Source organism: Mobula hypostoma, chromosome 1 (genome assembly GCF_963921235.1).
Source record: "Mobula hypostoma chromosome 1, sMobHyp1.1, whole genome shotgun sequence".
NCBI classification, from domain to species: Eukaryota; Metazoa; Chordata; class Chondrichthyes; order Myliobatiformes; family Myliobatidae; genus Mobula; species Mobula hypostoma.
Window position 1 is genome coordinate 229,370,690 of NC_086097.1, and position 288,358 is coordinate 229,659,047.

The 288,358-nt window shown below is 41.9% G+C and overlaps 2 protein-coding genes across 2 annotated transcripts; one reads left to right on the plus strand and one right to left on the minus strand.

Annotated features, from left to right (window-relative positions):
- The first annotated feature begins 78,667 nt into the window (after positions 1-78,667).
- Positions 78,668-177,306, plus strand: zbtb10 (zinc finger and BTB domain containing 10). Its single transcript, XM_063065574.1, has 5 exons — positions 78,668-81,772; positions 141,451-142,423; positions 154,445-154,513; positions 166,292-166,467; positions 167,642-177,306. Exons 1-5 carry the CDS (start codon positions 81,029-81,031, stop codon positions 167,990-167,992), a joined length of 2,313 nt encoding a protein of 770 aa, XP_062921644.1. The 5' UTR covers positions 78,668-81,028; the 3' UTR covers positions 167,993-177,306.
- Positions 177,307-177,328: 22 nt separating this feature from the next.
- LOC134355555 (chromosome partition protein Smc-like) lies at positions 177,329-233,932 on the minus strand. Its single transcript, XM_063065589.1, has 8 exons — positions 233,860-233,932; positions 231,175-231,289; positions 218,244-218,428; positions 208,545-208,699; positions 202,902-203,064; positions 199,596-199,754; positions 187,530-187,697; positions 177,329-182,869 (listed from the first exon to the last, which is right to left on the minus strand). Exons 1-8 carry the CDS (start codon positions 233,875-233,877, stop codon positions 182,660-182,662), a joined length of 1,173 nt encoding a protein of 390 aa, XP_062921659.1. The 5' UTR covers positions 233,878-233,932; the 3' UTR covers positions 177,329-182,659.
- Between the last annotated feature and the right edge of the window lie 54,426 nt (positions 233,933-288,358).

Sequence of the window (288,358 nt, forward strand, 5' to 3'; positions counted from 1 at the left end):
GGGCCCCTCTAGCCCAATCCCTTGACTATGTTCTCTCCCCACAGGTGCTGCCTGAACAGTTGAGTGTGGAAGGAATCCAGGACACTACAGAATAAAATATTATAGTGTTTGACTGGAGACTGTTGTCCAAACTTTCTTGTGTTTGATGCTTAGGTTGAAGTCTCCTGTTTTGTTTTTGCTAGCAGTGTTTGGTAGTGTGGCTTACGAATTTAGTGTAGTTGTAGACACCCTTCACTGCAGCTATGGGCATAGATCACAAGGGATTTTGGATGCCAGGCTTAAGGACGTCTGCTTAGTGTTGGAAAAGGACTCAACAGTGGGAGGAGGAAGATCTAGTTGTGGTCCCTGTGGGAAATAACAATGTGGATAGGACAGAATGGTCATCGTAAACTAAGCCAGAGTATAAACTGAGATATTTGAGTGCATGTGACAAGGTTGCACCAATTGGAAGGATGATTAATCTGCATGTCAATTAGGCAAAATGGGGAACCATTTGAGTTATCCTGACCTAATAGGTAAGTGCTAGAATCTATTAAGGAAGTGATAGCAGGATATTCAGAAAATAATGGAAGAGCATGGTGGCAACATGAATTTATGTAAATTGGGAATGTATAGATGGTGTTAGAAATGGCAAACAAGAAACCACTATGGCTAAAAAAGTGTCTGTTAGGTAATGTGCAATCATTTCCTGACATTTGTGCAAGACTCCCAGGAAGTTAATTCACAGGTTGAGTCTGTAGTAAAGAAGGCAAATGCAATGTTGGCATTTATTCCAAGGGGAATAGAATATAAAAGCAAGAAGATAATGCTGAGCCTTTATACGACACTAGTCAGGCCACACTTGGAGTATTGTCAAGAGTTTTCTGGCCCCATATCTCAGAAAGGATGTGTTGTCGTTGGAGAGAGTCCCGAGGAGGTTCACAGGGATGATTCTGGGAATGAAGGGGTTAACATATGAGGAGCATTTGGCAGCTTTGGGCCTGTACTCACTGGAATTTAGAAGAATGCATGGGGATATCATTGAAACCTACCGAATGTTGAAAGGACTAGATAGGGTAGATGTGGAGAGGATGTTTTCTATGGTGGGGGTAACCAGAACGAGAGGGCACAGCCTCAAAATTTAGGGGTGACACTTTAGAACAGAGGTAAGGAGGATTTTTTTTTAGCCAGAGAATAGTGGATCTGTGGACTGCTGTGGTGGAGGCCAAGTCCATGGGTATATTTAAGGTTGATAGTTTCCTGATTGGTCAGGGCATCAAAGGATATGGCAAGAAGGCAGGTGTATGGGGTTTAAGTGGAACCCGGGATCAGCCGTGATGGAATGGCGGAGCCGACTCGATGGGCTGAATGGCCTAATTCTGCTCCTATGCCTAATGCTCTTATGGACATATCCTTTATATGAGCAGCTCCACATCAAGGGACAGAAGCCGTTCGTCAAGCCGCATAGATGCTGAAGCTGGTGCGGAGAGAACCGAAGGAAATGTCTTTGATAGAATGAAGGTTGGAGAGAGTCAATGACACAAGAGAAGTCAGCTGAAAGAGGGTGATTGATGACAGTGAATAACAAAATATCTGGTGGAGGTGTAAGCAGCAGAGATAAATGAAATTACAAGTAAGGAAATGGATGAAAAAAATCACTGTGACCACGAAACTAAAAGATTGTCACCTGGTTCACCGGGTCCTAGAGGGAAGGAAGGGAATCTGCCATCCTTTCCCAGTGTGACTCAAACACAACTACTGGCAACCAAGATGGTAGATCTTAACTGCAACCCAATCCTGGGCAATTGGGGATGAATGCCGGCATTGAAAGGATTCGATCGCTCATAAACTATTAGTTAAAAATCCAGGATGACCAGAAAAGCAGAGAAAAGAACTTATGGGTATTGTAGGTGTAAGTTGCAAAGCTGGAATAGCTGGCAATTAGAGACTGGCCACAGTACAAAGTGTGTATTATACCGACCTTTCATACACCATCCATTAAAGATAAATCGCTAATGCTTCTCGAGAACCAAGTTCTGCTAAGCACTTGAGGAATCCTGGTGTCAAAAGCATTGACTATCATCATTGCAGAGTGAGGCAATATGACAAAAAAAAGACAAAAACAGGCAGTTAGTTATGTTGGGCATTGTTCTGAGTGACTCTAATCCAGTAATAATTTCTGCTCAAATTCTGGTGAGTAGCATACTTGGATGCCAAGTCCAATCAAAGGTGTATTTGTTTGTTTTGTGTGTCTTTTTTATGATCGCAAATCACTGCTGAATACCAAGAACTACAGGACTATCCTATCAGTGAGTTGCTCGATAGCAATGGAGCTGGACTTGTTGTGTTGTTGCCTAGACTTGTTGTGTTGTTGCATACCATTGTGATGAGAAGGTGCACAGTGCAAGGGATTGTCTTGGAATTTTTCCTTGTGATCACAGGACCCTGTTGAACATTGGTAATGTGGAATAATGCAAGTCCGGTTCATTGGTGAGACTAATGGCATGAGAGGTGCACTGCCTCAGTTGTGGCAAGGACTAGTCCGAGGCCTTTGTAATGTATGAATCTACTTCTTTTAGAGCAATGACCCTACCCCCACCCCCCAGCACTATATATTGGTCTGTGGTCTTCACATGCACGTTGTTCTCTCACTCGCTCTCACTGCAATGTGAGTACACCAGTTAAAGCCATCTCCCGCCTCCGTGCCTTATTTAACATATATGTAGTTGTGCACAGACACAATGGCCATGGGAGCCGCCTGTTTTAGCCCACCAGGAGAGGAGACATTGAGGTGGTGAGGGAGAGGCTCTGAGGGGTGCTCTGGAATCCGCACTGGGTTGGAAGCTTGCCCCTCCCGTTGGTGTTTCCCTCCGATGTTTGCTCAGGAGGAGAAAGAGCAAGCTAGACCAGGATAACGTACCATCAATTCTACAGACGTGCCACTCAGGGACTTGGCCTGTTTTTTTTTTGTTCCTTGTGAGTCTGCGTTTTTCTGAAATCATAACAATATGTGCTATTTGTGCTGTGTGCTGTTGGTAATGTGTTTTGCACTTTGGCCCTAGAGGAACATTTATGTTATATTTATGTATGCCTGCATGATCATTAAACTGGAACTTGACTCCTAAAGTGCTTTCTCTCATCCTCCTTGCTTAAAGGATGAAATTTTAGTTTCAATTTCTTTTAAATGAGTAACAGAGCATTCCTACATATGTGCCTTCATTACTGTACTTCAGAAGCTGTTTCATCACCTGAAGGTCCTATAAATGATGCCATTGAAATGATATTTTAAGATTCAATCTCCTTAAAGGTAGGTACTCCTATACTGAAGTAGTTTGGAAAGTGTTTTTGGGTGGTCAGTATCTCTGTGTTCCTGATAATAAGAGTCCTGATATGAGCTTTCTCCCAAGGTGGGAGTCATTGAGGCAAATGACAACTGGAGATTTTAGGTAACAAGAGACCATCAGCAGAGTTCTGATGTAACAGCTCTTACTGACAAATAAGTGCATGAAGTGAAGTCTAGGGGTATTGTAGAAAAGCTTGGAAGGTGCAGTGTGGTGCAGAGCGGAGAAATACAGGAGGATTAAGGTGTGCTTGTGAGCACTTCGAGGCACTTCATGAGGCAATGAAAACCCACCATATATAGTCCCTAGTGTCAGCTTCTTTATCTGCAAGCTATCTGGGAGAGGAGCCATACTGATTCACCACATAGGCCTGATCTCCATACGTAAAGAAGAATTATAACAAGAGAAACTTAAGATTACAAATTGGGAAAAGGAAGTGGATCAATGCAAATAAAGTAAATAATTCAAATAAAGTGGCCTGTTCTCCTTGGAGTGATGGAGAATGAGAGGTGATTTGTCAGAGGTGTATAAGATGATGAGAGGCATTGATTGTGTGGATAGTCAGAGGCTTTTTCCCAGGGCTGAAATGGCTAGCATGAGAGGGCATAGTTTTAAGGTGCTTGGAAGTAGGTACAGAAGAGATGTCAGGGGTAAGTTTTTTACACAGAGAATGGTGAGTGCGTGGAATGGGCTGCCGGCGACGGTGATGGAGGCGGATACGATAGGATCTTTTAAGTGACTCCTGGATAGGTACATGGAGCTTAGAAAAATAGAGGGCCATGGGTAAGCCTGGGTAATTTCTAAAGTAAGTATGTGTTCAGCACAGCATTGTGGGCCGAAGGGCCTGTATTGTGCTGTAGGTTTTCTATGTTTCTATGAGGCTTCATCACATGACTTTGTACCTCCAATCACTCCGTGCCCTATCATCTATCATTGATTACTGGATACATTCAGCCTCTCAGTGTTGTGTGTAACATTCCACTCTCCAGTGCTGACCAAGAGGGTCACCAAGTCCCTCTCGGTTCAAAGAGGAGCAATTACACTTCACATCCTCTTGTCAGAGAGGGTCAGAATCACAATCAGCTTTATTATCACTGACATTGTCGTGAAATTTGTGGTTTTGCGTACGTAACAAATTACTGTAAGATACAATAATGAGAAATAAATAAATATAAATCGTGCAAAAGAGGAATAGTGAATTAGTGTCCATGAACTGTTCAGAAATTTGAGGAGATTTACAAGGATGTTGCCTGGATTGGAGGGCGTACCTTATGAGAATACGTTGAGTGAACTTGGCCTTTTCTCCTTGGAGCATCAGAGGATGAGAGGTAACCTGATAGATGGTCTTTTAAGAGACTCTTATGTAGGTACATGAAGCTTAGAAAGGTAGAGGGCTATGCGGTAGGGTAATTCTAGGCAGTTTCTAGATAAGGTTACACGGTTGGCACAATGTGGGCCAAAGGGTCTGTAACGTGCTGTAGATTTCTATGTTCTATGTTCTATTTTAAATGTTCACCTGCTCACTTTCTGTAAAGTTGCTAAGGGTAAAACCATAAGACCATAAGATATAGGAGCAGAAGTAGACCATTCGGCCGATCAAGTCTGCTCCGCCATTCAATCATGGGCTAATCCAATTCTTCCACTCCCCTGCCTTCTCCCCATACCCTTTGAAGCCCTGGCTAATCAAGAACCTATCTATTTCTGCCTTAAACACACGCAGTGACTTGGCCTCCAAAGCCGCTCGTGGCAACAAATTCCACAGATTTACCACCCTCTAACTAAAGTAATTTCTCCGCATCTCTGTTCTAAATGGATGTCCTTCAATCCTGAAGTCATGCCCTCTTGTCCTAGACTCCCCTACCATGGGAAATAACTTTGCCATATCTAATCTGTTCAGGCCTTTTAACATTCAAAATGTTTCTATGAGATCCCCCTCATTTTCCAGGGAATACAGCCCAAGAGCTGCCAGATGTTCCTCATACAATAACCCTTTCGTTCCTGGAATCATTCTCATGAATCTTCTTTGAACCCTCTCCATTGTCAGTATATCCTCTCTAAAATAGGAGCCCAAAACTGCACACAGTACTCCAAGTGTGGTCTCATGAGTGCCTTATGGAGCCTCAACATCACATCCCTGCTCTTATGTTCTATACCTCTAGAAATGAATGCCAATATTGCATTTGCCTTCTTCACCACCGACTCAACCTGGAGGTTAACCTTTTGGGTATCCTGCACAAGGACTCCCAAGTCCCTTTGCATCTCTGCATTTTGAATTCTCTCCCCATCTAAATAATAGTCTGCCCATTTATTACTTCCACCAAAGTGCATGACCATACGCTTTCCAACATTGTATTTCATTTGCCACTTCTTTGCCCATCTCCCTAAACTAACTAAGTCTCTCTACAGGCTCTCTGTTTCCTCAACACTACCCGCTCCTCCACCTATCTTTGTATCATCTCTAAAACTGACTCCAAAGGTTCAGCTATTTCTCTCAGTTAACCATCTGTCATTTGCTAAACGGCAACAAATTGGTTTTATTTTGCCCCTTTAATAAACCATCACAGGGCACGTTGCAAAAGTATTATCAAAAATAGATCTGATGCAAAGTCAAACGTGAAGACCCTGGATGTTCAGCAGGGGTAAGTTTTTTACGCAGAGAGTGATGAGTGTGTGGAATGGGCTGCCGGCGATGGTAGTGGAGGTGGATACGATAGGGTCTTTTAAGAGACTCCTGGACAGGTACACGGAGCTCAGAAAAATAGAGGGCTGTTGGTAACCCTAGGTAATTTCTAAGGTAAGGACATGTTCGGCACAGCTTTGTGGGCTGAAGGACCTGTATTGTGCTGTAGGTTTTCTATGTTTCTGAAAAACAGAGCAGCAGAGTTTACATCAGATACTGAGAGCTTACTTCTGGTAGAAAGTTTTAAAGAGGGTGTAAAGTGCACATGTAAAATAAAATAGTAAATAGAGGGAAACTAGAAACTTAAAGGGTGGCTTGAAAAACATAAAATTGTAAAATAAAGGTAAATAAAATGGTAATTTATAAATATTCAAAGAGCAAGAGAATAATTAAAGAGAGACTGTGACCTATTGGAAATCAAGAGGTGGAATATACATGCAGTTAAGGAAAGGTGGTCCATCGAATACTCAGAAGAAGAAAGGAAGATCACAAATTTTTGGAAAAGAAGGAAGACTCGTGTGGAAAAGACAAAAAGGTCCTTTTACTCATGAAGTCTTGGCCCGAAACATCGACTATTTACTCTTTTCCACAGATGTAGCCTGGCCTGCAGAGTTCCTCCAGCATCTTGTGTATGTTGCTTGGATTAACAGCATCTGCAGATATTCTCAGATCATTTTACAAGTTCACCTGTTCACTTTCCAGTCACAATTAAACCCAGCTTTCAAAATTCAGCTGATCTTCTCACTTCTAAGTGAAATACTCTGTACCCATCTGTACAAGAGTGGGACCTGAATGAACATTGTAGTGAGGAAGAGAGTAAAGCTTTGGATGAAGCAAGCATGACAAGAGAGGAAATTTTAAAGGGTTTAGTGACATCAGAAATAATTTTATTGACAGACCTGGATAAAATAAATTTCAGACTGTTAAGAGAAGCAAGGAAGAGAATAGCAGATGTTTTAACCATCATCTCAACCTCCCTGGTTATACAGCATAGTGCCAGACCTCTTGGAAACTACTAAGGTAAAACTATTGTTACCGAAGGGCAAAATTCAGTCTAATAAAAATGAAACGGCTATAGGGATGAATTTCTGAGAGTCAGTGTAGACCATTATTAGGAATGCCACAATTAAACCAGTTTCGGAAAGGAGCTGAATGAATAATGATTGCGTCTTTTGAGGTGGTACAAGGGTGAAATGAGGGTCATTGAGGATAAGGTATACGTGGAGCTCAACAAAGTTTCACCTGGCAGATTGGTCAGCAACTGAAAAGCCCGTGTAATCCACAGAGAAATGCTAAATTGGGTCAAAAATTGGCTCAGCAGCTAAAAGCAAATCATAAAAATCAATAGTGACAAAAATGCTGTTTCCATCAGAATCAGGTTTATTTTCACTGGCATGTGATGTGAAATATGTTAACTTAGCAGCAACAGTTCAATGCAATACATAATATAGGAGAAAAAAATTAAAATAATAAAAAATAAATAAATTACAGTATATGTATATTGAATAGATTAAAAATCATGTAAAAAACAGAAACACTGTATATTAAAAAAAGTGAGGTTGTGTCCAAGGGTTCAACGTCCATTTAGGAATCGGATGGCAGAGGGGAAGAAGCTGTTCCTGAATCACTGAGTGTGTGCCTTCAGGCTTCTGTACCTCCTACTTGATGGTAACAGTGAGAAAAGGGCATGCCCTGGGAGCTGGAGGTCCTTAATAATGGACGCTGCCTTTCTGAGACACTGCTCTCTGAAGATGTTCTGGACACTTTGTAGGCTAGTACCCAAGATGGAGCTAACTAGATCTATCACCCTCTGCGGCTTCATTCAGTCCTGTGCAGTTGCGCCAATCCCATACCAGACTGTCAGAATGCTCTCCACAATACAGCTATAGAAATTTTTGAGAGTATTTGTTGACATACCAAATCTCTTTAAACTCCTAATGAAGTATAGCCACTGTCTTGCCTTCTTTATAACTGCATCAATATGTTGGGACCAGGTTAGGTCCTCAGAGATCTTGACACCCAGGAACTTGAAACTGCTCACTCTTTCCACTTCTGATCCCTCTGAGGATTGGTAGCTGTTCCTTCATCTTACCCTTCCTGAAGTCCATAATCAGCTCTTTCGTCTTACTGACGTTGAGTGCCAGGTTGCTGCTGTGGCACCACTCCACTGGTTGACATATCTCACTCCTGTACGCCCTCTCGTCACCACCTGAGATTCTGCCAACAATAGTTGTATCATCAGCAAATATATAGATGGTATTTGAACTATACCTAGCCACTCAGTCATGGGTATAAAGAGAGTAGTGTCATAAGGTGATGGCTGGGAACGGACCCAAGTGCAAGACACAGACACTGAAGTACTAGGGACAGGACTAGGATAGAGGGTGAGGGCAAGGACATGGACACGAAAACCGGGAACCCAGAACAGGACTGGACAAAAGAGTTAGGAGCCCGGGCTTGGACTCTGAGCCAGAGACTGGACAAGGACCCAGTACTTGGGTCTTGCCTCTGGCTTGGACCCCAGAACTAGGCAAGGACGAGGCTTGGCTGGCAGGCAGGCCGAGGCTGGAGTCTTCAGGCTTGAGGCCAGAGGCTAGAGACTAGAGGCAAGGCTTGGCAGGAGGCAGGAGGCTGGAGTCTTCAGGCTTGAAGCTAGAGACTAGAGGTGAGGCTAGGCAGGAGGAAGAAGGCTGGAGTCTTCAGGCTTGAGGCTGGCAACTAGAGGCGAGGCTAGGCAGGAGGCAGGAGGCTGGAGACGATATGAGGCTAGGCAGGAGGCTGGAGACTTGAGGCGAGGCTAGGCAGGAGGCAGGAGGCTGGAGACTTGAGGCGAGGCTTGGCAGGAGGCAGGAGGCTGGAGACTTGAGGTGAGGCTTGGCAGGAGGCTGGAGACTTGAGACGAGGCTTGGCAGGAGGCTGGAGACTTGAGGCGAGGCTTGGCAGGAGGCAGGAGGCTGGATACTTGAGGCAAAGCTTGGCAGGAGGCAGGAGGCTGGAGATGAGGTGAGGCTTAGCAGGAGGCAGGAGGCTAGAGACTTGAGGTGAGGCTTGGCAGGAGGCTGGATACTTGAGGCAAAGCTTGGCAGGAGGCAGGAGGCTGGAGACGAGGTGAGGCTTAGCAGGAGGCAGGAGGCTAGAGACTTGAGGTGAGGCTTGGCAGGAGGCTGGAGACTTGAGGCGACGCTTGGCAGGAGGCAGGAGGCTTCTCCTGGGCAGGGTGCGGTACTCCTGGGCAGGGCACGGATCACCACCCGACGGAGGCAAGGGTTAGGAAGGGACAGAACCAACTATCGGTAATGGCAATACTGCCTGGCTTACCCGGCGGAGCCAAGGGACAGGAAGGGGGCTAGGTACAGGGTGGTTCCAGGACAAGACTGCAGGCGAGACGAGGCGAGAGTTACCAGCAAGACCAGGCAAGGCTTCAGGCAATGCAAGGCGAAACGAGAACTTCAGGCGAGGCAAGAGTTACCGGCAAAACAAGGCAAGGCTTCAAGCAATGCAAGGCAAGACGAGAACTTTAGGTGAGGACTTCACGGACCGGACCATGACAAGTAGAGCAGTGGGCTAAGCACACACCCTTGAGGTGCGCCAGTGTTGATAGTCAGTGAAGAGGATATGTTATCACCAATCCGCATAGACTGTGGTCTTCTGCTTAGGAAGTCGAGGATCCAATTGCAGAGGGAGGTACAGAGGCCCCGCTTCTGCAACTTCTCAATTACAATTGTGGGAATGATAGTATTAAATGCTGAGCTATAGTTGATGAACAGCATCCTGACATAGGTGTTTGTGTTGTCCAGGTGGTCTAAAGCTGTGTGGAAAGCCTATTAAGATTGCGTCTGCCTTTGACCTATTGTGACGATGGGCAAATTGCAATGGGTCCAGGTCCTTGCTGAGGCAAGAGTTCAGTCTAGTCATCACCAACCTCTCAAAGTACTTCATCACTGTCGACATGAGTGCTACTGGGCAATAGTCATTAAGGCAGCTCACATTATTCTTATTAGGCATTGGTATAATTGTTGCCTTTTTGAAGCAAGGGGGAACTTCCACCCATAGCAGTGAGAGGTTGAAAATGACCTTGAATACTCCCGCTAGTTGGTCGGCACAGATTTTCAGAGCCCTACCAGGTACTCCATTGGGACCTTCTGCCTTGCAAGGGTTCACTCTTTTAAAGACAGCCTAACATTGGCCTCTGAGACAGAGATCACAGGGTCATCAGGTGCAGCAGGGATCTTCACAGCTGTAGTTGTGTTCTCCCTTTCAAAGCGTGCATAAAAGGCGTTGAGTTCATCTGGTAGTGAAGCATCACTGCTTTGTAGGAAGTAATATCTTGCAGTCCCTGCCAGAGTTGCTGTGCATCTGATATTGCCTCCAACCTTGTTCAAAATTGTCTCTTTGCCCTTGGAATAGCCCTCTGCAAATCATACCTGGTTTTCTGGTACAGGCCTGGGTTGCCAGACTTGAATGCCACAGATCTAGCCTTCAGTAGATGATGTACCTCCTGGTTCATCTACGGCTTTTGATTTGGGAATGTACAGTAGATCTTTGTCGGCACACACTCATCCACACAGGTTTTAATGAAGTCGGTAACAACTGCAGCATACTCATCCAGATTCAAAGATGAATCCCTGAATACAGTCCAATCCACTGATTCAAAGCAGTCCTGTAGGCGCTCCTGTGCTTCCCTTGTTCATACCTTCTTGGTCCTCAGCACTGGTGCTGCAGTCTTCAGTCTCTGCCTATACTCAGGGAGTAGAAGTACAGCCAGGTGATGAGACTTCCCAAAGGGAGGGCATGGAATAGCACAGTATGCATTCTTGGTGGTGTAGCAATGGTCCAGTGTGTTGTTTCCTCTGGTATTGCAAGTGATCTGTTGATGGTAATTGCTTAGTGATTTTTTTCAGACTGGCCTAGTTAAAATCTCCCAAAACAATGGTGAAGGTGTTAGGGTGCGCTGTTTCGTGCATGTTGATCCCATTGCTCAGATCATCTAAAACCTGCTTGACATTGGCCTGAGGTGGAATGTAAACTGCTACCAAAATGACCCCAGAGAACTCCTGTGATAGGTAAAAAGGACAACACTTAACTGCTAGATATTACAGGTCTGGTGAGCAGAATTGGGACAGCACTGTTATATTTGTGCACCAAGAAGAGTTGATCATGAGGCATACTCCTCCGCCACTGCTTTTGAGAGACTCTATAGATCTATCCTGGCGGTGTATAGTAAACCCGTCGATCTGAATTGCTGCATCCGGTACTGAAGGAGTTAACCAGGATTCCGTGAAACAAAGGACGCATGTGGTCCTAATGTCCCTCTGATTCAGCACCCTAGCTCTGAGATCATCGATTTTATTCACCAGAGACTGTACGTTTGCCAGCAAGATAGTCAGTATAGGGAGTTTAAACCTCGTTTCCTTAAATGCACTTGTAACCCTGATCTACATCCACGCTTCCTTTGAGGTGTCCTCTGTGGGCCCTTCTGACCACAATCTGTGTTGTTTCCGTCAGTTTTAAGCAGCGATAGTTTGTTTAAACGCATTAAGACATCTTTGTTGACTGTACTGACCATGGAAGAAGTTGTGCTTTTTGGCTGTATCAGGCTGAAATGAGAATATTTAATTGTACCCATTGAGAATACTGCTGCTACTCGAATCGCCCCTAGGTGCCCCGGAAATATAAAGTTTCAAGTGGAATTCAGTCATTCTTCATGCTCTTGTAACATAAAGATGAACTATTGACGTCAAAAATTATGCCATAATGGCCCTTGCACATTGTTATCTATCTCGACGGCATTTTCTCTGTCAATGTAACACTCTATTCTGTTACTGCTTTTTTTCTTGTACTGCCTCAATATATTTATGTTGTGATATGTGTGGATATAGCAAGGTTTTTCACTGTATCTCGGTACATGTGACAATAGTAAACCAATTACTGATTGTCAATGTTTTAAACTTGTGAATCATGATTAAGAAAGTAGTAGCTTATCTTAAAAATAATCATCTGATTGACAGTGAGGAAGAAAGCCGCTAATTATAATTATAGATAGCAGGCCAGGTAGCAACTATGGAAAAGAGTAAACAGTTGACATTTCGGGCCGAGACCCTTCATCAGGAGTCTTGGCCAGAAACGTCAACTGTTTACTCTTTACCATAGATGTAAAGAGTAAACAGTTGACGTTTCTGGCCAAGACTCCTGACATGGCATGCTGGCATGCTGAGTTCTTCCAGCATTTTTAGAATAGATTAGATTATGAGGACACTCAGTCCTCATTTATTGTCATTTAGAAATGCATGCATTAAAAAATGATACAATGTTCCTCCGGTGTGATATCACAGAAACACAAGACAGACCAATACTAAAACTGACAAAAACCACATAATTATAACATATAGTTACAACAGTGCAAAGCAATACCGTAATTTGATAAGAGCAGGCCATGGGCGCAGTTAAAAAAAGTCTCAAAGTCCCTATAGCCCATCATCTCACACAGATGGTAGAAGGAAGAAAACTCTCCCTGCCATGAGCTTCCAGTGCTGCAAACTTGCTGATGCAGCATCCTGGAAGCACCCGACCACAGTCCGACTCTGAGTCCATCTGAAAACTTTGAGCCTCCGACCAGCCCTCCGACACCAAGCACCGAGCACCATCTCTGCTGAGCGCTTTGACCCTGACCCCAGCCGCCAAGCAACAGGCAAAGCCAAGGATTTGGAGCCTTCCCCTCCGGAGATTTTGGATCACACAGTAACAGCGGCAGCGAAGCAGGCACTTCAGAAGTTTCACTAGATGTTCTTCCATGCTCTCACGTCTGCCTCCATCAAATCAGAATTGTGCACGGCCTCCTACTTAACAGATTACAGATATTCATCACCGGAGAGGCCACGCGCGCTGCGTCATGCCGCCATCTTCTCCTCCTCCTGATTATTTTGTATGTGTTGCTTGTGCAACTCTCGGTTCGGCTAGCGGCTTAATCTAGGGGATGATAGCCTGCAGCCCGGCCAAATTTAAGAAATCTTGTTTGGGTGGATGCTGTGTGATGTGTCCCCTGTTACAAATCAGTACCACAAAATAACAAACAGTACACAATATGTAATTAAATGATTGAGCTTTATAATTTTTAATTTGACCAAATGGTTAGTAAAGAAACAAAAAAAAGAAAAAGGGCCCACTCTCATGAAACAGTCTAATGCACAATGTTGGAGCTCACTGATAAAGCCGTTCATCCACCATTGACCTCCTCCGATCGTCGCTGACCTTCAGACCCTCGCTCCAAGTCCACTCTGTCCAGTAGTCTACCAACTCTCTCCGTTCGCATCTTCTCTCCTCATCGCTCCCCGGCAAAAGACCCTGAAATCCCTCTCCCAGACACATAAGAAAGAACAACATCCCGCTCATTGTTTAACATGCCCTGTTATCTCTAGTCATGACCCAAACATTGCTGCTACAGCGAAACCATTACCTCAGCAGTGGAACATTACAGAGAGGCCATTACATTAGCAGTGAAAACTTACAGCCTGTTACACTTGGATTTCCAGCATCCGCAGATTTTCTTGTCTCTGTAATTATAGATAGTTCTCTAAGGAGTATATAAGTGGGTAGAGAAGTGGCAAATGGATTTGTATATCAAGAAGAGTGAGCTCATGTATATGAGATGGGCAGACAGTGCTGGGCAATATACAATCAATGGAAGAAGACTGAGAAACATAGAGCAACAGTGAATGGAGAACCTGCCAAAGATAGTGGGTAGAGCCCATTTCATCACCAGAAAAGCCCTCCCCACCATTGTGCACATCTACAAGGAGGGCTGCCACAAGAAAGTAGCCTCATCATCAAATCCCGACCATCCCAGACCATGCTGCCTTCTTCTACCTTTGCGGAGGAGGTACAGCTGCCTTAGGTCCCACACCAGCAGGTTCAGGAACAATCATTACCCCTCAACCATCGGACTCCTGGACCAGGAGGATAACTTCACTCACCTCAACTCTGAACTGATCACTGAACATAACCCATGGACTCATTTTCAAGGACTCTACATCTCACATTCTCAGTATCTATTTATTTTTTTTCCTATTTATTTGTTTGCTTGTATTTGTATTTGCTCAGTTTACCTTCTTTTGCACATTGTTTGTTTGCCAGTCTTGGTTTGTGTGCATTTTTTCATTGATTCTATTGTATTTTTTCATTCCGCTGTGAATGCCTGCAAGAAAATAAATTTCAGAGTCGTATATGGTGACATATACTTACAATAGGAATGTATTTACTTGGAAACCATGGAGTATATATCCAGAGATCCCTGAAAGTGGCAGAACATATGGAAAGTAACACATACAGTCCTGATGAAGGGTCTCAGCCTGAAACATCAACTATTTATTCCTTCCTACAGTTGCTGCCCGACCTGCTGAGTTCCTCCAGTGTGTTGTGAGTGTTGCTTTGGCCCCAGCATCTGCAGATTATTTTGTGCTGACTACTTATCCCTTCCTACATTTGCTGCCTGACCTGCTGAGTTCCTCCAGCATTTTGAGTGTGTTATCTGGTTTTCCAGCATCTCTTGTGGAAAAGCAGGAGGGAATGTGCAGTTGAATAAAACAGTAATTAGGCCACAGTGAGAATGCGGTCTAATCCTTATGTGAGATTAGAGAGGCACAAAGACAAAGAAGCTCATGGAGGGAGATCCAAAGTCTGAGGCTTTTATCAGTTGAAAACATCCCCACTTTTGCTGTTCTGATGAAATTGAGGGATGATCAAGATGTTTCGGTTGAAGGAAGAACACATTTAAGGAGGTCTGTCTGGGATTGTTTCAAAATATTACAGTTTAACAAATTCTGCTTTCGAAAAATACATTGTTTGTCTTTAGATTATTTTAAACATACAGAAATTCTGTTCTATAAGGACTGTGTTAATCCTTGGCATCTGCCATTGTTGCTCCACAGTGCAGTGACTATAAATTACAGTGCTGTGTTAAAATAAAGCCTATCTACTGTATCAAGGTTGGAGCCCTTCTCTTTCTTCTTTAGTTTCTCATCAGTTTTTAGGATTCATGCCAAGGCAGCTTGATTTATGAACATATGGGTTGAATGAGCTCCCATTTTTTTCGGTTGCTTTACTTGGTGGCAAAAAAAAACAGAATGCCTTCACCTTCAGTCACATATGCCACTTCCTTTCCCTCTAGTCTCTTTCCGAAAAGCTTTCTAAGGTCAATTTGCTTTTTAAATTATTCAGATCCATCCCCATTACCTGTCCATTTTACAGCCCCTGACTTCAACAAAGGGTGAAATCAGGCAGAGTACTCAACTTGTTGCTGGCAACCTAGCCTGGTCTGTTTGCTACAAACACGAGGAATTCTGCAAATGCTGGAAATCGAGAGCAGCGCACACAAAATGCTGGAGGAACTCAGCAGGTTAGGCAGCATCTATAGAAATGAAGTTGGACAGATGAGATACAATTACAGTTTCTTTCCTTTTAAGGATTAGAATTTCATGTCGATACTCAGAAGTTTCTTCCACTTGACTGTTTTTGCCCAGACCCAATTCAGGTGTATAATACCGCAGCTTCTGCTGTTGCTGGCTTCTGCACCAAATGCAGCAATCTAATGATCAAAGTTTCGAGATGTGAAGACCTCAGGACAACACACACACACAATTCTGGAGGAATACGTTAGGAATATTTAAGAGAGTCTTGGATAGGCACATGGATGAAAAGAAATTGGAGGGCTATGTGGAAGAGAAGGGTTAAATTGGTCTTACACTAGGTTAAAAGATCGTGGCCCAAAGGGCCTTTACTTTTCTGTAATATTCTGTGTTCTGTGTTCTAACTCAGCAAGTCAGGCAGCATAGGGATAGAAACAGTGGATATTTTGGGCCAAGATACTTCATCAGGACTGGAAAGGAAGGGGGCAGAAACCAGAATTAGAAGATGTGGGCAGAGGGAGCAGTGCAAGCTGGCAGGTAACAGATGAAACTATGTGAGGAGGAAAGTGGGTGGGTGATGACCTCAGGGACCCCCTTTGATCTAGGCAGCTGAGTTCACAAATATCTGACATGATAAGGTGTGTAGAAGTCAAGACATGTCAAGTCACTTTTTATTGTCATTTTGAGATAACTGCTGGTACAGTACACAGTAAAAACGAGACAACGTTTTTCAGGACCATGGTGCTACATGAACAATACAAAAACTACACTGAACTACGTAGAATAACACAAAGCTACACTAGACTACAGACCTACCAAGGACCGCATAAAGTGCACAAAACAGTGCAGGCACTACAATAAATAATAAACAAGACAATAGGCACAGTAGAGGGCAGTAGGTTGGTGTCAGTCCAGGCTCTGGGTATTGAGGAGTCTGATAGCGTGGGGGAAGAAACTGTTACATAGTCTGGTCGTGAGAGCCCAGATACTTCGGTGCCTTTTGCCAAATGGCAGGAGGGAGAAGAGTTTGTATGAGGGGTGTGTGGGGTCCTTCACAATGCTGTTTGCTTTACAGATGTAGCATGTGGTGTAAATGTATGTAATGGTGGGAAGAGAGACCCCGATGATCTTCCCATCTGACCTCACTATCTGCTGCAGGGTCTTGCGATCTGAGATGGTGCAATTTCCGAACCAGGCAGTGATGCAGCTGCTCAGGATGCTCTCAATACAACTGCTGTAGAATGTGGTGAGGATGGGGGGTGGGAGATGGACTTTTCTCAGCCTTCACAGAAAGTAGAGACGCTGCTGGGATTTCTTTGCTATGGAGCTGGTGCTGAGGGACCAGGTGAGATTCTCCGCCAGTTGAACACCAAGAAATTTGGTGCTCTTAACGATCTCGATGGAGGAGTCGTCGATGTTCAGCGGAGAATGGTCGTTCCGTGTCCTCCTGAAGACAACAACCATCTCTTTTGTTTTAAGCAACACACATCAAAGTTGCTGGTGAATGCAGCAGGCCAGGCAGCATCTCTAGGAAGAGGTACAGTCGACATTTCAGGCCGAGACCTTTTGTCAGGACTAACTGAAGGAAGAGTGTTTTGTTCACATTCAGAGACAGGTTGTTGGCTTTGCACCAGTCCATTAGCCGCTGCACCTCCTCTCTGTATGCTGCCTCATCGTTCTTGCTGATGGGACCCACCATGGTCATGCCATCGACAAACTTGATGATGTGGTTCGAGCTGTGTGTTGCAGCACAGCCGTGGGTCAGCAGAGTGAACAGCAGTGGACTGAGCACACAGCCCTGGGGGTGCCCCTGTGCTCAGTGTGATGGTGTTGGAGATGCTGCTTCCAATCCAGACTGACTGAGGTCTCCCAGTCTGGAAGTCTAGGATCCATTTGCAGAGGGAGGTGTTCAGGCCCAGTAGGCTCAGTTTTCCAATCAGTTTCTGAGGAATGATTGTGTTGAATGCTGAACTGAAGTCTATGAACAGCATTCGCACGTACATGTCATTTTTGTCCAGGTGGGTTAGGGCCAGGTGGAGGATGATGGCAATGGAGTCATCTGTTGAATGGTTGGGACGGTATGCGAACTGCAGGGTGTCCAGTGAGGAGGGCAGCAGGATCTTGATGTGCCTCATGACGAGCCTCTCGAAACACTTCATGAGGATGAATGTGAGTGCGACAGGATGGTAGTCGTTGAGGCAGGACACTGAAGACTTCTTCGGCATGGGGACGATGGTGGCGGCCTTGAAGCACGTAGGAACAACGGTGCTGCTCAGGGAGATGTTGAAGATGTCAGTGAGAATCTCAGCTAGCTGGTCTGCACATCCTCTGAGCACTCTGCCAGGAATATTGTCTGGTCCAGCAGCCTTCCGTGGGTTGACCCTACACAGGGTTCTCCTCACATTGGCCATGGTAAAACACAGCACTTGGTCGTTTGGAGGAGGGGTGGTCTTCCTCACCGCCACGTTATTTTCCATCTCAAAATGAGTGTAGAAGTTATTCAATGCATCTGGGAGGGAGGCATCACCAGCACAGTCAGGTGGTGTTGTCTTGTAGTTGGTGATGTCCTGAATGCCCTTCCACATGCGCCACGTGTCACCGCTGTCCTGGAAGTGGCTGTGGATTTGCTGGGCGTGAGCACACTTTGCCTCTCTGATGGCCCAGAACAGTTTGGCCCTCGCTGTTGGGGTTAGGGCTGCCTTGTCGCCTGCTCTGAAGGCGGAGTCATGGGTCCTCAGCGGAGCACGCACCTCCGTGGTCTTCCATGGCTTCTTGTTAGCATGTGTAGTGATGGTCTTGGCCACAGTGATATCATCAATGCACTTGCTGATGTAGCTAGTCACTGATGCTGTGTACTCCTCTAAGCTGGTCGAGTCGCCATCAGTTGCAGCCTCCCTGAACATGTGCCAGTCTGTGTGCTCAAAGCAGTCTTGAAGAGCAGAGATGGCTCCTGCTGGCCAGGTTTTCACCTGCTTCAGAACTGGTCTGGAGTGCCTGACAAGCGGTCTGTATGCTGGGATTAGCATAGCAGAGATGTTGTCTGAGTAACCGAGGTGGGGGCAGGGCTCCACTTGGTACGCGCCGGGAATGTTTGTGTAAACAAGGTCCGAAGTGTTCTCCCCTCTCGTTGCAAAGTCCACATACTGATGGAATTTGGGGTGCACTGACTTAAGGTTTGCATGGTTAAAATCTCCGGCGACAATAAACAGTCCATCAGGGTGTGCGTTCTGCAGTTCGCTAATAGCCCCATACAATTCACAGAGCGCCTCCTTGGCATTAGCGCTGGGGGGAATGTAGACACTGACTATAAGGACAGTGGTTGTGTTATTGTTGCACAATGAAAAGAGAATCAACACAAACTATTCATCCGAGTATTTATTAGAACATGAAAAGGAACAAATAAATGCCTTTGAGCAATTTTCCAGAATTGAAATCTGCGCCTAAAAGAATCCAGTGGCATTTGTCCAATTTCCTCTTGTTCTCTCCGTTGGCAGTTGGCCAGCCCATCTGTCAAACAGAATGTATTTATATACATTGTGAGACCCATCCTCCAGAAGGAAAACAGTCATTAATCTGCTCAAATATAGTCATTTGCATTAATTTACCAGATACCTTCTGACAGCCTTATAGGACCCCTGGTTAAACTGCACCACAGTCGGTACAGCATCTCTGTTTCCGTGACACATGCTCTTACATTTTGGATTAAATTCGTTACACCAGGCAAAATGGGACTCAAATTAGATGTTATAACAGCTTGGGGCGTTGGTTCAGAGCTCAATCCGAGCGTCCTCTGTAAGGAGTCTGTACATCCTTCCTATGGCGGGTGTGGGTTTTCTCTGGGTTCTCTGGTTCCCTTCCACAGTCCATTGGTACACGAGTTAGTAGGTTAATTGATCATTGTAAACAGTCCCGTGATTAGGTCAGGGTTAAAAAAGTGGGTTGTCAGGGGTTGCTGGGCAGCATGGCTCGAAGGGCCAGAAGAACCTATTCTGCACTGCATTGCTAAATAAAAATAAAAATTTAATCAGTATTTACATGTTTCAAGCATGATTATTCACTCATTTTCAAGCCTTTCTGATTATCCTCTGTTGAGGTACTGTCATCTCCCCACTTTCAACAGATGATTGTACTGTATATTTTTAGTTATAAAATATATCCTGAATTGGATTCACCACTGTGGTGTTGGCAGTTTCTTCTCCATATGGCTGTTTAGTAAGACAAGTAAACAGTGTAGAGCAAACAACTGTTATTTTTGGCAAATGACACTCAACTAACAGCAGTGGTTGATACAACAATATTTTCAAAGAGGTACCACAGATGTGTTCAAAGAGGGACACACAAGATATATATTGCATGGCTATTTGCTGACGTGGTAATAAATGCATAAAGCAATAACAATTTTCACCTTGTTACAATTATCATGGAGTAACAGAATAAAACTCTTGTAATCCAACGCCTTTAGAGCTTTGGTGGCACTGGTTTGCCAGATTTTCCGAATTATTAGATATTGTTAATTATTACACCTAATGACCACTTTATTAGGTGCAGGAATGTACATAATATAATGGCCACGGGAGTGGATCCTGGTGTGAGAGGGGTTTTTGCGTTAAGCACATCTAGCAGATAACTTTAGCCACCAATCTTCAATATAGATTGTAGATTTAATTTTAAAAGCCTTGAATCACAGACCAGACAATGCTGATTAAAATTCATTTAGATGTCTGTAGTGTGGGTGCGAATTGGGAGGTGTGAAGTTTGTGCGTAGTTTCAAAAAAAGCATTGTGGGTCCATTGTAAATATGGATATATCCTTTGATGTTTAGCATATAAAATATAGAGCCCCACATTGGGACAGACAGACCTTTTTACATCCAAAAGGGTCTCCATATGATGCTTGCTGTATCTTGTTTTGTCAAGGAGGTTGCTTCATATCTACCACAAACAGGAGAAAATCTGCAGATGGTGGAAATCCAAGCAACACGCAAAATGCTGGAGGAATTCAGCAGGCCAGGCAGCATCTGTGGAAATAAGTACAGTCGACATTTCGGGTCGAAGGAACACTTGGTTTGGTCTTCCACTGCCCATCCACTTCAAGATACCATGGGTTGTGTGTTTGTAGATACTCTTCTGCACACCACTGTTGCAACATATGGTTATTTGAGTTGCTGTCACCTTCCTGTCATCTTGAACCAGTCAGACCATTCTCCTCTGACCTCTCTCATTAATGAAGCATTTCCCCCCACAGTACCGCTGCTCACTGTTTTTGTTGTTCTTTTTCACCCCATTCTCTGTAAACTCTTATGTGTGAAAAACCCAGGAGATCATCAGTTTCTGAGATACTCAAAACCACCCTGTCTAGCACCAACCATCATTCCATGCTCAAAGTGACTTAGATCACGTTTCTTCCTCATTCTGATGTTTGGTCTGAACAACAACTGACTCTCTTGACCACGTCTGTATGCTTTTATGCATTGAGTTACTGCGTCATGATTGGTTCTTGATTAGTAAGTGTGTCAAAGGTTATGGGTCGCTGTCTATAAGGAGCTTATATGTTCTTCTCATGACTGCATGGATTTCCTCAGGGTGCTGTATTTCCCCACAATCCAAAGATGACGGTTAGGATTAGAAAGTTGTGAGCATGCTATGTTGGTTCATGGCGACACAGGTGGGCTGCTCCCGAGCACATGTTCAGACTGTCAGCGCAAATGATGCATTTTACTGCACGTTACAATGTTCATGTGATAAATGAAGCTAATCTTCATCTTCTTTTATTTTTGTTCCCTCCCCCATAGGACTTTCAAAAGTAAAAGTGTTTTTAATGGTGAAATTGTGGAATTTATTACTGTGGAAGCCAAGTCCTTGAGTATATTTAAATCAGAGGTTGACAGGTTCTTGGTTAGTAAGGACATCAAATGTTAAGGAGAGAATAATGTTGAGAGGGATAATAAATCAGACATGATGGATTAGCAGAGCAGACTCAATGTGTTAAATGGCCTGATTCTGTTCCTATGTCTTATGGTCTTATGGTCTAAGGTAGCAAAGACAAGCCAGTGAAGTACGGGCTAGTCAGCCTGACATCAGCAGTGGGGAAGTTACGAGAGGGAATTTAGAGGGGCAGGATCTACCACCATTCGGATGGACAGATTAGGAGGGGTCAGCATGGCTTTGTGTGTGGAAAGTCATGCTTGAGGAACTTTTCTGAATTGTTTAAAGAACTGACCAAAGAGGTAACTGAGAATAGGGCAGTAGATGTTGTCTATATGGACTTCAGCAAGGCGTCAACAAGGTCCCATGTGGAAGATTGTTGTCTGGAAGGGCAGGTCCCCTGTAATCCAGAAAGAGATGGATAGGTGGATTCAAAATTGGACGGCTAACTGGATTCAAAATCTACCTCCTACTTCAAAATAGTGAGTTAGGAATCAGAGGGTGGTAGCTGAAGGTTGTTTCCCAGAATGAAGGCCAGTGACTAGCGGTCAGTGTTGGGATCCTTATTATTTTTTACTTACAGTAGTTTTAACGGGGGAACGACTGCAGAAGCGCATGGACATCAGCCAGTAAGAACTGTGAGAAGATAGTCAGAGGCTTTTTCCCAGGGCGAAAATGGCTAGCATGAGAGGGCATAGTTTTAAGGTGCTTGAAAGTAGGTACAGAGGAGATGTCAGGGGTAAGTTTCTTACTCAGAGAGTGGTGAGTGCATGGAATGGGTTGCCGGCAGCTGTGGTGGAGGCAGAAGTGATAGGATCATAGAAACATAGAAACAGAGAAAATAGGTACAGGAGTAGGCCATTCAGCCCTTCGAGCCTGCACCGCCATTCAGTTTGATCATGACTGATCATCCTATTCAGAACCCTGTACCAGCCTTCCCTCCATACCCCCTGATCCCTTTAGCCACAAGGGCCATATCTAACTCCCTCTTAAATATAGCCAATGAACTGGCCTCAACTGTTTCCTCTGGCAGAGAATTCCACAGATTCACCACTCTCTGTGTGAAGAAGTTTTTCCTAATCTCAGTCCTAAAAGGCTTCCCCTTTATCCTCAAACTGTGACCCCTCGTTCTGGACTTCCCCAACATCGGGAACAATCTTCCTGCATCTAGCCTGTCCAATCCCTTTAGGATTTTATACGTTTCAATCAGATCCCCCCTCAATCTTCTAAATTCCAATGAGTATAAGCCTAGTTGATCCAGTCTTTCATCATATGAAAGTCCTGCCATCCCAGGAATCAATCTGGTGAACCTTCTTTGTACTCCCTCTATGGCAAGGATGTCTTTCCTCAGATTAGGGGACCAAAACTGCACACAATACTCCAGGTGTGGTCTCACCAAGGCCTTGTACAACTGCAGTAGTACCTCCCTGCTCCTGTACTCGAACCCTCTTGCTATGAATGCCAGCATACCATTCACTTTTTTCACCGCCTGCTGTACCTGCATGCCCACTTTCAATGACTGGTGTATAATGACACCGAGGTCTCGTTGCACCTCCCCTTTTCCTAATTGGTCATCATTCAGATAATAATCTGTTTTCCTGTTTTTGCTACCAAGGTGGATAACCTCACATTTATCCACATTAAATTGCATCTGCCATGAATTTGCCCACTCACCTAACCTATCCAAGTCATCCTGCATCCTCTTAGCATCCTCCTCACAGCTAACACTGCCGCCCAGCTTCATGTCATCTGCAAACTTGGAGATGCTGCATTTAATTCCCTCATCTAAGTCATTAATATATATTGTAAACAACTGGGGTCCCAGCACTGAGCCTTGCGGTACCCCACTAGTCACTGCCTGCCATTCCGAAAAGGTCCCGTTTATTCCCACTCTTTGCTTCCTGTCTGCCAACCAATTCTCTATCCACATCAATACCTTACCCCCAATACCATGTGCTTTAAGTTTGCACACTAATCTCCTGTGTGGGACCTTGTCAAAAGCCTTTTGAAAATCCAAATATACCACATCCACTGGTTCTCCCCTATCCACTCTACTAGTTACATGCTCAAAAAATTCTATGAGATTCGTCAGACATAATTTTCCTTTCACAAATCCATGCTGACTTTGTCTGATGAATTCACCGTTTTCCAAATGTGCAGTTATCACATCTTTGATAACTGACTCTAGCATTTTCCCCACCACTGATGTTAGGCTAACCAGTCTATAATTCCCCGGTTTCTCTCTCCCTTCTTTTTTAAAAAGTGTGGTTACATTAGCCACCCTCCAATCCTCAGGAACTAGTCCAGAATCTAACGAGTTTTGAAAAATTATCACTAATGCATCCACTATTTCTTGGGCTACTTCCTTAAGCACTCTGGGATGCAGACCATCTAGCCCTGGGGATTTATCTGCCTTTAATCCCTTCAATTTACCTAACACCACTTCCCTACTAACATGTATTTCCCTCAGTTCCTCCATCTCACTGGACCCTCTGTCCCCTACTATTTCCAGAAGATTATTTATGTCCTCCTTAGTGAAGACAGAACCAAAGTAGTTATTCAATTGGTCTGCCATGTCCTTGCTCCCCATAATCAATTCACCTGTTTCTGTCTGTAGGGGACCTACATTTGTCTTAACCAATCTTTTTCTTTTCACATATCTATAAAAGCTTTTACAGTCAGTTTTTATGTTCCCTGCCAGTTTTCTCTCATAATCTCTTTTCCCCTTCCCAATTAAGCCCTTTGTCCTCCTCTGCTGGACTCTGAATTTCTCCCAGTCCTCAGGTGAGCCACTTTTTCTGGCTAATTTGTATGCTTCTTCTTTGGAATTGATACTATCCCTAATTTCCCTTGTCAGCCATGGGTGCACTACCTTCCTTGATTTATTCTTTTGCCAAACTGGGATGAACAATTGTTGTAGTTCATCCATGCGATCTTTAAATGCTTGCCATTGCATATCCACCATCAATCCTTTAAGGTGTCATTTGCCAGTCTATCTTAGCTAATTCACGCCTCATACCTTCAAAGTTATCCTTCTTTAAGTTCAGAACCTTTGTTTCTGAATTAACTATGTCACTCTCCTTCTTAGTGAAGAATTCCACCATATTATGGTCACTCTTACCCAAGGGACCTCTCACGACAAGATCGCTAATTAACCCTTCTTCATTGCTCAATACCCAGTCTAGAATACCCTGCTCTCTAGTTGGTTCCTCAACATGTTGGTTCAAAAAACCATCCCGCATACATTCCAAGAAATCCTCTTCCTCAGCACCCTTACCAATTTGGTTCACCAATCTATATGTAGATTGAAGTCACCCATTATAACTGCTGTTCCTTTATTGCACACATTTCTAATTTCCTGTTTAATACCATCCCCAACCTCACTACTCCTGTTAGGTGGCCTGTACCAGCGTTTTCTGCCCCCTAGTGTTATGCAGCTCTACCCATATCGATTCCACATCCTCCCGGCTAATGTCCTTCCTTTCTATTGCGTTAATCTCCTCTCTAACCAGCAATGCTACCCCACCTCCTTTTCTTTCATGTCTATCCCTCCTGAATATTGAATATCCCTGAATGTTGAGCTCCCATCCTTGGTCACCCTGGAGCCATGTCTCTGTGATCCCAACTATATCATATTCATTAATAACAATCTGCACTTTTAATTCATCCACGAACGCTCCTTGCATTGACACACAAAGCCTTCAGGCTCACTTTTACAACACTCTTAGCCCTTATACAATTATGTTGAAAAGTGGCCCTTTTTGATTTTTGCCCTGGATTTGCCGGCCTACCACTTTTACTTTTCACCTTACTACTTTTTGCTTCTACTCTTATTTTACACCCCTCTGTCTCTCTGCACTGGTTCCCATCCCCCTGTTGTGAACTAACCTCCTCTCTCCTAGTCTCTTTAATTTGATTCCCACCCCCCAACCATTCTAGTTCAAAGTCACCTCAGTAGCCCTCGCAAATCTCCCCGCCAGGATATTGATTCCCCTAGGATTCAAGCGTAACTCACCCTTTTTGTACAGGTCACACCTGCGCCAAAAGAGGTCCCAATGATCCAAAAACTTGAATCCCTGCCCCCTGCTCCAATCCCTCAGCCACGCATTTATCCTCCACCTCATTGCATTCCTACTCTCACTGTTGCGTGGCACAGGCAGTAATCCCAAGATTACTACCTTTGCGGTCCTTTTTCTCAACTCCCTTCCTAGCTCCCTATATTCTCCTTGCAGAACCTCTTCCCTTTTCCTACCTATGACATTGGTACCTATATGTACCACGACTTCTGGATCCTCACCCTCCCACTTCAGGATATCTTGGACACGATCAGAAATATCCCGGACCCTGGCACCAGGGAGGCAAACTACCATCCGGGTCTCTGGACTGCGTCCACAGAATTGCCTATCTGACCCCCTTACTATCGAGTCCCCTATTACAACTGCCCTCCTCTTCCTTTCCCTACCCTTCTGAGCTACAGGGCCGGACTCTGTGCCGGAGGCACGGCCACTGTCGCTTCCCCCAGGTAAGCTGTCCCCCCCAACAGTACTCAAACAGGAGTACCTATTGTCAAGGGGCACAGCCACTGGGGTACTCTCTATTACCTGACTCTTCCCCTTCCCCCTCATAACCGTGACCCACTTGTCTGCCTCCCGTGGCCCCGGTGTGACCACCTGCCTGTAAGTCCTCCCTATCAACTCCTCACTCTCCCTGACCAGACGAAGGTCATCGAGCTGCAGCTCCAGTTCCGTAACGCGGTCCCTTAGGAGCTGCATCTTGGCGCACCTGGTGCAAATGTAGTGTATATGGATATCAGCAAGGCATTTGATAAGTTGCCCCATGCAAGGTTTATTTAGATAAAGGAGGCATGGGATCCAAGGGCACTGGAAACCTGTGCCAACCAACTGGCAGGAGTGTTCAAGGACATTTTCAATCTCTCATTGCTGCAGTCAGAGGTTGCAGTCCTGCTTGCAAAAGAGTGACAATCATACCAGTGCCCAAGAAGATCAGGGTGATAGCATCAACGAATATCGCCCAGTTGCACTCACATCTACCATGATTAAGTACTTTGAGGGGTCAACTGCTGCCTAAGCAAGGGCCTGAGCCTGCTGCAATTTGCCTATCACCACAATAGATCTACAGTAGATGCAATTTCACTTGCTCTACACTCAGCCCTGTATCACCTGGAGTTTAGTAATACCTATGTTGGGCTGCTGTTTATTGATTCGACCCCAGGTTCAACACCCTATATCCTCGGTACTAATCAACAAGCTCCAAAACCTGGGCCTCTGTACTTTCCTCTGCAACTGGATCCTTGACTTCCTCACTAGGAGACCACAGTCAGTGTGGATCAGATATAACATCTCCTCATTGACAATCAACACTGGCGCACCTCAAGGATATGTGCTTAGCCTACTGCTCTACTTGCTCTACACCGGTGTTGATGTGGCTCGGCACAGCTCAAATACCATCCGTAAATTTGTTGATATCACAACAATTGTTGATAAAATTTCAGATGGTGACAAGGAGGTGTACAGGAATGAAAGAAATCAGCTGGTTGAATGGTATTGCAAAAACAACCTTGCACTCTCAGGCCTGCATTAAGGCCTCTTCCAGTCTCCACCCAGCTAACAGGAGTCACCTGCCATTCATTTCGACCTCATCACCGGCAGCCTATTTAAACCCTACTCTCATCCAGAATCCTTGTTCACTTTTCAAACTAGCCACCCTTAACCAGATGCTCCTTGCTTTCAGTTTCTTTGTTGCCAGTTGTCTTTAGTATCTGTTCACTCTTGTATTGTGACTACTCGTGGCTTGTTATTTTTGCAGTCCGTTATCAAAGTTATTGTTCATTGCTGAGTCATCTCTGATCCTCTGCTTTTAGGTCAAGCCTGTGCCATATTTCCTATCATGCCCTCAACATTATGTCATGGTCCGGTCCAAAGTCCGCATTCCGGTTCACGGTCCAGTCCGCAGACTCCAGACTCTGGGTCTTCCGACTGTCCCTTGTTTCGGTTGGACTTAACCTTAAGCACATGATGCTCATCTTGGAGCTGGCAATATAAGTGGCCCTGGGATTGAGTGTGGTTGCTAGGTTGTGTTGTCAGTCTCCCCTTGGAGCAACCCAGTGGTGGAAGGCTAGTGCAGTCATCGAGATACGGATTTAGCTGTTCCGTAGCCCGCCGAGGTTACTGACCGCCTCAAGTCTTGGAGCCACCCCAGAGCTAGCTCCCTTCTGTCCCTTGCCTCTGTCGGGTAAGCCAGGCCATTTGTCGTTATCCTGCGGTTGTGTCTGTCCCTCCCTGCCCTTGCCTCTGTTGGGTAAGCCAGGCCATTTGTCGTTATCCTGCGGTTGTGTCTGTCCCTCCCTGCCCTTGCCTCTATTGGGTAAGCCAGGCCGTTTGCTGTTACCCTGCAGTTGGGTCTATTCCTCCCTGCCCTTGCCTCTGTTGGGTAAGCCAGGCCGTTTGTCGTTATCCTGCGGTTGTGTCTGTCCCTCCCTGCCCTTGCCTCTGTCGGGTAAGCCAGGCCATTTGTCGTTATCCTGCGGTTGTGTCTGTCCCTCCCTGCCCTTGCCTCTGTCGGGTAAGCCAGGCCATTTGTCGTTATCCTGCGGTTGTGTCTGTCCCTCCCTGCCCTTGCCTCTGTCGGGTAAGCCAGGCCATTTGTCGTTATCCTGCGGTTGTGTCTGTCCCTCCCTGCCCTTGCCTCTGTCGGGTAAGCCAGGCCATTTGTCGTTATCCTGCGGTTGTGTCTGTCCCTCCCTGCCCTTGCCTCTGTCGGGTAAGCCAGGCCGTTTGCCGTTACCCTGCAGTTGGGTCTATTCCTCCCTGCCCTTGCCTCTGTTGGGTAAGCCAGGCCGTTTGCCGTTACCCTGCAGTTGGGTCTATTCCTCCCTGCCCTTGCCTCTGTTGGGTAAGCCAGGCCGTTTGCTGTTACCCTGCAGTTGGGTCTATTCCTCCCTGCCCTTGCCTCTGTTGGGTAAGCCAGGCCGTTTGCCGTTACCCTGCAGTTGGGTCTATTCCTCCCTGTCCTTGCCTCCATGGGGTGGAGTCCCGTGTCCTGCCCAGGAGTTGCCTTGGAGTACCCTGGCCTTGTCACATCTTCGCCTGGCCTCCAGGAACCCGAGGCTCGCCACGTCTTTGCCTGGTTTTGGGGTTCGAGCCTGAGTCAAGACCCAGTTTCTGGGTCCTTGTCCAGTCTCTGGCTCAGAGTCCATGCCCAGGCTCCTTGTTCCCAGTTCCTCGTCCTGGTCCTGCTCCCCTAGCCTTGTCTGTGTTCCTGTCCCTGCTCCTAGTCTGCGTCCTGTCCCGTCATTTAGTTTTGTCCGTTTCTGTTCCTGGTACTTCAGTGTCTGTGTCTTGCATTTGGATCCGTTCCCAACGCGCCACCCCCCCCCCATTGTGACACATTAGTAAGACCAAGGAATTGATTGTGGACTTCAGGAAAGGGTAAGTGGAGGGAACATACTCCAATCCTCATTGAGGGATTAGTAGTGGAAAGGGTGAGTAGTTTCAAGTTCCTGTGTGTCAACAACATCTCTGAAGATCTATCCTGGGCCAGCATATTGATGTAGTTACAAAGAAGGCAATAACAACAGTGGCTATATTTAATTAAGATTTTGAAGAGACTTGGTATGTCACTAAAGACTCCAGCAAATTTCTACAGAACTGCCGTGGAGAGCATTCTAACTGGTTAGATCACCATCTGGTATGGAGAGGCCACTACACAGGATCGGGAAAAAGCTGCAGAAGGCTCTATCATGGGCATTAGATACCCCAGTGTCAAGAACATCTTCAAAACGCAATGCCTCAAAAAAGCTGCATCTATCATTAATGATCTCCATCACCCAGGACACGACCTCTTCTCATTGCTACCATCAAGGCAGAGATACAGTCTGAAGACACACACTCAAAGTTTTAGGAACAGTTTCTTCCCATCTACAATCAGGTTTCTGAATGTACAATGAACCCATGTAATCTACCTCTATTTTTCTTTTTTTGCTGTCTATTTGCACTGTACATTTAGTTTATTTTTATTACTGTAATACATAGTTTTTTAATATTCTGTATTGCACTGTACTGCTGCAAAACAACAAATTTCACAATGTATTCCAGTGATATTAAACCTGATTCTGATTCTGTTGAACAACTCATTTTTTGGCCAACATGGGTACAAAAGGCCAAACAATCACCTTTTTATCGTGTAAACTTCTGTGACTCTCCCAGATAAGAGCCTATGACATATTTTAGATCATTTTTAAAAATACAATCTCCTTAATTTGGCTGATATTTATTCCTCATTTTCCATCACTAGTACCTTCCCTTCATGTTTTCCCTTACTGTGATTAAAACCTGCACATAATCACACTGTCTTGAACCTGCAGTGAGGTTTCCTTATCTTTTGCATCCCAAGCAAGCTGCAACAAAGCCCAATACAATGTTTACTTCCTTGCTATACACTCATTTTCTGTGTTCCATGGACAAAGATACCCACTGAGCATCAGCATTTAAGGACTTTAAGCAACACACAGAAATACTGGAGGAACTTAGCAAGTCAGGCAGCATCTACGGACAAAAATAAACAGTGTTCGTTTCTAGACAGGGCCCTTCATCAGGACTGGAAAGGAAGGGACAGAAGACGGAATAAGATGGTGGGGGGAGGGGAAGGAGTACAATCTGGCAGGTGATAGGTGAGATCAGGTGAGGTGTGTGAAGGAGGAGGGGACGATGGGAGATTCTGGAAGGTTTTGCGTGGAAGAAGTAGGGCCAGAAGAGCTAATCTGATAGAACATAGAATAGTACAGCACAGTACAGGCCCTTCGGCCCACAATGTTGTGCTGATCCTCAAACTCTGCCTCCCATATAACCTCCCACCTTAAATTCCTCCATATATCTGTCTAGTAGTCTCTTAAACTTCACTAGTGTATCTGCCTCCACCACTGACTCAGGCAGTGCATTCCATGCACCAACCACTCTCTGAGTAAAAAACCTTCCTCTAATATCCCCCTTGAACTTCCCACCCCTTACCTAAAAGCCATGTCCTCTTGTATTGAGCAGTGGTGCCCTGGGGAAGAGGTGCTGGCTATCCACTCTATCTATTCCTCTTATTATCTTGTACACCTCTATCATGTCTCCTCTCATCCTCCTTCTCTCCAAAGAGTAAAGCCCTAGCTCCCTTAATCTCTGATCATAATGTATACTCTCTAAACCAGGCAGCATCCTGGTAAATCTCCTCTTTACCCTTTCCAATGCTTCCACATCCTTCCTATAGTGAGGCGACCAGAACTGGACACAGTACTCCAAGTGTGGCCTAACCAGAGTTTTATAGAGCTGCATCATTACCCCGCGACTCTTAAACTCTATCCCTCGACTTATGAAAGCTAACACCCGATAAGCTTTCTTAACTACACTTTCAGGGATCTGTGGACATGTACCCCGAGATCCCTCTGCTCCTCCACACTACCGAGTATCCTGCCATTTACTTTGTACTCTGCCTTGGAGTTTGTCCTTCCAAAGTGTACCGCCTCACACTTCTCCGGGTTGAACTCCATCTGCCACTTCTCAGCCCACTTCTGCATCCTATCAATGTCTCTCTGCAATCTTCGACAATCCTCTACACTATCTACGACACCACCAACCTTTGTGTCGTCTGCAAACTTGCCAACCCACCCTTCTACCCCCACATCCAGGTCGTTAATGAAAATCACGAAAAGTAGAGGTCCCAGAACAGATCCTTGTGGGACACCACTAGTCATAACCCTCCAATCCGAATGTACACCCTCCACCACGACCCTCTGCCTTCTGCAGGCAAGCTATTTCTGAATCCACCTGGCCAAACATCCCTGGATCCCATGCCTTCTGACTTTCTGAATAAGCCTACCATGTGGAACTGTGGACAGAGGAATGAGAAGAAGGAGGTGGGAACCAAAGGGAGTTGAAGGCAGATCATGAGAGTGGGACGGGAGAATGTACAAGGTGAGAGGACTATTTCCCTCCAAAGGTGTTGAATTTCCCTAGCTTTTTGTGTGTTTTGTTCAAGATTTGCAGCATCAGCAAAACTTGTGTCTTTAAAGGTTTTGAATCATTTGAAAACATCCTATTTTTCTATCAAGGTGAAAAAAACTTATTTCCCCATTTTATACTCCTGTTAACATCACATTGCAGAATCTTTGTACCTTCTTCACTGTTCACTTTCCACCTAGACTTACATTGCCATCAGACTTGGAAATGTTATACTTTATCAATTTCTTCTAAAACTTCAATTAGATTGTAAATGGCTGAAGCAGCAAACTTTACTATAGTGAGAGAGGAGCATAATGGTTGACTAAGGATATGTCAAGACTTGTCTTTCCTATGTAGGGTTTTTTCTTGTTGGTTAGGTCTAAACGGTCAGTTATCACTTCTACTGTGAATTTCTTTCTGCAGTGATAGCTGTGGAAATTTTTACTGCTATTAGTTCTTTGTTGATTTGTTTGTGCAAATGTTAGTGCTTTAGAAGCATTTATTTTGGAGAGTCAAATTTAAATGCTTTTGACATACCACCCTTTTGAAGGCTGCTCCTTGGTTCATTAATGCATTTACCTATACCTTTTTAATATCTGGTTTATTTTGTATCGAATCATCAGAAGCATGAAATACTTGAGAGCCTCAGCAATTATCAAAACTAGTTGAGCCCTGTTTGTGGAACAAGGAATGAGAAATTGCAGTGTGACAATGGAACTCAGTTTGCTACAAGGGAATTTACAATTTGCAAAGCAATATGCACTATGGTGATCTTATACCCAACTCTCCTGGGTTTTATAGTGAGACGTACAGTGTTTTGAGCAGTTTGGGGCCTCTTATCGAAGAAAGGACGTGCTGGGATCGGAAAGGGTACAGAGAAGGTTCAGAAGAATCATCCCAGGAATGATGTTTGAGGAGCATTTGATTGCTCTGGGCCTGTACTGACTGGAGTTTGGAGAATAGGAGTTAGGGATCTCATTGGAACCTGTTGAATATTGAAACATCTGGATAGAGTGGGGGCCGGCTGGTGGTGCAGTGACATCAGCGCCGGTCTCCGTAGCGAAGGTTCCCAAGTTCGAATCCAGTCAGGCCGATCCCGGACACGTTTTCCATCCGAAACTCGCAACTCAGCCTCATAAAAAAAAACTGCGCTGTGAGAAGGACGTGGGGGAACACTCACAGAATCTTTCCTCCAAGACAACCACTTGAAAAAAGTGGTCACCGAGGCTCTGGTAGAGTATGGCACACACAAAAAAAGAGAGTGGATGTGGAGAGGATTTTTCTGTAGCAGGGGAGACTAGAAACAGAATAGAGGTACGTCCCTTCAGTACAGAGATGAGGAGGAATTCCTTTCGTCAGAGGTTGGTGAATCTGAAGAATTCATTGCCACAGACGTCTGTGTGAGGCCAAGTCATTGGGTAAATTTTAAACAGAGCTTGATAGATTCTTGATTAGTAAGGATGTCAAAGTTTCTGGGCATAGGGAGGGTTGGAGAATAAAGCTGAGTATACTAGGCACCCACCAAACTCTGTGTAACAAAAAAATTGCTTCTCACATTTCCTTTGAAATTACCCCCTCTCATCTTAAATTAATGTCCTCTGACAATTCAATCCTGGAACAATGATACTGTCTGTCTATTCTGTCTGTGCCTCTCATAACCTTATAAATCTCTATCGGATCTCCCCTCAGCCTCCACCACCAACAGAGAAAACAACCCAAGTTTTTCCAAGTTCTCATTACAGTGCATGCCCTCTAATGCAGTCAACATCCTGGTTAACCTCTTCTGCACCTTCTTTAAAGCTTCAATATCCTTCCTATAATGGGATGACCAGACTGTAGACTCCAGATGCAGCCTAACTAGAATGTTATAAAGCAGCAACATGACTTCCTGACTTTTGAACTCAGTGTTTCGACTCATAAAGGCAAACATGCCATATGCCATCTTAACCATTCCACCAAGCTGTGTAGCCACTTTCAGGGAGTTATGGACCTCATGACCCCTCGACTCATCGACACTGTTAGGGGTCTTGCTGGGTTAAACTCTATCTGCCATTTCTCCACCCACATCAACACTGTTGGGCGTCTTGCTGGGTTAAACTCCATCTGCCATTTCTCTGCCCACATCTGCAACAGATTTACAGCCCATTGTTTTTTTTGCCACCAATTGCAAATTTACTAACCCAGCCATCTACATTTTCATCAATGTAATTTATATACATCACAAACAGCAGAGCTCCCAGCACAGATCCCTGCAGAACACCGCCAATCACAGACCTTCAGCTGGAATAAGACCCTCCGACCACTCTCCTCTGTCTTCTAAGGACAAGCCAGTTCTGAATCAGAATCTGAATCAGGTTTATTATCACCAGCGTGTGTCGTGAAATTTGTTAACTTAGCAGCAGCAGTTCAATGCAATACATAAATATAGAAGAGAGAGAAAAACAATATAAAATAATAATAATAAATAAGTAAATCAATTACAGTATACATACTGTATAATGAATAGATTAAAAATTGTGCAAAAACAGAAATAATGTATATTTGAAAAATGAGGTAGTATCCAAGGGTTCAAAGTCAATTTAGGAATCAGATGGCAGAGGGGAAGAAGCTGTTCCTGAATTGCAGAGTGTGTGCCTTCAGGCTTCTGTACCTCCTGCCTGATGGTAACAGTGAGAAAAGGGCATGCCCTGGGTACTGGAGGTCCTTAATAATGTATACTGTCTTTCTGAGACTAAATAGCCTGAATCAAACCAAATCTGAATCCAAACAGCCAATTCACCATGGATTCCATGCATGTTAATCTTCTGGAAGAGCCTCCCATGAAGAACCTTGTCAAACATTTTACTAAAATCTTTTTACAAATAAACTGAGTGTCTGATAAACTGAGTGCCGTGAGTCTTTCCTGTTTTTATATCAAAAAAAGACTAAAATCTTGCTTAATTGTTACTTACGGCTATAGCACTTAAGTTGCCAGTCAAGCCAACGAATGACAGAGAGGCTAAGGAAAAAAAATCCTCCACAAGCACAAGGAGAAGACAATGAGACATAGGAGCAGAATTAGGCCACTTGGCCCAAAGAGTCTGCTCCGCCATTTCATCATGGCTGATTTATAATCCCTCTCAACCCCATTCTCTTGCCTTCTTCTCGTAACCTCTGATGCCCTGACTAACCAAGAACCTATCAACCTCCACTTTAAATATACCCAATGACTTGCCTCCACAGCCATCTGTGGCAATGAATTCCACAGATTCACCACTTTTGGCTAAAGAAGTTCCTCCGTATCTCTGTTCTAAATGGATGTCCCTCTATTCTGAGGCTGTGCCCTCTGGTCCTGATCTCACCCACTATAGCAAACAACCTCTCCACATCCATTCTATCTAGGTCCTTCAATATTCAATAGGTTTCAATGAAATCTTCCTCCAGAATTCTATGTGTTACTCCATCTCCTACCGACCTGAAACAGATGTGCTGAAACTTTGAGTATCAACAGCAACACTAAAAACATGGGTAGAACGCCTGCAGTATTGAGTATAGCTTCAATGATACCCAAAGCACTGCATCGTCAACAGGATGCCCGACACACCAAACGTACGCATCCACAAAGTGAAACACATCTTTCCAAATGAGCAATATAACAAGGGTACCAAGTAATAATAGTTTCTTAACTTTTAAAATTCAAGCTAAAATTTATAGAAATCAGAATCAGATTTATTATCACTGTTTTATATGGTGTGAAATTTGTTGTTTTGTGACAGCTGTACAATTCAAAAACAAAATTGCTATAAATTACAAAATAAATAAATAATGCAAAATAAAAATAATAATGAGGTAATGGGCTCACAGACCTTTCAAAAATCTGATGGTGAAGGGGAAGAAGTTGATTTTGAGTGGTTGAATACGAGTCAATGAATGGAAAACAATAAAGGAAGAAGGATATTAAAACATGAATAAGGATCTATGATAGGTAGGAAAATAAGTTATGAAGAAAATATAAATGGGCTGCAAATGATATAGGTGGGTTATGTTATGTGAGCGGGCAAATATCTGGCAAATGGATCATGATGTCGGGAAATATGAAGCTGACCATTTGTAAATGTTGAATGCTTGTGAACCTCTGAAACACAGAGTGATGTGGAGAGGAATTGAATGGAAAAGTGGGGAAATTATGCACAGCCATCCAGGGCATTGGTGAAACTGCACCTGCAATATCGTGTATAGCATTGGCTTCAGATTTAGGGAATGATGCTAATGTGTTAGGGCACAGAACATTACAGGTCCTATGGCTCACAATGTTGTGCCAACCTTATAATCTACTCCAAGATCAATCTAACCCTTCCTTCCTACATAGCCCTCCATATTTCTATGATCCATGTGCCTATCTATACATTTGTGAAATGTCCCAGAGCAAGTTGATATGATTGTTAAGAAGACGTATATATATCTGCCTCTACCACCACCCTTGACAGGGCATTCCACATGCCCACCACTCTCTGTGTAAGGAACCTACCTCTGACATCCCCCACCGCATACTTTGCTCCAGTACCTTAAAATTATGCTCCCTTGTACTAGCCATTTCTGCCCTGGGAAAAAGTCTCTGGCTATCCACTCTATCTATGCATTTTATCATCACGTACACCTCTAAAAGATCACCTCTTATCCTCCTTCACTCCAAAGGGAAAAGCCCTAGCATGCTCAACCTGCATAACGTCACAAGACATGGCCTCTAGTCCAGGCAGCATCCTGGTAAACCTCCTCCGCACCCTCTCTAAAGCTTCCGTATCCTTTCTATAGTGAGGTGACCAAAACTGAACACAATATTCCAGCTGTGGTCTCACCAGGGTTTTATAGAGCTGCAACATTGCCTAGAGACTCTTGAACTCAATCCCCAACTAATGAAGGCCAACATACCATACGCCTTCTTAACAATCATATCAACTTGCTCTGGCAACTTTGAGGGATCTGTGGACGTGGACCCCAAGATCCCTCTGTTCCTCCACACTTTATTCTGCTTTCAAATTTGACCTTCCAGTGTGAATCACTTCACACTTTTCCGGGTTGAATTCCAAATGCCTCTTCTCAGCCCAGATCTGCATCATGTCCTGTTGCAAACTACAACAACCCTCCGCACTATCCACAATTCCACCAACCTTTGTGTCATTTTCAAACTTACTTACCCACTATACCACTTCCTCATCCAAGATACTTACATTCTGCGTATCACAGGGAGCAGGGGTCCCGGAACAGATCCCTGTGGAACACTACTGGCCACCAATCTCCAGGCAGAATACTCTCTACCTACTACTGCCCTCCGCCTTTGGACAAGCCAATTCTGTATCCACACAGCCAAATTTCCCTGGACCCCAGGCCTTCTGACTTTCTAAATGAGCCTACCATGGGGAACCTTATCAAATGGTTTAATAAAATCTATATACATCTCAACTACTGCTCCAACTCCATCAATGAGTCTTGTCACATCCTTAAAGAGTTCCATCACGCTTGTGGGACATAACCTACCCCTCATAAAGCCATGTTGACTATCCCTAAGCAGACTATGCCTCTCCAAGTACTCATAAATCCTGTCTCTAAGAATCTCCTCCATTAATTTGTCCATCACTGAAGTAAGACTTACTGGTCTATAATTCTCAGGGTTAGCCATACTCTGTTGTTGGGTCTGCCATGCCTAATATGAGCAGAAATGGTTGAACATGACTGGCTTGTGCTGCTGGGGTTTAGAAGAGTAAGAGGAGACTTGATTAAAACATATACGATCATGAGATGAATTGCTTCATGTTCCACAGTTATTGCCTGATCTGCTGAGATCTTCCACATTTTCTTTTTTTACTTCAGATATCTAGAATCTTCATTTTTTCCTGGTTTTTATTTGGTGTGATTAAGATTGCATGGATTTCAGAAGTGCTGGGTATTAAAAGAGGTACACCTGGTAGCAGTGGAAGGAAAGATTAGGAATAAATTGAAATATTGTACAAATATATAAAAAATAATTCTATTCATTCGATGCATAAACCAACTTGGTTCAGAGAGGATACAATAATGGGTGGATGAGATGGTACAGGAGAGGAGAAGATCTGAAATTTACAGTCTTTGGTGGATATGAGGTCAGGAAAGCATTGGAATAGTTGAGTCTGAAGATCAGAAAGATATGGAAGACGGTTTCTGTGACAGATTCACTAGGATATTAAGTTAACATGGAGAATGTAATTAGTGAGAAAGTAATGTTATTTTTTGTTGATTGACCATCCCACAAGAAACATAAGCATGAGGCGAGGAGTGGCTGGTGCTTCGGAGGGTAACTGACCCAAGGGGAGGAAGCACAGCCGTGAGGAGACTCTCTCCTGCTGTCTCCGACCCCACAGAAATCTGTGGGTTTTTGGTGTCTGGGTCATGGAGTTGCTGCCTTTGCTAAATTTTTCTGAGTGCACGTAGCAAAGTGGTGGAATCTGCACTGGAATATTGTTCTTGTCAGGGCTGTGTAGGTTGCAGTTCAATGAACCTCCTGGAAAATATGCAGATGAAATAGCACACTTGTCTTTAACAAACCACAGCCTTTTTTGTGGAGGCTATAGTTGGCTCCAGCTCTGAACATAATGCTGCAATTTCTATGAAACAAAAATTATAACGTTGGAGATATGGGGTCAGAATGTTAGATTGAAAATGAACTTTATCTGATTCAACATGAGACAATGACCTTACATGAGAGGGAATTAATGCCATAAGCACAATGTTTGTAGTCTTCATGTGTATCAGCCCTTTATTCTTCTCATGTGCCTCTCCTTGGCATATGTTCTGCAGCGTTGAAATGGAATCAACAGTCCAGGGAGCAGGAATGCTTCTGGTAGATATTCATATACAAAGTATATCTTGAACAGATAAGAAAATGCCAAGTCTTCAAGGATGAATGCATCAAGGTAACTCGCTGCACAGCCCACGTTATATGAAGAATAATGAAGGGGTCTGACCTGGAATGAAGGCAAGTCTCACTTGAAAAATCAAAGACTTGAATAAACGTTCTAATCAGCTGAAAACGTACAGAGCTTTCAAAGCTCACACACTACTCGCCTTCAACTCGATCCAGTAATACAGACAGCTGCTGCACCGCATAATGTGTCTACTGTGCCAATGACTGATAAGCATACGTGTCCAAACGCGCCTAGTGGAGACTTGGCAAAGGACAAAGTATCAAGGAGACTCAAGGCAAACAACTCAAAAGGGCAGAGTGACCAGGAGAGACATTATCCTCCAAAATAAGGCTAAGTAATTTATTTCCTGGTTTCTCTGGAAACTGTGTTGCTTTGGAAACCCTTTCCCCCTGCAAAGTATTTAAACCAAAGGGACATATCTTGAACTGTAACAAATAGTTCATACAGTTCATCAACTTAACATGATAAAAAAGCAAAGCAAAGTTAAAGTCAAACATTTTCTTTCAGAGACACCAGGGATTTCAGATGTTGGAATCAGAAGCAAAAATCAAACTGTTGGAAGAGCTCTGGATCAAGCAGCATAAGAAGAGATAAAGGGAGTTCGATGTTTTAGGTAGGGGTCCTGCATCGGGACTGCATTGACCCAAAATAATTTTTACCTGGCTCCTAAAGGATTAAATTAGAGCAGCAAGTAATATCCTGGAACCAGAAATTAACGATGGAGAAGTTAATGGAAAAAGAAATATAAAGGCAGTTCAGCTGCATAGTGGTTAACATTGTTTTACAGTACCAGTGATCAGGGTTCAATTCCCGTGACCACATGGCTTTCCTCCAAGTGCTCCAGTTTCCTCCCGCATTCCAAAGACGTATGAGTTAGGGCTGGTAAATTGTGAGCACGCTACGTTGGTGGCAGAGCATGGCAATGCTTGCAGGCTGCCCCCAGCACACACACAGACTTTGTCGCTCATTGATGCAAATGACACATTTCACTGTATGTTTCCATGTACGTGCGCAAAATAAAGCTCATCCTTAATCTTTTTATCTTTTAAACATAAATGGTTGTGATTCCAATAATTCACTGCAGAGAGCAACTATGCAGGCCTTAAAATAGCTTTTAAAATGGAGCAGTGCACCTGTGCTACCTGTTGTACTGTTTACTTAATTAATGGTGGCTTCTGCAAATTATTATTTTTCACCACCTAGTTTCTTGTCCTCAGGTGTACAATGTCACAGCTGTGTTAAACAATGAGCAGCACATTATCAGTGTTCTGGCAACTCGCAGGCCACCTGATATCTGTTTGCAGGGGTTTATTTCCTGACAAATAACCCCCATTGTACACTGTTGTACAGAGGCTGTCACAGGCATGTTTCACAGTTTTCAATCTGTTTTCTCTTTACAAAGAGGTGGGAATTACTTCCTGAGAAACATGAATTTACATGCCCATGTTGCTGCCTGAACACACGACTTGGGAGTTCATGGAGTCATGTTCTTACTGCTGGTAAACATACCGATTTTATGTAGGCAACACACACAGAATGCTGGAGGAACTCAGCAGGCACTTGGGTGTTGTTAAGGGCGGTGTCCCGTGTTGTTAGAAAGCCACTCCCTCCATCTACTCTTTGATTCTAGTGTTTAATTTAAAGCATGTCAAAATAAGTTATCTTAAATATCTGTAAGTAATAGCAAACCATAGATTAACTTATTACATAATATTATTGAATTCAAGAGCAGGGAGGTTATACTGCAACTATGCAGGGTGAAGCCATGCCTGGAGTATCACGAGCAGTTCTGGTCTTCTTACTTGAAGAAAGACATATTGGCTTTGGAGGTGAATCAGGGGATGTTTATGAGGTTGATTCCAGAGAACTGAAAACTCTAACTTAAAAAATACCAACTGGAATGCATATTTCCTATCAGAAAGAAGCTGAAGGAAAGATAGGTAGGATTGATAACTAATTTCATCTGCAGTTGGTTCCATGTCGAGCAATTAATTCTGCACTAGAAGGAAACAAAATGAACAGAAGGGGTCAAAAACATCTAGCTAAAATGTACTTAAAGCCTGTGGTGTGCATCAGTTGAGTCACAACACTTCTAAATCAGGAAGTAAGTTCAAACTCCACAACAGTGCCAGACTTATTCCATCATACTTTAGCCATGTTCTGATTTTGGTTGTTATTTCAAAACATTCAACTAATTCAAAGGAAGGCTTGGCAGTCCGAAATGTGAGTCTAACTTTGTGTTTACTTAAAGCGAGGCGATCAACAAATCATGTGGTAGCACGATGATGTATACAATTCACATATTTTTACATATAACTGGTAATGTATAATTCAAACAAACAGGAATGCTTAATCAACCAATATACAGTAGCATGCAAAAGTTTGGGCACTCCTGGTCAAAATTTCTGTTACTGTGAATAATTAAGTGAGTAGAAGATGAACTGATCTCCAAAAGTCATAAAGTTAATGATGAAACATTCTTTTCAACATTTTAAGCAAGATTATTGTATTATTTTTGTTTTGAACAATGTTAGAGTGAAAAAAGGAAAGGAGCACCTTGCAAACATTTGGGCACCCCAAGAGATTTGAGGTCTCAGGTAACTTTTACCAAGGTCTCAGACCTTAATTAGCTTGTTAGGGCTATGGCTTGTTCACAGTCATTGTTAGGAAAGGCCAGGTGATGCAAATTTCAAAGCTTTATAAATACCCTGACTCCTCAAACCTTGTCCCATCAATCAGCAGTCATGGGCTCCTCTAAGCAGCTGCCTAGCACTCTGAAAATTAAAATAAATGAGGCTCACAAAGCAGGAGAAGGCTATAAAAAAAGATAGCAAAGCGTTTTCAGGTAGCTCTTTCCTCAGTTCGTAATGTAATTAAGAAACAGCAGTTAACAGGAACGGTGGAGGTCAAGTTGAGGTCTGGAAGACCAAGAAAACTTTCTGAGAGAACTGCTCATAAGACTGCTAGAAAGGCAAATCAAAACCCCTGTTTGACTGCAAAAGACCTTCAGGAAGATTTAGCAGACTCTGGAGTGGTGGTGCACTGTTCTACTGTGCAGCGACACCTCCACAAATATGACCTTCATGGAAGAGTCATCAGAAGAAAACTCTTCCTGCATCCTCACCACAAAATTCAGCGTCAGAAGTTTGCAAAGGAACATCTAAACAAGCCTGATGCATTTTGGAAACAAGTCCTGTGGACTGATGAAGTTAAAATAGAACTTCTTGGCCGCAATGAGCAAAGGTAGGTTTGGAGAAAAAAAGGGTGCAGAATTTCATGAAAAGAACACCTGTCCAACTGTTATGCACGGGGGTGGATCAATCATGCTTTGGGCTTGTGTTGCAGCCAGTGGCACGGGGAACATTTACTGGTAGAGGGAAGAATGAATTCAATTAAACACCAGCAAATTCTGGCAGCAAACATCACACTGTCTGTAAAAAAGCTGAAGATGAGAAGAGGATGGCTTTTACAACAGGATAATGATCCTCAACACACTTCAAAATCCACAATGGACTACCTCAAGAGGCGCAAGCTTAAGGTTTTGCCATGGCCCTCACAGTCCCCTGACCTAAACATTATCGAAAATCCGTGGATAGACCTCAAAAGAGCAGTGCATGCATGACGGCCCAAGAATCTCACAGAACTAGAAGTCTTTTGCAAGGGAGAATAGGCGAAAATCGCCCAAACAAGAATTGAAAGACTCTACAGAAAGCGTTTACAAGCTGTGGTACTTGCCAAAGGGGGTGTTACTAAGTACTGACCATGCAGGGTGCCCAAATTTTGCTTTGGGCTCTTTTCCTTTTTTGTTATTTTGGAACTGTAAAAGATGGAAATAAAAAGTAATCTTGCTTAAAATATTAAAGAAATGTGTCATCTTTAACTTTATCTCTTTTGGAAATCAGTTCATCTTTTACTTGCTTAGCTATTCACAGTAACAGAAAATTTGACTGGGGTGCCCAAACTTTTGCATGCCACTGTATGTACAAGTAACACACACAAAATGCTGGAGGAACTCAGCAGGCCAGGCAGCATCTATGGAAAAGAGTGCAGTCAACGTTTCAGGCCAAAACCCCTCGAACCAGCCACGAACCGATGTTCGACTCCATTTCAGAGGCTGTTTAAAGGGTCCATTAATCACTGATTAAAGCATCAAGGAAGACTGAGACATCAAGGCAAGTGCAGAAGACATGTGAGCGTTTCAACGCTGACTGCCTGCCTTTTGATCACTGCCGGAGAGGGAATCTGTGAGCGGCCTATGGCTGTGCGGCTCACTGTGGCAGGCGGGTAGGCCTCTCTGCCTCGTGTGACATTCCTCTCTTTCCGTGAATGTTGGTGATATTGGAGGATGTTATTGTGGTTCTGCATTTATGTATTGGAGCATTGTACTTATTGACAGTGGACCTTTGCAGACCTATGATTTTTATATTCTGTGTTTTTATTGACAATTCCTCTTCTGTTTTGTTGTGTGAGAGGAGGGTGCTTGGGGATTAATGTTCTGCTGTGTTCTGTTAGTTTGTTCGTGTGGGGAAGGTTGAAGATCAGGATGCCATTCTTTTTTGTACTGGGGGAGAATGTGTGGTTTGGTATTTTTCTCAGAATGACTTTCACGTTCTTTCTTTTTGCGGCTACCTGAAGAAATACAAATTTCAGAGTTGTATATGGATTCATGCTTTGATGATAAGTGAACCTTTGAATCTTTGAGAGGGAGGTATCGCTCCTGCCACAGAGAGTGGGAGACCACCAGCTCATTGTTTCGATATTACAATCTGCAGCGCTGATTATTTCGACAGCAGTGTAAACTGCTGTCTTGATATTCTGATCTCCCACGATGCTTCAGTCAGCAACTCTGGTGAGGAACTGGGTCATTCCCAGAGCCGCAGGACTGCACCCTGAATGAAACGTTTTGTGTATCCAATGCACTTTCTATAAGTGCAATGTACTTCCTATTTGCTCTCAGAATTTTCGAGCAATATTTTTATCAATGTGACCACACCTTCTGTATTTTCCTTCCATTCCATGTAGGCCTCTACCGTATATGTCTGCCTGTCTACCTCTCTGATTGGATACCCACCATTAAAGGTTCTTATGACATATTTCATTCTGACATCTGTAAGTTGTGAATATACTGTAAACCTAAGGAATAGAACCTAAGTCAGATGTTTCATAATCTCTCTATAAATTAAACTGAGCCCATACTATAAGCACATTAAAGTAAAATAGACTAAATCGTGTCTAATTTCTACAGCCCTTCAAACCTTCAGTGAATTCATGGTTGGTCCTATCCTCAGACTCCTGAAATCTATCATGAGAAGTCTTAAAGCTACTCAGTGACAAGATATCTACCGTCTTCTGTGGCAGGAAATTCCCAAAATTTTGTAGCTTGTTTCAGGATGGTCAACACCCTTTGTCCCAAGAGTATTCTCCTTTTACTGGATGTTCCATCCCATGGAAAGCACCTTTTTGTAGTTACCTTGAAAAAATACAGAATCTTATGTTTCAGTGAGGTCTTATGTTTCGCCGATAATGAGAACACACTGCAACCCAAGGGTGCCTTTGCCAGAGCACTGTATAGTCACAGTAATAGTTTATTACTTTTATACTCTGAAATATGTATTTTATAAACCAGCATACACATACTTAGGCACACCAACGTTGCATAGCACAGTGTTTCCTGGCAGTGACAAGTTCCCTGCTGTTCCAGCTCAACTACATTCTAAGCTGTTAAAACTATTTCCTTAATGCTGAAACTGTTTCTGAACCTTAATATTGAGGTGTTGCAGTTCAGGCATAAATCCTTTTATAACTAGTAAAACTTTTCATAGACATGCTGAAAAGAGGTTTGCCGGCCAGCAGTCAAAACTGTTTCAAAATTTTGAGTGTTTATGAGTAAAGCAGACACAAGTAGTTCTGAAGTGTTGAAAAGCTTTTAAAAAACATTCAAACTCACTGAGCATTCGAAGTGGCTGCATCACTGGTATGGGAGAGGGGTCTACTGCACAGGATTGAAGGGAGCTGCAGAGAGTTGTAAACATAGTCATCTCTATCATGGACACTAGCCTCCATAATATACAGGACTTCTTCAAGGAGCAGTGCTTAAAAAAGCCGGTGTCACCCAAATCACGCCTTGTTCTCATTGCTACCATCAGGAAGGAGGTACAGTAGCATGAAGGCACACACTCAATGATTCAGGAACAGCTTTTTCCCTTTCTGCCATCCGATTTCTGAATGGACATTGAACCGATGAACACTACATCATAATTTTTTTCTATTTCTACTTTTTAACTACTTATTTAATTTTATTATTCAATATATACTGAATATACTTACTGTAATTCACAGTATTTTTCTCTATTATTATATATTGCATTGTACTGCTGCCGCAAAGTTAGCAAATTTCACAACACATGGCAGTGATATTAAATGTGATTCTGATTGTAATTCTGATTCTGTAAAGATTAAAGTTACTCAGAGAAATTAACACAATCAGATAACAATAAAATACATCTGTGCAATGATTTCAGAATGCATTAAGATGCAGAAATTGTATATTGAAAGAGGTAATGTTTATATGCATGAACACACAGTATTGACGTGTTCAGACTCAAAGATATTAAGGTTCAAAGATTCAAAGGCTCAAAATTTCATTTTATTATCGAAGCATATAACTCTGAAATTTTTTTTCATTTCTTCTGGTAGCCAAGAAACCAAGAAAGAAAAGAAAGGCAGTATGTACCCTAAATCCCACCTCCCCACAATAAAAACAAAACAGACTCTTCAACCCCCAAATCCCTCCTCCCGCACAAAAACCGAGCAAAGTGATCAGGCACATCGGCCCCAAATCACCCTCCCTGCACCAAAAAGCCCGAGAAGATCGGGTGATAAAACACAGAATATAAGAACTATTAAATCAGAAAAAAATAGATTTTATAATCCGAGTCCACATCCAAAATGCAGAAAAAGTCTGGTCAACACCTTCCACAGCGGCAGGCTGTCTCCTCTCTGGTAGCATAGCAGAGCGATCAAAAGACAGGTAGTCGGTGCTCACCCTCCACACTCGCTTCGATGCTTCAATTGCCCTCGTCGCTTTAGTTGGCGCACAATGGAAGGCTTAATCGGTGAAACGGAGCCAAACATTGGCTTGTACCCTGTCCTGCGGCCTGACCATTGTGAGGTTCGCGCATGCTGCCTCTTGGAATCCTCTGAGACTCAGAGCACCGGAACCCCCAAACAGTCTCCAAACTTCCATACTCGCCTTCATATTTCAATTGCCCTCATCACTTTAATCAGAGAACAGTGGAAGCCGTAATCTGTGAAACGGGGTCAAACATTGGCTCACGCACTATTCTGCAGGCCTCTCGCCATGAGGTTTGCTCACACTGCCTTTGTCTCTCCGAATCCTGGAAGCTGCAAAGCATTGAAGCAACCAAACAATCTCCAACAGTTCCTGAATCACATTCAAGATGAAAAACAAACATAAGAGAAGTGAAAAAGATGCTTCCACGATCTACCCAGAAGATTAGTCAACCAAAGGAGATTGTACGCAGGTGTACAACTGCAAATGTAAATGTACAGCGTTTGACTCTGCTATCTAAGACGACCATAATGTGCATATTAAGGAGTTTCTATTTTTTTGAAGTTTCACAACGTTCTGCTCCTTCTGCTTTTATAGCAACAATGAAATACAAGTCATTTATCAATGCAGGCATTTAATTATAATTACATATTTGGTCTAGACACAAGTTTTTGAAACTTTCTTGATTTCCTTACTATTTCTGGTTTTTAATCCACTATTAAACTGTTTTGTCCTGGGCTTGAATTCAAAAATTGCTTTCTTGTCAGACTTGCCTGGATTTGCAACTCTATTATCTGGAGTAGCTTTGGAACCCAGATATAACTTCATGATCAGGTGGTTCCCATCTAGACTTATTTCACCTTAGGGAGAAGTCTTTCAAACTGCACAAATACTGTACTTGGAATCGCATAAACAACTTCAACCAAATAATATCTCCTTCTTTTGAAAACTTTTGCTATTTTTCCATTTTCACACATCATCTTTGTTTGCTCAGTGTTCTAAGGCTACAGACATGCATGTTTTATTTGAATTTGATTAGCATCAGGGTGGTGTTTTTGATACAAATGCACAAAACTCAAAGGCCAAATTTGATGATACAAAGCTGATGTGTGCTTTCAATCGCCCTTTCATCAAGATTTATGTATGTGTGTGGATTTATTTTATGTGGTTGTATGGAGCTGTCTTACGGATAGAAATAGGCCAATGGGTAATTCGTGCTAAACTTTGAATATCCCTGTAAGGCTTTCTTCTGAAGTGCTTCTTCAACGATTCAGACTGAATTTCTCACTTGATCCATTTGAAGCCGGATGATGTGAAGAAACAAGATAATGTTTGATATTTTCTATTTCATTAAGTTTGTGAACCTAGTTGATTGAAGCTGACAGCCATTGTCAAAAACCAGTTATTTGTGTAAACCTCAACATGTAACCATAGACCTCAACTCATCTACAGTATATTCAGTACTGGTTGAAGAGCTATTGTCTCACTTTAAATCACTTTTAGTGACTGTCAATCAATAGCAGGAAAACTGTTATCTCCTTTTTTATGGTCTACTTATCTCTCAATAAAGGTCTGGTGGGCCATAACGATGGATACATAGGGGGTTCAGATGGTTTTGGCAAATACTGAATTTTCTTACAAAGATTCACTGACCAAATAAAGCCAGCTCTTTAAAAATGCTTTACTTCTGAATATTACTCTGAGTAAATTATGAAGTACAACTGTATAATAGCACGAGCATGGGGCTAGGTCTTTGTTTATGAACATTTATCAACATTTCTTCTTTCTTGGTCTTGTCTGCAATTTCAGACATGACTGTTACACATAGAATCATAATGTATTACAGCAGTAAAGTTTTACCATCAAGACTTTGTTAACTTGATCTGCCGTCCCAGCTACTAGCACCTGGTCCATAGACCTCCAACTCCTCCCATCCATGTATCTATTGAAATGTTTGAAGTGTTACAATTGAACCAGCATCTACCACCTCCACTGGAAGTTCATTCTATACTTGAAACCCTGTCTGAGTGAAGATGTTTCCCTTCAGATAATTCAAGCAAAAAAACCTTCTTTGTGTGAGCAAAAGAATGGGAAATTGAAGTGGAATATTTATTTTCTGTACAACTCTACATAGTAGAAGCAACACACATCAAAGCTGCTGGTGAACGCAGCAGGCCAGGCAGCATCTCTAGGAAGAGGCACAGTCGACGTTTCAGGCCGAGACCCTTCGTCAGGACCCTATAATGTGCTGTCCTGACAAAGGGTCTCAGCCTGAAACGTCGACTGTGCCTCTTCCTAGAGATGCTGCCTGGCCTGCTGCGTTCACCAGCAACTTTGATGTGTGTTGCTTGAATTTCTAGCATCTGCAGAATTCCTGTTGTCTACATGGTAGAAATAAGTTTGTAACTAAAGAATATAAAACTGAATATAATGAACTGAAATGGAAAATACCTCAGTTTAAAAAAAAGCTCATAGTGGATACGTTGCTGTGATCTGAAGGTACAGAATTTTAAAAAAAATAATCATATGTATAAATCCCGCCTACCATGACTGTGAGCTCCAGAGACAGATTTGTCAAAGCTTTGGAGAAAATCCTCTCGCTGCCATTCATATGGATGATAATGGTAAATTACAAGTGAAAGTAGTTGCTATCATGGGCTTTGTCTGTAGTAGTCTGCGTTTTTCTTGTTTCAGGGACTGTGTGTTGGTTGCAGAGACATGCATATTCGCTGAATGCTCAGATAAATAGAGGGCTACGTGGTAGGGAAATTCTAGGCAGTCTCTAGAGAAGGTTACACGGTCGGCTCAACATTGTGGGCCGAAGGGCCTGTAATGTGCTGTAAATTTCTATGTTCTATGTTCTGTTCCCTTTGAATATTTCACTTTACCCCCTTAATCTATGACTGTAGTTGTAGTCTCAACCAGCCTGAGATGAAAAGGTCTGCATGCATTCCCCCTATCTAGATCATTCATAATTCTGTGTACATCTGTAGGATCTCCCCTCAGTCTTTAGCCGTCCAAACTTCCCTTACAACTCAGGTCCTCAAGTCCCAGCAACATCCTTGAAAATGTTCTCTGTACTCTTCTAAGCTTAGTGATATCTTTCATGGAGGTAGGTGGCCAGAACGGCAAACAATTCTTACAAATGTCTTGTGTAACTTCAACATAACATCCCAACTGCCATGGTTATCTTGACTGTACATACCTCTTCTCACCCTATTTCCTGTGAGAATGCTATTCCACTTTCTCAGTTCCTTTATCTTCACAGCATCTGTTCCCAGGATATGGCCTTCCTTTCCAGGACTTCAGAGATGTCTTCCTTCTTCAAGGAATGGGGTTTCCCTTCCTCCAACATTAATGTTGCCCTCACTCGCATCTTCTCTATTTCCTGAACATCTGCGCTCACCCCATTTTCCTGTTGACTTAACAGTGATAATTCCTTTTGTCCTTACCTACCACCCCATGAGCCTCCACATCCAGCACATCATCCTCCACAACTTCCTCCATCTCCAAAGGGATCCTACCACTGAACATATCTTTACCTCATCACACTCTCCCTCCATGATTCCCTTGTCCATTTGTCCCTCCCTACTAATTTCGCACCCAGCACTTATCCCTGAAAGTGGCCCAAGTGCTACATCTGCCCATTCACCTCCATTCACGCACAAACAGTCCTTCCAGGTGAATCAACGTTTCACCTGCGAATCTGCTGGGCTCATTTATTGTGTCCAGTGCTTCTGATGCAGCCTCCTCTACATTGGTGAGACCTGTCGTGAATTGGGGGACTGCTTTGTCGAGCACCTGCTCTCCATCCGGCAAAAGCAAAACTTCCCGATGGCCAAATATTTTGGACCATAGGACCATAAGACAAAAGAGTAGAATTAGACCATTTGGCCCATCGAGTCTGCTCCGCCATTCAGTCATTGCCGATCCTATTCCCCTCCTCAGTCCCTCTCCCCAGCCACCTTTGATGTTGTGCTCAATCAAGAACCTATCAAGCTCTGCCTTAAATACACACAATGACCTGGCCTCCACAGCTGCCTCTGCAAACAAATTCACCACACTCAGGCTAAAGAAATTTCTCTGCATCTCTGTTTTAAATGGACACCCCTCTATACTGAGCCTGTGCCCTCTTGTCCTAGACTCCACCACCATGGGAAACATCCTTTCCACATCTACTCTGTCTAAGCCTTCCAACATTCGAAAGGTTTCAATGAGATCCCCTCTCATCCTTCTAAATTCCAGCGAGTACAGTTCCAGAGCCATCTGTCTAAGTCCTTCTGCAGCCTACCTATTTCCTCAACACTACCTGCCCCTCCACCAATCTTTGTATCATTTGCAAACTTGGCAACAAAGCCATCATCTAACTCATTGATATTATCAGCATCAAAAGAAAGCAGTCCGAACACCAAATTCTGCAGAACATCACTAGTCACTGGCCGCCAACCAGAAAAGGACCCTTTTATTCCCATTCACTGCCTCCTATCAATCAGCCAATGCCAGTAACTTTTCTATAATACCATGGGCTCTTAACTTGGTAAGCAGCCTCATGTGTGTCACCTTGTCTAAGGCCTTCTGCAAGTCCAAATATACAACATCCACTGCATCCCCTTTATTTATCCTACTTATAATCTTCTCAAAATATTCCAAAAGGTTCGTCAGGCAAGATTTTCCCTTAAGAAAACAATACTGACTTCGTCCTATCTTGTCCTGTGTCTTTAAGTACTCCATAAACTATCCTTAACAATTGACTCCAACATTTTCCCAGCCACTGAGGTCAGGCTAACTGGTCTATAATTATCTTTCTGCTGCCTTCCTCCTTTCTTAAAGGATGGAATGACTTTTGCAATTTTCCAGTCCTCTGGCTCCATGCCAGAGACCAATGATCCAAGACGTCCCTGACCCTGGCACCTGGAGGCAACTTAACATTTGGGTGTCCCGTTCACGGCCACAAAATCTTCTGTTGCTTCCCCTGAATATAGAGTCCTCTATCACTACTGCTCCCCTCTTCTCCATCTTTCTCTTCTACACCACGGACCCATGCTCAGTGCCAGTAACCTGGTCTTCATAGCATTCCCCTGGGAAGTCATGCCCACAACAGTAGCCAAAACAATATACTTATTTTTGAGGGGAATGGCCACAAGGCTGCTCTGTGGTAACTGCCTAATCACATTTCCATTCCTCCTGACAGTCACCCAGCTACTTGCCCCCTGCAACTTGGGGGTAACTCTGATTGATTATCTCCTCACTCTCCCGTACAAGCCGAAGGTCATCCAGCTGCTGCTCCAGATCCCTAACATAGTCTTCAGGGAGCTGCAGCTGGATGCACTTCACACAGATGTAGTTCCCTGGGAGACTCCAGGTCTCCCAGAACTCCAACATCCAGCATGAAGAACACACAATGACCATTTACTAAAAAAAGGAAACCTTAACAGAAGCTTACCCATAGCCAATGCCTCCTTCAAACCAAAGCCTCCTTTGAGCCAAAGCCTGACTTCCTACTGTCACGACTGGCCTACTCCCAACATTGGCTGCCCTGCTTGTCCCTTCTGTAACTTCAAGCAAGCGTCACTGACCTGCGAGAAACCTCATCACTGTGGTTGCTCCTACTGCCAGTTGGGCCGCCGGAGTGAGCCCGAACACCCGCGACGCTCTCCTTTTAAACAAGTGCTGCCGACCTGCAAGAAACCTGGTCGCTGTGGCTCGCTCCTGCCTCTGACTGGGCCGCCATAATTTTAATTCCCATTCCCATTCCAACATGTCAGTCCATGGCCACTTCTTGTGTCAAGATGGGGCCACCCTCAAGATGGAAGAGCAACATCTTATATTCCATTTGGGTAGTTTCCAACCTAATGCCGTAAATATCAATTTCTCCTTCTGATAATTTTTTTCCCTCCTCCTTCCCTCTTCTTCTATTCCCCACTCTGGCCTTTTCACCTGCTTACCACTTAGCCCTGGGTTCACTCCTCCTTCCTTTTCATCTATGGTCCACTTTCCTCTCCTATTAGATTCCTTCTTCGCCAGTCTTTTACCTCCCCCACCCACCTGGCTTCTAGCTACCCTCCTCCCCCCCAGCCCCCATCTTTTTTTTTTGGTGTCTTCCCCCTTCTATTTCAGTCCTGTGAAGGAGAGTCTCGGCCTGAAACGTCAACTGTTTATTTATTCCGTAGATACTGCCTGATCTTCTGAGTTCCTCCAGCATTTTGTGTGTGTTGCTTTGGAATTCCAGCATCTGCAGACTTTCTTGCATTTATGATTTCTTGTACTCAATGTCCTGAGTTAGGAAGGCCAATATACTAAAAGCTGTCTTCACTAACTTACCAACTTGTGATCCCACTTTGAAGGAATTATGTACCTGTATTACCAGGTCCTTTTGTTCTACCGCACATCTCACAGCTCTACCATTCACTGTATATATCATATCCCGGATTTTCCTCTCAAGGTGCAATACCACACACTTGTCTTCATTAAATTCAATTTCCCTTGTTTCAGCCCATCTTTCCAGCTCAACAAGGTCATGCTGCAAGCTTTCATAACCTTCCTCGCTGCTCCCTACACCCTCAATCTTGATGCCATCAGCAAATTTACTGATCCAGCTTACCAACTAAATCATTAATATAGATAATAAACAACAACAGACCCAGTACCAATCCCTGCAACACTGTCAGAGAGACAACCATCTACTACCATTTTTTGGCTTCTCCTGCTAAACTAATGTCAGATTCAATTGACCACTTGTCCTGAATGCCAAGAAATTTGAAATAATGGATCAGCCTCCCATGTGAAACTTTGTCAAAGGCCTTTGCTGAAGTCCATGTCAACAACATCCACTGACCTTCTTTCATTAATTTTCTTGCTAGCCTGCAAAAAAATCTATATGACTGGTTCAGCGTGACATGTCAAGCACAAGGTCATGTTGACCATCCCTAATTAGGTCCTGTTTATCCTGTCTCGGATCCCTTATTGATCTCATGTGACACGTAGATCCCCCTTTCACATCTAACATCAAGATTATTGCACAGTAGACTTGATAGAACATCTGCAATGATATTTTACCTGGAATTTCTACATTTGATTCTATTTTTATACAGCAAAAGAGGGATAGCCCATCTCTAAATACCTGATACCACCATTACATTGCTTCTTTGGGATTTAATATCTCTAATTGTGGCTTATGATTATTTTTAGGGCAACAGAGCTGCCTAGTAAAAATTGATGGGATTTCTTAATTCCAAATGTTAGGTGAGATGTGTTTTTTTGAATTTACACTGTCGAGGAATTTTCACTCACATGATAACAATGCAATACCACCTTGCTTCAACTCTTTCCTTAATCTCTTACATTGACCAGATATCTTTTGTTATGTCTTGTTCCATATCCATCAGGCAATGACCTGAGCATGGTTGTAATGTCCGGAAAGAATCACCTATAATTTTTCATCAATCCTAGGGTGAACATTTGGCTTTGGTGCTTCGAGGACAGCTTTCAGGTTATCTTTCAATGTTTGTAACCCATTGATATCAGCCTTCAAAGCATGATACATTACTTCTCATTGTAAAACGTACATTTACTTCAAATTATGCTCATGAAATTTCCTAAACATTTCATTAAAAATAAGATTTTCTTCTTAGTGCTCTTGGAAATCACCAAATCATTACAACTGGTCCTCTGTACTAAAATGAACGTAGTCACTGATCTTGCACCAGGTCCAAGTTGGTGTAAGTTGAGTGGGAAGTGTAAATTTTGGGGGAATTACATAAAGCTAAGGAGCAGATGTAGTTGGTAATATCACAACAAGAACTTTCTGCAGCAATTACAAATGTCCTCTGCCAGTGACGGATGGCATTTCCGGACATGGACAAAGGGGTCAATGCAGGCAATTCCTAATGTGCTAGTTACTGTGCAATTTCTAAAAATCTATTAGAACTGCATAGACTCTGATTTTCTAGGTACCACCGGTCTCAAGAACAGCTCCCAGCCTAGAGTCATAAGACTATTGAATGGTCTTTAGTATGATAAGACTGGCTCTTGAACTCACAGTCTATCAAGTTATTACTTTCCACCTTATTGTTTACCTGCACTGCACTTACTTTTTAGCTGTTACACTTCATATTCTGCATTTTGTTATTATTCTACCTGTTCTACCTCAATGAACTGTAATAATTTAATCTTTATAAACAGTATGCAAGACAAGCTTTTTTGCTATATCTTGATACATGTGACAATAATAAACTAATTCTAATTTCAATTCCTTGTGTCAAACTAATAATGAATTCCAGCAGTTCCATAAGACCATAAGATATAGGAGCATTCAGCCCATCGAGTCTGCTCCGCCATTCAATCATGAGCTGATCCAATTCTTCCAGTCGTCCCCACTCCCCTGCCCATACCCTTTGATGCCCTGGCTAATCAAGAACCTATCTATCTCTGCCTTAAATGCACCCAATGACTTGGCCTCCACAGGCGCTAGTGGCAACAAATTCTACAGATTTACCACCCTCTGACTAAAGTAATTTCTCCGCATCTCTGTTCTAAATGGATGTCCTTCAATCCTGAGGATAAAGGGGAAGCCTTTTAGGACTGAGATTAGGAAAAACTTCTTCACACAGAGAGTGGTGAATCTGTGGAATTCTCTGCCACAGGAAACAGTTGAGGCCCGTTCATTGGCTGTATTTAAGAGGGAGTTAGATATGGCCCTTGTGGCTACGGGGATCAGGGGGTATGGAGGGAAGGCTGGTGCAGGGTTCTGAGTTGGATGATCAGCCATGATCATACTGAATGGCGGTACAGGCTCAAATGGCCGAATGGCCTACTCCTGCACCTATTTTCTATGTTTCTATGTTTCTGTTGTGCCTTCTTGTCCTAAACTCCCCTACCATGGGAAATAACTTTGCCATATCTAATCTGTTCAGGCCTTTTAACATTTGGAATGTTTCTATGAGATTCCCCCCCCCCCACCTCATTCTCCTGAACTCCAGGGAATACAGTCCAAGAGCTGCCAGACATTCCTCATACAGTAACCCTTTCATTCCTGGACTCATTCTTGCGAATCTTCTCTAAGCCCTCTCCAATGTCAGTATATCCTTTCTAAAATAAGGAGCCCAAAACTGCACACAATTCCCCAAGTGTGGTCTCACGAGTGCCTTATAGAGCCTCAACATCACATCCCTGCTCTTATAGTCTACACCTCTAGAAATGAATGCCAATATTGCATTCGCTTTCTTCACCACCGACTCAACCCCTAAAATTTCCTTAAAATTGGTGGCAGGCTATCAGTGCTTTAGTTCTCTTTTTTTTTGTGGATAGTGCTATGTTTTGTAACTTTCAAAACATTAAACAAAAATGAAAATTTCAACTTCTTTTCAGATTTACTGTGATTTTTCCAACTAAATTCTGTTCCTTCGCTTCATGTAATTCCCCTAAATTTACAGTTCCCGCTCAACTTACATCTCTGTGGACCTAGTGCAGGATCAGTGACTTAATTCATTTTACTATAGAGGACTGGTCGAAATAATTTGGTGATTTCCAAGAGCACTAAAGAAGAAAATTCAAAGGAAGACGTGGGAGTCAGAAATGTGAGTCTAACTTCAGGTTTTACTTTAAAGAGAGGCACTCAAGTATGCAAATGATGACGACTGCAATCCACGTATTTTTACATACTGTATAACGATAATGAATTATTTAAACAAACAAGAAAGCTTAACCAAACAATGTATATGCAAGATTTCTCAAATATTACTGAACTATTAGGAATACAATAGGTAGCAGTTCCAGATTTGCTCCTTTCTAGATATTTAGTCCACTGCATTTATCAGCTCTTAGGACATTTATTAATTCTTTCAGAATTTCTTTTTATAAGTAATTGTTTTAAATTCATTTGTTGTGGAGAGACAAAGAGTATTTGTTTTGTGCTTCTGATTTTATTAATATTCCTCTAAGGGACTCATGGTTACTCTCTACCTTTTTATAAAGGTATAAGAAATATTTTTTTTGTTAATTTTACCCAACCTGCTACTACTACTTCATTTTTCTGCTTCTTCATTGCTAGTTTATTAAACATACTAGGGCAGTTTGTGCTAATCCAGCCCAAACCTTACAACCACCTTCTGTGCTATTGCCAAAGCCTCACTAACCTCTGGCAGCCCTGCAGTTTAAAACAAATCCTGGGGCTTGCCATAGTGCTCATCCTGCTGAGTGTGGGGCTACATGGGCAACAACCAGACATCTGAAGGCAGATCCTTAACCTCTGGCCTGAGACGACCCAGATGGCCTTCTACTGTTAAATGCCCCTGGTAATCAGAGACTAACAAACCGTTTGATGGGATTAGAATATCTTTTCAAAATAGTGCTACAAACATCGCCCAGGATTGGTGAAAAGATTCAAAATGCATCTGAACCTTTCGAATAACAGAGCCCCAATCCTGGACTCAGTATTGACCTCACTTGCATGGGTATGAATGGCATCTGATTTCCAGTGTATTGTGGATTTCTGCATTGCAACATACAGGAATTCAGGAATGCTGTAACCCACTCAATGTTGTTAGCAGATGGTTCTATCTGGAACTGATGCCTATAGTTCAGTACAATCTGGACCACTATGTTTCTTGGCATTTGTAATAATGTCTCCTTTATTTATAAATTTTGTGTATTGTAATGTACTACTGCCGCAAAACAAGATATTTCATGACATATTAACCCCAATTCAGATTCTGAAACTAATATCATCAATAAACATTTTAATTAGCTATGAATGGATTACTTTTATAATGGTTTTAATTTCTTAATTTGTTTGAAATTATTACATTTTTATATACATGTTCCAATATTTTTATTGACATTCCTTTCAATTTAGTTTTTCAAATTATCTTAGCCAAATTATATTATCAATATAATTGGTTTTATTTAATTGTATCACTTTAAAATTCAGTATAAAACATTATCACATTGCCACGGAGGATCACTTACTCTGAAATGACTATTTAAATCTGTCTCATTATACTGGAGATGGTCTAAAATAGCCCATTTCCTAGTTGTTCCAGGAAATTACTTCAGATGTGCTCCCTAAGCTTTCCCTCCAAATTACCTTCGCAAATTTGAATTTTACGAAAATTAAATTTTTACTGAATGCTCTTTTTTCATTAATTTTCTATTCAACACTACTGCTGATATTAGAAGGTCTATAAATTCTGTCCACTAATATTTTTGGATCTACACTATTTCCACTTCCTCTGTTTCTGAGCCAACCTCATTATCTGCTATAGACCTTACATTATTCATTATTAATAGAGATGGCCATCTCATCTTTTTCCAGTTCATCTGATCCCATGAAATGTCATGAACCTTGGAATATTCAATACTAGCAATAACTGTGGTTTCAACACAGACAAAATGCTGGAGGTACTCGGCAGGTCAGGCACCAGCTATGGAGGGGAAGAAACAATATTTTTGGGCCAAGGATCTTTTTCTGGACACTGTTAAATCAAACTCATTTATTTCAATATGTACTTTTAGTTTATTCCATCTTCTAGAGATGCTTTCCACGGTCATGGATTTGTGGAATTCGTTGCCACATATGGCTGTGGAGGCCCGATCATTGAGGGTGTTTAAGGAGGAGATTGACAGGTATCTAATTAGTCAGGGTATCAAGGGATATGGGGAAAAAACTGGAAATTGGAACTAGATGGGTGAATAGTTTAGCTCATGGGGGAGCTGCGGAGCAGACTCGATGGGCCGAATGGCCTACTTCTGCTCCTTTGTCTTGTGATCTTGTGATATTCAGGTATAGGGGCTTTAATTTTTACAATTTACTGATTTTGCCTTGATATGTTTATTTGTGTTCTATTAATGTGCTGTTATTCTTAAGCTTTTCTGCTGCAGTCCAGTGGGATGGAAGTTGACTTATTTCTACTTCAGTTCTGAGGAGTGGAAGCTGTCCGTGTATGAATTATTTTAACATAGACTAAATCTAAATATTAGATTAGATTAAAGATTATCTTTATTTATCATATGTGCATTGAAATGACCAACACAGTCTAAATATGAGCTAGGGGTAGCCTGCAAGTGCTATCATGCTTCTGGGGCCAACTTACCATGCCCACAACCTATTATCTCTATCCCGTAGTCTTAGCAACACGGGAGGAAACTGGAGCACCCAGACGAAACCCACGCAGGTCATGGGAGGAATGTACAAAATCCTTACAGGTAGTGGTGGAATTGAGCTCAGGTCTTTGGTGTTGTAATAATAAAATAAAGGCATCCGTTAGTCTCGCGAGACCATGGATCTGTGCCTGGAAAGTCTTCACTCTCCAGGGTGCAGGCCTGGGCAAGGTTGTATGGATGACCAGCAGTTGCCCATGCTGCAAGTCTCCCCTCTCCACGACACCAATGTTGCCCAAGGGAAGGGCATTAGGACCCATACAGTTTGGCACCAGTGTCGTCGCAGAGCAATGTGTGATTAAGTGCCTTGCTCAAGGACACAACACGTTCCCTCGGCTGGGGCTCAAACTCACGACCTTCAGGTAGCTAGTCCAATGCCTTAACCACTTGGCCACGTGCCAAGTGGTGTTGTAATAGCGTTATGCTAATCACTATGCTACTGTGCCACACAGGTGTTCCACACCACCTGGTCTGCAGTCTTAATAGGATGAGCACTTGATTAACTAGCGAGCAGTTCCAGGATCACACTTGGGCGGACATGTGTATATAGACATACACACTTATGCACACATGCACACACATACAATGCTTTCAGCATATGCAAGTTTGGACAAGTGCAATAGTTTATACCCATTAAGACGTGTGTGTGTGTGTGTGTGTGTGTGTGTGTGTGTGTGTGTGTGTGTGTGTGTGTGTGTGTGTGTGTATGTGTGTGTGTGTGTGTGTGTGTGATATTCTGATGGTTCCTGTCATATCCTTCTCATCATTTCTAAAACTGCTACTTTATTTTATGGTCTTGATTCTTCCTGATTTTATAACAGCACCTGAACACCCTCACCCAACCCCGAATTCAACCCTCTTTTTGTATTTTAAACATTAAGGAGGTTGGTTAGAAACTGAAGGCTAGGTCCCATGTTCAGTGTTTTCCAATTAACCTCTGTCATCTGTTCCAAATAACATTCCCTGAGGCACACATATCTGATGATGACATCTATCTGCCTTTCTATAAATACAAATATACTGCTGAAATCATTGTAATTCAGGTAAATTGCCCTGAAGCAGAGAACCTTTGAGATTCTGTTATTCTACATGACATGTTGGTGTGATTGTACTAAATCTGTACTAAGTCTGCATATTCATATATAAGTTACATGTGTTCATCCATAATGTGTTCATTGACTCTCTTATTACTCCTGCAATAGCTGTTAAAATTATATTGTAGAGCCTGCATTAATATAAATTTGTAATCTTTGCATTGCCCTAAAATCCTAATTTGATTTTTTAATTGTGAAGTTCCATGATGGGAGAGTATCATATGAATAAAATGACCCCAGGTAGCTTTTTATAGATGCCATGAACTAGTGGGGGAATTTAGTAATGGTGATACCATTGAACATCAGGCTGATGATAGCTAGTATTTGGAATTGGAATTGGAATGACAAATGATTTGAGAGGTGTGGATAGCCAGAGGCTTTTTCCCAGGGCTGAAACGGCTAACATGAGAGGGCATAGTTTTAAGGTGCTTGGAAGTAGGTACAGGGGGGATGTCAGTGGTAAGTTTTTCACATGGAGAGTGGTGGGTGCACGGAATGCACTGCCAGTGACGGTGGTGGAGGCAGATACAATCGGGTCTTTTAAGAGACTCTTAGGTAGTTACATGGAGCTCAGAAAAATAGAGGGCTATGCGGTAGGGAAATTCTAGGCGGTTTCTAGAGTAGGTTACATGGTCAGCACAGCATTGAGGGTCGAAGGGCCTGAAATGTGCTGTAGATTTCTATGCTCTATGTTTCTATGAAACATTCCAAATTCTTTGACGATTTTCAGGGATTGGTGCTGTGAGGAGGAGAACAAAGGATTAGGAGGTTATGGGCTCAGGATAAAGGAATGTTTGGTTGAGACAAATGAGGAGGAAGTTTTTATTCCAGAGAGCCATGGAAGATAGATCTATGACACGTTCAGTGGAACTTTGCATCCATTTGATGAAGTACTTTGAGAGGATGGTCATGAAACATTTGATCTCCTGCCTGAGGACTGACTTGGATCCAGTTCAAATTGTCTACCATCATGACAGGTCAACAGCAGATGTAATTTCATTGGCTCCTCACTCAACTCATGAACATCCGGATAGTGAAGACGCATGCACCAGGATGCTCTTCATTGACTACAGCTCTATATTCAACACTATCATCCTTTCAAAACTAACCAATAAGCTCCAAGACCTAGGCCTTGCTTTCCTTACATGAAGTACCCAGTCGGTACGGATTGGCAACAACACTTCCTCCACAATCACTATCTGCACACTACAAGGGTGTTCTATTCACTTTATGCTTATGACTGTGAGGCTAAGTACAACTCCAACACCACATTTATGTTTGCTGATGGCACAACACCACTGTTGATGTCCGAATCAAAGGTTGTGATGAAGTGGCATGTAGGAGGGAGAGTGAATATCTGTCTGAATGATGCCACAACAGCAACATCTCACTCAAAGTCAGCAAGACCAAGAAGCTGATTATTGACTTCAGGAGGAAGAAACTGGAGGTCTCTGAGCTAATGCTCGTTCAGGGATCAGATGTGGAGATGGTCATTAACTTAAAATTTCTGCACATTATCATATTAGAGGATCTGTGGCAAGTGCCATTTCAAAGAAAGCATGGCAGCACCTCTACCATCTTAGCAGTTTACACAGATTCAGCATATCATCTAAAACCTTGACAGACTTCTATAGATGCACAGTGGAGAGAGCCTTGACTAGTTGCATCACAACCTAGTATGGAAACACAAGTGCCCAAGAATGGAAAAGCCTAAAAAAAAGTCTTCACACCATTGAGTATCTACAAAGAGCAATGCCACAATTAAGCGGCATCCATCATCAAGAACCCCCAACACCAAGGCCATGCTCTCTTCTTGCTACTACCATCAGGAAGGAGGTACAGGAGCCTTAGGTTCCATAGCGCTAGGTTCAGGAGCAGTTATTGCCCTTCAACCATCAGGCTCCTGAACAAGTGTGGACAATGTCACTCAACATGACACTGCACTGATCACTGAAAACAACTAACACACATAAAAGTTGCTGGTGAATGCAGCAGGCCAGGCAGCATCTCTAGGAAGAGGTACAGTTGACGTTTCGGTCCGAGACCCTTCGTCAGGATGGACAAACTTATGAAAACAAATTATGGACTCACTTTCAAGGACTTTATAACTCGAGTTCTCAGTGTTATTTATTTATTTATTTTTGTATTTGCACATTTTGTCTTCTTTTGCACATCCATTTCTGGTTAGTCTTTGCTTGTGTAGTTTTTCATTGATTTGATTGTATTTTTTGTTATACTGTGAATGCTTACAAGAAAATAGATCCCACAGTAGTATTTGATGAGATGTATGTACTTTGATATTAAATTTATTTTGAACTTTGAGACTCCTGGTTGAAAGTTGATCTTCAGAATGGAGGCTAATGGTGTGCTACAGGGGTTGGTGTTGGGACCCTTGTTTTTTATTATTTACAGTATCTAAGTGTTCTAGATGCAAGTGCATAAGGCTTGATCAGTAAATTTGCAATGATACAAAATTTGAGACTTTTTTTAACCGTGCCCATGGTCTGCTCTTTATCAAATTATCGTATTGTTTTGCATTGTTGTAACTATATGTTATAATTATGTGGTTTTGTCAGTTTTAGTGTTGGTTTGTCCTATTTTTTTTGTGATATCATTCTGGAGGAACGTTGTATCATTTTTTTAATGCATGCATTTCTAAATGACAATAAACGAGGACTGAGGGTCTTCATAATCTAATCTAATCTAATTAAATTACCAAATTGGTTTGTTATTGTCACATGTACTGAGGTACAGTGGAAGATCTTGTCTTGCAATCTCTCCATACAGATAATTTATGATTATGAAGACACGTAGTCCTCTTTTATTGTCATTTAGTAATGCATGCATTAAGAAATGATACATTATATCCTCCGCTGTGATATCACAAAACACAGGACAAACCAAGACTGAAAAAACTGACAAAACCACATAATTATAACATATAGTTACAACAGTGCACAATACCATAACTTGATGCAGAAGTCCGTGAGCACAGTAAAGTTCAAAGTTCCTCAAATGTCCCACATCTCACGCAGATGGGAGAAGGAAGAAAAACTCTCCCTGCCGTACCAACCACAATCCGACTCTGAGTCATCCGAAAACTTCGAGCTTTGATCAGCTCTCCGATACCGAGTACTGAACGCCATCTCTGTCCGAGCGATTCGACCGCCTTCTCGGTCGCCAAAAGCAGGCAAGGCTGGGGATTTTGAGGCCTACCCTCTGAATGATTCCCGACCACACAGTAACGACAGCAGCGGATGTGCGTTTCAGAAATTTCTCCAGATGTTCCTTTGTGCTTTCACGTCCATTCTCCATCAAATCAGAATTTTCCATGGCCCCTATTTAACGGATATGATATCATTTTCACCAGAGAGCTGCGCATGCACGGCACACCGCCATCTTCTCCTCCCGCCTCCCATTGTTTTATAACAACAGTACATTGAGGTGGTACAAGGGAAAACAATAACAGAAAGCAAAATAAAGTATAGCAGCAACTGAGAAAGTGCAATGCAGCTAAACAACATGTTACAAGATCAAAGCAAGGTAGATTATGAATAACAAGGTGTACTGTGAGGTCAAGAGTCCATCTTATTGTATTAAGCAACCATTTGATCGTCTTATAACAGCAGAGTAGAATTTCTTTAGCCAGAGGATGATGAATCTGTGGAATTCATTGCCACTGACAGCTGCTGAGTTTCATAATTTCTTAATTAGTAAGGGTGTCAAAGGTTACAGAGAGCAGACAGGAGAATGGGGCTGAGAGGGAAAATAAATCAGCCATGATGGAATGGCGGAGCAGGCTCGATGGGCTGAATGGCCTAATTCTGCTCCTATGTCTAATCCCCCATGCATTGTCACTTTACACTTACACTCCACACCTCATACCTACACTGACACAGTTACTGTCCTACTAAGTTTTCATTTGCCCTGCTGCTACCTAGAAGAGTTCCTCTTGCTAAGAGCCCCTCTGTCCCTTTATCATGTCCTGTCAGTCACCTTGTGTACAAATACTCCTGCATCTAGTGTCACTTTATGTACATAAAATCAGTCTATGTATATAAACTAATCTTGTACAGTATACAGTATTTAAGGCCACACTCATACAGTTACGTAAGACATAGACAATGAGACAAAGGAGCGGAATGAGGACATTCAGCCTGTGGGATTTTGAGGTAAACATGTGAGAGTCATTTTATGTGCATAACAAAAGCCACAGCCCTTTACTTCCATTATGAACAAACCGAAAGCAGTTGCCTTACACTGACATCATTACGTGAGACACCGTTGCTTAAAGTGAACACCACAACTCAATGACAATGTTTGTGGATTATGTAGAAGTTTCTATTATGAACAATTTGCGTCATCTGTCAACCACTACAATACCCATTACACACCTCTCCCAGAACTCACCAAAACCAGCATTGTAAGACTGTCTGGAGCTTGTATGAGCTGCCCAGGTCGGGTCCTATGTTGCTTAGTTGGAGTAATAGCAGGTACGTCGGGCTCATCCAGGGGTGTGCTGACATGATGCACAGGGTATGGTAGTGGAACCAACCAGGTCATAGTGGGTTAGTTTAAGCCGATCTACAGAAATACATTCAGATTTCCTCTTTCCTCCTACAATAAAAGTATTTTTGCCCCATTCAAAAATGCAGAATGGGCCATCATAAGGGGACTTAATGGGGTATTGACGTACATCATGGTTGACAGAAACAAACAAGGTAGAACGTAGATCAACTGGAACCCAAGAGTGCTGTATGCCATGATGGGAGGAAGGAGCAGGTGTACTGAGAAGTCGCCAATGTAGAATTTTGTGAATAAAGCTTACGAGAGTTGTTTTATGTGCTTAACAAAAGCCACAACCCATAGTCATAGTCATAGTCATAGTCATACTTTATTGATCCTGAGGGAAATTTGGTTTCGTTACAGTTGCACCAACCAAGAACAGAGTATAAATATAGCCATATAAAACCATAAATAATTAAATATTTATTACCTCCCTTACCTCCATTAAGAACAAACCTAAAGCAGTCGCCTTATATTGACATCACTACGTCAGACAGCGTCTCTAAAAGTGTACACAACTCAATGACGGTGTTTGTGAATTATGTAGAACAATTTCTATTATGAACAATATGTTTCATCTGTCACCCATTATATTACCCTACAGGCCCTTCGAGTCTGTTCCACAGTTACTTGCACATTGCGTTTTATAGGATAGTTTTTATATTTATATTTATTGTGTTTTTTTAAATGTTTTTGTTCTTAGAGGCACATTAAATTCTACTTTCTCTATATTGCAGTACAACAGCTCCTGCCACTGACATATAATACATCCTGGGGCATGTAAATGTTCAACATAGTTTTAGGCAATTAGTCAGCTATTCCAGGAGCTGACAAGTATACATGCTGCAACTGGTAATAAGTTGAATCCAAGCCACAGCAAGGCCTGATCTTGTACAACTTATTTTTAAATAGAGTCCATTTAGAAAGAGGATGATAATGAGCAAATGCAGAAGTTTTGTTTATTGTATATTTTGCTGCGCTTCAGTTATTGCAACTAAAATGAAAAGAATTGCAGGAATTCATCCATTAAGCCATCACAAATACAGTCCATTACTTTTTTTTCTTGGACACACAAGAGACTGCAGAAGATGGAAAATTCACAAAGGAGCTGGTGGAACTCTCTGAGTCAGGCAGCATCTACTGAGGGAAATGGAAAGACAACATTAACTTCTTTTTTTTCTTTTCAGGCAGTTTCACACAATTAAGGAAAATTTGCTTCCATATCAATTCTCTGAGGTCTTAGGCAGTTGAAAAATTGTATATGGGAGCTACAGCTATTCACTGCCTTAGGTCAGGCACCTGGTGCTTACAGAGTGGGTGGAGTATTTAACACATTGTTTGTGTATGGCCTCCACGTCCAAAAGAGGATCATTGCCTTTCCAGATCCTCTTGTTTTTGAGCAGTTGTTGAATAGGGACTCTTGTGAGTCAGCAAGGATTTTGCATTTTTTTAAAGGAACTTTCTTCAAGTGTTTTCTTTTTTGCCCTTCAAAATATCTCTTGTTGTGACTGAGATTGGAGTGCTTGTTTCAGGAGTCTGATGTTAAGTGTGCATGCAGATAACATAGCCCGCCAATCAGAGATGGTTGAGCACAATCAAGGTCTCAGTGTTGGGAAAGTTGGCCTGGGAAGGGACACCAACATTGATTCATTATCCCGCCAAAGTATCAAGAAGATTTTGTGGAGACTGCATTGGTGTTACTTCTCTAGTGCTTCAAGATACATACCATAGCTTGTCCATATCTCCATAGTTACAAGATGCTGATGAAGGGTGTTGGCCCGAAACATCAATTGTCGAATGTTTACTCTCTTATATAGATGCTGCCTGCCTGCCTACTGAGCTCCTTCAGCATTTTGTGTGTGTTTCTTGGATTTCCAGCTTCTGCAGATTTCCTTGTGTTGTTTATGAGGTGCTGATTATTAGAATTTTCATTTTGGGGTCTATGACATTGAATTTTCTGCAGTGGCATTTGTGTTGCTGTTGTCATTTTGCAATCCGGGTGATGAATATGACAGATTGGAGTAGGATGTGTTAAGTCCAGCAGTTGTTAGCTCCTGTAATAACACAAGTGATGCAGTACCTGTACAGTCCTTCATTTGACAATGACCTTCTCCAGCAGCTGCCAATGTTTGAATCAAGAGCATTGCCATGTTGTTTTGTTTGTGTATTTTCAGCAAAACAGGATCCTAGTTTTATGACAAGTTAATTTTTAAAATTATTAACTCAAACAATTTAACTCTGCTAAAGTTAGTTCTTTAGTTCTTTCATAATGTTTTCTTGACACTAATACTTTCCAGATGTTTGGGGAAAATCTATTACTGTTTGGTTAGTGTATAGTTATAGCTGTCAACTCAATTTGAGTTAAAATTGAAATGATCTTTTTCTGTATATGCAACATCAATATGCAAAAACCTTACAATTATTTACCTTGACACTACCCCTGATAGCATCCAGCTCTACCGCCCAGTCACATTATCCTAAGCCTTGTTTCAATATCACTCCACTGTCATACTTACTCCTTGCTCACTCAGTCTCCTCCCAAACCCTATTCACCAAACTTGCCTTTCTAGCCTCCATTCTATCAATATTTTCTTCAAAAGTTACCTATCTGTTCTTAAAAGCGATCTTCAACACCAATCATCAACCCCACTTTCACCAAGAAATCATCAAATGATCCCTAAATTAAAAAAAGGCTTCTATCTCTTTAACAATGTCAAAATTGATTAAATCAAGAATCTGTGGGGACCTATCCTAGCAACAATGTAGTGCATTATCATTCAACCATTTGTCATAGTTGATCACACCAGCCTCATCTAATACTGTATCTTAGTTTCTCACCACTATGGTTCATTTTTCTGGTTTCGTTCTTATCTTTTAAAAAGCATCAGTGCATTTCTAACGTTCTTCTCTTCAATCCTCTGTACTGTTAGCTCTTGTTCCTTCCAAAATCTACCCTGCCTTTCTCATCTTCAACTATGTGCCACTCCATTCTTGGAACATGCACAAATATAAAATATATTTCCACATGTATGCTGAAAATCTAGCTATCAACTCTTTAAAGGGGGGGGGGAGAAGATGGCGGTGTGACGACAGCGTGCGCGGCCACTCCAGTGATGAATATCTGTTATTTGTCAAGTAAGGGATCGTGCACAATTCTGATTTGATGGAGACAGACGTGAGAGTACAGAAACTTCTGAAATGTCTGCTTTGCTACTGCTGCTACTGTGTGGTAACCGGAATCTCCGGAGCTGAAGGCCCCGAAATCCTCGGCTTTGCGTGTTTCAGCGGCCGGGGAGAGGTCGAAGGCGCTCGGCAGAGGATGGTGCTCGGGAGGCTGTATCGGAGAGGCTGCTTGGAAGCTTGGAGTTTTCGGACGGATGGACTCAGTGTCAGCTGGGGTCGGCTGCTTCCAAGGTATCGGCAAGTTGACGGTGCCTGGAGGTTTATGGCGGGGAGTTTCTCCCTTTTGCTGCCTGCTATTGGGTACTCGGGAGTCGATCGACTCGGGACTTTGAGACTATTTTTGTTTACTGTGCCTATGGTCTGTTCTCTATCAAATTACGGTATTGCTTTGCACTGCTGTAACTATATGTTATAATTATGTGGTTTTGTCAGTGTTAGTCTTTGGTCTGTCTTGTTTTCTGTGATATCACTCCAGAGAAACATTGTATCATTTCTTAATGCATGTATGCATTTCTAAATGACAATAAAAGAGGACTGAGTGTTCTCATAATCTAAAGTTTTCAACCAGCTTCTGGACTGTTTATCTGAATGACCTGAATGAATCCCACTCTATATTTGGAAGACCAAGCTTACCACTTCTTACCCTTCAAATGTAGCTCAGTTCCCCTGTCATTTGCTCCGCCCCCTTTTCATCATCCAATCTCTCAAGTTAAATCAGACCATCTTCATTCTTAGAACTTTGAACTCCAAGGCCTACCCAACAACAAATTTCCTAACTTCCACTTGTTTCTGGTTCACCACTCTTCATCTACAGCTGAAAATGATGCCTTAAGACAATACTTGTCCTTTACAGAATCAGGCATTCAGAGACACAAAACACTGAAGGCCATAACAATCTTCGCATTTGGCATTCTGATTCTCCTGAATTTTCCTCAATATGCTGTTATACAGATTCTATATATTGTTGCTGAGTGCAAAGGGTGAAAAAGCTTAGAGTTTGCTGTGAAGTTCAACTGCTCCAACCAAACCAGCCAAAATGAGCTTTGCATTCTTTGAGCCCAAACAGTGCACAGCAAGCAATGTCAGCAGAACACATTACACTGAATCAGAAGCTTGCCAGTTTCCTCCTTCCATGTCGCAACGCAGCGCACTCCACAACCAACAACTCACCATCTATTCTAATTTTGGGTTGTTCCTTGCGTGCACATTTGGTTCTCCTCAAACCCGACCTCTGCAGGACAAACATCTGAGACACATTGAGGGCTCCTCAAGCAAGAAGGCTCGATGTTACACTCCTGGATAAGCAGTCTTGGCAAGGAACTACAAAGATGATCACAAATGGGTAATTGGAAAGATTGAGGACAGGATTGGACCACTCTTCTACACAGTGGACTTCGCGTCTGCTGGCATCTGGAGATGACACATTGAGCAGAATCAATTGTTAAAGAATGAATGTGTCCAGAGCTGTCAGCACCACTTCCTACGGTCCCAGAGTCAACTCCTACAACCATCATGGAAGAGGGCCCAGAATCTGAGGTTGTTTCACAGCCACAAGTCTCACCTGCCCATCAGAGTGACCCCGTCCCCTCCTTGTCAGGAAAGATGTTAACCCACAAGAATAAGAAATCCTCCATAGCAACTAAATCTTTAGACCCGAATAGGACAATTTAAAATTTACTATGCTGTGTACATCTATATAGTAGTTGTATTATATAGTATACTGTACAGTATATACAGTATATATAAGATGACTAGAGAGCAATGTTACATTTGAGTTGAGGTGCATTCTATATTAAGTTGGAGTTTGTAATTAAGCATGGAGGAGTGTAGTGTATTTAATATTTCAGTATTATTTGAGGAATATTGTCAATATATTGTTTGAGCTTTGTTTGTATACATAATTCATTGTGGGTTATATGCAAGAAGTACATGAATGGCATACGTCATTATGTCACCACGTTATAGGGCCTTACTAAAACAAAAGAAAGAAAAACAAAGTAGACAAATATCCCGGCTCCTGTGTTTTTCTTTCAATTAGATTCTGGAGTTACAAAACCTAACAGTTTTCACCAGGTTATTTTGCAATGAAAGGTGGACTGGTACTGTTTTGGAAAAATGGATACAGCAGGTAAATATAACAGGACAGTTATTTTGAATCTGTATCAATCTGACTTGCACAACATCTAAAACGTACTTGTTTTGATTATCAAGTTCCTACTGTATATTTACATATTTTAGATATCGTTCAATGAAATATAGAAATAATGAATCCAACACATGACATCCCTGGAAATGAAAATAAATAAAATACATTTTAAGTAGAATCTTTCAAAACATCTCAGCTATTTTTTGACCAATTAGTCCTTCAATGTAATCATGGGTAATAGAACACTATAATGGAGTACCTACCCACAGCAATGTTATTAGCTACTGAAATAGGAATAAATGTTGAGTATGTTGCACACCTAACTCTCTTGCCCTTGTTCATGTAATGCAACATTCATAATGGAGAGTTGTCAGGACTGCAATGTAACATCTCACTTCAGCAATGCAGCACGTTTTCCATGTTACAGTGGAGAGTCAGTTTCAATTGCTTGAAAGCCAAGAGAGCATGTTTTGAATTAATGTGATTCTGTATCAGAAGTGAGAGTGATCTAAGGGCAATGATCCTGGTGTACTAGAAAGAAAAACATTTTACAGTGAATGATGCCCCTGGCAATACACATCATGTCATAAGAAATTTATGAGTTCTTCACAACAGCCAAGAAAACAGAAAGCAGTCATACCTTCAATGTAATAGGTATGCTTTATAAGGTCCTGTCAATATCTTCGCCAACTTTTGTCTCCTTCAAGTTCCTTTACTCTTATGCTCATGTAATAAATAATGGTACATTTTCATACATAAACACAAAGTCTGCAGATGCCGGAAATCCAAAGCAACATATACAAAATGCTAGAGGCACTCAGCAGGTCAGGCAGCATCTATGAAAATGAATAAACAGTCAGCGTTTCTGGCTGAGACCCTTCTTCAGGACTGAAAATGAAGGGCAAGGATGCCAGATTAAAAAGGTGGCGGGAGGAGAAGGAAGCTAGCGAGAAGGTGATAGGTGATTAAAGTCATAGAGTCATAGAAAAATACAAAACAGAAACAAGCCCTTCAGCCCATCCAGTGCATGCCAAGATTCTCACACATTTGTTTTCACATCATTAAGAAATGCTCATTTAAAATTTTAAAATTTGGGCCATATTCCATTTAATGATTTTTTAAATGGAAAATTAGTTTAGCTCCATTAAAAGAAGGTGTTGCCTCATTTCCAGAAAATTTCATTGGTAAGTAGCAACCAGCATCTCTAAAGGGTAGTACCGGGCTGAGATCATATGGTATAGAATCACAGCACAGAAACAGGCCCTTTGGTCCATCTAGTGCATGCTGAACTGTTATTCTGCGTAGTACCATTGACCCACACCTGGAGAATAGCCCTCCATACCCTTCCCATCTATGTACCTGTCCAAACTTCTCTTTAATGTTACAATCAAACTTGCATTCACTACTTTTGAACCACCCTCTGAGTGAAGCAGTTTCCCCTCATATCCCCTTTAAATATTTCACCTTTCACTAGTTCCGCTCTCACCTAAACTCATTGTAAAAAGCCTGCTTAAATGTCCCTATCTATATCCCTCATAATTTTGCAGACCGCCATCAAATTTCTCTTCATTCTCAGATTCAATAAGGCACAGAACTGTATTAACAGTCAAAAATAATGAGGGAGATGAATGGACATGGTTTTCCTCATCTTACATTAGAACTGAAAGAATAACAGTAGAATGAGGTGAGGCAAGGCAACAGAAAGAATGGCTGAGAAAAAAAGTGACATAATACCTTCAGATGAGAGTCTTGATGCAGCTGCCAAGTAGAGATGATCACTGTAAAGCTGCTTTTGTAGTAGAGGTGGATTGCAATTAACTTATGATTTCCCTTGAGCTGCATCTGTAAATCTCTAGCAGATACCACTGATTTCTCCTGGAGTGGCTGTTTTAACTGTCTGCATCTGCTACTGTCCTATAACATTACAGTCTGTAATAGAGAGACTTCATTGTCCAGTGGTCCCAATAGCCTAGAAAAATGGGTCTGTCAGGATCTGTGGTGACTTTAAGTTCATCATCAACCTGGTACTGAAAGTAGATCAATGATGGAAGTGAACATCCCATAGCCTTTGCATCATGCTCACTTACCACTGCAGAGAAAAGATACACACAGATTGACAGCGAGGTGTTGAGTCTGGTTTGGGGTGTAAAATGTTTCAGCCAGTACTTGTAGGGGACAGTGTTTACCCTCTTGTATGGCAGATGAGCTCAGGGCATAGATCAACACATGGAATTATGATATTGTACCTGTTAGTGAGACTTAGTTGCAGGATGGGCAGGACTGGCAGCTCAATATTCCGGGGCTCTGTTCTTTTAAGACATGAGAGAGCAGGAGGGATTAAAGTGGGAGGAATGGCATTACTAGTCCAGGAAAATGCCGCAGCAGTGCTCTGTCAGGACAGACTGGAGAACTTGTCTAGTGAGGCGTTAGGGGTGGAATTGAGGAACAAGAACGGTATAACCAAGTTAATGGGGCAATACTACAGACCACCAACAGTCCACGGGATTTAGTGGAACAAATTAAAGAGATTGCAGAGTGTTGCAAGAAACATAAGGTTGTAATAGTAGGTGATTTTAACTTTCCACATATTGACTAGGGCTCCCACACTGTAAAAGAATTAAATACGTCAGAGTTTGTCAAATGTGTTCAGGAAAATTTCCTTAATCTGTATGAACATGTCTCAACAAGAGAGTGTGCAACACTTGATCTCCTGTTAGGGAATGAGACAGGGCAGGTGACAGAGATTTGTGTAGGGGAACACTTTGTATCTAGTGATCATAATGCCTTTAGTTTCAACGTAATTATGGAAAAGGGTAGGACTGGTCCTTGGTTTGAGAAAGGCCAATTTTGATGGTATCAGAAAGGATCTGGCAAGTGTGGATTGGGACAGGCTATTTCTGGCAAAGGAGTACATGGTAAGTGGGAGGTGTTCAAAAGTGAAATTTTGAGAGGACGAAGCATGTATGTGCCTGTCAGAGTAAAAGGCAAGGATATCAGGCTTAGGGAGCCTTAGTATTCAAGAGATATAGAGGCTCCAATTAAGAAAAAAAAAGGAGGAACAAATGAGGGGTACTTGAGCAGTATAAGAAATGTAAGAGAACACTTAAAGAAATCAGGAGAGCTAAAAGAAGGCGTGAGGTTGCTCAAGCAGACAAGGTCAAGGAGAATCCTAAGGGTTTCTAGATATACAGCTTAAGAATGAAATTAAGAGAGCCAGAAGGGGCCATGAGGAGGCCTTGGCAAGCAGGATTAAGGAAAACCCCAAGGCATTCTACAAGCATGCAAAAAGCAAGAGGATAAGATGTGAGAGAATAGGACCAATCAAGTGTGACAGTGGAAAAATGTGTATGGAACTGGGGTAGGTAGCGGAGGTACTTAATAAATATTTTGCTTCAGTATTCACTAAGGAAAAGGACCTTGGCGATTGTGGGGATGACTTACAGCCGACTGAAGAGCTTGAGCATGTAGATGTTAAGAAAGATGATGTGCTGGAGCTTTTGGAAAGCATCAAGTTGGATAAGTCACCGGGACCGGACAGGATGTACCCCAGGCTACTGTGGGAAGTGAGGGAGGAGATTGTGGAGCCTCTGGCAATGAACTTTACATCATCAGTTGGGGACAAGAGAGGTTCCGGAGGACTGGGGGGGGGGGTTGTGGATGTTGTTCCATTATTCAAGAAAGGGAGTAGGGATAGCCCAGGAAATTGTAGACCAGTGAGTTTTACTTCAGTGGTTGGTAAGTTGATGGAGAAGATCCTGAGAGGCAGGATTTATGAACATTTGGTGAGGCATAATATGATTAGGAATAGTCAGCATGGCTTTGTCAAAGGCAGGTTGTGCCTTACGAGCCTGATTGAATTTTTTGAGGATGTGACAAAATACATTGATGAAGGTAGAGCAGTAGATGTAGTGTATATGGATTTCAACAAGGCATTTGATAAGGTACCCCATGCAAGGCTTATTGAGAAGGTAAGAGGGCATGGGATCCAAGGGGACCCTGCTTTGTGGATCCAGAATTGGCTTGCCCACAGAAGGCAAAGAGTGGTTGACGGGTCATATTCTACATGGAGGTCGGTGACCAGTGGTGTGCCTCAGGGATCTGTTCTGGGACCCCTACTCTTAGTGATTTTTATAAATGACATGGATGAGGAAGTGGAGGGATGGATTAGTAAATTTGCTGATGACACAAAGGTTGGGAGTATTGTGGATAGTGTGGAGGGCTGTCAAAGGTTACAGCGGGACATCGATAGGATGCAAACCTGGGCTGAGAAGTGGCAGATGGAGTTCAATCCAGATAAGTGTGAGGTGGTTCATTTTGGTTGGTCAAATATGATAGCAGAATATAGCATTAATGGTAAGACTCTTCTCAGTGTGGAGGATCAGAGGGATCTTGGGGTCCGAGTTCATAGCACACTCAAAACTGCTGCGCAGGTTGACTGTGTAATTAAGAAGGCATACAGCGCATTGGCCTTCATCAACCGTGGGACTGAGTTCAAGAGCCGAGAGGTAATGTTACAGCTATATAGGTCCCTGGTCGGACCCCACTTGGAGTACTGTGCTCAGTTCTGTTCACCTCACTACAGGAAGGATGTGGAAACTATGGAAAGGATGCAGAGGAGATTTACAAGGATGTTGCCTGGATTGGGGAGCATGCATTACGAGAACAGGTTGAGTGAACTTGGCCTTTTCTCTTTGGAGTGGCGGAGGATGAGAGGTGACCTGATAGAGGTGTACAAGATGAGGAAAGGCATTGTTCGTGTGGATAGATGGAGGCTTTTTCCCAGGGCTGAAATGGCTAACATGAGAGGCCACAGTTTTAAGGTGCTTGGAAGTAGGTACAGAGGAGATGTCAGGGGTATATTTTTTACGCAGAGAGTGGTGAGTGTGTGGAATAGGCTGCTGGCGACATTGGTGGAGGCAGAAACAATGGGGTCTTTTAAGAGACTCTTGGATAGGTACATGGAGCTTAGAAAAATAGAGGGTTATGGGTAACCCTTGGTAATTTCTAAAGTAAGTACATGTTCGGCACAGCATTGTGGGCCGAAGGGCCTGTATTGTGCCGTAGGTTTTCTATGTTTTATATGTCAAAGTACATGAATAGCATACGTTATTACGCCACCACGTCATAAGTGAGTACTTCACTAAAGTAAAACCGAAACTAGAGTACACACATTATTCCAAGCTCCATGTTTTCTTTCAATTAGTTTTAGGTTTTGGAGTTACAGAAAATAACTCTAAGCATGTATTTGAAAGTAGTGATGATCTGCTCTGTGAAGATTACAATTGCAGATCGGAGACTGTCCACATAATGCGTAGTGTTTTTAGAACTTTGGAAAGTCTTTAATAAAGACTTACATGTGAGATCAGCATACAAGATCAAAATACTTAGGATTGGGGATAACATACCGCCATGGTTTGTAAATTGGTTGATTAGAAGCTAAAGGAATAAAGGGGACTTTATAGAATGACAGACAGACTGCTGCAGAGTTCAGTACTTAAGGCAAAATATTCACATTCAACATCAATGTAACATCTCTAAGTCTGCAGATGACACAGAGCTGGGGTTTGAGGGTGGTAGTATGAACTGAAGAAAGATGCAAAACCAATGTGATTTTGACTTGTTAGGTGAATGGGTAAATACATAGCATATGCATTATAACATGGATGTGAAGTCATCCGTTTTATGTGCACTGCAAAAAAGGTTCACCAGACTGACTTCTTGGTTGAGTGAGTAGTGATTGTGTCGACCAGGCTTCTATTTAAGAGTTTAAAAGAATGACATAAGGTTCCATGGGAAGGTACAAAATTATGACAAGGCATGACAGGCTGGATTGCAGGGAATTTATTTTCCTTGGCTGGCGTGGCTGAAACCACTGGGTTAAAGCATCAGGATGTAAGATTAAATGTTTAAGACAGATGGAAGAGATATTTCTTCCCTCAGAGAGTAGTGAACTTGTGGAATTCTCTACCATAGAAGCCTGTTGAGGCCAAGTTGTTGACTATATTTAAAGAGATAGATTCCTAAGCACAAAAGGCAATGAGGGATTTGGGGATTGTGTGGGAATGTGGTATTGAGATAAAGGAACAGTCGTAATTGTACTGAATAGTTGAGCGGGTCAGTGAAGGGCTGAGTGACCTCACACAGTGATGTGTTCAAGGTTTCTTGGTGTTTCATGGTGTTTCATGCTTAGGGACATGATGGTTGCCAAGGATCAGAGACCCAGAGATTGTAAAGGTCTGAGGTCCAGAAATCAGAAACCAAACAGGCATCAGTGTCCCTAGGACCAGACATCCTGCCATTATATCATCCCTAGTCCAGTCTTCTGGGCTCAAGGCTAGTTTCAATCTAGACCTGGATGGTGAGCACAGATCATCCATTCTAAAGGGTCAGTAGGTATAGTGTTGGTGGACATAAGCTTGAGATCATATAAACCAGATAAGTACTGGTGTACAGAGATCTGTCACCACATAATACTGATATACTATACTAATGTGTACAGGTCTAATGCCAGTGTTAAATGTAGTTTCAAGGAGATTTTTAAAAAAATGTATACATAGGCATAATGAACTGTAAGAATGTTTGAATTATCATCCTTCCCACAATCTTTATCTCGCAGATTTTACTTTACTAGAGATACATACATGAGTGAACATGAGGAATTCTCAGACAAAATACAGAAACCTACAGACCGTTGTCAGGGAGGAAATGTGACCACAGCATCCCAGCATTGGTCGGTGGGAAAAGCTTGGTTCTCTGGAAGGAAGGTATTAAAAGTTTGTCTTTGTGAAAGTAAACACACATATATACTGTATATATAGCTTTTTTTCTGAATACCCCTGAGTGTTGTTTTTGAATATATTGATACAGATCTTTGAAGACTACAATGCTTCAAGCAATATACAGGAATGGATATATCTTGTATTGTCTTTTCTTCTTCCTGTTAAACATATTTAATATCATTTCCTGTCGGCCACAGATACTGGACATAATTTGGGCTGTTTAACCTATATTGCTTTCGGGAGCTAACTAATGTTATACCGAAGTTTGCTGCACCCTCATGCACAAAAAGCCTCACCAACTAACCTTGGCCACAAGCCCCACTCACACTCTGTCCCTCAAGTTGAATGTAATTTTAGCGATCTTTATGGCAGAACCTGCAAGTCATTCCCTTTTCATTCACTTCCTATCCTTGTAGACAAGAAAACTCACTGCTATTCAAGAATTTTCGGTGAGCTAAAAAACGCTGCAGCTACAGGGCAGGAATAGTGGAAGGAGTATTGTTCTGGGTATTGGATGAGTTACTAATCAAACAGCTGTGTTCCAGCAGTGTTCTGCTGTCATTGCTGCACATATCCACACAGATGTAGAGTATTCCATCACTATTTCGACTGGTGCCTGATGGACAATGTAAAACCTAAGATGAACCAAGTGCTGAATCACAGGCCACTGGATACTCAACCTCTGACTTGTTCTTGTAGTCATTATGTTAACTTAGCCAATCCAATTAAATGTGGCCAGTGCAACTTTACGATATTGATGACTCGGGGTGAGGGTTAGTGCTCAGTAATGACTGTCTAGGATTGGTGGCTAGAATCTTCTTGTTGGAGTAGAGATTTTTGTCTTCTTATCCTCAACCAGTAAAACTTAAAAAAAATACAGAAAAGTTTCTGTCATTTGCAAGCATTTCATCTACAGAGGTAAGAATGGCATTCAGATTTGAGGTCTTCATCCTGTATGTTGAATGGTGTAAACTAAAAATTGAGAAAAAAGGTAGTTTAAAGGTCCAAATGTGGTTAAGGATTAGTTCAAATTAAATTATAATGCATAACTGAAATTCTCAATACAAATGCTTATTTCAGTGTTGTCCTGGAAAGATCAAAATACATCAAAGACAAATCTCAAATCTTTGTAGTTTAATTATAACATTTTTGCTGCATGGCATTGATAGCACTCTGGACTAAATTGCTCTTTATCTAAAAAATCTAGACAAAAAAATCTAATCCATTTCTGAAATCCAAAGACCATTCTTTTTTGATGTTTGTCCCAACAGCCACTGTAAGTAGTTCAATGTGTGTGAAGTTCTGTGGGATTTCTTCCAACGGCTGTTAAAAGAAACTTCTAAAAGTATGGAAGTATCTTTCACAGAGTGAAAAAAAATGCCAACTATTTTGTGTCTCAAAAAGTACAAATTTAAAGGTAGTTTTCTGTGTTAATGGTTTAGGTTTATTTGTTCCCACAAAGCCCATTTGCTAAGTTTAACTCTCAGATGCAGTGCTGTTTATGTTGAAATACTTTTGCTATAACTTATGACTCATGATTGAAATAAAGCAGCAGAGAACATGTACTAAATATTCAGTTTTGATTATTTTTTAATCAAAACCATTGAAGGCTCCATGCAAAAGCTATCTGATAGCCTTTTATAAACATAACTTACAGTACATGCATTCTCATTCCAGATATCAGACAGAGGTAAGTTCAAGTCATCCTGTTCTCAATACTTAGTCTTGCCAAAGGACACTTAAGTGTTCATCACAATGTTTCCTGGCACCCAATGCTGATATCACATTGGGAAATCATTCAGAAAGAAAAGAAAATCATCTTAACTAAACTTTATACACTAAAAAATATTAAATCCTGCATTACCATATGTCATACAAAAACTAGACACATTTGTCAATTTCAAATATAAAAATACAACCATTGATGTAAGCTCCCAGTTGAGATCCTTGAAACAAAAAAAAATGAAGTGTCCTGCATATGAAATTTTATTGAACTCTTATATCATGGTTTTCACTTTTAATTTTTAAATGTATAGTTTTAACCAATTATGCATTTAAAAAATGCTTTAAAGTCAATATTGAATGATGACAAATCCACTATTCAGGAAGTTTAGTAGAGATACAATACCAAGTTAGCCATGGACTGCTTCTGGGATGACATAATCTCATGAATTATGGGGAAAGTGTATGCAAGTATGCAGACCTCAAAAGTCTGCAAGATATTGTTAAGTTGGGAAATTAAGATGGATTTTTTTAGGCAGACCAGGATGAGATGTATGGGCTATTAGATTTGCATTACAAATATGAATCTCTTTGGGCTTGAGCTGGATGTAAGGGGAGTAAAAAGACACCTCCACAGAACATCACCACCAAAAGAGTTCACTATGAAATGGCTTTCTGAATCAGTCTTCAATGTTGAGAAAATGATAACAATCTTCAAAGATAATTCCAACTTGAAGTGCATTAGGATCAGAAAAATAAAAGAGGGGGAGGTCTAATGTCCACAAATACCTTCCGTAAGTCTCATTAATCAGTCACCCAAGGACAGAAGAATCCTTGCCTTTAACATCTCAAACTCTATCAACTTGAGATTCATCAGCACCATTATACCTAAACACCAGTGACAAATTGACTCACATCCTCTCTGGCACCACTTCAATGAAGCCACCATAAATTAGAAGAAACAGTACACTTCTCACCCCCCTCCCCCAGCTAACGTGACCATCATTAGATAAAATAATATCTGATCTGATTTCTGACATCCGCTTTACTGGCCATAACTTTTCATCCTCTTGATTATCAAGAACCTGTCTTTGAAAGGATCCTGCTTTCAACAGCCTTTGAGGAACAGAGTTCCTCAAAATGCCCTATTTTTGTCTTAAATAGGCCAGCCACTTTCTTGGGACAGTAATCACTTACTCTGAATTCTCCCATGTGAAAATGTATCCATACTGCAAAGAATTCTGAAAATCTTGTATGTTCAATTTGAGTATATTAAATATGATTTTATTACTGTATGTTTGATACAATATAAATATTATTTCAGATAATTGTATGTCTAGGGTTTTTTAAAAAACAGATTAATGCAACATTAGTTTAAAACTAATGAGGAACACCTTTACAATTTACATTTTGCTTAATAAAAATATCTTCATAGAAAGTATCCTTTTTACAAGCACCTCTAGATCGATTTTCATGTCTTTATTTGCATGAGTTTTTCTAAGCATCTTGCTAAATCTTCTTGTCCTCTCCCGAGGTAAATACCTGGGGTCAAGCATGACTTATTTCCACTATAGTTATGTGGGTTTTGAGATGGGTAAGGAGTGCAATGCAGAATCTTCAGACTCTTATACAGATGGGGATTGTGGGTTGCTTAGAATGCTATTCAGTCCTTTCACTCCTTCTGCAGGGCTATTTCATGCTCCCACATTGAAATCAAGATTCCTGATGCCTTTTCAAATGCTCTGATCCCACCTTGAGCAACACAGGTCTGTAATTTCTATGACGTGTTGAGGAGATAGATTTTTAGTGAAACTTTAAGAACATTTTTTAAGTATGTTTTATATGAATCTACTAGACATAATTTGGTATAGTAGAGCTCAGAGTACCATTCTCTTTTCCCAGATTTGGTATGAGATCTACCCACCACGGGCAATTAATGGCAATAAGAGATAAAATTTAGAACAGTGCAACACAGGGAATGGACCTACAGCCCACAATGTCTGGACCAACAATTTAAACTATGGCAAAGCAAACTTGATGGGCCAAAAGGCCTAATTCTGCTCCTGTCTTATTGTGTAACAGGAAGAAGGAGAATTATACTGAAAGTGAGAAAAAGCAAGTTCAAAATATTTGTGATGAAAGATACCATGATTGCAAAAAAAATTGATCAGATAAAAGCAGGATTTTTCAAAGGCAGGTTCTTAATAATCAAGAGGGTGACAGAAGTACAGTTGAAGTTTCGGGTAGTGACCCTTCAGCAGACAGGGAAAAAAAAGATGAAGAGTTAGGATTAGTAGGTAGGGGGAGGGGAGGAACAAACACAAGCTGATAGATGGAACTGAAGTAAAGAGCTGGGAAGTTGATTGGTGAAAGAGATACAGGGCTGGAGAAGGGGAAATCTGCTAGAAGAGGACAGAAGGCCATAGAAGAAAGAAACAGAGGGAGGAGCACCAGAGTGGGCAATGGACAGGCAAGGAGATAAGGCAAGAGAGGGAAAAGGGGATGCAGAATAGAGAAGGGTGGTTACTGGTAGTTCAAGAAATCAATGTTCATTCCATCCGGTTGGGGCGGGGTGCTTCATTTTCATATCAGCTCAATATCTTTTCATGCTCGCTTTGACCATCAGAACATGGAAGCAGGTTTCTGAGGCTGGCGAGAGAGCATCCTTCAGGAAGGTTAATCTATGGAAAGCATCTGGCCCAGACAGGGTACCTGGCTGAGTACTATAGACCTGTGCTGATCAACTATTCACCCATAACTTTAACCTCTCGCTTCGGCAGTCTGAAGTACCCACCCGCTTCAAATAGGTTGCAATAATGCCGGTACCGAAGAAAGATGGGGTAACCTATCTCAATTCCTCTGTGATGGAGTGCTTTGAGAGGTTGGTCTTTGGGGTCCTGCCTCAACAATATCGACTGTCTATTTCTCTTCACTGGTGCCGCTCCACACGCTGAGTTCCTCCTGGAAGCAGCTCGTTATATTTGTATGCTCCAGAAGTCAAAACTCACAGATTTGGTAACTTTATATCACCATTCTGTCTCCTGTTCTCATTGCCAGTTTATTGCAAAACTTCCTTATTTTATTATCACTTTCTGCCTATGGCCAATTCTGTCTGCTACTTACAGCTCACCCTCTTTCTACCACCCCCACCATGTTGTTTCAAGACCTTCGCAACCAATTGAGCAGCAACAGATTAACGGAGAAAACAGAAGTGATACTATAAAGGTATTCATAATAAATTCATCTTACTCTACCGCCCCTTTAATAACCACACCGTTCGTTACATTATCTTAACATTCAGTAGTTCAAGGTGCCTTCTGCTGCTGTACATTCCACGTCTGATCAGCGGGTCTGTATCCCTGAACAAACAATAACCCGCAAAAGCAACAGCTTTCCTAACAGCACCCCCGACATTAAAGGGACGAGGAGGAAATCTAGTGCCGGAGGAAGCCGGCGCTGGTTCCACCAGGAGAGTAATTCCAGTGTGTTACCGTGACTCTGCACATTAATGTCAGGCACGACGGTCTCAGGTGAATAGGAGTAGTGAGGGAGTGTGTCGCTGGGGGAAGGAGGATTGACCAGGATTTGGATGGGTGACCTGGCGATTGGCTGGCCAGCGGGAGCTGCGGCCGCGGTGGCGGCCGGCCGGTGGTTCGCGCGGCGCGGTGCAGTGTGGGAGTGAGGGTTGGCCGTTGGCGTCCGCTGCGTGTCTCGCGGACTCAGACCGCTGCGACCTGGCGCTGGGGCGCGCGGACCCACGGAGCGTGCGAGCGAGCGAGCGAGGGAGCCTGGGCGCGCGGCCGCTCGCAGCGGGACAAAAAACAGGCGAGTGAACGGACGCTGGGCGACGGCGAGCCGCAGGCTCCACTTGGCGCCCGGGCCCCGCAAGCACAAGGGGGAAGGGAAGGTTGCGAGACCCGCTCCTAACTTTTCGAATTAACCTGACGCTGGAAAAACGAAAGGGAAGGGAATCTCGGGAAGCGAGAAGCCTCCCCCATCCCCCCCACCTTGGCTCGAATCGGATCGGCGCCACACAAACACACACAATGTCCGGTGAGAGGAACAGGCGTTCGCTGGCTTTCCGAACCGGGGCAGCGGGAGCCGCCGCCAACGCGGTGAAAATAGAAGCTGATCTCGACACCCACAACAACACAGAGGCCTCAAATGGGGCCCTCGGCCGGAGTAGTCCGAGCAAGCCGGCTGCTCTCCTTGCGGTGGACGGTGGAGACGGAGCCAAGGAGAAGGCCGCCCAGGATCAGGAGGAGGACTGGGTGGAGACGGTGGTGGTGGACGATGTGTACCCAGAGCAAGAGGTGTCGGTGCGAGTGGTGGACGGCGGCTCCATTAGCAGCAACGATTCGGAGGAAGAGGAGCCGAACGGACCCAGGTGCGAAGGGCCTGCCATGACCCCCGGGGATGGGACCGGAGTTCGAGTCGGACGAGAGGACGAAGAGGAGGATGATGATGATGAAGAAACGAGCGGTTATAGCCGGCCAGGAGCCGGTTTGACCCTGTTGGGGAGACCGCAGTCCTTCTTGTTACCGCAGCAGCGCACTTTCCAGAGGTCGTGGCTGCAGGAGTTCCCGTGGCTTCAGTACGAACAGGAGACAGGCCTAATGTATTGCTCTTGGTGCCTTCGGGCTAACAGCGGCACGGGGAGCTGCAACAACCGCAACAAGTTCGTGAAAGGCAGCCGCAATTACAGGAGGACCACGTTATTGCGGCACCACCTCTACGCCGAGCACCGGGAGAATGACCCTGCGGCTGTGGCTGCAGCTGCCTGTATGGAGGTGAGGCAACTAAAAAAATTACCCTGCTGAAAGCAGCCTGGGCCTCTTCAACAAGGGTAGGGGGCGTAAAGTAACCATTGCCGTGACTCCGTTTACTTCACACTTAAAGAGCTCGGATTACGTTAGTAGCCCCTTAGGCTACATTAGCCTTTATGGCTTTGGGGACATTTCCCCCCCCCCGTCCTATTTGGCTAAATCCCACCTCCCAGACTCCCGACTGCCTGTGCACGACAGATTGAATTCGGTTTGGATCTATCGATCGGAACGGAATTTGATCTCGTACCCTGTTTACATGGCATCGTATCACTGGATCAGAACATAGCAGCGACGGGGAGTTTGGGGGATCACATTACTGACCGATATACGCTGTTCGAGGAGAAGGAAAAGGCAAACTGATCGCTTGAATTCTTGGGCTTTAAATTCATTAAACCATACTGTTCCACAAAGCCATAAAGAAATCTTGTTTTGAATATTTGATGCAGAGTCGCGAACTTTGAGTTGGTCCGCGTCAGTTTTTTTTAAGCTTTCAAATTCACTCAATTGTTGAATAAGAGCGTGGTATTTTTGTGAAGCTGCGATATTAAACAAAATGGTGAAAAGTTAGAAATCTGAACTGAAAAGCTCTGAACATAATTTAATCAGACTTTGAGTTCTTCCCTAAAAACCCTTTGGAATTTTACTAAAATGTTTTAAAAGCCGCACAATGTGGGGAATTATGGTTTGGGTTGTCACTAAGCAGATCCATTTTAATCTTTGAAGTAAATTAGAGATTTGGTTCTGCGGGCAATCAAAATGTAATGAATTAGATGTACCTGCTTTTACCCCCAGTGGTATTTGCTTGAATTATCACTATATTTTGAAGGGAAATCAAGAATTGGAATCTGCTTTCAGTCCATTGTCAAGACAGTTATAAATTTCTGGCACACCATTTACAGACCTATTTCAATTATTGCATTTGTTTCATTCTAGTCATGGAATTAGAATAGCTGAAAGAGATTATCTTTATACCAGTTAATAGCGGATGATTTTTTTTCAAACAAGTCTGACACAACAAATTTCTTGCTGCTTTTTGTTGTATTTTGTACATGAGAGCAGATTGAGAGCATTTTCATTAATGAGAATTTGGATGTAGATGCAATCAACATAGGATAAGGCTGTAGGAGTAATATTTCCTTAGTAAATGACTAAGTTGTACCAATCAAGAGTATTTGTTAATTGAAGAGTATAAAAGTCAACATTAAAATGTGCTACACTCACTTGTGCTGGCAGTTATATAAACCTTCCTTTATAATGCTTCTTTGCAACTCCCCTAGACCACTTTTATAGAGAGGGTAATTTGAAAAGCCACAGCTGCCTTGTGAAAGGTATTGTACCAATCTAAAAGGACAGGCTGTTCTCAAGTTACTGTAATTGCATCTGTCCTAGATGAGTCGACTGTCACTCACTTATGTATGCATGTTTATTTTTTTCCTTTTCAATTCTACACCTTTCTTACCTCATGCATGTCAGTTTTTGTAACAACACAGGTGAAAGATTTGTGGGAGAACTTTTCTGTTAGGTGCATTGCACACAAGCTTGAGGCTATTTCAAATTGACACTAATTGGGGAAAAATGATAGGAATATAATTTAAAAACTACATTAGAGTCTAGGCATTTAAAATTCTGTGACTTTGAGGAAGACTAGAGTTTTCATTATGTTTTGATCCATATAGTTATGTGCTGTCACGTTAAGTTATGTTTTGAAGTCTTTGATTTATAGTATGGATAGAGAAGATTCAAAGCAATTTTTCCCCGGTTTCTTTTTAATCACTTGTTTGATTGAAGCATTCCCTGACCCATCTGGCCAAATACAGATGATAGCATTTACAAATTTAACTTGTTCTGAGATTTGGGATATTTTAACAAGGATGTTGAATGCATCTCATGACTTTTCAACATAGAAGGGAAAATGTAGTGCCTAGATGCATTTGTAACTTCCTTTGAGCTTCAAAGCTATATGCATTGGATACTTCTAAAAGTACTCTTGATTAGACATTGATTTGTTTTTTGGGTTGTCTGGCAGTATTTTGTTTGAGGAAAATGCATTCCCCTGAGAGACCTTTAATTGGATATTCCAAACAAAGCCCAACATTGGTTTTGGAGAAATATTTATTTCCCGGTAAATTTTGTATGACATCACAGAATAATTTAAAAATATATACATATTTCCTAAACACACATTATTCTGCACTCATTCTAAATAAACATGGCATGGCTGGATTCTTAGATTTTTTTACTGAAATTTAACCTTTTCAAAAAGTTTCATTTTATTGTGGCAAAATATTTAATGAATGGGAACATTGACCACATTAAATTTAGCCTCTTGAAAACATAAGTAAAGGAGCATCTTTTTCAGCTGAAATTTGGTAGTGTGTGCTTTCAGTATTGAATTAATGCTGTACAGACTTGATCTTGGCTTAAATTTCCAATTCATAAAGCTTGCTGTTGATAGAATGATTTTACTATAAGTTTTAAGAATTAATGAATTCACCTGATATCTTGTATTCTAGTTTCAGTTTTATTTACCTCAGCATTTTTGATATTTTGACATTTTATTATGTCATTTCATTTCATATTTCTGCTTCTAGTTAATGGTCATAATTTTACTCAGTTTGTCGTATGTAAACACCTGTGCTAGTTTTCAGTTTCTTTAGTAACACTACTTAATAGCTGAAATGATGGCCAGGAATTATTTTTATTAGCATTTGGTGTTTAGTGACAGTTGACAGAATTAACAATCTCTTAGAAAAGTGAAGATTGAGTTTAAAAAAACAAGTGTAGATTTGTTAAAGGAATTTTGGGTCTTGGGAACTGGTAGATTTTTGAGATTTTGTTGATGAGATGTATATACTCAACAGCCACTTTATAGAGTTATAGAAAAGTATGGTGCAGAAACAGCCCCTTCGACCCATCTAATCAGTGCCGAACCCTTTAAACTGCCTACTCCCATCAACCTGCTGTGGGACCATACCTCTACCTTCCATGTACCTATCCAAACCCCTCTTACATGTCGCAGGCAGCATTTGTGCTGGAAGCTCATTCCACACTCTCACGACCCTCTGAGTGAAGAAGTTTCCCCTCACGTTCACCTTAAACCTCTCACCTTTCACTGTTAACCCGTGGGCTCTGGTTGTAGTCCCACCCGACCTCTGGAAAAAAGCCTGCTTGTGTTTCCCACTCATAATTGTGTATACCTTTATCAATTCTCCTTTCAATCTTCTATGTTCTAAGGAGTAAAGTCCTTGTAAATTTTCTCTGGATGCATTCAACATTGTTTACGACTTTCTTGTAGGTACTTGACCAAAACTGCACACAATACTCCAAATTAGGCCTCACCAAAGTCTATTCCAACTTCAACATTACATTCTATCTCCTGTACTCAAAGCTTTGATTTATTAAGGCAATGTGCCAAAGCTTTCTTTACAACCCTATCAACTTATGTCACTTTCAATGAATTATGGACTTGTATTCCCAGATCCCTTTTTTCTGCCGCACCTCTGTGCCCTGTGTAAGATTTGGTTGGCCCTACCAAAGTGCAACACCTTGCTCTTGTCGGCATTAAATTCAATCTGCCATTTTTTTAGTCCATTTTTCCAGCTGGTCATTATTAGGTACATCTGTGTATCTTGTTAATACAAATATCTAATCAGCCAATCATGTGGCTGCAATTCAATAAATAAATTTTACTTTGAACTACGACCATGATTTTATAAAGTATATGTTACCACATAAAACCCGAGATTCTTTTTCCTGCAAGCATACTTAGCAAATCTACAGAACAGTAACTAAACAGGATGAATAAACAAAATGTCTAAATACAAATGTAAATAAATAGCAATAAATAATGACAGCATGAAATAACAAGGTAGGGTTTTTAAAGTGAGACCATTGCTTATAGGAACACCAGAAATAGAATGTGTAGTTATCCCCTTTTATTCAAGAGCCTGATAGTTGAGGGGTAATAACTGTTCTTGAACCTGGTGGTGCGAGTCCTGAGGCACTTGTACCTTCTACCTGATGGTAGCAGCGAGAAAAGAGCACAGCCTTGGTGGTGATGGATCCTGCTTTTCTACAGCAATGTTGCATGTAGCTGTGCTCAATGGTTGGGAAGGCTCTACCTATGAGGTACTGGGCTGAATCCACCACCTTTTTGTAGGATTTTTCCACCAGGCATTAGTGTTCCCATACCAATCAGTAATGCAGCCAGTCAGCACACTTACCACCGTGCATCTAGAGAAGTTTGCCAAGGTTTTTGATACATTCGAACTTGTGCAGACCAGACATCTGTGTTCGGTTGTTCAGATGAAACATCAGATGGGGAAGAAATGTGATGTTAATGACTTGTACCGCGGATTGACTATTGGTGCTAGGCAGAGTATTGTGAGTACCTCCCAACTGCTGACCTCCTGGGATATTCACACACAACAGTCTCCAGAGTTTACAGAAAACATTCAGTGAGCGGCATTCCTGTGGGTGAAAGCACCTTGTTAGCGAGAGGAGTCAGAGGAGAATGGCTGGGCTGGTTCATGCTGACATAACGGCAGTAACTGAAATAACCATGTGTTACCACAGAAGTTTGTAGAAGAGCCCCTCTGAACACACAACACCCTGAACCTTGAAGTAGATGGGTTACAACAGTAGAAGACTATGAGCATGCCCAATAAAGTTGCTGCTGTGTGGATTTGATATAGTAATGTCATGAAGTTCGACCATCCTAAAATAAAAGCTCTGGAGAAAATTATACAATAGTTTCCCCTCAAGTCAAAAGTAGGGCCACTGCTATATTAATGAATTAGTGTTTTGGTGTACATGATTTATTTAATTTCCAAATTTTAAGGTGAAAGCAATGGAACAACACTGAATTGTTAGGAGTAGAATAATAGGTTTAAAGTGAAAAATAATGGTGATGGATGAGTTTTTATTTTGGGAATATTTTGAGTTTGGTTCTTCATCGATGTGTCCAGATGTAGGTGATCATGGTTTAATGACCATGATTGTTCTTGGGAAATTTTCTGCAGAAGTGGTTTGCCATTGTCTTTTTCTGGGCCATGTCTTTACAAGATGGGTGACCCCAGCCATTATTAACACCCTTCAGAGTTTGTATGCCTGGCATCAGTGGTCACATAACCAGGACCTGCGATATGCCCCATCTGTTTCCGTGGCTTCATGTGACTCTGATCGGGAGGGCTAGGCAGGTGTTACACCTTGCACAAGGGTGACTTGCAGTCTGGCAGAGAGAAGGAGTGAATTGCACTTCCTTTGGTTGAAAGTTATCTCTACCCCACCACGCAACTTCAGTTGTACTGCTGCCTAAGAAGATCGTGGTAACCTGCCTCAGAGACTATCGTCCAATAGCAGTTACATCCACAGTGGTAAAATATTTTGAGAGATTGATGATGAAGCATGGCAACTAGTGCCTGAGAAATGACTTGGTTCCACTCCAATTTGCCAATCGGCGCAGCAGATCCACAGTCGCTGCCATCTCATTGGCTCTTCACTCAACCCTGGTACATCTGGACAGGAAAGATGTGTACATCAAGATGCTCTTTATTGACTGAAGCTTGGTATTCAATATTGTCATCTCCTCAAAACTAACCAATAAGCTTCAAGCCCATGGCCCCTCTATACCTCCTTGTTCAATCGATCCTTGACTTCCTCACTTGTGGACCCCAGTCAGTTTTGATTGGCAGCAACATCTCTGCAATCTCCATCAGCACAGGTGCACAACTCCAATGTCATATTAAGTTTGCTGATGTAGGCCGAATCAAAGCAGGTGATGAATGACCTTATAGGAGGGAGATTGAAAATCTGACTGAGAGGTGCTATAACGTCAAATTTTTACTCAATGTCAGCAAGACCAAGCAGTTGATTACTGACTTCTGGAGGAGGAAACCAGAGGCCCATGAGCCAGTCCTCATCGGAGTGGAGAGGGTCAGTAACGTTAAGTTCCATTTCAGAAGACCTGTCCTGGTACCAAACTATGGACTTGTGTTCAAGGGATTTTCATCTCATGTTCTTCTCATATTTATCGCGTGTTTATTTATTATTATTTCCTTTTGTATTTGCACAGTTTCTCTTCAGCACACCGGTTGAATGCCGTAGTTGGTATGGTCTTTCATTGATTCTATTATGATTATTCTATTATGGATTTATTGAGTATACTGTCAAGGAAATTTTTTTCCCAGTTTACTTATTGTTTCATTTTTTTATATATAAATTGCCTAGTTAGAGCATTAGGAATGCCATGCAGGATAGTGGAATGTGGGAAGGCAGGGAGACCTCCAGTGTTCCTGATGACTACAACTGTGAGAAGTGCATCCAGCTGCAGCCTCTAACAATCCGCATTAAGGGTTCAGACCTGGAACTGGATGAACTTCAGATCATTTGGGGGTTGATAGACAGAACATGTAGTTACACTCAAGGTGCTGGACAGAGGAAAATCTGTGCCAGTCAAGATGGTTAAAGGTATTAAACAGCTAGTGCAGAGTACACCTGTGGCCATCTCCCTCAACAAGAAGTATACCACTTTGGGAATGATGTAGGAGGGGAAAGTCACAGTGTTCAGGTCTCTGGCACTGTGGCTCAGAAGCGAAGAGGTGAGCAGTGGTGATGGGGGAATTGTTAGTTGGGGGACAAGAAAGGAGTTTCTGTGAATGAGAATGAGATTCCCTGGGTGCCCTGGCCCAGGACATCCTCACATTCTTAAGTAGGAGGTTTAGCAGACAGAGGCTGTGGTACATGTTGGTACCAATGACATGAGTAAGAAGAGGAATGAGGTCGTGCAAAACAAGTTTTGGGAGTTAGTTAAATGAAAGGACGTGACCTCCAGGTCAGATGCCACCCACCCATGTCAAATGCTATTGAAGCCAGAAATAGGAAGTTCATACAGTTTAACATATAGCTAAGGAGTTGGTGTAGGAGGGAGGTCTACAGAATTTTGGATCATTGAGCTCTTTCCAGAGAAGGTGGGATCTGCACAGAAGAGACGGTTTGCACTTAAACTAGAGGGGCAGGGTGACTAATATCCTTGTGGGAAGGTTTGCTAGTACTGCACTGGGGGGTGGGTTTAGTGGAAAGGTCGTGGAGACAGATGTTATTAAAATCTCAAAGTCAGAAATCAAAAGCATAGTGCGACTCATGTCCTGAACTGCATATATTTCAATGTAAGAAGTGACGTATGAAAGGCAGATGAGTTCAGGGTATGATCAATATATGGAATTATGATTTGTTGCCATAAATGAGACTTGGTTGCAGGAGGGACAGGACTGGCAGCTCAGTATTCCAGTGTTCCATTGTTTTAGATGCAACAGAGCGAGAGGGATTAAAAAAAGTGTGGCATTGCTAGTCAGGGAAAATGTCACGGTGGTGCTCAGTCATGACAGACTGGAGAACTAGTCTAGAGAACTGTTATGGGTGGAACTGAGGAATAAGAAAGGTATGACCAAGTTAATGGGACCATATTACAGACCACCCAACAGTCTGCAGGATTTAGAGGAACAGATTTGTAGATTGAGTTAGGCTGTTTTCGGCAAAGTTGTACTTAGTAGATATGAGGTATTCAGAAGTGAAATTCTGAGTACAGAGCTTGCATGGGCTTGTCAGAATACAAGGCAAGGATAACAGGTTGAGAGAACCTTGGTTTTTGAGAAATGTTGAGGCCCCAGTTAAGGAAAAAAGGTGTACAGGTAGGAACAAATGAGGTACTTGAGGGGTGGCATGGTAGCATAATGGTTAGCACAGCTCTTTACGGTACCAGCAACCTGGGTTCAATTCCTGCCACTGCCTGTACGGAGTTAATACGTTCTTCTGTGACCACGCGAGTTTCCTCCTGGTACTTCAGTTTCTACCCACAGTCCAAACACATACCAGTTGGTAAGTTAATTGGTCATTGTAAGTTGTCCAGTGATGAGGCTTGGAATAAGTTGGAGGACTGCTGGTTGGCTTGGCTGAAAGAGCCAGAAGAGTCTACTCCATGCTGTATCTTAATAATAAATAAATCAAGGAGTATAAGAGATGCAGGAGAACACTTAGACGGATATGAGGAGGGCTAAAAGAAGGCATGAAGTTGCTCTGGCGGACAAGGTGAAGGAGAATCCCAATGATTTCTACAGATAGGTTAAAAGCAAAAAGATTGCAAAGGACAAAATTGGTTCTGGAAGATCAGAATGGTCTATTTTTGTGGAGCCAAAAGAGAAGGGGGAGATCTTAAATGGATTTATTGCAACTATATTTACTGGTGATATAGACGGTCTATGGAAGTGAGGCAGGGCAACAGTGATGTCATGGACCCTATACAGATTACAGAGGAGGAGCTGTTTGCTTTCTTGAGGCAAATCAGGGTGAATAAATCTCCAGGGTCTGACAAGGTGTTCCCTTGGAGACGAGTGCAGAAATTGCAGTGACAGGTGAGATATTGGTGGACAGCTAATGTTGTGCCGCTGTTTAAAATGGGCTCTCAGAATAAACTGGATTATAGGCTGGTAAGCCTGACAACATTAGTAGGAAAGTTATTGGAAGGTATTCTAAGGGACCAGATATGAGTATTTGGATAGACAGGGACTGATTAGGAACAGTCAGCATGGCTTTGTGTGTGTTAGATTGTGTTTAATCAATCATAGAGAGTTTTAATTTGAGGAAGTTACTAGGAAAGTTGATGAAGGCAAGTCAGTGGATGTTGTATAAATGAACTTTAGCAAGGCAATTGACAATTCCCCACATGGGAGGATGATCAAGAAGGTTCAGTTGCTTGGCATTCAAGATGAGATACTAGATTTGATCAAACGTTGGCTTTGTGGGAGAAGCCAGAGAGTGTTGGTAAATGGTTGCCTCTCTGACTGGGGGTCTGCGACTAGTTCAGTGCTTGGTATATTGTTGTTTGTTATTTATATCAATGATAAAATTTTTACAGCCCAGTTTTCCAGCTGGTCCAGATCCTGCTGGAAGCTTTGATAGTCTTGCTCACTGTCCACTGCACCCCCAATCTTGGTATCATCCACAAAATTGCTGATCCAGTTAACCACATTATCATCCGGATTATTAATCTAAATGACAAGCAACAATTTACCAAGCACTGATTCCCACAGCACTCCTAGTCACAGGCCTCCAGTCGGAGAGGTAACCATCTACTAGCACTCTCTGGCTTCTCCCACAAAGCCAATGTCTAACCAAATTTAGTACCTCATCTTGAATGCCAAGCTACTGAACTTCCTTGACCAGCCTCACATGTGGGATGTTGTCAAATGCCATGCTAAATTCCTTGTAGACAACATGCACACATGAGCCTGTGTACCAAATTAAGAGCCCATGGTATTACAGGAAAGTTACTAACATGGTTAGAAAATTGGCTGATTGGTAGAAGGCAGCGAGTGGGAATAAAAAGATCCTTGTCTGGTGGCTGCCAGTGACTAGTTGTGTTCTGCAGGAGTCGGTGTTGGGACTGCTTCTTTTTATGCTGTATATCAATGATTTAGATGATGAAATAGATGGCTTTGTTGCCAAGTTTGCAGATGATACAAAGATTGGTGGAGGGCAGGTACTGTTGAGGAAATAGCTAAGCTGCGGAAGGATTTAGATAGACTTAGGAGAATGGGCAAAAAAGTGGCAAATGAAATACAATGTTGGAAAGTGCATGGTCATGCACTTTGGTAGAAGTAGTAAAGGTGCAGACTATTTTCTAAACGAGGCGAAAATCCAAAAATCTGAGATGCAGAGGGACTTGGGAGTCCTAGTGCAGAACACCCTAAAGGTTAACTTGCAGGTTGAGTTGATGGTAAGGAAGACGAATACAATGTCAGCATTCATTTCGAGAGGTCTGCAATACAAGAGCAAGGATGTGATGCTGAGGCTTAATAAGGTGAGGCCACACCTTGAGTATCGTGAACAGTGGCTCCTCATCTAAGAAAAAGGTATGCTGGCATTGGAGGCTGTCTAGAAGCGGTTCACAATGATAATTTTAGAAATGAAAGGGTTAGCATACAAAAAACATTAGATGGCTCTGGGTCTGTATTCGCTGGAATTTAGAAGGATATTGGGAAGATCTCAATGAAACCTGTTGAAAGTCCTTGACAGAGTAGATATGGAAAGGATGTCCTAGATTCTCCCACCATGGGAAACGAGGGCACAGCCTCAGAGGGTTGTCCATTTAAAACAAAGATGTAGAGAAGTTTCTTTGGCCAGAGGGCGGTAAATTTGTTAGTATGGGCAGCTGTGGAGCCCAGGTCATTGTGTGTACTTAAGGCAAAGATTAATAGATTCTTGACTGGACACAGCATCAAAGATTATGAGAAGGCCGGGGAATGGGATTGAGGAGGGAGGATAAAAGGATCATCCATGATTGAATGGTGGAGCAGACTTGATGGCCCAAATGGCCTGATTCTGCTCCTGTGTCTTGTGAACTAGGCAGTGTAAATGGACTGTTTCTGGTGTAACTTTTTTTTGTGCGACTCTGAAATGAATCTCAGGATTATATACGATGAGCAACACACACAATGCCTCTCTCTGGTTTCCCCCCCCCCCCCCGCCTTTCTTCCATGGCCTTCTGTCTTTTTTTACTAATTTATTTCCCAGCTCTTTATTTCATCTCCTCCCCCTGTAGGTTTCACCTATCACCTTGTTTCTCTCTCTTTCTCCTCCCCCTCCCCCCCACTTAAAATCTACTCCTCGGCTTTTTATTTCTCCAGTCCTGCTGAAGGGTTTTGGCCTGAAGTGTCGACTGCACTCTTTTTCCGAGATGCTGCCTGGCGTGCTGAATTCCTCAAGCATTTTTGTGGGTGTGTTGCTCGGATTTCCAGCACGTGCAGCTTTTCTTTTGTTTGTGATTGTATGTAGTGACATGTATGGACTTTGGTAATATACTTTGAATTTGGAAAGAAGAGGTAAAATAAGCTACACGTAATTGTAAAAGGTATTGGAGCAAAAAGTTTTGGAGGCACATACTTGTTTAAATTGGCAGGGAAGGTTGAAAAGCATTTGGGACACTGGCTTTATAAATGGAAGCAAACAATATATTAGAAAGTAAGTACTTTGGGCACAACTGGATGATCGTATCCACTCCTGGATGCCACAATTTGGGAAATATGTGAAAACTTTGAAGAGGGTGCTGAAGAGACATAGTAAAATGATTCTGAAGTTGGCATGGAACAAAGGTGATTGTAAGGAGATCTGCTAAGGGTATTTAAAATCTTGAAGACAAAATTTATAGAAGCTATTCAAAATGATTAAGAAGTCAAGAAGTAGGAATCATGGAATGACACTGATTGGCTTTGAGCCAAATGTGATTTGAGAATTTTATTTTACATGGCTTAGTGATGAGTAATGCACTGCCAGATGTAGTTGTGGAGGCAGATTCAATCATGGTGATCATAAGGGAGCTCATTAGGTATGAAAAGAGTGAAATTACAGAACTCTGGGGAGAATATAAGGAAATAGTGTAACTTGAATTGCTCATGCAGGAAGCCAGTATAGACTCAATGGGCCAAATAATCGCCTTTCATTTTGAAAGTCTTAAGTGATACTAGACCAAGCTACCATTGGGGTGGCCATATTTCTCTTGACAAAATATTTTATTTAGCGGTTATAGCATGGTAACAAGCCCTTTAGATCCAACATGCCCAGTTATATCCATGTGACCAATTAACCCACTAGCACATCTGTACATTTTTGGAATGTGGGAGAAAGCCCACGGGGTCAATACAAACTTTTTACAGACAGAGGCAAAATTGAACCTCGGTCACTAGCGCTGTAATAATGTGATAACCACCACACTTCATTATTCATTATATTGTACTATAGTCCTATTGATGCAATTTTAGCATTACATTTGAAATGTGTTTTACTTAATTTTGCATAATTGATTTTTTTATTTTAATATATAAAAATAAACTCAACTCGTGCGATATTTGTAATATTTAACAAGTGGTCAAATAAACAGGGCTCTCAAGTTCAGTTCTATGGAATTGATATAAATTGTTAATTGTTTTAAAAACTAGCTCGTTCAGCACTTAAGCAAATCATTGACAGTGAAGAACAACATTTTTAACATTGGTTTTCTGTGTTTTGCATATTTTGTCTGAAAACAGAGCATGGTTTTTGTGGGAGAATAGATTAAATGTAATATTTGAAGATGTCTGTATTAATGGCTTTCAAGTTAAATTAGCTTTTTAAAAAACATCTGACCGTTCAATGTCATTAGTTCATAAACACTATCTTTGAACTCTGAGTTTCTGCTTGGATGTGGCTTAAATAAATGCTCTGCTTGTTGATTTGAATTCAAATTGTTGACTGTTTTTAGTCTGTTTTAGTTTGTGCATAACTGAATATTTGCTTTGGGTTGTTTTAAAGTTGAGACTGTTAGCAGTGATCTGAGATTATCAACAAAATTTGCTTAACTTACACAAGCAGTCGGTGAATCTAGTGGTGTTTAAGTATACTTCATGGGGCATTGGGGAAGCAATTGCAAAAGCCAATGTAATTACAATTTTTTTTGCATCACTTATCAGTGAGATCTGGATTGCATCATGTATTACAGTTGCTGTCCTTCTGGTAGTGTATTGAAAGCAGGTTTTATGAACCTGTTCAATATTAAGTATGTACAAAAACATTTAATGACTTATTTGCTACGTAGTAGGTAGTTGGGTGATGAAGTAATTAAATTGGAGGATCAATATAACCCTTCTATTCCATGTAGCCCTCCATTTTTCTTTCATCCATGTGTCTGTCTAGGAGTCATTTAAATGTCTCCAATGTCTCTTCCACTCCACAATCTCCTACAGGGTCATCCATGCATTTATCACTCTGGGGGATGGGGGGGGGTTGCTTTCCTCCAATCACCTTAAAAATATGCCATCTCATATTAGCCATTGCTGCTCTGGGGGTAAAAAGGCACTAACTATCCACTCATCTGTGCCTCTTTTCATTTTACTTGCCTCTATCATGCCTCTCATCCTCTGCTCCAAATAGAAAAGCTTAACCTTTCCTTATATAAAAAAATACTTTCTTATCCTGGCAGCATCCCGTTGACTGTCCTGCACTCTCTAAAGCTTCCACGTTCTTCCTATAATGAGGTGACCAGAACTGAACTCAATATTCCAAGTGTGATCAAACCAGAGTTTCTAGTTTGTCCTTCCAAAGTGAATCACTTCACACTAGTGGAATGAACTCCCATCTGCTACCTCTCAGCCCAGTCTGCATTCTGTCTATGTTCCTTTATAACCTGTGACAACCTTCTACACTATCCACACCACCACCAACCTTCGTATCACCTGCAAGCTTACTCACACACCCTCCCACTTCATTTGACATTTATAAATCACAAAGAGAAGGGATCCCAGTGATTTTTCAGTGATGAGTAAGCAGCGGAGAAATGCATTCCCTCTCCTGGTTCCATCTGCCTCTCTCACCTCATTCTCGCATTTGTTGCTCAATGTTTTATTTAGAGATGCAGTGTGAAACAGGCCCTTCCAAACCTACCTATTTAATCCTAATCACATGACAATTTACAACGATGAATTAACCTTCTGACTGCTATGTCTAAGGAATGTAGGAAGAAACCAGAACACCCAGAGGAAACTCACGCACTCACAAGAAGGATACACAAACTTTACATTTGTTGTCAGAATTTAATTCCGAGCTCTGACACCCCGAGCTTTATTGCCATCATGCTGCTACGCTACTGTGGCGCCCAGTGTTACCCTGTGGATTTTCATCAGATGTGGAGTATATTTACAACCATGTAATAATTTTTTAAAAAGTATAGCCAGTAAAAACAGTGATACCAAATTTTCAATTTAGCAGCTGATAATATTCTCAGTTCATTAACCTCCACTTCATGCACATTTTGGAAGAACAGAATCCATTCTGTTTCAATACTGCTTAGATAGATAGATAGATATACTTTATTAATCCCGAGGGAAATTTGGTTTTGTTAAAGCCGCACCAACCAAGAATAGAGCGTAAATATAGCAATACAAAAAACCCCAACAATCAAACAACAAAACGCAAACCATGCCAGATGGAAAACAAGTCCAGGACCAGTCTATTGGCTCAGGGTGTCCGACCCTCCACGGAGAAGCTGCACGCCCGATGGCCACAGGCAGGAACAACCTCCCGTGCCGCCAGTGCTGTATCACGATGGAATGTGGCCAAAGTCCAACAGTAAGAAGTTCAGTATCCAGTCCACAAACACGTTCCTCGATCATAATATACTCCGGATTGCACCATCCGTTGTTAACCAGATCAGTAAGCACGAAACTCCTTTACACTTACCGCTCTCGGTGCACTTCCGGTCAGTCGGAACAGTATTGCCCACCGAACTCCTCTGCTCCAAAAGTCTCTGTTGTCTCGACCCGGTCCTCTTTCCTCGGCTTTGTGATCCCCCTCTGTGTGTTTTCCTCCGGATTTCAGCAAGGGTGTCCACCGCTCGGTTAGCTAAGCCGGCCGGGATTTGCTGGTCCATGAAATACACAATGCAACCTTGCTTCTGTCCCGTGTGTCGGGATGTAACCATTTCCAGCGCTAAAGAAAATCCAAATAAAACTCTCTCTACCAGTATGTTAGAGAGGGTGTAGCTTCGACATGTTACAGTGAGAAAAAGAATACAAAAATAACGTAAATTAAAAAGTAAGAAGAAGAAAGTAAGAGAATAGTTTGGAACGGCTGTACCAGGCTGCATGCACGACCGGTGCATGTGCACTTACCCAACCTGAAACATCTCACAGTCAAATGTTGTCCATTTTACTTAACCGAGGGAGTTTTTGCTCAGGCCTACATCAGGCAGGCAGAATAGCAGCTAAGCTCCGTAATCAGAAGGCACAAAACGGGGGACTTCCGGGTCATCAAGGGAATGGCGGCGTAAGGAAAAGGTCTCTCGACAAAAAAGAAGGTAAACTGCCCCAAAATCGAATTTAGACAAATACTTAATATTGCATAACTATATTAATAAAAGGGGCAAGGATGACGTCTAAGAACAAGAATAAAAAGTCCGCTTCGAAGGCTGATAAACATAAAGAGATGCAGCAAGGCGACGGGCCTAGCTCCCCCACGGCAAGCCAGGACAGAGATAATGAGGGGGAATCGGTGACTCTGTCTTTGATTCTCGGAGAGATTCGCGAGTTCCGACAAGATAACAGCAAACAGCTGGAAGATATTAAAGGAGAAATAGTAAAAACTAACTCGCGGATAGATGAAGCCGAAGCGAGGATTGTTGGAATTGAAGAGAAGCTACAAAACGCCGAGGAAGTGATAGCAGAAATGCTGAAGCTACAAGACCAGCTTCAGTGGAAACTAATAGATCAAGAAGGCCGCTCGAGAAGGGAAAATGTGAGGATCTACGGAGTTCCCGAAGGAACCGAAGGTAAACCCGGATTGATGATTCCCTTCGTGGAGAAGCTGCTTAGAGAGAACCTTGATATACCGGCCGTAAAAGACCTACAGATAGAAAGGGCTCACCGCGCGTTGGCACCACAGCCTTCGGCAGGCGCCCAGCCCAGATCGATTCTGATCAGATTTCTCAGTTACAGAACGAAGGAAGAGGTGCTTAAAAGAGCATGGCAAAAGAAAGGTTTCATGTGGAACAACTGCAAAATCAGTTTAGACCACGACTATGCACCGGGGATTCTTGCCAGACGGAAGGAATATACGGAAACACGGAGAGTCCTGAAGGAAAACAACATCAGATTCCAGACCCTGTATCCAGCTCGGCTGAGAGTCTTTTACGACGAAGGGACAAAAACTTACGCTACGGTGGAGGAGGCAATGTTGGACCTGGCGGACCGGGGACTACCTATTAAAGTTATCACCCAACCGGAGTCACTACTGGAGAGGATTCGGCAGAAGTCGTGGCAGTTAGTGGGGCGAGGACGCTCCACTCGAACCAGAGTGTCAAACTACAAGGAAAAGCTGCAAATATTCAGACGCGAATGTACAGAGAATACAGATTAATTAAGAGAAATGACTGAAAAGAGTAAATCGGACTTAAAAGTAAAATGAAAACTGGTAATTGAAAATAAACTAGGCGGAATAACTTGAAGGATAGCAATATGGTCGAGACATAAATAGGAGAAAATTCTCTATGATTATTCAAACTGCTGAGGGCCCTCTAACACAGGGTGAAGATAGAGGTTATCCCTCTGAACTGAGGCGGGTCGGTGCTCAGGCCTCACTGTGGGAAGTCGGGAAAAATTTTCAAATGTTATACGTTCAGAAATGTCTAGGGTGTGGTTATATGTCTTGGTTTACTGTTGAGAAGGGATTGCTTACTGTTTGGTTAGAAAAGGAGAGTGCTTTTTTTCTACTAGAGAAAAATGCGAACTGAATTGGTAAAAATAATTTCCTATAATGTTAATGGGGTTTTGAATCCAATTAAAAGAAATAAGATTATGTCTAAATTGAAAAAAGAGAGGGCACAAATAGCTTTCCTCTAGGAAACACATATGAACCAATCTGAACATGGAAAATTAAAAAGAATGGGCTTTAAGCATGTATTTTATTCATCATATAAATTGAGTCACAAAAGAGGGGTAGCTACTTTAATATCAAGTACTCTTAATTATGAACATATTTCAGAGACTAGAGACAAAGAAGGACGGTTTGTAAAAATCACAGGAAGAATAGAAGGTACAGAAATAACATTGCTGAATGTTTATGCTCCTCCAGGTAGTGAATGGTCATTTTATAGACACATTATTGACCTAATGGTCAGTTCTCGAGGGGTAGTAATTTGTGGAGGGGATTTTAATATTAGATTAAATCCTATATTAGATTCTTCAAGAATAGTTACTCAGAATAAACCTCTGACTCGGAAAGTGAATTCATTGATGGAGGAGTTGGGAATTATAGATGTCTGGAGGGAATTACACCCTACTAGTAAAGATTATACATATTACTCTTTCCCTCATTCAGCCTATTCAAGGATAGACTATTTCTTTATCTTTAATACAGATAGACTCAGGATAAAAAACTGTAATATTGCAACAGTTGATCTGTCGGATCATAGCCCAGTCTCTGTGTCTCTAATCCTGGAAAGGAAAATGAGGAAAACACTATGGAGGCTAAACTTACATATACTCAATAACCCGAAAGTAATGGAGAGATTAAGGGGAGAAATCAAAGAATATCTAGACCTTAATGACACGGGAGAAACATCACCAGTGATTTTATGGGATACATTGAAAGCTGTACTGAGAGGGAAAATTATTTCCATTACTACTCACATGAAAAAAATCAATGCACAAAAATTAGCAGACCTTCAAGGAAAATTAAAACAACTTCAAGTTGTAGATAGCAACAAAAGTAATTCAAATCGAAAACAGGAAATTAGGAAATTGCAAAGTGAAATTGAAGATATTTATACGTTGGAAACTCAAAGAAATTTTCTTTACCTGAGACAAAAGAATTATGAAGTAGGAGGTAAATCAGCTAGATTATTAGCATATAAATTACGAAAACAACAAGCAGACAATACAATTCATAAAATAAAGAATCCAAAGACAAAGCTTGTGGAGAGTACAATAGGGAAAATTCAAGAGAGTTTTGAAACATATTATCGAGAGCTGTACTCCCAACACCGGGCCCCCAATGAGCCCTATATAGACAGTGTATTGAATTTTTTAGATCTACCTAAACTTACAGATTTACAAAATGAAAGTTTATTAGAACCAGTAACTGTCAAAGAACTGAACGTGGCCATCTCTAGGTTAAAGGCTGGAAAGTCCCCGGGTTCTGATGGGTTTACCTCAGAGTGGTACAAGTCCCTGAAGACACAGTTAGCCCCATTACTACTTAACACCTTTAATTGGATCTTGCAGAGAGGAGAAACTCCACCTTCCTGGGGAGAAGCGATTATTTCAGTTATTCCTAAAGAGGGTAAAGATAAACTAGAATGTGGCAATTATCGGCCAATTAGTGTTCTTAATTTAGATTACAAACTATTTACATCTATATTAGCGCGCAGATTGGAAAAGCTTTTACCTAGCCTAATCCATTTAGACCAGACTGGATTTATTCAACAAAGACAAACACAGGACAACATAAGGAGAACTCTGCACATATTAGAACAGGTTAATAAGAACGAGACAGAGACAATGATAGTAGGATTGGACGCTGAGAAAGCTTTTGATTCGGTTAGTTGGGCATTCCTATACAGAGTGTTAGGAAGATTCGGCTTTCAAGAAAGGTTTATTAAAGTAATTCAGACTCTATATGACAGTCCTACAGCCCGAATTAAGATAAATGGGGACCTCTCTGACTCCTTCATTTTAGAGAGAGGCACTAGACAGGGATGCCCAATTTCTCCTCTCCTTTTTGCGCTATATATTGAACCACTTGCCCAACGAATAAGACAGAGCGAAATCGTAAAAGGTATCAAGGTGGCAGGGATTGAACAGAAAGTGGCGTTATTCGCAGATGATGTTTTGGTCTATCTGAGTGAACCAGAAAAATCATTTATAGGATTGTTTACACTGTTGGATGACTTTGGGAAAATATCAGGTTATAAAATAAATGTAAAGAAAACGCAGGTTATGTCCCTAAATTATACACCATCCAAAAAATTGCAGGATACATACGATCTTAAGTGGGAAGCTAAATCATTAAAATATTTAGGAATAACCCTGCCGAAGGATCTTTCAACACTGTCACAGGTAAATTATGGGCCATTAATCTCAGAGATAAAAGCAGATATGCATAGATGGAATCTTATCCCCTTTTTAAGTTTAAATTCAAGGATAAATACTATAAAAATGAATATTCTTCCTCGGTTATTATATCTTTTCCGTACTTTACCAGTGGAGGTGGATGATAATCAATTCAGGGAATGGGACAAATGGATTTCCCGCTTCATTTGGCAAGGAAGGAAACCTAGAATTCGATATAACACCTTACAGTTAGGGAAGGAAGGAGGAGGTATGGTTCTTCCTTGCCTGAGAAATTATTTTTATGCCTCACAGATAACCCCTCTGTTATATTGGTGTAATAGGGAATATAAGGCTAGATGGAAGGAAATAGAATTTGGATTAGTTGACAGTTTTCCTCTTCAGGCCTCAATAGCTGACAAAGGATTGATGGCCCAGTTGGAAAAATTTAATAATGCTTGGATAAATCTTACATTAAAAGTATGGCAGAAGGTGGTTAATTCATGTGGAATTAATAACATGTTAAAACTCTTTAGGTGGTGTGCATATGATACCGAATTCCTTCCCAACAGAGGAGATAAAAGATTTGAGCTATGGATAAAGAAAGGTCTTACAACCTACCTCTCATTTATAGATAAAAGAGTATTACAAAGTTTCCAAATCCTACAGGACAAACATGGCCTAGAACATAATGACTTTTTTAGGTACCTTCAAATACGAAACTATGTTAACCAGAGTTGTAGATATACAGACCTATCAACAGTAGAATTAGAATTTTTCAAGATTCTGAATTCGGCTTGCAGTTCAATACCTAGTAAATCAGTTTCTCGCCTATATAATGCACTCTCCCATGCTAAAAATGTAAATACACTGTATATTAAAGAGAAGTGGGAGAAAGAAGCGGGGTTGGTACTTTCAGAGGAGGCTTGGGGGAAAATCTGCAGCTTTCAATGGTCCTCGACTAATTCTTTGACTTGGAGAGAACATTGTTGGAAAAACATTATAAGATACTTCAAGACCCCATATCAGGAAAAATATAAAGATACAAATGTGATGTGTTGGAGAAGGTGCGGCTCCAAGGAGGCAAATCATTTTCATATTTTCTGGGATTGCCCTAAATTAAGTCTATTTTGGGAAGGTATTCATAGAACATTAGTTAAGGTACTTAGGTCCCAGATACCTCTGAACTTTGAGACGCTCTATTTGGGGCATGTATTGTTCCTTGAACAGAAGGAAGATATAAAGTTGCTGCAGGCCCTCTTAGCGGCAAGTAAGAAATCAATCACTAGAAAATGGCTAAATCCAATACCACCTACATTAGAAGATTGGTACAAAATTATCTTGGAAATATTTAAAATGGAAAAGTTGACTTACTCCCTGAGAACTCAAAAAGAAACATTTTATCAAATCTGGAATAAATGGATTGAATATATAACCCCAATGCGAGCAGACTTTAGATGACTCTCCTAATGATTTATATTGCTCTTCTCATCAACACAGTAATATTGCTAACGTAAGCACCCCTAGTCTAAATGTTTGTTTTTTTTTGGAAAATAGAGAATTAACACAAGTAAAGGGAAAGATTTGGGAAAGGGATAAAAAAAAATGAAAAAATTAAGTAAATAAGTACATAGGGATTGGATAATTATGTCTGCGGGCAGGAACAAGCACGAACAAATTGGGATATAAACACCTACAATGGTTGGTATATAGGCTTGTATGCAACATTTTGGACCAGTGGAAATGGTCCAGAAGGGTTGTATGGAAACTATTATTACCATTTTTCTTAACAACTAATTTCATTACTTAGCCTAATAGGTTAGATTTACCACAGTACATAATTATCTATTTAAATGTTTATTTTCCTTTTATATCATCTCAATGTGTACTTAAGAATGTATAAATAATTGTAGTTTTATACATATAAAAAAATGGAAAAGGTTATATGTGTGAAAAAAGTACATGATAATTGTGAATTCCTTATCCAAATAAAAATAAAATTAAAAAAAAAAGAAAAAAAAAGGCACAAAACAGCACATGCTCATGCCTTTCCTATTATTGTGGGGGATTTCAATGAGGCCAGCTTGAACAACTATTACCAATGGAACCAGAGGAGCCAACACACTTGATCACTGTTATCCTACCATACGCTTACCATGCCATCCCACACCCATACTTTGGAATTTCCAAGCACTTGACTCCTATTGTATAAGCAGAGACTAAAGTCCGCAGCATTGGTGGTGAGAACCATAAAGGTGTGGTCAAGGAGGCGGAAGTGCAGTCACAGGACTGCTTTGAATCCAGGTACCTCCTAAAGAAGGCTATTTTGAGGGTGGAAAAAATTGTAATTGAGGTTAGATATGAGTGGAAAAGCAAATTGCACAGAGGATGTGGAGAGTCTGCAGAGGGATATAGATAGGTTAAGTGAGTGGGCCAAGGTCCGGCAGATGGAATACGATGTTGGTAAATGTGAGATCATCCACTTTAGAAGGAATAATAGAGCAGATTATTATTTAAATGGTGAAAGATTGCAGCATGCTATTGTGCAGAGGGACTTGGGAGTGTTTATTCATGAATCGCAAAAAGTTGGCTTGCAGGTACAACAGGTTATTAAGAAGGCAAACGGAATGTTGGCTTTTATTGCTAGAGGGATTGAATTCAAGAGCAGGGAGGTCATGCTGCAACTATACAGGGTACTGGTAAAGCCGCACCTGGAGTACTGGTGCATTTCTGGTCTCCATACTTGAAGGATGTACTGGCTATAGTGCAGAGGAGGTTCACCAGGTTGATTCCGGGGATGAAGGGGTTAACCTAAGAGGAGAGTTTGAGTCGCCTGGGACTATACTCTCTGGAATTCAGAAGAATGAGAGGGGATCTTATTGAAACAAAATTTTGAAAGGGATTGATAAGATAAAAGTAGGAAAGTTGTTTCCATTGATAGGTGAGACTAGAACTAGGGGACATTACCTCAAGATTCAGGGGAGAAGATTTAGGATGGAGATGAGGAGAAACTGTTTTTCCCAGAGAGTGGTGAATCTGTGGAATTCTCTGCCCAGGGAAGCAGCTGAGGTTTCCTCACTAAATATATTTAAGAAACAGTTAGATAGGTTTTTACATAGTAAGGGAATTAAGAGTTATGGGGAAAAGGCAGGTAGATGGAGCTGAGTTTATGGACAGATTAGCCATGATCTTATTGAATGGTGGGGCAGGCTCGATGGGCTGGATCGCCTACTCCTGCTCTTATTTCTTATGTTCTTATGATGGAATCGGATGCACGTGAGCTCTGGCAGAGTTTGCCGATCATTACTTCCTACAAAGTGAAACCTGACTTGATGAATGGCTGTGATGCGTCACTGCTGGTTGAGCTCAGTGCCTTTTATGCAAGTTTTGAAAGAGAGAATAAGTTCCCTACAGTATCCAGTGACCCTGTGATCTGTTTCAAAGGCTGAAGTCAGAACACCTTTCAACAGGGTGAGCCCTCGTATGGCATCAGGCCCTGATGTTGTACTTGGTAGGGCTCTGAAAACCTGTGCTAACTAACTGGCAGGAATGTTCAAGGACATTTCAAATCTCTCTTGCTGCAGTCAGAGGTTCCCACCTGCTTCAAAAGGGTAACAATCAGTGTCAAAGAAGTGCAGAGTGAGTGTCTCAACAACTTTCACCCAATGGCACATCTACTGTGATAAAGTAATTTGAGAGGTTGGTTGTGGTTAGAATCAACTCCTTTCTAGGCAAGGTCTGGACCATGCTGCAATTTCCTGATGGCCACAATAGGTATACAGCAGATGCGGTCTCACTGGCTCTCTACTTGGCTTTGGATCACCTGGACAGTAATAATACCCATATCTGGCTGCTGTTTATTGACTGCACAATCATATCCCCAGTTCTAATCAACAAGCTCCAAAACCTGGGCTAGTATACCTCCCTCTGCAACTGGAAACTGACTTCTTCACTGACAGACCACAGCCTATACGGATCCTCATTGACAATCAACACCGCATCTCAAGGATGTGTGCTTAGCCCACTGCTCTGTTTTTTTCTACACTCACAGTGGCTAGACACAGCTCAAATGGCATTAATAAATTTGCTGATGACGTGGCTATTGTCGCCAGAATTTCAGAAGGTGACGAGATGTACAGGAGCGAGATAGATCGGCTTTTGTGTCACGACGACAACCTTGCAGTCAGTGGTAGTAAATCCAAGGAATTGATTGTGGCCTTCAGGAAGGGGAAGTCAAGGGAACAACTACCAGTCCTTGTTGAAGATCAGTGGTGTAAAGGGTGAGAAGTTTCAAGTTCCTGGGTGTCAACATCTCTGAAGATCTATCCTGGGGCCAACATATTGAAACAGTTACAAAGAAGGCATGACAACAGCTATGTGCCATTAGGAGTTTGAGGAGGCATGGACTGCAGCAAATTTCAACAGATGTACCATGGAGAGCATTCTTAACTGGTTGCATCACTGACTGGTATGGAGAGGCCACTGCACAGGATCAGAGAAAGTTGTCTACTCAACCAGGATCATGGGCCCTAGCCTCCTGAGCATCCAGGATACCTTTAAAGGGTGGTGCAGCCTTTTTGAGACATAAATCATTATGGACCTCCCCCCCCCCCCCCCCCAATCACCAGGACATGCCCTCTCTTTAATGCCTCCATCAAGGAAGATGTACTCCTTATCCAACTTATCCAAAGTACTTGGTGCCAGAAGTGTTTCGATTTTGGAATATGTATTGAGATAGCTTGGGATTGCCCTCATTTCCATCTCTGAATTTATGTACAATCGATAAGAAGTCTTTGTCTTACATTTGTTCATAATATGTTTAAAAAAGTATTGACATAAATGTTACCAACTTTTATACCCCAAATAACAAAACACAATATAGATTCAACAGATCAAACTACCTCAGCATGATTAGTATCCTGTCAGTTTTGACAGTCTAAATTTCAGTAAATTAGTTACAAGAACCTAGGAGATGTGTCTCCAGAACTGCCCAGTCAATCACAGATAAAGCCCTCCCCACTATTGAGCACATCTACATGAAGTACTGTCGCTGGAAAGCAGCATCAATCATCAGGGACCCCACCACCCAATATGTGCTGTCTTCTCACTGCTACCATCGGGAATGTGGTCCAGGAGCCTCAGGACACTCACCACCAGGTTCAGGAACAGTTAATACCACGCAACCATCAGGTTCTTGAACCAAAGGGATTAATTTCACTCAATTTCACATAACCCATCATTGAAATATTCCTACAGCCTTTGGACTCACTTTCAAGGACTCTATCTCATATTCTTGCTTTTTGTATTTGCAGTTTGTTGTCTTTTGTACACTGGTTAAACACCCATGTGGTGCAGTCTATCATCGATTTTGTTATGGATTTATTGAATATGCCCGCAAGAAAATGAACTTCAGGGTTATATACAGTGACATGGATGTACTTTGATAATGTCAAATTACACTAAAGTTATACTTTCAAATTGCTGCAATCGTGATTTGTTTTGCTGAGGTGTGTGGAGGCCAGCTGGTTGCAACTTGCGTTACTACTTTTGATCACATTTTCCTTGTATGGTGTTTCATTGGAAATTTGATGGAAACCGATGGCAGGGTTATATGGACCTGAAAGAGACTGCATGTCTACATGAACTGAGAAATGGTTTTGGATTTTTTTACTTGGAGTATAAAAAGCGTAGGTAAAAAAACACTTGTTGGCTGATGTTAAGCAGCAAAGTATTAGTTCATAAAATTAGCAATTGATTTTTAGACCAGTAGTTTTGGACACATTATTGGAAGAGTAGACTTTGTGCAGAATTACGTTAATTGCAATGCTCCTGTGAGTTTGATCATCTTTTCCATTTTCCAACTTTACATTTAGTTATTAAGCTAGATATTGCAATGTTTTTTGTATCTGAAGCTTGGGAATATCTAATAAATTTTATTTCATTTAATATAATTATCTAACCTTGTTCCAGTAACTCTTTGACATGCAGAGTGAAAGGTGAAGTAGCAGATGGTGGTGAATCAGGGAGTCAGCAGACAGACTTATACAGATTAGAAGACTGGGCAAAAAAGTGGCAGATGGAATACAGTGTAAGGAAGTAAATGGTCATACACTTCAGTAGAAGGAATAAAGGTGTAGACTATTTTGCAAATTGCCTGTACATTCAGAAGTTGGAAGTGCAAAGGGGCCTGGGAGTACTTGTGCAGGATTCCCTAAAGGTTAATTTCTAGGTTGAGTTGGTAATAAGGAAGGCAAATGAAATTTTAGCATTCATTTCAAGAGGTGAAGAATATAAAACAAGGATGTAATGCTGAGGCTTTATAAAGCATTGGTTATACTACATTTGGAATATTGTAAGCAGTTTTGGGCCCTATATCTAAGAAAGGTGCTGGTGTTGGAGAGAGTTCGGAGAATGTTTACGAGAATGATCCTGGAAATGAAAGGGTTAATATGATGAGCATTTGAGGACTGGGCCTGTACTGACTGGTGTTTAGAAGAATGAAAAGGGAATCTCATTGAATCCAACTCAATATTGAAAGGCCTAGTTAGAGTAAATATGGAGAGGGTGTTTCCAATAGTGGGGGAGTCTAGGATCAGAGGGCACAGCCTCAGAATAGAAGGATATCCCTTTAGAACAGAAATGCGGAGGAATTTCAAGAGGAACATCTGTTTAGAGTAGAGATGCGGAGGAATTTATTTAGCCAGAGGGAGATGAATCTGTGGAATTCATTGCTACAGATGGCCGTAGAGGCCAAGCCATTGGGTATTTTAAAATGGATATTGATAAGTAACGGTGCCGAAGATTGTAGGAGAACATGATTGTAAGGGAATATAAATAAGTCTTGGTCGAATGGCAAAGTTGACTCAATGGGCTAAGTGACCTAATTCTGTTCCTTTGTCTTACGGTTTTTATACTATAGAAATAGATGCTTGAAAGCTACTTGTTAACTAACTTATTCAGGTTATGACTAGAGGGGGCATCATGTATTGTTGATTACTACATTTTGGACTCCACTATTGAGGTTTTGAACAATAAAACAAGTATGATGCTCTTACAATTTGGTGTCATTCCCTTAATATAAAATTAGAAAGTGGGGTTTATCCTATGAGGGCTTCTTTAATTAGAGCTGAATGTCTGCTTGGTAGTGTTCTGCTAACAGTATAATGTTGTACTTCATGGGCCTCTTATTTATATATGAATGAAAATTAGAAAAAAAGAGTTTGTTTGTCTTAATGTCGGAAGAATGCTCTAGTCTGAAAATAGTGTTCCTTTTGCTTATTTTCAGAATAACTGCAGAGCTACATTTAAAAAAAAGAAATCGAGCCTTGCCGCCTTTCTCTAGTACTTAGTTTTTTTTGTTTTAAATCTGACCATGGCAACTACAGGTTTGAGACCTGTAGTTGACAAATATGTAAATGTAGCTTAAAATATCAGTAAGTACATCAAAATGTAACTGAATTCTGTGCGTTTTTTTTTCATTTGGATGTCGAGAACCACAGCTATAATTTCCAGTGACGTTCACCAGAATTCCAAGTGCAAATTAATATAATCAAAATTTTTGCAGACTGGAAGGGCATCTGTAAGTGACTTCTCAAAAGTATAGTACATTTCATTTGTAAAAAAAATTTGCAGAAATCAAATAAATATGATTTAGATAGAAGCAGAAGAAATTATCTAATAAACTGGCAGAAAATAGTGTCTCACCTAGTATTTTTTCCACGATAACATCTTTTGATTTCTTTGGTATATTTATTTGATTCATCCATTTTGACAGTGCTCATGTTTGGTCAAGATTACTGCAAATTGGTAATTGCTCTAAAGCATCAAAATAGAACATCCAAAAACCTTTCAGCTGCAGTATTTTCCATAAAGCCTAGTATCGATTAATTTCCATGTTGTCAATACATTTTCAATCTGATTATTTTTTAGAAAGACCTGTTGTATCTTTACATGTTTGATTTTTTTTAACTCTATATCCTGATTACTTCTTATTACCAAAATTAAACAAAAATGAAGTAATTTACTTTGAAAGTTGAAGCCTCCTATAGCATATGAAAAACAGGTGTTTCATTGTTCTAATAATATATCATAAGATATAGGAGCAGGATTAGATCTTTTGCCCCATCGAGTCTGCTCTGCTGTTTCATTATGCCTGATCAGCCCCAATTTCCTGACTTCTCCCTATACCTCCATGTCTTGATCAATCAAGAATCTATCAATCTTTAAATGTACATAAAGACTTGTTTTCCGCAGCTGCCCGTGGCAAAGAATTCCACAGGTTCACTACCTTCTAAAGATCATTTGGGGAGGGTTCTAACCAATTTGGCTGGGGAGTGGGTGGGAACTGGAGTGAAGGGACTCAGGATAGAACAGATGGTTTTAAAAAAAAAACAAAGATAACTTGCAGTCAGACTGTCAGGAAGGGCAGGCAGATGATAGAACAAAATTGCAGCCAGCAAGGTGAGTATCAGTGCATTAGGAATGCTGAATCAAAAAGTGTAGCAAATGCAGTACTCCCAAGTGTTGTATCTCAATACACGGAGTATAAGAAATAAGGTGGATGATTTTGTTCCACTTTTGCAGATTGTCGGGTATGATACTGTGGCTAAAGGATGGTTGTAGTTGGTAGCTGAATATCCAAAGTTACACATTGCATTAGAGGTTTAGGAAGGTAGACAGAGGGGGTTGTGTGGCTCTCCTGGTAAAGAATGGCATGAAATCAGTAGAAAGGTGTGACAGGATTGGAAGATGCTGAACCCTTGTGGGTTGAGTAAAGCAAATGCAAGGGAAAAGGACCCTGATGTGAGTTATATACAGGCCTCCAAACAGCAACTGTGATGTGGACTACAGATTACAGTAGGGTAATAGAAAAGGGCAATGTTATGATAGTTATGGGAGATTTTAACTTGCAGATAGATAGGGAAAATCAGGTTGGTAGTGGATCTCAAGAGTGAATTTGTTGAATGCCTACCTGATGACTTTTTAGAGCAGTTTGTCGTTGAGCCTACTGGGGGATCAGCTATACTGGATTGGGTGATGTGTAATGCAGGGGTTCCCAACTTTCTGCGCACCCTGGACCCGTTTAATATTGACATTATTCCTGTGGACCTCACGTGCGTTTAAGTTCAACAGTGGGCATGACAGGGAATGAGGAAAGGTGCAGCTGACTCATATCAGTTCATATCGCCAAATCATATTGTTTCCTCACGGCCCATAGCACATGCTCACGGCCCGGTAGTTGGGGACCACTGGTGTAATGAACCGAAGGTCATTAGGGAGCTTATGGTAGAGGAACTGCCAGTGATCACAATATGATTGAGTTCAACTTGAAATTTCCCATTCCTTCTCTTGTCAGTCACCCAGCTACTCGCTTCCTGCAACTTAATGACTACTTCGCTGTAACTCCAATTGTCTGAAAAGTTTGAAACAAAGCCATCAATTCCGTTATCTAAATCATTGACATATAATTTAAAAAGAATCAGTCCCAACACAGAACCCTGTGGACACCACTAATCAAGTCAGAAAAGTCTCACTTTATTCCCACTCTTTGCCTCCTGCCAATCAACCACTGCTTTTTCCATGCTGGAATCTTTCCTGTAATACCATGGGCTCATAGCTTGTTAAGCAGCTTCATGTGTGGCACCTTGTCAAAAGCCTTCTGAAAATCCAGGTACACAGCATCAACCAGTTCTCATATGGGAGATAAGATTCAAGATTCAAAAAACTCTATTGATAGATAGTTAGATAGATATACTTTATTAATCCCGAGAGAAATTGGTTTCGTTACAGCCGCACCAACCAAGAATAGAGCGTAAATATAGCAATACAAAAAACCCCTAACAAATAAACAACAAAATGCAAACTATGCCAGATGGAAAATAAGTCCAGGACCAGTCTATTGGCTCAGGGTGTCTGACCCTCCACAGGAGGAACTGCACGTTCGGTGACCACAGGCAGGAACGACCTCCCATGCCGCCAAGTGTTGTATCACGGTGGAATGTGGCCGAAGTCCAACAGTAAAAAGTTCAATATCCAGTCTGCAAACATGTTCCTCAATCGTAATATGCCCCGGATTGCACCATCCGTTGTTAGCCAGAACAGTAAGCACCCAACTCCTTTACGCTTACCGCTCTCAGTGCACTTACGGTCAGGTGGAATGCTATTACCCACCGAACTTCTCTTCTCCAAAAGTCTCTGTTGTCTCGACCCGGTCCTCTTTCCTTGGCTTTGTGATCCCCCTCTGCATCCTCTGTGTGTTTTCCTCCGGATTTCAGCAGGGGTGTCCGCCGCTCAGCTAAGCTGGCCGGTATTTGCTGGTCCATGGAATACACAATGCAACCTTGCTTCTGTCCTGCGTGTTGGGATGTAACCATTTCCAGCGCTAAAGAAAACCCAAATAAAATTGTCATTCTAACCGTACATCAGCTCTGCAGGACAGAATGAGACTGCGTTTCTCAGGGGCAGTGCAATCATAACATAACAAATGCAACACTAGATAAAAAACATAACAAATAGTAAAACACAACAGCCACACGTCAGTTAAGATCAGTTATAAGTGTCCGGTGCAAGTTAGGTGTCCGAAGCAGAGTCAGGTAGAGCAGCTATTTAGCAGTCTGACTGCCTGTGGGAGGAAGCTGTTTAGTAGCCTTGTGGTTTTAGTTTTGATGCTCCTGTAACGTTTGCCTGATGGCAGAAGAACAAACAGTTCATGGAGAGGGTGTGAGGGGTCTTTAATGATGTACGTGTCTTCTGGAGGAATCGACTCTGAAAGAGGTCTTGGACAGAAGGTAGGGAGACCCCAATAACCTTGTCTGCTCCCTAACCACCCTCTGCAAGGCTTTTTTGTCGACAGCACTGCAGCTGGAGTACCAGGTTGTGATGCAAAAGGTCAGCACACTCTCAACCACGCCTCTGTAGAATGTAGTTAAGATATTAGTGGGGAGTGATGCTTGTTTAAGCTTCCTCAGAAAGTGCAATCTCTGCTGGGCCTGTTTCACAATCCCAGTGGTGTTCCTGGACCAGGTGAGATTGTCTGAGATCTGCACCCCAAGTCTTTTGAGTAATATTAAAAAAAAATTATTGGAAGTATGCAGCAGGTTAGGGAAGTATTTACAGAGCACAGAAAATGCTAACATTGTCTTAATAGGGCTTGTATGTGACCTCTGTGCTCTGTGTTGTTTTGCACTCTTAATGCATTTCAGTTGACAATGTGAGATGTTAACTTTATTTACCCCTGGACTGCTGGACTTACTGAAAGCAAATTTTCTGCTTTTACTTGTTTTCGACTATCAACATTTGCTTTGAATCTTGCCTGGCTGGAGGAGGTTAGCAACAATGGATAACTGTTAAGCTATAGCAAATCATTGATTATAAAAGGAGAAATTGGCCAGATATTCTCACCCTGGCCTATTCTGCTTGCCCTGGCACTGACTTGGTTGGATATTGCTTTTATTGCAGGCAAATATGATTGGGCTGACCCACCTGACACAAGAAACCCAAGCAACGTTGAGTAGGCTCTGGTTAGACCTTGGAATGCCCTACCATTACGTTCAAGCACTTGCTGCTCTCAGGGGATTTTGAAATGCTTTTGTTTCAATGATTTATTTAAGAAATATTGAATTAAATTCTATACTTCAACATTTATAAAGAACACAAATTAATTTTAATGAAATAGTATTTAAATAGATTAAAATAAAATCTTGAAATATTTGCTGTGCAGCTCATTTAAATTCTAACAGGTGTTTTCTATTTTTGCAGTTACAAATTTTGTATTTTCTTAATATTTTGAGCCAATAACTAAACTGCCCCTTCTTGTGATACAGTAAAAGGAAAGCCAGCATTTTGTGGAAAAATTCCTGTTAATTGAGTTCAACTTTAGTGTCTTGTTTATTGATAGTATATATATATATTTTAAGTGCTGGGTCCTTTTGTTGTTTATCATCCAGATCATTGATATTGATGGTTAACTGGATCAGCAAATTTGTGGGCGACACCAAGAATGAGGGTGTAATGGACAGCGAGGAAGGCTGTCATGCCTTGTGGAGAGATCTGCTTCAGTTGGAAAATTGGGCTGAAAATGGCAGATGGAATTTAATGCAGAAAAGTGAGAGGTTTTGCACTTCAGTGGGACCAAACAGGGTAGGTCTTGCACAGTAGGGCACTGAGGATTGTGGTAGAACAAAAGGGATCTTGGAATACAAGTGCATAATTCATTGAAAGCGGCGTCACAGGTAAATGGGGTTGTAAACAATGTTTTTGACACATTGGTCTTCATAAACCAATGTATTGAGTGCAGGAGATGGGATGTTATGTTGAAATTGTATAAGATGTTGGAAGGGCTTGATTTGGAGTACAGTGTGCAGTTTTTAGTCACCTACCTACAGTAAAGATGTAAATATTGTTGACAGTGTACAGAGAAAATTCACAAGTGTGTTGCTAGTTCTGGAGGACCTGAGTTATAAGGAAAGATTGAGTAGGCTAGGACTTTATTCCTTAGAATTTAGATGATTGAGAGGTGGTTTGATAGAGGTATGCAGAATTTGATAGGGGTACAGATAAGGAAGCAGGCTTTTTCCACTAAGGTTGGCTGGGATTACAACCAGAGGTCATAAGTTAAGGGAGAAAGGTAAGAAGTTTAAGTGAAACATGAGGGGAAACTTCACTCAGAAGGTCATGATAGTGTGGAAATAGCTGCCAGCTCAAGTGGTGCATGTGAGCTCAATTTCAACATTAAGAGAAGTTTGGATAGGTGGATAGCTAGTAGGGTTATGGTCCTGGTGCAGATCGTTGGGAGTCTGCAGTCTAAATGTTTCACATGGACTAGATGGGCCAAGTGGTCTATTTCTGTGCTGTACTTTAACTATGGGATTCCTTTTGAACAATTGTGAATAAGAATGGATTGAGGTTGATTATTCTCCCCTCTTCAATTTCAACAAGAAATGTGCTGGCTGACATGTATTTTCTTTTCGGTAAGATGGCGGCGTGTTCGGCTGCAGCAACTTCCAAGGGTCAACCAAAGGTGGTGTTGTCTTTTTTAAATGTATTTTTTATGATCACAAGACCCTGCTAAACATTAAGAACTTCAAATACTGCAGGTCTACCCCATCAACGAGTTGCTCATTGGTGGAGAAACTGAAGGAGCTAGACTTGGTGCAGATCGTGCTGCTGCCTGTGTTAGAGGGGTGTTGGAGGGGACAGGTCACAAAGGAGGTGTGCAGTCCAGCAGCGAGTGATCGTCTTAATTGCTTTTCTTGTGATCACAAGACCCTGTTGCACATTGTTAATGTGAAATGCTGCAAGTCTGATACGCTGATTTATTGGACGATGCCAGGGGAGTTGCAAGGACTAGGGCTCAAGCTGTGCTGTTGCCTGTATATAGCCACCCAGGGGCCCTTTGGAGTCACTGCTGACCTAAGTGTTCACTCAGCAGAGGACAGGCATTTGACTGTAAGCTAGTGCAACATTCATGGAGTTAGGATCTTGAACTACTATTTTTTTTTGTGACTGTATTTTACTGATATCTTGTATGTGCTAAATGTTTCTTGTGCTGTGTGTAACTGTTAGTACTGTGTTTTGCACCTAGGCCTCAAAGTAATGCTGTTTCATTTTGCTGTGTTCATGGAGATTCATGTATGTTGAATGACAGACTTGAACTTGAAATTAAGATGTGTGGCTACGTCACAATTGGCTAATATTTTTAACCCATAAAGTTAGTTATAAATTGAGATAGTGTTGGATTTGCCCAATGATTTGTTGCTGAGTAACGTTGGCCATATGCTGAAGAGCATAAGTAGGAGCTATTGCGGTTGGCCATCCATTTGACCCATCAGGTGTGCTCTGCCTTTTGATCATGGCTGATCTATTGTCCCTCTCAGCCCCATTCTCCCACCTTTCTGCATTTGCCCTGGAACAACAGATTGTTTACCAACATCCTGAGAAGAATAGTGGAAGTAATGCTCAAATGTGAATATCTTTCTAAAACGAGAAAGGCTAAGCAAAAGACTGCTACGGTGCTCTTAGCTGCTGAAAGGACTTGTGCCCATCCCTCAGCACTGACACCAGTGTTAATCTTAACATTTTACTAGTATTGAAAATATACTATTGGGATTTCTGTAGAATTTTTATAATGCATTCTTTTGAATAACCAAATAATAATCCAGTGGTGATGGATTTTGTAATTCCGTCATCAGCTACTGTGAAGATGAAGAGGATTTAAAGCTGCATTGTGCTAAGATGAAGTGTTAATGGTAACATGTTGATGGAAGTAATTTGAAATGAAGTTGCAGGATTGTAAATTTAAAAATTCTTGCGTAAAGCTTATTTGTTTAAGAATAGTTTACCTTCATATCGATAATGAAATGTTATTAAATATACTCTAATAATAAAGTGGATTTTGGTATGAATTGAGTAATTTTATCAAGAGTGGATAGTTTTTGAATACATTTGCTCACTTTCTGTGGCAGAGTAATAATCATAGAGCTATGAAGCTCAAGGAATACGTATTAAATGTATAAATTGAGCAGTTAGATTATTTTCCCAATTTTCTTTTGGATCTAGTGCCATTATGCAGTATGTATGTATACATAATATTGTTGGAAGATGCCTTGACTTTGCATAATCACCAGCTATATTTTTGACTGAAGCAGATGTAAAGAGATTTTATTCAGCATTTTACTGAATTTCACTCAGTATAAGAAAATGTTAATAATTTAACAGCCAAGTACCAATCAAGGGAAAAGGAGAAAGAACATTAGGATTGTGACTAGTGGTGTCCCACAAGGATCTGTTCTGGGACTTCTACTTTTTGTGATTTTTATTAACGACCTGGATGTGGGGGTAGAAGGCTGGGTTGGCAAGTTTGCAGACGACACAAAGATTGGTGGTGTTGTGGATAGTGTAGAGGATTGTCAAAGATTGCAGAGAGACATTGATAGGATGCAGAAGTGGGCTGAGAAGTGGCAGATGGAGTTCAACCCGGAGAAGTGTGAGGTGGTACACTTTGGAAGGACAAACTCCAAGGCAGAGTACAAAGTAAATGGCAGGATACTTGGTAGTGTGGAGGAGCAGAGGGATCTTGGGGTACATGTCCACAGATCCCTGAAAGTTGCCTCACAGGTGGATAGGGTAGTTAAGAAAGCTTATGGGGTGTTAGCTTTCATAAGTCGAGGGATAGAGTTTAAGAGTCATGATGTAATGATGCAGCTGTATAAAACTCTGGTTAGGCCACACTTGGAGTACTGTGTCCAGTTCTGGTCACCTCATTATAGGAAGGATGTGGAAGCATTGGAAAGGGTACAGAGGAGATTTATCAGGATGCTGCCTGGTTTAGAAAGTATGCATTATGATCAGAGATTAAGGGAGCTGGGGGCTTTACTCTTTGGAGAGAAGGAGGATGAGAGGAGACATGATAGAGGTGTACAAGATAATAAGAGGAATAGATAGAGTGGATAGCCAACGCCTCTTCCCCAGGGCGCCACTGCTCAATACAAGAGGACATGGCTTTAAGGTAAGGGGTGGGAAGTTCAAGGGGGATATTAGAGGAAGGTTTTTTACTCAGAGAGTGGTTGGTGTGTGGAATGCACTGCCTGAGTCGGTGGTGGAGGCAGATACACTAGTGCAGTTTAAGAGACTACTAGACAGATATATGAAGGAATTTAAGGTGGGGGGTTATATGAGATGCAGGGTTTGAGAGTCGGCACAACATTGTGGGCCGAAGGGCCTGTACTGTGCTGTACTATTCTATGTTCTATGTTAACAAAAGGGAAATTATTTAATACGGTGCAGTTTAAAAGAGATTATAACTGACTGAAGTGGTGAAGAAACAAACAGTGTGTCAACGGTGGGTATCATGGTGGTCTGGCTAAGGAGTCAGTGTATTGACCTCTGAGAAAGAAGAGCTTGTATCATTAGCAGTAAGTATAGGATACTAATCAAAAGAAAGCTATATACAGGTTTCCCCCGCTATCTGAAGGTAGAGCGTTCCTTTGAAGCCGTTCATAAGCCGAAATGACGTAAAGCGAAGAAGCAATTACCTTTAATTTATATGGGAACATTTTTTGAGCGTTCATAAAACCTAAAATAACACTAACATATAGTAAAAGCAGGAATGATATAAATATCCTATATAAAGTAGAAATAATGTATATACAGTGTAATTTCACTTAACAGAATTGGGAAGTTTGAGCTAAAATCGATTTGTTGAAAAAAAATCGGCATGTGCACGCATGTGCACATCACGCATTCGCATGTACATGCACGTCACGCATGTGCACACCTGCCCGGGCAAGGCTTCATGGTCATGGTAGTCTTTCTTGGGGTAAACACAAGTTTAAAGCGAGCATCTTTTTTCATAAAAGCGAAAATCCTCTCAGTTAACGAAAACGGGTACTAATGTAGGTCTTTTGTAAAAGCGAAATGTCGTAAAGAGAACGTTCGGAAAGCGGGGGACACCTGTATTGCTGTTTCACTTGGAAGTGATACTGGAGCCTTCAGTAATGCAAGAGCGGTGGAGTGGAAAACAAGTAATTTATTTAGTTAAGTTAAAGGTAAAATCACTAGACTTTAGTTCCCCAAACAGTCCTTCCAGGTGAGGCATCACTTCACCTCTGAGTTGACTGGGGTGATATACTGCGTCCGGTGCTCCCGATGTGGCCTTTTATATATTGGCGAGACCCGACGCAGACTGGGAGACCGCTTTGCTGAACATCTACGCTCTGTCCGCCAGAGAAAGCAGGATCTCCCAGTGGCCACACATTTTAATTCCACATCCCATTCCCATTCTGACATGTCTATCCGCGGCCTCCTCTACTGTAAAGATGAAGCCACACTCAGGTTGGAGGAACAACACCTTATATTCCGTCTGGGTAGCCTCCAACCTGATGGCATGAACATCGACTTCTCTAACTTCCGCTAAGGCCCCACCTCCCCCTCGTACCCCATCTGTTACTCATTTTTATGCACACATTCTTTCTCTCACTCTCCTTTTTCTCCCTCTGTCCCTCTGAATATACCTCTTGCCCATCCTCTGGGTCACCCCCCCCCCGTCTTTCTTCCCGGACCTCCTGTCCCATGATCCTCTCGTATCCCCTTTTGCCTATCACCTGTCCAGCTCTCGGCTCTATCCCTCCCCCTCCTGTCTTCTCCTATCATTTTGGATCTCCCCCTCCCCCTCCAACTTTCAAATCCCTTACTCACTTTTCCTTCAGTTAGTCCTGACGAAGGGTCTCGGCCTGAAACATCGACTGCACCTCTTCCTACAGATGCTGCTTGGCCTGCTGCGTTCACCAGCAACTTTGATGTATGTTGCTTGAATTTCCAGCATCTGCAGAATTCCTGTTGTTAGACTTTAGTTCTCCTGTGTCTATTAGATTTCTGTTGGGCAGCACTGAAACAGGGCAAGCCGAAGGGAAGATTTTATTTCCTCTGGAGAAAGTGACTGGCTGGATAACAGTAGTAAATATTAATATTTCTTGGATTATTTTTCACATTATTTGCTATCAGTTAGCATGCTGTAGCAGAAATTAACATTGTTGTAATGGACCCAACTGCCTTTAGGATGAGAGTTGCAAGGACTCTTCTACACTCAGCTTCCTAATCCTCGGATGTTAAACCAAAACCAGATATGTGGAAGATTTTTTCAAATGTCATACTCGGTTAACAAAATTAACAATGTAGGACAACTACATTTGGTCAGAAAAATATTTATTAATGCTTCATGAGTTTATGTGTGAGCAAAATCTTAGGGTCTGTAGACTACGATAAAATTAATTGTAATTTGGAAAAATGTGGTTTAATAAATATGTAGATTTGCTAAAAGTGAATCATCTTAGGCTAACTTGGTTGATTTTTTTTCTAGTGAAAGAATGAATAAAGTTAATAAGTTGAGTGCTATCATGGCTGATGTACTGTCTCTCTCAACCCCATCCTCCTGCCCTCTCTTCATAATGTTTGATGCTCTAATTTATTAACCACAAACCTAATAACCTCTACTTTAAGTATATACAGTGACTTGGCCTGCACAGCTGACTGTGACAGTGAATTCCACAGATTCACACTTAAAAATACCTTTACTTTTGAAAGCCCTGCAGGGGAAGGAATAAAGATAAAAGAAGATAAAGATTTAGCTTTATTTGTCATATGTACGTTGCAACATACAGTGAAATGCATCATTTCCATCAATGACAGTCTGAATATATGCTGAAGGTTTCCAGCGCCAACAAAACATATTCACAGCTTGCTAACCCTAACCCGTACGTCATTAGAATGTGGGAGGAAATGGAGTGTCTGGAGGAAACCTATGTCATGGGTAGAACACACAGACTCCTTACAGTCACTGTAACAGTGTAACATGAACAACTACACTACTGTGCACACATCTTCTTACCCCAAACCTCCTTTTTCTCCATCACCATTTTATGATGTGAGTTTCTGTAATGAGGTTTCTTTGGAATTCGACTGTTGTATTATGGCAAAGCATCCTGAATGTGCTTCAATCGTGTCCCCGGCCCAATTGTGTTCTTGATTGGATGTGCTTAAACACATTATGGGATATGAAAATGCAGTTAGAATCTGCCACAATTCATTTGCAATGTGTTTAAATTCCAGTGTTTAGAATTTCAAGTGTTACACTTATTTCCTCTTAGCACTTCCTAATCCACCTTGGTGCTCTGCTGTTTTCCACCACCTCTTAGAATTTTGCCACTGTGTTGTTGAAATGTTAATCTGACAGTTTTGACAGCCTTGGGGGAAAAAATCAAGTCATTATATCTTTATCCTCTGTTGTGATCTTTGAGTCCTTGCCACTTGGTAGAACCAAACTGTTCACAACATTTCAGCACTGTTTTCTGAACCCAAGGAGATTTGCTCATTAAACTTGGCTCTTGTCTCAGAGCATCAGCTACTGAACCCCTCATTCATTTGGTGCCTCCATACGATCATCATGTGAGGTTTTTATTTTCCCTGTCCATAATATTGAGTTCTTCCATACTCTGCTGATTGGATACGCCCTGCAATATTCTCCTGTTATCTTGGGATATGCCATTTTCACTAGCTGTTAGAGTTGTTCAATTTAAAAATTCTCATCTGCACAGTTACTTTTCTGCATAACTTTATTTCATATTCCTCTGTGGATTTCTCCAATGAAGCAAATTTCTATCTTCCTAACTTTTCTCTCTCTGTACATCACTTCTGATTGGCTTGGTCAGATTTATCTCTAAAGTCCTTCTGCCTTCCTTGCCTTTTAAGAGCAACACACACTAAATCTGGAGGAACTTTTTAAAATTAACACCCTGTTGTCGTCTTTTAACAGGGTCAGCTTTTCTCAGACATATGTGCACATTGATGGTTGTCAAGATTGTTGCATTTTAAATGCTAACTGTAGTCAGCCGTATTGAAATGCTGTAATCCTTTCCTAGGTGCAAAGTCACTACTCAGCAGGAAAAATGTAGTGATGCTACATGACATGATGACGTGACAGTAGTGGAGCTCATAACAAACAGCAGTGAGATGGAGAAGGCAAATAACCTTTAATGCCAACAAGACAAAGTTCAAGTTTATTGTCATTCAGTTGTGCACGTGTATACTGCCAAACGAGACAGTGTTCCTCCAGTCCAAGGTGCACAACACAGTACATACAGTTGCAAGAAAAAGGCAGTTACCTGGTTTTCTGCATTAATTACTTATAAAATGTGTTCTGACCTTAATCTAAGTCATAATAGTCTGCCTAAGCTAAGGACACCCAAACAATTGTACTTTATTGAACACATTGTTTAATTATTCACAGTCGAGGCTGGAAAAAGTATTCACCCCCTTTGGAGCTTTTCATGTTTTATTTTACAACATTGATTCACCCCTTTCAAGTCAGTATTTAGTAGATGCACATTTGGCAGCAATTACAGCCTTGAGTTTGTGTGGATAGGTCTCTATCAGCTTTGCACATCTGGACACTGCAATTTTTCCCCATTCTTTAGAAAATAGCTCAAGCTCTGTCAGATTGCATGGGGATTGTGAGTGAACAACCACAATTTCTCAACTGGATTGAGGTCTGGACTCTGACCTGGCCACTCCAGGATATTAACTTTGTTTTTAAGCTATTCCTATGTAGCTTTATGTTTGGTGGCATGATCTTGCTGGAAAACAAATCTCCCAAATCACAGTTTTTTGCAGACTACATCAGATTTTCCTCCAGGATCTCACTGTATTTTGCTGCATTAATTTTACCCTCTACCTTCACAAGCTTTCCAAGGCCTGCTGCTGTGAAGCATGAGGCCGTCACCATGCAAACTGGAGTCAGCCATATTGAAATGTTGTAGTCCTTTCCTAGGTGCAAAGTCAGTAGGAAAAATGTAGTGATGCTACATGACATGATGACATGACAATGGTGGGGCTCATAAAAAACAGCGGTAAGGATGGTGTGTTTTTGATGATATGTGGTGTTTAGTTTATGCCAAACATAATGTGTAGTCTGATGGCCAAAAAGCTCAATTTTGGTTTCCTCAGACCATAGAACCTTCTCCCAGCTGACTTCTGAGTCTCTCACATGCCCTCTGGCAAACTCTAGCTGAGATTTCATGTGAGTATTTTTTTTTCCAACAGTGTCTTTCTCTTTGCCACTCATGCATAAAGCTGCAACTGGTGAAGCACCTGGGCAACAGTTGTATGCAGTCACTCCCATCTCAGCCACTGAGGCTTGTAACTCCTCCAGATTGTCATAAGTCTCTTATTGGCCTCTTTAAATAGCCCCCTTCTTGCATGGTCACAGTTTTTGAGGACGGCCTTCTTCAGGCAGATTTACAGCTGTGCTGCCATGTTCTTTCCATTTCTTGATGATTGAGTTAACTGTACTCCAAGGGATTCAGTGACTTGGAAATTTTCTTGGATCCATCTCCTGACTTGTGCTTTTTAATAACCTTTTTTTGCTGAGCTCCTGGAGGGCTCTTTTGTCTTCATGGTGTAGATTTTGCCAAGATACTGACTCACCAGCTGTTGGGGCCTTCCAGAAACAGGTGTATTTTTTTTTTAACTACAATCAGTTGAGACACCATGACTACACACTAGAGATCACCATTTAACTAGTTACATGACTTCTACAATCAATTGGCTTCACCAGTGATGATTTGGTGTGTCACATTAAAGGGGGTTAATACTTATGCAATCAATTATTGTTTTATTTTTGTAATTAACTTAGATCATTTTGTGGTCTATTTTCACTTTGACAGGGATCTGTTCTGGGTCCCCTCCTCTTTGTGATTTTCATAAATGACCTAGATGAGGAAGTAGAAGGGTGGGTTAGTAAGTTTGCTAATGACACAAAAGTTGAGCAGTACTACAAGACAACAATTGTATTATATTTCACCAATTTAAGGTAATATTCAATGTAAAAAATCATAGAAAGTTAACATCCTAGGGTGTACAGTACAGTACTCACCAACAGTGGCAGATGTGTTCGCTCCGGGAGATGAATGGTTGTTCTGGTGTCGGGCAGCTTTACATGGATAAGGTGGATGGTTGTGGTCGTCAGGATCATATCAAGCACAGCAAGGGGTGAATGAAGACTCACAGAACTCTTAGAGCTGCCGGTAGCAGGAGATGAAACCGATTTGAAGAAAGTGGTGAGGGTTGTTTGCTTGGCAGCATTTTGTTTTTCAGCATAAATTTGCTTGTAGGGAAGAAGGCTTGATGGCAGGGAACGACTGAAATGCTGACTCTGTTCTAAACTGGGGTCCAGTCCATCACTATTTGTGCCAAGTGTTCCGACTTCCACCATTCACTCACAGTTGGTAAACTCCCGGGATTTTCAAAATCGCCTGTTGCTTGCAGAATCTGAGAGATAGTTTGCCGTAATAAAAAAAAACATACACCTTGAATGTGGATCACATCTTGGTCGAGTAGTTGAATCATCGATGTTGTGTTAGGCGGCAGGAAACACACTGTTATGTTAGGATGAATGCTGTCCAAATGTTTCGGATGGGCTGGCGCATTGTCAAGCAACAAAAGAACTTTAAAGGCAAGATTCTGTTCCCGACAGTGGTGTCCCAGAGCTGTGTTACCTTAAGCTGATGCTGCGCTGTTTGTAATTTCCAACATTTTTTCAAATGTTAAAGTGGTTCTCTGCCACTCGGCTGATGGCCCAGGACATGACATAGGGCGCTTGAGAGGCATAGTTAAATATTTCAAGCACAAAATCACTGCACCGTAGGTAAAACCAACAAAAGTTTTAAGAGCGCAAGATTGTGCATCCACACCTTGCCAAAACCAATGTGAGACTGGCGGGAGTGAGATTGTGAGGCGTGCGAACCTGACTTGTATTGGCAGGAGAGTGCTGCTTCTCATCCCAACAGTGAGACTGTGAGGTGTGCACACGTGACTTGTATTGGCGAGAAAGCAGTGTTCCTCGCATAACTGAGAGTTTTGGACGCATATAAGGAGACGTTGGTAGAAATAGGTTCCTGGCATAACTGTGAATCTGCATTGTCTGAAGATGCATATAACAAGGATAGGGTGTACTGTGTTCAGTTTTGGACACCTCACTACAGGAAGGACGTGGATACTATAGAGAGAGTGCAGAGATTTACAAGGATGTTGCCTGGAATGGAGAGTATTCCTTATGAGAACAGGTGGAGTGAACTTGGCCTTTTCTTCTTGGAGTGATGGAGGACGAGAGGCATTGATTGTGTGGATAGCCAGAGGCTTTTTCCTAGGGCTGAAATGGCGAACGCAAAGGGGGAATAGTTTTAAGATGCTTGGAAGTAGGTACAAGGGGGATGCCCGAAGCAAGTTTTTTTTTTACATGGAGAATGATGGGTGCGTGGAATACACTGCCAGCGACGGTGGCGGATAAAAATGGGTCTTTTAGGAGATTCTTAGATAGGTACAAGGAGCCTAGAAAAATAGAGGGCTAGGCACTAGGGAATTTCTAGACAGTTTCTAGAGTAGGTTACATGGTCAGCAGAACATTGTAGGCTGAAGGGCCTGTAATGTGCTGTAGGTTTCTATGTTCTGTGACATGAAAGAGTCATTTTCTATTGATGTGTTAAAAAAAGCCAAATTAAATCCACTCTGATTCAATGTTATAAACCAATAAAACATGAAGACTTCCAAGGGGTGGGGGGGATGGTTAATACTTTTTATAGGCACTGTATGTGAACCCTTGTTTTTAATAACAGGTAGAACCTCCTTTTAGCAGCAATAACCTCCACCAAGTTGTATCAAGACATTTTACAGGAAAATTTCAGGGTAGTGGTCCATCGCCCAAAGCTTTATAGAAATTGGATGATGCATCAAGACAGTGATCTGAAACACAAGTAAATCAATAACAGAATGGTCTAAAATGAACAACATTTGTGACTTAGAATGACCAAGTCAGAGTCCAGACCTTAACCCAATTAAGACGTTGTGACATGCCTGGGAGAGAGCTGCTCATGCAAGGAATCCCAGAAATATTATTGAACTAAAACAGTTTTGTGTGGCGGAATGGTCTAAAATTCCTCCTTGCCATTATGCGTCTGATCAGCAGCTATAGGAGGAGCTATCCAACGATGGAGGAGGTTATTGGTGCTAAAAGAGATTCTACCAGTTATTACATACAGATACTTTTTCCAGCCTGGACTGTGAATGTATTCACAATGTACTTAATAAAGACATGAAAATACAATTCTTTGTGTGTTATTAGTATAGGCAGATTGTATTTGTCTATTATTGTGACTTGGATGAAGACCAGACCATATTTTGAGTAATTAATGCAGAAAACCAGGTAATTGCAGAAGGTTCAAACTTTTTCTGGCAAATGTATAGCTCACCAATATAACATACAAAGTAATATTGCCACAAATAAATTAACAAATATATGATGCAAGTTATATGAGGGGTGATTGATAAGTTCGTGGCCTAAGGTAGACAGAGTCAATTTTAGAAAACCTAGCACGTTTATTTTTCAACATAGTTCCCTCCTACATGTACACACTTAAAGGCTGATTTATACTTGTATGTCAAATGTACGCCGTAGGTACTGCACCTACGCCGTACCGTACACTGTAGGGTGATGTGCACCTCCCCAAAAATGTAACTCGCCTGTTACGGCGCTGCAGACCACAACAACTGTGATTGGTCTGCTTGGTAGCATCGCATTTCCTTATATGCATTTCCGGTTGCTTTTGTCTGCCATGTCTGTATACTGATGTAAAATAAATGGTTGGAGACGATGAACCAAATCGTCAAATCTACCTGCTGACATCCGAAAATATTTGAAGTACATTTCCTCGTCCATGTTCCTCACGAAGAAACTCAACACAGTGGCATAGAAACCCCACCGCCAACTAGTGTTTTGGTGGTGAATTGCAGAGTGACGCAGACACAACTACGCATGCTCGCTATGGCGTAGGGCTATGCAAAAGTATAAATCAGGCTTACGGCATACCCTGTACGCACAAGTATAAATCTGCCTTTAGTCCAGCGGTTGTGGAGCATGTGGCTCCCTTCTTTGTAGAAGTGGCCCACAGCAGGGCTGACTGATAAGTTTGTGGCCTAAGGTAGAAGGAGGTGAGTTATTAACTTCAAACTTTCTGCATTATAACTCAAAGAGTTGAACTGCACGTGCATGTAATGAGAGTGTCTTGAACCTCCAGGTGGCCCACAGCAGGGGTGATTGATAAGTTTGTGGCCTAAGGTAGAAGGAGATGGGTTATACAGCTCTCGTCACATGCACGTGCAGTTCAATTTTCAATGAAAATGCCGAAAGTTTGAAGTTTCTCATCTCCTTCTACCTTAGGCCACAAACTTATCAATCACCCCTGGTGTGTGCCACTTCTGGAGGTCCAAGACGCCGACTTCTACAAAGAAGGGATCCGTATGCTCCATAACCGCTAGACTAAGTGTGTAAATGTAGGGATAATAAATGTGCTAGGTTTTCTAAAATTGACGCCTTCTGCCTTAGGCCACGAACTTAACAATCACCCCTCATAAGTTAACACTATATTACGCTCCTGACTCTTCAAATGTGATGAGACCTGGGTCATACCAGGGAGTTCAGTAGTCTTGTGGCTGACAAAGAAGCTGTTTTCTATCCTAACAGTTCTTGTCCTAATGATGCAGTACATCCTGTCTGCTGGTAGGTGAAAGAGATTGTTGGATGGATAGGAGGGATCACTGATAACACTAATTGCTCTGCATATACTGTGCTCCTGATAAATATCTCTAATGGGTGGAAGAGAGACCCTGATGTTCCTCTCAGTAGTCTTCACATTCCTTTGTAGGGACTTGTGGTCAGATACTTTGCAATTCCTGTACCAGACAGCGGTGCTGCTGGTCAGGACACTCTTGATGCTCCTGTAAAAACTGGTTAAAATTGGGGAGGTCGCCTTACTCATCTCAATCTCGTCATGGTTACTGACTAAAGGAAAACCCACACCACTCACATTCCTCTTCACATCAGCGACATGGTAATGGAGCTGCGAGCTGTTTCAATCTCCTGGGGGTGCACATCTTATGGTCCCAGAACATCTACTCCACAACCATGAAGACTCACCAATGCCTCTATTTTCTGAGGAGGCTGAATAGAGCCAGATTATGCGATTAATACTCATGGCATTCTACAGATGTGCAATTGAGTGCATCCCAACATGCCACATCACTGTGTTATACAGAAGCTGCGCTGCGGCAGACAGCAGGATCTACAGCGAGTAGTTAAACCTGCCCAGTGTTTCACTTGCACCAGCCTACCCAGCATCAGGATTGCTTTTATATTTATATTCATTATTTTGTTTTGCTCATTGTTTTTATTTATACTGCACCGGATCTTCAATCATTTTGTTCTCTCTTACACTCGTGTACTGAAGAACAACAATAAACAACCATGACCCTTGGATGCTTGAACAGCTGTAAGAGACTTGCAGGTATATTGCCATGATTGGAAAATTGTGCAAGTAGGTGGAGAATAGGGAAGCTGGGATGATTTTTGGAACAAAGGAGGGACAATTTAATTGATATGTACAAAATTGAGAGATTGGGTGAACAGAAAAGACTTGTTTCTTCGAGGAAAGAGGTTAATTAATTCAAGTTTCATTTATTATCAGAGTGTACAAATTATAAATTATACAACCTTGAGATTTGATTGCTCATAGGTAGCTGAAAAGCAAGAAACACAAAAGAACCCAATTAAAGAAAAATATGCAAATAAAAATAAAAGACCAACACTATGCTCAAGAGGAAAAGAAACATGCAAACTGTTGAAACGAGCATAAGCATTCTGAACCCAAATTGAGTCCTCAGATCTGAATCCCAGAGTAGGCCAAAGCCTTGCTTAGTTCATTATTAGTGGGCACAGGGGCACAACAGCCAGGGCAGTCTTTGTAGTCTCGGCGCCATGGAGACAACCTTTGCGGAGAATGAGCGAAATTGGCTGTGTCCCAACTGATATATTGTCTTTAATACAGTCTATCTGGGCTGGCTTTTAAATTGACCCAACAACGGAACAGCAAAAGGCTCCGTGCCTTGGAAAGAGGAGTGATCGTTGCAGAGAGCGAGCGAAATTGGCTCTCGCTTCCGATCTGGGCTGTCGTTTAAATGGTTTAAACAGCACACTAGGACCTAGGCACTGCTGCTCGAAATGCTCTGGGGTCATATTTTGCCACCCAGTGACTTGCTCTAAGCCCAGATTTCACCCCCCAGCCTGAAGCTGCTCTCAAGCTCTTAAAATCAGCTTGATGCCCAGACCAATCCAACCTCGCAGCTGGGCCAGTTGAATGAGCATGGGAACTTCAGAATTCTGCAACACACCACCTCGGCTCATTCCGCGAACTCGCCTCGCCATTGTTCGTCCCTTCACTGCTAACATCAATAATTTAATGCAATTCCTTCAGAAAAGCTATTTTTAGTGATGTTTTTGTCAGATTTCTTATCTTTTTGACTACCAAAAGCTGTTGCATCCTTTTGGCAGTGCCATCTTAACCGGAACCTAAGGGAGGTAATAAGTAAGGGAGTTTGGGAAAGAGTTGAGTGTCTTTGTTTATTCATCCACAGAAGAGTTATGTTCTGGAGATTATGGCCTTGTAAGGGTGGCAAGAGCAGATTCACCCCATTGAAAAGATGTCTGGATGAAGAGCTGTAACTTGGATGAGGGAATTAAATGCAGCATCTCCAAGTTTGTGGATGACATGAAGCTGGGCGGCAGTGTTAGCTGTGAGGAGGATGCTGAGAGGATGCAGGGTGACTTGGATAGGTTAGGTGAGTGGGCAAATTCATGGCAGATGCAATTTAATGTGGATAAATGTGAAGTTATCCACTTTGGTGGCAAGAACAGGAAAACAGATTATTATCTGAATGGTGGCCGGTTAGGAAAAGGGAAAGTGCAACGAGACCTGGGTGTCATTATACACCAGTCATTGAACGTGGGCATGCAGGTACAGCAGGCGGTGAAAAAGGCGAATGGTATGCTGGCATTCATAGCAAGAGGGTTCGAGTACAGGAGCAGGCAGGTACTACTGCAGTTGTACAAGGCCTTGGTGAGACCACACCTGGAGTATTGTGTGCAGTTTTGGTCCCCTAATCTGAGGAAAGACATCCTTGCCATAGAGGGAGTACAAAGAAGGTTCACCAGATTGATTCCTGGGGTGTCAGGACTTTCATATGAAGAAAGACTGGATGAACTAGGCTTATACTCGTTGGAATTTAGAAGATTGAGGGGGGATCTGATTGAAACATATAAAATCCTAAAGGGATTGGACAGGCTAGATGCAGGAAGATTGTTCCTGATGTTGGGAAAGTCCAGAACGAGGGGTCACAGTTTGAGGATAAAGGGGAAGCCTTTTAGGACCGAGATGAGGAAAAACTTCTTCACACAGAGAATGGTGAATCTGTGGAATTCTCTGCCACAGGAAACGGTTGAGGCCAGTTCATTGGCTATATTTAAGAGGGAGTTAGGTATGGCCCTTGTGGCTAAAGGGATCGGGGGTATGGAGAGAAGGCAGGTACAGGGTTCTGAGTTGGATGATCAGCCATGATCATACTGAATGGTGGTGCAGGCTCGAAGGGCCAAATGGCCTACTCCTGCACCTATTTTCTATGTTTCTATGTAACCTAAAGATTACAAAATTAGGCTAAGGAAATGGGAAAAAAGTTTGTTCATTCTTCTATCTTTTCTATCTTGGTAGGGTATTTGATGTGCCTTAAGAGTGCAAAATGCTAGCAGATAGTTGGATGTCCCCAGGCTTTGCCTGCAGGGAAGTAGTTGAGGCAATGTTCTATTGGGAACCAAAGGACTGGCCTCAGTACAGGTGAAGAACAAAGATTTGCTTCATTGATAAGAGTGAAACCAGGCCTGAAGGAGTACAATAGCTAAAATAATGCACTTGTAATGCTACTGTGACACTGTAATTTACTTTGGGATCAATAAAGTGTCCTTCTCTCTCCTCTCTCTCTCTTCCCAGAGGTGGTTGAGAATCAGAGCTGGTATGGTCACTATTGAGAATAGTTAGGGGACAGAAGCCAGAACTGAATATGTATCTGCCTTGGGAATCTTGGGTTGACCTCTGTAATGTCCCTATCATCTGTCAAATTCAGGCAAAAGATTTATGTCTTTTCCTGATATTAAACATTTGTCATGCATCTGAGTACAAGTAAGTCCATAGCAATTATTTTTGTAATGCTTAGGGTTTCTTCTCCATTGAGAACAAGCAATTTTAAGCGGATCAAATTCAGAGTACCCTAGGAATCTGATTTCAAAGCAAATCTGGTTTTGGCTGTAGTAGACTTACTTAATTTTCACTATGACTACTGGGAAAAAAAGACCAAGTTTACTTTTACCATTCAGAAATATTTGAAAATCATTGCATTTTTTACCTCAGTCAAAGCTGAAGATTAGGAGATTGTTTGTCCATGTCATTGAGTACCATATTGTAGAATATGTAGAATTGTGTCTGGGTGTACACCATTATACTTGAGCTTATCATTCATGTTACTTGTTTTGTCATGATATTTATCTCAGTTTTGTCTAAGGCCTAGTATGGAAGTGAACCTAAGTGGATCTGCATTTCATTTATTCTATTATGTTTAAAATTTGTATCTGGTTACCATCACGTTAGATGTGTGATGTTTTTAATACAGCTCCATTTCAATACAGGTATTGCGTTTGATCTCTAACAACAATATTTAAAGCAGCAAACACTAGGAATTCTGCAGATGCTGGAAATTGAAACTCAAGCAATGCACATCAAAGTTGCTGGTGAACGTAGCAGGCCAGGCAGCATCTCTAGGAAGAGGCACAGTCGACATTTCAGGCTGAGACCCTTCGTCAGGACTAACTGAAGGAAGAGCTAGTAAGAGATTTGAAGGTGGGAGGGGGAGATCCAAAATGATAGGAGAAGACAGAAGGGGGAGGGATGGAGCCAAGAGCTGGACAGGTGATTGGCAAATGGGATATGAGAGGATCATGGGACAGGAGGCCCAGGGAGAAGGAAAAGGGGGAGGGGAGAAAACCCAGAGGATGGGCAAGGTGTATAGTCAGAGGAACAGAGGGAGAAAAAGGAGAGTGAGAGAAAGAATGTGTGTATATAAAAAAACGGATGGGATATGAGGGGGAGGTGGGGCATTAGCGGAAGTTAGCGAAGTCAATGTTCATGCCATCAGGTTGGAGGCTACCCAGATGGAATATAAGGTGTTATTCCTCCAACCTGAGTGTGGCTTCATCTTTACAGTAGAGGAGGCCGTGGATAGACATATCAGAATGGGAATGGGATGTGGAATTAAAAATGTGTGGCCACTGGGAGATCCTTCTTTCTCTGGCGGACAGAGCGTACGTGTTCAGCAAAATGATCTCCCAGTCTGCGTTGGGTCTTGCCAATATATAGAAGGCCACATCGGGAGCACCGGACGCAGTATATCACCCCAGCCGACTCACAGGTGAAGTGTTGCCTCACCTGGAAGGACTGTCTGGGGCCCTGATGGTGGTGAGGGAGGAAGTGTAAGGGCACATGTAGCACTTGTTCTGCTTACACGGATAAGTGCCGGGAGGGAGATCAGTGGGGAGGGATGGGGGGGATGAATGGACGAGGGAGTTGCGTAGGGAGCGATCCCTGCGGAAAGTGGGGGGGGGGAGAGGGAAAGATGTGCTTAGTGGTGGGATCCCGTTGGAGGTGGCGGAAGTTACGGAGAATAATATGTTGGACCCGGAAGCTGATGGGGTGGTAGGTGAGGACCAGGGGAACCCTATTCCTAGTGGGGTGGCGGGAGGATGGAGTGAGAGCAGATGTGCGTGAAATGGGGGAGATGTGTTTGAGAGCAGAGTTGATGGTGGAGGAAGGGAAGCCCCTTTCTTTAAAAAAAGGAGGACATCTCCCTCGTCCTAGAATGAAAAGCCTCATCCTGAGAGCAGATGCGGCGGAGACGGAGGAATTGCGAGAAGGGGATGGCATTTTTGCGAGAGTCAGGGTGAGAAGATGAATAGTCCAGATAGCTGTGAGAGTCAGTAGGCTTATAGTAGACATCAGTAGAAAAGCTGCCTCCAGAGACAGAGACAGAAAGATCTAGAAAGGGGAGGGAGGTGTCGGAAATGGACCAGGTAAACTTGAGGGCAGGGTGAAAGTTGGAGGCAAAGTTAATAAAGTCAACGAGCTCAGCATGCATGCAGGAAGCAGCGCCAATGCAGTCGTCGATGTAGCGAAGGAAAAGTGGGGGACAGATACCAGAATAGGTTTGGAACATAGATTGTTCCACAAAGCCAACAAAAAGTTAGGCATAGCTAGGACCCATACGGGTGCCCATAGCTACACCTTTAGTTTGGAGGAAGTGGGAAGAGCCAAAGGAGAAATTATTAAGAGTAAGGACTAATTCTGCTTGACGGAGCAGAGTGGTGGTAGAGGGGAACTGATTAGGTCTGGAATCCAAAAAGAAGCAGAGAGCTTTGAGACCTCTCTGATGGGGGATGGAAGTATATAGGGACTGGACATCCATGGTGAAAATAAAGCGGTGGGGGCCAGGAAACTTAAAATCATCGAAAAGTTTAAGAGCGTGAGAAGTGTCATGAACATAGGTAGGAAGGGATTGAACAAGGGGGGGATAAAACCGTGTTGAGGTATGCAGAAACAAGTTCGGTGGGGCAGGAGCAAGCTGAGATAATAGGTCAGCCAGGACAGGCAGGTTTGTGGATCTTGGGTAGGAGGTAGAAACGGGAAGTGCGGGGTGTGTGAACTATAAGGTTGGTAGCAGTGGATGGGAGATCCCCTGAGCGGATAAAGTCAGTGATGGTGTGGCAGACAATGGCCTGGTGCTCCTCAGTGGGGTCACGATCAAGGGGTAAATACGAGGAGGTATCCGCGAGTTGTCGCTGTGCCTCGGCAAGGTAGAGGTCAGTGCGCCAGACTACAACAGCACCCCCCTTATCGGCGGGTTTAATAGTAAGGTTAGGATTGTTGTGGAGGGAGTGGAGAGCAGAGCGTTCGGATGGAGTGAGGTTGGAATGGGAACAAGGTGCAGTGAAGTCGAGACGGTTGATGTCCCATCGGCAGTTAGTAATAAAGAGATCCAGAGCAGGTAGAAGACCAGAGCGGGGTGTCCATAAAGAGGAGGAGGGTTGAAGACGGGAGAAGGGGTCATCGGTGGGTGTGGAAGAGTCCTTGCTGAAGAAGTAGGCTCGGAGACGGCGACAGCAGAAGAACAGTTCTGCGTCATGGCGAACGCGGAACTCGCTGAGGTGTGGGCGAAGGGGGACAAAGGTGAGGCCCTTACTGAGGACAGAGCATTCTGCCTCAGACAGTTGAAGGTCGGAGGGGATGGTAAAGACCCGGCACGGATGAGAGCTGGGATCAGAGGGGGGAGGGGGGAGGATTGGGGTGAGAGGAAGATGGAGCCTCTGAGGACCCAGGAGCTGACGGTGGGATCTGAGGGAGACAGGGTTGCAGAGTGGTGGTGGGGGAAGGGGAGTTGGGAGTCACAATGGCAGCACATAAAGACCCGGCCTGGAGTTCAAGGCTGGAGTCGCAGTTGGTGGTTGCACAATTGCTTTGAAGGTGTCCATGGTCATTGCTGGAGTCTGGGTTTTGAATATGCCCTGAGGTGTTGGAGCCGGCGAGATCAATTCCCATTCCCATTCTGATATGTCTATCCACGGCCTCCTCTACTCTAAAGATGAAGCCACACTGAGGTTGGAGGAACAACACCTTATATTCCGTCTGGGTAGCCTCCAACCTGATGGCATGAACATTGACTTCTCTAACTTCCGCTAATACCCCACCTCCCCCTCATACCCCATCCGTTTTTTATATACACACATTCTTTCTCTCACTCTCCTTTTTCTCCCTCTGTCCCTCTGACTATACATCTTGCCCATCCTCTGGGTTTTCCCCCCCTCCCCCTTTTCCCTCTCCCCGGACCTCCTGTCCCATGATCCTCTCATAACCTTTTTGCCAATTACCTGTCCAGCCCTTGGCTCCATCCCTCCCCCTCCTGTCTTCTCCTATCATTTTGGATCTCCCCCTCCCCCTCCCACCTTCAAATCTCTTACTAGCTCTTCCTTCAGTTAGTCCTGACGAAGGGTCTCGGCCTGAACCGTCGACTGTGCCTCTTCCTAGAGATGCTGCCTGGCCTGCTGTGTTCACCAGCAACTTTAATATTTAAAGCAGTATAATTTTATGGTTTGGAAATATAGTTTTAACAGTCTAGTTACAAAAATTTGTGTAGAAACAGTGCTATCAATTTTATCCTTTAAAAATGATTGTGGTTCTTGCTGTTGTCCAGGTAACCTAACCAAAATGTGTTACTCCTTGAAGTGCGTTAGTAAATGCCTGTTAGCTGCCTTGGGTATTAGCCAATGTTTTAAGTAATCAATGTAATTCCATTCTGTACAAATGATGTGAAGCTCGGTGCTGAAAGTGCTCATTTGGTAATTTTGTTTTTCTTCCTGGTTGTGTTCTGCAATTCAGTTGAACTGCTTGGCAAAACATGGATGTATAACTTGCTTAAAAAAAAGTTATTATACAGCATATGCTGAGGATGAAGTTCTGTATTTTAAGCTGCTTATTTAGAGGCCAATTTTACTTTCAGCTTTGGAAAATTAAATTTATTAGTGATGGTTAATTTTGCTTTATTTTGAAGATTGATATTGTAAACCTAGAAGTTTTTAGGAGATTTACACTGAATTTGGAATGAATCAGCAGAATTTCACTAGCAAATACAGCAAATTGAGAAGTTGGAAGAAATTTTAATGTGAAGTTTGAGTTTTAAAAAGTACTGTGCTTAAAGCAGATTCAAGTATTCAAATTGATCAACTACATTGGTGTCAAAGCTTATTCCCAGAGCAGGGGTGTATAGAACTAGAGGGCACCAAAATAAAAGAGGTAGAAATTTGAAAGAGATCTGATGAGGGGCAACACACACAAAATGCTGGAGGAAGTCAGCAGGCCAGACAGCAGCTATGGAAAAGAGTACAGGTGATGTTTTGGGCTGAGACCCTTCGGCAGGACTGGAAAAAAAAGGCTGAGGAGTAGATTTAAAAGGTGGGAGGAGAGAGTGAAACACAAAGTGATGGGGAAAAATGAAGGGGAAAGGATGAAGTAAAGAGCTGAAGTTGATTGGTGAAAGAAAGACAGGGCTGGAGAAGGGAGAGTCTGATAGAAGAGGACAGAAGGCCATGGAAGGAAGAAAAGGGGGGAGGAGCAGCAGAGGGGGGGATGATAGGAGGAGATAAGGTGAGAGAGGGAAAAGGGGATGGGGAATGGTGAAGGAGGGGAGGGGGCATTACCCAAAGTTTGAGAAATCGATATTCATGCCATCAGGTTGGAGGCTACCCAGAAGGAATATAAGGTTTTGTTCCTCCAACCTGAGTGTGGCCTAATCGCAACAGTAGAGGCGGCCATGGATAGACATATCGGAATGAGAAAGGGAAGTGGAATTAAAATAGGTGGCCACTGGGAGATCCCACTTTTTTGGTGGGTGGAGCTTATGTGCTTGGCGTAGTGGTCTCCTAATCTACATAGGGTCTTACCAGAAGCACCGGACACAGTATGTGACCCCAACAGACTCTCAGTTGAAGTATCACCTCGCCTGGAAGTACTGTTTAGGGCCCTGAATAGTAGTGAGGGAGGAGGTGTAGAGGAAGGTTTAGCACCTGTTCTGCTTGCAAAGATAATGTGCCTGGAGTGACGAATGGACAAGGGAGTCGTGTAGGAAGCAATCCCTGCGGAAAGCAGAAAGCTGGGGGGGTGGGATGTGCTTGGTGGTGGCATCTCATTGGAGATGGCAGAAGTTGCAAAAAAATTACGCGCTGGACGTGGAAGCTGGTGGAGTGGTAGGTAACGAAATGTACAGTGTCATATACTGGTCTTGTACTGTGTCCGGTACATCTGGTGTGGCCTCCTGTGTATCGGTGAGACGCAACTTGGATTGAGACACTGCTTTGCTGAGCACCCATGCTCCGTCTGCCAGAAAAAGCGGGATCCCCCAGTAGCCATCCATTTTAATTCCACTTATCATTCCGATATGTCTATCCATGGCTTCCACTATTGTCGCAGTGAGTCCACACTCAGGTTGGAGGAACAACACCTTGTATTCCTTCTGGTTAGCCTCCAGTTTGATGGCATGAACATAGATTTCTTGAATTTCTGGGAAATCCCCTCCCCCCATCCATTCTCCATTCCCTTTCCCCCCTCTCACCTTATCTCCTTGCCCACTCATCACGTTCCTCTGGTGCTCCTCCCCCCTTTTCTTTCTTCCATGGCCTGTGTCTCTTTCACCAATCAATTTCCCAGCTCTTTACTTAAGCCCTCCCCTTTCAGGTTTCACCTATCACCTTGTGTTTCTCTTTCCCCTCCCCCACCTTTTAAATCTACTCCTCGGTTTTTTTCTCTCCAGTCCTGCCGAAGGGTCTCAGCCCAAAACATCAACTGTATTCTTTTTCCATAGATGCTGCCTAGCCTGCTGAGTTCCTCTCGCATTTTGTGTGTGTGGCTTGGATTTCCAGTATCCGCAGATTTTCTCTTGTTTCTGTTGAGGGGCAAGTTTTTCTTACAGAAGATGGTGAATACTGGAACAGGTTGCCAGTGGTTTTGTTGGAGGCAACTGCAATTACAGTGCATAAAAAGTTAGTGAATAGGAAAGACATAGAGAGTTAACGGGCCTAATGCAGGCAAATGTGATTAGCATGTATAGGCATCATGATTGGCATGTATAAGGAGGGGCAACATAACTTGTTTCTATGCTGTACATTTTTAAGCTTCTAATTAATTTGCTTGCAGATCTTCAATAAGGTTGCAGACATTAAAACATCTGAGGGTAAAGATTCTGGTTACTGTGTTTTGAAAGGCTACTAAAGATGGACTATCATAGAAACTTGCTACTGGAGGGTAATTTAACAAAAATTACTTTTACCATTTTTACTATTTTGTAATCTGATTACTCGCATTAGGGTTTTATGTATGATAACAAAACATAAAGGCCTCGGCCCAAAATGTCGTCTGTTTATTCCTTTCCATAGATGCTTCATGGGCTGTTGAGTTCCTCCAGCATTTTGTGTGTGTGTTGCTCTAGATTTCCAGCACCTGCAGAATCTTGTTTTGTAATTAAACCCTTTTTCTGCTCTTAGTGCAAGCTGTACTGAATTACCACTCTTAAATGTACCAAGGCATTTGTTAAAAGCATTTGTATATTACATTTTAAAGCCATGTCTGATGTTATTGTTGTATGCCAGTTATGTTGGCAATATGCCATGTAATCTTAGGAGCATTATTAATGCAAGTAATATGGAGATGGGTATTATGTTGCATGTAGATAGCACTGAAATCAGAAATTTGTGTACTTTACTACAGGTATGTATTATGTTAAGGCTTTATAAGGCAGTGGAGATGCCTTATTTTCGAATATTGTGAGCATTTGTGGGCCCCTTAGCTAAGAAAGGATGTGCTGACATTGGAGAGGGTTCAAAGAGGTTCATGAAAATGATTCCGGGGTTGAATGGTTTATCATATGAGGAACGTTTGATGGCTCAAGGACTGTACTCGTTGGAATTCAGAAGAATGAGGGGGGTGACCTCATTGAAATTTGAAAGGTCTGGAGAGAATGTTTCCTTTCATGGAGGATTCTAGGACCAGAATAGAGGGACATCAATTTAGAATGGAGATGAGGAGGAATTTCTTAAGCCAGAAAGTGGCGAATCTGTAGAATTCTTTGCCATAGGCAGCTGTCAAGGCCAAGCCTTTACGTATATTTAAGACAGAGGTTGATAAATTCTCGATTGGTCAGGCCATGAAGGGATACAAGGTTGGGGCTGAGAGGGAAATGGATCAGCCATGACGAAATAGAGTAAACTCAATGGACCAAATGGCCTAATTCTGCTCCTATATCTTATGGTCTTGTGGTATTATGACTTAGATTCCAGTGAGTTTAGTTTTGCATTAACAGAATAGATGTAACCATATTGTTATCTAATGCTCTTTTCTTTAGCTCTTTACAACCTGTGCTTCAGGACTTTGGAGATATTGAAGCCAAAAATAACTAATCATCAATACAGTTTTCATATTTACATTAATTTGTTGTCGATGTTGATAAACCTGTGTAAGTAAGCACTTCAGCTGGCTACAGTCATAATTATATAATAAGATAGCAGGCCTTTGGCCCACTGGGTTGCTCAATTCTATTGGAATGCAGTACGCAAGGGTGACAATGAGTTCCCATTTTATTTTTCCATTGCACTTCTACTCTGACTTATTGATGTAACAGTAATCTCCTGCAGTGTTACAATGAGGTCTGCCTGAGCGTGTCTTCACGCATTGCATGTTGCAACTCCTACATTTCTTGTGTCAATGTTCTCTCTTTAACTGCTCCCAAGCTACTGATTGACCAGATAAACTTGTTTATAGCATTATCATCCCAGTTTTGCCTTATTAGGGGGCATCTTCCCCACCTCCCTAACCATTAGCAGTTTAATTAACGAGCTTTGCCTGGCTCCTAACCACTTCTGATGCAGGGTCTTGAACCTGAAAAGTTAGCTCTGTGCATTGAGATAGTACAAGAGGAAAACTGGCATTATGCAGAATAACGTATTAGAGTTACCAAGAAAGTGCAGGCAGATGAGAAGAAGGTGCAAAGCCATGGCAATTTAGATCGAGAGGTCAAAGGTCCATCTTTCTGTGCAACTGTTCTATAACAGTGGGATTGAAGCTGCCCTTGAGCATGGTGGTACATGCTGTCAGGCTTTTGTTTCTTATTTCTGATGGGAAGGTGGTGTGGGAGAGGAGGCTGGCTTTCATGATGAGTTGAGGTATGTCCACAGCTCTTTGCAGTTCGATATGTGTGTATGTACACATACTCAAAGCAACGGAAAAGATTAAAAGACTTCATCTTTTCATCAGTAGGAACCCAGGTTTGTTGAGTGTTGTGATCATGTTTCTATCAAGTAGTAAAAAAAAAGGTGATGTTTAATAGTGTACTTTACTCATTTTGCTTTTGAATAACAATATTTTTCCTTAGTGCTGTTGCAGTTAGTTTTAGTCTGCACCATTCATTTCTGAGAAAAAAATATTCCACAATTTTGAACTTATGAACATTTCTGGGACAGAATTCTTACATAACATTTAAGTTACATGACACAAAAAACTAGACAAGATGAATGTTTATGTAATGAAGTATCTGGTTTAAAGTATTTGTGTAAGAAATCTGTGGTGGAAGTAAATTCACTATTTTTAATGGATTTGATGAGTACACAAAGCAGAAAAGTTAGGATTAATTGGCATGTGTAGCATTAATCAGTTTTCAAAGAGCTGGCATGGGTATGATTGATTCTGTATTACAAGGTTTATGATTCTGTGCCTGTGGCTTATTGGCAGTATGTTAAAATTATAAAGGTTGCTCTTGATGCAACCAAATTGTTACTGTGCATTTGCTAATGAGGGCTGCACATTTCTTGAGATTTCAATTTCATAATTAAAATTTTTCAAGTTAAAGTCATGGTGCACATGTCCTGTGAGGTAAACAGAGATGTCTCTTATATTACTGGTATTTCTACCCCTGTTACTCCTCGTATTCTGTTGGAGAAGAGCAGATTTGTCAATACTGTCATACAAGTAAAGTTCATGCTTCAGATCAGTGATCCTTCATCAGAACTGGAACGGTGAGGAAATAAACTTGTTATAAGCTGTAGAATAGTGAGAATGAAGGAAATATCTGTGATGGGATGGATGTTCTGGGTGACAGTCTTTCAATACCATCTAACTAACAGCTGAATGAAAACAGGGAAACAAAAGAAAATGTTAAAATTGAGAGATATAGGCACAACAGTTACTGGAAATTGAGAAATCTGGAATTGCTTAAACATCTGATAGAACTGTGGTGAGAGAAAATTTTGAGATAACGTTACAGGTGAATGAGGAATAAGAACTGACATAAACAAAAAAGCCAGTTATCTGATAATGTTGAATTTGTAGCTTGATGAAAGTTGAAGTGGATTTTCTCAAAGTTATGCTCTATTTAAAATATTCTACTAGGACAGGCAAAAGTGCAACTTTTGAATGATTGCTTAAATATCTCTTAGTACACGTTCAAAAGCTGTTAAAATAGATTTAAATATTTTTAACCATTTCATAACAATTTAGGTGCTGTAACTTGAATTTAAAACACTAAAACAATTAAAAATCTTAATTGCACATACCCTTTTCCATTGGATTAGTGGCCCCATTTTTATTGCAGGTCCCTATTTGTAAGTTGCACTCTCCGATGCATTGTGCATAGTTCATCCCACAGCACAGCATGAGGTTGGATGCACTTGCTGTTAATCTCCAGGTTGTTTTCAGATGTAATGAGCAGGCAGTTTGATTCATTTAGATGCTCATTAGTAGATTATGTGCATAATCATGAAAAGTTCAGCATTGTGTAGACTAACATTATCGTCAATAATTAAAAACAATAAATGGTTATTTAGCAATTTTTGCCATATAACCTTTAGGAATATGTATAGTGAGTGCCAAAGTGGCTAGATATTTTCCAACAAAGTCTTGATCTGTTTGCATTTTCTATTTTTTTTTATAATTTTTGCATGATTTTTCTCGACTACATTTCCTTTGTTTTCATTTGAATTGAAATTTCCAGCATCTGCAGAATTCCTGTTGTTTTAGTTTAGAACTAGTTATATTTTTATTCCACTTAATTCTTTTAAGCGGGAAAATAAATTTGTGTATGTTGGAATTTGGAATTTGTAGATGCTACAACATTGTGCACCCTGAGTCCATTCTCAATTTTTTTTAAAACAGTAACATCTATATGGATATACTTATTGAAGAACCAAACACTGGCCAGAAAAATACTGTGGTTTGTTTGTAGATCCCTTATGCCTACTATGCATTTCTCTGAGAAAGGTACAAATGAGTTCCTACCATTGCTAACTATTGCTATCTGGAAAAATAAAGTCAGCAATGGTTTAAAGTTCAAATGAAGATTGTAATAATTCAGCTGTTCACACCCATACCTCTTACCAACTTGACCTTTATTATTTGATTTGTCTGCTGTTATCCCCTTCAGTTGATTCCATCGACTTTTTTGTTATTGAATCTCTCCTCCTATCTTTTTAATCCTCCCCTCTGTGTGATATTCTAAATCTTTTTTCATAATCCATTGTATTGCAATACCAAAGCAAGGTGGCAAAAAAGTTGCAATGTGATTTTCCCAATGGCAGTAATTTCTGGGGGCTGTGTTTGATTAGAGACCTAATCCTAATCCTCCTCCATCCTGATCAAAAAGGCACACCAGCACCTTAAATTCCTGTGGAGCATCAAGAAAGATCACCTCTGTCCCAGGATATTGATGGACTTTTGCTGCTGTACCATTGAGAGCATACTCACCAACTGCTTCTCAGTGTGGTATGGCAATTGTCCCGTATCAGACCACAAAGCACTCCAGCGTGTGGTGAAAACTGCCCAGCGTATTATTGGCACCCAATTACCCACCATTGAGAACATCTACCATAAACGCTGCCTAGGCAGGGCAAAAAGTATTATCAAGGATGCATGTCACCTAAACCATGGACCTTTTACTCTCCTCCCATCCAGTAGGCGCTACAGGAGCCTCTGCTCCCGCACCAGCAGACACAGGAAGAGCTTCTTTCTTGAGGCTGTGACCCTGCTGAACCTCACATCACAGCGCTAAACAGTATTACACCCATATTGGACTGTCTCAGTACTTTTATATTTGTGTGCTGTAGCACTTACTTTTTATTCGCAGTTATTTTGTAAATAACATTCTATTCTTTGCATTTCTGGCCAGATGCTAACTGCATTTCATTGGCTTTGTATCTGTACTTGGCACAATGACAATAAAGTTGAATCTAATCTAATCTAATCTAAATGAATGTAGTGAATAACTGGCTAGTAACAAAAGGGTCCTGATCCGCCAGATTTTTTTTATCATTTATTTATTTATTGGTTCATTTTTATGTTAGGATTCTAATATTGTGTTTGATCAAAAGATTGATTTGTATGTTTGTAGTTCAAAATGCTTTGATCTGTACCAGTTTATTCGATAGAATAAATTAAATCAAAGCGTGAACAACCTAGTTAAAAAATGTATGCATATGTTACTCAATATCAATGTTTATCCCTTTATTAGAAATAATTTCTCTTTATCACAAGAAATAATTGTACAAAATTTTTTTAGGCTTGTATAATTCACTTTGAATTGTTTTAAGTCAAATGGATATTCAGGCGCTTTTTCCCAGGGCTGAAATGGCTGGCATGAGAGGGTGTAGTTTTAAGGTGCTTGGAAGCAGGTACAGAGGGAGATGTCAGGGGTAAGTTTTTTACGCAGAGAGTGGTGAGTGCGTGAAATGGGCTGCCGGCGGTGGTGGAGGCGGAAACGATAGGTTCTTTTAAGAGACTCCTGGATGGATACATGGAGCTTAGAAAAATAGAGGGATATGGGTAAGCCTAGGTAGTTCTAAGGTAAGAACATGTTCGACACAGCTTTGTTGGCCAAAGGGCCTGTATTGTGCTGTAGGTTTTTATGTTTCTTCTAAATCCAGTATGATTTTTTTTGTGTTTTTTTTTCTAGGAGTCTGCAGTTACATCTAGATCAGCGGATGAGTTGTACAGTGAATACAAAAGTGATCGAAATGAAATTTCCTATTGCTATCAACTGCTTCAAGAACTGAATGAACAGCGACAGCAAGGAATTCTGTGTGATGTCAACATTGTAGTGAAGGGTCAGGTTTTCAAAGCCCATAAGAACATACTAGTTGCGGGCAGCCGTTACTTTAAGACACTCTATTGCTATACTCCGAATGAGAGTTGTGACCAAGTTACAGTAACTCACCTTGATGTTGTTGCTGTGCAAGGTTTCACAGTCATTCTTGATTTCATGTACTCTGGGCATTTAGTTTTAACCAGCCAAAATGTCATTGAAGTTATGTCTGTAGCAAGCTATCTGCAAATGACTGACATTGTCCAGGCATGCCGTGGTTTTATTAAAGAAGCCCTAAACATCAGTACAAAATCAAATGCAGCAGATAAAATAATAGTTCAGTATGAGAAGGTAAAGACGTCCAACCCTTCCCATCGAGACAATACAGGAGTTGTGTTGAAACATGAGCCCAGTAGTCCTTGGGTGGTGAAATCTACAAATACAGTGAATAGTTGTGGCACAGTAGTCCTGCATGAAGAAAGAGTGAAGTATGAAATGGAGGGCTATGGTTTAGATATGGGTTCAGTAATGCACCCGGATGACAGTTACCAGCTTAATGATACAACCTGGAATCAAGAAAATTTTGCAGATTATAGTGGAAAAGATCTGCAGATGGGGCTACCTCAAGATCAAAATCCTGCTTTTTCTTGGGGAAGTTTGGGAAAATTAATGCTGCAACAAGCAGGTCCACGAAGTGGACGAAGGAAAAACCACATAACTAGAAGAATCGTATACAATGTTGCACCAAAAGTAGAAGATGGAGCTGGAGAAAACTTAATGATGCAACCTCCTATGACATTCTCTGAGGACGGATTGCAGGATATTCCTGTAGGCCCTTTCTCAGGTACTACTGGGGTTATATATTAGTTTTGTGATATTCTACATATGTGTTCACATTACAGTGATGTTCACAATCTTTTTTACCTCCTCCTATAACTTAGAAGATTGTGTTCAATTTGTACTTCAAATGCACGTATTTAGCTGGCAGTTCAGTGCAGCACTGAGTGACTACTGTTCTCAGAGAAGTAATATTTCAGGTAGTATTAAATTTAGATTATTGATTATTCCCTGCGTCCAAAGTAAACATTATCTGATCGTTCTAATATTGCTGTGTTGTGGGATGCCATAAATAAATTGACTGCAACATTACCTACATTACAATGATAATTATACTTCTAAAAAATCTGAAATTGAATATAAACATGCTTTGATATTTTCTGAAATTGTTTGTGTTATATTACTGCATAACTCATGCACTACTTGTTGCATTTCCTTAGCAGCATTTTATATGAGGCCATTCAATCTGAATCTAACATCTTGTTTTAGATTATGTTTTGTTATGTTTTATTTCGGTGGATGTTATTACCTTGGATTTTCAGAAGGTTTGTCAAAATGCCACACGTGAGACTACTAAACAAAGTAAAAACTTGTGGTTAAAGGCAAGATACTAGCTTGGATGGAATATAGGTTGACTGTCAGAAGTCAGAGCATTAAGGGGTACTTCTCAGGTTGATTATGTTGACTGCATTTTCTGATAATGGAGATCGGGGATCAGTGTTGGAACTGCAACTTTTCAGTGATACATTAATGATCTAGATAAAGGAACTGAAGGCATAGTGGCCAAGTCTGTAGATGATACTGAGATAGATGGAAGGGCAAGTAGTGTTACGGGGACAGAAAGACTTCAAAACATAGAACATAGAATAGCACAGCACAGTACAGGCCGTTCGGCCCACAATGTTGTGCCGACCCTCAAACCCTGCCTCCCATATAAGCCCCCACCTTAGATTCCTCCATATACCTGTCTAGTAGTCTCTTAAGCTTCACTAGTGTATCTGCCTCCACCACTGACTCAGGCAGTGCATTCCACGCACCAACCACTCTCTGAGTAAAAAACCTTGCTCTAATATCCCCCTTGGACTTCCCACCCCTTACCTTAAAGCCATGTCCTCTTGTATTGAGCAGTGGTGCCCTGGGGAAGAGGTGCTGGCTATCCACTCTATCTATTCCTCTTATTATCTTGTACACCTCTATCATGTCTCCTCTCATCCTCCTTCTCTCCAAAGAGTAAAGCCCTAGCTCCCTTAATCTCTGATCATAATGCATACTTTCTAAACCAGGCAGCATCCTGGTAAATCTCCTCTGTACCCTTTCCAGTGCTTCCACATCCTTCCTATAGTGAGGTGACCAGAACTGGACACAATACTCCAAGTGTGGCCTAACCAGAGTTTTATAGAGCTGCATCATTACATCGCGACTCTTAAACTCTATCCCTCAACTTATGAAAGCTAACACCCCATAAGCTTTCTTAACTACCCTATCCACCTGTGAGGCAACTTTCAGGGATCTGTGGACATGTACCCCGAGGTCCCTCTGCTCCTCCACACTACCAAGTATCCTGCCATTTACTTTGTACTCTGCCTTGGAGTTTGTCCTTCCAAAGTGTACCACCTCACACTTCTCCGGGTTGAACTCCATCTGCCACTTCTCAGCCCACTTCTGCACCCAATCAATGCCTCTCTGCAATCTTTGACAATCCTCTACACTATCTACAACACGACCAACCTTTGTGTCGTCTGCAAACTTGCCAACCCACCCTTCTACCCCCACATCTAGGTCGTTAATAAAAATCACGAAAAGTAGAGGTCCCAGAACAGATCCTTGTGGGACACCACTAGTCACAATCCTCCAATCTGAATGTACTCCCTCCACCACCACCCTCTGCCTTCTGCAGGGAAGCCAATTCTGAATCCACCTGGCCAAACTTCCCTGGATTCCATGTCTTCTAACTTTCTGAATAAGCCTACGGTGTGGAACCTTGTCAAATGCCTTACTAAAATCCATATAGATCACATCCACTGCACTACCCTCATCTACATGCCTGGTCACCTCCTCAAAGAACGCAATCAGGCTTGTTAGACACGATCTGCCCTTCACAAAGCCATGCTGACTGTCCCTGATCGGACCATAATTCTCTAAATGCCTATAGATCCTATCTCTAAGAATCTTTTCCAAAAGCTTTCCCACCACAGACATAAGGCTCACTGGTCTATAATTACCTGGACTATCCCTACTACCTTTTTTGAACAAGGGAACAACATTCGCCTCCCTCCAATCCTCTGGTACCATTCCCGTGGACAACGAGGACATAAAGATCCTAGCCAGAGGCTCAGCAATCTCTTCCCTTGCCTCATGGAGCAGCCTGGGGAATATTCCGTCAGGCCCCGGGAACTTATCTGTCCTAACGTATTTTAACAACTCCAACACCTCCTCTCCCTTAATATCAGCATGCTCCAGAACATCAACCTTACTCATATTGTCCTCACCATCATCAAGTTCCCTCTCATTGGTGAATACCGAAGATAAGTATTCATTGAGGACCTCGCTCACTTCCACAGCCTCTAGGCACACCTTCCCACCTTTATCTCTAATCGGTCCTACCTTCACTCTGTCATCCTTTTTTTCTTCACATAATTGAAGAATGCCTTGGGGTTTTCCTTTACCCTACTCGCCAAGGCCTTCTCATGCCCCCTTCTTGCTCTTCCCAGCCCCTTCTTAAGCTCCTTTCTTGCTTCCCTATATTCCTCAATAGACCCATCTGATCCTTGCTTTCTAAATCTCATGTATGCTGCCTTCTTCTTCCTGATTAGATTTTCCACCTCACTTGTCACCCATGGTTCCTTCACCCTACCATTCTTTATCTTCCTCACCGGGACAAATTTATCCCTTACATCCCGCAAGAGATCTCTAAACATCGACCACATGTCCATAGTACATTTCCCTGCAAAAACATCATCCCAATTCACACCTGCAAAAGGGCTTAGACAGGTTGGGAGAGTGGGTAAAATAGTATGGCCATTAGATGTAGCGGCAGAATTAGCCCATTGAGTCTGATCTGCTATTTCATCATGACCGATCCAATTTTCCCTTCAGCTCCAATTTCCCCTTCAGCTCCAATTTCCTGCCTTCTCCCCATATCCTTCATGTCCGGACCAATCAAGAATCTTATCAACCTGTGCCTTAAATATACATGAAGACTTGGCCTCCACAGCTGCCTGTGACAAAGAGTTCCACAGATTCACAGTTCTCTGGTTTAAGAAATTTCCTCATCTCCATTCTAAAAGGATGCCCCTCTAATCTGAGGCTGTGTCTTCTGGTCTTAGACTTTCTCACCATAGGAAACATGTTATCCACATCCACTCTATCAAAGCCTTTCACCATTCAATAGATTTCAATGAGGTCACCTTTCATTCTTCTGAATTCTAGTGAATACGGGCCCAGTGCCATCAAGCGCACTTCATATGACAACCCACTCAATTCTAGAAACATTTTTGTGACCCTCCTTTGAACCCTCTTCAGTTTCAGCATATCATTTCTAAGATAAGGGGCCCAAAACTGCTCTCAGTACTTCAAGTGAAGCCTCACCAGTGCTTCAGAAAGGCTCACCATTACACCCTTGTTTTTATGTTCTAGTCCTCTTAAAATAAAATGCTAACCTCACATTTGCTTTCCTTACCAAAGACTCAACCTGCATATTAACCTTTAAGGAATCCTGCATAAGGACTCCCTAGTCCCTTTGCATTTGTTTTTTTTTGTATTTTCTCTCTATTTAGAAAATGTCAACCCTTTCATTCCTTCGACCAAAGTGTATGACCATACACTTCCTGAAACTATTCCATCTGCCATTTCTTTGCCAATTCTCCTAATCTGTTTATAAGTCCTTCTGTAACTTCGCTACTTCCCCAGATGGAGTCCAGTGTTGGATAGTGTGTTGTCATGTGTTGGAAGGAACAGTAGATTATTTTTAAATGGGGAGAGAATGCAAAAATTGGAGGTACAAAGGGACTAAGAAGTCCGAGTTCAATATTCCCTTAACGTTAACATGGTGGTTGAGCTAGTAGTAAGGAAGACAAATGCAGTGTTAGTCTTTTTGCGATGACTAGAACATAGGAAAGCTAGGTTAGGCCATAAAAAGCCCTTGGCAAGTAGGATTAAAGAGAATTGCAAGGGATTCCACATATATCTAATACAATAGGAAAACTAGAGAGACAATAAAACCACTCAAGGGGTAAAGGAGAGAACATGTACTTGGTGTCTGGTATTTACAAAGAAGGGCATGAAGGATAGTGAGATCAGTGTAGAACATGCTACAGGAAAAGGGGAGGTGCAACGAGACCTGGGTGTCATTATACACCAGTCATTGAAAGTGGGCATGCAGGTACAGCAGGCAGTGAAAAAGGCGAACGGTATGCTGGCATTTATAGCGAGAGGATTCGAGTACAGGAGCAGGGAGGTACTACTGCAGTTGTACAAGGCCTTGGTGAGACCACACCTGGAGTATTGTGTGCAGTTTTGGTCCCCTAATCTGAGGAAAGACATCTTTGCCATAGAGGGAGTACAAAGAAGGTTCACCAGATTGATTCCTTGGATGGGTGGTCTTTCATATGAAGAAAGACTGGATGAACTGGGCTTGTACTCGTTGGAATTTAGAAGATTGAGGGGGGATCTGATTGAAACGTATAAGATCCTAAAGGGATTGGACAGGCTAGATGCGGGAAGATTGTTCCCGATGTTGGGGAGGTCTAGAACGAGGGGTCACAGTTTGAGGATAGAGGGGAAGCCTTTTAGGACCGAGGTTAGGAAAAACTTCTTCACACAGAGAGTGGTGAATCTGTGGAATTCTCTGCCACAGCAAACTGTTGAGGCCAGTTCATTAGCTATGTTTAAAAGGAAGTTAGATATGGCCCTTGTGGCTACAGGGGTCAGGGGGTATGGAGGGAAGGCTGGGTTCTGAGTTGGATGATCAGCCATGATCATAATAAATGGCGGTGCAGGCTCGAAGGGCCGAATGGCCTACTCCTGCACCTATTTTCTATGTTTCTATGTTAATACTAGAACATTTTGAGATAAAGAAAGAGGTAGGTTTGGATATCTCAAGAACATTAAGCTGGCTGTGTCTCATGTGCGTCTGGGAGCACCTCCGCACCATCCGCCAAAACATACAGGATCTCCCAGTAGCCACCCACTTCAACTCTGCTTCCCACTCCCATTCAGATATGTCCATACATGGCCTCCTCTATTGCCATGATGAGGCTAAACTCAGGTTGGAGGAGCAACACCTCATATACCGTCTACGTAGTCTCCAGCCCCTTGGTATGAACATAGAATTCTCCAACTTCTGGTAATTCCCTCCCCCTCCCTTCCTCTATCCCTATGTCACTCTGCCCCCTCGCCCAGCTGCCTACCACCTCCCTCATGGTTCCGCCTCCTTCTACTACCCATTGTGTTTTCCCCTATTCTTTCTTCACCTTTCCTGCCTATCACCTCCCTGCCACCCTTCCCCCACCCCTTTATCTTTCCCCTTACTGGTTTTTCACCTGGAACCTACCAGCCTTCTCCTTCCCACCCTCTCCCCACCTTCTTTATAGGGCCTCTGCCCCTTCCCCCTACAGTCTTAATGTCGACTGATCGTTTCCACGAATGCTGCCCGACCTGCTGAGTTCCTGTAGCGTGTTGTGAGTGTTGCTTTGACCCCAGCGTCTGCAGATTATTTTGTGTTTATTTATCAAGTGCCCTGCTGAAATCCATATTCAGTACATCTACTGCTCTACCTTCATCGATGTGTTTAGTCACATTCTCAAAAAATTCAATCAGGCTTGTAAGGCACAATCTGACTTTGACAAAGCCATACTGACTGTTCTGAATCATATTATGCCTCTCCAAATGTTCATAAATCCTGCCACTCAGTCTTACTGAAGTAAGACTCACTGGTCTATAATTTCCTGGGCTATCTCTACTGCCTTTCTTGAATAAAGGAACAATATCCGCAACACTCCAATCCTCCAGAATCTCTCCCGTCCCCATTGATGACGCAAAGATCAAAAGCTCCAGCACATCTTCTTTCTTAATATCTACATACTCAAGCTTTTCAGTCCGCTGTAAGTCCCCCTACAATCGCCAAGATCCATTTCTGTAGTGAATACTGAAGCAAAGTATTCATTAAGTACAGCTCAAACAACAGGAATTCTGCAGATGCTGGAAATTCAAGCAACACACATCAAAGCTGCTGGAGAACGCGGCAGGCCAGGCAGCATCTCTAGGAAGAGGTACAGTCGACGTTTCAGGCCGAGACCCTTTGTCCTGACGAAGGGTCTCGGCCTGAAACGTCAACTGTACCTCTTCCTAGAGATGCTGCCTGGCGTGCTGCGTTCACCAGCAACTTTGATGTGTGTTGCATTAAGTACGGCTGCTGTCTCCTCTGGTTCCAGACACACTTTTCCACTGTCACACTTGATTGGTCGTATTCTCTCACATCTTATCCTCTTGCTCTTTCCATACTTGTAGAATGCCTTGGGGCTTTCCTTAATCCTGTCTGCCAAGGCCTTCTCATGGCCCCTTCTAGCTCTCCTAATTTCATTCTTAAGCTCCTTTCTGCTAGCCTTATAATCTTCTAGATCTCTATCATTACCTAGTTTTTTTGAACCATTCATAAGCTCTTCTTTTCTTCTTGACTAGATTTTCAACGGCCTTTGTTGGGCATGTGGCCAAGTGGTTAAGGTGTTTATCTAGTGATCTGAAGGTCGCTAGTTCGAGCCTCAGCTGTGACAGCGTGTTTGTGTCCTTGAGCAAGGCACTTAATCACACATTGCTCTAGTGTCTGTGCGAGGAGTGGCACCCCACAGACTTCCAATCTGCGCCTTGTAAAGCATGAAAATGCCTGATGCAGGCCTCTCATGGTCTGAGTTAACATTCCCTCCCTCCCTCCCTTCACCAGATTGATTCCTGGGATGGCAGGTCTTTCATATGAAGAAAGACTGGATGAACTGGGCTTGTACTCGTTGGAATTTAGAAGATTGAGGGGGGATCTGATTGAAACGTATAAGATCCTAAAGGGATTGGACAGGCTAGATGCAGGAAGATTGTTCCCGATGTTGGGGAGGTCTAGAACGAGGGGTCACAGTTTGAGGATAGAGGGGAAGCCTTTTAGGACCGAGGTTAGGAAAAACTTCTTCACACAGAGAGTGGTGAATCTGTGGAATTCTCTGCCACAGCAAACTGTTGAGGCCAGTTCATTAGCTATGTTTAAAAGGAAGTTAGATATGGCCCTTGTGGCTACAGGGGTCAGGGGGTATGGAGGGAAGGCTGGGTTCTGAGTTGGATGATCAGCCATGATCATAATAAATGGCGGTGCAGGCTCGAAGGGCCGAATGGCCTACTCCTGCACCTATTTTCTATGTTTCTATGTTTCTATACCATGGTTCCTGTACCCTACCATCCTTTCCCTGTCTTATTGGAACGTACCTATGCAGAACTCCGCGCAAATATCCCCTGAACATTTGCCACACTTCTTCCGTGCATTTCCCTGAGAACGTCTGTTCCCAATTTATGCTTCCAAGTTCCTGCCTGATAGACTCATGATTCCCTTTACTCCAATTAAACGCTTTCCTAACTTGTCTGTTCCTATCCCTCTCCAGTGAGATGGAGATAGAATTATGATCGCTATCTCCAAAATGCTCTCCCACTGAGAGATCTGATACCTGACCAGGTTCATTTCCCAATACCAGATCAAGTACAGCTTCTCTTCTTGTAGGCTTATCTACATCTTGTGCCAAGAAACCTTCCTGAACACACCTAACAAACTCTACCCCATCTAAACTCTTCACTCTAGGGAGATGCCAATCGATATTTGGGAAAATAAAATCTTCCACCACAACAACCTTGTTTTTATTATGTTTCCAGAATTGTGTCTCCCTATTTTCTTCTCGATGTCCCTGTTACTATTCGGTGGTCTATAAAAAACCACCCAGTAGAGTTATAGGTAGATAGAATAGTACAGCATATTACAGGCCCTTTGGCCCACAGTGTTGTGCTGACCCTCAAACCCTGCCTCCCATATCATCCCCCACCTTAAATTCCTCCATATACCTGTCTATTAGTCTCTTAAACTTCACTAGTGTATCTGCCTCTACCACTGACTCAGGCAGTGCATTCCACGCACCAACCACTCTGAGTAAAAAACCTTCCTCTAATATCCCCCTTGAACTTCCCACCCCTTATCTTAAAGCCATGTCCTCTTGTATTGAGCAGTGGTACCCTGGGGAAGAGGCGCTGGCTATCCACTATATCTATTCCTCTTAAAATCTAGTACACCTCTATCATGTCTCCTCTCATCCTCCTTCTCTCATCCTCCTTCTCTCCAAAGAGTAAAGCCCTAGCTCCCTTAATCTCTGATCATAATGCATACTTTCTAAACCAGGCAGCATCCTGGTAAATCTCCTCTGTACCCTTTCCAGTGCTTCCACATCCTTCCTATAGTGAGGTGACCAGAACTGGACACAGTACTCCAAGTGTGGCCTAACCAGAGTTTTATAGAGCAGCATCATTACATCACGACTCTTAAACTCTATCCCTTGACTTATGAAAGCTAACACCCCATAAGCTTTCTTAACTGCCCCATCTACCTGTGAGGCAACTTTTAGGGATCTGTGGACATGTATCCCCAGATCCCTCTGCTCTTCCACACTACCACGTATCCTGCCGTTTACTTTGTACTCTGCCTTGAAGTTTGTCCTTCCAAAATGTAACACTTCTCCAGGTTAAACTCCATCTGCCACTTCTCAGCCCACTTCTGCATCCTATCAATGTCTCTGCAATCTTCGACAATCCTTTACGCTATCCACAACACCACCAACTTTTGTGTCGTCTGCAAACTTGCCAACCCACCGTTCTACCCCCATATCCAGGTCATTAATAAAAATCACGAAGAGTAGAGGTCCCAGGACACCACTAGTCACAACCCTCCAATCTGAATGTACTCCCTCCACCACCACCCTCCGCCTTCTGCAGGCAAGACAATTCTGAATCCACCTGGCGAAGCATCCCTGGATCTCATGCCTTCTGACTTTCTGAATAAGCCTACCATGTGGAACCTTGTCAAATGCCTTACAAAAATCCGTGTAGACACATCCACTGCACTACCCTCATCTATATGCCTGGTCACCTCCTCAAAGAACTCTATCAGGCTTGTTAGACACGATCTGCCCTTCACAAAGCCATGCTGACTGTCCCTGATCAGACCATGATTCTCTAAATGCCCAAAGATCCTATCTCTCAGAATCTTTTCCAACAACTTTCCCACCACAGACATAAGGCTCACTGGTCTGTAATTACCTGGACTAGCCCTACTACCTTTTTTGAACAAGGGGACAACATTCGCCTCCCTCCAATCCTCCGGTATCACATAAAGATCCTAGCCAGAGGCTCAGCAATCTCTTCCCTTGCCTCGTGGAGCAGCCTAGGGAATATTCTGTCAGGCCCCGGGGACTTATCCGTCCTAATGTATTTTAACAACTCCAACACCTCCTCTCCCTTAATATCAACGTGCTCCAGAACATCAACCTCACTCATATTGTCCTCACCGTCATCAAGTTCCCTTTCATTGGTGAATACCGAAGATAAGTATTCATTGAGGACATTGCTCACTTCCACAGCCTCCAGGCACATCTTCCCACCTTTATCTCTAGTCGGTCCTACCTTCACTCCTGTCATCCTTTTTTTCTTCACCTAATTGAAGAATGCCTTGGGGTTTTCCTTTACCCTACTCACCAAGGCCTTCTCATGCCCCCTTCTTGCTCTTCCCAGCCCCTTCTTAAGCTCCCTTCTTGCTTCCCCATATTCCTCAATAGACCCATCTAATCCCTGCTTCCTAAGCCTCATGTATGCTGCCTTCTTCCACCTGATTAGATTTTCCACCTCACTTGTCACCCATGGTTCCTTCACCCTACCATTCTTTATCTTCCTCACCGGGACAAACTTATCCCTAACATCCTGCAAGAGATCACTAAACATCGACCACATGTCCATAGTACATTTCCCTGCAAAAACATCATCCCATTTCACACCCGCAAGTTCTAGCCTTATAGCCTCATAACTCGTATTTCCCTAATTAAAAATTTTCCTGTCCTGTCTGATTCTGTCCTTTTCCATGATAATGCTAAAGGCCAGAGAGCAGTGGTCACTGTCCCTCAGATGCTCACCCACTTAGAGATCTGTGATCTGACCTGGTTCATTACCTAATACTAGATCTAGTATGGCATTCCCCCTAGTCAGCCTGTCAACATTCTGTGGCAGGAAACCATCCTGGACACACTTAACAAACTCTGCCCCATCTAAACCCTTGGAACTAATCAGGTGCCAATTGATGTTAGGGAAGTTAAAGTCACCCATGATATTTTTGCACCTTTCCAAAATCTGCCTCCCAATCTGCTCCTTGGTATCTCTGCTGCTACCAGGGGGCCTATAGAATACTCCCAATAGAGTAACTGCTCCCTTCCTGTTCCTGACTTCCACCCATACTGACTCAAAAGAGGATCCTGCTACGTTACCCACCCACTCTGTAGCTGTAATTGTATCCCTAACCATTAATGCCACCCCTCCTCCTCTTTCCCCCCCTCTCTATCCCTTTTAAAGCACTGAAATCCAGGAATATTGAGAATCCATTCCTGCCCTGGTGCCAGCCAAGTCTCTGTAATGGCCACCACATCATAATTCCATGTATGTATCCAAGCTCTCAGTTCATCACCTTTGTTCCTGATGCTTCTTGCATTGAGGTACACACATTTCAGCCCTTCTACCTTACTGTCTTTACACCGTTTATTCTGCTTCTCTTTCCTCAAAGCCTCTCTATATGTTAGATCTGGCTTTACTCCATGCACTTCTTTTACTGCCCTTTCGCTCTGGGTCCCATCCCCCTTGCAAATTAGTTTAAACCCTCCCGAACCATGCTGGCAAAGCTACCTACAAGGATATTGCTCCCCTTCGAGTTCAGGTGCAACCCATCCAATTTGTACAGGTCCCACCTTCCCCAGAAGAGATCCCAATGATCCAAAAATCTAAAACCCTGCCCCCCTGCACCAACTCCTCAGCCACGCATTCAACTGCCATCTCCTCCAATTCTTACCCTCACTATCACATAGCACTAGCAGCAATCTTGAGAACGCCACCCTTGAGGTCCTGTTCTTCAGCTTTCTGCTTAGTTCCCGAAACTCACACTTCAGGACCTCATCCCTCTCGTACCAGGATGTCGTGCACCTGGTCAGAGACGTCCCGGACCCGAGCACCCAGGAGGCAACAAACCATGCGGGTGTCCTTCTCACGCCCACAAAATCTCATGTCTGCTCCCCTGACTATAGAGTCTCCAATGACGGCAACTCTCCTCTTCTCCATCCCACCCTTCTGTACCACAGGGTCAGACTCAGTGCCAGATTCCCCTTCCTCTTCCTAATTTCCACCCACAGAGACGCCATAGACAATCCCTCCATGACTTCCTCCTTTTCTGCAGCCGTGACACTATTTTCTGATCAGCAGTGCCGTGCCTCCACCTTTTTTGCCTCCCTTCCTTTCCTTTCTGAAACATCTCAAGGCTGGCACTCGTAGTAACTATTCCTGCCCCTGAGCCATCCAAGTCTCTGTAATGGCCACAACATCATAGCACCAAGTACTGATCCACGCTCTAAGCTCATCCACTTTGTTCATAATACTCCTTGCATTAAAATAGACACAAATCAAACCGTCTTGTAGATAGTTAGATCAAATCAGTTAAGCAACTTAAATTATTTGAAGCAGTGGGTATTAATTGGGTAAGAGAATGGAGTAATATTCCATATGATGCTTCGGAACTCAGCCTAACTTTAGCTATGTGGATAGAGGATAGATAAGTTTTACTTTTAATGGGCTTTATGCATTCATTAGATTCTTGTAAATCCTGGTAGGTTCCTCTAGAGTAATAGGTTTGTCTGGATTAATCAATGAATTTAATTACGATTGGGAGCCATAAAATAAAATGGAATTACCTATTCCTTTCCAGCTGGGACATCAGATCAATTCAGATTTGGACTGTTACAGGAAGCGCAAAATGGGGAAACATGGCTAAATGGTAAGTATTTTCAAAGTCAAATTTGAATGTCATATTGAGCAAAACAAAAAAAGTGACATGTGTATAAATCGTGCAACAATGTGTTCTGATACAAGTATGTTTCCTGTCTATAAATATGTGCTATTTTTTTCCATGATTTCTCATTGTAAAATTCAACATAAACTTTACTGAATAGAATTCCAGTGGGTAAAACAAACTAGAATTGGTATTTCTTTTTAAAAATGAAGAAGTTACAGCCAGTGAATTATTTTTATACCTACAATTAAATTTTAATTGTGAGAAAGAAATCACCATCCTAAAATAAGGTATAATAGAGTTGAAGCTTAATTGGGTCATCTAGTATGTAGTATATCAGTTTCCAAGATTTTCCATTACCATTTGGTAGCTTCCAGACAATACTGACAGGTTGCTTAGTAGTTAAGGAAGAGCAAAGAGGTGTTGAGAAATATTGATACAAGTAAAGTTTCTAAATATAATCAATATGTACATACATACTCCAACCAGTGTTCATTTTGTTGCCTTTTATTGCACCAAAAGCCATTCTGTATCAAGGATGTTGTTTGCGCTGTAGTAGGTAGTTGTGTACTGAGGGGTATGAATTTGGGAATAAAGGTCCATAATCTTTGAAAGTGGTGTCATAGGTAGATAGGGTTGTAAAGAAAGCTTCTGGCACCATTGGCCTTCATAAATCAGAGTACAGGAGACGGGATGTTAAGTTAAAATTTTATAAGACACTGGTGAACCCAAATTTGGATTATTGTGTGCGGTTCTGGTCATCTACCTACAAGAAAGATACGATGTGATATAAAGAAAATTTACAAGGATGTTGTAGGGACTTGAGGAATTGAGTTATAGGGAAAGGTAGAATAGGAAAACTTTATTCCCTGGAGCATAAGACAATGAAGGGAGATTTGTTTGATGTATACAAAATTATGAGGGGTATAGATAGGGTAAATACAAGCAGGTTTTTCCCACTGAGCTTGGATGAGACCAGAATTCAATTTCATAGATTTAGGGTGAAAGGTGAAATATTAAAGGGCACTGTTTAATTTACAGCAGGGGTTCCCAACCTTTTTTATGCCGTGGACTAATACCATTAAGCAAGGGGTCCTTAACCCCAGGTTGGGAACTCCTGACTTAGAGGGTGGTTCGAGTGTGGAACAAGCTGCAGGTAGAAAAGAATACGGGCAGGGATGACAGCAGAACAGCATTGTCGGTAATTTCTGGTAGCAATTAGGAAGGCACAGGTATATATCACAAACAGGAAGATGTATTCTTAAAGAAAGATGACACAACCATGGCTAACAAGAGAAGTCAAAGCCAACATAAAAGCCAAAGAGAGGGCATATAATAGGGCAAACGTTAGTGGCAAGTTAAAGGACTGGGAAGCTTTTAAAAACCAACAGAAGGCAACTAAAAAAGTCTTTAAGAAGGTAAAGATGGAATATGAGAGTAAGCTAGCCAATAATATTAAAGAGGACACCAAAAGTTTCTTCAGATACATAAAGTGTAAAAGAGAGGCGTGAGTGAATATTGCATGATCTGGAGAGGTAGTAACGGGGCTTAATGAAATGGTGGACAAAGTGAGTAAGTATTTTGCATCAGTCTTCACTGTGGAAAAAACTAGCAGTATGGTGGAAGTTTCAGACGTCAGGAATCATGAAGAGTGTGATGTTACCATAACTAGAGAGAAGGCTGTTTGGAAACTGAAAGTTACTTGGACCAGTATACCCCAGGGTTCTGAAAGAGGTGGCTGAAGAGATCATGGAAGCATTAGCAATGATCTTTCAAGATTCACTAAATTCTGGAATGGTTCCAGAAGAGTGGAAAATTGCAAATGTCATTCCACTCTTCAAGAAAGAGAGATAGGAGAAAGGAAACTATAAGGCCAGTTAGTCTGACGTCAGTGCTTGGGAAGATGTTGGAGTCGATTATCAAGGATGTGGTCTTAGGGTACTTGGAGGCACATGACAAAATAGGCATAATCAGCATGGTTTCCTTAAGGGAAAATCTTGCCTGACAAATCTGTTGGAATTATTTGAAGAAATACCAAGCAGGATAGACAAAAGAGAAAGGGTTGATGTTGTGTACTTGGATTTTTCAGAAGTCCTTTGACAGGGTGCCACACATGAGGCTGCTTAACAAGCCACGAGCCCATGCTATTACAGGAAAGATTCTAGGATTGATAGAGTGGTAGCTGATTGGCAGGAGGCAAAGAGTGGGACTAAGTGTGACTGCTGGTGACTAGTGGTGTTCCACAGGGGTCTGTTTTGGGAGAAATTCTTTTTGCATTATATGTCATAATTTGGATGATGGAATTGATGGCTTTGTTGCAAAGTTTGTAGGTGATAGCTGTAGGGGCTGATAGCGTTGAGGAAGTTGAGGGGCTACAGAAGGACTTAGATGAGAGTGGGCAAAGAAATGGCTGATGGAATAGTGTCAAGAAGTGTATGGTATTGTACTTTGGTAGAAGGGATGAAAGGGTTGACTGTTTTCTAAATAGAGAATACAAAAAAACTGAGGCAAAGGGACGCAAACACGAGGAAATCTGCAGATGCTGGAATTTCAAGCAATACACATAAAGGTTGCTGGTGAATGCAGCAAGCCAGGCAGCATCTCTAGGAAGAGGTACAGGCGACGTTTCGGGCCGAGACCCTTCGTCAGGACTAACTCAAAGAAGAGCTAGTAAGAGATTTGAAAGGGGGAAGGGGGAGATCCGAAATGACAGAAGACAGGAGGGGGAGAGATGGAGCCAAGAGCTGGACAGTTGATTGGCAAAAGGGATATGACAGGATCATGGGACAGGAGGCCTAGGGAGAAAGAAAAGTGGGGGGGGGGGGAGCCCAAAGGATGGGCAAGGGGTATAGTGAGAGGGACAGAGGGAGAAATAAAGGATGCGTGTATGTAAATAAATAAACAGATGGGGTACGAGGGGGAGGTGGGGCATTAGCAGAAGTTTGAGAAGTCAATGTTCAAATGCCATCAGGTTGGAGGCTACCCAGATAGAATATAAGGTGTTGTTCCTCCAACCTGAGTGTTGCTTCATCTTTACAGTAGAGGAGGCCGTGGATAGACATATCAGAATGGGAATGGGACGTGGAATTAAAATGTGCGGCCACTGGGAGATCCTGCTTTCTCTGGCAGACAGAGCATAGGTGTTCAGCGAAACGATCTCCCAGTCTGCGTCGGGTCTTGCCAATATGTAGAAGGCCGCATTGGGAGCACTGGACGCAGTATATCACCCCAGCCGACTCACAGGTGAAGTGTCGCCTCATGTCCATCCACGGCCTCCTCTACTATAAAGATGAAGCCACACTTGGGTTGGAGGAACAACACCTTATATTCCGTCTGGGTAGCCTCCAACCTGATGGCATCTGAATATTGACTTCTCAAACTTCTGCTAATGCCCCACCTCCCCCTTGTACCCCATCCGTTTATTTATTTATTTATATACACACATTCATTTTCTCTTTCTCCTTTTTCTCCCTCTGTCCCTTTCACTATACCCCTTGCCCATCCTTTGGGCTCTCCCCCCCCCTTTTCTTTCTCCCTAGGCCTCCTGTCCCATGATCCTGTCATATCTCTTTTGCCAATCAACTGTCCAGCTCTTGGCTCCATCCCTCCCCCTCCTGTCTCCTATCATTTCGGATCTCCCCCTCCCCCTCCCACTTTCAAATCTCTTACTAGCTCTTCTATGAGTTAGTCCTGACGAAAGGTCTCGGCCCGAAATGTTGACTGTACCTCTTCCTAGAGATGCTGCCTGGCCTGCTGCGTTCACCAGCAACTTGTATGTGTGAGGCATAAAGGGACTTGGGGGTCCTTGTGCAGGATTTCCTAAAGGTTAATTTGCTGATTGAGTCTGTGATGAGAAAAGCAAATGCAATGTTAGCATTAATTTCAAGAGGGTTAGAATATAAAAGCAAGGATGTAATGTTGAAAACTTATAAAGCACTGGTGAGGCCTCACTTGGAGTATTGTGAACAATTAGGAACCTTAACTTAGAAAGTATATGCTGAAACTGGAGAGGATTCAAAGGAGTTTCACAAAAATGGTTCTAGGATTGAATGGCTTGTCGTATGAAGAGCATTTGATGGCTTTGAGCCTGTATTTGCTGGAATTCAGAAGAATGAGAGGTGAACCCATTGAAACCTATCAGATGGTGAAAGGCCTTGATAGAGTTGATGTGGAGAGGATGATTCCTATGGTGGGAGAGTCTAAGACCAGAGGATGCAGCCTCAAAATAGAGGGGTGTCCTTTTAGAATGGAGATCGGAGGAATTTTTTTAGCCAGAGAGTGGTGATTCTGTGGAATTCTTTACCACAGGCAGCTGTAGAGGCCAATTCTTTATATATATTTAAGGCAGAGATTGATAGATTCTTGATTGGTCGGGGCATGAAGGGATTTGGGGAGAAGGCAGGTGATTGGGGCTGAGAGGAAAATTGGATCAGTCATGATGAAATGGCGGAGTGGGCCAAATGACCTAATTCTGCTTCTATATTTTATGGTCTTATGGAAGTGGTGAATGGAGGCTTGATTTCAACTGTTAAGAGAAGTTTTGATAAGTACATGGATGGATGGTGTAGGTGTGGGTTGATGGGACTAGGCAGACTAACTGTTTGACACACACTAGATGGACTGAAGGGCCTGTTTCTGTGCTGTGGTGCTCTATAATTATATGCATAAGTTAATCTGATGTATACCTTTTTATAGAGATATAAGGGTAATTGCAACGTTGGTATTGAGTTTCAAGTTCCCAATCCATCATTGATAAAATTCAGATCATTTGATATGTCTGCGCATGTTGTCCTCATGTTTCAACAGGTATATTTTTAAAATAGTGAATGTCGGCTCAGTAACAATAGCTAGTAACAAAGATTTTGCACAACTTTTTTGAGCTATTCCAAAATTGGGGTTAAGTAATCTATACCTTCTGGTCTTTAGACTCCCAACCTGCATTTCAAGGACAAAGATGACATATTTATTTTGAGTCAGAGAACAGTGAGACAAAATCTCTTTTTTATGTATCAATTGGGATCAAAGGCTTATGAGGGCACCATAGAAGATGTGACAGAGATGAGTGTACAATGCCAGTCATCTGGTGATTTCTCCGCAGTCTAATTGGTTTGAAGTGTATATCTAGACTGTATCTAGAAACATAGAAACATAGAAAATAGGTGCAGGAGTAGGCCATTCGGCCCTTCGAGCCTGCACCGCCGTTTATTATGATCATGGCTGATCATCCAACTCAGAACTCCACCCCAGCCTTCCCTCCATACCCCCTGATCTCCGTAGCCACAAGGGCCATATCTAACTCCCTCTTAAATATAGCCAATGAACTGGCCTCAACTGTTTCCTGTGGCAGAGAATTCCACAGATTCACCACTCTCTGTGTGAAGAAGTTTTTCTTAATCTTGGTCCTAAAAGGCTTCCCCTTTATCCTCAAACTGTGACCCCTCGTTCTGGACTTCCTCAACATCGGGAACAATCTTCCTGCATCTAGCCTGTCCAATCCCTTTAGGATTTTATACGTTTCAATCAGATCCCCCCTCAATCTTCTAAATTCCAACGAGTACAAGCCCAGTTCATCCAGTCTTTCTTCATATGAAAGTCCTGCCATCCCAGGAATCAATCTGGTGAACCTTCTTTGTACTCCCTCTATGGCAAGGATGTCTTTCCTCAGATTAGGGGACCAAAACTGCACACAATACTCCAGGTGTGGTCTCACCAAGGCCTTGTACAACTGCAGTAGTACCTCCCTGCTCCTGTACTCGAATCCTCTCGCTATAAATGCCAGCATACCGTTCGCCTTTTTCACCGCCTGCTGTACCTGCATGCCCACTTTCAATGACTGGTGTATAATGACACCCAGGTCTCGTTGCACCTCCCCTTTTCCTAATCGGCCACCATTCAGATAATAATCTGTTTTCCTATTTTTGCCACCAAAGTGGATAACTTCACATTTATCCACATTAAATTGCATCTGCCATGAATTTGCCCACTCACCCAACCTATCCAAGTCACTCTGCATCCTCTTAGCATCCTCCTCACAGCTAACACTGCCACCCAGCTTCGTGTCATCCGCAAACTTGGAGATGCTGCATTTAATTCCCTCATCCAAGTCATTAATATATATTGTAAACAACTGGGGTCCCAGCACTGAGCCTTGCGGTACTCCACTAGTCACCGTTATCTGTTATGTCTGTCACTCAAAGTCATACTAACTTCGTTTGTGCTGCTTGCAATCTCTGCTCTAAAGAAAACAATTCCAGATTCTTTAGTTTACCCGGACAAAGTTTACCTCATCTCTGGAATTATTTTCATACATCTCATTGTAGCCACAAAGTCCTTCACATCTTTCATAAATAGTGGTTCCCAGACTTGGATGTACTCCATCTGAGCCCAAACTGATCTTTTATGAAGGTTTTTCATAATTTCCTTGCATTTGTTTTCCATGTCGCCACACGTAAAGGCGAAGGTGTCATATGCTTTTACAACTATGGTATCCATGTCTTTTTATTTGTGATATACAATGCACATACAAGTCAAGCTTGTCATATACATGTATACCATCAAACGAGATGTTTCTCCAAGTCAGGGTGTAAAGAACTGTAGTGTGCATAACACACATAACACATAATGACTTATGAAAGTAAGGATGAAATCTACAGATTTATTACACATAAATAAAGTGCATAAGTGTGAGGTACAAAACAGTGACATTTTGAATGCGATGCGCTGGGAGTTCAGAAGCCTAATGGCCTGAGGGAAGAAATTGTTTCCTTTCCTACCATTCCTGTTTTTACTTATTGGAGTCTCCTGCGTGATGGTAGAAAGTCAGAGGATGCTGGATAGATGAGTGCAATCCTTGATAATAATATTACATCCAAGATCTTTCTGTTATTGTACCTCTCTTACAATTGTGCTCTCTAGTTTAAATTTGCCTTGTATATTTCTTTCTGTTAGTAACAAATATGCAAGAAGGCCCATTGAGTCAATGCTGCCACATCTTCATCTCAGTGGTTTGCTTTTGTATCCTTGAAGTCTATTACTATCCTCTTTACAGTTCACTTTATCTCCAAGTTTTGTTTAATTGGAAATTATGCCTTGTATACCCACATCCACTTTATCGATATAAAGAAGAAAAGCCATACACTTAGTACAACTCCTTTGAGTTCCACTGTATACTTCCCACAAGTCTGAAAAAGTCTTTTATTGCTATTTCCTATTACTTAGACATTTGCTATACCTAATATTTATTTCACAGATTTAATCTATTGTACGCTTTTGGAAGTTAAATACACAACACAACCAATTTTGCTAATTGATCCATATTTGTCAAAGTGCAAATATTACCCTATTTACTGTTTCTAAAAACTTCTTCACTGCTTAGGTATAATACTAACTGAAAGTGTTTTTCTGAGAACATTTTTTTTCAAATAAGAGTGTATCATTTGCAATTTCCAGTCTTTGGGCACTACTCTGAATCTATGTTAGAAGATTATGGTGCCTACAACTCACCTTGCCCTGCCTTCTCTCCTTCCCCTCCTTTCTCCTCTCATTCCCATCCCTGACCATAGCTCACAGGAGCAGAATTAGGCCATAAAGTTGGCTTCACCACTCCATCATGACTGATTTATCATCCCTCTCAATCCCAATCTCCTGCCTTCTCATAACCTTTGACACACTGAATAATCAAGAACATATCAACCACCACCCCAACGACTAGGCCTGTCTGGGGCAGTGAAACCCTTAGATTCACCACCCTTTTGTTTAAGAAATTTTTCCTCATCTGTTCTAAATGCATGTCCCTTAATTCTGAGGCCCTGCCCTCTTGTCCTAGACTTCCCGACTATAGGAAATATCCTTCCCACATCCACTCTCTCTAGGCCTTTCAATATTCAACCTTGAACTCCAGGCCAGGTCTTTATGTGCTGCTATTGTGACTCCCATCTTCCCTTACCCCACCACCACTCTGCAACCCCGTCTCCCTCAGATCCCACCATCAGTTCCTGGGCCCTCAGAGGCTCCATCTTCCTCTCACCCCAACCCTACACCTCAGGCTCCCCCCTCCCCCCTCTGATCTCAGCTCTCATCCATGCCAGGTCTTTACCATCCCCTCCGACCTTCAACTGTCTGAGGCAGAACGCACTGTCCTCAGTAAGGGCCTCACCTTTGTCCCCCTTCGCCCACACCTCAGCGAGTTCCATGTTCGCCATGACGCGGAACTGTTCTTCCGCCATCTCTGTCTCCAAGCCTACTTCTTTGGCAAGGACTCTTCCACACCCACCGATGACCTTTCTCCCGTCTTCAGCCCTCCTCCTCTTCATGGCCACCCCGCTCTGGTCTTCTGCCTGCTCTGGATCTCTTTATTGCTAACTGCCGATGGGACATCAACCGTCTCGACTTCACTGCACCTTGTTCCTTACTCCTTCCGAACGCTCTGCTCTCCACTCCCTCCGCAACAATCCTAACTAACCTTACTATTAAACCCGCCGATAAGTGGGGTGCTGTTGTAGTCTGGCGCACTGACCTCAACCTTGCCGAGGCACAGCGACAACGCGCGGATACCTCCTCGTATCTACCCCTTGATCGTGACCCCACTAAGGAGCACCAGGCCATTGTCTGCCACACCATCACTGACTTTATCCGCTCAGGGGATCTCCCATCCACTGCTACCAACCTTACAGTTCCCACACCTTGCACTTCCCGTTTCTACCTCCTACCCAAGATCCACAAACCTGCCTGTCCTGGCAGACCCATTGTCTCAGCTTGCTCCTGCGCCACCGAACTCGTTTCTGCACACCTCGACACGGTTTTATCCCCCCCTTGTTCAATCCCTTCCTACCTATGTTCGTGACACTTCTCACGCTCTTAAACTTTTCGATGATTTTAAGTTCCCTGGCCCCCACCGCTTTATTTTCACCATGGATGTCCAGTCCCTATATACTTCCATCCCCCATCAGGAAGGTCTCAAAGCTCTCCGCTTCTTTTTGAATTCCAGACATAATCAGTTAACCTCTACCACCATTCTGCTCCATCTAGCAGAATTAGTCCTTACTCTTAATAATTTTTCCTTTGGCTCCTCCCACTTCCTCCAAACTAAAGGTGTAGCTATGGGCATCCACATGGGTCCTAGCTATGCCTGCCTTTTTGTTGGCTTTGTGGAACAATCTATGTTCCAAAGCTATTCTGGTATCTGTCCCCCACTTTTCCTTCGCTACATCGACGACTGCATTGGCGCTGCTTCCTGCACGCATGCTGAGCTCGTTGACTTTATTAACTTTGCCTCCAACTTTCACCCTGCCCTCAAGTTTACCTGGTCCATTTCCGACACCTCCCTCCCCTTTCTAGATCTTTCTGTCTCTGTCTCTGGAGACAGTTTATCTACTGATGTCTACTATAAGCCTACTGACTCTCACAGCTATCTGGACTATTCATCTTCTCACCCTGTCTCTTGCAAAAATGCTATCCCCTTCTCGCAATTCCTCCGTCTCCACCGCATCTGCTCTCAGGATGAGGCTTTTCATTCCAGGACGAGGGAGATGTCCTCCTTTTTTAAAGAAAGGGGCTTCCCTTCCTCCACCATCAACTCTGCTCTCAAAAGCATCGCCCCATTTTACGCACATCTGCTCTCACTCCATCCTCCCGCCACCCCACTAGGAATAGGGTTCCCCTGGTCCTCACCTACCACCCCATCAGCTTCCGGGTCCAACATATTATTCTCCGTAACTCCCGCCACCTCCAACAGGATCCCACCACTAAGCACATCTTTCCCTCCCCCCCCCCCCCCGCTTTCTGCAGGGATCGCTCCTTACGCGACTCCCTTGTCCATTCGTCACCCCCTTCCCTCCCCACTGATCTCCCTCCTGGCACTTATCCTTGTAGGCGGAACAAGTGCTACACATGCCCTTACACTTCCTCCCTTACCACCATTCAGGGCCCCAGATAGTCCTTCCAGGTGAGGTGATACTTCACCTGTGAGTCGGCTGGGGTGATATACTGTGTTCGGTGCTCCCAATGTGGCCTTCTATATATTGACGAGACCCGACGCAGACTGGGTGATCGTTTTGCTGAACACCTACGCTCTGTCCGCCAGAGAAAGCAGGATCTCCCAGTGGCCACACATTTTAATTCCACATCCCATTCCCATTCTGATATGTCTATCCATGGCCTCCTCTACTGTAAAGATGAAGCCACACTCAGGTTGGAGGAACAACACCTTATATTCCATCTGGGTAGCCTCCAACCTGCTGGCATGAACATTGACTTCTCCAACTTCCACTAATGCCCCACCTCCCGCTCATACCCCATCCGTTATTTATTTATATACACACATTCTTTCTCTCTCTCTCCTTTTTCTCCCTCTGTCCCTCTGACTATACCCCTTGCCCATCCTCTGGGTTCCCCCCTCCTTTTCTTTCTCCCTGGGCCTCCTGTCCCATGATCCTCTCGTATCTCTTTTGCCAATCACCTGTCCAGCTCTTGGCTCCATCCCTCCCCCTCCTGTCTTCTCCTATCATTTTGGAGATCCCCCTCCCCCTCCCACATCAAATCTCTTACTAGCTCTTCCTTCAGTTAGTCCTGACGAAGGGTCTTGGCCCGAAACGTCGACTGTACCTCTTCCTAGAGATGCTGCCTGGCCTGCTGCGTTCACCAGCAACTTTGATGTGTGTTGCTTGAATTTCCAGCATCTGCAGAATTCCTTGTGTTTGCCTTTCAATATTCGATAGGTTTCAATGAGATCTCCCTTCATCTAAACTCCAGCGTATACAGGCCCAGGACCATCAAATGCTCATCGTATGTTAACCCTTTCATTCCTGGGATTATATTCATGAACCTCCTCTGGACTTTGTTCAATGCCAGCACATCTTTTCTTAGATAAGGGGTCAGAAACTGCTCACAATCATTTGTGGTCTAGCCAATGTCTTAAAAAGCCTCAGAATTTAAAAGCAAGGATGTAATGCTAGTTCTTTTGAAATGATTGTTAACATTGCATTTGCCTTCCTTACCACCAATTCAACCTACAAGTCCTACCCAAGGATTCCCAAGTCCCTTTGCACCTCTGAATCTCAATTACATCTTTGAGGCTCCAGAACAGCATATTCATTGACGAAGTTCTCTCTGTAATCAACATGGTTTCTCATTTGTGTTAACAATGTGGAATCTGTCATATACTTGCTTTTTCTGCGTAATGTTACTCTGTACCCTTTTTGGTCATCCGGGAAGTTCTGGCTTTAATCCCTTCTTTTCCTCCTTCATGAGAATATATTTGGGCTACTAGTGAAGCCTGAAGACCAGCCAATGTTCAATTAGTTTTGAATCTCGAACTTAGTTTCTATTTTTTGCCTACCTTCTCATTATCATGTAATTGGAATTGGCTGTTCTTTAATTGAATGTTTTAACATTGAAGTAGTTAATATGCTTCTCCACAGCCATCAAACAACCTGATGTGATCGCTGATTCTCGTGTTCCACATGGCCGCCAGATTCCTAGCCCTATGTTCATTAATACTGCCTTCCTTATTAAGACAGTTCCCCTAAACATCCTTAAAATTATTTTTAAAGAATAAATGTAATCTGCTCCAATTAAATAAGCTATTTATCTATAAAGTAATTTTATGCTACCTCCATTTATGTAAAGAGAAAATACTTACACATGGGTGTATCTGAAAAGCTTGTTTACCTTGCCATTTATTTGCATCATAATAATTTCAAATTTTCAACAATGCCTATTTTGAACAGGAATGTAAATAAACTGCATCAATTTTATGTCTACCAGGTGATGCTTCAATTGGTAGCCAAAATAAATTTAAATGCCCACATTGTAATTACATTGCCAAGTATCGGCGCACATTGAAGAGACATCAGCTGATACACACTGGTGTGAGGTCCTTTGCTTGTGACATCTGTGGAAAGTTATTCACACGAAGAGAACATGTTAAGAGACATTCCTTGGTGAGTATGGGTACTATTTATAAGAACTATGAACCTGTGATTGAAGGTCTTGGAACCTGATTTGGTTACAAGTATTTGCTTAGTTCTCTTTCACCCCTGCCTCTTTCTCATGACCTTGTTGTATTCTGGTAACATCCTCAAACATGTTTGCTTATAAACTTAGCTGTACCTTCCATTTAAGGACTGGGCATACCAAAGCATTATTCTTTAGTCTTTGTTACAATTTTTATAATCATGATGGTAGATTAGTTTAATGTTTAGTAAATCTGAGCCATATTCCATTTTTCAGAACCTTCCAGTTTGGATTTTTGTTCTCAAATTTTAGGTCATCTGAACTTCTGCTGCAAAATCGTACCTCCTCACTGAATTATCATACTGTAACATGTGTTAGATAGATGGTCCACCTGTGCCTTCAATTTACAATTCCTAACATAGTGTTTAAATTTTTCTTGGCCATGAAGCCTTCTCACCCTTCAAAAATCCCTGGACCATACAAATATCTATCTGATCTTGTGGCCTTCTATTTCAAGTAGCTATGTGTTTAGCCAATCTGAATTTCCTTTCTGTAAACATCTCCATTTTCCTCTTTTTGCTTAAGATGCTGTTTAAAACCTATCTCAGTAACTAAACTTTTGATTATTCCCTTTCTGTCTCTTGGTTTGGTGTCATATTATCTTGATTCTATCTCTGAGCTGCCTTTTTTTGTTATTATATATTGTATTTTGCTATCTGTGAAGTTTGCAGCCAGCTTTTGAGCTACTCCTCTGACCGCCTCTACACTGTGCTGACTGAAATTCTTGAACTTACTTCTTTACAGGTTGGTGAGATAGTCAAAACAGACTTTAAGTTTGTGTAAAATGAAAGGGAAGGATTCTGATCTCTGGTGCTTAAGGGATCTATGCTTTCATAACCTCAGGTGAAAGTTCTTTGACTGGAAAAGGTGAAATGAATAAAGGCTTGTATATTTGGAAAATTCTTAGCTGATTAGTATGTAAACATCTAATAATTTAGTAATTTTTCTCTTATAGTCTTTGTGCAATAAGCAGAATTGTATATTAGTTACAGTGTACCATCTTTCATTTTCCCATTTACTAATTTTATTAGAAAATATATGTTGACAACAAGAATTGCCTGTTTGTATTTGATTGACTAACTTGATTTTTTTTCCCCACAGGTACACAAGAAGGATAAAAAATACAAATGTATGGTTTGCAAAAAGTTTTTCACTCTAGCAGCCAGTGTTGGAATTAGGCACGGATCTCGAAGATACGGCGTGTGTTTGGATTGTTCTGGTGGTGATAGACAGACAAAAGGTGACCATGATGGTATGGACCTTATGGTTGATCCAGAATTTTTTAAAGAGCAGCAAGAAGAACAGGATGACCCAGGTGGACTGGAACAAGAAGAAAATGAGAGAATGGTTGGTGAAGATGTACCAGATGAAGAAGGAGCAGGGGATATCGATAGAGAGCAGTGGGAAGATGCTGGGGCTAGTGAGACATATGTCATATTAGATAATGACTAGCTGGTTCTTCAGCCCTTGTGCTGTAAAACTAAAAAGTGTAATTATGTTTCTTCACTGTATTGGCAAACTATGAATTTTATTTGAATTGCAATGATTATGGATTGGCAACAAAACACTAAATTTTTCATATTTTTCTGATAGCTGTAATTATTGGATAATTGATATTTTAATGATTGTAGTTAGTGGTTTCACCACAGTAATGATGGAAGAGTCTTGGAGTCAGTGATGGGCAATTCCTTATTATAACCGAAACTGATATAACCATGTTCTTTTCCCACAAATCTAACTAAACAAGAAAGTATTAAGCAAAAATGTAGTGGTGTGCGACCTGAAGTGTCGAATCAAGCAGAAACCATCTCACTGACTGGTATACAAAAGAAACTAAGACCACAGACTATCTTGTAACAGGAGAAGGCCATCAAACACAAACAAACATCATTTCTTCAATGGTGAACCCTGGGTTTACCTTTTTGCTTCTTTCAAATGAAAACATCCACTTGTTCCTTGAAACCATGTGCTTTTTTTAAAGTCACTAGCATTTCCTGATAATTAATGCACAGCTAACATTACCTTTTGGGTGAAACAGATTTGCAAACTACTGTTAATTCCTCTCATTCCTCAATCGTCCTTCATATTCCTTCACGTCAGTGTTTGCTAAAATAGTTGATCAGGTTTAGTCGTGACAATGTCATCTTGGGTCATCTTAAATTCATGTTTTTATCCAAAGAAAATTTTGTTGCTCTTTTTTTTCAGCCTTTCAACTCAACCCCCTGTACTCAGGATCTTTGTTCACCTTTCAACTTTCTTGGAAGCAGTATTTTTCTTTCCATGAAAGGCAAGCAATTTAGACAATATTGCAATTGGAGCTTGACTATCCCCAGATGAAACTGTAATAGTGGAATGAACAGGGTTTGAAATTTCTGAAGGATTGGACTTGGAATTTGATGTCTGGAGTATTGGTTTATTCTATGCATTTTCAAGGCTCAACCTTGCAGGCAAGAAAGCCAATTATTATATAGGTGCTAGTAACTTTAAACTTTTGAAGTGTTTGTGTGTCACTTAAAATGAGCAAAGTCAGCATTCAATCTTACTGCATTCCAGAGAGAAGTTATCTGCAGTATATATGGCACCTTCACTAAGTGCTGTTTGTGGCATTTAAGCAAAAGAAATTCATGATACAACATCATTAATGAAGACCATGCTTTATAGTCTTATTTCTGTGAACTGAGAGGAAACAATTTGATGTGTACGTTTAAGCTGGTAATTTACTTGTTCTGAGACAGACAAGGTCTGTGTCATAATGAATAAATTAGACACCAGTATAACTGAATTCGGATTAACTGAAAAGCAGTGAATAGTATTTTCTCCCTTTTACAGGAGAAGATGTCATGTTTGGGTATGGTGTACACAAAACAGTGTGCGTGCTACTTGATGAACTACGTAATATCCAGTTTGCATGCTCATCCTTAGCATTCTTGAGTCTGAAATTCTTTATGCACTACATTATGAAATGCCACTATGTGTTAGTGGTTTTGCAAAGAAAACACTTCGACTTGGTCCATCAATTTACCTGCTATTGAGTATGACTTTTGTTTTACACGTTGAGTAAGGCTGCTGATACTTTTGTTTCCAACACCCTTCAGTTGGCTGTTTTATTTAAAACTGATCCATTGTGGAAGGAAGAATTGCTGGGATGGTGAAGAGGAAGATTGTTGAATCTAACAGGGCAATTTGCAAATTACCCACTTTTCAAGTATATTAAGCCAGATCATTGTGAAATAACTGACAAATTCTTGAATTACACCTAAATTATTTGAAGAGTGTTAAAATATAGCTGCTTCAAAAGGCATGAGTAAAAACAGAAAATTATTGAAATACTCAGCAGGTCAGGCAGCATCTTCTTAGAGAAAAGAATGAGTTAATGTTTTAGGTTGATGAACTTTCATCGGAACTGGTGAATGTATATGCAGTTGAAAGAGTTTGAGTGTGTTACTTTAATCCAGCCATTTTGGACGGTGGGTATAGTAGAAATTAGAAACATTAAGTCCTTTATAAAACCCAAGTTGCTTTATTTCCCAATGGAAGTACACTAGCCAAAGCTACAACAATGCTTTTGAGTACTCTCATATCTAATGACAGTGATTCATTTGAAGTCATACACTTTTGCTATGTATTCAAAACCATTAAGCTACAGTTACAATCAGTAAACCCTTACCCCAGTTTTGTAGTTGAGACTATTCTTGATTTCTTCTTGATACTTTTGATCAGTGCTTCTGTATCTTGGAGTAGGAATTGATTTCAAAAACCTGTGCTTTCTATACCAAAAAATCATGTGCTGTCATTGTTTTGAGAATGCTCTGGAACACTGAAACAGAAATATAAGTTCAATTATTAGTGAAAAGAGAACTATTAGGAATAGAAACCATTAAAGATGGGTATTTTTAGTTGACGTTTAATGTTATTGTAAATGAGCACATCAAGCAAGTGACATCTTGATCAGGTGAGTTTTTCAGCACATGGCTGTGTCAATTTCTATTTCACCTTTCTCATCTCAAATTTCCAACTGTATTGGATGAATAACTGTTTCACCAAATGAAGTAGCAGCAACTTAATTGGAGACTGCAGCACTGGAGAAAATGAAATAGGGACTGGTAGTTTAAAAGGTAATTGTCAGAATCAGGTTTATTATCACTGTCTTATGTGATACAAAGATTGCTGTTTAGTGGCAGCAGTACAAGGGCAGCAGGAGGTTATGTTCTGTAAAATTTCCTTCACTCTGTTTTTGTATTCTGGAAAGCTGTGTCCTCAGCATTTCAGCTATTTAAATTTTTGGGTCTTAACTGCACTAATCTGATGATCCTGAGGTAGTGTGAAACGGGCACCTTGAGTAAATGTAGAGGCACATCAAAGGTGATACTGACACTACTCAAAAAGACTTCCACAGACTTCTTGAACTGGATTTTCTGGAATTGATTGGAAATGTGATTAGTGGCTGATGCTGTACTGAATCAACTAATTTGGGGAAGATTAAACCATGGGCCCAAGACAGTACCATATAAAATGCAGTATTTCCTTATTTGGCTATTGGATTGTACTTTAAGAAGGACAGAGATAACTTTGAGGTACTACAGAGAGTGGAAATCCAGAGCAACGTGCTGAAGGAGCTCAGTAGGTCAGACAGCATCAATGGATGGGAGTAAACAGTCGATGTTTCGGGCCAAGACCCTTCATCAGGACTGAGGTAATTCTGTGTATGTATGAACTTCTGTAAGTTCTGCATACAGACATGAAGAAGTTGATTTAAAATGGGCTTGCTGAACCTTTTGATTAATAATGCAGAATGGCTTATTACACCTTTTACATTATGTTTCTAACGACTGAAGGAAGTTTAGCTCAATATTTTACTGCTTCCTTGCCAGTTTCAGTAGTCCATTTAGGTTTTGTCACTGGTGTCATCACGATTTAACATATCTATTTGACTAGAAATTTTCAAGCCAAATAAGAGGCAACTTGGTAGCCTTTGTCCATATTTACGTCTTTTTAATATTTTAGAATTTTGAAGAATGTGTTACCTTTTTTAATGCTAGAGGCAGTTTTATGGAAAGTTAAGATCAAGATAATTTAGAATTGTATGAAGTTAATTCTTTATACAATCTTTACTATTTATACTATTACACATTTTGGTATTAATGCACTTTACCATGTTTGGAAACAGGACAGAGTGATGTCACTGCATTGACAATTGTGCATGTTAGAGTAAACTTTTGCCTTGGCTCTGATAAAACTATAGATATTGCCTTTTAAATGTTTGAGGCCCCTTAATGTTCATTCTGCACAGCCAACCATCCCTGCCCCACCAAGAATGTAGTGCTGTCTCTTGGATCATTTTAGCCCTTTTTTTATTTATGGTCTGACAATAATTGTTTTTATTTATTTCTTAGACTTTTTAATGTTAAGGTTTCCATCTGCTATCTGCAAACTGACATTCAGCCATTTATCTTCCTTTGTTCTTTGTTAATGTTTGTAATGGTTTGGTGTGCTTCAATGCTATTAAGCCCCTGCACCTCAGCCAGAATATTTTAGAGTTGCAAGCATCATTTTGTGAGATTATTAATGCACTAATGTTGATACAGAAGGGAACTATTAGTCTTTATAATCTACTTTTCCTTTATTGGATCCTCCCTGTTGAAATAACATGATAGTTTCACTATGGGACATTATTATACATTACTGGAAAGAATTACTTAGTCTTGAAGGTGTTGGTGCATATTGGAATGGTCTGTACTAAAAATGGATACTTCTATAAAGCAAATTATTTTACAGTCATAAGACTAGTGCCACTGTAATTCAGGCCGTGGTTAGTAAGATATATTTTTCTGATCCAAAAGATGAACCATGATCCAACTTCCTCAGCTTAGATCTCAGTAACCATAATTACCAAAGAATTCTGACAAAATACAGTATTATGGTTATTCAAGAGATTGTGAGATAATTATTCTGAAAAGCAAATTGTACAATTCTAAGTCTTTTTTTTGTAGATACTTCTAGTTTTATCATTTCAGTTTATTAAAGCGATTTTATTATTTAAAGGGCAAAAGAATTGTTTTCAAATATTCCACATGAATGAAATACTTAAATATGACTTAGATCAAACAGTTAGATGTTATTTATATCAAGGATTGTGTCTTTGGCTGTAATTTTCCATTTGATGTCAACAGGTATTTATAGTTGAAATTGGGTACAGCAAACTAACTGATTTAGATTAAACCTTTTCAATTTTGTATTTGACACACTTCAAGGATATGGGGCTAAACAAGGTTTAGAAATATCAGAGACCCAAGAATTGTGCCCTGTGAGGATTTGCCCGCCACTGATTATTATGAAACATAGCATTCTATTGTTTAAGGTAGTTGTGTGTCTAATCCATAAACAAAGTTTATTATTGTATATGTGATCAGCAAGTCTGACAATTTGTAACTCTGCAGGTTATGTTAATTATCCATGAGACAAAATTAATAAGCTGTGCTTTTGGAAAGTAATTTTTGCAGACCTTTAAACATAGTACATTTTTGTTCCCATTCTTGTTTCCTACCAGTTATTTATATAGTATAATGGATTTATTTCCACTGTATAGACTGCTGTGTGTAATAAATATCTGTAGTTAATAGTGGCAGCATAAAGCAGCTGATTTATTTATATGAGGAAGGAGAAGATAGGGAGGATTTCAGGACTAGAAAAATAAGGTAATTGAATCTTCACATGCAATATTGACAAAATCCAAATTGTAGAAAGTCAACTGCCCTTGTCGTAAACCTCTGAATTTAATTATGGATATCATAATTGGCTGTGGAATTTACCTCAGATTTAGGAGTTATGACTTTCAAATAACAGATTGGTTGATTTGTTCAGCTGAATTTTGATGATGGGATTATTTCTTGATTTCACTCAGTGTGTAGACCAAACGTGCTGTTCTGCAATAATGGAATTTTTTTTTGTACCAAAAGAGGAGGGGGGATATTGTGTAAGGGCACCGATATGTTGATATTAAGTTATAATAAATGATATTAAGTCACTTAAGAATTGACTTGGGAGCCATTTCTGTAAGGTAGGAAGAGCTTCTGGATATGCATCACCTTCAACTGATGCAGCGTAACACAAGTTCAAATTAATTTTTTTTAAAATACTTTATACAAATAATATATATACACTGTAGCAACTATATATTTTCCTATTAGAGTGATTGCAGCTCAGTTAAGAAAAACATTCATTCTTGAGAGATTAATAGTCCTCAAACATTTGTGTTTTGTTTTGAAGTTACTTAATAGTTAGGGGCAGAGGATTTTCTTTGCAAAAATGATTTATAAATGAATTTGGGATCAAAAGCGCAATAGTGAATGTTTAATTCGTTGGGTTGAAGCTAGAACATCCACTATTAAATGGAAGCCCTAATTTAACTGTATTCTCATTTTCTGGCAATAGTAGATGACATGGTTAAGGGATAAAATCATTCAAATGTGTGTGTGTTGAGCCAGAAAGAAGGAACAGTCGTAATTTTAATGGAAAACCCAACTGTACTTCAGATACCTAAAATTAGCATTGTATCACTACCTTCACAACAAACACTATAGGTTTCATTACACACTGGTAGTGGTAGCAGTAACCCAGAAGATGAATTTTTCAATTCAGTATAGAGATCAATAGAAAATAAAATCCATTGCCTGAATTCAAAACAATTATATGCATTAACACCTACATAATTGCCTATTGGAGGTTTTAATCTTGCTGTACTGCTGTAGTACCTAAGGATTGTTTTTCTGTAAACACTGACTGAGAACTATGCATGTTAATTTTCAAAACCCAGATCAACAGTATAACAATTTCTTTTTCTTGTGAGTGTCAAAATGTGGCACCATGTACACATTCTTAGTTGCTTTTTGTACCTAACTCTGTAGTTTTGAAGCACTGAACAGAAGAAAAAAATTATTATGTATGCGACACGTTACCAAGGCAGAATCTTTGTTTCTCTATGCTTGTATGTAAAAATTATGGAAATATTTTTCCTTTGGAAAATATTAATTAATAAGTTGTGTGTTTCTAATTTTGGAACTTGTTAAAGAAACTCCAAGCTCTAAATCAATATTCAATACACTGAGGTCTGCTGAATATTGTTCTTGCACTATATTATTTCAGTTACAGACTAATGCAACTTCAGCATCTTAACTTTGCATTTTGCTCGTGATTAAACCAAAGTCATTTTCTCTTGATTTTGTTAAGAATAAGTTAAACCTCAGGAAGTAGACCAAAGTGGTGTTGTAAAAAAAACAGATAAGGGTTGGGGGAAACTGGGAAATGGAGAAACTGTCCACTTAAAATCATGTTAAATATTCTATGATACTAGTCAAATAAATATGAGGGGTTCTATCAGCTTCTGTGATCATTCCTTCTGCACCCAATAACATTTTAAAAAATTGGTCATCTCAATGTTGTTTGTGGAATTCAGTTATGAACAAATACTGCCTAACAGTTAGTGTAGTATTAGTGATTCACTTTCTGTGAATTCCACTGTGACACTTGAAACTTATGATGTTACAGTGTGTGTAAAAACATTTTTCTTAATCTGATTTTCTTCATACAAATCTAAACACATAACCAGAAGATATACTTCCTTGTATCCAGAAGTACATAGCCTTATGCAGCCAGATGGAAGAATATGTCTGAGTAATTAATGGCTGAACTCAGATAAGACGAAACATTTAGTTTGCAACCTCCTTTTATTTTTGAAGTGGAATGTTAAAATTTAAGTTAAGGCCCAGGAGTGTTCTGTGTATTAAATAAGTTGTACTAAAGCCTGGACTTTCTTTAAAAAGATTATTTTGAGTAAATAAGTTTATTCCTTTTCTCCAAACCTCATGTTTCTCCAAAGGCCTCAGGGTAACTATGAATACATGAATTATGGATATGAGATAAAAAAAAATTCACTTTAAATAATGAAAAATGGTTCTGTGTTGCACATTCTTTTTTTTCTTATTACTAATTTTCTTTTAGATTTGATGTGATTTAATATGTAAATTTGATAAATGATCAGTTTGTAGATTGTATGCAGTAAACTGTAAATTCTTTTTGTAAAGACTTAACTATTATTGGTGACTATTTTTGCTTGTCTAAGCTGGTGCTATACATGTACTGAACTCAACACAAATGTTGAATGATTTGTTTTGATATTTTGGATCTTTAATCACACTTTCATGTTTCACCATTGAATAAGAACATGATTTTAATCAGAGCTGTGTTGAATTTGTGATTTCCACTGTCAATGCAGACAATTAGTGTGTCTCATGTATTGAAGTGGCTGATTCTGAGAATGTATTAAATCATGTTCTGGGAACAGAGTTGATCTTTAAGCTTAAATTTTAGCAATATTAGAAGGGTTGGTTATGTTCAAGTGAATTTTTAGAAAAATTATTTCCTCCTTCATACTCAACTATGGTCCCTGTACCTTCAGCTGCCATGGCCTTAAATTTCAGAAGTTCCTGCTTAAACATTTTCAAGTCTTGACCAACTTCCATCTTTTTAAAATGCTCCTTAAAGACATACTCCCATTTGAGTATGTTTTTGATCATCTACCACATTGCTCTTGTGTGCCTTACCATCATCGGATTTTAGCTTGATATGTTCCACCAAGTGCCTTGGGATTAATTTGCTGTTTTAAAGGTGCTATATAAATGGAAGTTGTTCATGTTCTGCAATATGCAGTTGTTTACTTTCTGCTTTGTTTCATTTATTTCATACTAATAGAATTTATGCTTGATACCTGCAAGTGTACATTATGAGCAAGGAGCAGTTAAAGTATGTTTGTGTTGAAGGATAACAAGTGCAATTTAAAGGTATGAATGAGTGGGGCAGTGGGTGGAAGTATTCAGAAGAATGGGAGTATATGTAGAACAATGAATCGTAAGGTCAGTACTGAAATTACATTAAAATATGACTCAATAATGGATGTATAAAATGTGTATAGTCAATCTGATTTTCAGAAAGGCAAAATACGCCAGCATTCTTATTTTGGATACCATTTCCCAACTAGACAAGAAAAGCATTTTGATAAACAATCTCTATCCAAAATTTCAAATGCTCATTCCTAGTCATCAATGGAAAAAAGGCAGCAGGTTGAGGTGGTGTTGGGTGGTAATGTTGGCAGTGAAACACTGAGCTGTTAATGTAATGGAGAATCGTCTATATTGAGTTGGTTTTACCATGTCAATTTGAAAATACTGTTCTGAATCTGGCTCTAGCCATAAACAGGACACGTTTCCAGGAGTTAAGCCCAATTTCAGGCAATTAGTATGGAGTTTTTGGTTATTTATACTCAGGCTACTTGCAAGTTTTGAAACGGACAATAAAATTACCTTTTTGTAACAAGGTTCTTTAGCTGTATTAATAAATACACAGGTTATTACTTTAGAGTTGAAGTTTTCTTAAAAAAATGCAAGGGAGAAATAAACAATCACATTTTGAAATGTTCTATTGTGTTGGTTCCTGGAAGAATTTCAGTTTGCGATAATGCAATTACAAACTTAAATTGTAATGTTATTTCAGAAAACCGGCATACTTTTTGTCCAGATATTTGACTTTATCCCAGGCATGAAGAACTTGTTCAGACTAAAAAATCATTTGCAATGCTTGCATTGTTCCTGCTGTGGAACAGATGGACAGAAGACAAAATGGGATATTTTTATTTGAAAGCACTGTGAAGTCACATTCACAGTGACAGATGTAGGAGTGAGAGTGAATATTAATTGTAAACCAGATAATTCAAGATAAACATAACATAATAGTTACCTTGTGTAAGTCAATGGAAAAGGAAATGGCTTCTTTCACATAAAGAAGATTGGAATTGGAAAAGCAACCATACAGATCTACAGCATATAAAAAGACATTAGCACAGGGTTACTAGTTCTGACACTAACAGAACAATGACAATCTTATTCTAGTGCCATGTTCTATAGTTTTGTATCTACATCTACTTTTAAGTATTGACTTTTTAAAAAGCACATCCTGCTAGCTACTTATGCCTTTGTGCAAAATATGCCATGGTGGAAAATCCAGTGGAGGGAGAAGTTAAGAATCCTTTCATGTTAAAGGTTTAAAGCTGTAAATTGATCATCTCAAATTTTCTTCCCCGATGGAAGTATTTCCCTATTCTCATTCATTAATATCATATGTGTAAACTGTTATTTTTACACAAAGCACAAATCTAGTTCTGGCAAGGATTGGTAAAATTGCCTTGTCAGTGTCACCACATGCAAGAATGCTTTAAAACTCACTAACATTTTAAGACATTTCAAATTGCTTCTTAGCCTTTAATCCAAAAAAAATTGTTCTAATGGTTCATTACTGTCATGTATACCAAGATACAGTGGAAAGATTGTCTTGCATGCTGTTCATGTAGATCAAATCATTACACAGTACTTTGAACTACAATAAGGTAAACCAGGAAGTGTAGAATAAAGTGTAAAAGCTACCAAAGAAAGTGCAGTGCAGGTACAATTGCAAGAAAAAAGTTTGTGAACCCTTGGCAATTACCTGTTTTTCTGCATTAACTACTCATAAAATGTGGTCTGATCTTCATCTAAGTCACAATACTAGACAAACACAATCTGCCTAATCTAATAACGTACAAACAAATGTACTCATCAGTTTTGAGTACACCATTTAAAAAACTCAATCTTGGTTCAAAAGAAATATGTGAACCTCTGGGGTAATGTCTTTAAAAACAAAAACAATTTGGAGTCCGTTGTTCCAATCAATGAGATTGGAGGTATGTGTTGTAGAGGTACCCTGTCCTATATTTAAAAAAAGACACGCAAAGGTTACTGAGGGCCTGCTTTGCTCAAGAAAGATCTGTATGGACACCATGCCTCGATCAAAACAACTTTCAGAGGTCCTTGGAAGAAGACTTGTAAAGATGCATGAGGGCTACAAAAGCATTTCTAAAGACCTGGGTGTTCATCAGATCAGAGTAAGAGAAACTCTGCAAATGGAAGTATTCCATATTCTTGCTACTCTCTCCCTAGGAGTGGGTGTCCTGCAAAGACCATACCAACAGCACAATGCAATGAAGGAGGTGGTGTAAAAGTACCCAACAGTAACAGCAAAAGACCTGCATAAATCTCTAGAACTTGCTAAAGTCTGTTCATATGCCTACTATAAGAACAACACTGAACAAGAACAGTGTTCATTGAAGAACACCAGGGAAAAAACCACTACTCTCCAAAAAAAATGCACGTCTCAAGTTTGCAAAAGGCCACCTGGATGTTCCACTATGTTTTGTGGACAGATGAGACAAAAGTTGAACTTTTTGGCAGAAATGCACACTACTATATTTGGGGGAAAGGGTGGTATTGCACATCAACACCAAAACCTCACCCTAACTGTTAAGCATGATGGAAGTAGAGTCATGGTTTGGGGCTGCTTCACTGCCCCAGGGCCTGCAATCATAGAGGGACCAATGAATTCAAAATTGTATAAAGACATTTTACAGGAGAATGAAGCTTAATCGAAGTTGGATGATGCAACAAAACAATGATCCAAAACACAAAAGTAAATCAACACTAATGGTTTAAAAAGAACATTTTTGAATGGGAATGGCCAAGTCAGTCTAGACCTTAACCTAGTTGAGATGCTGTGGCATGACCTGAAGAAGGCTATTTATGCAAGGTATCCCTGAAATATTGATGAACTGAAACAGTCTGTATGGAGGAATGATCTAAAATTCCTCTTCACCATTTGGTGAAGGTTATTGGTGCTAAGGGAGATTCTACTAGTTATTAAATACACATACTTTTTCCAGCCTGGACTGCAAATGATTAAACAATGTGTTCAATAAAGACATGAAAAGTACAATAGTTTGTGTGTTATTAGGTTAGGTAGATTGAGTTTGTCTATTATTGTAAGTAAAATGAAGATCAGACCACATTTTATGAGTAATGAATGCTGAAAAGTAGGAAATTGCAAAGGGGTCACAAACTTTTGCTTGCAACTGTAAATTATAGTGTAAGGTAAATTGTGAGACCAGAAGTCCATTTTATAGTACAAGAGGTCTGTTCAGGAGTCGGATAATAATGGGATATAAGCTACCTTTGAGCTTGGTCTTATGTGCTTTCAAATATTTCTATCATCTGCCTGAGGAAAATGGAGAGAATTGAGAATGTCTGGGCTGGATGGGGTCCTTGAGTTTGCTGGCTGCTTTACTGCATAGTATATGTCTACTAATTTACCAGCTCTTAGATTATTCACGTTTATCAGAAACAAATCATCAACAGTAGTAATCCATTCTGCCCTTTGTATTTGCTGATCCACATATCCTTTAAAGCATTAAGAAATACTCTTATTTTATTAAAAATGTGTAACAACTTTGCCTCCACTGCTTCCTGTGGCAGAGAATTCTAAGTGTTACTGTCTTTAAGACTTTGTGTCTTTTTTTTATTAGATAGGATAGTGACTTTAATGTGCAGTTGAAGTTGTGTTATCTCAGTTTTATAAATAACAAACTAGGTTTTCTATGTTTCTAAGAAATGGATGTTGAAATGTAGAAACTTTGGGAGGGTACAGAGTAACAACTTATTAACTAGGTTTTAAATGCGCAGAAAATGTAACCTAAAGTTTGCAGAACAGAGCAAGCCCAGACTTAAATTAGCAGTCTTTATTTGAATACAGATAGCATTTGCAATAATATGTCTTGACAGTACAGATAGCTTTTAGATCAAATTCATAAGTTGCTGTTATAGAGATGTTGCAGGGTGACCAGGACTAGGCTATACAATGTTCCAAGTGAAACAAAGCGTGGAGTAATAGAAGATAGAGTACCAACTGACCAATTTGTCAGATGTTGCACTTTGCAAGATCAAATCTAAAGGCAGGGCACTAACAGTGTTGATGTATAGAGGGATCTTGGGGTCCAAGTCCGTAGCGCTCTGGAAGTGTTTATACAAGTTGGTAGTGTGATAGAGACGACATATGACATACTTGACTTTATTTGTTGAGCTAGTTCAAGAATCAGGAAGTTATGTTGCAGCTTTAAAACATCTGGTTAGATCACATCTACAATATTACATGCAGTTCTGGTTGCCCCACTATAGGAAGGATGCTGCCTGGATTATGAAATACCTCGAGGTGCATGACAAGATAGGCACAAGCCAGCATTGTTTCATGAAGGGAAGATCCTGCCTCACCAACCTATTGGAATTTTTTGAGGTAATCTCAAATAAGATTTTAGCCCGAGGGTCATGGACTTATGGAATTCATTGCCACATACAGCTGTGGAGGCCCGATCATTGAGGGTGTTTGAGGAGGAGAGTGATAGGTATCTAATTAGTCAGGGTATCAAGGAATATGGGGAAAAAGCCGGAAATTGGAACTAGATGGGTGAATAGTTTAGCCCATGGTGGAGTGGCGGAGCAGACTTGATGGGCCAAATGGCCTACTTCTGCTCCTTTGTCTTGTGATCTTGTGATTAACCAATTTCCCCCGGGATCAATAAAGTATGACTATGACTGTGTGCTATATGAAGATGTTGGAAAACTTGGATTGTTTTCTCAGGAGTAGCAGAGGTTGTGATGGAGACTTATTAGAAGTTTATAGGATTATGAGAGGCATAGATAGGTGGTTGGCATATTTTTACCATGATTGAAATATCAAATACTGGAGGTCATGCATTTAAGCTGAGAGAGGGATTCAAAGGAGAAGTGCAGAGCAAGTTTTTCTTTTACAAGTCGATGGGTGTCTGGAAGTGCGTTGCCATGGTTGGTGGTGAAGGCAAATATGACAGAGGTGTTTAAGAGGCTCTTAAATAGGCACACAAATGTGCAGAGAATGGAGAGATATGGGCATTTTGTCAGAGGAAGTGGTTTAGTAAGGCACGATGTTGTAGGCCAAGGCGCCTTTTTCTGATTCTGTAGTACTTGATGTTCTATGCGAAACTAAACTCAATTTAATAAGAGCAGGTATAATGACCTGAAGGTGAACTTGAAGTGGTTTGGAAAATAAGCTTAAGGGACAAGTCAGTTGATGATATTCAATCAGCTAGACTGTAACACTTCGCAGGAATTTATTCCAATTTTTAAAAAAAGTCTGTGAGAAAGAGGCACAATCTGTAGTAAACAAAGGAAGTCAAGGATAATACTTAATTGAAAAGTAGAAAATACAAAGTTTCGTGGGCTGGTAGTAGGCCACAGCACTGGAAAGTTGTTTTTGGATTCAGCAGTGAAAGTCTAAAAAGCTGATGATAAAAGAAAAAATTGCTTTGGTCGGAAAACTTGTACGTAAAAGTTTCTATGCATGCATAAATAGGAAGGCGGGGTTGGGACATCTAGAGAACGAGGCTGACAAATTAATAACAGGAAATAAGATATGGTAGGTATATCAAATCAATCTTTGAAGCAGTATCCACCCTGGAAGGCACTGCAAATATCCCTAAGGTAACAGACTGGCTAATTTTAAATAGGTGGAAGGGAGTATCAGTTCTTAACCCCAAATATTCAATTTTTCCATTAGACCTAGAAAGCCTATCATATCTGATAAATAAGACACAAGGTATTACATAACACAGTAATCAGTGCTGAAGATATACAAAGTGATTGCATAAACTATCAAGTATTAGGATAGCAAAGGCTATAAATTTTCAATCCCATTCTGATGAGTACTAAGATATGTGGATGAGTGACCAGCCAAAAGCTAGCCTCCTCTATTGTTTAGTTGAGTTTGTAGATGTAAAATGCTCGAATGCCAGATAAACTCAAGCAGTGAGGAATAGAATTGATATTATGGAGGAGAAAATAGAAAAGTATTTGAGATAAAGCAGTCATGGGGTGCAAATTAACCAAAGTGATAAAATTCTGAGCTTAGAATGATATTTGTACTTGCTTTTATTTTTGCAATCTAGGGCTTTGTAAACAAATACCAAAAATTATTTCAAAAATTATGTCAGCAAAAAGAGAATAGCTGTACATGTAATATTTAAAACATTAAAAAATATCATATTATCCTGTCTGGTTTTATTTTCTTTCAATTTTAATTCAAGGTTGAAAACTTTATGCCCCATGCCAATTTAAAAACCTGAACATTTTGGAGTAAATACACGAGCCTTAAAATAACATGCATCATTTTGAAAAATTAGGGAAGAATTGATGTGATTTTAACATTCTTTCTGTTTATAGTATTTGCAACTTGTTGCATGGTGTCAACAACGCTAGAAATTTCCTTGCAACTTTTTGACCGAAGAGAACTTTCCATCTTGAGTTGTGATTTCAGGACACCCAGGTCCTGAGCTAGTGTATCAATGTATCCCTTCATTCGAAGAAGTTCAGCATCTTTTTCAGAGATCTACATTGGCAATGCAAGGAGACAACAAATAAGATATACCAGGGAATAAATGCTAGAGGAACATTATAATTAGTTTATGAATATTTACATCTAGTAAATTTACAATTTGATAAATGTTTATGAAAATAGAATCTTCACACCCCAGATACAGTATGTACAGCTGCAAACTGTACTCTTATACTAAACTATCATCCGTTAGTTTAATATGAGAGGAATTGCAGTAACCACTGTCATTTGATCATTTTTACAATCTAATAGTATTCAAAATTGTTCACTTGTTTAGGAACAAGTAACCATAATTACCACTACTTATAGCTGCTAAAATAATTTTTCAAATCATCTGTTATTCAGTAAAAGAAAATTCAACTCTTCATCCTCTTGAGGATTAGCTAAATTAATGAAGTATAATTTTAAATGCTCAATGTGATACTTAGTTCTAGAAAACATTTACAGTTTTTAAATCATATGGATAGCATCCAGCAATATTGTGTCATACCTCATTTCATAGAGAAATTATAGACCAATGAGACTGACATCAGTTGTAAGCAATTATTGGAAGTTATTTTCAAGGTCAGGGTATCTAAGTATTTGGATAGAAGACCTGATTAGGATAGTCAACATGGCTTTTGCAAGTTAGGTCTCATCTAGTCATTGTTATAGAATTTTTGAAGGAGGTTACCAAGGTTGATGAAGGAAAGGTGGTCTTTGTCTACATGGGCATTAGCAAGGCCTTTGACAAAGTCAGTAATAGGAGGCTGGTCCAGCAGGTGAAGAATGAAGTAGCCAATTGGATTTAACTTTGGCTTAATGCGAGAAGCCAGAGAATGGTGATCGATGGTTTTCTCTCTGATGGAGACCAATAACTAGTGGTGTGCTGCAGAGATCGGGGCCAGGCCCATTATTATTTCTCATCTATATAAAATTATTTAGATAATGTGATAAACTGCATCAGGATATTTGCAGATGACACCAAAATTGATGGCACATTGGCGAGAAAGGCTATCAAAGCTTTCAGTGTGATCTTGTCCTGCTGGGAAAATAGGCTGAAAAATAGCAGATGGAATTTAATACAGACAGGTGTGAGGTGCTGCACTTTGGGAGGACAAACCAGGGTGAGGCGTTGTGAATGGTCGGGCTTGGAGGTGTGCAGTAGAACGAACGGACCCAGTAAATACAGATCCATGATTCTTGAAAGTGAGATCACAGGTAGATAAGAGTCATAAAGAGAGTTTTTGGCACATAGGCCTTCATAAATCAGAGCATTGAGTACAGGAGTTGGAATATTATGTTGAAGTTTTATGAGACTCAAAGATTCAAAGTACATTTATTAAAGTATATATACAGTATACAACCCTGAGATTCATCTTCCCACAGGCTGCCATGAAAAAGAGAAACACCATGGAATCTGTTTTTTAAAAAACATCAAACACCCAACATGTGAAAAAAGAACAAATTATGCAAATGGCAAATAAAGAGTGAATGACACACAGCATCTTAAACACCAAACTGCAGAATTCTTGAAGCAGTCTAGGAATGTTCAGTTTAGTTCAATTTAACTCTATCATTTGTTGACTGCAGGCCCCAGAGCTAGTCCACATTGAAGTGCCCCAATCAAATTCATGTAAAATAGCTATTAAAAAAACTAGTAATGAGAAATATGTAACATTAACCACAGAGTCCTCTTAAAAACAAGTCCAATCCTCAAGGCGTGCCAGTCAAACCTTGCCCAGACCCTGCACCTTGTTTCAGCAGCAGCAAGGAAGCAGGAAACTGGTCAAACACAGCTATATGATGCTGAACACCCACTCCCCTTCCACTTTCATCCTTGTTCAATCTCGTTCAACATTTTAATTGCATTACACCATTAAGCTGCACAGTCCGTGCTCAACCTTGTCAACCTCCCTCAGAGACAGCAAAACCATAGAAACTACAGCACAGAAACCATGAGATTGCTCAGTCAGTCCAAAAATACATTATCAAAATGTAACTTACAGGCTGCAATTGCATCCAGATTAGTAATAGAAGTATATTTGAAAGAAGAAAGAGAAGTAGTTTAGTGAACTGTCTGCAAGATGTTGACATTGGTCGCTGGCATCATCTTGCATTTAGAGTACTATGTGCCATTCTGCTCACCTACCTACATGAGAGATACCATTACAGTAATTTGAAAGGGTGCAGAGAAAATTTACAGGGTGTTGCTGGGACTTCACGACCTGAGTTGTAGGGAAAGGGTGATGGGTTAGGCCTTTATTCTCCAGAGGGCAGGAGAATGAGGGGAGTTCTTACTGAGATAAACAAAATTATGAGGGGTATAGATAAAGTGAATGCTTGCAGGCTTTTTTCTCCTCGCGTGTGGTGAGACTAGGACTAGAGGTAATAGGTTCAAGGTGAAACATTTAAGGAGAATCTGAGGGGGAACTACTTAGTTCGGATGGTGATGTGAGTATGTAATGAGCTGCCAGCAGAATGTTAGTTGCAGATTCAATTGTTACAACTATATAGTCATAGTCATACTTTTTTGATCCCGGGGGAAATTGGTTTTCGTTACAGTTGCACCATAAATAATAAATAGTAATATTACTATTAGTAAAAAGTAATAGAAATAATAAATAGTAATAGAAAATAGTAATAAATAGTTAAATAGTAATATGTAAGTTATGAAATAAGTCCAGGACCAGCCTATTGGCTCAGGGTGTCTGACCCTCCAAGGGAGGAGTTGTAAAGTTTGATGGCCACAGGCAGGAATGACTTCCTATGACGCTCTGTGCTGCATCTCGGTGGAATGAGTCTCTGGCTGAATGTACTCCTGTGCCCACCCAGTACATTATGTAGTGGATGGGAGACATTGACCAAGATGGCATGCAACTTGGACAGCATCCTCTTTTCAGACACCACTGTGAGAGAGCCCAGTTCCATCCCCACAACATCACTGGCCTTACGAATGAGTTTGTTGATTCTGTTGGTGTCTGCTACCCTCAGCCTGCTGCTCCAGCACACAACAGCAAACATGATAGCACTGGCCACCACAGACTCATAGAATCCGGCAGATGTTAAAGGACTTCAGTCTCCTCAGGAAATAGAGACAGCTCTGACCCTTCTTGTAGACAGCCTCAGTGTTCTTAGACCAGTCCAGTTTATTGTCAATTCGTATCCCCAACAATTTGTAATCCTTCACCATGTCCACACTGATCCCCTGGATGGAAACAGGGGTCACTGGTACCTTAGCTCTCCTCAGGTCTACCACCAGCTCTTTAGTCTTTTTCACATTAAGCTGCAGATAATTCTGCTCACACCATGTGACAAAGTTTCCAACCATAGCCCTGTACTCAACCTCATCTCCCTTGCTGATGCATCCAACTATGGCAGAGTCATCCGAAAACTTCTGAAGATGACAAGACTCTGTGCAGTAGTTGAAGTCCGAGGTGTAAATGGTGAAGAGAAAGGGAGACAAGACAGTCCCCTATGGAGCCCCAGTGCTGCTGATCACTCTGCCGGACACACAGTGTTGCAAGCACACATACTATGGTCTGCCAGTCAGGTAATCAAGAATCCATGACATCAGGAAAGTATCCACCTGCATCGCTGTCAGCTTCTCCCCCAGCAGAGTAGGGAGGATGGTGTTGAACACACTGGAGAAGTCAAAAAACATGACTCTCACAGTGCTCGCTGGCTTGTCCAGGTGAGTGTAGACACGGTTCAGCAGGTAGATCATGGCATCCTCAACTCCTAGTCGGGGCTGGTAGGCGAACTGGAGGGGATCTAAGTGTGGCCTGACCATAGGTTGGAGTAGCTCCAGAACAAGTCTCTCCAGGGTCTTCATGATGTGGGAGGTCAATACCACCGGTCTGTAGTCATTGAGGCCGCTGGGGCGCGGCGTTTTCGGCACAGGGACGAGGCAGGACGTCTTCCACAGTACAGGAACCCTCTGGAGCCTCAGGCTCATGTTGAATACATGGCAAAGTACTCCACACAGCTGAGGGGCACAGGCTTTGAGCACCCTGGTACTGACACCATCCGGTCCTGCAGCCTTGCTTGGGTTGAGACGTTTCAGCTGTCTTCTCACCTGTTCAGCCGTGAAGCCCACCATGGTGGTTTCGTGTGGGGGAGGGGTACAGTCATGAGAGCAGGTTGGGGGACTGTGAGGAGGGGTAGGAGGGGAGAGTGGAATATGTGTTGGTTGGGGGCCGACAACAGATGGCTCATGTGGGGGATGGGCAGAGGTTAGATAGGTACATGAACAGGATGATTTTACATAGTTCAGTACAGCACAGGAGCAGGCCATTCAGCCCAAAATATTGTTCCGAACCAGCTAAAAAGCGAGTCAAAAGCACCCAAACATTAATCACTCCTACCTACACCATTTCCATATCCCTCCATCTTCCATACATCCATGTGACTATCCAAACATCTCTCAAAAGCCTCTGATGTATTTGCCCCTACCACCATACCGGGCAGTGCATCGCAGGCCTCGGGTCCAAGTAGATGGGATTAGGCAGAAGATCGTACCAGAATGGACAAGAGGGGTTGGAGGGCCTGCTTCTGAGCTGTAGGGTTGTATAACTCTGTCATACTTTTGACATACCATGCACTGAAGACAGGTATTTTTTTAATAACATAATGGCAGACTTAAATAATTGCTACACACTTTAAATCAAAATACCTGCTTATGTAATTCAGAGATGTGTTCGACTAAACTGTTTTTCTCTCTCTTGTGATGGGAGATTTCCAGCTGGATACTGGAATGTCGTTTCTCCAATGTAACTAGCTGGTTCTGAAGTGATTGCCTGTTCAGTGCTGCAGAACTCTTCCCTTGCTCCAGACGTCGAATCTGTAAAGGCAATTACAAATAGAATTAAATATATATTCTGCTTTCCAGGTTCTTGCTACTCACCAATTTAATATATTTTTACTCTTGTATTTTCAAGTTCTCCTAGATCTTTGGTACACGGCTCTAACATTGACCAAGCAGGCACTCCTGTTTGGCAAATTGAATTAATTTCTCAAACATTAATTTGTAGAACAAGGCAGAATCTAATCATTAACACCTGTTCCTGATTCTATTTCCTTCCTTGACAGCATCTCACTCATTGTGGATTGAATACCCACTTCTTCAGGTTTTTAATTTGCTGAGTGGTATAAAAGAGGGATCTGAGAATACAGATCCATTCCTTGAAAGTGGCATCAAAGGTAGATTGAGTCATAAAGAGAGTTTTTGGCACATTGGCCTTCATAAACCAAAAGTAACACACACACAAAATGCTGGAGGAACCCAGCAGGCCAGGCAGCATCTGTGGAAAAGAGTGAACAATCAACGAGACCCTTCATCAGACCTGGAACGTTGACAGTTTACTCTTCTCCATAAATGCTACCTGGCCTGCTGAGTTCCTCCATCATTTCGTGTGTTCCTTTGGATCTCCAGCATCTAGAGATTTTCTCATGTTTGTGATGAAACAAAAGTTGGAGGTGTTGTGGATAGTGTGGAGGGCTGTCAGAGGTTACAGCGGGACATTGATAGGATGCAAAACTGGGCTGAGAAGTAGCAGATGGAGTTCAGCCCAGATAAGTGTGAAGTGGTTCTTCTTGGTAGGTCAAATATGATGACAGAATATAGTATTAATGGTAAGACTCTTGGCAGTGTGGAGGATCAGAGGGATCTTGGGGTCCGAGTCTATAGGACACTCAAAGCAGCGGCGCAGGTTGACTCTGTGGTTAAGAAGGTGTATGGTGTACTGGCCTTCATCAATCGTGGAATTGAACTTGGGAGCCGAGAAGTAATATTGCAGGTATATAGGACCCTGGTCAGACCCCACTTGGAGCACTGTGCTCAGTTCTGGTTGCGCTCACTACAGGAAGGATGTGGAAGCCATAGAAAGGGTGTAGAGGAGATTTACAAGGATGTTGCCTGGATTGGGGAGCATGCCTTATGAGAATAGGTTGAGTGAACTCGGCCTTTTCTCCTTGGGGCGACAGAGGATGAGAGGTGACCTGATAGAGGTGTATAAAATGATGAGAGGCATTGATCGTGTGGATAGTCAGAGGCTTTTTCCCAGGGATGAAATGGTTGCCACAGGAGGACACAGGTTTAAGGTACTTGGGAGAAAGTACAGAGGAGATGTCAGGGGTAAGTTTTTTTACTTAGAGAGTGGTGAGTGCATGGAATGGGCTGTCAGCAACGGTGGTGGAGGTGGATACGATAGGGTCTTTTAAGAGACTTTTGGAGAGGTACATGGAGCTTAGAAAAATAGAGGGCTATAGCTAAGCCTAGTAATTTTTAACACAGGGACATGTTCGGCACAACTTTGTGGGCCGAAGGGCCTGTATTGTGCTGTAGGTTTTCTATGTTTCTATAAACCAAAAGTATTGAGTACAGGAGTTAGAATGTTATGTTGAAGTTGTACAAGGTGTTGGTGAGGCCTGATTTGGAGTATTGTATGTAGTTCTGGCCATCTAACTACAGCAAAAATATCAATAAGATTGAAAGAGTACAGAGAAAACTTACAAGAAGTTGCCGGGACTTGAGGATCTGAGTCATATGGAAATGTTAAATAGGTTAGGACTTTATTTCCTGGAGTGTAGGAGAATGATGGAAGATTTGATAGAGGTATACAAAATTATGAGGGGTGTAGATAGGGTAAATGCAAGCAGGCTTTTTCCACTAAGGTTGAGTGGGACTATAACTATAGATCATGGATTTAAGGGTGAAAGGTGAAATATTTAAAGGGAATCAGAGGGAGATCTTCTTCACTCAGAGGGTGGTGAGAGTGTGAAATGAGCTGCCATTAGAAGTGGTGGATGTTGGTTTAATTTCAACATTTAAGAGAGGTTTGTAAAAGTATATAGATGGAAGGTGGGTGAAGGGCTATGGTGCATGTGTAGGTCCATGGGACTATGCAGAATAATAGTTTGGCATGGTCTAGATGAGCCAAAGGGTCTGGTTCCGTGCAGCAGTGTTCTATGATCCTATAAATTCTGCATTATATCTGGGTAGAACCCTACCCCTTGTTTAAATACACCTCTCTGCAAATGGGTGTTCGACTTCAGAACGAACACACCTCAGATAGTCAGGATGCACAACTGCTTCTCGCTTCCCATCAACCTCAGCATGGGTTCCCCACCCCCGGTTATAAATTGAACCCATTGCTGTACACTCTAGTTTCACATGACTACACGGCCAAACACCCGAGTAATCATATTGTCATCTTTGCCAATGACACGATAATAGTGGGGCTCATCACCACAAAAGAGGAGGTGGAGGAGCTAGAGGCCTTCTGTCAGGCAAATAAACTCCTCTTCAATGTCAACAAGGAGATGGTTACTGACTTCAGGAGAACTCTCACCACTTGCACCATTCTTTACATCAGCAGCGGAGTACTGGAAACTGCAAGCAGCTTCAAACTCCTGGAAGTGCACCTTCTCACACAACCTCTCATGGTCCCAGAACCCAATCGACACAAACAGGAAAGTTCACCAATGGCTTTACTTCTAAGGAGGCTGAAGTTAGGTGAACGATGCATGCCTATACTCACATATTCTACAGATGTGTAGCAGAGAGCATCTTAACGTGCTGCATCATTGTGTGGTAGAGAAACTGCACTGTGGTGAACAAGAAGGCTCTGCAATAGGTAGTTAAAACAACCCAATGCATCACTAGCACCAGCCTACCCCTACCTGCCATCAAGGACATATGTACAGAAAGGTACCGAAAAAGGGCCAGTAACATCATGATGGAACCCACCTATCCTGCAAATGAACTGTTTGTCCCACTCCCTTCTGGGAGGAGGCAATGTAGCATCCACACCAGGACCATCCCACTCAAAAAACAGTTACCTTTCTCCAAGCAGTAAGGCTGATCAGCACCTCCTCCACAAACCCACCCCACCCCAACACATCACACCCCCAACCATCACTACTTTTATCATTTCCTGTCAGTCACCTTATGTACAGATACTCCTGTGCCTAGTGTCACTTTATGTACATACAATTAATGTATATAAGTTATCTTATGTATTTGTGTTTTTAAATTGCTGTATTCTTTGTCTTATTGTGTTTTATTTTGTGCTGCATCAGATCCAGAGTAACAATAATTTCGGTTTCTTTTACACTTTTGAACTGGAAATGACATTAAACAATATTGAACCTTGAATCTCATACAAGTAAAAGTTCTGGAAGCTTTCAATGCTTATAAATTTTTATAATCCAATAGAAATATAAGAGAGAGAAATTCATTCTTTGCATTTGTTCTAAAAACAGCAAGATTGGTCAAAAAGTTTATGAACAAGAAGCAGCAAGTTTTTGCACATGCCAGTCTCGCCAATAATTATTTTAATATATTCACAATAAGTAAAATTTGTTTTTATTAAACTCATACAGAGAAGTAGCCCGAGTCCCATCTGAAAGTTTTCTCTCTGGACTGAAAAAGTATAATCACAATGTGTTCATGCTGGTTATTTCTTAAGGTTTCCTTTAAGCTTTCAGCTCCTGGATGTACAAACAAGTCACAGAAGTTAATTCTTTTCAAAATATCATTGGGTATTACTAATGGTAAATTCGAAGAACATAAAGGGGCCTATCCAGATGAAGAGTCCTGACCCAAAATATTGGCAGTCCAGTTCCCTCCATAGTTGTTGTTCGTCCATCGTACATCGATGAGGACCTCGACATCATTATGATGGTGTCGAGACTAGCGCATCATTTGGATTTAAGTGAGGGAGAGTTGCGCAACGTCAGCCTCACTCTCTCTTCCCAATTCCCATCTGGATCCAGTGGCAAGACAAGAGTCGAGACGGCTGGAGATGGGACTAGGCGCAGTGGATGACCAGGACGTCTTCTGTGTCTTGTCCTGATCTACATGTTCCACGACGCTTGCAGAGACCGCCTTCTTGACCGTTGGACCTTCCATTGGTCTCGTCCGCTCAATCCGCCGGAGTCTGTCTTCACATGCTGGGATAGACAACTCCCTATCTCACCGAGGGTTTGAGACCCGTCGGCTACCCTCACCTGGTTTAGCTGGCTTGTCGAAGTCGTTGCCTGGGGTGTGGCCGCTGTCGCATGCAAACAGCTACGGGGAGCCACAGGTGAGAGCTGAGTGCCAGGTGGGGACCAAAGGTGGACTAACCGCCCTGAAAAGGACATGACATGTTCCCCCACCAGAGGTGCTACCCCTCCCTGACACCCCATACACCCTCCATAGAGGGTGCCTGACTCACTGAGTTCCTCCAACACCATCTTCGTTGCTCTCAATAGTTCTGTATTCTGTTGCTCCAAAGTTTACTTAAATTTGGTGAAGCAGACAGAGCACATTTCAAACGTGTACAAACTTGTTTGTGGAGTTTGAACTTCCCCGGGAATTAAAATTTGAATAGTGAATAATTTATTTAAATCCAGAATAGTTTCAAATGGAAAATTACAGTAAAAATAATGCCATCTTCAGGTGTTCAGTAGCCATAATATTTTCATGTTTCAACTATCTTTTGAATCTTTTAAAGCTGACAATTAAAACTGCCTAAACAAAGCCTTTCACGTTTCATTTCATAGGCATATGTAACCTGGTTATAAATGCCATGGAAATGACCTTTTCTTTTACAGAAGCACAGTACATTACAAACATATCAACACAGCATAAGCATAAATTCATAGCCTACACAATTAAAAACAATAAGCACAGCGACATCAGTGCAAGTTAAAGGAAATGTAGTCTGAGGTAGAAGTTGAAATGTGGCCTTTGTGGCTTTTGAAATGTAATCTGAAATCAGGTATGCCTCTCTTTGTAAATCACCTCCACAGATTATGGTGTCCAAATCGAGACACAACACTACTGGAAAGGGTTCTGTCGAGCAATTTGCTTGAATGGTATCAAGAATGTGCAACTTAAGACTGGGAAAGTTTGGACTGTTCAAATTTTGCCAGAGATGGGATGCAGAAATTTACAAGACACGGGTCAGATGACACTTGGAGTATTGTGAGCATTTTTGGGCCCCTTATCTAAAAACAGATGTGCTAGCATTGGAGTACTTCAGGAGAAAGATCCCAGGACTGAAAGGGTTAATGTATGATGAGCATTTGATGGCTCTGGGTCTGTAATCGCTGGAGTTTAGAAGAATGAGGGGTGGACCTCATTGAGACCCATCGAATATTGGAAGGCTTAGATAGAGTGGATTTGGAGAGACTGTTTTAAATAGTGAGGGAGTCTAGGACCAGAGAGAACAGCATCTAAATACAAGGATGTCTGTTTAGAACAGAGGTGAGGAGGAATTTCTTTAACCAGAGGGTAGTGAATCTGTAGAATTCATTGTCACAGATGGCTGTGGAAGGAGGCCAAGTCATCAGCTATATTAAAAGCAGACGTTGATAGGTTGTTGCTTAGTAAGGGTGTCAAAGGTTATGGGGAGAAGGTAGGAAAATGCGGTTGTGAGGGATTATGAATCAGCCATGATGGAATGGTGGAGTATACTCGATGGGCTGAATGGCCTAATTCTGCTCCTATGTTTTATGGTCTTAATCAAAACATCAATAAACAATGAGGAACTTTCCACTGATAGATGGATTTGAGATACCACTTACTTCTGGAAAATCACAGCTGATAATAACAACTCCACTTTCCTTATCCTATTTCTGTATCTCTTTCTAAAAAAAAAGATACGTACTATGCTGTGACTACAGCATGTACATTCATTGAGGATGCCAGTAAAGGTTGGGCAGTAATGCAGGAGGGGGTGTGATTTATTGGATGGCTCTATCAAATGCCAGCAGAATTGTGGTAGATTAAATAGCTACTTCATCTGCTGTTTGATCCTATGTAGTTCCTGACTAATTTTGAAAATATACAATCTTGCATTTCACATTTCAACGACTAAGCAAATCTTGCCACGCAATGAAAATTCAACTAGTATTAATATTTTCTCCCTCTCTCAAGCCCTTTTATTCTGGCAATCTCCCCTCTATCCTTCAGTCCAGATGAAGAATTTCAGCCTGATACATTGACTGTCCATTTCTCTCTTCAGAGACTAAATGCCATGGACCAATACCATTAAGCAAGAGGACCACGGACCCCAGGTTGGGAACCCCTGCTGTAAGTTCATCTTTATTGCTCTAGCTTCCAGGACCTGTTGTCTCTCTCAATATTTTGCCTACATATCAAATTCAAGTTGAGGCCTATTGTCATTCAACCATAAAGATCATTCATCTATGGCCAAGGTGCAAAACACAACACATATAGTCACACACAGCACATACAGTCACAAACTAATATAAGCACAACTACCTGAACGACATGGCCTGAGGTTGGCAGGTTGACATAAGGTGTGAGGTACATGTTTATGTAAGGCAGTATAGAGTTACTGGCACTATTACAATAAAGCAAGCAGTAGTATAAATGTGTGAAACAGCAGGAATAACAGATAAAGTTGACGGGGGTGGGGGGTGTTGTTGGAGCAGAAGCCTTCAGACAGGGTGTACATACGTACTGGGTGGCAGCACAGTGTGAAGAAGTCTAATAGGCTGGGGGAAAGAAGACGTTACCCAGCCTGACCGTTCCAGTTCTTATGCTCCGGTACCTTCTGCCTGATGCTTCGCAATGTTATAGGGGATTTCAATATGTAGGTTGGAGCTGGATCCTGAGAGAGAATATGTAGAATGTCAACATGATGACTTTTTAGGGCAGCAAGTGGTTGAGCACACTAGGTGAAAGGCTATTTTGGATTGGGTTTTGTGTCATGATCATAATGTGATAGACTTCATCCTGTAATTTGAGAGGTAGAAGCTGAAGTCAAATGTATCAGTATTAGAGCGGAGTAAAGGGGATTATAGAAGCACGAAGGAGGAGCTGCACAAAGATGACTGGAAGGGACACCAGCAGGGAAGACAGCAGAACATCAATGGCTGGAGTTTCTGGGAGCAAGTCAGAGGCGCAGGAAAGATACATCCCAAAGACGAAACATACTAAAAGGAGGATGAGGCAACTGTGGCTGATAAGGGAAGTCAAGGACAGCATAAAAACAAAAGAGGGCATATAATAGAGTAAATAATTAGTGAGAAGTTAGAGGATTGGGAAACTTATAAAATCCAATACAAGGCAACTAAAAATGTGAAACATAAAGGTAAGCTAGCCAATACTATCAAAGAGGATATCAAAAGTATTTTCAGATATATAAAGAGTAAAAGAGAGGTGAGAGTAGATATCGGACCACTGGAGAATGACGTTGGAGAGATAATAATGAGGGACAAGGAAATGGCAGATAAATTAGGTGAGTATTTTGTATCCGTCTTCACTGTGGAAGACACTATCACTATCAGCGTGCTATAAGTTCGACAGTGTAGGGGGCAGAAGTGAGTGCAATTGCTATTACTAAGGAGAAGCTGCTTGGGAAGCTGAAGAGTTTCAAGGTAGATAAGTCACCTGGAACAGATGGACTACACCCCACCATTCTGAAAGAGGCAGCTGAAGAGATTGTGGAGGCATTAGTAATGATCTTTCAAGAATCACTAGATTCTAGCATGGCTCCAGAGGACTGGAAAATTGCTAATATCACTCTACTCTTCAAGAAGGGAGGGAGGCAAAGAAAGGAAATTATAAGCCATTTAGCTGACTTCAGTGTTTACGGAGATATTGGAGTTGATTGTTAAGGATGAGGTCTCAGGGTACTTGGAGGCACATGATAAAATAGGCCAAAGTCAGCATGATATCCTGAATGGGAAATCTTGCCTGACAAATCTGTTAGAATTCTTAGAGGAAATAACAATCAGAATAGACAACAGAGAATCGGTGGATGTTGTGTACTTGGTTTTCAGAAGGCCTTTCATAAGGTGCCACAAACAAGTCTGCTTATCAAGACAAGAGCCCATAGATTCACAGGAAAGATGGGGTGGAGTTTGTTAGGTGTGTTCAGAAAGGTTTCTTGACACAAGATGTATATAGGCCTACAAGAGGAGAGACTGTACTTGATTTGGTATTGGGAAATGAACCTGGCCAGGTGTCAGATCTCTCAATGGGAGAGCATTTTGGAGATAGTGATCATAATTCTATCTCCTTTACAATAGCATTGGAGAGAGATAGGAACAGACAAGTTAGAAAAGCATTTAATTGGTAAGGGGAAATAGGCTATCAGGCAGGAAATTGGAAGCTTAAATTGGGAACAGATGTTCTCAGGGAAAGGGGGATACTTGCGTGGAGTTCTGCATAGGTATGCTCTAATAAGACAGGGAAGTTATGGTAGGGTACAGGAACCGTGGGGTACAAAGGTTGTAATAAATCTAGTCAAGAAGAAAAGAAAAGCTTACGAAAGGTTCAGAGTGCTAGGTAATGTTAGAGATCTAGAAGATTATAAGGCTAACAGGGGCCATGAGAAGGTCTTGGCGGGCAGGATTAAGGAAAGCCCCAAGGCATTCTACAAGTATGTGAAGAGCAAGAGGATAAGACGTGAAAGAATAGGACATCAAGTGTGACAGTGAAAAAGTGTGCATAGAACCAGAGGAAATAGCAGAGGTACTTAATGAATACTTTGCTTCAGTATTCACCATGGAAAAGGATCTTGGTGATTGTAGTGATGACTTGCAGTGGACTGAAAAGCTTGAGCATGTAGATATTAAGAAAGAGGATGTGCTGGAGCTTTTGGAAAGCATCAAGTTGGATAAGTCACCAGAACCAGATGAGATGTATCCCAGGCTACCATGGGAGGCAAGGGAGGAGATTGCTGCGCCTCTGGTGATGATCTTTGAATCATCAAAGGGGACGGGAGAGGTTCCGAGGGATTGGAGGGTTGCAGATGTTGTTCCTTTATTCAAGAAAGGGAGTAGAGCTAGCCCAGGAAATTATAGACCAGTGAGTCTTACTTCAGTGGTTGGTAAGCTGATGGAGAAGATCCTGAGGTATAATATGATTAGGAATAGTCAGGATGGCTTTGTCAAGGGCAGGTCGTGCCTTACGAGCCTAATTGAATTTTGTGAGGATGTGACTAAACACATTGATGAAGGAAGAGTAGTAGATGTCGTGTATATGGATTTTAGCAAGGCATTTGGTAAGATACCCCATGCAAGGCTTATTGAGAAAGTACGGAGTCAAGGGATCCAAGGGGACATTGCTTTGTAGATCCAGAACTGGCTTGACCACAGAAGGCAAAGAGTGGTTGTAGTCAGGTCATATTCTGCATGGAGGTCGGTGACCAGTGGTGTGCCTCAGGGATCTGTTCTGGGACCTTTACTCTTCGTGATTTTTATAAATGACCTGGATGAGGAAGTGGGGGGATGAGTTAGTAAGTTTGCGAAGGTTGGAGGTGTGTGGATAGTGTGGAGGACAGTCAGAGGTTACAGCGGGACATTGATAGGATGCAAAACTGGGCTGAGAAGTTGCAGATAGAGTGAAGATAAGTGTGAAGTGGTTCATTTTGGTAGGTCAAATATGATGGAAGAATATAGTATTAATGCTAAGAATCTTCGCAGTGTGGAGGATCAGAGGGATCTTGGGGTCTGAGTCTATAGTACGCTCAAAGCTGCTACGCAGGTTGACTCTGTGGTTAAGAAGGCATACGGTGCATTGGCCTTCATCAATCGTGGGATTGACTGTAGGAGCCAAGAGGTAATGTTGTAGCCATATAGGACCCTGGTCAGACCCTACTTCGAGTACTGTGCTCAGTTCTGGTCGCCTCACTACAGGAAGGATGTGGAAGCCATAGAAAGGGTGCAGAGGAGATTTACAAGGATGTTGCCTGGATTGGGGAGCATGCCTTATGAAAACAGGTTGAGTGAACTTGGCCTTTTCTCCTTGGAGCTACAGAGGATGAGAGGTGACCTGATAGAGGTGTACAAGATCATGAGAGGCATTGATCATGTGGATAGTCAGAAGCTTTTTCCCAGGGCTGAAGTGGTTGCCAAAAGAGGACACAAGTTTATGGTCCTGGGGAGTAGGTACAGAGGAGATGTCAGGGATAAGTTTTTTACTCAGAGAGTGGTGAGTGCATGGAATGGGCTGCCGGCAATGGTGGTGGAGGCAGATATGATAAAGTCTTTTAAGAGACTTTTGGATGGGTACATGGAGCTTAGAAAAATAGAAGGCTATGCTTAAGCCTAGTGATTTCTAAGGTAGAGTCATGTTTGGCACAACTTTGTGGCCCAAGGGGCCTGTATTGTGCTGTAGGTTTTCTATGTTTCTAAGATACTTCCATGGATAGAGGATTGGCTGATTGGCAGGAGACAAAAAGTGGGAATAAGGGGAACCTTTTCTGGTTGGCTGCCGGTGACTAGTGATGTCGCTCAGGAGTTGGTGTCGAGACTGCTTCTTTTTATGCTTTACGTCAATGATTTGGATGACAGAATTGCAGACAAATTTGCAGGCAATACGAAGATAGGTAGAGTGGCAGGTGGTGTTGAGGAAATAGGGAGGCTGGAGAAAGACTTAAAGATTAAGAGGATGGGCAAAGAAGTGACAGATGGAATACAGTGTCAGGAAGTGTACAGTCATGCACTTTGGTAGAAGGAACAAGAGCATAAACTATACTCTAAATGGGCAGAAAATTTGAAAATCCAAAATGCAATGGGACTTGAGAGTCCTTGGACAGAATTCCCTGAAGGTTAACGGACAGGTTGAGTCAGTGGTGAGGAAGGCAAATACATAGTTAGCATTCATTGTGAGAGGATTAGAGTACAAAAGGAAGGATGTAACGCAGAGGCTTTATAGGCATTGGTGAGGCCTCACTTAGAGTATTGTAAGCAGTTTTGGGTCCCTTATCTAAGAAAGGATGTGCTGACATTGGAGAAGTTTCAGAGGAGGTTCACGAGAATGATTCCAGGAATGAAAGGTTTATCGTATGAGGAGCATTTGACTGCTCTGGGCATATACTCACTGGAATTTAGAAGAATGAGAGGGGTCCCACTGAATTATATCCAATGTTGAAAGGCTTGGTAAAAGTGGATGTGAAGAGGATGTTTCCTATTGTAGGTGACCCTAGAACCAGAGGGCACAGCCTCAGAATAGAGGGTCGTCCACTTAGAATGGAGGTGAGGAGGAATTTTTTTTTTAGCCAGAGGGTCACAAATCTGTGGAATTCATTGCCAAAGGTGGCTGTGGAGGCCAGGTCATTGGGCATAATCAAGGTGGAGGTGGATAGGTTCTTGGTTAGTCGGGGTGTGAAAGGTTACTGTGAGAAGGCAGGAAATGGAGCTGAGGGGGAAAATGGATCAGCCATGATGAAATGGCAGAGCGGACTCAATGTGCCACAGGCCTAATTCTGCTCCTATATCGTATGGTCGCCTGGTTATAAGGTGATAACCTGCCTTTAGAGGTACCAGTCAATTTCCAAGTCAAATATTTATATTTTACCACCTTAAATCTGGAGCTGTAGTAATGAGAGGGAACAAATTTATTATCCTTGGTGTGCAATGGTAAGCTCTCCTGCAATTTTAATTTTCAACTTTTTCACTGCCAGGTTTGTGTGCATGGAAGACTGGATTGAAATTAATCAAACATTTTGTTAATTGTCCTTCCTAGTAGATTGAGGGGCAACAGTCTTCCTTGAATACAATTATCAACTACATGGAAGGCACTCTGTATCCAAAATGAGAGTGTACAGAAAGTGTTATTTACATCTGAAATTGCTGCTAAGTTACTTACCTTTTACTTGATTTGCAGTGCAGACTTGCTACACATTCAAAAGATGATAATTATTGATATGTCTCAATGAAAACTGAGAGGAACCAAAAAACTCTTGCACAATGCCCAAGTGAATTAACTACCTACCTGCTCCATGGCACTGATGACCTTCTCCTCCTCTTCCTCAATAACTCTTTTTAAAAAGGCTAGTTCCAATTCAAGTTGTCTTTCATTCTCTTTTAGAGACTTTAATTCTGTGATGCTATTTGAATGCTGGGAATTCTTCTCATCTCGAGCTGCTTGAGCCTGCAGTAGATTTTTTAACCATTTTATAATTAAGTTTTTCTAAGTTATAAGCCTTAAGGATAATAAGCAATTCCAGAACACTTTGACTTCAGTTAATTAAACATTGATACAACTTTCGTCAATGCTAATGGCAGCAGGAAAACGTAGGTTTTGCTATAGCACTTAGAGAACAATTCTTCTAAATGAAAGAAGAATTGGATAAATTAACACCTTTTACTAAGTAACAAATTTTACCAGAATACTAAGCAAGTTATTATTCCTATACATAATAAATGATTTACTGTATTGTAAATAGTACAGATCATAATAAATGAAATAGTTCAATAATAAAGCCATGGATTTACAATATTAACCTGAGTAAAAGTTAGGTTAACGTTTTCATCGATGCATGACATGTATCTGAGATGTCACTGGAAGTAATATCAGAAACTCTGCCAAACAGTAAATCTAAATAATATTAAATAGATTCTAATCACTCCTTTAGTCTCAGTAGGAAGGAACCAAATATGCCTAAGGAGACCAAAAATTTGCAAATGCATTGCAATATATGCAGCTCTATTTAAAGGAATACTTACACAGTTAAGGTAACCTATACGTAAGCAGCTGCTTCAATAAACAATAGTACAGGACAGGATTTCTGAGGATGATGTGACAATGTAAATAACCACGTGCAAAATTTCAGCCTATGTGGGAAATAATTAGGTGAAGATATTTTCAGATGATGACTGAGATGGCCAAATCAATGAAACAAATACTAAATCCTTGTTGCAGTCAATGCTCTTGCAAAGTCAGGGTCAGGAACTTTGATTGATGTGTAGGTAGATTCAGAGCCTGAACTGCAGGCAATGACTTCAAAAGTTCAAAGGTTCATTTATACAACTCTGAAATTCTTCTCCAAATAGCGATGAAACCAAGAAAGAAATGAAAGGATCATCAGCCCCCAAATCCCCCTCCCCCTCCACATACAAAAAAAAACCAAGGAAGATCAGGCGAAAAACACAAAACACACAAAAAACACGAGACTGAAAAAAAAGTCCACAGTCCAAGTCCACCTCCAAAACGTAGAAAACCTGGGTAACATTCTCCCTCTCCATAGCAGAGCGATCTCACTAGCATTATAAAGGCAGTCTCCCCTTTCCATATCAGAGTAATTTCACCAGCGATAAAAAGGCAGTAGCCAGAGCTGGGATCATGGTCGGGGTCTGGAATACCAGCAATAAATTTATACACAAGCTAACACCTTATTGTTCTAGCTATGAAGGGGTTGTTCACTGTATGCCTCTGCAGTCTTAGTGTCATTGCCAACAGCCTTTGTGATACTGGCTTTTATTTAAAGGAAGTACCTGCCTTTATCCCTCTTAAATAATGAGGAATTGTAACAAAGTCACTCATTAACTTTTAGGGTAATCATGTTTCTTCCTCGGAAGCAAACCTACTCTGAATTGCTCGTGACAGCCAGCCAATATATCAGTCTTTATTCTCATCTCTCTATCATTATTACTATCCATTGTATAAATTCCAATAACTCATAACAGTAGCACCTGGAGGTAGTAGCAGTGAATTAACAATATTCAGTAATGACAGCACAGGATAACAAATAACCCAAGCAACTGCCTTTTAACGACAAAGGGTAGTTATGGCACTAATTACAGTAAATTTTAGTGTGGTAGAGATAGATAGTGTGGATCTAACTGTGCTTAAATTGGATTTGCAAAAATGTATAATTTTACTTACCTAAACTTAGTGAATCCTTCAATGTTCTTTCAGTTTCACAGCTTTGGGAGATCCACAAAGTCGCTGAACTAGAAAAACTGTTACTCATATAAATTAACTACTACTTTCTCCCTCATATTTGCAGGCCAGAATGGAGAAGAGACAATTGTACCTCTGGTACAATGATATAAAATACAGCTCCACACATCCCCCTCTAGCTTTCATTCTTTGCAGTCCTGGCTAAATGATAAAGGTTCTACTGAAAATGTAAAGACAAATTTGTATGTTGTGAGGGTGATTACACAGCTGTTAGCGATGCTGATTAATCATACATAATCTATCTGAAAAGGCAAGATGTAAAGCCCTGAATGAACAATCAATGATATTCTTGGCATGCTGTCATGAGGGGGGGGGTTTGACAGATGACTAAGGTTAATAATTTTGTTTAACATAGTCTATATTTTTCCAAAGTTCTCAAAGAAAATCGATTTACATTTTTTGTCATGGATTTTAAAAAGTCAGACCATATGGAAATTCTTGACTTTAATTTCATGGCATACTGGACTATTTGAGTGACATCAATGTTACGCATTTATCCATCCAGCTCCAAAAGAAAACAAGTATTCTGATTCTTTCCATTCCAAGAACTGCAGAAATATCACAATACCATATGGAAATCAGTTTTTACAGTTGGTTCCTTGGTCTACTGGAATCTCAATGCTCTAGGCACACTGAAAGTTGGGCCAAAGCCCACAGCACCAACCAGTGTACTTTTGTGTAATAGTTTTATTTTTGCCCCTTTTCATTTATTAGGACTGTTAAGTCAAAAAGATCTATTCTCTTCATGGTTCTGAATCTTGCAGCGAGACAGCAAGGGCAAGCACAACATGCTTATGTCATTTAAAATTGTATTTTGTTCCAAATTTGTAACTCAGCCAGTGTCGCTGTCTTTTAGGTGTTTTTAAGTATGCACAAACAAGAGAAAATCTCCAGGTGCTGAAAATCCAAGCAACAAACACAAAATGCTGCAGGAACTCAGCAGGCCAGGTAGCATCTTTGGAAAAAGAGTACAATTGACATTTCAGGCTAAAACGTCAACTGTACTCTTCTCCATAGATGCTGCCTGGCCTGCTGAGTTCCTCCAGCATTTTGGGTGTGTTGCTTTAATTATACACATTTAGCTTTTAACCTAATTTAACCTAAATGATTAGTAGTAATATCCTTCAGTATACCACTCAATTGATCATTTTGTTTTTAAAATGACCTACAAGTAGAGCAAACTTCAAATTGTGCTCTCCTCCCATTTTAGACTTCTCTCTGTATTGGTTTGCGTATTTGTAAAATAAAAAGACAGACAGACGTAACACCAGATTATTTATACCCAATATACAGTAATAACTATTTAAACAATCAGTTTTCTTAAACTATACCTACCCTCTCCACATCTTGTGTTAGTTCCATCACCTGAGAGTGCAAAATGGCATTTTCTTTTGTCAAGCGGCTACAGTCATCAGCCTCTTTATTTCTGAGAAACTTTTCTTCTTCTGCTAATACCTCTTGCTCCCTCAGCTTTTGCTGCAGACTACTAATTTCATTTCTGGAAATACATTAAACCAGTTAACCTTTACCTGGAAGTAAAAATGAGAATGTACATTCTATTTCTCCTTGGATTATGTATGACATGACTTGAACAAGTAAGGAAATGATCAGAGTCAGAATCAAGATTAATATCTCTGGTGTACTTTGTGAAATTTGTTGTTTTGCAGCAGCAGTTCATTGCAGAATATAATAATAACTATAAATTACTATAATATGTATGTATACATATATTTATAATCATATATATGTGTGTGTGTGTGTGTGTGTGTATTAATAAAATAAAGGGTGCAAAAAGAGAGAAAAAGTACTGAGGTAGTGTTCATGGCTTCATTGTCCACTCAGAAATCTGATGGCAGAGTGGAAGATGTTGTTCCTGAACCAATGAGTGTGTGTCTTTAGGCTCCTGTACCTCCTCCTTCATGGTGGCAATGAGAAGAAGGCATGTCCAGGGTGATGGGGGTCCTTAATGATGGATGCTGCCTTTTTGAGGCATCACCTTTTGAAGGGGTCTTGGATGGTGGGGAGATTACTGCCCATGATGGAGCTGGCTGAGTTTACAACTTTCTGCCTTAGTTACTGATGGAAGTTACTTATGTGGAGTAACCATTTTTTACAGGATGAAAATTAAATGATTAAAGGTCTGTCATGTTAAATAAGTAAGGCAGGAAGGTGGCAGTGAAATAAATACACCATATGGAAAAGTTTCACACTTCTGTAGAACAGAGGAAACTACAATTTTTTAAATGAGAAAAACCAGTAATTATTGATACTTGAAGGAATTCTGGTGTGCTGTTTCTCAAAAGGTAAAAGCTGAAAACGGGTTCAGCAGTTATTTGGCAGGTAAATGATATTTTACGAGGGGTGATTGATATGTTCGTGGCCTAAGGTAGAAGGAGTCAGTTTTAGAAAACCTAGCACATTTATTTTTCAACATAGTCCCCTCCCACATTTACACACTTAGTCCAGTGGTCGTGGAGCATACGGATCTTGGACCTCCAGAAAGTGTCCACAGCAGGGGTGTGGACACAGAGGTTAATAACTCATCAGTTAATAACTCATCGGAGTGATTGATAAGTTCATGGCCTAAGGTAGAAGGAGATGAGTTATAGTCATAGTCATAGTCACACTTTATTAATCCCGGGGAAATTGGTTATACAGCTCTCTTTACATGCACATGCAGTTCAGCTCTTTGAGTCATTATGCAGAAAGTTTGAAGTTAATAACTCATCAGTTAATAACTCAGCAGGGGTGATTGACAAGTCATAGTCATACTTTATTGATCCCGGGGGAAATTGGTTTTTGTTACAGTTGCACCATAAATAATAAATAGTAATAAAACCATAAATAGTTAAATAGTAATATGCAAATTATGCCAGGAAATAAGTCCAGGACCAGCCTATTGGCTCAGGGTGTCTGACCCTCCAAGGGAGGAGCTGTAAGGTTTGATGGCCACAGGCAGGAATGACTTCTTATGATGCTTTGTGCTGCATCTCAGTGGAATGAGTCTCTGGTTGAATGTACTCCTGTGCCCAACCAGTACATTATGTAGTGGATGGGAGACATTGTCCAAGATGGCATGCAACTTGGACAGCATCCTCTTTTCAGACACCACCGTCAGAGAGTCCAGTTCCATCCCCACAACATCACTGGCCTTACGAATGAGTTTGTTGATTCTATTGGTGTCTGCTACCCTCAGCCTGCTGCCTCAGCACACAACAGCAAACATGATCGCACTGGCCACCACGGACTCGTAGAACATCCTCAGCATCGTCCGGCAGAGGTTAAAGGACCTCAGTCTCCTCAGGAAATAGAGACGGCTCTGACCCTTCTCGTAGACAGCCTCAGTGTTCTTTGACCAGTCCAGTTTATTGTCAACTCATATCCCTAGGTATTTGTAATCCTCCACCATGTCCACACTGATCCCCTGGATGGAAACAGGGGTCACTGGTACCTTAGCTCTCCTCAGATCTACCACCAGCTCCTTAGTCTTTTTCACATTAAGCTGCAGATAATTCTGCTCACACCATGTGACAAAGTTTCCTACCGTAGCCCTGTACTCAACCTCATCTCCCTTGCTGATGCATCCAACTATGGCAGAGTCATCCGAAAACTTCTGAAGATGACAAGACTCTGTGCAGTAGTTGAAGTCCGAGGTGTAAATGGTGAAGAGAAAGGGAGACAAGACAGTCCCCTATGGAGCCCCAGTGCTGCTGATCACTCTGTCGGACACACAGTGTTGCAAGCACACGTACTGTGGTCTGCCAGTCAGGTAATCAAGAGTCCATGACACCAGGGAAGCATCCACCTGCATCGCTGTCAGCTTCTCCCCCAGCAGAGCAGGGTGGATGGTGTTGAACACACTGGAGAAGTCAAAAAACATGACTCTCACAGTGCTCGCTGGCTTGTCCAGGTGGGCGTAGACACGGTTCAGCAGGTAGATCATGGCATCCTCAACTCCTAGTCGGGGCTGGTAGGCGAACTGGAGGGGATCTAAGTGTGGCCTGACCATAGGCCGGAGCAGCTCCAGAATAAGTCTCTCCAGGGTCTTCATGATGTGGGAGGTCAATACCACCGGTCTGTAGCCATTGAGGCCGCTGGGGCGCGGCATCTTCGGCACAGGGACGAGACAGGACGTCTTCCACAGCACAGGAACCCTCTGGATCCTCAGGCTCAGGTTGAATACATGGCAAAGTACTCCACATAGCTGAGGGGCACAGGCTTTGAGCACCCTGGTACTGACACCATCCGGTCCTGCAGCCTTGCTTGGGTTGAGACGTTTCAGCTGTCTTCTCACCTGTTCAGCTGTGAAGCCCACCATGGTGGTTTCGTATGGGAAAGGGGTATAGTCATGAGAGCAGGGTGGGGGACTGTGAGGAGGGGTAGGAGGAGAGAGTGGAATATGTGTTGATTGGGGGCCGACAACAGATGTCTCATGTGGGGGATGGGCAGGGGCCACAAAGTCAAATCTGTTAAAGAACAGGTTAAGTTCGTTGGCCCTGTCCACACTGCCTTCAGCTCTTCTGTTGCTAGTTTGCCGGAACCCAGTGATGGTCCTCATCCCCCTCCAGACCTCTCTCATGTTGTTCTGCTGGAGTTTCCACTCAAGCTTCCTCCTGTACCTGTCTTTAGCCTCCCTGATCCTGGCTTTCTGGTCCCTCTGTATTGCCCTCAGCTCCTCCCTATTTCCATCTCTAAACGCCCTCTTTGTAGCGTTCAGGATGTCCTTAATGTCCTTTGTTACCCATGGCTTGTTATTTGAATAACAATTTGAATAGCTCTCACTAAGTTCGTGGCCTAAAGTAGAAGGAGATGAGTTAATAACTTCAAACTTTCTGCATAATCACTCAAAGAGTTGACCTGCACTTGCATGTAACAAGAGCTAAATAACTCATCTCCTTCTACCTTATCAATCACCCATCTGTGGACACTTTCTGGAGGTCCAAGATCCATATGCTCCACAACTGCTGGACTAAACGTGTAAATGTAGGAGGGGACAATGTTGAAAAATAAATGTGCTAGGTTTTCTAAAATTGACTCCTTCTACCTTAGGCCATGAACATATCAATCACCCCTCATATGTGGATCAGGACAAAGGAAGCTTTGCTCAAACTATGTTGGACCTTAGCTAAAGAGATCAACATGGCATGTATATCTCCTGTCTCTCACTAAGTATATTTACCTGGGAGTTCATGCAACATAGATGTACTAGACTGATTCCTGTGATTAGCACAGGTGGGGTGGGGGATGGTGGAGAGTATAACTGACTGGGTTTTAGGGTTTAGAGTTTTAGAGCTACTGGGTTTTAGAAGAATGAGAAGTCATCTTACCAATACACAAGATTCAGGGTGTTGTAGAAAACTCTTTCCTTTGCCAGTGTATCTAGATCTAAAGGGCATGTTCTCAAGGCCATCTAAGACCGAGAAGTGTTTTTTTAAAATGCGAAGGGATATAAAATTTTGCAATTTCTTTTTACATCATACCCAATGATGGTAAGTCCTTGAGTGTATTTGACACAGAGAAAGATTTTTGGTCACTAAGGAAAATCAGAGGTGATGAGAATGGGACAAAAAGGTGGTATTGGGGTGCAGAATCAACTTCGACCTTACTATCTTGACTGACACCACTATAATTTCATGGAGCTTAAAAGAAATTAAAAATAGCACAAAAGGTCAGAGGTGGCATCATTTGAAATAAATGATTAGATTAGTTTGGAAGGAGGAAAACAAAATTGAATAGATAGGGAATAAGTGTGGAAAACAGGGAAGTGGAACACAGATTTATTGTCTATATTACTTGTAAAGAAAATTCAAATCTGTTCCGCATACAGTATATACATTTAAATCAATTGGGAACAGCAATCCTTAGTGTGTGCAGAGTTGGATTTAGTACGGGATTTCTCCCTGAGTCCTATTTGTTGGCTCTCTTTACCGCTCTCTCCTTATTTAATGACTTTCACTCCACCATTATTCTACTTTCTTCCTTCAAGCTCAAGCACACAGTTTAAGATGACAAGCATTTTATTTTATCTTAGCCAGGGAAAAAAAATCAAATTGTATTTGACAGATACTGTCCTCCAGTATTATTGGTTCAATAATGTTCAACATCATATGGTTATAGACATCGAGCTACTGAGACTCCCCCCAACCCCCCACCCCGTTTATTTTTCCAATACTATATACCAGGGGTTGTAAAATGATAGAATATCAGTAGGGAAAGGGGAATTTGGAAAACCTTAAACATGAAAATATATTAATCAGTTTCCTCAAACAAAAATTTTAAAATATTGAATTATTAGGGCTGTGTACAATCCACAGGATAAACATTCTAAATTCTTAGTTGTACGACATTCAGGGTGTTACGGAGAAAAAGTCTTCATGCTGGAATCAGCCTTTTATTTCTTTACAGTAGGAATTCAAATATAGCGTTTCCATAAACTCCTACATGTCTACCAGATGCAACATGAACACTGAGGAAGTCTACGTTAAATTCCTGTTACTTGTGCCATGCTAGGGTGGAGGAGCAACACCTTATTTTCTGTCTGGGAAGCCTCCAGCCTGATGGCATGATTATCAATTTCCCTTTCGGGTTTTAAAAAACTCCTCCTCCCTCCCCACCCTGGCCTTTTACCTCTCCTCACCTGCCTATCACTTCCTCCTGAGACCCCTCCTCCTTCCCTTTCTCCTGTGGTCCACTCTCCTCTCCTACAAGATTCCTTCCTCTCCAGCCCTTTACCTTTCCCACACACCTGACTTCACCTATCACCTTCCAGCTATCTCTCTCCCCCTCCCATCTTTTTATTCTGGTATCTTCCCCCTTCCTTTCCAGTCCTGAAGAAGGATCTTGGCCTGAAATGTTGACTGTTCATTCATTTGCATAGATGCTGCCTGACCTGCTGAGTTCCTCCAGCAGTTTGTGCGTTTTCATTAGTTTACAAGCTTTCATTAAAAATAATGCAGTTCAAATCCATTATTTCCTCACCGGAGGTCTCTCGCAATGTGGTCTTGCATGGACACAGTACTAGTGTAGTATTCCTCCTCACACCGATGAAGGGCAACTTGGGCCTTTAACAATTCCAGCTTCTTTTGTTCAAGCTGAACTTCTGCCGCTTGGTGCTTCTCAACATGCTGATTAAGCTTAAGAGGTTTTAAGGAACAATATGTAACTGATAACGACAATTGAGATAAAGCATCAGATTTCTCTACAGTTATTGTTGTCTTCTACCATCAGAAAACCAGTAGTGGCCTAAAGGTCTTAGGCAATTCCACTTATCAATTGCACAAACCTATTTCAAAATCATTCTGAAATAATGGCTTGTTCTTGTTAATGAAGAAATAATTCATCACAGTATATAATTAACAAGGAAAATAAATCGTAATTTATAATTCTTGTTTTTTTAAATTATATGTTTGTAACATAGTTAATCTGGTTGATTGGATTTATTAAGCAATAAAGTAAGCAGTAAAATGTTAAGGATCAACTGACTGAAAATAGTATTTAAATCTCCAAACCTTAATTCCCAGAACTTTCCAAAGCTTTTTGTACTTTAAAGAATGCAATTTATTTATCTGGCTCCTTCACATTTTGAGCTATTTGCTTGCACTCCCCAGTGATCTCCTGTAGAACAGTCTCCAAGATTCTGACTAGGTGCTCCTACAAACACTGCGCTTTCTGAGAGGCATGCTATATTCACAACTTGTGAGGAAGGTGAAAGTCTATGGTGTTTAAGATCAGAACAGAAATTTACTGATCGGGAACTTTATATTAGAAAGGAATGTAGTCTGTGGTCAAGGATGACAGAGAGGTGAAGAAGACATTTAACAAGCTGTCCTTTGTCAGACAGGGCATTGAATTTAGGAGCAAGGACATTATGCTGCAGTTTCATAAGTTGTCAGTGAGGGTGCACTTGGAGTATTGTGTAGTTTTCAGCTCTCTTTTGTAGGAAAGACGTTGTCAAACATGGAGAGGATGCAGCAGTTTTACAAGGATGTTGCCTGCACTAGAGAGCTGATTTATAGGGAAAGGTTGGCCATGCTGGATCTTTGTTCTCTGGAGTGCAGAATAATGGGAGGTCACCTTATAGAAGTTTATAAAATCATGAAGAGTATGGGTGGCCAGTCTTTCCTCAGGACTGGGGAGTCCAAAACTAGTGGGCATAGATACAAGATAAGAGGGAATTTGAGAGGGAGAAGCATAAAGCGCATGTATCAGTATTGCAATGGAATAAAGCGAATTACAGAGGCATGAGAGTGGAGCTTGCCCAGCTGGATTGGAGGAGGATACTAGTGGGGATGACGGAAGAGTAGAGATGGCTGAAGTTTCTGAGAATAGTTCACAAGGCACAGGATAGATATATCCCACTAAAGAAATTGTTCTCAAATGGCAGGGATAGGCAACCATGGTTGACAAGGGAAGTCAAGGACTGCATAAGAGCCAAGGAAAGGGCATATAATGTAGCAAAAGTGAGTGCAAAGTTGGATGATTGGGTAGTTTTTAAAATCCAACAAAATGCAATGAAAAAGCTATAGGAAGGAAAAAGATTAAATGAGGATAAACTAGCCAATAATATAAAGCAGGATACTACAAGTTTTTATAGTCATATAAAGAGTAAAAGGGAGGAGAGAGTTGATATTGGACCACTGGAAAATGATGCTGTTGAGGTAGTAATAGAGGACAAAGAAATGGCAGATGAACTTAATGAGTATTTTGCATCAGTCTTCACTGTGCAAGACACCAGCGGTGTGCCAGAGGTCCATGACTGGCAGGGAGCAGCAGTGAGTGCCATTGCTATTACAAAGTAAAAAGTGCTAGGCAAACTCAAAGGTCTTAAGGTGGATAAGTTACCTGAACCAGATGGACTACTTCCCAGAGTCCTGAGAGAGGTTGCTGAAGAAATAATGGATGCATTAGTTATGGTCTTTCAAGAATCACTTGATTCTGGCATGGTCCCAGAGGACTGGAAAATCGAAAATGTCACTCCACTTTTTAAGAAGGGAGGAGGCAAAAGAAAGGAAATTATAGGCCAATTAGTCCATTCTCAGTGGTTGGGGAAGTGTCAGAGACTATTATTAAGAATGAAGTTTTGGGGTAACTTATAGACAAATGATAAAATAAGTCAAAGTCAGCATGGTTTCAGTGAAGAGAAATCTTGCCTGAAAAACCTGTTAGAGTTCTTCAAGGAAGTAACAAGCAGGGTGGACAAAGGAGAGGCAGAGAATGTCATTTACTTGGATTTTCAGAAGGCATTTGATAAGGTGCCACACGAAGCTGCTTAACAAGGTAAAATCCTATAAGATACTAGTATGGATAGAGGAATAGCTGACAGGCAAGAGGCAGCAAGTGGGAATAAAGAGGGCCTTTCCTGGTTGGCTGCCAGTGACTAGTGATGTTCCTCAGGGGTCAGTATATGGGATTGCTACTTTTCACATTATGTAAATCATTGACAAATAATGGAATTGATGACATTGTGGCAAAGTTTGCAGATGATACGAAGACAGGTGGAGGGGTAGGTAGTGCTGAGGAAGTAATGCAATTGCAGCAGGACTTAGACAAATTGAAAGACTGGCAAAAAAGTGGCGGATGGAATAGAGTGTTGGGAAATGTATGATAATGATTTGGTAAAAGGAACAACAGTACAAACTATTATCTAAATGGGGAGAAAATTCAAACATCAGAGGTGCAGAGACACTTAGGAGACCTCGTGCAAAACTCTCAAAATGTTAATTTCCAGGTTGAGTCTATGGTAAAGAAGGAAATGCAATGTTGGCATTTATTTCAAGGGAAATAGAATTTAAAAGCAAGGAGATAATGCTGAGGGTTTATAAGACATTAGTCAGGCCGTACTTGTGGAGTACAGTCAACAGTTATGGGTCCCATATCTCAGAAAAGATGTGTTGTCATTGGAGAGAGTTGAGGAGTAGGCTCACAAGGATCATTCTGGGAATGAAGGGGTTAACATATGTGGAGCGTTTGGCAGCTTTGAGCCTGTACTCGCTGGAACTTAGAAGAATGCGGGGCGATCTCATTAAAACTTACCAAATGTTGAAAGGACTGAATAAGATGGATGTGGAGAGGATGTTTCCTATGGTGGGGGTATCTAGAACTAGAGCGCATAGCCTCAAAATTGAAGGGTGACCCTTTAGAACAGAGGTAAGGAGAATTTATTTTAGCCAGAGAGTAGTGAATCTGCGGAATGCACTGCCACAGACAGTGATGGAGGCCTCAGTCCGTGAGTATATTTAAGGTGGAAGTTGATAGTTTCCTGATTGGTCAGGGCATCAAAGGATATGGCGATAAGGCAGATGTATGGGCTTGAGTGGGATCCAGGATCAGCCATGATGGAGCAGACTCAATGGGCTGAATGGCCTAATTCTGTTCCTGTGTCTTATGGTCTTATAGGGAAGGGCTTTAAAAGAGACCTGAAATGCAACTCATAAGCACAAGAGTTTCTGCAGATGTTGGAAATCCAGAGAAATTAAACTATCCAATAAAATAAAATAAAGAGGTAGGTTTGGGAGAGTGACAGGGCTAACAGCACTATTGCCTCAGAGCTCCAGCAACCCAGGTTCGATTCTGACTCTAGAGCTGTCTGTGTGGAGTCTGCATGATCTCCTGGGTTTCCTCTGGGTGCCTGTTTCCTCCTACATTCAAAACATCTATGGGTTTGTACGTTAACCGGGTGTTGTAAGCTGCTCTTAATGTACAGGTGAATGGTAGGAGTTGATAGGAATGTATGTAAATTTAAATTTTATTAGTGTAGTCGATAATCAGCAGGATCTTGGTGGGGCAAAGGACATGTTTCTGAGCTATATCATTCCTTGAATCTAAGACAATAAACCATTTTAAAGATACAAGAGCTGAATAGGACCATAAATGGATTAGCAGAAACATTTTTGCCTCAGGGAGAAAAAGCAAACAGACAGAATGGTGCATTAGTGCAGAGAAATTTAAAGAGGGAACACATTAAACAAAAATTCAAAAGAGGATAAATGCTCTGATCCAAATATTTTAAGAATTATGGAAAGAGACAGCTGAGGAATTAATTCAATAATTTATTAGAATAGGATATAATGCCAAGATGATCACTAGAATTAGGATATATTCAAGGGGAACAGGACACTCCAAGAGAATCTTAGACAGTCATCTTAGTCACAGAAAATGTAACAGAAATATGCAAATGTTATTGAGGAAGACCGCTGCAAGTTACAGAGGACATCAATAATTTGCTAAGTGGCAAGTATTTGGCAGATGAGATTTAAATACAGATAAATGTATGGTAGTACACTTAGGGCAGTTATTCTTTAGGAGTCTCTCCAGAGAGATAGAGTAATAACAGGATCAGAGTACAAAGACAATCACTAAATGTTGAAGTACAAGATAGTAAAGCAAAAAAAAACCAAACCAGACCCAAGGCTTTTGTTTTTAAGGAAGGATTTAATTGAAAAGGAAGGTATCAGACATTGCTTAGTTCACAATAGGGCCTGGTTATCAAAAGGATACAGATGCCGTGGAGATGATTTACAAGGAGGATGTCAAAAGTGCAAGTGTTCAAACACCAGGAAAGACTAGCTCTCTTTCCCTTTGAGACAAGACAGCTGAGCCCTATTAAAATAATGAAAGGCTTTGAAAGAATGGATAACAGAAAAATGTTGCCATGTAGGAAAAAACAAACTGTAAGACCATTAGTAGAAGATAGACAGCAAGAAATGCAATAGAGAATTCAGAAAAAAACTCTTCATGAAAGAATGGTGAGAATGTAGAACTCATGACCACGAGGAGTGGCTCATGCAGATACACTTAAGGAATGCCTGAAGAGGGCACAGAACAGAAGGGAGTTTCTGCTGACAGATTTAGATGAAGAAAACAGAAGGTGAGTCTTAAGGAGTAAAAAGGTCAAAGTAAACTGGTTAGCTTGCATAGTCCAATACTGTACTGCATAAAATCTATGTAGTTTTACACATCTGATGAAAATAAACAAAATATAAATTTTGAAGACTATTCTATTGTTGTGGAAGTAACATAGAGAACAAATGATTGTATTTACTTCACCTACTATTTTGATTTTTTTAACTTAGCGTGGTTTTGCACAAATCGACTGCACTGAAAATTTTTTTTGCATCGTAAGTTTTTCAAATTTGTTATCAAAACCAACATGCCATCTTGATTAAGTGGAACATCACAGCAATAGTTAGACATAATATTACTGAAGGATCGTCTGGTGAGGTTTTATGAGTGAAACTGAGAAATAAGAAGGGGAAGATCCCCTTACTGGGATCGTACTATAGTCCCCGGAAATTAGAGGAACAAATGTGCAGGGCGATTAGGAAAAGATGTAAGAATAATAGGGTTGTCATTGTAGGTCATTTTAACTTTCCTAACATTGACTAGGATTGCCATCATGTTAAAGGTTTAGAAGAGGCAAAATTTATTCAGAAAATTTGATCAGTAAAGTTTCATCAGGCAGTGTACCAGAGAGACACACCAGGGAGGGGAGAAAGCTTGATATACTCCTGTGAAATAAGGAAGGGAAAATGACTGAGGCCTCAGTGGGGGAGCACTTTAGGACCAATGACCATAGTCCAGTTAGTTTTTAAAGTAGTTATAGAAAGGGCCAGAACTGGTCTGCAGGTCCGCGTTTTGAACTGGCCAAGACAAGGGCTTGCAAAGGTTGTTTAGGCTAGGTTGTTTGCAAAGGGACCTCTGGTAAGTGGGAGGTTTTTATAAGTGAGGCAGCAAGATTTCAAGGATTACATGTTTCTGTTAAAGGCAAAGCTGCTGGGAGATGGGAACGTCCAGGGATATTGTAACAGTGGTTAAGAACAAGGAGGGCTTGGGTCAGATACAGGCAGCTGGGATTGAGAGTCACTGGAGTTATAAAGAGGATACTGGAATATATCCAAGAAGAAAATTACGAGGGCAAAAAGGGGACATGAAATGACTTTGGCAGAGAAAATTAAGGAAGATCCTAAGAATTTTTAAAAAGTAGATTGGGGAGAAAATAGGGCCCTTCAAAGACCAAGATGGACATCTATTTGTGAGGCTGCTGGAGATGGGCAGAATTTTCAAAAAATATTTCTCCTCTGTTTTTATCATGGAGAAGGATGCGAATACTTGAAAATCTGGCAAAGTTAATGGGGATGTTTTGGGAGTGGTCCACATTACAGAAAAGGTGGTGCATGTGTTAAGATATAAGAGGTAGACAGATCTCCAGGTATAGATGAAACTAGAGAAGAAATTGCAGGAGCCCTTAATAAGATACTGCAACATTATTATCCTCTGATGAGGTGTCTGAAGACATGAGGATAGCAGAATATTGTGCATTTAAGAAGGGCTGCAAGGATAGACCTGGTAATTATAGACACTTTAACTGAACATCTGTGGTAGGCGGGAAGTCATTCTGAATGATAAAATATACTTAATTTGGAAAGGCTAGGGCTAGCCAGCATGACTTTAGACCATAAGATAAAGACAAAGGAGCAGAAGTAGGCCATTCAGCCCAGACTTTATACATGGAAAATCTTGTCTTATAAATTTGATTGAGATTTTTAATGAAATGATGAAGGTGGTTGACAAAGGAAGGAAAATGCAATACATACAGGTTTCAATAAGACTTTGATAAAGTTCTGTATAGAAACATAGAAATACAGGCCCTTCGGCCCACAATGCTGTGCCGAACACGTACTTACCTTACACACACTCACCACCCTCTGTGTAAAAAACTTACCCCTGACATCCCTTCTGTACCTACTTCCCAGCACTGTGCCCTCTCGTGTTAGCCATTTCAGCCCTGGGAAAAAGCCTCTGAGAATCCACACGATCAATGTCTCTCATCATCTTATACACATCTATCAGGTAACCTCTCATCCTCCGTTGCTCCAAGGAGAAAAGGCCGAGTTCACTTAACCTGAGGCATGTTCCCTAATCCAGGCAACATCCTTGTAAATCTCCTCTGCACCCTATGGTTAGGCTGCTCTGGAAGATTAGATCACATGACATTCAAGAGCAGTTAACAAACTAGATACAAAATTAACTGGATGTTAGGAATCAGAAGTATTAGTGGAAAGATGTTTTTTAGATTGAAGTTTGTGATTAGTAGTGTGATCCAGTGGGTCAATACTGGGCCCGTTATTATTTGTCATCAATATTAACAACTTGAATAATCAAGGAAAAGTTTGTAGATGGGTGGTACTGTAGACAGTGAAGAAGAGCATCAAGAATTGCAGTTGGATCTTGATTGGTCGTGTAGGTGGGCTGAGGAATGGCAAATGGAATTTAATTCAGACAAGGACAAATCAATGTAGGATTTTTACATTGAATGGAAGAACCCTAGGTACTGTTGCGGAACAGAGGGATCTTGGAATAGAAACATAGAAAATAGGTGCAGGAGTAGGCCATTTGGCCCTTCGAGCCTGCACCGCCATTTATTATGATCATGGCTGATCATCCAACTCAGAACCCAGCCTTCCCTCCATACCCCCTGACCCCTGTAGCCACAAGGGCCATATCTAACTTCCTTTTAAACATAGCTAATGAACTGGCCTCAACAGTTTGCTGTGGCAGAGAATTCCACAGATTCACCACTCTCTGTGTGAAGAAGTTTTTCCTAACCTCGGTCCTAAAAGGCTTCCCCTCTATCCTCAAACTGTGACCCCTCGTTCTAGACCTCCCCAACATCGGGAACAATCTTCCCGCATCTAGCCTGTCCAATCCCTTTAGGATCTTATACGTTTCAATCAGATCCCCCCTCAATCTTCTAAATTCCAACGAGTACAAGCCCAGTTCATCCAGTCTTTCTTCATATGAAAGACCTGCCATCCCAGGAATCAATCTGGTGAACCTTCTTTGTACTCCCTCTATGGCAAAGATGTCTTTCCTCAGATTAGGGGACCAAAACTGCACACAATACTCCAGGTGTGGTCTCACCAAGGCCTTGTACAACTGCAGTAGTACCTCCCTGCTCCTGTACTCGAATCCTCTCGCTATAAATGCCAGCATACCGTTCGCCTTTTTCACCGCCTGCTGTACCTGCATGCCCACTTTCAATGACTGGTGTATAATGACACCCAGGTCTCATTGCACCTCCCCTTTTCCTAATCGGCCACCATTCAGATAATAATCTGTTTTCCTATTTTTGCCACCAAAGTGGATAACTTCACATTTATCCACATTAAATTGCATCTGCCATGAGTTTGCCCACTCACCCAACCTATCCAAGTCACCCTGCATCCTCTTAGCATCCTAGGTGCATAGTTCCTTTAAAGTGGAATAACAGGGTGGTGAAGAAATCATTTGGCATACTGGCTTGCATCAGTCAAAGCACTGAATATACTTGGAGGTCATGTTGCGATTGTAAAAAAGGAGTTGGTGAGGCCACACTTGGAATATTGTGTTCTGTTTTGATCACCTTGTTATAAGAAACATGTATTTACACTGGAAAGGGAGAAAAAAAAATTTACTAGATTGTTGTCAGGTCTCAAGGGACTGAGTTACAGGTGGAGGCTTGGCAGGGTGGGCCTTTACTCCTTGGAGCATAAGGGACTAAGGAGTGATGTCAGAGTATTTAAAAACACGAGAGGCATAGAAAGCGCAAGCGGTCTTTTTCCTAAGGTTGAAAAAAATCAAAACAAGAGAACATAGTTTTAAAGTTGAAAGTGAAATATCCAATAAGAACTTGAGGGGCAACTCTTTTATATCTACCAGCAGGTGATAAGTATATGGAAACAGCTGTAAGAGAAAATGGTTAAGGAAGGTACACTAGATACATCTGAGTATGTGGACAGGTATATGGATGACAAGAACTTTAGCGATATGGAGCAAGTTCTTGGAAATGGAATTAGCTTGAATATACATCTCGGTTGGCAAAGACAAGCAAGGGCCAAAGGGCTACTCTCCATACTGGACAACTCTATAACTCTATTTAGAGGCTACAGCAAAAAGAGATTCACAATAAATAGCTGTGTTATCTCAAGAGTACTGGCATGGCCTCAGCAGGCCAGCAAGAAACTTAATATTTCCTGCTTATTACTTGGCAAGATGCATCTTCCTTTAGCTCAATACCTCTCTGAAATATAATGGCTCTCTGGAATGGCCACAGACTTGGGTGACTTAGCCAAGACTTTAATCGGAAGCTTGGTCTATTTTAAAAAACCATTACTTTGATTGTTACATAACTGGAGGTTTAGATTACAAAGTGAAACCAGCAGCTGATTCTCATATATGATTAGTACTGTACAGTATATGATCAAGAGAGACATTACTAACATAAAAATAGAGTAAATGGAAGTCATTCTCTTCTAACATTTTGAAATAGGAATGAAAATTATCCTGAAAATCCTATGAACAGACATTGCTTAGTAATTAAAGCATATCATTTCTTTTTCCTTAATATACCATAGAAATTTTATACAGTTGGAATCCAGTGACTATATTAAATAAAATATCAGATTAGGTAAACATGCAAATTTAAATAATTTATGCTAGACAGTTATCATATTTCAATGACCTGTGATCCAAAGTAGGACAGTAATGTTGGATTTGTCAGGTCTCCATTTCTCCAAGATTAAATCCATTTTCCAATGTTTTTAACCTTGGAGAAATGCAGACTTTTATGGAATATACAAATACACTTAAAAATGTAAGATTTCAACAAAGTGAAAAATACCATAACTCTGCCAAACAAACCTGTTTCTCTAGCAACCAGACTTGATGTTTTCCATCTTTTGCTGCAGCATTTGTCCTTTCCAGTTCCTGTTTGATTTTCACCAGTTCAGACTCCTTATAAGCAATGTCCTGATTAGCAATTTGCTTTTGTTTCTTCAGTTGGACCATTTCCTCTATCAACAATCTCTTCTCTCTGGAACTAGACTCTATATCAGTCATATTTTTAGTCTTAATGCATTTCAATAGCAAGAGATTACTAAAAATTTTTGCTTGGGATGAAGGGTGAAAGACTTTAGGTGTGAAAATACTGCCAATCTTTTCCTCAACCTGATTGTTTCTGAGCAAAACAAGTTTTACCTTTAGAACACAAAAACAGCTTAAAAACATATTGCAGAAAGACAGCCTATCGCTTCTCTTTTCTATAGATGGAAAGGGAAAATTAAAATGACTATGGGTTGAGAGCTAATGTAATAACTGACAAGGGAGGAAGTTATTTATGGAGAAAATAAGGCCCTTAACAACTCATTGTAGATTTCTAATGTTAAGGTGGTTTGTGACAATCTATGGTATGGAAATTAAATTATTTACAGCTGCCATTAATCTTAAGATGTTAAAATAAATTGTAGTGCTTTAACTGATTCATAAAACACTACAGCACAGAAACAAGCCTTTTGTCCCACCTCGTTCATGCCGAACCATTAATCTGCTTAGTCCCGTTGACCTGCACTTGGACCATAGTCCTCCATATGCCTGCATCCATGTACCTATCCAAATTTCACTTCATTGTTGGAATTGAACCCACATCCACCAGTTCCACTAGCATTTTGTTCCAAACTCACCACTCCCTTAAACATTTCACCTTTCACCCTTAACCCTGACCTCTAGTTCTAGTCTCACCCAACTTTGTGGAAAAAGCCTGCTTGCATTTACCCTATCTATACCCCTCATAATTTTGTATGCCTCTCAATTCTTCCTTTCATTCTTCTACACTCCAGTGTATAAAGTCCTAACCTATTCAACCTTTCTGTATAACTCAAGTCCTGGCACCATCCTTGTAAATTTCCTCAATACTCCAAATTAGGCCTTGTCAATGTCTTATACAACTTCAACAATAACATCCCAACTCCTGTACTCAATACTTTGATTTATGAAGGGCAATATGCCAAAAACTTTCTTTACAGCCCTATCTACCCGTGATGCCATTTTCAAAGAATTATGGATCTCTATTCCCATATCCCTCTGTTCTACCACACTCCTCAGTGCCCTACACTCACCTTGTAAGACCTACCCTAGTTTGTCCTCACAAAGTGCAACATGTCACACTTGTCTCCTGACTTCTTTCTTAAGTGTTCTCTTGCATTTCTTATACTCCTGTTGCTATAACAGCAAATTTTCAGTACTCAAGTCAACAGTGTTGACAAGCTTTTTTAAGCAAAAGTTTTGAGAACTACTTCAGTCTAATTTTCAAAAAGGTTCAGATACAAGCATCAGCATTTCTCTTCATTTAATAACACTAATAAAAAACAAGATTCAAATATTGCTTTTTACATATAAACTTGGAAGCACCAAGTTCAAGCACTCACAGTGTCATTAATCCAGGAATAACCTTTATTGCTGTTTACAGTAACAATTCATTCACTGCAATATCCCAATAAACACTTAGAATTGCATGCCAAGTTTACTAGTTTTCAGAGATCAACGGCAGAATTAAAAAGCTCTGAAAGAACCTCTGTTGCTCTACTGAGTCACCTAAGTCATTCTTTTGAAAAATAAACTGGGCGGCCTTTGTCACATGTGCTTCTACATTTGACATATTACTAAATAAGGGTGAATGGTGATGTGGCTCGAAGGGCTGAAAGGGCTGTATCGCTAAAATAAATAAATAAAATGAATAACAACCACCCAGTTCACCTTTCAGGGACTTCTGACTAACAGTTTCTTGTTTTGGAATCTGGTAACTTGAGTGTTCTGTTTTGTTAATTCTTATCTGAAGATAACATTGCGCTAAAAATCATTTGTACACTTATGGCATACTATCACAAAATTTCTCTCAGCAGCACCCTTACTTTGTCCCAAATTCATCAATCACTATAAGAAAGAAAACGATCATCAGACTCATTGAATTTTTCCTAGCATTTTGTTAGCTTCATTCCATTTTACTTCCCCTGTCGTTTTGCACTTTTTGTCTTCATGATTAAGGCATGATGCCTGCATTTAGCCCAAATGCAGGTCAAAATTCCACCTTCCCGATGGGTGCCTGACAAGAGCTAAAAATCTGCTGAAAATTTGATTGGCAATTAAATGCTTGTGCACATAAAGAGACTACAGGCCTTTTGCCTTTAGCCCTTCAATCAATGTCTTTCCAATACAGATCATCTGAAGTCAAGTTCTTGCAGAGGATTTATTTTAAAAACTACACAAAGCCATGTTAAATATTCAATGTTTGCTCACTGAAGAAAGTTTGAAAAGGACAAGTGAGACACCATAATAGACCTTCAGAGGAACTTAGTCAAGATCTCATTAGAGTGCCAATATTGTTTATTGAAACTCTTTGAGGTTTTAAAGAGAGTGAATGCTATGCTATAGTACATTGCAGTCACCTAGAGTACAGGAGTATTTGCTGATAGGCATTTTTTCTTACTCAGATCCCTCACTTGGGCACAACTGGGAGGGAGGAAGGGACAGGAGGGCAATCATCTCACCGCCCACACTCTTCCTGGGCACCATCTTCCTCTGAACCTCCAAATGTTTCGTCAAAAAAAAAACTGGCATTTTCTTCACTTTGGTCACCAAAGAGTCCAGAAACATATTTTGTGGAAGCAGCTGTGCAGATGCTACATACTCTGTTCAGGGGATTTGTTTCTAATCATCACTGCGTTAAACTCGCAGCTGTCTGCTTTAGTACCTCCAGGCAAGTTTAAATTATGACAATAATCACTTAGTTCCAAACTCAAATCCTTCAACAGGCATGTATCATTAGCATAGCAGCCACTCAGCACCTGTTTATCTTTTCAACAGAAGTCTGAATATGTGCCACCAATATACAAAAAAGAAATATAGCAGCCTCAATCGATGAAATTTAACAGCATGAATACTTTTAAAACAGCAGAGGGATCTGGATTGCTGCTGGCTAAATCAATAACAGTAGTGATGAAAGTTTTAAAGCTATTTAAAGCAATAAATATTACTGGGGTTCATTTTTAAAACAAGGGCAGATAAATTTTGTAAGCGTTGTACAATGAACACTTACCATATTCATATTATAAATGGGATTCTGAGCTACAAGATAAAGTGAAAAAAAGAGACTATAATTGAGTGATTATAACTATAGGGAAAGATTGAGCAAAGTAGGGACTCTTTAAAAAAACATAAGATCAAGAGCTAAACTAAGAGGCCAAAAAGAAAATGAAGAATTTAGTTGGGAGACATAAAGGAGGCAAGTCCAGAAACAAGAAATAGACCAGGTATCTTATTTTATGCTTAGGGTGTAGTCCTGGGAATGTGAGCAGTAAATCGGTGGTTATAAAGTTAATTTATGACATTATATATGACAGTACTGCGGTGCTGAGAACATAAGAACTCAGCCCTCTGCTCTACTCTGCTCCCACAGTAATAGAATGGCTAAAGTGATCTCATCAGCAGGCAATTCAGTGAGCTTCCCTGCTGTGAGAGCTGGGGTGAACGATACAGCTGCTCGGTGCTGAGATATGGGTGTAGGAGTGGCTCAGTGATTGTGGGACATTGCTGAGCACTGGCAGCAACGGCTCCATTTATTGGCAGATTTCTGTATCCTACAGCCTCTCTCAGCCCCTCCTAATGGATGAGATGGAAGCTGCTGTTCCCACCTCTCTGTTTGACTGCCTCACCCAGATATTTCTCTATGGTAACTAGATTAACAGTAGTTGTTGAGCTTATTCATAACAGATAGTTTTATCCATGATCAAATTCAGTATCACATGGAGCAGTTGAGATGATTACCATCAAGCTTTTAAGGAGAAAGCTTGATGAACTCACAAAAATCTAAGCAACACATAAGATTATTAAGGGATTGACACGCTAGAGGCAGGAAACATGTTCCTGATGTTGGGGGAGTCCAGAACCAAAGGCCACAGTTTAAGAATAAGGGGTAGGCCATTTAGAACGGAGTTGAGGAAAAACTTTTTCACCCAGAGGGGTGTGGATCTGTGGAATGCTCTGCCTCAGAAGGCAGTGGAGGCCAATTCTCTGAATGCTTTCAAGAAAGAGTTAGATAGAGCTCTTAAAGATAGTGGAGTCAAGGGATATCGGGATAAGGCAGGAACGGGGTATTGATTGTGGATGATCAGCCATGATCACAGTGAATGGCAGTGCTGGCTCAAAGGGCCGAATAGCCTACTCCTCCACCTATTGTCAATAACACACACAAAAATGCTGGAGGAACTCAGCAGGCCAGGCAGCATCTATAGAAAAGAGTACAGTCAATGTTTCGGCCCAAGACCCTTCAGCAGGACAGGAGAAAAAAGACAAGGAGTAGAGTTAAAAGGTGGGGGGAGGGGAGGGAGAAACACAAGGTGAAAGGTGAAACTGGGAAGGGGAGAGGTGAAGTAAAGAGATGGGAAGTTGATTGGTGAAAGAGATATGGGGCTGGAGAAGGGGAAGTCCAATGGGAAAGAACAGAAGGCCATGAGGAAAGAAAGGGGGGCAGAAGCACCAGAGGGAGGCAATGGGCAGGCAAGGAGATAAGGTAAAAGAGGGAAAAGGGGATGGGGAATGGTGAAAGTTCAAGCAAATCCACTAATAGAAAGGTTGTGAGTGGTGGTAAAAATCTTCTGAGGTGTATATATTTCAATGCTAGGAGTATTGCAGGGAAGGCGGATGAGTTGAGGGCGTGGATTGACACGTGGAATTATGACGTTATAGCAATTAGTGAAACTTAGCTACAGGAGGGGCAGAACTGGCAGCTTAATATTCCAGGGTTCCAATGTTTCAGATGTGATTGAGGCAGAAGAATGAAAGGTGGGGGGGGGGGGGTAGCATTGCTTGTTAGGGAAAATATTACAGCAGTGCTCAGGCAGGACAGATTAGAGGGCTTGTCTACTGAGTCCTTGTGGGTGGAGCTGAGAAACAGGAAAGGTATGGCCACATTAGTGGGATTGTATTACAGACCACCCAATAGTCAAAGAGAATTGGAAGAGCAAATCTGCAGAGAGATAGCAGGTAACTGCAGGAAACATAAAGTTGTGGTGGTAGGGGATTTTAATTTTCCATATACTGATTGGGACTCCCATACTGTTAGGGGTCTAGATGGTTTAGAGTTTGTAAAATGTGTTCAGGAAAGTTTTCTAAATCACTATATAGAGGGACCAACTAAAGGGGATGCAATATTGGATCTCCTGTTAGGAAACAAGTTAGGACAAGTGACAGAAGTCTGTGTAGGGGAGCACTTTGGTTCCAGTGATCATAACACCATTAGTTTCAACTTGATCATGGACAAGGATAGATCTGGTCCTAGGGTTGAGGTTCTTAACTGGAAGAAGGCCAAATTTGAAGAAATGAGGAAGGATCTAAAAAGCGTGGATTGGGACAGGTTCTGGCATGGATGTGATCGGTAGGTGGGAAGCCTTCAAAGCAGAAATTTTGAGAGTGCAGAATTTGTATGTTCCTGTCAGGATTAAAGGCAAGGTGAATAGGAATAAGGAACCTTGGTTCTCAAGGGATATTGCAACTCTGATAAAGAAGAAGAGGGAGTTGTATGACGTGTATAGGAAGCAGGGAGTAAATAAGGTGCTTGAGGAGTATAAGAAGTGCAAGAAAATACTTAAGAAAGAAATCAGGGGGGCTAAAAGAAGACATGAGGTTGCCTTGGCAGTCAAAGTGAAGGATAATCCAAAGAGCTTTTACAGGTATATTAAGAGCAAAAGGATTGTAAGGGATAAAATTGGTCCTCTTGAAGATCAGAGTGGTCGGCTATGTGCAGAACCAAAGGAAATGGGGGAGATCTTAAATAGGTTTTTTGCGTCTGTGTTTACCAAGGAAACTGGCATGAAGTCTATGGAATTAAGGGAAACAAGTAGTGAGATCATGGAAACTGTACAGATCGAAAAGGAGGAGGTGCTTGCTGTCTTGAGGAAAATTAAACTGGATAAATCCCCGGGACCTGACAGGGTGTTCCCTCGGACCTTGAAGGAGACTAGTGTTGAAATTGCAGGGGCCCTGGCTGAAATATTTAAAATGTCGCTGTCTACAGGTGAGGTGCCAGAGGATTGGCGAGTGGCTCATGTTGTTCCGTTGTTTAAAAAAGGATCGAAATGTAATCCGGGAAATTATAGGCCAGTAAGTCTAATGTCGGTAGTAGGTAAGTTATTGGAGGGAGTACTAAGAGACAGAATCTACAAGCATTTGGATAGACTGGGACTTATTAGGGAGAGTCAACATGGCTTTGTGCATGGTAGGTCATGTTTGACCAATCTATTGGAGTTTTTCGAGGAGGTTACCAGGAAAGTGGATGAAGGGAAGGCAGTGGATATTGTCTACATGGACTTCAGTAAGGTCTTTGACAAGGTCCCGCATGGGAGGTTAGTTAGGAAAGTTCAGTCGCTAGGTATACATGGAGGGGTGGTAAATTGGATTAGACATTGGCTCAGTGGAAGAAGCCAGAGAGTGGTGGTAGAGAATTGCTTCTCTGAGTGGAGGCCTGTGACTAGTGGCCTGCCACAGGGATCAGTGCTGGGTCCATTGTTATTTGTCATCTATATCAATGATCTGTTTGATAATGTGGTAAATTGGATCAGCAAGTTTGCTGATGATACAAAGATTGGAGGTGTAGTAGACAGTGAGGAAGGTTTTCAGAGCCTGCAGAGGGACTTGGACCAGCTGGAAAAATGGGCTAAAAAAATGGCAGATGGAGTTTAATACTGACAAGTGTGAGGTATTGCACGTTGGAAGGACAAACCAACGTAGAACATACAGGGTTAATGGTAAGGCACTGAGGAGTGCAGTGGAACAGAGGGATCTGGGAATACAGGTACAAAATTCCCTAAAAGTGGCGTCACAGCTAGATAGGGTCGTAAAGAGAGCTTTTGGTACATTGGCCTTTATTCATCAAAGTATTGAGTATAAGAGCTGGAATGTTATGATGAGGTTGTATAAGGCATTGGTGAGGCCGAATCTGGAGTATTGTGTTCAGTTTTGGTCACCAAATTATAGGAAGGATATAAATAAGGTTGAAAGAGTGCAGAGAAGGTTTACAAGGATGTTGCTGGGACTTGAGAAACTCAGTTACAGAGAAAGGTTGAATAGGTTGGGACTTTATTCCCTGGAGCGTAGAAGAATGAGGGGAAATTTGATAGAGGTATATAAAATTACGATAGGTATAGATAGAGTGAATGCAAGCAGGCTTTTTCCACTGAGGCAAGGGGAGAAAAAAAAAACCAGAGGACATGGGTTAAGGGTGAGGGGGGAAAAGTTTAAAGGGAACATTGGGGGGGCTTCTTCACACAGAGAGTGGTGGGAGTATGGAATGAGCTGCCAGACGAGATGGTAAATGCGGGTTGTTTTTTAACATTTGAGAATAAATTGGACAGATACATGGATGGGAGGTGTATGGAGGGATATGGTCTGAGTGCAGGTCAGTGGGACTAGGCAGAAAATGGTTCGGCACAGCCAAGAAGGGCCAAAAGGCCTGTTTCTGTGCTGTAGTTTCTATGGTTTCTATGGTGAAGGACAGGAGAGGAGAGGTGGGGTGAGGTGGGGTGGGGGGGGGCCATTACTGGATGTCCGAGAAATCGATGTTTGTGCCATCAGGTTGGAGGCTACACAGATGGAATATCAGGTGTTGTTCCTCCAAACCGAGTGTGGCCTCATCACGACAGTAGAGGAGGCCATAGACAGACATATCGGAATTGGAACGGGAAGTGGAATTTAAACTGGGAGATCCGCTTCTTCTGGCAGACGGAGCGTAGGTACTTGGGGAAGCAGTCTCCCAATTGGATTAAAGATTAAAGTCTGCCAGTGCTTATGCCGGCTTCCGTGGCGTGAAGCGACTAAGAGTACGAGACTCCACCCCCCCCCACCGGATAGGACGCCAGTCTATCTCGAGGTTCACCCCCAGCATTTTTGATGGTACCCATTCTCAGCTGGGTAGACTGGAGCAATGTATGGTTAAGTGCCTTGCTCAAGGCCACACACGCTGCCCCGGCTGAGGCTTGAACCCACAACCTTCAGATCGCTAGTCCAACGCCCTAGCCACTTGGCCACGCGCCACACAATTTACATCAGGTCTCACCGATATACAGGAGGCCACATTAGGAGCACCGGACACAGTATGTGACCCCAACAGACCCACAGGTGAAGTGATGCCTCACCTGGAAGGTCTGTTTGGGGCCCTGAACGGTAGTAAGGGAGGAGGTGTAGGGGTAGGTGTAGCGTTTGTAGGTGTGTGAAATGGAAGAGATATGGTTGAGGGTAGTGGTGATGGTGGAGGAAGGGGAGCGCCCTTCTTTGAAGAAAGAGGACATCTCCTTCGTTCTGGAATGAAAAGCCTCATCCTGAGAGCAGATGCAGCTGAGATGGAGGAATTGAGTGAAGGGAACGGCGTGTTTAGAAGTAACAGGGTGGGAAGAGATATCGTCCAGGTAGCTGTGAGAGTCTGAGGATTTATAATAGACATCAGTAGATAAGCTGGCTCCAGAGATCGAGACAGAGAGATTGAGAAAGAGGAGGGAGGTATCGGAAATTGGACCAGGTAAATTTGAGGGAAGGATGGAAGTTGGAGGCAAAGTGGATGAAGTCAATGAGTTTCACTTGGGTGCAGGAAGCAGCATCAATGCAGTCATCGATCTAGTGTAGGAAAAGTCGAGGAAGGAAACCAGTGCAGGCTTGGAACATAGATTGTTCCACATAGTCAACAAAAAGGCAGGCATAGTTGTGACCTATGCGAGTGCCCATGGCTGTACCTTTTGCTTGAAGGAAGTGGGAGGAGTCAAAGGAGAAATTACTATTAAGAATGAGGACAAGTTCCGCTTAACGGAGGAGAGTGGTGGTGGAGGGGAACTGGTTGGTGCCAAGAAAGAAACAGAGATACATCTTAATATGATTAGAAGATGGAATGGTGGAACTCATATGAAGCATAAAATACTCACTTGCCCAATTATGCTGTTTCTATACTGTCAATACTATTATTCCAGTCATATGTTTTAAATCTTATAATGAAACGGGCCAAATCAGGGACCTACTTATTCAACTGAGAGTTACTTGTCAACAATGCTATGTGCATTATAGGGCAATACATCTAAAATACTATTCCCTCTGATTATTTAAAAAAGCTGAATTACAAAATTCGAAAAAAATGTGCCACAGGCTCAAACTAGTTAAAGGCAAATGTACAATTAACATATGGAATCCATTTTTAAACCATAAGACATAGAAGCAGAATTATACTATTTGGCCCATTGAGTCTGCTCCACCATAAAATCATGGCTGATCCTTTTTCTCCCCCCTAATGAGCCCCATTCCCTGCCCTTCTCCCTGTAACCTTTGATGCCGTGTCCAATCAAGAACTATCAAGCTCTGCCTTAAATACACCCAACAATCTGGCCTCCACAGCTGCCTGTGGTAATAAATCCCACCCTCTGGCTAAAGAAATTTCTTTGCATCTCTGTTTTAAATGGATGCCCCTCTATCTTGATGCTGTGCCCTTTTGTCCTAGGCTCCCCCACTATGGGAAACATCCTTTCCACATCTACTCTGTCTAGGCCTTTCAACATTCGAAAGGTTTCAATGAGATCCCCTCTCAACCTTCCAGCAGGTACAGATCCAGAGCCATCAAACGTTCATCATCATCATCAGGTGCCACGCCCAGTTTGAGCTTTGACTGCCATGGTCCACACACTCCTGTTTCGGGTCAAGTGGATCAATTCATTGGTATTCATTTCCAGTTCTCTGGCTGCTGTCTCCATCATCATTTGTTTTTGTCTTCCTCTTGCTTTCTTCCCTTCAATCTATCCCATAATTACCGTGCATTCTAACTCCTCTTTCCTAATCATATGTCCAATGAAGTTACGTTGCCTTTTCATGATCTCATACATTATTTCCCTTTTTGTGTTTGTTCTGTTCATGACATCCTTGTTAGATATTCATTTCATCCATGATATTCTTTGCATCCTCCTCAAAAACCACATTTCTGCTGCTACAATTCATTTCCTCATATTACTAGATATTGTCCAACATTCTGAGCCATATAACATAACTGGATAAACATAACATTTCAGTACTCTGAGGCGGGTTGTCATGCCTAGTTTAGTGTTGGTCAGTATTCTATTCATTCTCGTAAAGGTGTCTTTTGCCATCCCTATTCTTCTTTTGATGTCCATGTCGCACCTGCCATCTGATGTCACCCAGCTTCCTAAGTAGCAAAAATTCTGTACTTGTTTTATGTTCCCCATTTATTCTCAGCCTGCAGATAGGATTCTCCTTCTTTTTGGATATCACCATACATTCTGTCTTTTTGCAATTGATAGATAGACCCATTTTTGCACTTTCTTCAACAATTATATCAATTAAGTTTTGTAGTTCTTCCTCCGTACTTGCAATTAACACAGTGTCATCTGCATATCTGAAATTATTGATGTTTTCACCACCAACTTGGATTCCCAAGATGTTTCTTCTTTTTTCTAATATTGTTTCATTGTACACATTAAATAAATCAGGGGAGGAAACACACCCTTGTCTAATGCCTCCCTTGATTTTGGTAAATTGACTCACTTCTCCATCTACTCTTACAGCGGCAGTTTGTTCCTAGTACAGATTTCTGATTAGGCGGAGGTCTTTCAATCTAGATCTAGAGTTTTCTGTAATATTTCAAATAACTTACTGTGCTTCACTTTATCAAATGCTTTTGTGTAGTCGATAAAACAAACAAATCTTTTTGCACTTGAATAGCTCGTTCTGATAGTACCTTTAACATCAATATTGTGTTTCTTGTACCTTTGTCTTTCACAAAACCACCTTGTTCTTTACCTATTTCAGCTTGTATCTTACTTTTAGCTCTTGTCATCAAAATTCTTATAAGTATCTTGGTGATATGACTCATTAAACTCATGGTCCTATGTAATTCACATTCTATTGCTCCAGGTTTCTTAGGAAGAGTGATAAATACTGATTTACATCAAATGTTACAGGTATGATAACCCTTTCATTCCCAGAAACTTCACTGTGAACCTTCTCTGAACCCTCTCCAATGCCAGCACATCTTTTCTTGGAGGAAGAGCCACAGCTGTCCACAATACTCAAGGTGAGGCCTCACTAGTACCTTATAAAGCCTCAGCATCACATCCCTGCTCTGTATTCTCAACCTCTTGAAATGAATGCTAACAATGCATTTGCTTTCCTCACCACCGACTCAACCAGGAAGTTGCTTTTTAGGGTTTTCTGCAAAAGGACTCCCAAGTCCCTTTGCATCTCCCCATTTTCTCCCCATTTAGAAATAGTCTACACATTTATTTCTTCTACCAAAGTGCATGACCATACATTTTCCAACATTGTATTCCATTTGCCACTTTCTTGTCCATTCTCCTAATCTAAGTCCTTCTGAGCCTACCCATTTCTTCAACACTACCTGACTCTCCACCAATCTTCTTATCATCTGCAAACTTGGCAACAAAGCTATCTATTCCATAATCTGAATCATTGATATACAGCGTAAAAAGAAGTGGTCCCAATACCAACCCCCTGTGGATCACCACTAATCACTGGCAGCCAACCAGAAAAGGATCCCTTTATTCCCACTCGCTGCCTCCTACCAATCAGCCAATGCTCCAATCATACCAATAACTTCCCTGTAATTCCATGGGCTCTTAACTTAATAAGCAACCTCATGCTTTTCAGGATCTCTTTGCTTTTCCTTCCAAGGTCATTGGTACCAATATTTTCCAAGACATCTGGTTGCTCTCCCTCCCTCTCAAATACACTGTGAATGTGATCTGAGAAATCCCAGACCCTGACCCTGGCACCAGGGAGGCAACTTACCATTCGGGTGTCCCGTTCAAGTCCACAGAATCTCCTGTCTGTTCCCCTGACTATTGATTTCCCAATCACTATCACTCCCCTCTTTTCCCTCTTTCCTTCTTGCACCATGGACCTATGCTCAGTGCCAGGAGCCCAGTCTCCGTGGCATTCCCCTGGGAGGTCATCCCCCACAACAGTATCCAAAGCGGTATACTTATTATTGAGAGGAATGGCCACAGGGGTACTCTGTGCCAAATGCCTATTCATATTTCCATTTCTCCTGACAGTCACCCAGCTACTCACCTCCTGCAACTCAGGGGTGACTACTTCCCTGTAACTCTGATCATTTATTTCCTCACTCTCCCATACAAGCTGAAGGTCATCCAGCTGCTGCTCCAGATCCCTATCAGTGTCTTCAAGGATGCACTTCACAGACGTAGTCTCCAACATCCGGCGTGAACACACAACATTTACTACACTAGGTACAGTAAGAGAAAAAAAAAGAGAATCTTAACATAACTTACCCAGAGCCAATGCCTCTTACAAGCCGAAACCTCCTTAGAGCCAAAGCCTGACACCCCTACTCTCACCACTGGCCAACTCCCAACAATGGCTGCCCTGCTTGTCCCTTCTGTACTTTTAAACATGCGTCGCTGACCTGCGAGAAACCTTGTTGATGTGGCCTGCTCCTGCCACTGATTAGGCCGTCAGAATTTTTTGTTACACAGAATGATTCATATTCAGAACCAAATTCTAGATAGGTATTTCCATCACCCTAACTCATTTAAGGAACAGAAAGGCATAGGGGGGCTTTCCAAGATGGATAAGCTGAAATAGGAAATTTGGCCATTCTCATCTGAGCTTGAAATCTGGTTGACTTCTCTCATTATTTACTATATGACACGTTCAGGAATAATGTATTTAAACCACACATTTGAATTCTTTAAAAATAAAATTAACCAAATGGCACCTTGTGCTGAATAAAGATTTCTGTGTAAAAGTTCCTTCTCAGACTTTGATGTTGCAATTTGAGTGTCTCTCTTCCTAATTTCCAGTTCGATACATTCAATTTCAGCCTGCAGTTCCTATAAAAGTTAAAGATAATTTGGAAACATCCTGAGAAGTTATGTACTTTTTCAAAATCAAAAAAAAAGTAAAATTTTAATTTGCATACTTTTTAGTTAATCTACATTCTGCTTCAACTGCTTTTGCCTTTGTTCATTCCAGTTCTCCTAACAGCCTGGAGCTATTTTTAATATGCCTTTCATTAAGGCTATTAAAAAAGAATTTAGTTTGGAGTATGGGGCAGGGTTGTACTTGCACAATTGAGTTGCAGGAGCAGGGTGGTGCAGATAATAAAGCCACTATCTCACGGCACCGGGGACCTGGTTCAACCCCGCCTGTGCGGAATTTGTATGTTCTCCCTGTGAACCCATAGGTTTCCTCTGAGTGAACTGAATAGACTGAACTGACTTTATTTCTTACATCCTTCACATACGTGAATAAAATTTTTACATTCCATCTCCTTTAGAATGTGCAAATTATAGTAATTTGTAATAAATAGTATGTAGAACAGGACAATCAATATAGCATAGACATACAATTGTATCAGTGTGAATTAATCAGTCTGATGGCCTGGTGGAAGAAGCCAGTGGTCCTGGCTTTTACGCTGCGGTACCGTTTCGCGGATGGTGGCAGCTGGAAAAGTTTGTGGTTGGGGTGACTCGGGTCCTCAATGATCCTTCAGGCCCTTTTCACACACCTGTCTTTATAAATGTCCTGAATAGTGGGAAGTTCACGTCTACAGATACGCTGGGCTGTCCGCACCACTCTCTGCAGAGTCCTGCCATTGAGTGCTCTGATTTCCTACTACATCTCAAAGACATGTGGATCAATAGATTATTTCTAGTAGGTGTACAATCTGGGAGAGTTGATGGGAATGAGGGGAGAATTTTAAAAAAGGATTATGTAGATCAGTAAAAAGGGATCTTTGTCAGTCACTATGGATTCAGAGGGCCAAAAGGCCTATTTCAGTGTATGACTCCACAATAAATTATCATAACCAGATTGAACTTAATATATAAATGTAAAATGTTGTAATTGAAGAAAAAAGCATGATACATATCATTCAAAAGGCTTCACGATAACCAAGGGGAAATGTTGAAAGATACATGGCAATCGTATACTCAGCCTTGTCTAATCACCACAGCATAGTATTAACAAGTCAAGAAAGCTAAACTATACCACCAAAACAACAGAATGCACATATGAAGAAATCATGCTTAAAGATAACAAAATATAAGAAATATTTGGAGCAAGTAATTCGAGCTCAAACATTCAATCAGATAATGCTGTTTGGTGTACAAGGCTTCAACTCCACCTTCCTAACTGATCTCTTCACTTCTTGATTCACCTGTTCATTTATCTTGGCCTTGAGTAAACTGAATCAAACTAGATTAGAACAACGGATGGTGCAATCTGGGTCATATTACAATCAAGGAACGTGTTTGTAGACCGGATATTGAACCTTTTGCTGTTGGACCCCGGCCATATTCCACCGAGATACAACACTGGGCGTCATGGGAGGTCGTTCCTGCCTGTGGCCATCGAACTTTGCAGCTCCTCCCGTGGAGGGTCAGGCACCCTGAGCCAATAGGCTGGTCCTAGACTTATTTCCATCTGGCATAGTTTGCATTTTGTTGTTTGATTGTTTGTGGTTTTTGTATTGCTATATTTGTGCTCTATTCTTGGTTGGTGCGGCTGTAACAAAACCCAATTTCCCTCGGGATCAATAAAGTATATCTATCTGTCTATTTATGTCCATTCCCTCTTGAATTGATACGTATGTGAGGGGCCAGACATTCTGACCAACCACCTTGGAAGTCCAGGCAGTGAGATACAGCAAGACATCGGCAATGAGCAGACCTGATATGCTCAGGTCCCAGAACACTGCAACAGCCTATCATGTGAGGCAAGATTGGGGTAAAGCCTAACCTATTAAAACTGGGAAGCAGTCTTGATAGTCTTTAAGTGTAGCTGAATATCAGAAACATTTGAGAACCCTTGACAGGGAAAACAAAATTTAAAATTAAAATTGAAAAATAAAAGCACATACTAAAACATTTAAACATAAAAACTATTAAGGAATTAACATACAATAAGTATGAATAATTTATCTTTTCATTTCTAATTCTAAATGAATGGGAAAGAGTAGTAAGTGTGTTATAGGGATAGGCTATTTAAGACTAAAAACATGGTTCATTTATTTGTCTAAGGAGATCACAGAGCCACTAGAATGAAAGTGCTTAGTACATAGCTCAGAAATAGTAAACTCAGAAACCTACTGCCTGTAGGACAAAGTAGAAAACACATTCAAACTATCTGAAGGCAAATTCATCAGACAGCTATCTGGAACAAAGAATCATGGAGAACTGCTAGAACTGGAGGACGTATACAATACAAATTCATCATCTTCAAGCAGTAAGGGGAAAACAATGGGAAAATGATGCTACAGAAGAAGGGAACAATACATACATGAAAATTAAAAACCAATATTCCTAGACATCGAGGATGCTGAACATATTAAAGTGTTTTCACATTAGTGCTGTATTTAACTCAAATTTGTAAAAATCTGCTAGGACATAGTTGTAAATACCTTCATTTCATTCAGCATTTTCTCTGCCTCCTGTGCAATCTGTGGTGGAATACTCGCAGCTTTCTTAGCTTGCTCTTGTGTTAATACTTGCAGTTAAGGAGCAAATTTTTAAAATATTATCAGCAATATTGACAGAACATTAGAGTTTACTATTGTGATGGTTATTCCTAATAGATAAAAAACAAAATAACTTATGTTTGGTTTTATTATTGATTACATACAAGATATGAACTAAGTTTTATTTTTCTAGAAATTCTAAAGGATATAGAAAACTGGTCTCTAATTCCAAGAGGCAAATCTGCTGCTTAAGATTCTTTATGTATTCAGTTTCAATTGAAGCCAGTGGCTTTGCTGTCCATTTTCTGAAATGGAAATACAGTAGATCAAGTGGGAACTAAGCATGTGTATTACTTCATCATTTTGCAATTATTTACATAAAGCAGACATTCAAGGCATTCATTGCGATTGAGATAACTGACTCAACTTCTTGAACAGCTATAGGCTAATTTAGACAGGTGTTATGCATTGCATTACATTCCTGATGTACCTTTTAGATACTAGTAAGGCTTTGGGAGTCAGGAGGCAAGTCACATATGTAGACCACACTCCTCTTGAACTTATTTTTGTAGATAATATATAAAACAGAGCAAGCCACTTTTTCGCACTGATAAAATGCCGGACGTCAAGACGAAAGGTCCCGAGTTCGAATCCAGCCGGCTCCCCTGCACACTTTCCATCCGTGCTGGGTTACGAGCTGGTGATTTTTTTGGAAACTCACCCGGTAGAAGGCAATGGCAAACCACTGCTGTAACTTGCCTCGTATGAGGTTCCCCAATACATCAGAGAGGCGTGGAGGGAAATTGTCTGCTAACCGGAGAAACTCCAGATGCGACGTACCTTTCCTTTATAATTAACTAGAAGAATTAACATATTCTGTTCTTTGGACTCAACTTCAGGATTTTCAAATATCAGAATCAGAATTTCACCCGGCATATGTCATGAAATTTGTTAACTTAGCGGCAGCAGTACAATGCAATACATGATAAATATAGAAAATAAATAAATCGCAGGAAGTATATACGTATATTAGATTGCAAGAATAGTAGTGCAAAAACAGAATTAATAAAAAATGTATCCTCAACATTTTGGTTTACTTTAGTTTGAACAGTTGAAGTATCAAGACGAAGGATTTAGGAAAAGATCGAACCTTCAAAATAAAAACTGCATTAGAGACACAAGAACAACTCCAGATAAAGTGAGCCATGTCTTATACATTCAGAATTAGTCAAATGGGTGTAATTGGGCAGCACAGCCACATAGAACAGAAACGGCCTGGTACCGTGCTGTCTCTCTAAATGAGTTACACTTGGAAAACATAGCATTTTTGACATACAAATATTTGGTATTTGCTTTTTTTATTACGTTCTTATGCACAAAATATTGTTAAAATGCATAATTGCATTAAGTAAATTACTACAATCAACAACCACTTGCACTTATCTGATATCCTTAGCATAATAAACCCAGTCCAAATCACTTCACAGGAATGTCAACAGGCAAAATTCAACAGTGAACCACATGATTAGGTGGCAAAATCTTGCTCAAAGAGTTTAAAATTGAGAAATAATTGAGCAAGTCATGAATTAGGAAAAATACAGTACTGTGCAAAAGTCTTATGCACATACAATATATATATGGTTAGTAATGTTATGTATTGCACTGTACTGCTGCCACAAAAAAACTAATTTCATGACATATGTGAGTGATAATATACCCAATTCTGATATGCACCTCTGTTGTGGACTGAGAGTGGGAAGGGGGCAAGGAGAGGGAAATCATGGTGGGAAAAAGGAGAAGAGAGAGGGGAGGGAGCAGGAAACTTTTTATAATGATCAATAAACTAATCGTTTGGAGTCAAATGACCTCGCTTTGAGTGTGTGCACCCAGACCAATTCCCTGCCCCGGTACTGCTTCTCTGCCACCTGTGCCACACCCCTCCACAGCGCCCTATCCTCGCAATTCCCAACATCCTTTGTTACAGAAGTATGCAAAAGTCTTAGGCATCCTAGCTATATATATGTGCCAAAGACTTCGGCACAACAGTGTACATCAAAAACTGTATGAAGACTGGGAAGAACAAGAAGGGATTAATTTTCTATGTCATAAACAGACATGTTTCAGACCCCACTTGGAGTACTGTGCTCAGTTCTGGTTGCCTCACTACAGGAAGGATGTGGAAACCATAGAAAGGGTGCAGAGGAGATTTACAAGGATGTTGCCTGGATTGGGGCGCACACATTATGAAAACAGGTTGAGTGAACTCAGTCTTTTCTCCTTGGAGCAACAGAGGATGAGAGGTGACCTGATAGAGGTGTATAAGATGATGAGAGGCATTGATCGTGTGGATAGTCAGAGGCTTTTTTCCAGGGCTGAAATGGCTGCCACAAGAGGGCACAGGTTTAAGGTGCTTGGGAGTAGGTACAGAGGAAATGTCAGGGGTAAGTTTTTTTTTATGCAGAGAGTGGTGAGTGCGTGGAATGGGCTGCCGGCAATGGTGGTGGAGGTGAATATGGTAGGGTCTTTTAAGAGATTTTTGGATAGGTACATGGAGCATAGAAAAATAGAGGGCTATAGGTAAGCCCAGTAATTTGTAAGGTAGGGACATGTTCAGCACAACTTTGTGGACCGAAGGGCCTGTATTGTGCTGTAGGTTTTCTATGTCTCTATGTTTCATTAGGAACTTTGACAGAATCTGTTTTGACATTGGCAAAGGATTTCAAATGAGAAGATTGGGGAAGGATGAGCAACGATCTAGGAGGCTACGACTCTTCTAAAAAAAAGAGATCTAAGAAAGAAAAGGGATTGGAAATAAATTCAGAAAATGTGCAGCTCCAGTCGTTGATGACTGGGTTGAATTGTTCTCTCATCTTGGCAATTTACTTGCAAACTTTTGTCACCATACAAGGAGTCATCATCAGTGCACTGTTGATTGTGGTGTGTCCTCTGAATGGTTGGCCTTTATATACTTATCAACCAGTCTGGAATTTTGCCCGCATTGGTTCAAAAAAAGGATCAAGGTTTACACGTTTGTTTACAGAAAACAACACTTTTATGAATTCCCTTGCATGCCATGTGTTTGCAGAGTACTCCCCTCGATATTGCTGTTGGCTTATGCGTGGTTGAAATTCTATGTTCTTGGACCAGCTGAGCTGTTATTTCTGAGATATTTCGAATGTATGGAGGGTCCACTGTCTTGTTGCTTCTTGGTTGGTGTGTTGTTGACCTCGTAGGTATCTTCAAATGAAGTTCTGTGAATATTCGTTTTGTGCAAATGCTTTAAAAGAGACAAGCACGTCCAAGAATGGTAGTTTCCCCTCAGTTTCTGTTTCAGTAGAATCACAGAAGGCACTTTGGAAACTTCTGTTTATCATATGGGAACACATACAGTTCAGATCCTAAATTATCAGAGCAATCATCCAAATGTACCCAAGAAGAGCCATAACAAAACTTTGTTCCGAAGAGCAGAGACACACAGCAGAACTAAAGGATTAAGGGGAGAGGTACCTCTTTAAAGTATTTGTACAAAACTGATAGCCACAGAACTTCAAACGAAGATGCCCAGGAGGTTGACAATGCACCAACCAAGAAACAACCAAACAGGTTGTCCTTCCACACACCTGAAAAAATCTTGGAAATAACAGCCCGACTGCTCCAAGAACATAGAATTTCAGTTGCATATAAGCCAACAGCAACGTTGAAGAGAGTACCTTGCAGACCAAAAGAACAAACCAAACTATTAGACAAGACCAATGCAGGGACTGCAGCAAATATTACATCAGCCAAACTGGGAGAAAACTATCCAAAAGAATCCATGAACATCAACTGGCTGTAAAGCAGCATGACGAATTCTCCCTAGTCTCTACCTGTGAAGATCGAGAGGGACATAAATTCAACTGGGCATCAGTGAAAGTCATGGCACAAACAAACACACTGCATGCAAGGGAATTCCTACAAGCGTGGTTTTTCACAAACAATACTATAAACAAACATGTAGACTCGATCCTATTTATGAGCCAAGGCAGGCAAAACTCCAGACCACAACACATGAAGTTCGCCACACAACCAATGAGCGATTAGATTTCCTCCACACATTACAACTGAGTTTCCAAAATAGTGACCAATCAGTTGATTGATAAGTATCTAAAAGCCAAGCATTCAGAGGACACTCCACAATCAACAGTGCACTGATGATGTCTCCTCGTATGGTAACAAAACATGTGCAAGAAGGGAACAACTCAACCCAATAAGAGAAAAGGGATGTTGGAGACTGGGCTGCAACCTGCAAGGATAGAGTAGGTAGTTGGTATTAATCGGGAGCATCACAGATTATTAACAACATCACAGAACAAAGCTGGGAAAGGAAATTAGGTGGTCAATAGTTTAATGCAAATTGTAGACTAGATCAATGGACGATGAAGAATATGAAGAGATATGGGAGAGAAACTAAAGATGCAAGTTTAGAGATTGGCATGGAAAGCTTTAAATGTTTGGCCTGGTCAGAAAAGGAAAGCATGTAGAGAAGCAGAAGCTACCAACTAATTACAACTAAAACTGAAATTAATAAGTGTATAATCTTCTTTCATTGAAGTAGAGGGCAGGGGAGGGGGACTTACACATGATGGTTTCCAATACAATAAGGGGTACATTATTGTATAGTGCTACTTAGCAGTAATTTTTCATAAATATTTTCCACAGTTTACAGTCAAACCTAAAGTAATTTAAGGGTCTTTTTCCAACACCTTTTGAAGTTGGTAGTAAGGAAGGCGATTGCAATGTTAGCATTCATTACAGAGGACTAGAACATAAAAGCAAGGATATAATGCTGAGGCTTTATAAGTCATTGGTGAGACTGTACTTGGAGTATTATGAGGAAAACTATCAGGGAAAGGATGTGCTGGCACTGAAAAGGGTCCAGAGAAGGTTCACAAGAATGATCCCAGGAGTGAAAGTGTGTGAGAAGCATTTGATGGTGCTGGGCCTTTACCCGCTGGAGTTTAGAAAAATGTGGGGAGATCTCATTGAAACCTATTGAATATTGAAATGTCTACATAGAGTGGATGTGGAGAGGATGTTTCTGATAGTGGGGGAGTCTAGAACAAGGAGGTACAGTCTCATAAGAACATAAGAAATAGGAGCAGGGGTAGGCCAACTCTCTGCTTTCTATTAGTTAACCAATCCTCTATCCATTCTAATATCACCCCCACTCTATGCCTCGGAATAGAAGGATGTCCCTTTAGAACAGATATGAGGAGGAATTTCTTTAGCAATAGGGTGGTAAATCTGAGGAATTTATTGCGACAGATTGCCGTGAAGGCTAAGTCATCGGATATACTTAAAGCGGTGGTTGATATGTTCTTTATTAGTAGGGGTGGCAAAGGTTAGGGGGAGAAAACAGGAGATTGGGGCTGGGGAGGATAATAAATTCTGGTAACCTAAAAAAAAATAGATGTGTATTAGTTCCTAATAGTAATCGAAGGAGGAATTCATCCAGTACACACTGCTGTGTTCTTTTGATTGATGGTAAGTGAACAAAATCAACACAGACACTTAGTGCAGATAATGCCTTCATACAATGCTATTGATGACTGAATCTTCCAAAACTGCATTTTCATTGTAACATTCAAGATGATTGTAGATACCTCCAAATTCTTCGTAATTTCTAACTTGTTGAAGTAGTGAAATGTTTCATTTTCACTCCCAGCTGTTTCTGGCATATCCAAGCCTGAATGCTTAAAAATCACAGTGAGGAAAACAATTCTAGATTGTTTTACTGCTTACTTCTCACCAACCATCAGTACAAAAATCACTGCTTTTTGAACACAAACTCAAGCAGCTGATGCTGCTTAAAAACTGTTCACTCTAAGTACAGTCTGGTGTCCAACAGCCATACAAGTGCACGTGACTGATGCTAGTTAGAAACTGTTCAGCAACAGTCTCACGTCCCAATTAAGCAGCACAGTGTCAGAATCAGGTTTAATATCATCAGCATTTGTCATGAAATTTGTTGACTTTGTGGTAGCTATACAATGTAAAACATAATAATAGAGAAAAAACTAAATTACAGTAAATATACTGTATATAAAATAGTTAAATAAGTAAGGGAGGTTTTAAACTAATTTGCAAGGGGGATGGGACCCGGAGCGATAGAGCAGTGAAAGAACTGCATGGAGTAAAGCCAGATCTAACATACAGAGAGGCTTTGAGGAAAGAGAAACAGAATAAAGGATGTAAAGGTAGTAAGGTAGAAGGGCTAAAGTGCATATACTTCAATGCAAGAAGCATCAGGAACAAAGGTGATGAACTGAGAGCTTGGATACATAGATGGAATTATGATGTAGTGGCCATTACAGAGACTTGGCTGGCACCAGGGCAGGAATGGATTCTCAATATTCCTGCATTTCAGTGCTTTAAAAGGGATGGGGGAGGGGGAAGGGGAGGAGGGGTGGCATTACTGGTCAGGGATACTATTACAACTACAGGAAGGGTGGGTAATGTAGCAGAATCCTCTTTTGAGTCAGTATGGGTGGAAGTCAGGAACAGGAAGGGAGCAGTTACTCTATTGGGAGTATTCTATAGGCCCCCTGGTAGCAGCAGAGATACCGAGGAGCAGATTGGGAGGCAGATTTTGAAAAGGTGCAAAAATAACAGGGTTGTTATCATGGATGACTTTAACTTCCCTAATATTGATTGGCACCTGATTAGTTCCAAGGGTTTAGATGGGGCAGAGTTTGTTAAGTGTGTCCAGGGCGGATTCCTGTCACGGTATGTTGACAGGCTGACTAGGGGGAATGCCATACTAGATCTAGTATTAGGTAACAAACCAGGTCAGGCCACAAATGTCTTAGTGGGTGAGCATCTGGGGGACAGTGACCACCACTCCCTGGCTTTTAGCATTATCATGGAAAAGGATAGAATCAGAGAGAACAGGAAAAGTTTTAATTGGGGAAGGGCAAATTATGAGGCTATAAGGCTAGAACTTGCAGTTGTGAATTGGGATGATGTTTTTGCAGGGAAATGTACTATGGACATATGGTCGATGTTTAGGGATCTCTTGCAGGGTGTTAGGGATAAATTTGTCCCGGTGAGGAAGATAAAGAATGGTAGGGTGAAGGAACCATGGGTGACAAGTGAAGTGGAAAATCTAGTCAGGTGGAAGAAGGCAGCATACATGAGGTTTAGGAGCAAGGATCAGATGGGTCTATTGAGGAATATAGGGAAGTAAGAAAGGAGCTTAAGAAGGGCCTGAGAAGAGCAAGAAGGGGGCATGAGAAGGCCTTGGTGAGTAGGGTAAAGGAAAACCCCAAGGCATTCTTCAATTATGTGAAGAACAAAAGGATGACAGGAGTGAAGGTAGGACCGATTAGAGATAAAGGTGGGAAGATGTGCCTGGTGGCTGTGGAAGTGAGCAAGATCCTCAATGAATACTTCTCTTTGGTATTCACCAATGAGAGGGAACTTGATGATGGTGAGGACAATATGAGTGAGGTTGATGTTCTGGAGCATGTTGATATTAAGGGAGAGGAGGTGTTGGAGTTGTTAAAATACATTAGGACGGATAAGTCTCCGGGTCCTGATGGAATATTCCCCAGGCTGCTCCACGAGGCGAGGGAAGAGATTGCTGAGCCTCTGGCTAGGATCTTTATGTCCTCGTTGTCCACGGGGATGGTACCAGAGGATTGGAAGGAGGTGAATGTTGTCCCCTTGTTCAAAAAAGGTAGTAGGGATAGTCCGGGTAATTATAGACCAGTGAGCCTTATGTCTGTGGTGGGAAAGCTGTTGGAAAAGATTCTTAGAGATAGGATCTATGGGCATTTAGAGAATCATGGTCTGATCAGGGACAGTCAGCATGGCTTTGTGAAGGGCAGATCATGTCTTACAAGCCTGATAGAGTTCTTTGAGGAGGTGACCAGGCATATAGATGAGGGTAGTGCAGTGGATGTGATCTACATGGATTTTAGTAAGGCATTTGACAAGGTTCCACATGATAGGCTTATTCAGAAAGTCAGAAGGCATGGGATCCAGGGAAGTTTGGCCAGGTAGATTCAGAATTAGCTTGCCTGCAGAAGGCAGGGGGTCGTGGTGGAGGGAGTACATTCGGACTGGAGGGTTGTGACTAGTGCTGTCCCACAAGGATCGGTTCTAGGACCTCTACTTTTCGTGATTTTTATTAACAACTTGGATGTGGGGGTAGAAGGGTGGGTTAGAAAGTTTGCAGATGACACAAGGGTTGGTGGTGTTGTAGATAGTGTAGAGGATTGTCAAAGATTGCAGAGAGACATTGATAGGATGCAGAAGTGGGCTGAGAAGTGGCAGATGGAGTTCAACCCAGAGAAGTGTAAGGTGGTACACTTTGGAAGGACAAACTCCAAGGCAGAGCACAAAGTAAATGGCAGGATACTTGGTAGTGTGGAAGAACAGAGGGATCTGGGGATACATGTCCACAAATCCCTGAAAGTTGCCTCACAGGTAGATAGGGTAGTTAAGAAAGCTTATGGGATGTTAGCTTTCATAAGTCGAGGGATAGAGTTTAAGAGTCGCGATGTAATGATGCAGCTCTATAAAACTCTGGTTAGGCCACACTTGGAGTACTGTGTCCATTTCTGGTCGCCTCACTATAGGGAGGATGTGGTAGCATTGGAAAAAGTACAGAGCAGATTGACCAGGATGCTGCCTGGTTTAGAGAGTATGGATTATGATCAGAGATTAAGGGAGCTAGGGCTTTACTCTTTGGAGAGAAGGAGGATGAGAGGAGACATGATAGGGGTGTACAAGATATTACAGTAAGAGGAATAGATAGAGTGGATAGCCAGCGCCTCTTCCGCAGGGCACCACCGCTCAATACAAGAGGACATGGCTTTAAGGTAAGGGGTGGGAACTTCAAGGGGGATATTAGAGGAAGGTTTTTTTACTCAGAGAGCGGTTGGTGTGTGGAATGCACTGCCTGAGTCAGTGGTGGAGGCAGATACACTAGTGAAATTTAAGAGACTACTAGACAGGTATATGGAGGAATTTAAGATGGGGGGTTATATGGGAGGCAGGGTTTGAGGGTCGGCACAACATTGTGGGCCAAAGGGCCTGTACTGTGTTGTACTATTCTATGTTCTATAAGTAGTGCAAAAATAGAAATAAAACAAGTAGTGAGGTAGTGTTCATTGGGTCAATGTCCATTCAGAAATCAGATGTCAGAGGGGAAGAAGCTGTTCCTGAATTGTTAAGAGTGTGACTTCAGGCTTCTGTACCTCCCTCCTGATGGAAGCAATGAAAACAAGGCATGATCTGGGTGAAGGGGGTCCTTAATGAAGGATGCCGTCTTTTTGAGACATCGCTTCATGAAGATATCCTGGATACTATGCAGGCCTGTGCTCATGATGTCACAAATAAATAAAGGGAATCCCAGCTATTGGTCAATTAGTTTTTGTTCTTTAAGAATGGTCTCAAATAAGTGGCTGCTCCAATAAACCAAGGCCCACTTAACTGGAATCCACTGTATTTAAGATTCTTAGGGGGGCTACAACAGGAAAAATCATGAAAGGATGTTCACTTTATGGGAGAGTTCAGGTATTGTGTTAGAACAAGGGGTAAGAAGAGGGATTTTTTTTCCTCTCAGAAACCTTTAGAGCCTTTGAAGCTCCTTGCCACAGGCAACTTGGGACAGAGCCACTGGATATATTTAATACTGAGATCAATAGATTTCTAATTATTGGCAGAATCAAGCATGAAGGGAAAGTGCCGGAAAGTGAACTTGACAAATGCTGAATCAGCAATGATACTATTGAGTTTCTTACTCCTGTGTAAATTAATTTGATTATACTGTATAGTTCAACATATCATCAAATAATGATTGTTTAATCTTGATCTAGTTTGTAATGCAAAAACTCATTTAAGTTGTGGATACTGAGACGTTTGACTTCTCCCAAATATTTACACAGATATTTTTAATCACACATACACAAAGTTTTATATCTTTCTCAGTTCTCGTGAATGTCTTAATGTTGTCATGTTTGACCTGCCAAGGGAAACTAAATAGTTTAAGCCTGTATTCCTTGTTTATTTTATTACTAAGGAATGAGGTATGCCCTTATTGAAACTTATAAAGCACAGTGAATTTTGGAATGTTTTTAAGAGTTAGATGGTCTTAAACAAGAAAACACAACTATAAGATAAGAGGCCTATCACTTAAGATGGAGGCATACAGGAACTTTTCTCACAGAGTGCGGTGAACCTCTAGAATTCTTTACCTTGGCAGATGATGGAAACTGGATCATAAGTGCATAAAGTGGAGCTGGATAAATATTTGATAGATCAATAAATAGAGGGGCATTGGGAAATAACATACAAGAGGAGCTAAGGTCAGCTGATATCAGGCATAATTATATTAACTGGCAGGATAGGACTGAGTGCCAAATAGCTGACTTCTTCTCCTATATTTTTGTGTTACTGTTTTGTGAAGGTGGGATGGGAGAGGGTGGATTTAGTGGGAAAGCTCACAGTTTTAAATTATGATGTTTTCATACTTTCATAACATCGCAGTTGGGAGCTTTTGTAGGATTTTTCATTTAAGGGCATCGGGTGTTTCCAAAACAGGTGGTGATGCAGCCAGTCAATATACTCTCCACCACACATCTATAGAAGTTTATCAAAGTTTTAGGTGTCATACCGATTCTTCATACTTTCTAGGGAAGTAGAGACACTGCCGTGCTATCTTCATAATTGCACTTATGAGTGGTGCCAGGACAGGTTATTGGAAATAACACTGAGGAATTTAAAGTTGCTAATCCCCCGACGAAGACTGGCTCATGGCCCTCCAGTTCTCTCCTCCTAAAGCCAGTAATCACCTCCTTGGTTTTGCTGGCATTGAGTATGAGGTTGTTGTTGTGCAACCACAGCCAGATTTTCAATCTCACTTCTATATGCTGATTCATCACCAGCTTTGATTCGGCCAGCCACAGTGGTGGCGTCAGTAAACTTAAATATGGCATTGGGGGTATGTTCAGCCGCACAGTCATAAGTGTAAAGAATGTTTAGACAACTTGGGCAGGGTCAGAATGAAATCCCTGAAAGAGGATACCATGTTCAAGAACTCAAGAAAAGGATCAGAAATATGCCACATGACCCCTCAGGCCTGCCTGCCATTCAGTGTGTTCACGGCTGAACTGCCAGTTTCAGAACTCAGAATTTCCCAATCTTTCAAAAATACAGACCCACTACTTTAAATACTCATAGTGATCGAGCCACCACAATCCTCTGGGACAGAGAATTCCAGATAGTCATCATCAGCTGCAATAAAAAAATTTTAAAGCAAGTCACTTTTAAATTATCTTTCCCTTATCTTGAATGATGACCATTATTTGTGATTTTGCTAGCGTACCTTGTACTTCTACTGTCAACAATTTAAGGAGGTTGTTGACACAATGTCCTTCTTAACTGATTAGATAATAAGGAACAAATGCTTTTGGAATTATCACTTCTGCAATTTAAAAAGCAGAAATCTGACAGATACTACTACTGAAGTGATGCCAGCAAGCTTCACGAAACTATTTTGCAGAAGTTACCATAAGACCATTAGATATAGGAACAGAATAAAGCCACTTGGCTGATTGAGTCTGCTCTACCATTTCATCATGGCTGATCCAATTTTCCTCTCAGCCTCAGTCTCCTGCATTCTCCCTGTATCCCCTCATGCCCTGACCAATCAAGAATCTATCAACCTCTGCTTTAAATATGCATACTTAAAGCACAGTTGCCTATGGCAAAGAATTCCACTGATTCACCATTCTCTGGCTGAAGTTATAAAAGGTTTCCCCTCTATTCTGAGGCAGGGTCCTCTGACGTTAGACTCTTCCAACATAGGAAACATCCTCTCCACATCCGCTCTATCAAGGCTTTTCACCGTTTGATAGGTTTCAATGAGGTCACTGCTCATTCTGCTGAATTCCAGTAAATACAGGCCCAGAGCCAACAAACACTCTTCATAGGACAAGCCATTCAATCCTGGAATCAATACAGAGATACCCACATGGTGTGTTGCCTCCCAGGTGCCAGGGTACGGGATGTCTCGGATCAGGTCCGGAATATTCTAAAGGGGGAGGTGAGCAGCCAGTTGTCTTGGTACATGTTGGTACCAATGACATAGATAGGATAAAGGAGGAGGTCCTGAAGAGATTTCTAGGAGTTAGGAAGGAAGCTGAGAAGCAGGACCTCAAGGGTAGTAATCTTGGGATTGCTACCTGTGCCACGTGCTAGCGAGGGCAAGAGTAGTCGGATCAGGCAGATGAATGCGTGGCTGAGAGACCGGTGTAGGGGGCAGGGCTTCAGATTCTTGGATAATTGGGATCTCTTCTGGGGGAAGTATGACCTGTTCAAAAAGGACAGGTTACACCTGAACCCGAAGGGGACCAATATCCTGGCGGGAAAGTTTAATAGAGCTGTTAGGGAGGGTTTAAACTAATTTGGCAGGGGGATGGGAACCGGAATGATAGAGCGGAGGAAGGGGAAAACAGAAATAAATCTAAGATAGTGAGCAGTAAAGATGTCAGGAAAGACAGGCAGGTGATGGGGCAAATGTGTAGCCATTGGAATGAGTTGCAGTGCAATAAAGTTGCAGTGAAATCAAAGCAAAAAGTATCAAATACTGGTCTTAAGGTGTTGTACTTAAATGCACGCAGCATAAGAAATAAGGTGGATGATCTTGTTGTACAGCTACAGATTGGCAGGTATGATATTGTGGCCATCACTGAGACCTGGCTAAAGGATGCATGTCTCTGGGAGCTGAACGTCCAAGGATACACGGTGTATCGGAAGGATAGGAAGGTAGGCAGAGGGGGAGGCGTGGCTTTATTGGTAAGAAATGATATTAAATCATTAGAAAGAGGTGATATGGGATCGGAAGGTGCAGAATCTTTATGGGTTGAGCTAAGGAATAGCAGGGGTAAAGGGACCCTGATGGCAGTTATTTATAGGCCTCCAAACAGCTGCAGAGATGTGGACTACAAATTACAACTGGAAATAGAAAAGGCTTGTCAGAAGGGCAGTGTTATGATAATTGTGGCGGATTTAACATGCGAGTAGATTGGAAAAATCAGGTCGGCACTGGATCTCAAGAGAGAGAATTTGTAGAATGTCTGCGAGATGGCTTTTTAGAACAGCTTGTTGTTGAGCCCACTAGGGGATCGGCTGTACTGGATTGGGTATTGTGTAATGAACCGGAGGTGATTAGAGAGATTGAGGTGAAGGAACCCTTAGGAGGCAGTGATCATAACATGATTGAGTTCACTGTGAAATTAGAAAAAGAGAAGCCGAAATCTGATGTGTCGGTGTTTCAGTGGAGTAAAGGAAACTACAGTGGCATGAGAGAGGAACTGGCCAAAGTTGACTGGAAAGAGACACTGGCGGGAAAGATGGCAGAGCAGCGGTGGCTGGAGTTTATGCGAGAAATGAGGAATGTGCAAGACAGGTATATTCCAAAAAAGAAGAAATTTTCAAGTGGAAAAAGGATGCAACCGTGGTTGACAAGAGAAGTCAAAACCAAAGTTAAAGCTAAGGAGAGGGCATACAAGGAAGCAAAAATTAGTGGGAAGACAGAGGATTGGGAAGTCTTTAAAACCTTACAAAAGGAAACCAAGAAGGTCATTAAGAGAGAAAAGATTAACTATCAAAGGAAACTAGCAAATAATATCGAAGAGGATACTAAAAGCTTTTTCAAGTATATAAAGAGTAAAAGACAGGTGAGAGTAGATATAGGACCGATAGAAAATGATACTGGAGAAATTGTAATGGGAGATGAGGAGATGGCAGAGGAACTGAACAAATATTTTGCATCAGTCTTCAGTGAGGAAGACAGCAGGATACCGGACACTCAAGGGTGGCAGGGAAGAGAAGTGTGTGCAGTCACAATTACGACAGAGAAAGTACTCAGGAAGCTGAATAGGCTAAAGGTCAATAAATCTCCTGGACCAGATGGAATGCACCCTCGTGTTCTGAAGGAAGTAGCTGTGGAGATTGCGGAGGCATTAGCGATGATCTTTCAAAAGTCGATAGATTCTGGCATGGTTCCGGAGGACTGGAAAATTGCAAATGTCACTCCGCTATTTAAGAAGGGGGCAAGGAAGCAAAAAGGAAATTATAGACCTGTTAGCTTGACGTCGGTGGTTGGGAAGTTGTTGGAGTCGATTGTCAAAGATGAGGTTACAGAGTACCTGGAGGCATATGACAAGATAGGCAGAACTCAGCATGGATTCCTTAAAGGAAAATCTTGCCTGACAGACCTATTACAATTTTTTGAGGAAATTACCAGTAGGCTAGACAAGGGAGATGCAGTGGATGTTGTACATTTGGATTTTCAGAAGGCCTTTGACAAGGTGCCACACGAGGCTGCTTAACAAGATAAGAGCCCATGGAATTACAGGAAAGTTACATACGTGGATAGAGCGTTGGCTGATTGGCAGGAAACAGAGAGTGGGGAATAAAGGGATCCTATTCTGGTTGGCTGCCGGTTACCAGTGGTGTTCCACAGGGATCAGTGTTGGGGCTGCTTCTTTTTACATTGTACATCAACAATTTGGATTATGGAATAGAGGGCTTTGTGGCTAAGTTTGCTGACGATACGAAGATAGGTGGAGGGGCCAGTAGTGCTGAGGAAATGGAGAGTCCACAGAGAGACTTGGATAGATTGGAAGAATGGGCAGAGAAGTGGCAAATGAAGTACAATGTTGGAAAGTGTATCGTTATGCACTTTGGCAGAAAAAATAAACGGGCAGACTATTATTCAAATGGGGAAAGAATTCAAAGTTCTGAGATGCAACGGTTCTTGGGAGTCCTCGTACAGGATTCCCTTAAAGTTAACCTCCAGGTTGAGTCGGTAGTGAAGAAGGCGAATGCAATGTTGGCATTCATTTCCAGAGGAATAGAGTATAGGAGCAGGGATGTGATGTTGAGGCTCTATAAGGTGCTGGTGAGACCTCACTTGGAGCACGGTGGGCAGTTTTGGTCTCCTTATTTAAGAAAGAATGTGCTGACGTTGGAGAGGGTACAGAGAAGATTCACTAGAATGATTCCGGGAATGAGAGGGTTAACATATGAGGAACGTTTGTCCGCTCTTGGACTGTATTCCTTGGAGTTTAGAAGAATGAGGGGAGACCTCATAGAAACATTTTGAATGTTAAGAGGCATGGACAGAGTGGATGTGGCAAAGTTGTTTCCCATGATGGGGGAGTCTAGTACGAGAGGGCATGACTTCAGGATTGAAGGGCGCCCTCTCAGAACAGAAATGCGAAAAAAATTTTTTAGTCAGAGGGTGGTGAATCTATGGAATTTGTTGCCACGGGCAGCAGTGGAGGCCAAGTCATTGGGTGGCTTTAAGGCAGAGATTGATAGGTATCTGAGTAGCCAGGGCATCAAAGGTTACGGTGAGAAGGCGGGACAGTGGGACTAAATAGGATAAAATGGATCAGCTCATGATAAAATGGCGGAGCAGACTCGATGGGCTGAATGGCCGACTTCTGCTCCTTCGTCTTATGATCTTATGGTCTTATGGAATCATTTTCATGAACCTCCTTTGAATCCTCTCCAGTTCAGCACATCCTTTCTAAGATAAGGGGACCCAAGCTGCTCACAATACTCCAAGTGAGGCCTCACCAGCGCTTTATAAAGTCTCAATATTACATCCTTTTATATTCTAGTCCTCTTGAAATGAATGCTTACATCACATTTACCTTCCTCATCAAGCTGCAAATTAATCTTCAGGGAATCCTGCACAAGGACACCCATAAGACATAGTCATAGTCATACTTTATTGATCCCAGGGGAAATTGGTTTTTGTTACAGTTGCACCATAAATAATAAATAGTAATAGAACCATAAATAGTTAAATAGTAATATGTAAATTATGCCAGTAAATTATGAAGTAAGTCCAGGACCAGCCTATTGGCTCAGGGTGTCTGACCCTCCAAGGGAGGAGTTGTAAAGTTTGATGGCCACAGGCAGGAATGACTTCCTATGACGCTCTGTGCTGCATCTTGGAGGAATGGGTCTCTGGCTGAATGTACTCCTGTGCCCACCCAGTACATTATGTAGTGGATGGGAGACATTGACCAAGATGGCATACAACTTAGACAGCATCCTCTTTTCAGACACCACCGTGAGAGAGTCCAGTTCCATCCCCACAACATCACTGGCCTTACGAATGAGTTTGTTGATTCTGTTGATGTCTGCTACCCTCAGCCTGCTGTCCCAGCACATAATAGACATTGTCATAGAAGCAAAATTAGGCCATTCAGCCCATCTAGTCTGCTGTGCCATTCCATCATAGCTGATTCGGGATCCCACTCAACACCATACACCTGCCTTCTTGCCATACCCTTTGATGTCCTGACCAATCAGGAAACAATCAACTTCCACCTTCATTATTCTCCAGCTAAAACATTTCCTTCTTACCTCTATTCTAAAAGGTCGCCCCTCAATTTTGAGGCTGTGCCCTCTAGTTATGGACACCTCTACCACAGGAAACATCCTTTCCACATCCACCCTACCTGGTCCTTTCAACATTCGGTAGGTTTCAATGAGATTCCACCACATTCTTCTAAATTCCACTGAATACAGGCCCAAAGCTGCCAAACACTCCTCATATGGTAATCTCTTCATTCCCTGAATCATCCTCGTGAACCTCCTCTGGACTCTCCAATGACAACACATCCTTTCTAAGATATGGGGTCCAAAACTGTTGACAATACTCTAAGTGCAGCCTGACTAGTCTCTTTAAATGGTGAGCCTTTATGAGGGATTAAAGGGATTCAAGTCCCTTTGCACTTCAGTTTTTAGTATTTTCTCTTTATTTAGAAAATAGTCAACCCTTGCATTTCTTCTACCAAAGTGGAAAGTACATTTAGTGGAAAATAATTCCATCTTTTACATCTAATTTTTAATTCTACTGAAAAAGCTAGTAAACTGCAATTGTCAATTTTCTTTACTTAACTTACAAACTAGGAACATGCTCTGATCCAGGAATGAAAGGGTTAACACATGAAGAGCATTTGATGGCTCTGGGCCTGTACTGGCTAGAATTTATAAGTATGGGGGTTCCCATTGAAATCTACTGAATATTGAAAGGCTTAGATGGAGTGAACATGAAGAGGCAAGTCATTGGGTGTATTTAAAGCAGAAGTTGATAGGTCCTTGATTAGTAAGGGTATCAAAGGTTTCGGGAGAAGGCGGGGGAATAGAGTTGAGAGGAATAATAAATCAGCTGTGATGCAATGGCAGAACAGACTCAATGGGACGAAAGGCCTAATCCTGCCCCTGTGACTTATGGTGCTATGTAGCACCCCAACACACCTGCTCAGTTTTCAATGCATACTGATTTGAATGATCCCAGATGTGGGTTTATACATAAAAATACAAGGAAGCTTCAATGCTGAAATTCTCTGCCCACGACCATAAAGATTAACAATTTATCTCCACGTCAGAGAATCTTATATTTTAATACTTAACTGTTCTAGTTCCATTTTCTTTTATCGCCTTTATGTCCATCTAGCTACCTAATCTATTCTTGAATGTCACCTTAGTTTTTTTGCTCCAGTCACTAACAATGAAATTGAATGTCAACTCTTTCTCTTATCATTCTGCAAAAGATGCCATAGCATCTGTCATGCATACACTTAGAAAAGAAGGACACTTATATCAGAATGTAATCCCTTACTCACTCTTCCTTCAGTTAGTTCTGACGAAGGGTCTCGGCCTGAAACGTCGACTGCACCTCTTCCTAGAGATGCTGCCTGGCCTGCTGCGTTCACCAGCAACTTTTATGTGTGTTGCTTGAATTTCCAGCATCTGCAGAATTACTGTTGTTTACACTTACATCAGAATGCCGTTTCATAGACATTGGTGAACAAACTTCTACTTCTTGGTCTAAAAACACCACTGTGCAGTTGAGAGTTGTACTTCCTAACTAACAGTCCTCAGACAGTCAGAATGCATAACTGCTCCTCCCTTCCCATCATTCTCAACATGGGTAACTCCCAGGGCTGTGTGCAGAGCCCATTGCTGTACATTCTGCTTGCACATGACTGCATGGCCAAGCATCTGAGTAATTACATTGTCAAGTTTGCCAATAACAACGACATGGTGGGGCTCATCACCAACGATGGCCTACAGAGTGGAGGTGGTAGAGCTTGGGGCCTGGTACCAGGCAAATAACCTCTTCCTCAATGTCAACAAGACAATAAAGATGGTTATCAACTTCAGGAGAACTCACACCACCCGCACCCCTCTTTACATTGGCAGCACAGCTGTGGAAAGTGCAAACAGTTTGAAACTCCTGGGACTGCACATCCTCTCGTGGTCCCAGAACATATCCCATACAATCAGGAAAGTTCGCCAATGCCTCTACTTTCTGAGGAGGCTGAAGAGAGCTGGACTATGCACGTCTATAGTCATGTCATTTTACAGATGCGCAGTAGAGACCATCCTTACATGCTGCATCATTGTATAATACAGAAACTGCACTATGGCAGACAGGAGGGCTATTCAATGGGTAGTCAAAACTACCCAATACACCGGCACCAGCCTACCTGCCATCAAGGACGTATGTACAGAAAGGTGCTGGAAAAGAGCCAGTAACATCATGAAAGATCCTACCCACCCTGCTCATGGACTTTTCGTCTCATTCCCATCAGGGAGTAAGGTATGGAGCATCCACGCCACGACCACTAGACTCAAAAAGAGTTACTTTCCACAAGAAGTAAAGCTTCTGCCCACTAACCCACACCTCCACACCCCTCACCGGCACTACTTAATCACTTCCAGTCAGCCACCTACTGTACAGTGCGTATATAAGCTTTCTGATTACATATTATGGTTTATTTGTGCTGCATTGGATCCAGAGTAACAATTATTTCATCCTTCTTTACACTTGTGTACTGGAAATGACACAAAACAATCTTGAATCTTATTTCCCATATTACATCTTGAATATCTTAAACCTTGTTCCTGTAGCCCCCACTCTGGACCATTCAGCTATTGAAAACACCAAGAATTTTATATTAAATTCTATACTACACAATTGCATTCCTTTACTAATACTAAGCAGCTAACTAATAGATCAGTTATGCCCCAAGTAAATCTATTTTCTTCCTATAGTTTGAAGTGCAAAATTTAAAAAGTACTGCAAATTACAGTATGTTTCTTAAGCTCTTACTTAGTGTATTTAATATTTCAGTAATATGAGTATTGTAAATATATTGTTTGATTGAGCACTCTTTGTTCACCTGATTCATTTTAGATTATACGTAAGAAGTATGTCTTATATGTCATTACACTACCACGTCATATGTGAGCGGCATACCAAAGAAAAATAAATAAATAGGCGAATATCCCAGCTCCTGTGTTTTTCTTTTCATTAGTTACTAGAGTTACAAAACATAACAGTCAAGGAAGTTTTAAAACGAACCTGAGACAGCCACCTACCTATTGAAGTGCAACACACTTTTCTTTGGAAGGTGAGAGACATTTAAGTAAAAAAAAGGGCAGAAAATCTTTGAAATTAGCAAACAATGAGTACGGCTATGGGTTCATAAACAGTGATTGCCAGGTGATAATAATAATACATTTTTTAAAGAGGCAGAAATGGCTGGCTACATCTGAAAGGCAGATGTATTTGATCGCACAATAGATAACTGGATGATTTATACTGAATGAATTGAGAATTATTTTGAAGCAAAGGAAATAACCAATGAAAAATGACTGCCAGTATTGCTGGGTGGAAAAGCATACAGTTTGGTTAGAAGTTTAACTGCCCGAACGAAACCAGCCAAAATTACCTTTGCTGATGTTGTGAAAGTAATGCAGGAACATTTAGAAGTGAAATCATTGCTGAATGTAGAATGCTTTAGGTTGCATAAGCAGAATCAAAAAGAAGGGGTGTCCATTTCAGCTCACGTGGCTGAATTGAAGAGATTGCCTGAGCATTGTCAGTTTAATGTTGGTTTAATGATGCACTGAGAGATTGTTTAGCTTGTGAAATCTTAAAAGAAAGAACTCAAAAACTGAAGCACAACTTAGGTGTAAAAGTGCAGTTGAAATAGTAATGGAATGTATCAACGGAAACCACAGACAAATGCAACTGAGTTGTAGTCAGGAATAAAAGTGAGTGTGAACAAACTTGCAACGTCTAAACAGAAACATGCTCGGCTGAACAAACTGTGTTACCGTTGTGGCAGGGTCAGAAAATGCAACCAAGTAGGACACATGCAAAGAGCATGCCGGACTGCACAGGGAAGAGAAAAAGCTATAAAGTTAAGTTGCAGTTTCAAAAAGAGCACTTATTTGCATGCTGTTGATGAAAATTTTGACAATGGTGAGTGTGACACAAGCCTTGAGATTTACTATGTGAAAACTAAAAAGAGACAAGCAATATAGCTTACACCAGAAGTGAACAGAAAATTAATTATGGAATTGGACGCTAGTGAGGCTGATTCAGTCATTCCACAAAATGAGTTTGAACAGCATTTCAAAGATACTGAACTGAAGCCTAAAGATATTCAATTTAAAAACTTATACTGGAGAAAATTAAACTCCTGTGGGAATGACATTCGTAACAGTGAAACAGAAAAACCAACAAGCCACTCTGGGCTTGTATGTGGTAAAAACAGAAGAGCCAGCTTTGTGGGGTCATGTCTAGTTGAGACAAATACAATTTAATCAGAGATCCATCCACCACTCACTTGCCACATCGCCTGCAAGAGTCAACTGAAAGCAAATTAAGAAAGGTACTGGATGATGCCACTGCAGTGTTCAAGGATGGCACTGATTCACACATATCAAAGGTAAAATAGTGTTAAACGAAAATGCCACACCCAAGTTTTACAAAGCCTATCGGATTCCTTATTCCATCTGCAATAAAGTAGCCAATGAGCTAGATCTCATGGAGGCTGAAGGAATTCTTTCCAAGATTAAGTAGATCCCATGGGCAATGCCAGTGGTTCCAGGAGAAAGAAGGATGGGTCTATCAGGATCTGTGGTGATCAACCCAGTACTGAAAGTTGATCGATACCCTCTGCCCAGTTTGGAGGATATCTTTGTAAACCTTTCTGGAGGAAAACACTTCAGCAAAGTCGATTTAGCTGAGGCCTACCTACAGATAGAGATGGAAGAAGATTCTAAAGCATTTCTCACCATAAATGCTCACAAAGGGCTTTACTGCTATAATAGGCTTATTTTTAGAGTAGCATCTGCACCTGCACTTGAGCAGAAAGGTATGGGCCAGGTGCTGTAAGGCTGCCCAGGCACTCAGTGTTACCTGGATGACATCATTGTTACTGGTGAGGATGACAAGGGACATCTCCAAAATCTCACAACTGTGTTTAAAAAAATTAGAAGATTATGGGCTCAGAGCACGATGCGACAAGTGTGAACTTTTTAAACCAAGCTTCATTTACTGTGGTCACACCATTGATATACAAGATTTACACAAGCGTGCTGAGAAAATTCAAGCAGTGGTGGATGCCCCAAGGCCAAAAGACTTGTCAGAGTTGTGATCTTTTTTAGGATTTGTCGATTACTGTTTCAGGTTCCTCCACAAAGGGGGCCACAACCTTGTTGTAGGGTTTGGAGGCTTGCGTGCCTCAATGACCCATAGAGCTATGTTGGCTGGAGTCATGGCCTTGTGCCAAACAGGTCAAAGGGTAGAGGTCAGACTAAGAGTGATCCACCGGTCCTCCAGGTTCAGGGACTCACTTCAGGGCTAGCAACCCTGATTGGTCAAAAAAATTGTTACAGAAACAGCAAAGAAGACTCCTTCTATATCTGTGTGTAATGGTATGGCCAAGGACAGACAATAATAGAGGACCTTCATTGCTGCCCTAAACACAAGCGGTAAGAAATAGGCAGTAAGTAAGTAGTAACAGGTTCCTGCCAAACCTAGCTACTGTGATCTCATTACCACAGATCAGGAAGAAATTGCAATGGGCGAAACAGCGTGAGGTGGCTTTCTAAAAGGAGATGGTGATATCAGACACTGTACTCACATATTATGATCTATATCATCCAGTGAAACTTGCCTGTGATGCTCCACCGTAAGGTATAGGTGCAGTCACGTCGCATGTTATGAGTTATGGAAGTGAACACCCTATAACATATGCATCATGTTCCCTTACCACTGCAGAGAAAAATTTCACACAGATTGACAGAGAGGCCTTCAGTCTGGTTTGGGGTTTAAAACATTTCAACCAGTACCTGCATGGCAAAGAGTTTACCCTCATTACCACTCATCAACCACCAGTATCTATTTTCAATCCACAGAAGGGTGTTCCACTAACAGCAGCATAAATGCAGAGATACTATTTCAAGAGGACAATTAATCATAGAAATGCTGATAGATTGTTCCATTTACCCTTGGAAAAAGAAACACCTGAAAAATTTACAAAAAAGGACACTGCTCTTGATGTATTTTCCCTATTGCAAATGAAATATTTTCTTATTACAGCAGAGATGATCCAAAGGGAAACCAGAAAAGGCCCTGCACTGTCTCAGGTCTGTACGGCCACATAAAATGGCTGGAATGTCCAGCAAAAATTCTAGTTCCTCATTTTTACCAGTGCTGGGATGAACTTGCCCTTGATGGGGGTGGCCTTATATGGGGATTGAGATTTGCTGAGAGCTAAGGTGTTGGAGGAGCTACATGCCAACCATCTAGGCATGGTCAGAATGGATACATTGGCTCAAAGCTTTGTCTGGTGGCATGGGATAGATCAGCAGATTGAGTGGCTTGCATGCACTGTTCAGAATGCCAACACATCAGGCAGCTGCCAAGAGCAGCATCTCTCCATCCCCAGAAATGACCTGCATTCTCCTGGCAGAGAATCCATATGAATTTTGCTGAACCATTCATGAGCACAAATTTCTTGGTCATACACTTGAAATATTATATTCAGTTTTGGTCATCCTGCTATAGAAAAAATGTTATTAAACTGGAAAGAGTCTGGGAAAGATTTAAAAGATTGCCAGGACTTGAGGGATTAAGTTATAGGGAGAGGTTGGACAAGCTTATTGAGAAAGTAAAGAGGCATGGGATCCAACGGGACATTGCTCTGGGGATCCAGAACTGACTTGCCCACAGAAGATAAAGACTAGTTGTAGACAGGTCATATTCTGCATGGAGGTCGGTGACCAGTGGTGTGCCTCAGGGATCTGTTCTGGGACGCTTACTCTTCATGAATTTTTTATAAGTGACCTGGATGAGGAAGTGGAGGGATGGGTTAGTAAGTTTGCTGATGACACAAAGGTTGGGGGTGTTGTGGATTGTGTGGAGGGCTGAGAAGTGGCAGATGGAGTTCAACCCAGATAAGTATGAAGTAGTTCATTTTGGTAGATCAAATACGATGGCAGAATATAGTATTAATGGTAAATGATGTCAGGTCACTTGTCTAAGTGCTACTGGTACCATGTAACCCAGTACTACCTGTCGCATGGTCGGGTGGTCGGTGACTAAACCGGCTCCCCCACCAGGCTTGCCTGCTGAGGAGGGTGGCTAGACACCCTGCAGGACGAAAAACAAGATCTGTCAAAGGGCGGATGAACCCTCTCGTGGGGTCAACGGCCATCTAGCAAATACGTGCCGTGAAGCGCGGAAAGGGCATCCCTTGCGTCGAAGCTTGGTCTGGCCATTCACTGCAACAGAACCTCCCCCAGCCGTCTTGGACCCCACCATGCCGCTGGATCCGGGAGAGGATGTCGAGAGGGTGGGTCTGGACCTGTGCAACCCCCTACTCACCTAAAATCCATTCACGCACACGCTGTTCCTTTCTGAGGAGTGGGGTATCCTCAACACATCCAAGTCCTGTAGCGACAGACAAGTGGCGAAGTGGTAGGCTTGACCAGCTGGGAGCCGTAGTCACAAGTCTGCGTGCAGGTGGCAGGGGGAGAGTGGTTGCACATGGATCACAGAGCGGAGATCCGGTGAGGCAGCGGGGGAGAGTGGCCGCACGTGGATCACAGAGCAGAGATCCGGTGAGGCGGCAGGGGGAGAGTGGTTGCACATGGATTATAGAGCGGAGATCCGGTGAGGCGGCAGGGGGAGAGTGGTTGCACATGGATTATAGAGCGGAGATACAGTGAGGCAGCGGGGGAGAGTGGTCGCACATGGATCACAGAGTGGAGATCCGGTGAGGCAGCGGGGGAGAGTGGCCGCACGTGGATCACAGAGCGGAGATCCGGTGAGGCAGCGGGGGAGAGTGGCCGCACGTGGATCACAGAGCGGAGATCCAGTGAGGCGGCAGGGGGAGAGTGGTTGCACATGGATTATAGAGCGGAGATCCGGTGAGGCGGCAGGGGGAGAGTGGTTGCACATGGATTATAGAGCGGAGATCCGGTGAGGCGGCAGGGGGAGAGTGGTTGCACATGGATTATAGAGCGGAGATCCGGTGAGGCGGCAGGGAGAGAGTGGTTGCACATGGATTATAGAGCGGAGATCCAGTGAGGCGGCAGGGGGAGAGTGGTTGCACATGGATTATAGAGCGGAGATCCGGTGAGGCAGCGGGGAAGAGTGGTCGCACATGGATCACAGAGCGGAGATCCGGTGAGGCAGCGGGGAAGAGTGGCCGCACGTGGATCACAGAGCGGAGATCCGGTGAGGCAGCGGGGGAGAGTGGCCGCACGTGGATCACAGAGCGGAGATCCAGTGAGGCGGCAGGGGGAGAGTGGTTGCACATGGATTATAGAGCAGAGATCCGGTGAGGCAGTGGGGGAGAGTGGCCGCACGTGGATCACAGAGCGGAGATCCAGTGAGGCGGCGGGGGAGAGTGGTTGCACATGGATTATAGAGTGGAGATCCAGTGAGGCAGCGGGGGAGAGTGGTCGCACGCGGATTACAGAGCGGAGATCCGGTGAGGCAGCAGGGGGAGAGTGGTTGCACATGGATTACAGAGCAGGGATCTGGTGAGGCAGCACCCTCTGCGTCTGAGCAGCCCTGTTTAGAGACGCACTGCTCACCCTTTAATTAGGGAAGGGCCTCGAAAAGGTAGTTCAAGCAAAACCCGCTCACACCAACCTGGCCAGTCTGCTGCGGCTGGCAGATCGTCCAACTCTCACGGTAAGAATCACAAGCAGAATCTGATCGTCACCTCATGGAACATACGAACTCTGCTGGACGATGCTAACTCAGATCGCCCAGAGAGACGCACTGCACTTGTTGCTCGTGTGCTCAAGGACTACAGAGTGGGCACTGCGGCTCTCCAGGAGTCCCGACTCGCTGGAGAAGGCGCGCTTTGTGAAGAGAAAGGAGGGTACACATTCTTCTGGTCTGGCAGGCCCGAAGAAGAACGAAGAGAATCTGGTGTGTGCTTGGCTATCAAGAACTGCCTCGCAGCAAAGCTACCAACCCTGCCTGTTGCTGTAAATGACCGAATCCAGACCTTATGTACACCTCTGCAAGGAAAACGCCACCTCACCACAGTCAACGTTTACGCCCCAACTCTGACTAGTCCCAGTGAAGTCAAGCAGGCATTCTACAGTGAGCTGAAAACCACCATCAGTAGTGTGGCAACTTCCGATAAACTGCTGTTGCTGGGAGACCTTAATGCTTGGGTTGGCAAGGAGTCCACTGTGTGGCCTGGTGTGATTGGACACCAAGGGGTTGGCAACAGTAACGGTAATGGTCTACTACTCCTCTCGATGTGCACAGAATTCAAACTGTGCATTACTAACACACTGTTCAGATTGCCAGACAAGTTCAAACGCACATAAATGCATCCACGATCTAAAAGCTGGAATCTCATTGACCATGTCATCACCCGACAACGAGACATCTCTGACATTCGTATCACCAGAGCTAAGCGTGGAACTGAGTGCTCAACTGATCATCAAATGGTGTGGTCGGATCTATGTCTATCGATCAAACCTCCACGCAGACTGAATGCTGCCAAACCACCAAAAAATCTGAACACCACCAAACTGAAACATCACGAGTGTGCTGATGCCCTGAAATCCTCCATGAAAACTGCTCTAAGCAGACTGGTTGAGAATCCACCAGACGATATTACTGAGCACTGGAATGCCTTCAAAGAAACGGTGTACAGCATGGCCCAGGACATCTCAGGGAAAGTCAAGCTCTAACATCAGGACTGGTTTGAGAGCAACCAGTCTGTGCAAGACCTTCTAAGAGCTAAGGCAGATACACACCAGGCTCTTCTTCGACACCCAGACTCAAGTTCCAAAAAACCTGCCCCTTTGAGAGCAAAGTCCACTCTGCAGAGGCAGCTCAGAGCTATGAAAGACCAGTGGTGGGCGAACAAGGCCAAGGAGTTACAAGCCTTCGCTGACTGTAATGACTTAAGAAGCTTCTATGAAGCAATCAAGGTTGTGTATGGTCCATCAAAACAAGGCACTTCACAACTCCTGAGCAAGGACAGTACATCCATCTTCACTGAGAAGTCAGAGCACATGAACACTTCCACGAGCTGCTGAACAGACCAGGAACCATCACTAATGAAGCACCGGGCAGAGCACACCCCCGACCCTACTGTTCGATCTAGATGCTCCCCCTACTCTTCATGAGGTCATCAAAGCCATCAAACGGCTAAAACCCAACAAAGCACCAGGGCCTGACGGTATTGCAGCCGAGATCTACCAGTATGGTGGTCACACATTGACATCATGCCCTGCACCAGCTGTTCACAAAGTTGTGGGGAGCTGCAGAACTACCACAAGACTTTAAAGACGCATCAATCGTGACCATCTACAAGAACAAGGGAGACAAGAGAGACTGCAACAATTACCGTGGCATCTCTCTTCTGTCAGTTGCGGGAAAATGCCTCGCAAAGATCATCCTTAGATGCTTGGTGTCCAACATCAGTGACAACATCCTTCCAGAAAGCCAGTGTGGTTTTCAAACAGGCTGTAGTACAGTGGATATGATCTTTTCACTGAGGCAGCTCCAAGAGAAAAGTGTTGAGTAGCAGAGAAGTCTCTATGTCACACTTGTTGATCTAACCAAACCATTTGACACTGTTGGTAGAGATGGCCTGTGGAAGCTCCTACCAAAATTCGGTTGGCCCCCACACCTAACCAACATCATCCGTCAGTTCCACAAAGGCATGGAAGGCTGCATCAACATGTGTGGTGAGTTGTCAGACCCATTTTCCATCAGCAACAGCGCAAAACAGGGTTGTGTTCTGGCTCCTACTCTGTTTGGACTATTCTTCGCTGCTGTTCTTCAGGATGCCACATCAGACCTGAAGTTAGGGGTCTTCCTATAAACGAGGGCTCCTCAACCTCACAAGACTGAGAGCAAAAACAAAAGTCAGGGACATTGTGGCGCATGAGCTACAGTTTGCTGATGACTGTGCACTGGTTGCCCACTCTCTCGAAGACTTACAGAAGGTCACCAGTCACTTTGCCAGTTTAGCCCAAAGCTTGAAAATCAGCCTGAAAAAGACGGAAGTTTTGTACCAACCGGCTCCTGGCTCAAGTACGAAGAACGAACTGTCCTCATTGATGACACTCGTCTCAATGCTGTCAACAAGTTTTGCTACCTGGGCAGCATAATACCATCCTCAGCTTCTCTGGATGTAGAGGTTGAGTCAAGAACCAGAAAAGCCTGCTTTGCCTTTGGTCAGCTGAAAGATCGCGATTGGCCACAGAACATCAGGTTGGCCACCAAGTGCAAGGTATACAGGGCCGTTGTCATATCAACCTTGTTATACGGATGTGAGACATGGTGCCCATATCAGAGACACTTACGCCAGCTTGACCAACTGCAGCAGCATCACCTACGCTCTCTGATGAAGATCAGCTGGTGAGACAAGGTCTCCAATACCAAGGTCATCTCTCGAGCCAGAATGCCAGCCCAACTGCACTGGGCAGGAAATGTTGTCAGAGTGCCTGACGGAAGACTGCCCAAGGACATCTTGTACGGCCAACTGTCCAGTGGTACTCGAAAGCGACTACGGTACAAGGATGTTCCGCACAGGAGCCTCAAGAAAGCTGACATTGCCCCATCAACATGGGAGGATCTGGTTTAAGATCGCGCACAGTAGAGGGACGCCATCAGAAAAGGTGTGGACGCTGCTGAGAACGAGCTCAACGAGGCAACAGAGGAAAGGTACAGGAAGCGCCACAACAGAGCTTCTGCCCCTGCTGCCCCTCCAGGCCTCACCTGCCAAGTATGTGGCAAGCAGTGCCTGTCAAAGGATCGGCCTGTACAGCCACTCCAGGATGCAGATATCAAAACCCACTAACTGACCGAGGGGAGAGAGAGGGAGTGGAGGAGAGGGGGAGGGGGAGGGGGGAGAGAGTAATGGTAAAATTCTTGGCAGTGTGGAGGATCAGAGGGATTTCGGGGTCCAAGTCCACAGGACACTCAAAGCAGCTGTTTTAGTTGACTCTGTGGTTAAGAAGGCGTATGGTGCATTGGCCTTTATCAATCGTGGAATTGAATTTAGGAGCTGCGAGGTAATGTTGCAGCTATATAGGACCCTGGTCAGACCACACTTGGAGTACAGTGCTCAGTTCTGGTCGCCTCACTACAGGAAGGACGTGGAAACCATAGAAAGGGAGCAGAGGAGATTTACTAGGATGTTGCCTGGATTGGGGAGCATGCCTTATGAAAACAGGTTGAGTGAACTCGGCCTTTTCTCCTTGGGGCGACGGAGAATGAGAGGTGACCTGATAGAGGTGTATAAGATGATGAAAGGCATTGATCGTGTGGATAGTCAGAGGCTTTTTCCCCAGGGCTGAAATGGCTGCCACAAGAAGGCACAAGTTTAAGGTGCTTGGAAGTAGGTACAGAGGAGATGTCAGGGGTACGTTTTTTTTTTAAACACAGAGAGTGGTGAGTGCATGGAATGGGCTGCCGGCAGTGGTGGTGGAGGCAGAAACAATAAGATCTTTTAAGAGACTCCTGGATGGCTACATGGAGCTTAGAAAAATAGAGGGCTATAGGTAAAGCCTAGGTAGTTCTAAAGTAGGGACATGTTCGGTGCAGCTTTGTGGGCCGAAGGGCCTGTGTTGTGCTGTATGTTTTCTATGTTTCTATAGTGGCCAGAGATGTTCCCAGTAGTCTCCACTACAGCCCCACACACTACTGATGTGCGAGAAGCCTCTTGTCAAGGACTGGTGTTCCAGAACACTTAGTCAGTGACAATGAACAACAGTTTGCTGTCGAACAGTTTCAGTCATTCCTGAACATGAATGGAATATGACACAAAGGTTGGGGGTGTTGTGGATAGTGTGGAGGGCTGTCAGAGGTTACAGCAGGACATTGATAGGATGCAAAACTGGCCTGAAAAGTGGCAGATGGAGTTCAACCCAGATAAGTGTGAAGTAGTTCATTTTGGTAGGTCAAATATGATGGCAGAATATAGCATTAATATAATATAGTATCCACCTCCACCACCGCTGCCGGCAACAGTGGTGGAGGCGGATACGATAAGGTCTTTTAAGAGACTTTTGGGTAGGTACGTGGAGCTTAGAAAAATAGAGGGCTATGGGTCAGCCTAGTAATCTCTAAGGTAGGGACATGTTCGGTACAACTTTGTAGGCCGAAGGGCCTGTATTGTGCTATAGGTTTTCTATGTTTCAATGTTTCTATATTACATCTGCACCGTACCACCCAGTTACAAATGGCTTGGGGAAAGGTTTGTCCAGAGTCTAAAGAACACACTGCAAGTAATGTCAGCAGAACACACTACAGTGACACAGAATCAGATGCTCACCAATTTCCACTTTGCATATCACAATAGAGCTGTTCCAGGGTCATCTCTTGGATCTCCTCAAACCCAATCTCACAAGGAGTATGCAGGACAACCAGCTGAGACAAATTGAGGGCTGCTCAAACAAGGTGGTTCACACTTTCATTCCTGGACAAGCAGTCATGGCAAGTGACTACAGAGATGATCAAAAGTGGGTACTTAGAAAGATTAAGGATAGAACGCGAACACTGTCCTATACAGTGGAGACTGCGTCTGATGTCATCTGAAGATGACACATTGATCAGTTGAGGAGGGCAGAGGCAATTGTTAGAGAAGAAGAGTGTCTAAAGCAATCAGAACCTCTTCCCGTAGTCCCAGAGTCAACTCGTACAACTATCACGGAGGACACCCCAAAATCTGAGATTGTTCCACAGCCTCACTTGATAATGTCTCAAGCACAGTGACCCCTTTTTTAGGAAACACTTTATCTCACAACAGTAAGAAATCCTCCACAGTGATTAAATCTTTAGGCCTGAATGGGACAATGTAAAATTTATTATGCCATGGATGTCTATATAGTAGCTGTATTATACAGAAAAGTGAGAAAAAAATATATATATAAAAAGAGAGAGAGAGATTGAGATTGGAGTTGAGATGCATTCAATATTCACCTGGAGTTTATAACTAAGCAGTGTGGAGTGCAGTGTATTCAATATTTCAGTAATATTGAAAATATTAAGTATTTTTGTTTACATAATTCATTGTGTTATATGCAAAAAGTACATGAATAACATACATCATTATGCCAGTGTGAGCACCATACTAAAGAAAAACTAAGTAAAAATCTCAGCTCTTGTGTTTTTCTTTAAATACAAAAGATAACAATTAACTTTTGTTCTTTATAGCCCATGCCTCATGAGAAATCTAAAATTTCTCTTTTGGGTTAGTCAAGAGGAAAAAAAGATTGTTTTCCAATTTCTTCCCTTTGAAATATATATCTACAAATTGTTAATAACATTGGACTCAATTGACATACAGTACTTAACACAAAAATGTTGCCAATATTTCCACTTCGAGTTCAAATCTGAGGATGACCAGAAAAACAAGATGTAGTCCATTCAAGAGTGATTACATACTGTTAACATATCATGAAAACGTTCTAATTATTGTGCAACACACACACACAAAGTGCTTACACTAATTCTTGTACCTGAAATTAAGCGGCAAATTGCTCTTCTTCAACAATTTCCCACTGGAATTTCTCATTTTTTCTAGAAAGAAAATATAAATTAACTTTTTAACAAACTTTTAAGGCAATAGGATTCAACAGTTAAGCGATACGCTTCGTCAAGCAAGAATTGACTCACTATCAAGACTAAATAAAACACAAGACCAAAACTCGTCGTCTTCTGAAGGGAGCGCCTGTGAACACCTTACTGGTCTTAATGCAGCCTCTAGCATTTCAGCCAAAGTAAAACTTTTCCCCGAAATACGTCTTGTTACTGACAATTTCTGGATGACTCTCACCAGACATTTCACTTGGATTCATTCCTTCCTCTACAACCACACTGTACAAAGTTTGCACTGTCAACAGCAGACAAGGTTGCCACAGCAACAGCTGCCAGTCCCAACTTCCTGGAGACTTGCCGGAACTGGCTCCTGGAGCTGCGTTGGGCGGGACCTTCTATTGAGGCAGCTGGGCTCGCCGCAAACTTTTTTTTTAATTAGAAAGATTATCTGCAATTACTTTTGTGCGACCCTGATTGATCTCAGTGGGTTACTGTGAGCCTGCCTTAGCTGAAGTTCTTAAAGCTTCAGCTGATCATCAAACCGGACCGCCTAGAAATGTTGCCACGGGAGATGTTGGAATGTAATGGCTTTTGTGTCTGTGTGGTGCAAAAATTCACTTATACGACGGATTTTTATGACGGTTGAAGATCGTAGGATGATAATCATTGCTGTCCATGCACACAAAAATTATAATTTGCACTCGCCGGGTGATGAGTGTGGTGATCAGGCTAACACATTTAACCAGAGACATAAGAAATTCTGCAGATGCTGGAATCTTGAGTGACACGCAAAAATTGCTGGAGAAACTCAGCAAGTCAGACAGCATTATGGAGGGAACTGGCTTCTGTTCCCTCCCTTTCCAGACTTGATGAGGTGTCTTGGCAGAAATATTGACTGTTTCTTTCCCTCTGTAGACACTGCCTGACTTGTTAAGATTCTACATCATTATCAGAATCAGGTTTTTATCACTGCATATGTTGTGAAATTTGTTAGTGATTTGTGTGTGTGTGTTACATATTTAACTATTTCAGTGGTTGGCTGGCACATTTATCAGCAACCAAACTGCTCAAACTTTTTTTCAGAACTTACTATTTGAAATGGTGGGAATGATGTGACACCTTGTGCAGTTAGGATATACTGCACTGACTGGTCTTACTTCTTAAACAGTCACTTGGGAACAAGGTTTACTTGCTTTCATTTTGGTTCTGAGATAGCTAATGAAGCAAATGTTGGACTGCTTTGTCAAGCACTTTTGCTTCATCTGCCAAAAGCAGAACTTCCCAGTAGTCAAACATTCCCATTCCCATTCCCATTCCGATATATCGGCCCATGCCTCCTCTTGTGTCAAGATGAGGCCACCCTCAGGGTGCAAGAACAACACCTTATATTCCGTCAGAGTTCCTCCAACTTGATGGCATGAATATTGATTTCTCCTTCAGGGAAAAAAAAAATCCCTTCCTCTTCCCTCTTTACTCCCCACTCTGACCACTTACCTCTTCCCACCTGCCTATCACCTCCCCTAGGGTCCCCTCCTCCCATTTTTCCTATGGTCCACTCTCCTCTCCTATCAGATTCCTTCTTCAGCCCCTTACCTTTCCTATCCAGTTGGCTTCACTTCCAGCTTATCCTCCTTCCCCTTCCCCACTCTGCACCTTTCTATTCTGGCATCTTTCCCCTTCCTTTCTAATCCTGAAGAAGGGGTCTCGGTCTGAAACATCTACTGTTAATTTATTTCAATAGATGCTGCCTGACCTGCTGAATTCCTCCAGCATTTTGTGTGTGTTGCTTTATATTCTGTAATGTCACAGGTCATGCATCAAAAATTTTAAACATATCATTCTATCAAACAAGTAAATTGTGGTAGTAAGATCCGTTTCGGCTGTAAACATATGTACACTTATAATGTACTTCATGCAGGAAGTACTTCCAAGGTTATGTTTTTCAAATATTGTGCAGACATGTTCTATTAAAAACATAACCATTTAATAATCTACATACTGGAAGAAAACCTTTTGATTTGATTACTGCCTTGTGAATCACTAGACATTCATTATCCTTAATGTAATCTGCACAAGATATAATCTCTCTGGGAAATAACAAACTGGTTTCATCCTCATTTATTGTGAAGCCTGTATGTTTCAGTCAATGAGGTCTTGATTTATTCACAGATTATGTAATGCATCCAAATGAGAAAAGTAAGCCGAAAAATTGGATCCACCAGCAACCATGTGTTAGGCATAAGTCATATAACCACAAGAGTTTCTGCAAATGCTGAAAATTCAGAGTAACACACACAGTATGCTGGAGAAACTCAGCAGCTTCTATGAAGAAGAATAAGCAGTTGATGTTTCAGGTCGAGATCAACTGACATGTTGAGTTCCTACAATGTTTTGTGTGTGTTAATCATATAAATATCTATTTTACTTGGTATACATCATGATAAAAATAATTCTGTGATGAAATTACAAAATATAAACAACACATGCCTGACACAGCATCAGATATGTATGAAATGGCATCATATTGTTATCACCTCGACTTGCTTTGTGGCTACAAATCTTTTGATGGCTAATATGTAACATAAGAAAGATACAGCAATTGCAGTAATTCTTTACGGCTCCCCTGGAATATGCAGAGATGCCATTTTAGCATATCTGTCCATTGTTTAAAAATCTTTTTACCTGATTTCACAATTTTTCTGGTGTCCCAAACTGGCAGGAGCACTAACTGCATTGACAATTTATAGTCTATTGGCTTCTAAAATGTTCAAAATGTCAGTGACAGTTATATTTAAATTTACTTTAAGAGATACATTATATGTAGAGGATAAAATAAGAACCAATGAATAAATTAATAAATTGGAAACAGTGAATGGTTCAGAAGTTCCATTTAATATCAGAGAAGGTATTCACTATACATCCTGAGATTCTTACTCTATCCAGACACCCACAAAAGAGAAGAAAAACCCCAAAGAATGAATGACAGGGAAACGTAGAACCCCAAAGCCACCTCTCCCCTCCCATGCACAAGCAGCAGGAAAGCATCAACCCTCCTCCCTCCTCCCTCTTCCTCACCCCCACTGCTTCAGAAAAAGCATCAGCCCCCCACCACGCGCCATGCAAGCAATAGCAAAGTCCCGGAAGAGACTGTGATCTAAGAGTCCAGTCAATCAGAAAGTTAGTTTAATAACATTAGTCAGGGTATTCATAAGAACATTATTTCTATACATAAACATTGTAAAATAGTATCCCTGTTTATAATTATTTTGCAATGGATCAGCCCATGATTGAATGACGGAGCCAACTCGATCGGCCAAATGGCCTACTTCTGCTCCAAATGTTATGGTCTAATGATATAACAAGTGGCTGTCTAGTTCTAAAATTAACTTAATTTCATTATCTGTCATTTTTGTAATGTAACGACCTGAGAAAGGTTTCCCTGTCAATGTAATGGTTTCTCTGTAGCGCAGTGTTTGGGTTACGACTAGAGATAATGGGGGTATGAGGGGAGATGTTTTCCTTTCTTGTGGGCCCGAGCGAAGGTTTTGCATGCTTTTGTTCAGCGGAAGATGGAGAGAGAAGATGCCAGAACAGGGAAGTTGTAGTCTGCAGGATGGAGTAGACTTGGAGTGGGATCAGGAGTCAACACCCGGGGGGGGGGGGGTGTGGAATCGATGGAGAACAAACAGATGGGAGATGGGAAAACAGTAAACTCCAACATTACGCATTAGACAGTCAAATTAAGAATTATAAAGCTCAATCGTTTAATTGCATATTGTGTACAGTTTGTTATTTCGTGGTACTGATTTGTAACAGGGGAACTCATCATGCAGCATCCACCCAAACAAGATTTCTCAAGGGGGCTGGGCCGGGGGCTGTCTTCCCCTAGCTTAAGCTGCTAGCCGAACCGAGAGTTACAGTAATTTAAATAAAATCTTTGATTTCGTTAAGATCATATGATAACAGAAAGTGAACTTGAATCTAGCATTTAGATTAAATTTGGATGGAATTTAGCATTAAGCCTACACTGACGCCTTTCACATGCTTGCTGGGGACTTCAGTCAGGCTAGCTTGAAGAAATCTTTACCCAATTACCTTCAGGACATCGCCTGCAGCACTAGAGGACCCAATGCACTCGACTACTGCGACACTATTTGGGAGATCTGATCCTCCTCCTACCTGTATATAGGCATAGATTAAAGAGCAACACACAAGTAAGGACAACAAAGAACTGGTCATGGTAGACAGGAATGGCTACAGGATTGCTTCAAATCAGAGGACTGGGTTATGTTCAAGGACTCTGTCACTGATGTTATAAAACACTCATGGGTGAGTGTGTCCTACAAAATTATCCAGAGTTTTCTCCATCCAAAAGTGCTGGATGAACTAAGAGATTCAAAATCTGCTGAGGGCTAGATTAGTGCCATTCAGGACTGGTGTTGTAGGAGAGAGAATAGTGAGGGCCAATAACTAATAAATAGTGTTGTGGATTGGTCTAATATGCTGACAGGGAACCGCAGACCAAAGTAGAGACATGGAATGCAGCAGCAAAGACACCCGGGTTTCAGGAAATTCATTAATTATATTAGACCGTGCATCCATTGTAATAAAAAACTGGATTTTATTCAGTAATCAGGACCTAGTTTGTTACTTAATTAAGTCTTCCTGTCACCACCATTCTTTTATCAAAATGTAGTTTTACTGGGAATTTCATCAACTGAGAATGTAAAAGCTGTACACAACAAATGCTGGAGGAACTCAGCAGGCCAGGCAGCATCTATGAAAAAGAGTACAGTCGATGTTTCGGCCGTACTTCTTCAACTGTACTTTTTGACCGTACATCAACTGTACATTTTTCCATAGATGCTGCCTGTCCTGCTGAGTTCCTCCAGCATTTTGTGGGTGTTGCTTGGATTTCCAGTATTTGCATATTTTTACTTGTTAATGTAAAAGCTGTACCAATTTCATGCTCAGGGAGATCAGCTTTGGCTGGTCTCCTGATAGGCACCGGTTTTTAATAAATCACCCATTATTTTGAACAGCTGCTCCATGTGATCTTTCAGTTTGCTCATGCAGCTGGCATCTCAAGAAAGTACAAGAGGTCCAGGTGTGATCTCCAGAAAATCATCTCACATACAAAATAGCATTTCTGGACTAAATTTGAGTCACAGAAGGATATTCGACTGCTGTGGTAGGTTTTGAACGCAATCACTTCCTAGAAAGCAAACCCAAACAACATAAATTACAACAGGCTTTGCTCCCAGATGAGTTCGATGTCTTTTATGCTCGCTTTGAACAACCAACCATGCAGGCATCTTCGCAAACTCTGACAGCCCCTGGTGACCTTGTTAGCTCAGTCTCTGAGGTCAACATGAGAGCCTTCGGGAGGGTGAATCCACGAAGAGTATCTAGTCCAGAGGGCATACCTGGCTGAATACTGAAGAGCTGTGGTAATCAACTGCCTGGAGTGTTTACGGATACCTTCAACCTCTCAGTTTAGCAGTCTGAGATACCTACCTGCTTTAAGCAGGCTTCAATCAGACTGGTGCCCAAAAAGAACATGGCAACCTGCTTCAGTGAGCGCCACCCAGTAGCATTTACATCCATTGTGATCAAGTTCTTTGAGAGGTTCGTCCTGAAGCATATCAACTAACACACATCAAAGTTGCTGGTGAACGCAGCAGGCCAGGCAGCATCTCTAGGAAGAGGTACAGTTGACGTTTCGGGCCGAGACCCTTATGAAAGTGGGAGGGGGAGGGGGAGATCTGAAATGATAGGAGAAGACAAGCATATCAACTCCTGCCTGAGGAGTGACTTGGACCCACTCCAATTTGCCTCCCATCACAACAGGTCAACAACATTGACCAGTTGACTATTTCACTGGCCCTTCACTCAACTTTGGAACACCTGGACAATGAAGATGCATATGTCAGGATGCTCTTCATTGACCACTGCTCAGCATCAACACTATCATACAGTCAGTACGGATTGGCAACAACATCTCCTCCACACTCATAATCAGCACAGGTGCACCACAAGGCTGTCTGCTGAGTCTCCTGCTCTACTAGTTTTATACTCATGACTGTGAGGCTAGTACAGCTCCAATGCCATATTTTAGTTTGCTGATGACACCACTGCGGCTGGCTGAATCAAAAGTGGTGACAAATCAGCACAGAAGGGGGAGAATAAAAATCTGGCTGAGTGGAGCCAAAAGAGCTACCCTCTCCTTCAATGTCAGCAAAACCAAAGAGCTAATTATTGACTACAGGAGGAGGAAACTGGAGGGTCTATGAGCCAGTCCTCACTGGGGGAATCAGTGGTGAAGAGGGCCAGTAACTTTAAATTCCTTGGCATTATCATGTCAGAAGATCTAACCAGGGCCATCACATAAATACTATTACAAAGAATTGAATTGACTTTATTTCTTACATCCTTCACATATATGAGGAGTAAAAATCTTTACCTTACGTTTCCGTCTAAATCTGCAATGTGTAATCACAGTAATATATAATAACTTATAATAAATAGAACAGTCGATGTAACATAGAAATACGCTCAAATCAGCGTGAGTTAATCGGTCTGATGGCCTTGTGGAAGAAGCTGTCCCGGAGCCTGTTGGTCCTGGCTTTTACGTGACAGTGCAACATACACAAATTGTTGGAGGAACTCAGCAGGGCAGGCAGCATCTATGGAAAAGAGCCAACAATCGACATTTTGGACGGCCTGGCCTGCTGAGTTCCTTCAGCAATTTGTGTGTGTTGCTTTGATTTCCAGCATCTGCAGTTTTTCTCCTGTTTGTGAAGCATGACAGTTCCTCTACTTTCTCAGAAGTTTTTTTAGATTCAGCGTGTGTAGCAAAAATAATTGTAAAATTTGTTATGAGTTCTTTACTGATTCAGCTCAGGGCATTCACATACGTATTTGCAAACAATAGGAATCTCTGCACACGTATTGAAAGCCACAAAAAATCACTTTATTGGAACGAACATAAATACAATATGGATAGAAAGACGAATGATTCCCGAAGTAGTGCAGAAAACATTTTACTTATCATCCACTTAATAAGCCAATCTTAGAGGGGAGCCACAGATCTGACAACCTTTCACACTGCCTGTGCTCTCTACCTCTGACAACATACTTTAACTCTTTCAACAGGCTTGTCCCTATCTTCCCCAGCTCTTAGCCCTAGCATTGGTCGTAACCTAACTTAAGACAAAACTCTCCACCCTGTGCTAAGGAAGTGGCCCTTTTCATACCTGTTTAAGATCTCTTCAAAACTCTAACACAATTATCCATCCATTGGTGGTACCAGCTTCACCCCCTTATCTCTTACAACCTTCAGCCGAGACACATAATTTAGGAAAACAGAGACAACGGGTCTGTAGGGAGGAAAACATAATTCATTATCTAATCTCGGGGATGTGCACTCGTGCACATCTCCAGACTATCACCACATTCCAAGCTGACACTATTTTGTCTTCGAACTTCCATTTTTGTTGAACACGTACTAAGGAGGAATCACAATTAACTCTTTCCTTACAGCATGTCACCAAACACTTTGGCAAACTTCTATATATGCGCAGTATAAACTGGCTGCATCTCAGAATGGAAGCACCAATGCCCAGAAGCAGAAATAGGCACAGAAAGTGTTGGATCCAGTCCAGTCCATCACAGGCAAAGCCCTCTCCATCACTGAACACATTTACATGGACCATTGTCACAAGAAAGCAGCATCTGTCATCAAGGATTCCCTGACACCATGTTCAGTGATGGCCCAAGTGCAGAAGGAGAAACGCTTGACTGGTGAAAAAAAAATTGTTTTGGACACAGCAATGAAGAATCCTTCTACATCTGTGTGCAGTGGTATGAACAGACGCAGATGGAGGACCTTCATTGCTGCCCTAAACGCCAGCAGTGTAACGGGCAGTAAGTGGGTACAAAGAAATCCTAATTGGCTGGAATGTGCACTCTTATGAGTGTGATTGTGACGTGTGAAGGCACCCTGACTTCGTGGCAGAGTCTGTGCTTGTGACAGGACCCCCTCCCTAGGCACGGTTCCAGAGGCACCTAAATCCTGTGCTCTCTGGGAATTCCAGACGGACAGACTTGTCCAGGATGTCATGAGTTGAAACCTAAGAATGTTCCATGAGGTACTGAACTCTGCCCCACACCTGGTGAGGTGCCAGGAGGTGCCACATGGAATAGACCAGGGACCCGTCCACGGAGGAGCGAGAGGGATCGTGACTGGAGCAAGGGGGAGAAGAAGCCATTGGCATGAACTGGGAAATACGGAGCACTAGGTGAATCGTCATTGATAATGGTTGACGCAGTCAATGGGAGGCTCTGTCGGTAGCCTTCTCAACTACGGATGGTCCCACATAATGTGGGGCCAACTTGCGGCTCTCAGCTTTCAAAGGAGGATCTCTAGAGGCCAGCCAGACTTTTCCCCCTGGCTTGAGAGGCCTCAGCTGTCACCAAAGCATATTGTTTCTGAGTGTGCAGGAAAGACGTCTTGGCTCATCTCCACATGCACTTGTAGCGTTGGACCAACTGTTCAGCAGCAGGAACTCCCACGTCAGCTCAAAGCAGCAAAGCATTGGGCAGAAACTTCTTCACTTGCTGATTGGCTCTTTCTGACTGACCATTGATCTGTGGATGATAGACAGTGGACAAGTTCACTGGGGTGTGGCGGACGGAGCAGGAGGGTCTCCAGAATTGGGAGACTAACTGTCGGCCCCAGTCCGACAAAATGCCCTGAGGGAAACTGTGGAGGTGACCTACAGATTGGAAAACAAGATCCACTGTCTCAGCAGCTAACAGAAATTCAGGGAGGGCAATGATGCAGGCTGCCTTGGAGAACAGGTTCACCACTGTCACCATCACTTTTGCTCCATTGGAAGGTGGTAAACCCGTGAGGAACCCACAGCGGTGGGATCACGGGCGTCGGGAGTCCGGTACAGGCCGCAGGGGTCCAGATGGCTGCCGGCTGGCGGAATTGGACTGGGCACATTGAAGGCAGACAGTGATGTGCATCTGTGATCACGGTGGGCCTCCAGAACCAGTGTCACAGATAATCCAGGGTCTGGATGGCCGGAGGGGGATGAGGAGTGGGCCCACTGGAGTGCCTCAGAGCGCACAGCCGCTGGCACGTTCATGTGGCTGTCAGGTGTGTCAGCCTGGGCAGGCTAGCACTGTAGGGCTTAGTGGATCTGGTTCTCAAGGTCCCAGACAATTGGGGCAAGGTTATGTGAGGATGGAATGACGGGCTGAGGGTCGGCCTCCATTTCAACTGGGTTGAGCTGTCATGTCTGGGCAACCGCTTTACTATTCTTGGAGCTGGGTCGGTAGGAGTTGGTGAAGAAGAGGGCCTGGTGAGCCTGACATGGGTTGAGTTGGTGGGTCTGGATGTGAGGTTCTGGTGATCAGTCCAGATCAGAAAGGGCTTTGTGTTCCTCATCAACCAACATTTCCATTCCTCCATGGCCCATTTATTAGGGAGTAGCTCCCTATCTCCTACTCCATAACGGCACTGTGGAGGATCGAACATGCGTGGGAAGAAGGCACAAAGGTGTGTAATCCTGCCCTCTCCTCACTGGGGGAGGATGGCCCCAGAGCCTATATCAGATGCATCTACCTCTCCCACAATAGGTCTGGAGAGGGTTGGATGGCAGAGAATAGAAGCTGTGGTGAAGCTTCTCCTGAGTTCCTCAGCAGCAAACCAGGTTTTCCGCAAGGCAGCTACGTGGTGAGGAAGGTGAGAGTTGTGGTGATTTGGCTGTAGTTTCTGATGAGATGGAGGTAGAAGTTGGAGAAGCCCAAGAAGTGCCGTAGCTATTTGAGGGTGCATGGTTGGGTCAATTCAATGATGGTGCACACTTTCTCTGGGTCCATGGTTATGCCTTGGAATGAAAGGATATACCCCAGGAAGGAGACGACTGGGATATGAAACTGGCATTTTCCTAACTTGCAATACAGTTGGTTTTTGAGGAGATGCTGAAGGAAAGAACGGATGCAACAGGCGTGGTCCTTGGGGTTCTTGGAGAAGATGAGGATGTCGTCAAAGCAGACAAACACTTACCTGTGTAGCATGTCTTGCAGAATCTTGTTAATGAAGTGTTAGGCGCCTTCCAGTCTCCACCCAGCTAACAGGAGTCAACAGAATCTGCCTCATTTCCAACTCATCATCTGCCACTTATTTAAACCAAGCTCCTATCCAAAGCCCTTGTTCACCTATCAAACCAGCCAGCCTCAACCAGTTGCTCCTAGGAATCTGTTACCTTTTTGCCTTGTCTGTTCGGTATCTGTTCTCTCTTCTTGTATGGTCCTTCATGGCTTGTTATTTTAGTTATCGCTTACTGCTAAATCATGCTCGCTACTCTGCATTTGGGTCAGGCCTTCTTTACATTTCCTAACAGGATGGGTGAACCAACGATTGACTCAGCAGAGTTTACTTGCCGAAAAGAAGTCATTTGCTGACATGAGTGCACAATCCAGAAGAGGCAGGAACCATTGACCATCTGCTTGCTACCCTCAACCAACTCTCACTCTTGATACGGCAACACATGCCAGTCAACCTCCCCTCTCAGAGTCCTGAATTCCACTGCCTGAATGCTTCAACAGACCCCTAACCCGATGCAGTAACTTCCTGTCCCAGAGCATCCTATACTTTCAGCTCCAGCCGTCTCAGTATGTTACCGACCGAGCCAAAATAACCTTTGTCATATCTCTCCTGACTGGGCAAGCTCTGACCTGGGTCAACACTAACTGGGACAATGAAGCCACTATTTGCAATAAATATGAGGAATTCACCATTGGGATGTGCTGGATTTTTGACCATCCGGGAAGTAGAGGGGGAGGGTAGAGGATCAGAAACTTCACCTGCGTCAAGGTTCATGTTCGGCGCTGGATCACTCAGTGGAATTCAGGACCTTTGCGGCAGAGTCCAGCTAGAATGAAAAAGCATTGCTGGCCCATTACCATCTCATCCTCTTGGAGTGCTTGAAAGCTGAGCTATCCACCAACCCCAAAAGCTTCATCACTCTGGCCCTCCAAATTAACAGGCACCTTGTGGAACAAGCCTTCAGATCACCAGCCAGAAACCCCATTCTGTTCCCAAAACCATTTCAGGCTGTAGGACCCTCATCACCAATACCTCCAGAACCCATGCAGTTAGGGAGAACTCCCTTAACCTCTCAAGAGCGTGGTTGTTGGTTGAGAAACAACTTGGGCACTTAATGCAGAGCTGCTGATCACCCGCACATCAAATGCCCACTGGGTCCAGGAGATCAGCACCACCTGGTAAAGACAAGGGCCCTTCTATCTGGTAAGTTCCACCTCCCCCTCCTCCGCTCTCTAGTTCCAACATCATAGCCCAACTCACCCTCTCTGTCCTCCTCCACACCCCAATGGCTCTGAGTACACAGGAGGCTCTGGTAGATTCCACCGCAGCAGGCAACTTTCTAATCTAGACTCTGGGCAGCTTGGACTCCCTACTGGGTCCTTCTGCATCGCGGTAATTGACCGACATCCCCTGGGGTCTCGGATGGTCAGAGCGCGCACACGATGGCCTGTGCACATGAGCATTGGAGAACACCGCGAATCCATCCAAATCCTCGTATTTGACTCACCCAACACTCCTCTAGCTTTGGGTAATCCACGGCTCTTCACTCATGATCTTCAATTGAACTGGTCATCCAGTTCACTGCCCAGTTGGGGATCTACCTGCCTGCACCCTCAGCTGAACTCACTCTGTAAATCTGCGGAGACGAAGGAAACTCTCGATCTCACCAAACCCCCGCAAGAATAGCATGTCACCTTCAGTAAAAGGGGAGCCAGCACCATGCCACCTTACAAACCACATGACTGCACCATTGATCTCCTCCTAGTCACCACGCCTCCCCAAGGTCATCTATTCCCCCTCACCCTCATGAAACCCAAGCCATGAATTACTACATTGCCGAAGTGCTACATTATGGCTTCAATTACCCATCCCAGTCCCCAACCAGTGCAGGGTTTTTCTTTCCCAAAATGAAGGGTTGGGTCTTCGTCCCTGTATATGGAGCGTGTACAACCTGACCCACATCCATCGGGGGAGGAGTGGAAGATGGCGCTCATAACACCCACTGGCCGTTACCAATACTTGGTGATGCCTTTCAGACTTTCTAACAGTCCAGCCATTTTCCAAGGCTTCATCAAGATCCTGCAAGACATGCTACATGGGCATGTGTTTGTCTACCTTCACTACATCCCCATCTTCCCCAAGGACCCCAAACACCACACCTGAGTCCCTTCAAAGACCAACTGTACTGCAAGTTAGAGAAATGCCAGTTCCACATCCCAGTCATTTCCTTCCTGAGTTACATCCCTTCACACATTATTGTCATTTTGTGGTTTTTTATTAAAGTTACTGTTTACTGCTAAGCCGTCTCCTCTGCTTTGCTTTTGAGTCAAGCCTCCTCTGCACTTCCTGACATTACCTTGTCGAAATGTATTAAATTCTTTCACCACTGAATCATCTTCACTGTTCTGCTTCAGGGTCAAACCTCCTCTGCGTTACCTGGTAGCCACTCTTATCAGGCAGGAGGTATAGAAGTCTCAGTTCCCACTCCACCAGGTTCAGGAACAGTTATTACCCCACAACCATCAGTTTCTTGACCCAGTGTCGATAACGTCACTCCACCACCACAACTCCGAACTAATTGTAAAACCGACAGACTCTTTACAACTCATGTTCTCAGTAATTTTTTATTTACACAATTTAACTTCTTTTGCGTATTGGTTGTTCGTCAGTCTTTGTTTATGTATAAATTTTCATAAATTATATTGTATTTCTTTATCTTCCTATAAATGCCTGCAAGAAAAGGAATCACATGGTAGTACATGATAACATGTACATAATTGGACAGTAAATTTGACATTGAACTTCAATCATAGTAACAACTTGCTTTGTCATGTTCTCATATTGCAAGCATGTTCAAATCTCCGATAAACCATAACAACGTGCAATTACAATATTGAACAGGAGTAGTGGGTAGTGAGGGTTGTGTAATGACACTGATGTCACTGTGGCCATGATACCAGTTCGGAGCTGGAATCAAATCCATGTCACGCTTCTGGTTTCCCATGAAACGTTGGACCTCATAAAGTGCCTTAAGCAAACGACAGGGGTGGGACATTTACCGTGGGACGGTCGGGCACTGAGAAATCCACACAGTCTCATTAGGCCAGCTCCAATATTATTTGTTGATGCACATCCTGCAATTTCAAAACACAAATTCCTACTGTTAGATACATGGGTATGATCAAAGGGGGGAAAAACACAGGTCTGGAGTCACTTAGCACTTTGGTGGAAGGCTGCTTATTAGGTGCATCAACAATCAAAATTATCAAGATTAGCAAAACTAGTGAAAAAGAAACTGCCAATATTTACAAAAAGATACCTACCAGAAAACACAATAATAGTTCCACACTTACACTTGGCCAGTGTGAACTTCTGGCAGCCCTGATCTCTCTCCTACAGAGGGCAATCAACTCCATTGTTTAGGCTATAGGACGTACCATCTTTAATTACCAGCGAAGTTAACTTAAGACGACACATGAATAAGAACATGATACACTCCACAATGTAGTTACAGTCACATTACAAAATAAACAGAAGTATCAACCTTAAGTACAACATATACACATCCACATTGCAAAGGAAATGGAGTATTCCACCATGTATGGCGGGAAGGGCATTAGAAAACCAACCAGAGTGCATCGGCTCAGCTCATTATGGGAATACCCTGGGCAAGATATTGAAAAGTGTACATTCAGCCAAACGACAGCAGAATGACAAGGCTGTGTGTGTGTGTGTGTGTGTGTGTGTGTGTGTGTGTGTGTGTGTGTGTGTATAAGAAGTGTGTTTACTGAGTCTCCGTCACACCTACACACACTAGAAATGTGAAATCAACAGCTTTAATGAAAGGCCATTGAGCAAAGCCTCAACTCTACAGGTTTCCACCTCCCTACGGGAGAGTCCCAGGACACATTCCACACAATCAGGAAAGCTCACCAACACCTCTACTTTCCGTTCTCAACAAATGTTGTCTGACTATTGAGTATTTCCAGCATTTTCTTTTTTATTTTCAATCTCACAGTTTTCTTCTTCCTTTAATGGTTTCTCCTGATAAAATCTACATCTTACTGTGCGTTTGGCCTCAGGAAGCCAGATGATTAGAATAATAACTATGTTAATCATGGTAAATGTATTTAGTGCCCGGAAAGTCATTCGTCTCTATGTGAGAGCTGTTTTTTGTTTCAATCTCTACCTAGACATAGATACCTTTCAGATGTCCTTGCAAATTAAAGAAGATTTCTCAGCCATGGTTTTGAGTCAACAGGGCCAGTTCTGAGTGGAGGACATTGGTCAAACTCCTTTTCCATTGCTTGCCCATACACTGCCCTGCTCCACTTGTATATTGTCCTGCCCTTTCAAGCAACCCTTTCTCTGCAAAATATAATTGTGCTGTTCTTGGGCAATGGATTTAGATTTAAGAACATTATTGCAGGTGCATATCTTCTTTCTTTTCCATCTACTAAATTGAAGAAGGGTTTATTAATCAATAAAAATAAGCTACTGTTTTGTAAATTTATGCCAACTCTACAAGTTTCTGCCTCCCTACTGGAGAGTGCCAGGACACTTTCCACAGCAAAAGCTCTACTTTCCAAGGAGGCCAAAGATGGCTGGACTATGCACATCTATATTCACATCATTCTATAGATGAGCAGTAGGGAGCATCTCAACAAGCTGCATCACTGCAGGGTACAGAAACTGCACTGTGGCGGACCGCTAGGCTCTACAGTGGGTAGTTAAAACTTCCCAACGTATCACCGGCACCAGCCTACCCACCATCAAGGACATATATAGAGAACGTTGCTGGAAAAGGGTCAGTAACATCATGAAGGATCCCACCCACCCTGTTTGTCCCACCCCCATCAGGGAGGAGACTATATACCATCAACGCCAGGACCACCAGACACATCAAGCCATTACCTTCCTCAGGCAGTAAGGCTGATCAACACCTCCACCCGATAACCTGGCCTTCCATCTCGCCCTCAGCACAACAACTTTATAATTTCCTGTCAGTCACTTTATGTACAGTCCTGTGTGTAGCGTCTCTTTCTGGACGTACAATCAGTCTATGTACACAAGCTAGTTCATGTATTTATAATTACTGTGTTTTTTAATCACTGTTCTTTAACCTACTGAATTGTTTTTTGTGTTGCATTGGATCCAGAATAAGTGATCTCAGTCCCGTTTATAGTTACGTACCGGAAATGACATTAAACAATCTTGATTTGATTTGAAATCTTGAACTGAAAGAATTTCACGTTAATTAGACTCAAATAACAAATGGTCTCTACTGCCACCCACAGTCAATCTACTGGAACCACAAAGACATTTTTAAAAGTGCTATTATACAGCACTTATTGTTATATTATACAGCACTGTATCATTTTCAAAATGAAATTATTTTAAAGATTGTGGTGATTAATATTATTTAGTGAATAACTGACCAATTGTTGAAGTGTTTTTGAGAGGTTGGTCATGGCTATAAATCAACTCCTTCCTAAGCAAGGTCCTGGATCCACTGCCATTTGCCTTTCGCCATAATAGCTCTACAGCAGACGCATTCTCACTGGCTCTCCACTTGGCCTTAGATCACCTGGACAATAGTAATACAGGTTGAGTACCCCTTATCTGAAATGCTTGGGGCTTGATATATTTCATAGAATATACAACATAGAAATTTACAGCACATTACAGGCCCTTCAGCCCACAATGTTGTGCTGACCATGTAACCTCCTTTAGAGACTGCCTAGAATTTCCCTAGGGCATAGTCCTCTATTTTTCTAAGCTCTATGTACCTATCTAAGAGGCTCTTAAAAGACCCTATTGTATCCACTTCCACCACCACCGGCAGTGCATTCCATGCACCCACCACTCTCTGTGTGAAAAACTTACCCCTGACATCCCTGACAGTGGGGTACTGCAAGGCTCAGTGCTGGGACCCCAGTTGTTTACAATATATATTAATGACTTGGATGAGGGAATTAAATGCAGCATCTCCAAGTTTGCGGATGACACGAAGCTGGGCGGCAGTGTTAGCTGTGAGGAGGATGCTAAGAGGATGCAGGGTGACTTGGATAGGTTGGGTGAGTGGGCAAATTCATGGCAGATGCAATTTAATGTGGATAAATGTGAAGTTATCCACTTTGGTGGCAAAAATAGGAAAACAGATTATTATCTGAATGGTGGCCGATTAGGAAAAGGGGAGGTGCAACGAGACCTGGGTGTCATTATACACCAGTCATTGAAAGTGGGCATGCAGGTACAGCAGGTGGTGAAAAAGGCGAATGGTATGCTGGCATTTATAGCTAGAGGATTCGAGTACAGGAGCAGGGAGGTACTACTGCAGTTGTACAAGGCCTTGGTGAGACCACACCTGGAGTATTGTGTGCAGTTTTGGTCCCCTAATCTGAGGAAAGACATCCTTGCCATACAGGGAGTACAAAGAAGGTTCACCAGATTGATTCCTGGGATGGCAGGACTTTCATATGAAGAAAGACTGGATGAACTGGGCTTGTACTTGTTGGAATTTAGAAGATTGAGGGGGGATCTGATTGAAACATATAAAATCCTAAAGGGATTGGACAGGCTAGATGCAGGAAGATTGTTCCCGATGTTGGGGAAGTCCAGAACGAGGGGTCACAGTTTGAGGATAAAGGGGAAGCCTTTTAGGACTGAGATTAGGAAAAACTTCTTCACACAGAGAGTGGTGAATCTGTGGAATTCTCTGCCACAGGAAACAGTTGAGGTCAGTTCATTGGCTATATTTAAGAGGGAGTTAGATATGGCCCTTGTGGCTACGGGGATCAGGGGGTATGGAGGGAAGGCTGGTGCAGGGTTCTGAGTTGGATGATCAGCCATGATCATAATAAATGGTGGTGCAGGCTCGAAGGGCCGAATGGCCTACTCCTGCACCTATTTTCTATGTTTCTATGTTTCTATCCCTCGGTACCTATTTCCAAGCACCTTAAAACTATGTCCCCTTGTGTTAGTGATTTCAGCCCTGGGGAAAAAGCCTCTGGCTATCAAGGCAATAAATGCCCCTCATCATCTTATACACCCCTATCAGGTCACCTCTCATTCTCCGTTGCTCCAAGGAGAAAAGGCCAAGTACACTCAAACTATTCTTACAAGTTACGTCCTCCAATCCAGGCAACATCCTTGTAAATCTCCTCTGCACTCTCTCTATAGAATCCACATCTTTTCTGTAGTGAAGTGATCAGAACTGAACACAGTAGTCCAAGTGGGGTCTGACCAAGGTCTTGTATAGCTGTAACATTACCTCACGGCTCTTGAACTCAATCCCATGGTTGATGAATGCCAACACACCATACACCTTCTTAACAACACTGTCAACCTACGCAGTAGCTTTGAGTCTCCTATTGACTCGGACCCCAAGATCTCTCGGATCCTCCACACTGGCAAGAGTCTTACCATTTATATTATATTAGATTAGATTAGATTATGAGGACACACAGTCCTCTTTTATTGTCATTTAGTAATGCATGCATTAAGAAAATGATACAATATTCCTCCAGTGTGATATCACAGAAACACAGGACAGACCAAGACTGAAAAACTGACAAAAAACCACATAATTATAACATATAGTTACAACAGTGCAACAATACCATAACTTGATGAAGAATAGGCCATGGCACCATAAAAAAGTTCAAAGTCTCTCGAAAGTCTCACATCTCAGGCAGACGGGAGAAGGAAGAAAACTCTCCCTGCCATGCCCGACCACAGTCCGACTCTGAGTCGTCCGAAAACTTCGAGCTCCGATCAGCCCTCCAACACAGAGTACCGAGCGCCATCTCTGCCGAACGCTTCGACCCCAGCCTCAGTAGCCAGCAGCAGGCAAAGCCGGGGATTTTGGGGCCTTCCCTCCGGAGATTCTCGATCGCACAGTAGCAGCGGCAGCAAACCGGGCATTTCAGAAATTTCTCCAGATGTTCCTCTGTGCTTCTCATGTCTGTCTTCATCAAATCAGAATTGTCCACGGCCCCTATTTAACAGATATGATATCATTTCACCGGAGAGCCGTACGCACTGCGTCGCGCCACCATCTTCTCCTCCTGCCTTCTATCTTCAAATTGGACCTATCAAAATGAACCACTTCACACTTATCTGGGTCGAAGTCCATCTGCCACTTCTCAGCCCAGTTCTACATCCTATCAATGTCTTGCTATAACCTCCAAAAACCCTCCAGACCATCCACAAAACCCCCAACCTTTGTGTCATCAGCAAACTTACTAACCCACCCTTCTATTTCTTCATCCAGGTCATTTATAAAAATCACAAAGAGGAGGGGTCCCAGAACAGATCCCTGCGGAATGCCACTGGTCACCGACCTCCATGCAGAATACAAATCATCTACAACCACCCTTTGCCTTCTGTGGGCAAGCCAATTCTGGATCCACAAAGCAAGGTCTCATTGGACCCCATGCAACCTTACTTTCTGAAGGAGCCTTGCGTGGGGAAACTTATCAAATGCCTTACTGAAATCCATATACACTACATCTACTGCTCTACCTTGTTACATCCTCAAAGAATTCAGTCAGGCTCTTAAGGCATGACCTGCCCTAGACAAAGCCCTGCTGACTATCCCCAATCAGATTATGTCTCTATAAATGTTCATAAATCCTACCTCTCAGGATCTTCTCCAACAATTTTCCCACCACTGAAGTCAGACTCATTGGTCTATAATTTCGTGGGTTATCTCTACTTCCTTTCTTGAACAAGGGAACAGCATTTGCAACCCTCCGGTACTTCTTCCGGCACTTCTCCCGTTTCTATTGATGATACAAAGATCATCCCACGGGGCTCAGCAATCTCCACCCTCACTTCCCACAGTAGCCTGGGGTACATCTCATCAAGTCCCGGTGACCTATCTAACTTAATGTTTTTCAAAAGCTCCAGCATTTCCTCTTTCTTAACGTCTATATGCTCAAGCATTTCAGTACGCTGTGCAAAATCTCAGATTTTGGAATATATAATGAGATAGCTTTGGACTGCCATCATCTTAGACTCTGAATTTATGTGCTTCCAGTGAGTAGTCTTTGTCTTACACTTGTTCATCAATTTCAACGTTTAAGAGAAGTTTGGATATATACATGGATAGTAGGGATATGGAGGGTTATACTGCAGGTCGATGGGAGTAGACAATAACTCCAGTTAGAAATGTTCAGAACTAGCAAATCTTGCAGTTAAGAAACACAGGATTTTTTTTGGGAGAGTGGCATTTTTAAGTGTAATAATATAACTGACTGATGGTTTGGCACAAACTAGATGGGCCAAAGGGCCTGTTTCTGTGCTGAAATTTTCTATGATTCCGTGACTCTATATGTACTCATCAGTAAAATTATTACATAATGATTAATATAGTGAAAATATAATGTGTGCAAGATAACAAAAGCAGCACAGTAGATTCAGGAGAGTACATGAATCAGCTGTTAAACAACAACAAATGATCACAGGCTTTCAGTCTCTACCTATAACGCAGTGCTTTTATTAAAAGGCTACTATACGCTGTATTTGTATTTTACATGTTTTTAGGTTTTATGTAAGGTATAAAAACATTTAGCATTGTAGACTTGTTCTGGTTTATATCTTCATCAGCGATGATCTTCGCAAACCCTTCAATGAACTTTTCTGCTGCTTCGTGATCAGCAGACACTTTATCTTTAAAATTTCTTAAATCTTTAAAAATTAAACGGCATGCCTTTTCTTAAATTTCTGCAACCGGTCCATTGACTATTCACAATTACCTGCAATTTCCAGTTCATCGTGATAGATCCTTGCTTGTTTCATGATCAGCATACCATTAAAATGGCATAACTTCACTCCGACAAATCCTTCCTTTCAATGCAGTCGAGATCTTCACTTTTCACCTCATGCTGTGTATTTCTATTCTTCATTAACTTCTGTTCATTACATATGTGAGGTCACTTCTCAGAATTGTCAGTGATGCGCAGAGACCTTGTGTCTTGTGGAATTTCCCATTTGTGACATCATGTCACAAAAAAATTTCAGATTTCAGAGGTTTCAGGTTTTGGAATTTTGGATAAGGGGTACTCAACCTGTCCCTATGTCAGGTGCTGCTTATTGACCACGGCTCAGCATTCAAGACAATCATACCCTCAGTTCTAATAAGCAAGCTCCAAAATCTGGGCCTTTAAAAATGGATCCTTGACTTCCTCACCAGGGAACCGCAGTCATTGCAGATCCAAAATAGCATCTCCTCTTCACTGACAATCAACACTCGTGCACCTCAGGAATGTGTGCTTGGTCCACTGCTCTACTCTCTACATCCATGACCGTGGCTAGGCACAACTCAAAAGCCATCTATACGTTTTCTGATGACACAATTATTGCTGGCAGAATTTCAGATGGTGACAAGGAGGTGTACATGAGTGAGATAGATCAGCTGGTTGAGTGGTGTCGCAGCAACAACCTTGCACTCGACGTCTATAAGACCAAGGAATAGATTATGGACTCCAGGAAGGAGACGTTGAGGGAACACACACCAGTTTTCATCGAAGGATCAGAAGTCAAAAGGGTGAGCAGTTTTAGATTCCTGGGTGTCATTAGGAGTTTGAGGAGAATTGATTTGTTTCCAAAGACACTCACAAATTTCTACAGATGTACCATGGTGAGCATTTTAACCGGTTGCATCACTGCCTGGTTTGGAGGGGCCACTGCACAGGATCAGACAAAGCTGCAGAAAGTTGTAAACTCAGCCAGCTCCATCATAGGCACTCGCCTCGCCGGCATCCGGGACCCCTTCAAAAGGCGATGCCTCAGAAAGTCTGTATCCATCATTAAGGACCCCCATCAACCAGGACCTGACCTCTTCTCATTGCTACCATCAAGGAGGAGGTACAGGAGCCTGAAGACACACACCCAATATTTCAGGAACAACTTTTGTCACTAGGTTCGGATATGGCCCAAGTGCGGAGTGAGAGACATTGAAGCAGGTCAATAGTTCACAGGCTTTAATGCGAACAGTGTTAAAGGGGAAAGAAAACAATAAACGCTAGGCCAAACTGGGCCGTTAACTAAAACTCTCAAATGGAAAAACAAAGCCTACACTGCGGCTGAAAAGAACAACTAAAATATAAAATGAATATCGCTACTCTTCAGAGTCAGTTGACTCGACAGTCCAATTTCTCAGGCAAGGCCAAATGCAAGCAGGCAGCGAAGCGTTGCTGTGCTGTGTCCAAGTCTCGACAAGCACTACGATGACAAGTATGGAGTTAAATACTGTCACAATGAAATAATAATTAGCTGACACGTGCATATTCACAAGCGCAATTGCCATATCTACTGCCCTGCCGAATCCGTGGATGTGACACTTCTTCCCCTCTGTCATCAGATTTCTGAATGGACAATGAATCCATGAACACTTCTTCAGTATTTTTACTCTCTTTTTGCACTATTTATTCAATTGAATTTTACATATATTTTATATATATATTACATATACTGTATACTATTTGTAATTTATAGTTTTTTATTATTATGTATTGCAACATACTGCTGCCACATAACAACAAATTTCATGGCGTATGCCAGTGATATTAAACCTGCTTCTAATTCTGAATTGCCTGGTCATCTGTGAAAAGAAAAGGAGCAGAAATTGTTGACTCCCTCCTTGGAAATTGCTCGAGCATTCAGCAAGATCAGGGATGATCGTCTACCTCAAACACCATTTTGCTTCATTATCAAATTCCCTGATCCTTCTAATGTGCATAAATCTATTAAAGGATATATTAAATTACTGCTAGTAGAATAATACGCACTCTCCAAAAAGAAACTTGTCTTTTTTTTTGTTTTAATTTCTTAAGTGCAAGATTTGCTAGTTTTGAACATTTCTAACTGGAATTACTTGAGGATATGGAGAGCCAGCTGTTGCCCGTGCAACAGTTTTATGTATTTTAATCATTTAATTGCAGTCAAGTTCAGAGAAGGGGTAGATAACAAAATCTTCAGAAAAATCATCCATTGTTGAGACTCAATGAACTTGCCCTGTTTGTAAGTGCTAAATTGCCTTATCTCAACAGACCATTCAAATCAACTGTTACGACCACATGGACAAACTGAACTCAGCCAGTCAGAAAATCAGCAGGTAGGCAGGTTGTCCTTATTGTTATGCCCACCAAGGTCCCATACCAGTCTTGCAGGCTGTGATTTAAACTTGCCTCTCTGACCGGTTGAGACAAACAGCCGCTGAAAAATGTGAAGAACAGGATCAGATAAATTCGGTTTTAAAATTTGACCAAAAATAACATGGTTGATGTCTTTTTCCCAACAGCTTTATCTAACCAGAAGGATTTTTTTTAACATTTTAAAAATTTATTTTCCATGTTGGGCAGGTGGAATAGCAGTGTTTTTTTGTACCACGTACTGAATATTTATGCGTAGTGGAGGGGCGGAGTGACTCTCTGTTATTCCTATGTGTATGCCTTCCCTTCCCAATGAATGTACAGTATTTTATTACTCTGGTAGTGTTCTTCATTCCTGGAAGTGTTCTACTGTGCACACTGGACTTACATTGCCTTGCAGGCACAGCCCAGAAGCTGAACGCCTCAGCCTCACGAGACAAGCCATCCTCCTCAGCTCAGTGATAGGTGGTTGTTGGGGGCCAGGGTTAATTTATGAAGAAAACCTGCAAGAATTCCCTGGATTTCATTAAAGTTCATATCTAACAATTGGGTCAGACAACGGCAACCAGCAGTTTATTCATTAAGATTTTATTTCCATTAATGAACAAAAGTCAGTCTTTGAACCTCAAAGCCAAACCCCAACACTAATTTATAACCCCAAAACTTGGCATGACGTTTAACAATTCTTCCCTTTCAGTCAATTATATTGTTAAATTTAGAAATGGCACTCTCCAAAAAGAAACTTGTCTTTTTTTTTTGTTTTAATTTCTTAAGTGCAAGATTTGCTAGTTTTGAACATTTCTAACTGGAATTACTTGAGGATATGGAGAGCCAGCTGTTGCCCGTGCAGCAGGTTCCTCTCTACGCAGCTGATGAATCCGAAGGAACAGCAGAGACTGATAGAGTTTGGCACCAGCAGCGTTGCCAGTCAATTTAGGACTGCCTTGAAGACTGCTCTGGATTTTTCCTTGGCGTTTATTCGCAAAGCCTTCTCCATGAGTGGGTATAGCTGCAAGGTAGCACAGGTTTGAGATCGGTTTTCCTTCCGCCACGTAAGCTGCCCGCCTCGGCCGATGAGCCCCATCTGCCTGAAGCGACTGGTTTTAAGGCACCAGTAACCCACCTTTGCCCCTTCTGTCAGTAGAGATGGTTCTGCTGGGCTTAGTAGCCAAGCCACTTGTGAAGGCCAGGGGCTGG

Bases quoted from the DNA above. Each gene is read 5' to 3' on its own strand.
- LOC134355555 (XM_063065589.1), bottom strand. The intron at 218,429-231,174 runs GTGCCATTTGGT...TGACTGATATAG, and splicing joins AAATCTTTATTCAGCACAAG to AGTCTAGTTCCAGAGAGAAG. The intron at 203,065-208,544 runs GTGAGGAAATAA...ATGTATTTCCAG, and splicing joins CACATTGCGAGAGACCTCCG to AAATGAAATTAGTAGTCTGC.
- zbtb10 (XM_063065574.1), top strand. From the start codon at position 81,029: ATGTCCGGTGAGAGGAACAGGCGTTCGCTGGCTTTCCGAACCGGGGCA. The intron at 81,773-141,450 runs GTGAGGCAACTA...TTTTTTTTCTAG, and splicing joins CTGCAGCTGCCTGTATGGAG to GAGTCTGCAGTTACATCTAG. The intron at 142,424-154,444 runs GTACTACTGGGG...ATTCCTTTCCAG, and splicing joins TCCTGTAGGCCCTTTCTCAG to CTGGGACATCAGATCAATTC.